Source organism: Clytia hemisphaerica, unplaced genomic scaffold (genome assembly GCF_902728285.1).
Source record: "Clytia hemisphaerica strain Z4C2 unplaced genomic scaffold, Clytia hemisphaerica genome assembly, whole genome shotgun sequence".
Taxonomy (NCBI): domain Eukaryota; kingdom Metazoa; phylum Cnidaria; class Hydrozoa; order Leptothecata; family Clytiidae; genus Clytia; species Clytia hemisphaerica.
The window spans coordinates 1,086,799-1,364,983 of NW_027104297.1; the positions used below are offsets into that span (position 1 = coordinate 1,086,799).

Here is a 278,185-nt window from a genome sequence, read left to right on the forward strand (position 1 = left end):
TTTTTCCAAAGGTACTGAACTTTGTTACTCCTCAAGAGACCTGGCGCCATTTTGTCTTCCTTCTTTGCTTCGTTTGAAATTTACAGACCCGAATAAAAAATATATACAAAAAGTTTTTAATATTTTAGATTTACATTTTATTTATGTTTTTAATGTTATTTCCGTGAAGCTGTAATTCGATGATAATAGCTTTGGAATCGCCTTTGGGCCATATGATCTCTAATCTTGTCATATCTTAACAATCCTTTGTTATTGAATCTATTGTTTAATTTAAATCATGTTTAGATGTTTCAAACAATTAATTCCTTTGAAAATTTTTAAATATGGCAGCTTATAATAGGTACAAAAAAAGTCTTTTGAAATAGCTCTATTATAATTAAGCTCTATTTCTTACTCCTCGTGCATTAACACGTGGTAATTTATATCTTTGTTTATCTTTGTAATCATACATGATCAATCTAAGTATCAATCAGATTCGTGCTCCCTGGTCAGTAAAATGTGGTTCTATGCATTCATTTTCGGTATTTCTATTCTGGTCTGTAAAATATTTAGGTACCCCACAACCTAGCCCAATTGGCTACCCCAATTGGCTACCCTGCTTTTTAGACCAACCCTACTTTATCGAAAGCTTTACTGAAGTCAATGTAAATCACTTCAACATCCTTGCCATCCTCCAGTTCTTTCAAGACACTATCAAAGTGTGTAAGAAGTTGGCTCAAACAAGATCTGCCCTTTTTCTATTTCTATTTCTATTATTTGATTAGCAAAAACTTTATACAAAGTTATTCTCGCCAATGTAACAAAAAATATGATTAATAAAATGATAAATATTAAGAATGTAGCCTAAATTTATAATATATAAAATATAGAAATAATAAAATAATGAGTAATAAATAGTAAAAATCAATTTATTATGTACATATAAAGATCTAGATAAAAATATTAGCCACTAATCTAAAAACATTACCTCCGTGGCTCAGTATATTGGAAAGGGTGTAATCTGGCATTGATAGTTAGTCGAAGGAAAGTAAACTCGAGAAGTTGAGAAAAGCTGAAGTGAGTTGTGAATTTGTTAGAGCTTGACAAAGGTTTATATTCGCAATTGTGGGTAAAAATAAATAAGATAATGTTTAACATTTTGAATATTTTAATAGGATTAAAAATTGCTAATTGATATTTTATCCATTTCTTTCTTAAAAACATCCAGGTCTTTTATAGTTTGTTTCAATTTTGTTGGTAATTTGTTCCAGAGCCCCACCGTATTTGGTGTAAAAGAGTTTGCGTATATCTTTATCCTGCTTTGGATAGGGTTAAACTTTGTATTAGCACATCTTTGCTTTATTGGTATCATTTCTCTATTTACTTGTTTTGTTGAATGATATATTTCGTGTAGCATTTTTACCCGAGCTCTGCATCTACGTTCGTCTAGAGTTTCAAGGTCAGCTTTTCTTCTTAACATTGTTGGGCTTACAGTCTGTTGCCACGAGCTGTAGATCCAGCGCAAACTCTTTCTCTGAACCATTTCAATTTAGCTTTTAAAGTTTCATTTCCAGCTGGGTCCCAAACAGTTGATGCATACTCTAATGTTGGTCTTACGAAGATTTTAAAGCATTTAAGCCACATTTCTGGGTTACTCTTGACAAGATTTCGCTGTAGGAAGAACCTGGTATTGTTTGCTTTTGCACAGATATTTGATACATGTGTATTCCACAACAGATCTTTTTGCAATGTCACACCTAGGTATTTCGCTTTATCAACTTTCTCAATCTCTTGTCCATGGATTTGATAATCAGCGTTGATGATCTTACGTTTGTTTGTTATTCTCAACAGCTTGCACTTTTCTGAAAGAAATTCCATTGACCACTTTTGCTCCCAAACAACGAGTTTATTTAAATCATTTTGCAGTTGTTCTGCGTCTTTGGATGACATTATCTTCCGGTACAGGTAAGAATCGTCAGCGAATAAAGCAAGTTTTGAATTCGTTTCTAATGGCATATCATTGATATAGGCGAGAAACAGGAGGGGGCCGAGAACGGTACCTTGGGGGACACCTGAAATGACTGCTGAATGTTTAGATGAAGTTCCTCGAACAACGACACATTGAGTTCTATCATGGAGAAAGTCTGATATCCAGTTTAGAATGTCACCGTTTATACCGTAATGTTTCAATTTCAGTATGAGTTTCCTGTGCCCAACCTTGTCAAAGGGCCTGCTAAATCAAGCAAGATGGAATCGATTTGTTCTTTGTCATTAATTGCTTTAGCAATGTCATGACCTGTTTGGATCAGTTGGGTTTCACAAGATCTATGTTTTCTGAATCCGTGCTGGCTATTGGAGAGTATCTTTGTTCGGTCAAAATGAGACATTACATGACTATGTATGATGTGTTCCATGATTTTACAAGTTGTAGAAGTCAAACTAACGGGTCGATAGTTCTCAGGCTTTGAACGATTTTTGTTTCCACCTTTGTATAGCGGGGTGATATTAGCTTGTTTCCAATCATTGGGAACTTTTCCTTGGTGTAATGATGCTGTAAACAATAAGACGAGAAAGTCTGAAATCTCGTCAGCACATTCTTTTAAGATCCTTGTTGATATTCCATCTGGTCCGCTCGCTTTATTTGGATCAAGGTCTTTTAAGAGTTTGGTGATGCCATTTTTGGTAAAGGTAATTTTTCCAATTGGAGGGCCTTGTGGATCGTTAATTTCGTATCAAAGAGATTTAAAAAAATTTCATTTGTCTCTTTTGAGTAGTGATTTGTAGCGATTTCTTTTGAATCCCAGTTGATATCTGGCAAATTAAAGTCTCCGCCAATCCATACTGGTATGCCTTTCTTAAACCATGTTGACAAGAATTGAAAAGATTGTTTTCATCTAAGTGTTGGATGATTGATTTCCTAACAATTTTCTCAAATATTTTGGTTAGATGAGATGGGAACAATATTATAAAAAGTTATTGGCAATGAAAGTCGCCTTTAAGGTGTAAATGATTTTTATTGCAGTACTCCCGTCTTATCCAGGGTTGACAACCCGTAGTCCAGTACATCAGAAACATACGGGAATGTTTAAAAATGAACAGGATAAGTTTCCAAGAAGTTCCTTGGCTATATAGTAAGTAAGTATTTATTTACCATTTAACACTACAAAGAAGATACAAGTGATGATATACACAAAATATATGGAAGGAGACTGCCTTATAGTCTAGCTAATCAAAAAGATGCGGCCACCTAAAATGAAAACCTATATGAGAAGCCTATCTATTCCTTGTCGTTTTTATTTGAGATTGATTGCTTTATCCAACAAAAAGATAAGAAAAAATCTTGAAAGGTCATTTTGTTGATTTTGTGTCATTTTGGTCAGCTGAATTGATTGCAAATTTTCGTAATTTTGCCTTTTGGAACACATGTGTTAAATCCCTTGACAAACGATTGAAAATCTATCTGTATATCTATCTATATATTTAAAGTAACATCAGGCCTGAAAGCCCATTCATGCTACATATGAAAACCACAACCCTGCCGGTGCACCCGACAGTCAGGTGCTGTTGTCTGGTGCTCGAAGTTACTAAGGTGCTCTAACTAAGTTAGGAATTTTAAGCACCAGACTGTCGGGTGCACTTTGTCGGGTGTTTTTGCAAATTTAGAAATTTCAGCACCTGACAACACCCGACTGTCGGGTGCACCGGCAGGGTCGTTGAAAACCTTTTTTTTATTACATTATTGAACTATAAAAACACATATAAGAAAACCTGAGAGGGTGCTGAGAATTTAAGGTTTATGTAAAAGTTATGTATTCTGAAAAAAAGAAAGTATGGCAGAGTGGTGAATTGTTTGGTTTACTTAAAATTTCACGACTTTTGGACACTACAAGGAGCTTTTTAATTGCAAGTGAAATTCCCCTTTTTATTCACTATCTTTGACGCCATAAACAGTGACGCCATAAACAGTGACGCCATTCCCCTTGCAACTTGAAGACATTAGAATTGTTGATTGTTGATGACCCGAAACTTTTTTCTCAAAATTTTATCAGACTTCATTCAGACAGTTAGTCACACTAGGAAATCTAGCTTTCAGAAAAAACAACATCAGTCATCTACAGGATACATTTCAACAACAAGGATGAGAGTTACCTGAATCAAGTTCGCAAGACAATATTAATTAAGACTTGAAAGTTGGAAACAAAATAAAACGTGCAGCAGCCAAAATCAACCAACCAAAATTTGTCATTCAATTCCCGAGACAGCGCTTCGATTTTTAAGGCCTTGTTTATACGCTAAAGTAAAAACAATTACGCACATGTAAGTGGGTCATTGTTTGAGGTCCGGCAAAATTTCCGGGAGATAGCCTATCCGGCAGTGTGCGGATCTAGGTGGGTTCCGCCTCCCCCGTAGATCTTTTTCTTGGGAAGTTGATCTTCAAATTAGTTTTCAAGGTTGGCTTGGCTCAAACTTTTTCATCTATGGCTCAAATTTTAGGCAATTTCTCAAAGTTTTTGAAAATGTTAATTTCATGAAAAAGCGCCGGGATATTTTTTCATGAATCCCTTTAGAAGTTTTGCGGTGCATTTTTTTGCTTGAGAGTCAAGTAAATGATATAGCGCTTTCGCAGCATTAATCTTTGATACGCATTTTGGTGCGACGCTAGTCAGTGAAGTCAAGTTTGAAAATATTCTTTATTAGAAAAATGGTTAAAAGCAGTCAAAATGCAATTTACCTTACCTCCTGAGTTTGTCTTTGTTATGCTAAAATATAACAAACCTTTGTCATGCTGTCTAATTACAAAAACCTCCAATCTGTTAAATAAGTATTTACCAACCTAGTGATTGCTGATCCTTGCTTGACCGGATGCAATATAAACCAATATAATAAGTCTTCCCAACAGAAGACTTGATGAACACAATCCAACTTGAACCAACAGAAGAATCAATATGAACGTTTACCATTTACAGATTACACATAAAGCCCCACTGGCTATCATATATTATTGTTTATCACTTTGTATTATTCATCCATCTATAAGGTAGAGATTAACAATCTCCCCTTTCTTTGTCTTTTTGTATTTTTGACAAAGTCATATTCAACCAACAAAATCAATTTCGTTCCCATCCCTGGTGACCCCCTGCAAAGTGCAGGTTCTACCGTGTCTTGGCAGGATAGTTGAACGACAAAGTTTTCAATATATACATTATATACATCTTTGAACATTTACCATTTCGTTTCGTTTCTTCTCTTCATATCTCTTCTTTTTTTTTTTTTTTTTTTTTTTTTTACTCATTTTTGTTGGTTGTTTTTCATAAAAGAAGAGAATAGTATATACATCATTATTAACAGGTAAATTTTTACATTAAAGCTGATTCGTTGTCAACACATTGACAATCGAAGAGGTATTAGCACCCTTCTTCGTTAAGCAATCAGCTAATTGAGATTTTGAGGGAACCCAAACAAGTTTTGAAATCTCATTATTTTGCAACATTTCACGAATGATTGCAACGTCAACTCGTAGTCTTTTATCAGACAACGACGTTGTTGAATTAGCAGCATTATACAGTGATTGACTGTCAATATAACACTCAATTCTACAACCTTCAGTTCCCAAAACCTCATTGAGAATGCTTTGGAGCCAATAGCACGATTCAGCTGCTTCTACAAGTGCCAGCATTTCAGCTGCAAGAGTGCTCTTTACCACTCTTTTGATCCTCTTTGACTGCCAAGCAATTGGTGACAGTTTCTTTGAGATATCGTCTGATAGCAGTATGATATAGCCTCCTTGTGATCCTCCATCATTAAGGTTGGCATAGGATGCATCAGAATGCACAACAAATTTTAGGTGATTGATGTCTTTCAATGGTGGGAGCTTGATCATGACATCATTTTGCAATTTCTTCAACACTTTATTAGCATCTAGGATGTCGGCTACAGTAGCATTCTTCATCTTTGATGCAAGTTCACAGCAATCAAACAAAATATCTGGTCTGGTTTGCGTAGCAGCCCAATTCATCTGACCAACCAGCATACGTAGCTGCTTTGTTTCACCACTTCCTAGTGGTAGATTCCTTTGGGTTTTTCTCTCTTTGCTGACAGGAATAGGCTTTATTGATTGACAGTATCGTGTTTGTTCAATTTGGATTCCATTCTTTGTCTGTGTGATATTGAGTCCAAGATACTTGAACGAACCAGTTTCTTCTGTTCCAATCTCGAACGTTTGTTTGAATGGTTGGATAACTTTCTGCACAAAATCCATGGTGCCACCCCAGAAGAAATCGTCTACATGAATGACAATTATCCCTTGTAGACTTCCATTTTTGTGAGAGTAGAATAATCCTGCATCGTGTTTGCAACATCGAGCCCCAAGTGAGGCCAAAACCTCTTTGACACGAAGGTACCATGCTCTTGGTGCATCTGATAGTCCATACACACAAACATTCAGTTTCCAGATGTTTTTGTTTTCAACTTCTGGTGGGGGCTTAATGAACACATCCCTATCGATTTGTTTGCCTTGGAGAAAGGCTGCACGAACATCGATGCTGTTACATTTCCATCCATTTGTCATCATCAAGGTTGAAGCAAGTCTCAAAGCTTCTTTACTACAGGTTGGTGAATTGACTTGAAACGAGCTGTCTTCTTCAAACCCTCTTGCCACTAATCTAGATTTGATTGATTTCTTTCCATCAATAAACTTTTCAGTGAACACCCATCTTGTTGACACACACTTTTGTCCAGCATCGGGAACTTCTTGGTAAACGTTGTTTCTTCTCCAATTTGCCAGCTCTTTTTCTTTAGATTCGTTCAGCAAAACTGGGTCAACATCCATTCCGTTGACAGAGTAAAAGACGGTTTCAGCTTCTTGGGAATCCTCAATTATTGCACCATTTATGCCATTAGCCTCCTCATCACTTGATTCATTTGGATGCCATTCTTGAACACTGTTCTTCCAATCAATGCACTCGACTGTATTGTCTTCATTTTTAATATTGAGCCAATGTTTGTATTTTCCATTTGCTTTACCAGCCCGAGAAATGACTTCTACAGTTTTCCAATTGGTATCATCCCTTGGAAGATATTTAACTTTTTGTTTTGGTTTCGGTAGTGTGACATTTTTCTGTACCACACTATCTTGCATTTGTCCAGCTACTGATCTAGCGATACCATTCTCTTCAGTTTGTTGCTCAACATTGTTTGTCGGTGTTATTTCTTGTGTGTCATCATCATCGGAATCGCTGTCCACACCTTGAGGGAGCTGTCTAGGAGTTGATGGTGCATCTGGATTTGGTACATCCTCCTGATTTCTTGGTGGGTTGTATTGAACTTCTGACTTCTCGAGCATGAGTCGGCAAGGGTGTACACGCACATACACACTTCCATGTTTAACCAACACCTGTTGACCATCTTGCCCAATTACTGTACCCGGACCTTTCCATTTTGGATCATTTTTCCTTTTGTAATACACAGAGTCCTGAGTGACATATTTCACATCCACAGAACTTCCAACATTGTGTCGCAGAGCTCTTCGAATCTTCTCTGATGCTTCAGAAGCTACAAAGGCCTTTCTTGCTGAGTGCATGGCGTTTAAGTTGTCACGTACGACTTCACTTGTTGTCTTTCCTTCAAGCGCAGGTAGTTTGTCGGTAAGTACTGATGGGAAATTCGGATTTCTACCAAAAACAAGCTGATTAGGACTGAAACCATGGATATTGTGTAATGCATTCTTTGCGCTAACTGCCCACGATAATGCGATTCGTAATTCACAATCTACATCCCTCACAATCTTGGTAACATTCTCTCCAATGATTCCATTATGTCGCTCAACCAATCCATTGCTCCATGGGCTTTCAGCAGCTGTAGTCTTGATTTTGATATTGAGATTTTCACAAAAATCTTGGAACTCTTGATTGTCGAACTCACCCCCATTGTCAACAAGAAACTTATTTGGGTAACCAAAAATCTTTATCCAGATGTCAAATAACTGTCCAACGATAACTTCTTTCTTCTTGCTCTTGATGACCGATGATGCACTGTACCGAGTTGCATGATCAACTAGATGCAAAAACCATGTTTTAGAGGATCCTTCTTTCCACTCCTTCAAGTCCATAGCAACAGTTTCGTTTAAGTGATGTGCCATCGACAAACCAACAACAGGTCTTTGGGGTGTCTTTTTGTACACTTGACATATCTTGCAAGACTCGCACACCTTTTTCAGAACGTCAATATTTTCTTGATCATCAACGCCAGCATCTTTCAAAAGACTTTTGATTCGGTGATAGGGCGCATGACTAAACTGTCTGTGTAGTTTTTGCATCATTCCTTTCTTCTCTTCTACTGAGTTTGTAGAACCAAATAAAGCCAAACTATCGCATTCAGATTTTCTGTTGCTGTTGAGATCATTTGTGCAATATCCGAGTGGGATGCAATAGTGACCAGAGGAAGTGAACATAAGCTTTTGAGTTTGTCCAAAAATTGTGACGTTGTCGTGGATGAAATCAATATTCATTTCAGCCTTTTTCATGGCATCTTTGCTCAAAAGTAAAGGTAAGTCTCCATCGATGACATCAGTTTCGATAAATACATTCTTTCCTCCAATGTATGCTGGTACCTTTACTTTCTTCAAGGATTCCACACTATCTCCATTGCCAAACTTGAAGCTTGTGCTGCTTTTGAATTCCTTCACAGTTGATAGTTGATTTTTGTCCAGTGTCTCTAGATAGCATCCAAGCCACGTTTTTCCACATACATTCTTTGTACATCCAGAGTCCAACACTGCTGTGCCAAGGGTTTCTCCCACAAACTGCTTTAAAGTGTCACTAAATAAGGCTATCTCGTCATCTTCTTTGCTCTTGTTCTTGTGCTTCATTAGATTGTCATATGAATCAGGACAATCCCTGGCCCAATGAAACACTGATCCACAAACCATACAAGTTGAAGGAGCACCGTCTGGTCCAGATGGGTTTCGTCTTGGTTTTCCATCTTGATGTCTTCTTTCCGCACCACCATGCTGTCCACGACCTCCTCTACCTCTAAAATTGAATCGTCCACGATTAGGTCGAGATCTTCCACCACGATTTGATCTATCACGGTAATTTCCATAGTAAACTTCTTCTGCTTCCTCGTCTCTGCTTGTTGTCTCAAATGTCATCTCATCTCGCGACTCAAACTTCACCTGATTGTTTACAGCACCTACATCCTTGCTCTTGTTTGAAGATACCGAGAGGCTCAAATCTCCAAAAACCTTGCGTAGTTGGTCTTTCATTGAATTGTAAGATAGCTCAGTCATTGTTGCTCTAATTAACTTTTCGTGTGAATCTGAGATGTTTGCATTATTGAGGAACTCGTACGCTAAGATACCATCAGGAAGAATCATTTCGTAAGCTTTGGCTTTGTTGTACAGGCGTTCAAACTCGACAACAAAATCTGCAATTGGCATATCATTGGGTCGTTTAAACTTCCGAAAACTGTCATATGCTTGAAACGAGAGTTGCAGCTTATCTTTGAGATACAGTTTATCTAGTTGTGCAAGCACCTTGCTCACACCATCATCTTTATTTAACTCGTCCACCTCTAACTCCAGCGCAGCTTCCCTTGCTTTGCCTTCAAGAGATAATAAAATTGCCAAGCCCTGCTTCTTCTTCTCCAACGAAGTGAAGAGCTGCCAAATGGTTATTTCCTTCTTCCAGTTTTCGTAAGGAACATCCTCCTTCAATGCCGGCGGGGCTTTGATATCATTCTTGTTTGCCATAGTGGATCGTTGTTCCCTCTGCTACCAAATGTTAAATAGGTATTTACCAACCTAGTGATTGCTGATCCTTGCTTGACCGGATGCAATATAAACCAATATAATAAGTCTTCCCAACAGAAGACTTGATGAACACAATCCAACTTGAACCAACACAAGTATCAATATGAACGTTTACCATTTACAGATTACACATAAAGCCCCACTGGCTATCATATATTATTGTTTATCACTTTGTATTATTCATCTATAAGGTAGAGATTAACAGATATATCTTTTGTTATTTTGATAAATATACTAAATATTTTACAAATATTTTTATATAATAATATTTTAACACCATCAAAGAATTCTCCCTCCAAATTTGAAGTCTCTAGCTACACTAGAAAAAGAGATATGCAAAATTTAAGAAGCATGACTGGAAAATTTCTTTTTTTCTTTTTTGACACATTTTTCGAATTTTTCCAAGCTATTTTCCTAACCTTTTTTTTGACATTTTTAGTCAAATTTTTGACACTAAAATTTGAATATCTTTACAACCACTAATCCTCTGGAGGCCTATTACCCCTCATTTTCTTTCTTTTTCAAAGCTCTACAAGATAGGATAGATTTTGAAAAAAAAATTAAAACTTGAAAAATCTTCTGGAGTTGCTACGTGAGTGGTCCTAACTCTGACAGCCCTGCCTAAATCCGATGGTTCTTTCAAAGATACAAACTAAAATAAAAACAATCTTTTCGCTGTGACACAATGAAGATACCAAAGTGTCAACTAAACTGAGCTTCTTAATAAATACAAAACATAATTTTCTATTATAAAATTATTAATGTTTTAAACACGAGCAATCGATTCAGAATAATAATGGAGGTAATTATTTTTACAACTCACACTTTATGATCACATTAATAATTGATATCTTGACATTATAGCCATCTTGTTAGATGTTTTATTTCGAGAGTTATTGCAATAGTTTATTGTTCAACTTGGAGAGGGAATGTTTGTAAACATTGAATTTTTTTTCATGGTAGTTATTTGGGGGGTCGGATTTAGGCAGGGCTGTCGGATTTAGGACCACTCACGGTAGACAGGTTAGACCCGATCAATCGAACTTGTCGAACCAATCGTACAATCGAACTAATCGAACTCCATCGAATGATTAAAGTTTGATTAAAGAAATTAATTGAACTCTTAGATTTTTTTTAAAATTGTGAGTGTTCAATTAAAAGTTCCATCAATGGGTTGGGGTTCGATCAGTTCGATAACCCAATTTTTTGTTCGACAAATGCATGTCCCTCTGTCCACAAGTGTTACACGTAAGCCAAATTGCGTATTACGAACAACCTCTAAATTGCCAAGTACAGGAGAAAAAAAATCGAATTTCAAAATGGCAGCCAAGCCCACGCTGATAACTATCAAAAATCTTCAGTACTACCGCGTTGCCCCCATGAGGCCGAACAGCCTAAAAAAATCTAGAGGAAGCACACTAAAGGAATCCCCGTTGATTTGAGACGCTCGGGGAATTGCTCCAAAAAGCACTTGACAACCGAGAATATTAGAAAAAGGACTTTTATGTTTGCCGCAAGAAGGGAGAAAAATTTAATTTGACCCCGGTTTTTTCTCTCTTTTTCTAGCCTTTCCCGCGTGTTAGTGTAGACACAACTTTAATCCAGGGAAATGAAGCATTTTCATTGGTCTAAAATCACGGATGGTCAAGTGCGTCACCGTAATTAGCTTTATTTCAATGCCAAATTCGGAATGTAAATCAAGAAACTACTTCCGACAACAGATTACACACTTTTCCTGTATCCTTTTAACGCCAGAGGCGGTTTGTTGGGGCGTAATATTCCGCCACTCGGCCACGGGCGAAATCACAATAGAGGGACTACGGACTCTATTCCGTAGATTAATTTCTTTAATCAAAGTTTAATCGTTTGATGGAGTTCGATTAGTTTGATTGTACGATTGGTTCGACAAGTTCGATTGATCAGGTCTGGGTTAAAGATTTAACTATATCAATTAATATTTTTGATGATAAAATGCTACACAACAATTTTTTATAACTTTAGGCTACAATCTTTTGCGAGCAGAAACTTTTGGAATTGTTGTATATAAATTTTAGCCCTTTCCACGGAAGTAAATGTCTTTGAAAACTCTTGAAAGGGCAATTAGTGAAAGTTTATTATGCTCACGCAAAATTCTTGACAATAAAGCATGCATGACGCTGCTGCTGGCATCCTAGCCTGGAGATCCATGCTATGATTTCTTATTCTATATACTGATGGCAAAATATATAGCATGGTATGGGCTGAGAGTTTGAATTTCCCAGATCCTAATAACGGTTGAAAACATAGCCAATCAAATCTTGTTATTCCTTTACTGGTCACACTTTCTTAGAGAAAGCGCAAGCTCCGAAATTTGGATTTTTATTTTAGCGAGTGAGAACAGCGCCAAATTCAAATTTCCCACTGTAATTTTTTTGAGGCAGAAATCTGCCTCACAGGTCATACCAGTCCTGTATACCGTCAACTGCTCTAACTTTAGACTTTCTGACAAAACATGGGACGGAAATTTGGCCACCATTTCACCAAACCTCCAAAGTCATTTGATTTGAGTTAATGAACAGCATATTAAAAAATACATGATTTCTCTTTCGCACCGAGTAGGCTTTTAAATCGAAATATGAAAAAAATCTGTAGTGGAACACACGCGAGTGTCTGTTCATTCCAAGAAGAACGAAAAAGTATGATTGATAAACTTGGTGGAGACTTTAAACTTGAAATAAAATGCCGTCAGAAACAGTATACTGGTGTGAATCCATGGTACATAAGTTATAGCGTTGGGTTTCTGATCATCTGAAATTTCCATTTAGTTATTATAGACCTAACAGGATCCTACTGGCCCTCCGGAAACTTTAAGAGTTTTGCGGAGCAGCTAAAAAAACACTATTTTTCTCTCAAAATATCAAAATATTGAAACTATCATGAGTCGGCTGATTTTTTAAAAATATGCACGTGCACAGTTAGTTTTCACATAATTAGCACAGCGAGCGCAGAGCATCAGAAGTGCACCTGGACATTCCGGAGTTCCGGTGCAGACCGGCTGCCGAAAATCGTGCTCCGGAATCTTCTGGTGTTCCGGAGCACAAAAAAAATGACACTTTTTGCTCCGGAAGTTTCCAGAGCGCCGGGAGGGTCCTGACCTAACTCTTCATACAAAAAAACGCGTATTTGGCCTTTGTACCCTAAGCTGCACGCAAGCACTTTAAAGCAAAAGCAGGACAGAAATCAGTTTTTTTAAGTTTGCAAAAAAAACACCATATAGAAGATCTTTCAAATTCAGTATGTGGAATAGAGCAGTAAAAAACTTTTTTATTTTTCCTTTTTTTCGCAAAAGTTCTAGGAATGAAAATAAAGGTATACCGTGAGTGGTCCTAAATCCGACAGCCCTGCTTAATCTTGATCCCCCAAATAACTGTTATGGAAAAAACTTCAATTTACAAACATTCCCTCTCTAAGTTGAACAATAAACTATTGCCAGAACTCTCGAAACAAAACATCTAAAACGTAGTCGTCCAAGAAAACGGCTATTCTTTTTTAGAATCATCCTTACAAACTAGTTTTTATATTTATAAAAACTAAATTGCTGACGTGTGGAAAGGAATGTCGGCGTGACTGATCCTTTTGTTTCGATAATAACATCAAAGCGGGAACTAATTTTCTTCTTGTTTCTTTCTTTCCTTTTTCTTTCTTATAAGTTCACGCTTTCCCTCCCCCTCTCCAAGCGTGGTTAGCTCATGCGGTTAGAGCGTCTGTTTCATAAGCATGGGATTCCTAGCTCGATCCCGCTGGGTGTCAAATTTTTCAATTCTTCAAATTTCTTTTTTTAATTCTCTTTCTATTATAATGAAGGTCAATCAAACAAGAAACTAGCATATATTACCTCCACTCTCTGTGTAAGGTTTAGATAAGCTATGGTAGCATCACTCAATAAGAACTTTTTTAAGTTTTTTTTTCTTCAATCTTTTTTTTTACCACAAGCGATTATTCAAGGCTGAGATATAGGAGAACGGGTATAGGTGTTTGCGCCTGCGTTTGGTGACTGACAGTTTCAGTTTCAGTTTCACTACTTTCACTACTTTCACTACTTTCACTTTCAGCCAGCGAGTGAGCGAGCGATTCTTTGTAAGAGAATCGTCAAATAACTTCTTTCAGAATCATTCTCGTTTTATACTTTAAAGACAGAATGATAATTGATTTCCGGGTCAAAATGTTTGACACTTGATCCAATCGTTTGCTTATCTTTCTTGTGTGGTCGTCATTTGAATTTCAGTATTCAATGCTTATGAACATGTTCATTAAAAACGTCAAATTTTCAAGGTTTTTGTGACATGTTTAAGTCATGTTACAGAATTATCCATAACTTTTTAATACTATATGATATGGAAAATCAACCTAAATGATGGTTAAGTAGATAGACAGGAAGTGGATAATCTTGTGACAGTTTTTCTATACTCTTTACCTAAGTCAGGTAACGATTGAAAGAAGCTTGCCAAGCTTTGGATAATGATGTAACATCTAAATTTTTCAAATTTTTGGATAATGGTACCCAGAACTTAATATTCCTTTGACATGGGGTACTGGAACCTTTTGCAATCAATTAAGGGGTTTTCGCCCATATAATTTTCAAGCAATATTGTTACAAGAGCTACCGGATAACGCTGTAACATGGGTCAAAGCTTGAAGACAGAGGGTTAAGTTATCCATTTTTTGGCAATAAATGTCATACTTGTTGTTAAAATAAGGATACCAATTTTTCATCATTAAAGTGTATGGTTTCTAATGTTTATTTCAAGTATACTTCATTGTCTTGGATAACATTGTAACATCAAAACAAGGTCATTTTCAAGATCCTACCAAAGGGCCTATTAATTGATGGCGAACATCAAAATCTATTAAAATGTTTATTACTTCATAGTTAAACATGATACCTTGTCTCAGGACAGGTGATGAGTTATAAGTTTTAATACAAACTATAGACAAGACCTTGGAATTGATATAATTGACAATAAATGGATAATTTGTAACAAAATTTTAAAAACACTGATTAAAATTATTTCTCGGTCTTTATGACTCGATGATTATCCAAAATGAGAAAATAACTATAAAATATAGACATTAAGAATGGATAAAATATTATGGAGTTTCTAATATGCCATATATAGTTTCATATAATATACCTTCAATAAGTTCAATAAAGAGTTATTTTCAGCGATTTTAAGGCTGTGTTAGCTCTCTAACACTGCTACAGGTTACAAGTTATCCAAGTACTGTCTATTAACTAAGGATGCCTGCTTGCTGTGGATAAAAAAGTTACATTATTATCCAGATCTTGTTATATAATGAAAACCTCAATATTTTGATCAAACAAGCTTTTAAGAGACATTGTTACGGAATTATCCACAAAATTTCATTACTCAGGTCCCACAAAATCATGACCTATTAACAAAAAAGTGATTTTTACCATTTTTTAAGGTGTCACAAAACTTGACGTTTTTAATGAACATGTCCTTATAAAATACGGTTGTTATAAGGGTATTAAACTCCTCACTAGGAGGGAACAGATCATAGATTCGAATTGAACGCGAAATTACTAATAGCAATTAACATTACATAACGCGTCGATATCTTTTCACTCTCATAAAATGTGATTCAAAATTATAGTGATGAGCACAAAAACAAAATCAAGAATTGGTACTAGTTACTTGTTTCATTGACCTTCATTATAATAGAAAGAGAATTAAAAAAAGAAATTTGAAGAATTGAAAAATTTGACACCCAGCGGGATCGAGCTAGGAATCCCATGCTTATGAGACAGACGCTCTAACCGCATGAGCTAACCACGCTTGGAGAGTGGGAGGGAAAGCGTGAACTTATAAGAAAGAAAAAGGAAAGAAAGAAACGAGAAGAAAATTAGTTCCCGCTTTGATGTTATTATCGAAACAAAAGGATCAGTCACGCCGACATTCCTTTCCACACGTCAGCAATCTAGTTTTTATAAATATAAAAACTAGATTGTAAGGATGATTCTAAAAAAGAATAGCCGTTTTCTTAAGCTAAGGCTACACTGATAGTTTTTTCAGGTGGCTGCAATGCAATTAGCGTTGCGTTGCAAGCGTGCGAGAAATTGCAAAATGTAGCACGTCAATTTTTTCTGCAGTTGCTCTGCAACGCAATAAAAATATTGCAGAATAAATTTTAAGTGTCTGCAACAATATCAGTTTGAACTGATTTTGTTGCAAAAGAATCTGCAATTTTTTGACGATGTATCTGACATTCCAATCTTATTACGTCATTCGAATGTCAAACCTTCGAAAATCGAATGTTTTTGATCAAATCGAATGTTTTGTAATTCGAATGTTTTGTAATTTGAATGTTTTGTAATTCGAATGTTTTTTTGAAGTTTTTCCTGGTTCCTTTTTTTAGATGGCTAGACAGCAACAATTTTCAGGCGGCTGCAATGCAACAATTGCATTGCAGCCGCCTGAAAAAACTATCAGTGTAGCCTTAGCTTTAGACAACTACGTTCTAACAAGATGGCTATAATGTCAAGATGTCAAGTAATGTAATTTTAAAAGTGTTAGTTGTAAAAATAATTACCTTTTATACTGGATCAGTTCATTACTTTTTATGATACTGTTACTGATGTTGTCATTTATGACGTTGTACATATTGCAATAAAAAATTATGTTTTGTATAAGATTTTAAGAAGCAACAGTGTATCAATTCTCCCCAGTTTAGTTGACACTTTGATATCTTTATTGCATCACATCGAAAGGTTTGTTTTTATTCTAGCTTTTATCTTTGAAAGACCCCATCGGAATTAGGAAGGGCTGTCAGATTTAGGACCGCTCACGGTAATGATAATTGAATACTATCCACTGATGATCACAGCGGCACTATTTTAAGGCTATAATAATTGTAAAGCTAGAAGCGCTTCGCGTGCTCCTTACTTGAGGAAATGATTGACAGATTAAAGTTTTCACCCGCGCAGGAGCTCGCAGGCGTTCTGTGACATTCTCTGCTCAATCCTCGGACCGCGCTAAAAATGGTAGACTTAGCTGTGACAGATCATTTCGATGGAAGTTGTTGGAATGTTTACAAGGCTCTTGACAGAAAATCCTTTGTTTTATTGTCAATGATAACAGTGCCGTTATTAATTTTGTTAGATCTGACATATTGATGTTTGTAAGTGCACTTTATAGTTTTGATTGGATAATCATATTCTGGTTTTCATGTTATTAGATGCTGTATAAGAGCTTTAGGGCTAGCCTGTTAGTGTGTTCGACTCCCACTCAGCTTCATAGTGAATACTGTGTGTTTTGTTTTTGATACAAATAAGCTCTCACATTCTTTTTATGCCCCTGACAGCTGACAATTAGGCTAGGCTAGACTTACCTCTTTTCTCTTTTCTATTTCAACAATAAAATACTTGCATTTTGACACATATGATACACATTGACAGTCTATAGCTTAGACTGCTTAAACTCCTATATCAGGATTAGAAACTAGGCTAGTCTTATCTCTTTTATCTTTCCCTTTACGACAATACAATGCTGACCAGTTGACACAACACATTGACAAGTAATCCCTGTGAGAGCAGGTGGGAGAAATTTATATCGAAATCTGCAACAAAAACGAAATGGTCTCTTCTACTAATTGCTTCCAGGCGCTCCTTTGCAGCTGTTTATCAATCGAATTTCCACCAATGAGATTGCCATTTCATACGGCCCTTCTTTTTGGTACCCGTTGCTTCTCAGTGCCTTGCACAACGGGCAGTTGTAAAATCACACCCTTCATATATTTGTTTGTTTCAATCCGTGATCCTAAGGCTTAGGTTGTTTATTCTCATCTTCAATTTTCTGAAGCAAGCGGGAATTTGATGCAAGAGTTAGATTGTCAGTAAAGTGGATAAAATCATTGAATAAAAGAAGAACTTTAAATCTTGAATATTTTCATTTTGAAGAATTGGTGCAAAAAAGTGAAACATGGAAAAGTTTTATTTTTTATCAGTTTAAGGTATATGTTCACCTTTCTTGACACATTCTCTTTAATTGATCATATCTTTAGAACAACAAATTTTTATATATCAAAAGTATATATTTTCTGAAAGCCAATAATATTCTCTTTCTAATGGTAAAAGTTTCAGCTGAATTTAAAAAAACTGGGCAGGATATAATTAAAATCTTAAGAATTTTAACCTTACCTACTTCAAAGAAGTTAAAGTCACCCATAGCTTTTGAGTTTTGAAAAAATAATTTCGATACTATGTTCCCAATAGATTGAACTAAAAAGAGTAAATTTAAATGTGATTTTTTCAGTTATCTGTAAATTGAGGAAAACCAACTCGGTTAAGCTGGGAGCAAACCATCAAACATGGTTCTTCAAACATTTGAACTTTCTTGTTGAATGGTTTGCGCAGCATTTTCCAACATTGTCTCAAACATTTTAGAACAATGTTTGACGGTTTGCTCCCAGCTTTAGAAATAAAATCCTAAGACACTTTTTAAGTTTGATCTTATGGGAATCTCATAAAAAAAGAATGAAGTCGATATCTAAATGCTATGGGTGACTTTAACTTCGTTAAAAGTAGTATGGTGTGGTAAAATTTCGTTTTTTTCTACATCAATTTGAAATTTTTAACGAGATGATTGCTGTTTATTTGAGTAATCAGTGAAATGTGTCAAAAATATTACTATTCAATAGAGGTGAGAATAAACATGCTGAATTCTCTCTTTTGTTTCCGAAAGAGACGATTATTTGAGTAAATAATCCATCATAAGACGAACTTTGTTTTGAAATTTAAATGGTTATATTATAACTCTGGATCAAAAAATTTTAAGATTGTGATTTTACCAAAATGAAATCCAGTAACTTTTCTTCCACTTTGATAGACTGGAGTCGTTTATAATGCGTGTAATACTAATAATACCAATACTAATAATAATAATAATACCGGATTTAGTTTGTATAAACGACTGGAAGAATCCGGTGTTCCAGCCTTATAGATACAGGGGCTAGCTACGCAGAAACTTGCGTAGCGAGAAAACAATTTATCAAGCAACAACAAACTCTCAAAACGAAATCAACTCAAATGAAAAACTTTCAATACACAAATCCACACATATTTTTTTTCTCAAGAATTATTTTGAGCAGGAAAAAATTATAATTGCAATATTGACACTTTTCTTTTGTTTGGAGTTAGTGAACAAAGGTTTCTAGACGACTAAAATTGTTCCATTCATTACTTTTTGCTTTATCCACTATGTATAAATTAGTCGTCTAGCTTGCTAGTCTACCACTTTGACTGAAAAAATTTTTTTTGACAAAAAATCGGAAAAAAAGTGTACACATACCTTAATCGAAATAGGGGATTTGGAAAACTTTCTATGTTTGGATTTTTGCACAAACCCCTGTAACTATAGGCAAGCACCCTGTTGCTAAGATGTTGGCTTGAAATTGAAAGTCAAACCACTGAAAACGAAAGTAAAATCGACCCACACTCCAAATCCCGTAATTCAACTTCAACTTGACATAACTTTGTTTCCATTTAATCCCAAAACATTGTGTAGAATACTTCTTTATGGCGACTCCGATTTTAGCATTGTCCAAAATCACGATATATTGAGTATAACAATAAAATTTATCCGTGATACAAGCCGTTTTGGGGGACCGTTATTTTAGTCTTTTACTCTAACTGCCCTCCAAGCTCTTTTTGTTTTTGTTTTTTATTTTTTGTTAGTATTTATCCTCTGTAGTAAGTTTTTTTTTCCATTTATCAATTTATTTATTAATTTATTGTTAGCTTAGTTTGGGTTCCTTCCTACTGGTGGTATGATCTGGTGGTCCTTTTGCGGGAGGTTAGGAACCCTTAGTTTTGTACTATTTGTTCGTGTTTCATATACTATAGATAAAAAAAAAAAAATAAAAAAAATAAAAATCCCGTAATCTTGATAGAGGAGTTTAAGCATAGACTGATTGAAAGAAATATTACCCATGTAATGTTTATAATCGTAATCTGCAATAAAAACGAATGTGGTCTCTTCTCAGTGGCTTCCGTTATTCGGTACATCGGAAAGTCTTTGATAAGGAGGTCATTCGAAATTTCAAACTCATTTTTGTAAAATGTCAAACCAAGTTTAATAAAAAGCCCTTATCCTCAGAAAAAATGAGGGGTCACTTATCTTTCAACCTCTAGTAGTTTTGAAGTTCAATTTTTTGAAGTTTTTGTACAAAAACCTCCAGCCACGAAAGTGCTTCACAAAAAAATCTGCAGGGGAAGTTTGGCGCGAGAGTGTTTTTCTGTAGCGCGAGAAAAAAAAAATATCTTGTTAAAATATTAATGTTATTTATTCTAGTCAGTCAACGTAGTATGTTTTGAAAGCTAAACTATTACAGGGGAAAATGCAAAAAAATTCAGGCCGATAGCTGTCTCAAGTGGCTAGCGATTTTTGATTGCAGTATTCCTTTTCAAATTTTGAAAGAATGAAAAGAAATTATCTTGATAATTTTTTTTGTAAAAGAAAGCTGAATAAATGCTCTTGAAGTTGGAACACTTATGCTAGAAAACTTCTCCTTCCTGGATATTCCTAGATTTTTTTTTCAAAAACCCTGTTTTTATAACTGCCGCAGACGCCATCCCTGTTTCTGATTGGATGACAGCACTTTATCTTCATTTGATTGGATACTTCTTTTTAAACAATCGTACAACAATTTTTTGATTGGACAAAATAAAATAATCGATATCGCTGTGATTGGATAATAAAATAATTGGCGCTTTCACAAGCATTTGGGATTGATCAAAATAAAACAATCTAAATATTTTCCAGGGGGCGAATTTTTAGTTTTTCTTCTATTTCTTCATGTTCGCCAATCCGGGGCCAACTTAATTTTGAGTTTGGCAAATCCCCAAGATTGGCAAACAATCATTTTTTCCCACTTACAGCTTATTTCTTTGATGTTTTATTGTTTTTTTTTGTTGATTTCTTGCATCATCGATGGATGACTTGCGCATCATTTCTTGAAATGGAAACACACGGTATTTACCAAGCTGCCTCTGGTCGTTCTTTCAAAACGTCATTCATATCAAAGACTCCCCAGAAACTGAAGCTTTAGTAACTTTCAGCTAGAAATTTAAGTCAATGATTTTAGTTTTTCTGAGAGGCAAAAGATTTGGTTTGGTAAAAATATATAAGATCAAGTAAGCAAGACCTTCCAAGAAGATATGGGAAAAATATACATATTTTTATGTGAAAATATGGTTTTTAGATTTACAAAAGTTCTAGCTGTTTTAGATTTAGTATATGTGTATTCCAATTTCATCTGAGTAATGATTTTTATTTAAAAGTGGTTCATATATCTTGATGATAACTAGACGGACTATAAATAACTTATCATAATTTTAAACTATAACAGAATAGAGTAAAAGTCACAGCATTGTTTGCAGTTAATGGTAATGGTTATAGATCTTAAAAATCTGAAATTGCTTCTCTTTGGAAAAAGCTAGGATATATTTAGAAATCTAGAAAATTTATCCATCCATTGTTATTTTTTTGATAGATATTTCTGGACTTACACAAAATAGTAATACCTATGTGTATGAGCCTGATTTAAAAAAATGCTATCTATAAAAGTTGATTCCGCAAGGACTTTGCACAAAATAGATACCTTAAGGGAAGAAATTTTTGCGGAAGAAATTTTCGCGGAATTTAATTTCGCGAATTTGGGCGTAATTCGCGAAATTAAATTCCGCGAAACACATCAAAACGGCTAAATCGCGAAATTAAATTCCGCGAAATTCAATTTTTTAGGGGAAGAAGACGGCGATGATGTTTAATCATGACTTATCATAGAAACATTCATCTTTGATGTTATTATTTTGTTGTTTATGTTTGTTAATGTGACTGAAATCGTCTTGAATGTCGATGAAACTTATGAAAAAACTTTTTCTCTGTAAAAAAAATTCTTTTGAAATTTCTCAATCGCGAAATTAAATTCCGTGAAACTTTTCAAATCGGCTCATTCGCGAAATTAGATTCTGCGAAATTTGCCATTTTGAAACTCTAATTCGCGAAATTAAATTCCGCAAAAATTTCTTCTCGCGAAAATTTCTTCCCTTAAGGTAGGTATTTGAAGAAATTCAGAGAATTTCAGAGAATTTCTGTCCAACTATCTTTTTTCAGGAGATTAGATGGCAGAGTATTATATATTTTATCCTCATTGAGCATAACTTTACCATATTATAGTTTATATTAAAAAATGGCAAAATCTAAAACATTCGGAGTCTCGAAAAATAATATTTGAAACAAACATTCGAGGATGAAAAGAAAAAAAAATTGATAATTCAGTCGAGTTTCCTTGAATTAATATACCTAATTATATTAATTTTTATAGAATCTGGCTTGTCACCTATCGTGTCACTTGAACCAAAGTTTGCCACAGTTGTTGAAGGACATAACTTGACCATTCAATGCAATGTCACAGGGAAACCAGTCCCTATCATTTTATGGAGTAAACCATATGGCTGGTTGTCGCATAATCATATTGTTACAGGCAATGAATTGAAGATTCTGAAAGCTTCTCCAGAAGATGGTGGTACTTACGTTTGTTCTGGTCAAAACAAATTGGGAACTGAAAGCCAAAGATCAGTTATTTCTGTCGAAAGTAAGAATTCAATGTGTGATACACATTTTTGGGCTAAGGTAGATTAAATCTTTCTTGTGAGTGAAGGTAGAGAGGCTATCACCGTATTTCCCTAACACCCTGCCTGGAAAAGCTTGGGATTCGAACGCAGTCCATTGCGGTGAAAGTCTGTGATCGAAACCTTCACACTACCAAATCTTTCTTAGCAAAGTACGTTTTTGAGTCTCAAATCTATGGTTGTGTTATACTGGAGTAAATTACAGCTTATGCATACCTTTTTGTTATTATGTTACTTTTCTCATAAGGCTTACCATAAGCTTAAACAATGCTTAAAATTCTAGCCTGGATATGCTTTTACTAGTATTACTCTTTCAAAAATTGTATAGTTTTAGGCCATAAAATTCGGAAAACCTCTAGAGATAAATTTACAACTCCTTACTTTCTTCTGAACGAAAGGTTGAAACAATGCAACAATGTAATATTTTAAGTTTTTGTAGAACTCTATGTTGAGAGGAAGTTTTTTGCCCGTTGCGCAATAAATTTATCGAAAATTTGCATGCGAAATTTCTTCGATATTTTTTTTTGTGAAGGTTTTTAAAATTTAGACGGATGCTACTTTCATTTTAGCCCACCTTGAAAATGGATGGGCTAAGGAAAATGGATTAAAATATTCTTAACCTTTTCTTAATATTTTGGCCACTGAAGCCTTGTTCTTATAAAAAAACAAGAATGAGAATGACTTTTTACTAGGCTGGAAAGTTTTTTTCTTTTAAATTTCTAGGACGAGTTTTACCAAAACTAGCAACAGACGCACCTGACAAGACCACCTATGTTGGAGATACGACATTTTTCGTGTGTTCAGTACTTGAGGGTATCCCCAGACCTCTTGTCTTTTGGAAGTCAGCACGTGGTTATCGAGTACCTCAGAGCTACGTTAAGGAGACTGATGACGGAAAGGTTAATGTTTTTTTGATTTGTAATATAATGCAAAGTGCTCTTGTAGGTTTTGTGTCCATGTTTTTGTAACTGAGCGAAAAGCCGCAACCTTGGAAATACTCATTCTTACCACAGATATCATATTCTTTTACACACTAGATAGGTACTTGACGTACTTGCCAAGATTTAATGTAGGAGTGTGTCCATTTTTGAAGTCAACTAGTCCATGTTGTTTTCTCTTTCACCTTTCGAACGTTTGAATTTCAAAACATTCGAATTGCACTGTTGACGAACAGAATTGAAAACAAGATGACAGGCTAGTCAGCTCTAGAAACTGAACACGCTTCCTATATACAGGTAGCCTGATCCAGTCAAGTAGGTAAAGATCAGTGATTCTAACGAAGAGGCGATTGCTTATGCAAATCGGATTTTTTCCATACAGTAGATTCTCGGTTATTCGAAGCTCTAAGGGGAATGAGAATTTACTTCGAATAACCGGGAGTTCGATCAACTGAAAAATTCGTTTTCCCGCCAGACTCTCAACTTAACCTTAATTAATTGGAGGTACTTTTCTGAAGTAATGAGGCATCGCGGTTCAGCTGACGGTATTAAACACAAAGAAATTACTTGAATAGCGTGATTTCTATTCCTATTTCTATTTGGTTGAGTTGCAGGAGGCTTTAGAGGCCTATTCTCGCAACTATAGACGCTTACTAATGAGTGTCCCGTCAGCACCTTGAACTGACTACCCAATTCCCCTCACATGACATGGGTTGACCCGGGCGAAGGAACGTTCACTTGCCAAGTGAACTGCCGTGAGTGGGAATCGAACCCTGGCCGCCTGCACAGAAGCCAAGGTCGACTCCCACTATACTACGCCACCCGTGATATATAGCCCTGAATTTCGAAACTTGATTTCTTAAAGAAAAAAGTACTTTAATCGAAGAAAATCGATGTTCTCCACTCAACGATCTCCCAATAAGAAAAATTCGAATAACTGAGGGTGATTTAGCCTATAATGTACCCAAAGGGGAATAGAAATCGCTTCGATTAACTGAAAGTTCGATTAACTGAAGTTCGAATAACCGAGAGTGTTTTTGTATGGGTTGGGTAAGCAGATCCAAGGGGAACGCCATCTCACTTCGAATAACCGAATTATTCGAATAAGTGCAGGTTCGAAAAACCGGGAGTCTACTGTAATTAGTTTCAGCTTTTAGAAAATGTAACATAGCAAAAATCCGCCATTGTGAAAAAGTTTGTGGCATTTGAAGAGGCTTACGCAAATTGAATGTATTTGCACTGATCTCTAACTATTTGACTAGATCGGGCCATATAAAAGGAAACGTGACCTCAGCTCTAAAACTAGCTGCTTTTTTGCCATCTTGTTTTCAATTCGGGCCGTATTATATAGGACAATTCGGATGTTTTGAAATATTAACGCTCAAAAATGTAAGGTGAATTAGAAACAACATTGGACTTTTCCAGAAAAAAAAATTACCCCCACTGTTAAGGATATTGATTTTTCGAAGTCTCGATATCCTATTTTATCAGTAAAGACCCCCTGGATATCTACTCTTAAAAATATGCTCAACCCCCTGGATATCCTCTCTATAAAGATGCTTACCCCTGGATATCGTATTTTTTACTTGAAAAGACACTTTACCCCCTGGATATCCGCTCCCTTGTAGATATTTAACCCCTGGATGTCCACTTTTGAACAAAAATCGTTAACACCCTGGATATCCGATATCCTCAACAGGGGAGGCACGGACTATTTCTGGAAAAGCTCATTGTGGACTGGTCGAATTCGAAATTGGACACACTTTCACATGAAATCTGTGACCAGTAATCTTATCTGTGTGTGAAGGAATATGATTTCAGTGATTTTCTTTCAGCACAGAAGTTAATCGTAAATTTAAATAGTATAATTTAAAAACCTCTATCTCAGGTGATCCTGACTTTCAAGAAAGTATGGACAATCTTGGCAGGCAGTTACACGTGTGTTGCAATGAATACAGCTGGAACAACGGAAATTAGTGCTGAACTCAAAGTTAAAGGTTACTACTGTTATAAATAATTTCTTATGAAAATCATTTTAAAATGTGACGTGAGTAAAGTTTCTCTGAGAAAATTGTAAGATTATAAGAGGTGCTTATTATCCTTATTATACATCGAACAGAAACGATGGTATGTCTAGTCTAGCATGCTAGGCGACTACTTTAGACAATCCAGAAATAAAGCAAAGCTAATGGCGGGGACAAATTATAGTCAAACTTGTACATACTGATATTATCCCGTTACGATTATTGTATTATCATATAACGCTAACTAACTGCGATCTCGAATTTCTTATCGGTCAAGATTTGACCGGCTAGAATCAACAATAAAGTATCATTTTTTTTGAAATTTCTTTACCAATATATCTAATGGCTGCGACTGTATTTTTGCGAACAACAATTTTAAAAGACAGTGTATTTAACCTTAGCTCTAGTCCAAGAGGAATGAACCAATTTCAAAATATTACAAAGAGTCTAAATCTAGGGGGTGGAGGATATAACATTTTTTTTAGATTTACCCCCGGACATTGTGAATTTTGACCCCCCGGACAACAGACCTCAGCCCCCGGACACGCATCAGTTGACCCACTCACATTCAAAATCAGAGCAAGTTTGCCCCAAAAACAAGGCAAATTAAGATTTTTCACTACCCCCCCCCCGGACAAAATATCTAATATATCCTCCACCCCCAAATTTTCTGGAAGTGCCCATTTGAAGAGAGTGTTCTAAATAAAGAATTCTATACTACTATAATTTGTGAGGTTTGAACTCTCCCGTTTTCAAATGACGAATATTTCATTTTGATATTACTTTATCTCCAATTAGGTGACCCACGAATTTTAGTGAGACCGCGTGGTATTTACCGTGTAACCAATGGTGACAAAGTCCAAATAGAATGCATCAGTTACGGCGCCCCAACACCCTCCATCATTCTGAAGTTCCCATCCAATTTCAACCAATCAGCTAGAAATGAGATGGAATTCACCAAGCGTAAAGGATTTATGAAGTTTGAGTTCACAGCTGATGAACGATTTTCAGGCAATTTTACTTGCATTTCAAGGAATCGTTTAGGACAAAAAACCGAATGGGTCCAAATTATTGGTAAATTTCTTTTTGTAGACACCTTTAATAAGTGATACACGTTTTTATAAAAAAAACATCCAAAATTTTCAAGCAATAGGATGTTCTTAGCTTTCAAATTTAGTTTGGCAAAAGTGAGGAAATTTTTTGGTAAATGACGAAGTTTTTCCCGACTAAAAAGTTTTCTGCCTAATTTCAAGATAGTTCTGAAAAAGATTTTCATAAAAGTGACAAAGTTTTCTCTGATGGAAAGTTTTACCCGACTAAATTTTCCTCTTTGTTTTTCCTTTATTTTTCTTGTAGTCAATAAAGAAGACACTTTACCACAAACAACTATCCAACAATCCAAAATGACCGCTAGACTCGGTGAACGCATCTCAATCCCATGTCTTGTAACCGGAATACCAAATCCTACTGTCCATTGGACCAAAGAGGATGACACTGAGAGTATTTCAAACGAACCTGTACTTTGGTTTGACTCGATATCCCATAAAGATGGTGGGGAATATCACTGTAATGCGGAAAATAGGCAAGGCAAAAGTCGTGTATCAGTTATACTAGAGGTCATTGGTAAGTTATTTGGCTTAACTTCTCCAAATGAGAGATTCTCGTTCCGTCAAAACGGACTTACAGTTGACGCTCTCTAATTCGACGTTCTTATATTCGATACATTGCGTTATTCGATAATATTGAAAGTCACCGTCAACAAGAAACTTTCATAAACGACGATCTACCATTCATTCATATCCCGCATCCGATTAAAATTCAATTCCCCTTTAAAATCGAATTCTAGAGCGTCAACTGTGATAATGATTGTTTTGATAAGCAATCAAGGCATCTGGAAAATATCTAGAATAGGTTAATCATAGTTCAGACGACTTTTACATTTTGAGAATCTTTTGGGAAAAAGTATATACAATTGATATATCTGAGCTGGGTGTTTTTTTAGCTTTCAATCTTCGGATCATCCTTTTTTATACTGAACTCTACAAAATATGCTATATTTTATATATTATATTTATATTTCAGTCCCACCAATTGTTCACGTCACACCTTCCAATCTCGTCGTGCGTAAAGGTTATTCATTCAATTTAAAATGCGACGCTATCGGCTCTCCAAAGCCTATCATAGAATGGCGCAAACTGAACCATACGGAGATGCCGTCATCACTGTTGGTTTCAGATACAGAATTAGTATCAATTTCTGCTTCAACGGAATATACTGGTGCTTATGTGTGTTCGGCGAAGAATATCCACGGTGAAGAGAAAGCGTTCGCAAACATCTCAGTAGTTGGTAAGTAAATTTAATTTTAATTCACTTTAAAACTTTATAGAAACCACCCTTCACAATTCTAGTTAGTGCCTTGTACTTGGTATAGCGATGTGATTTTTAGCATTGGTAGTTATTAAAAACTTTACAACAACTTATTGATGGATATAGTTGGGATTGGAATCTTAAATTTTAAGAGCCATAACGCTTATCAAACTTCTGAAAATGATGGTAGCAGCTGATATTTGTTGAAAATCAATATTTTACCTGGATTATCCCCCTTTCAATAGTTTTTCCACTTTTAGTTTAGCCATTAGTATCGCCATCTTTTTCGCGTGAAAGGAACGGGGAACTCTCGAACCTTTGCTTGCTTTTGGTCTTGATGTCTTAAAACACTCGTCTAACCCTTTACCATACGAGTTAGTTAAAAACCAGCAGAGTGAAGAAAATCACGTTTTAGGATAGGCTAATCACTTGTCCAGCACTTCATTGTTTGACCAAAGTTTTTTCGTCTAAGAGAGATTTCTATCTGAGAAAAGCATTACAAGGCTTTTTTAATTCAAGAAAGATTCAGTACTGCTTTGTCGTGTAAAGTTTATTTTCCGTCTGACATGGACATATTTTACTTGGACCCTGTTATAATATTCACTTACAAACCTCTAGAGAATGGTATAGATTTTTTAATTACTTTTTCTAATGAACTTTTCAGAACCACCATGGGTAGAGGCAGTCGGTCCAAACGTCATTCGAACCAATCTTACAACAAACATTACTTTAGAATGTAAAACCACAGGTGATCCTCAACCAGCTTTGAAATGGTTCAAACCCTTACGATCGACTGGATCAATGGACACACTCACTGGGAAATTTATCATCAAAAGTTTAAGTAAATATGATCAAGGACAATATCGGTGTCAAGCTAGTAATTTGGGTGGAGTAGCAGAAGAGAGATTTAATATAATTATTAACGGTAAGGCTTTTCAAACGTAATGGACACTTCTAATTTTGAGAATTTTAGTTAGTTTTACAAAGCAACGGCCATATCATTTCAGTTAGATTTTCTCATCAATCCATCCTCTTCTTTTTCCAGTCTTGAAGTTATACTAACTTATATCGGGGGAAAAGTCGGGGGGGGGGACCCATATTGTAGATGTGACGGAAATTTGAAGAATCTCTTCCCCCGTTTCTTTTAATCCCAGACTAAAAAGAGTTTCTCAATTGATTCACGGGTTCAATATTATATTGATTATGCTTGACATACAGAAACTGAAAGGTGTCAGTTATTGGAACAGTTTTTGGAAACGTTATGTCTCTTTCTCTTTAGTTCTCTCCGTATTAGCGACCGTAGTGCAGTGGTAGAGCTACGGTGCGCAAGGTCGTGGGCTCAACCCAGATAATACTAAAGACTTCGTACTTAGTACAAAAATGATACTTGATACCTCTCTGCTTGGTACTCAGTAATTAAGAGAATGATCAATGGTAAGTGGAGTAATCCAGGGAGAAAGAGTGGCGCCCTCCCCTGCCTTCGGGTAGATAGCTATCGAAAGAGGAGCCTTCGGGTCGCTTCCAACTGCGATCGCAGACTTACCTTCTGTTTCTCTCCGTTTTACAGAGCTACCAAAAGTTTATATTGAGGAAGGGTTAACAGTTTCGGTGATTGCCGAATCTGAATTTACATTCAATTGTCATGGTCAAGGCACACCAATGCCAGAGCTGAGATGGACAAAGATTACTGGTAACCTCTCCAAAGACGTTGTCGCATCGCCTGATGGCACTCTATATTTCCCAAAGGTATCATTTTATTAATGAAATGAAACACTGTCCAGTGTCCATGCTTCGTAATATTTGATTAAAAAGTTTCCACTTAATTTGTCACGTCACATGAACAAGAGAAATGGGTGAAATTATACGATCTTCTATATATCTACAGTCGTTGGGGTTGTGCATGCCCTAGATATTGATTTGTTTTCTCTTAGAAAAGCTAGGGTCCGAAAACGTTGCCTTTAACAGTTTTTCTCGAACCAAATAAACAAAAGCTGGCTTCTATACAAACGACACCCTAGGCTGTCAAAATAAATTAATACCTTTAGCAAAATAGCTGAATACCTTTTGTAACAATAACGAGCTCTAGTTTAGACGGCCCACGTTTCGCCCTGCCTATTCTAATTGCGAATTGAAGTTGGCAGAAAGTTGGCTGTCTAAAGTCAATGCATTGTCCTCTTTTGACATCAATGCAATGTCTTCTTTCAATGTTTTTTTTCAACAAAGATTTTATCTGCCAAATTAGTACCCACTTTTTGCCTACTCTAACAATTAGAATAGGCAGGGCAGAAAGTCGGCCGTCTAAACTTAGAGCTTATAGTCGGTGTATATTCAAATAAACAGCAATAAAAATGCACTTATTGTTCAGCTAGCTACATTCTAGAGGGTCAGTAAACGCGGCGGAAAAGTATATACTCCGCCCCGAACTGAACTCCGTTTTCAAATTTATCCCGCCTCCTGAATTATTCCCTTTTTTAGTGATAATGTGTAGACGATAGGATTGTCTACATTCTAATCTAACTTTTATTTACGTAGGTAACATCGGCTGACGAAGGACGGTACCGATGTATAGGGCGGAACGAATACGGAAGTGTCATTGCTGAAATACAACTAAGCGTCGAAGGTCAGTTGAAAAATTGAATTTACTGTATTTGTCAAGTTCATTGGAACCTCTTACACTGAATGTCTCTTAGTGGGCCAGTTTTGTCCCCTATATTTCCCAACACAATGCTGTATGCGTGTATAGGCTGTCCAGTTTCATCTTGGAAATGTTTTTTGTAAGTACTTTATTTTCATTGTTTTTGGTAGTGGAAAGGGTTAAAAATGATCAAGATGAGATTTGACGGATTATAAATTATACTTTTCAGTATGAGAAACGAAATTTTCGTTCTCAAGGCTATCATTCTGAACTCAAAGAATGTTTTACAACTTCCCCACGAACGGAATTTTATACTACCCAACAGCTCCAGTGGGGAATTGAGTACCACTACTCTGATACAAGAGCGTGGGTGATATGCTAGACATCGCGATGTGTGGTGTCACTCATCCCGTTCTGCGCCTGAGACGAGCTAAATGGTCTCCCGCGTAGTTCGAGTGTCATCACTATGCATCATGGTATCTGTGTCTCGCGTGGACAGAACCAGCAGTGTCTGGACAGCGCTAAGCGTTCCCACTTGAAGAAGGAGGAATTCCTACTTCGTAAGGAGTAGGACCCATTCCCCAATGGGGAGGGCACATGTCATAGCTCCACCCGAACTTTCCTGGTCATGAAATTACAGTAGAGTCTATCTAGCTCAGACCTCTATACCTCGAATGTTTCCTCAACACGGACAAATGTTCTCGTCCCTTCAGTTAAGAATGCCTCATAAACCTAGCTCAATTTCTCGAGTATTTTTCGTGAGTAATCGAGTTATGGAGACTGCACTGTATTTGTTTTTTTTTATTTCCGCAGGCGCACCAAAGATAACTTACTCCACACCATCGTTAACTGTCAACATGAAAGAATCAGCCAAACTGTATTGCAATGTAACCGGATCACCAAAACCAAAAGTCACGTGGTTCAAACTACATTCAACTGAAATGCCGAAATATTTTTACATCAAAGATGGATATTTCATGATTCCCATAGTTGAATATACAGATGGAGGAATTTTCATTTGCCGTGCACAAAATTCTGAAGGCGTTGCTGAAGCAAAGGTTGAGCTCAAAGTTAATGGTAAGGATTGCATTACATTTAACAGGGCTCCCAGGCATATCCTAATTTTACTAGTTCTACTAATTTTGGAGAAATCTGGAAAAAAAAACTAATTCTACTAATTATTGACATTATTCGCGGTAAAATTTCGTTCGCTTGAGCTTGAATTATTCTACTAAACCCTGCCCACCATCCAAAGCAAAGGAATTATGATACGTTCAGCTTATGCCGTTTCGTTGGTTGCGACGCCGGTAGACGGCTAGTTATTGAACATATAATTTCCTATTTTTTCCCCTAATATCCAAGCAAGTTTGATTGAAATTTTCTCCTCAATGATGGTTGGCAAAGTCAAAGTTAAAAATAAGTATTAGTAAAATACTTTTAAAATTCTTTCAAAATTCTTTTCTTTCAGAGTTCATTCCTCAATTCAACAGCACCAAAAAATCAATGATCGTTTACGACCGTATCATTAACACGCTTTATAAAACAAGCATCAAGTTGTCAATCAAACCACAATCCTTACACGGACTTCTTTTGTACAGTGGCCAACTTGAAAAAGACTTTATTTCAATCGGTTTATCAAATGGTTTTGTTATTTTCCAATTCGACCTTGGTTCGGGTCCAGCTTTTATTAAAAGTGAACAAAAAATCAGGGCCGATGAATGGATCACGGTAACGGCCCAACGTGACGGCCCCGTCGGTGTTTTGAAAGTGTCCGGTCAAAGGAAAACGAAAGGTCGCTCCTTAGGTCGTTTCAATGGATTGAATTTGAGGAGTGAACTTTTTATAGGAGGACACGAAGACTTTGAGAAGGTCTTTCAACAGACCAAACATGATGTAGGGTTTAATGGTTGTGCTAGTGAATTATTTATAAATGGCGTCAAAAAGGATTTTGGTAAGTTTAGCCTTATATTATACTAGACATCGTGGCTTTTTATGCCGTAACGTCTATTCAACTTTTCTAGGTTTTTGTGGTCCAGACATTCGAATGATTTTGTTTTTTTAAAACTTACAGTATTGAAAAATCGAATATGGTCAAAGGCTTTTTTTTCGAAAATCATTTTTAAAGGTTTAAAAATGTAGAGTTATCTCCCTCCCAGTTTAAGTCGTCGTCGGATTTTGTGACATTTTAAAAATCGCTTATTCTTTTTCATTAATGAAAGATTTCAAATGCGAAAATTTGAAAATTAAGTTCGAATAGTTAAAAAAAACTTGGGTTATTCACTATTGAAATTACATGTGGTTTTCTGCAACATACGACGTTAGAAAAGTAGCGTCCTCCATGAGAATCTACAGGATTCCTCGACCAAATTTTGTCACGAAAATATCAGACGTTTCTTTCCTGTCCTAATCAAGTGACTTTGAAAACAATGCCAATGAATCAGGAGAATTTTCAGTTGGAAGAATATATTGTAAGAAATTCTAGATATCCAAATAATCTTATTATAATTATCTAAATATGTTCCTTTGACTATAATTATCATTTTGTCATTTTGTTTTTTACACAGCATTTTCATTGAAGAATTTCAATGCCAAACAATGCTCAACATGTGATCACCAGAACTGTTTGAACGGAGGTGTCTGCATTCCCAAATCAACTAAAATCGGACACTTATGCCAATGTCCGAAATCTTACATTGGACAATTTTGTGAAGAAAGAGTTGAACGTTGTTTCCCGGACGCTTGTCATTCTGGAGGGCGGTGCATCAATAAACCTTTAAATGGATATCGGTGTAAATGTGTGCTGGGAAGATTTGGGGAATTTTGTGAGGAAGGTACACTATATTTCATATATTATTTCTCGTTTACTCGTTTCATTATAATTAGAGCGTTCCAATGTTTTCAAAGAAAAGTTCAGAATCTAAATAAAAAAGGCTTGAAAACTCTGGACAAGTTTAAACAACTGAAATTCGTTTACCGTCTTTAATGGTCTGCAAAAATGGTATAGAATGTGGCAAATTTGAAAATGTGCTTAAAAGTAAACCTACACTGATAGAGCATTCTGTACCAACTTTTTTCACATATAGAAAACAACAACGGATAGGCCGATGAACATTTCCTTTCTGTTTAAAATCGTTACTAGACCGACTAACATTTAGTTGATTTAGTAAGTCGGAGGCGACCCGATAGTTATCTACCCTGGATCACTCCACTTACCCTTGATCTTTCTCTTAGCTGCTGAGCATCAAACGAAGAGACATCAAGTACTATTTTTGTACTAAGTACGAAGTCTTTGGTATGACCCCGTCGAGGTTTTTTGTTTTCTTTTTTAGGTGAAGCGATTTCAGTTCCATCCTTCAAACGACATTCATACATCTCCTACCCAGTCCCCAATATCTCACCAGCGTCACTTAAAATATCCATATCCTTCAAAACCGTATCAATAACTGGAAAATCAATATTATTGAGTATCTCACGACCGACAGTTAACACGTATTTGAAGCTATTGCTTTTAGACGGAAAAGTGGTTTTGGATTATGACCTTAGTGACGGGGCGGTCAGATTGCAAAGCTATGAAATTGTTCCACCCAACGAATGGAGTACTGTGAATATTGAACTGAAAGGGCGTTACGCCTCTTTGAGCGTCAATCAAAAACAAGCCATCAAGGGCGCTTCTAAAGGGCGTTCTATCTCATTACAACTTCACACACAAACCCTTGTGTACGTAGGTGGAGAAGAAGGACTAAGTACAGGTCTACATGGGTGCGTCCAGGAATTACGGATCAACGAGCAGAGGATTGACTTGGTGAATAGTTTTGTGGAAGCACACAAATTTTCCAGCTGTTATAAGGTACTGTAATCATCCAATCAATAAACCTTTTACAAATTGCTTATAGCTGAGCGAGTCAATCCATCGAATAAGCTTTTAAACATCATTTCTGCCTGTACGTAATAAACTTAATAAATTTGAGACTGAAAATTTGAATTTACCAACCGTTAAGAGACATAAACTGACTCAGCAATTTTATCTTTTTCTATAATTTTCTGATCGATTCATAGAAGGTTATTCCAACACTGAAACATACTCTTCGAGTTTTGCTCAAAGGCAAGCTTTAAAGGATAATCTGATGGTTTGAGATATTTGGCTTACAGAAACTTTCAATTGTCTAACTACACTCTTTTTTATAAGCTTACGGGAAAATCGAGTCGAGGCTCAGTATGCTTAGCAAAATCTCATGTTCAGTCTTAATTTATGCTTATTTATATACTTTGTCTTCGTTTTGTTGATTTTCTTTGGACTCATGGAAATTTCGAAATTTTAAGTCTGAACAGTGATTCGGCTAAAAAAATTACAGTTTTTTTAATTTGGCGCCGCAGGCGAAAATCTTTGATCTAAGAAAGCTAAAACAGCTTTAAAAGTAAGTAACCATAAAAAGGTCAGTGGTCAACTGCATTTCAGCTTTGAGGTTAGTTTAGGTATAAACTTATTTCTTTTTTATGATTTTTGTCGCCAAAAAGAAAAAAGTTTATACCTAAGCTACTTGGAGGTATGCTTAGCATTATGCTTATTTTGTACCGAGTTTGAGCCTAAGTATACTTGTAAACGTTATGCTTACAAAAAAAGAGTGTATTCTCCAAAGTTGAAATATAACAACTTGAAATTTTTAAAAACTTAAATATCTCAACTTTTGAAAAAAGTTAGGCCAAAAGATTTTGTTTCAGGACTATGAAAAGTTCCAACATGCCGAATACCTCATGCCACCTGATTATACACCCTTTAAACTTTTCTTATCTCTTGAAACTCGTTTCCAGGTTTTATCTCCTTGTCTTTCACAACCATGCGTTAACAATGGAAAATGTGTCACCGTCGCTGCTGGAAAGTTTCAATGCGCATGTGCAAAAGGTTATGAAGGAAACACGTGTCAACGAAAAATCAAAATGTGTGGCAAATATTTCGGTTGTAAAAATGGTGGCCGTTGTTGGACGGATCGGCTGTCCGGGAATAAGATGTGTAGATGTCCGATTGGTTATGGAGGGGAGTCGTGTGCTAAGAGTAAGAATCTTCTCACTAAAAGAATGCTACTTTTCTAAATAATACACCGTTGGAAGTATAGTCGCGAGCACTAAAATTTACTATAAATTAAAATATGATTGATGAGGATGAAGAAAAATAAGAAATTGAACCCTATGAATTTCACTTTTTTCTTTTTCACAGTAATGGATATCAAAGAAACGATACAATTCTCCCATGGAAGTTACTTTGTTTACCCCAAAAATACAATAAGGTAGGGAAGCATGAAAAATGATAAAATTTACTTTCGTTTTAAAGAGGTGACTGTCAAAAAGGGTTTATCTATAATATTAGGAACCATTAAATTTTAGTTCAGGCTGGGCTTTTTTTAATTTTTTGAAATTTCTAGGCTTAATTCATTTTGTGTCTGCATTCTGATTAGATTTGCATGTTTGTAACGGTGTTCATTCCTCTATATTCTTGGTTAAGTCTTGGTCTTATTTAGTTTGTTCTTAGCTTTTAGCCAATTTTTAGCCTCATGTTCTTATAAAATTGTTCCTATAAATAAAAGCGTGTCTTGAGTATAACACTTCATGTGTTCTTCTGACTTCAATCTGCTGGACCTTAGTAGTCATATAATCTTGGTAAAGATCCTGATTACTTTGCATATGACGACCTTACCTTTTCTATACCTATCTATACCTTTTTTTATACCTATCTATACCGGCGTCGCACCCGCCGAGCAGTGTTGTTGAACACATCAAAAGCCCTTTGGATAGTGCATAATTATATCATTATTGTTTCAAAAGCTGATTACCAGAAATATACCTTTCTCTATACCTTTCTCTATACCTATCTATCCCGCCCCAAGTTTTCTTTATACTTTAATGCTTTGTGGGGTTGAAAAGTTATACTGTAAATATGTTGCTAGCAGTATGGATCGTCTTTTATGTTTAACGTATCTCATACTATTTGCTTAACTTTAACAAAAGAAAGAACTATTTACCTTTATCCCCTTTGTTCCGCTTTGTCAGCATATATTATAAAAATAGATAATCTTTGTTTAAGCCTGTTAAAGCCCATCTCACAAGCATAGGTAGGCGTAAAGATAAAATATAAAAGTTGCTTCAGATAATTTTTTTCATCTTTATAGAACTGTGGAAGATAATTTAATTCGGTTATCTTTTCGTACGGAATCTACCAAAAACGGATTGATCCTTTGGTATGGACAATCAGCTCGCATCAGTCCTGATTTCTTTCTGATAGGAATGAGATCCGGTAGTTTAGAGGTTCAATATGAATTAGGGAGTGGTCTTGCTGAAGGGAGGACGAAGAAAATGTTCAATGATGGTCAATGGCATGATATTATCATGAAAAGGTTGGTAAAGGTTGGTTTTGGTAAATAATAAGGTAACTTGATTAATGCTATCGAGTTTTATAGAAACCCCTGACGTACTTTCTCAATCCTGGCCCACCAATTTTTTTTTGAAAATGGTACCACTACTCAATGTGGGTGAGATTGCTCTACTTTTCCTTGAATACTTGTGATGTAGCGCCGTCTGACGTTAGCAAAAGTTTTTAACACTGCCATTTGAGTTTTGCCAGACTGAAACGGCTCTTCTCGACAGCGTTCCTTCTGTTACTTTTTACAAATATTCCATAAGGAGTGGGAGTTTGACGTCACTCCCACGTGAAGTCGTTGAAGTACTGTTTCTATGAACTGGCGCCACTTGAATAGAGAGCAAAACACGTAAAAACGTATTAGACCAACACAGTGAACAGGAATTCGCATTTTTCGCGGTTTTTCGGCAAAAACTGCGAAAATTAGAACCTGCGAATTACAAATTTTGCCATATTCATATAAACTCCCTAGGAAAATAAAAGAAATGTGTCCAAAATAGGAAAAATCAGCGAAATGTTAATTCCCGCCAAAACCTTTTTCGATTGCGAAAATTAAAGGAAAACCTCGACTTCATTCTTCTTTTTTTCAAGGGATGGTTCAATGCTCAACCTTCGAGTGGACGGACGTGCAGAATTGGAATTGAAAGCACCAGGATCCAATAAAAACTTAGATGTATTCTCTATACTACATCTAGGTAAGTAGAATTTATTTTCAAGGATTCTCAACTTCAAATGGCTCTAACATTGAACTGTTCATATGCTATGTAAACGGGTCATAGTTTTGAGCTTCTCTGAAAGTCAAAGTTTTTGCCACCTGATAAAACTTGTTTTTTGAAATACAAATTCATAATGAAATTTGCTTTTTCGAAGGAAAAAGGATAGCTGTGTTGATATAGAAGCTAGAAAAAACCTGATTAAATTTGTTAAGTGACCGGTGGTAATAGAAATCAATATAACAAAAAGGAGTTACGGGACCTTCTCTGGTTATGTCCCCTCCCCTCGTTCCTAGGTGTTTTTTACTATATCTCCTCCCCTCGGTCCTAGGTCTTTTTTACTATATCCCCTTACCTCGGTCCTAGGTCTTTTACTAGTTCTTCTCGCTTTATTTTTCATACGCCCGTAGTTAATAAGATATCTGATACGTCGACCTTTCTCCCCCGTAGGTGGTGCCGATGATGTCTTTCGAGTATCACGCCGTAAATACGCACGTGGATTCGTCGGTTGCGTACGCGATTTCTACGTTGAAAAACGTAAAATGAATTTTCATAAAGACCCACTAAATGGAGCCAACATTGATACATGCTAAGTCATATTTTTTTAGTTTGTCTTAAATTTTGTTATTATTTAAAATTTTAGAATCTTTTTTTATCGACCTAAATCTTTAAGAAAAAGAACGCGTATTTCTTTAAAGTCATTAAATTCAATGATACGAATAGCTACCCTTTTTATGGGAAAAAACTCTTGTCTATTGCTCATTCCGACATCGACATTTTATTTCTGCCTATCTTCTCTGAGGCATTTTTCTGACCCCTCTGGTGACTTTTCTAACTTATTTACTATGTTTTCTGACTATTTTAAAGTTACCTTGAAATGTCGTCACGACCGGGGTTCGAACCCATATCAAATAAAAGAGTTTCTGATTAGAAATCCAGCCCGCTATCCGTTGAGCCACACTCGCACAGCAGAACTCTAAATTTGGAAATACTTATAGAATGACAAAAAAGACGGGGGTAATGTTATTATAATATGGGTAAAATTGCCCTTTTTTTAACCTGACTGAAATTCGAGCCGTTACTAGCAACCCTGACCTAAGCAATTTCAAACAACAAAACCCCCGGAAAATTTAAAATGTTGGAATGAGCAATAGACAAGAGTTTTTTCCCTTTTTATGAGAACAATTGAATTTGTTTGAGTTCCGGGGGTCACTCAAGTTAAGCGACCGACCTTAGGTGCAGCCCTTAACCCTATTAGCCCCAGGAGGGTCGAGAAAGTGCACTCTAGAGTGTAAAATGTGAGAAAAAAAGTTTTTTGGTCAAACTTTGGAAAACCTGACTATTTTTTGGCACAAAAAAGGACAAAAATATTTCAAGGTAATACACCATAAGGGTCAATTCAAAAGCGATTTTACAGATTCCCTCCTATACTATATGCCTAAACAAGCACTTTTACACTTTGTTTATTTTAGAAAGAAGTTTTAAATTACAAAACACAAACAATTTAAAAAAACTCAAAAGTTGGGAAATTGAAATTATGGTTAGTAAGCATTTGTTTATTATAGAGATGAAATAAGACAAGAAAGGCAAAATGATTAACTCAACTGCTAGGTTGGTTTTATTTATTGTGATATTTTCAGGTAGGTTTTGATTTCCCAGTACTTATTTTTGGATATTACACATCTATACCTTTCTCATGTTATAAAATGACGCAATTATTAACTTTTTGCTGAAAATATATTTCTCTTTTTATCTCAGACGTGTTCTTTATCTTTGATATTACTTTCTGGGGGCCTTTCTTGAGATTTCTAAACAATTAAAATACGAGCACATGTAGGAATTGGCGATTTCTGCCCTTGCAACATAAAAATTTGAAAACATTTCAAATTCAGCAAACGGTTTTTCGTTACCAGGTTTCAGGGCTTTATTTCTGAGAGTATTTCCCATGATTTCTGTTATTTCAGACTTTCAAAAAGTTTAGAAATCTTGTAAAAATAACAAAGTGATCTACAGGCATGCTATATTACTTCTGTCTCACTACTTGTCAAGCAAGCTAGACGACTAATTTAGACATGTTAGAAATAAAGCAAAAAGTAATGGAAGGAACAATTTTATACAAACTAAATTCCGTAACAATAATCGTATTATCATATAACGCCTATACTACTGTATTACACGCATTATAAACGACTCCAGTCTATGTACATATTTCTTACATAAAAAAGCCTTCGAATCGTAACTTCTTGAGTTTTAAGCATCAAAATGGTTTTAATTTCACCATTTCGTGATATATCTTGGTAAGATCTTGTCAAGATTTTCTACCAGGGTGTGTACATATTTCTTACATAAAAAAAGCCTTCGAATCGTAACTTTTTGAGTTCTAAAAGCCTCAAAATGGTTTTAATTTGCACCATTTCGTTGGTATTTTTATTCAGTTTTCTAAGAAATTTGGGTGTTTTGAAGTCTGGGTTTGGAGTCTACAAAGCCTAAAAATTTCTCAACTTGTATTTAATATTTAGGCCATCGAAGCCTTATGTTCTTATATAGTTTGTTCTTATAAAAAACGTGAATTTTTGTCATTATTTTTTCAGGCCAAATTTCAGCAAAGAGCGTCATTGTTTCACAAACGAATATAGCAAAAAATGGCCCTAATTGTGGTACAAAGACACAACCATGTCAAACAATCAAATATGCAATTGATAACATTGCACGAGATGGAGATATTGTTTTTATTGATGGAGGCTGTAACAGTTATACATACAACATTGATGAAACAATTATCATAGATCAACATATAACAATCACAGCCCTTGAACATGATCAAAAATGTAATTATCCTTTAATTAAGGGGACAAAGACTATGACGACACTTCCAGGGTTCATTTTATTTGAAGTACGTTCCAATTTAAACATAAGTTTTATAAGACACACGATGGTGCAACCCTCTTATGGTCCATATTCCTACATTTTTTCCCTGAATAAAACAAGCAGCAGTATTGTAATTCAAGTTAGTGATTCTGATTTCAGTAACGTACTTGGAATAGTAACCTTTGTTACACAAAATAACACTGTTGCATTTGAAAGATGCAATTTATCTGAAATACAAAATGATCAAGTTAATTTCCAAAAAGTACCAGGAAATCATGTAATCCTTAATCAAAGTCATCTTCAAGACACTGGTGATTTTGTTTCACAATTGTTTGTAGGATTCGAGGAAGTGACTTTTTTTGATACCATTTTCAACGGAGTAAATATATATACAGAAGATCAATATTCAGGCCACAGTCTAAGTCTGATAAACTGTTATTTGAACAACACCGAGCTCTTTATTGACGATGCAAACTCTACTCTTTTCCATAACATTACAATTGGGCAGGATAGCTTAATATATATTTCCAATGCAGCTTACGTTGATGTATTGGACGTACTGTTCACCGACAACTATAAGGTGGCTTCATCGCAATATTTTATGAGCTTCGATTCTGTTCAAAATGTCAATGTAAATGGGCTCATCTTGATAGATTCTTTGTCTCAAATCGTTTTCCAATTACGAGGCTCACATCTGAATATGAATGCTAAAATCGAACACGCCTTTCATGACTACTATCAAAAACTTCAAATGCAGCATTTTTTCGGTGATAATAACGAATATGGCTATATAACATTTTCTTTGGATAGGACGAACCCTTTTCATATCACAGATCCTAATGGTCTCATAGGGTCTACCACAGATGAGTATTTGGTTTCTTGTTCACCAAACTTCAGAGCAGATTTCATTGTTGACAATGCTGTATCACCTAACCTCTACTCTTCATTATGTGTACCACTTCCAAGCCAATATTACACTCTTGCGGAATCGAAGGCCTATTTGAATGAAACAAACCAAAAATTTTCAACTTCTCCAAATACAAAAATTCAAAAATGTCCTTTTGAAGCACAGTGTGGTGATGGTCAAATATCGAACAAAGAACTTTATTGGGGAATGGTAATTGACAATACCAGTTTCGTTAACACATTTGGAGATTCAGTTCATGGTTCCTCAATCGCATTCTTTCCTTGTCCGGAATTATATTGTTGTCCGATAAATGAAAATTGTAATGGTGGATTTGATTCGTGTTGGAGAGGGCGCAAAGGAACTTTATGTGGTGATTGTAAGGATGGTTTTGTTGTTCCGATTATCGGTCATGGTTGTATGCCGGAACTTGATTGTGACGTCGTCACTTTCGTTGCTGTTTTCTTTTTATTAACACCAGTATGGCTATTGATGGTCAAATACGCTTGTGTATTGATAGAGAAAGTTCTCCAAATCGGGAAACGTCTTCGAGAAGGAGTTGACAGGGGACGGAGAATTCCTGAACCCGATCGGAATCAGGCTCAGGAGCATGATGAGCACATCGGATATATTTTGGATGAACCTTGTGGAGATGGAGGTCGAATGTCACCAATTATCGGTCAACCACCGAATCGTCCAATTAATGAAAAAGATGACGTTGATATTTTCATTGTATCATTAATGGAGATTGTTTTCGTGTTTTATCAGGTTGCATACACAATGAGAGTGAAAACTGCTCAAAGAATCAAACACCAAGAATCATTGATCATTGACATTCTAACCATCCCTTTCACAGGGAGCATTGATGCAACTCCACCATCCAATCAATATTGCGCTGCATTGACCAGAGATGCGTTTGCCATTGAAGCATTCAAAATCAGTCCACTATTTTTCAGTTTCTGCATTCTTCTTGCAGCAATCGCCTTATTTCAAATGAAAGAATGGATCGGAAAATTCCGCCGACGGGTGAACAATGGAGAAAGAGAACCATTGTTAAGATATCAACAACTTGATCAAAATACACCCAATTATGATGGTAGAAGAAAACCTCTCGATCTTCAGTTGAGTGAATGGTATTTGAATTTCATGTTTATTGCATATTTACCATTTGCTTTGTTTTTACTGAAGGTTATCAATTGTTGGAGTGGCTTTACTGATGAAAGTTTGTCCTATCTTCAATCATCTGTCTCCTGCTTTTCTCGACCTTGTCAAGCAATTGCGTTATTCGTTTTCATCTTTATCTGGGTACCCGTACCTTTAGCAATGTACTTCGCAACTGAACTTTTAAGAGCTTGTAAAATTAACACATCACAATTTCTTGTAGCGTTGACATTCCCACCCTCCATTATTTGGTATTTTGTGAAACGTGAAAACGGAGAAGGGTTGACTCGTAAACAAATCTCATTTATGTATCATTTTCTTCAAATCATTGATGGCGGATATCGAAAATGGAAGCCAGAAGAAAACCAACCCATGCAATGGAAACCGGCCCTTATTACACGTGCTTTAATTATCGCTGTACTCATCAATATTAATGATCCTTTTGTACGATTGACAACCTTTTGTTTGGTTTTCTTCGTATTCACAATATTTGAATCCACGATGAAACCGTATAAAGACAAAACCTTAAACACATTGAGTATCAATAGCTGGGTTTTGTTGATGATGTTGGCTATCTTTAACCTCTTTTGGCTTTTCACTGGAATAAATGAAATTGAGAAAAGTGATGTTTTGTCGTTTATTGGTTATCTCCTATTGGTTTGCGAGATTATCTTGCTTTTACTGCCGTTTTTATCGGTGATATTTTATATTCTTGGATGTCTGGTTTACACGACTGTTCAAAAGTATTTAATAAAAAAGCAAAATTGATTAGTACCTTTACTTTGTTATAATAAAGTTTATTTTAACTTTACTGGTTTGGATCTACTTTAAATATAGAATTTAATTATTTATCAATAGTCCCCAATTACCAATTCCTTTGACTTTATCTAAGTTCGTATCAAAAGTGTATCGAAACCTGAACTTAGGATTTGAAAAGAAATTATTTGATGAAAAAATTTTCGTGTAGCTTTAACCAAGGAACTTTAATAAAAGTCTCAAGTTCTTGCTTTAATTTTCAGTTTTACGATTTTTAGAATGTTTTTTCAAACAGGGGAATTTTTTATTGGATAAATAATTTTTGATAAAATTGATTTTGTTTCGATTAAAATAATAACATTTTTGACGCCCTTTTCACAGACCCGCTGGGCCCCTTCCCACTGGAAAAATTGGCCGAAATATCGTCCCCAGTGGAAAATTATACTCATATTTTTGTCCCCGCTGCGAACAATCATATAAGCAAATTCTCACTGCAAAATATTGTGCTGTTTTTCCATCCCCATTGAATTTTCTGGCTCGAAAACAATGGAATTTAAATCCTTAACCATAAGAAACATGGTAATATCGTCAGTTATTTTTACCCCTACTCGCTGCGAAAACCCTACCAGGTCTGTGAGACGGGGGTGTTGTTTAAAACGCTCTTTTCGTGATGCATGACATAATTACCAACCTCGTTTTCAAAATTGTTCGTGCTAAGATACTATTCAACATCATCATTTTGAGCAATTGCGGTTTTATATGTTAAATGTCGTTTGAAGTAATCTATATTGTCCGTATTGTTTGGTGAACAAATCAACAAAAAAGTGTTCATTACCAATACAAGCCTTTAGGATCTAGATCAATAGGGGATCAATAGGTCGACAATAATAAATTATATACGAATCATATATACGAAAAAAAGTTATTTTAATTTTGTATGCAATATTATTTTAAAATATGATTTATAATTTGATTTACTCTTTAGCCTAATTTAGGAGATATGCTATTGATAAGGGGGGTTTGTACTTTTACGGTGTGACGGGATTGGCCCTTTTTAGTACGGTATTACGGGATTTGACGGAAAAAAAGACGGGAAAACGGTATTTTAAAATCAGACGGTGACGGTATTTGGTCTTATTTTTTGTCATTATGCCGGTATTTGAACCTGTACAAACCGGTGTGACGGTGTTATTTTTTTTTTTTAATTTTCGGGATTCCGGGATTCAGCAAAAATTTTGACGGGAAAACGGTATTTTTAACTCCTACAAACCCCCCCCCTAATAAGTAGATATAATTTCAACTTAGGATGGATTATAATAAATACATTTTTTTTTCAATTAAAAGCCTAATCAGGCAATCACTTTGAAATTCTTCTCGTGGTTTTTGTAAGTTTTAGGCTTTATTGATGAATCTAACGGATTTTGACCGAATCGCTAAATTTTCTTTCTCTCAACATTTCTTCCCTTATGGCAAGAAACTAAATTAAAGTTCCTTGACATATCAAAATAGCAAAAGCAATGAGAAAAAGTACGTGTAAAGAAGTATCACTAGATGAAAATGGAAGGAGTACAATCTCTTCAGTACCTTCAAACATCAATTTGGACCATATTTTTTCGACCAAATGGCTACGGACGGCAAGGACATATAAGTATCCGAAAGCTCGCCAAAAATTGTAGCACTATGATTTGAGATAGATCATTTCATAAATTACGTTACGAACATCACTTGCCTCGTTTTGAAATTATTGCCATGGTGATTAACTCCCAGTGGATTTCATTAAAACTACATTACATTCATAAGAAAATCATTTAATGTCTCAAGGGATATAATCACCATGGTAATTGTTTGAATACGAGGCAAGTGATGTTCGTGACGTAATTTATAAAAAAAGTCTATTGTCTCAAGTTTAGGACAATTTTCTTCGAATTAGAGAAAATTCGAATTGTGGAGATTTCATACGGCTGTCCAGGTTAAGGGGATTGAAGTTCTGGTTCAAATTACAGAAAAATTTGAATATATAATATCCAGGCTCAAATAATAAATAGTTGGCTGTATTTCCCGCTGTATTTCTAAGGAATATTTTTTACAATTTTTTAGTGATTTATACAAAGTAATATTTTGATGTTTTTGATGACATTTTAAAACTAAATACAAACAATATTTTTGTAAATTCTTCTTTCCTACTTTATCAAAAGCCAATCGTATTCAGTACCGGCCAGCTATATTTTGTTCATATTGGAACAATCTTCTCGGTTGCCTGAATTCTTTTGATTTAGAAAAAAACCTTAAGAATGGAAAAAAAGATTTAAATCTTTCTAATGGTTTTCTAGCATGCCCACGTATGACATATTTTTCTGCGCCACAATTTTCTCGAATTTCGGGTGTTTTTGTGAAATTCAGCTGTCGCTAGAAATCTTAAACTATGGTTTTTTTTTGCCGAAACCCCTAGGAAAATGAAAGACATTAGGTGAAAAAGAGGCCGATTGGCGAGTGTTGTCCGCACGAAAAATTGGAGTTTTTGGATCAAATGATTTCATCTTTTTTGTCACAAACAACAAATGTATTAATAAAAGTGTCAATATAAGTATCTGTATCCAACTAAAATGCTTGTCGACACACTAAAAGAATAGGGTTTGTTTGGTCCTAGTCCATGCCATGAACAGTTCCAGGCTTTAGCCCCTGAGATCTAAAAAGTGTGGAAAAAGTAGAGCTTCTACCCTTACAATAAGTTTACAGGCTAAATTTCATATCACTAACCACTTTCCACGTAATATATTTTGAAACGGATTATTGTAGGGTCAGTTGGAACTTTTCATGATATTTAGTTAAGAGTCTAATGTTCATTTGATTCTATGAGTTCAATTTCCATTCTTGAATCCGATATTTTTCTGTTAAATTTCAATATTTTATACATTTAATCCCCAATGAATATAACTCTTGAAAGTATCAATCGAAAGAAAAACCATGATGAATTTTTCAAGAATCGGTGGCTACACCTCGAATTATTTGATTCATCAATATATAGTAACATAATATTTATAATTTATCTTCAAAAATTTGAAATAAAATTTTTAGCTATTCATCACTTTGTATCATTGGTAACTCATTCATTCAGTTAAAAAGGTGAATCAAAACGCGGGTAAAACAATGAAAAACGCGTTTAAAACGCGGTTTTAACGGATCTTGGTAACCCGTTGTGTATTGGCAACCTAAATAGACCAAAACAGAGTTGTATTTAAAACGAAATTTTAAGCTAGCTTTTTCATACTTCGTGCATTTTAGCAGTCAGAAGGTCGGGAAAATAACATTGCGCAAATTTAACAAACACAAATTTGAATGTAAGTCTCAAAGAAAGTGTTTTTAATTATTTTAAGGGATTTTAAGGAATTAATTTTAACTCTGTTCTTTTGAACTGGTATATGTATTTGTGACTTTTATAATTTTCTATCGGTGATTTGCTTTTAAAATAAAATATTTTAGCAGTGACTGGATTTCTAATTTTCGTTATACACGATCTGGAGTTAATTTGAATCCTCTTCAAGCCTATTTTTCATGATGTTAAAAAAAATGTTAAGTTTTATAAGGCCATCAATATCATATCCAGGAGATTAAGTATAGTTTTTTTCTGCTGACTTATTCTCAATTTCTCTTTATCTACGTTCAGCGATCAACAGCATTCGATCATTTAAACCATGGCAGATTTCTACAGCAATGTTTCATCAATCGATGATAAAATCAAGAACAGTTTAAGCAGCACTTCCTTGGCATTCCAGCAGACATTCTTATCTAAATCAATGCCAGATCTTCAAGCTATCAAAGCACCATTGAACAAACCTATTGGTGGAGTTGATGATGGTGAAATCAACTTACCAGATATTGCACCGGCGACTGCAGGAGTTATGGATTCTCAACCACCAATAGCATTGAACACAAGACGTAAATCATATGGAGATCTCAATGACATCAAATTCTTTAATTCTGAATCTAGTGCTGGAGATCCTAGCTATGGTCATCAGGCTCAATTTCAACCAGAGCTGCAAGAAGGTGTAGATCGACTTCTGATCAAGAAACGGAGCATTTTAAATGAAATCCAAGTACCACAGTACCATAAAGGATCCAGGAAAGATATCCAGGATTTCTACAATCAAGAAGAAAATGAATTTGAATCAAAACGGAATTCGAATCTCAAAGAGTTAACAAGTCTGATGGTCAAGAAATCACCAAGGAAACTCACCATTGCCGAAGAGTATCAGAAATTACAATTGGAAAGTAAAATGCAAGATGATATCCGAAGAGCACAATCTATCTTTAATTCAACGCATAAGGAACGCATTGATGCTTGCCAAACTAATCGAGATGGTATGGATTCTCTAGATTCTGCTCGTAAAATTCCTGAACCATCCCAACCTGTTGAAGAATCTAAGCCAGAACCAATCGATGTAGATGCGTTAATCAATAACCGAGGTCCAGTCAGCAGGAATATAGAGGAAGAAAACAACAAATTGCTAGAGCTCTTGAAGAATGATCGCCAAGCTGAACCAGAGCCTTCAATAGTTGGATTCACCAAAACGTATGAGCCTGAGGAACAGATTCCACAATACAGTAACCGAGACCTGCAGCAACTGGGAGAATCACCAGTAGCTAGCCCAGTAGCCAGAGAAGAGAAAGAAAATGGAGATGGGAAACCATACTATCCAATCAAAATGTACGTTAAACAACCAAAACAAAAAGATAAAGTTGGCAAGAGAAGCGATAATAAGGGGAACAAGAAAGCTGGTGCTGGTGGTGGTTCATACGCAGATCTGGCAAACAGAAAATCGACCAAGAAACAACCAGTGACCAACAAAACCAAGAAAACAAAACGAAAAGTACAATCAGCTGGAGGCCAAGCAAAACCTAAGGAAGGACATAACAACAAATCAAAAGTTGGTGAGGCACGAGGTGAAGTGAAGTCAGCCCTGGAATCAACTGGTCCTTTCTGCAAATGTTCTGATGAAGAAGATGGAGGAGCTGAAGAGCCAATTGATGCTAAGCATACACTGGATTATCCAATCGTTCGACCTGTATTTAATGGTAATTACATCTTCGGTGGAGCCGCTGAGGAGCCACAGTATTACCAACCACCCGGTGGACCACAAGCCACGTTTATGGCACCGCAAGCTTTACCAAGTGGTGGATTCTATATCCCACAACAAACCCAATATGCACCTCAAGATATGGCACCTTCCAGAGGAAATGTCAATGGTAATCTCTATTTTGCTGGATCTAATGATCCTTATCAACAGCAACCAGCTCCATATAACGCGAATTTCGATACCCCATCAATGTCAGATAAAAACAATAATAGATATGATGACTGTCCGATGGCACAGAATTATTTCAACAAATTTGCAGCCGTCCAAACATTCCAATCTGAATATCTCAATGAAATCAAGAATCAACCTAAACCACCAGTTATGCCAAAGCTACCAGTTGGTCTTCACAACCCATCAATCGATATGATGCATACTCCAATCGAAAGTGGTATCTATACCACAAAAGGACAAGAATTCTTACCACCAGTACCAGGACATCAAATCCCAATCAAACAAGAGAGATTCTCAGCCAGTAATGAATATACAAGGATGTCTTCACCACAAAACACTTCCAGTGGATACAGTACTGACGAAGGTTACGGTGAAAGACAACCTGTCAAACCTAAACAACGGATAACCAAGAGCTTCTCACAAAATAGTGCTGAAGAACTTCAGGACGAAATCATAAGGGTGAGTAGATATTATATAGTATTACTCGGTCATTTTGGGCTAGGTTTGCATCGAAAAAATCAAAAGTTAGTCTGTGTCATGCCAGAAATTTTAAACTTCATTACATTCATAAGGGCCCTTCATTGCATTCATAAGGGCCCTTCATTGCGATGGATCGTTTCATTTTGCATTCGTAATATTTTCCTTTTTTTCTTTGTTTATATGTTTCTTAAAAAGGTCCCAGCGTTGTTCACCCTTTGTTCATGATCTCCATGATCTTGTCAATTAATTCTAACGTCAGATTTGAAATCTATAGTACACCCCCTTCTCACAGACCCGTTAGGATTTTTTCAGCCAGTGGGGATGAAAATAAAGGAATATGAAACTCTATGGGGATTGATATTCCCATACTTTCTATGGCTGGGGATTCAGAAAACTCAATGGGGATGGGGAAAATAGCTTAATACTTTACAATGAGGTTTAGTTTATTTGGTTATTTTCAGTGGGGACAAAAATTGGAGGATATTTTTCACCGGGGTCCTTACTTTGGAGAATTTTTCCAGTGGGAGGGGTCCCAGTGGGTCTATGAGAAGGGGGGTGTTATAGTGACATTAGTTACCGTTACTTTATCTTTCTCTCACTCTCCAGAAAAACAAAGTGATGCGCCAAAAGCAATACTCAGAAACCATTCGACAACACCAGAAGAGTTCATCACCCAAACCACAAGTACCAAGTTGGAATATGCGATCACGTGATGATGAGAAAAATTATAATGAATCCAAACGAGCAGCGGTAAGTGTAGCCAAAGAATCTGGCTCTTACTCTTTCCTGTTATACCAAGAATATAGAAGGTCTTAATTCTTGGCTACACTGTTGGCGAGAAAGCCAACACCTCTCATGACGTTGTGTAGTGACACAAACGAACAGCGGTAAGCGATCTCAGTTTTCTCGAGATGCATAAAATTATCGTGGTCCACATGGTCCATATGGTAAGGTTGTTTCAGTGGTCTCATCACTGTGTCGCCAAGCGAGCGTCCCGGGTTCGATTCCCGGAGGTGCCATATATCATCTATCTCTCTATACTGCGTTTCTCGTGACCAAAGCCAGCTCAACTCTCTATCCAATTTCTTTCGGTAAATGAGTACTAGTAAGCCCTTCTGCAATAAGTGGGTCAATCGCGGGTGTTGCGGGTTGTGCTATGTTGGCTTCACCCAAAGTGAAGTAAGACTTGCTAAAATAATCCTATTTCCAGGCTATATGATCATCCAATCTAGATTCCCAACTGAGGGGAACAGCTAATCGATTGATCGGCATAACTAATATTGCGAGCTTTTGTTATTCTATATTCAAATGTATAGCTTTCTAAAGTCTATGACTCGAGACTCTTGGATGGGAAATGAAGCCACTTATTTCCCATCCAGACTGCCAGAATGCCCGCGCGTGGTTTTTACACAAACGCCGGATTGAAAGTAAATCTATCACTAAAGAATGTATGTAGTCTTCAAAAACAAAGGAACCACTAGATACAATCACTCCTTTTTGCTACTGTGTGAAAACCGAGTCATCGTAATAAGAATAATTCCGTTGAGATTGGTTTCCACATTAAGGGAAAATTAAGTGCACACTTAAAGCTAAAGGACCCTTAGATATGTAAACGATGCTTTAGGCGGTAATTGTTCTATTTCAAAATGAGACTTTCAATGAATTTTTTTTAATTAGTACACTTTTGTCTCAGTAACAATTTTAGTTGAATAAGCTACTTGCTAAGAAAAAATATGGAAAGCGATTTTGTTGTTCATAGATCGATAATATCACAATTTAGGAATACTTAAATCTAACAGTAATCGTGATTGTCATCAGCGTTAAGGGTTTTTTCTATATCTTTTCATTTGTTGTTAAAGGAGGTTGTATGTATAGGTTTATCAAGTTTTCTCCTTTTTCAATAGGCTTTACAATATGCTAAGAGTGTCCAATCAGAGCCAAGAACGGCACCGCTTCCACCACCAGCCACTATCAAACCTTCTACAAACACCACCACTCCATCGGATTATGATCAACTCTTGAAATCGATTGAGGAAATGAAACAACGACATGAGCAAGACAAAGTAGCTGTCGATCAACTTACCGCCGGTAGACCACAACCTAAGAAATAAAATCTCATTTTTAAATTTTGTGTGAATTAAAAGTTTTGAATAAATTTTTATTGATGATGAGACTCAGGTTTTCTGATGTAAGTGTTCTGACAACACTCACTGTAATTCTGAAGCAACTACAAATTGTACACTCGCTCTGAGGACGAATCACTATAGGAAAAATAAATTCACCCAGCAGATTGGTCAGGAAACTCTGCCAGTCAAATAATCATTAACATTGTACTGGACTGTATTGTGAACATTCGATATGGGTCAAATTATGTATTGTCGACATTCAATATGGGTCAAATTATGTATTGTTTATATAGATTGATGTATTTTGAAAACAAACGATGGATTATAACCAAGGATTATAAAGTTGAAAAAGGACATTTAAATCGAATAATATTTCAAATCAGATAATTGCTGGTTAGGAAAGACTATTTATTCGGAAGCACTTTTAGAAAGTTAGTAAATATATATCTGTAAATAATAAAGTTTTCAATTTTATGTGAATTAACGGTATTGGATTAATCTTTAACGATGGCGTTTGATCTAGGTTTTGATGAAGGGCTTAGCTTTCAATTATGTATTAAATGTATTAAGGGGGGGTTTCACTTTTACGGTACGACGGTATTGGGCCTTTTTACCCCCGGTAAATCGGTATTACGAGAAAAAAACGACGGGATTACGGTATTTCATTTTCTACCGGTATCGGTAAATTGCCTGTTTTTTTGTCGGTATTTCGATATTTTTATCAATAAAAAACGGTATTTCGGTATAAAACTATTCATCTTTTAGTTTTTTCATGAGTTTCATGAAAGATTTTCAAAAAAGATAAGTCTATTCCGCTATTGTAACCAGTAAAATTTTCTTGCTCGCTTTGCTTGCACAATCTTGCATGTCCTATTCAATTATTGTCATGGTGAGGTTATTCAAAATAACAAAACTTTACGATATCTAAACAAAGATAACTTTTGTGATGCAAATACTGCATCCAACGAATGAGTCTAGATAAAACTTTCTCTGTCAACACTAAATGATATGGTCGTCTCTCCGTATTCACTTATATTGCTACTACAATACAATACACTGATACTGCAGTAACTTAGAGACAGTAAAGGCGGTATTTACTCCTTCAATAATTAGTAAAAATAGGCAGTTTTAAAAACATCTTGTGCAGCATCGAACGATTAAAAAATAATTCACATCATGATGCATATGATGCATTTTCAGGCAATCTAGGCATTCTAAATTTTAAATTTTTTCTTGGGCGAGACTCTTGGAACGCCACACCGGGTACGGCAGGTACGTCGCTCGCCGTACCATATTTTTACCAACAAATTGTCAGTGTTAAATAAAATCAAAAATTGTGTGAACAAACAAGGCATACTTGGCTAACAATAGCGTATTAAGGCCGTTTTTCAATAACAAAGGAGAGCGAAAATTGTCGAAAAATTTTCGCGATCGCTTCGCTCGCGTTCTTATTTTCCACTTATTTTCTTTCCTCCCATAGGGCAGGTTAAACTTTGCCTCCTCTAGTTGCACCACAGCACAACCTCTATGAAACCTGTGTTGAAGTCTACGGCTTCTCAGACCATGATTGGCCCAAACCTCGATTTTAAATTAATTCTCAATATAAAAGACATCTTACGGGTCTGCGAGGAAGAAATTATTGGTGGAAAGGCTTAATTTTGCACTTGCCCTCCGGAACAAGTAAGTAACTTTGGCACGGCAGACCTAAAATATTGCTTTATGAAAGCTCAAATAGCTGTAAAAGAATCGACGATACCGAGAATAAGGTCACAAAACTAGCAAAAAACTTTATATATTGGCGAAAATGTTTAGTATAAGAATAGGTCAATCTGTTTAAAAGAGACCATAAGATACTGTGAAAAGCACAGGTCGAAATCATATATCGACGCTGTGCCGACGAATCGATATTCTATTCAGCGCGCAATCAACGAAGACAAAAGTAACCATGACGACCATCCAAGATCTTGGATGAAGTTCAAAGTTGATATTTTTAATCCCGTTGTTGAAAACACAACTAAAAAGTACCATCATTGCTTTTTAAAAAGAGTCAGTGATAGAGAATCATAACATAAAGTCTGTCTATTATTTCGATTCAATTAAAGTGACATTTCCATAATTAAAAGTTTAGTAATTACTGTTATACATTTGGGGATCATGTAAAAGATTTCTTTCGAAAGAAACTCACTTTAATTACACTTGGAGGTTTCTGGGGAATTCGTAAATAGTAAACTGCATACTGATACAGTCTGCTAGACATTAATAAGGTAATATTTGCTCTTCATCTTTGATTCTTTCCACAGTGATTAGATTGACACATGCGTGATAAAATTTCTATTATTGGTCTTCAGAGGTTAATATTTTCTTTGAAAACTTAACCTCTGATACTCAGGGTAACCATAAGAAGGTTAAATTTAGCCCAATAAGGTGACAATCGTTTAACCAAAGATGTAAAAGCAAAATTGGTGCGTGAACGTGAAAATGGTTTTTTTCGCGCGTGAATACGTGAATTAGAATTGGCAAAAATTTGTGCGTGAATACCTGAAATGAGGGTTGACTGGGGGGCCTCATAAAGTAAAAGACTTGTTTGTACAGTTTCTATACCCTGAGTATCAGACGTTAAGTTTTCAAAGAATATATTAACCTCTGAAGACCAATAATATGTTATGATTCTCTATCACTGACTCTTTTTAAAAAGCATTGCTGATATTTTTTGTTGTGTTTTCAACAACAGGAATAAAAATATCAACTTTGAACTTCATCCAAGATCTTGGATGGTCGTCATGGTTACTTTTGTCTTCGTTGATTGCGCGCACAGCGTCAATATATGATTTTGACCTGTGCTTTTCACGGTACAGTTTCTAATTTATAACTACACAATAGATTTGATAACTGAAAACCGTACATCCTGTGCCCAAGTTCAGGAGTTGCCATAAAGCCATTATGGTAATAACCGGGAGGGCACATTGCTACACATTGTATAACTGAAAATTCATTATTTTCGAAAAAAACATACATATAATGTCGGTATCAGTATTAGGCTTCCTTTACCGACGGTATTACGGTATTTGACCCAAAATTTTGTCGGTATGACGGTATTTAAGACCCCTGAAACCCCCCCCCCCCCTATTAACGTAGGTAATACTTGAATTCATGGAAATGAATTTTGAGGTAGATATCGAGTTTGTTTATAGCCCCACCCTGCCTTGTAACTGAAAACCAGAGTGGTCCCTCTTGAGCCGCCCGAAATACAACCCACGCCGAGTAATTTACAATACCACAAATATTACGGTATTCCTTTTAAAAGTTCGCTTATAAACATTCAATCGTCGCAAAAAACTCGGATAGCGCTGTAAATCTCACAAATCATCCATTCTGCGCACACCATAATATAATCTAAAGGTCAGTGGCGAATATGATGATTTCACTAATTTGCTCAAAACAAAACATTCAAAAATTGCTTTGCCTTTTAGTTGAAAACGAAAGCGAAATCGACTGAGTTCTAATGTTTACCTGATTGGTTCTTCATAAAAACGTTGTTGTTATAATAACCTATTATCACGCATGCAAAGTGAAACAGTACCATGAGTAAACAATCTATGAATATACAACTATACACTGTGACGATAAAAAGTTGATTCTATTTAACTGTAACTTTAACGCGTGTGGCCCCGCGGGGGTAGGGGGTTACTTAGGCAAATGGAGGGTACGGTATGTGCCGCCCTTATTAAGGGTAACTATTTTGGACTTCCAAAGTCCCGCTTAGCGCAGGGTTGGAAAAATCAGAAGAAAATCAAATTTCAGTCCCACTAAGGCTCGGAAAAATAGGAAAATTTCAACTTTTTAAAAAATGTATTACATACAACAGCTCTCTGACTAAAACAAACGAAGAAATACAGCCGCTTTAAGATCAACTAACTGTCAGCTCTACTGTGATTTGACGTCAAATCTTGTCTTGATCGTACTGACGTCGGAATGTTTTTAAACTTCAAGCGGCTGTATTTATTTGTGTGTTTTAGTCAGAGAGAGTTGTTTTGCTCAGAATTTCATACTCTTTCAGATGGTGCCAATCATTTTCGTTTATTTTGACTTTTAAAAATCAGCTATTTCTCTACCTCTTATTTTCCCTTGCAGTTTTGCCTATGGCGTCACTATTTTGGTCATAAAAAGTTTTCCCGGGCCTAATCCGCGTCCTCCCTCTCAAAATTATCTTGTAATATACTGTTTTTTGGAATAGACTAACTTTAACTAAAAATGGTTAGGTCGTAGAAAAGATGTCACGGAACCCCAGGCTTGGCCACCCAGTGCCGTAGGAAGCATTTTCATATTGGGGGGGCTGAAGTTTAGTGACACCGCGAGGGCCAACCATGGTTTGGCCCGAGGGGGGAAATTTTGAAAATTTGAGCTCTAGATTGCTTGAAAATGCACTCATAACATGCACTTAAAAGACAATTATGACAAATTAAAAAAGAAAAAATTTTGCATTTTGGTTTGCAAAATAACTATTTTTGAAAAAATTATTGGGGGGGCATAGCCCCCCCTTGCACCCCCAGTTGCTACGGCACTACTATTAGTCGAAATCGCAGACCTCTACAAAACCGCCGGTAGTATAATGGTATAAGAAGGAGCACGAATCCGTTAGTGGATGCGAGTAGTCTAGGGTAAGGCACATTGTCATTCCTCCCATAATGATGGATGATGGCCGCATTAAAAAATCAAAGGCGGGATGGGCGATATATGGGCGGCACCTTACGCCTCTGCAAATTTTTTTTCCGTAGACGGGCGGAAATATCTTTAATGGTCGGAAATATCATAGCGCAATGGTCGGAAATATCATTTGATGGTCGGAAATATCTTTAGATGGTCGGAAATATCCCAAACTCTGAAAATTTGAAAGTTTAATGGTCGGAAATATCATAGCGTAATGGTCGGAAATATCATTTGATGGTCGGAAATATCATTTGATGGTCGGAAATATCATTTGATGGTCGGAAATATCCAAAACTCTAAAAATTTGAAAATTTAATGGTCGGAAATATCCCGCGCTTTTAAAAATGCTTCATCAGCAAAAAAATGTAGACAAAAATGGTAGCAAAGGTGGTGTTGTGTGGCCAACTTGTTGTGTGGCCAACATGTTGTGTGTGCCAGAAAAGCTTTTTAGAGAGAGAAAGTGGTATTGACCTTTTTATTCTAACACGACTCTTCGTTTTTTCTTGTCTTTTTTATATCCTTTCCTCCTCTGGCCCCCACTGTAAGGGTCATTTTTTGGCCAAATTTTCTCTGCATGCACTGCCAGCTGGATGCACTGTAAAGGTTCGATTTTGGAAGCCAAATTTTCCACCGAACAGTCGTTTTCAGATCGAGTGCCCCCCCCCCCGGGTAAGGTCTAGAATGGGAGGGTGTCCGGGTAGGGTTAGGACTAGCTTTAGGGTGATTTGAGAGCAGTGGGGGCTAGAGGAGGAAAGGATATAAAAAATACAAGAAATAAAGAAGAGTCGTGTTTGAATAAAAAGGTCAATACCACTTTCTCTCCCTAAAAAGCTGTCTACGTCTTGTGTAAAATACTGTGTAAAGAACTAAGAAACAGAACAGTTCTCAGATAGTGTCCCAAAAACTTAAAATAAAAAACTACTCTTGTCTGGCACACACGACAAGTTGGCCACACCACACCACCTTTGCTACCATTTTTGTTTACATTTTTTTTGCTGATAAAGCATTTTTAAAAGCGCGACCATTAAATTTTCAAATTTTTAGAGTTTTGGATATTTCCGACCATCAAATGATATTTCCGACCATCAAAAGATATTTCCGACCATCAAAAGATATTTCCGACCATCAAATGATATTTCCGACCATTACGCTATGATATTTCCGACCATTAAATTTTCAAATTTTCAGAGTTTGGGATGTTTCCGACCATCAAAAGATATTTCCGACCATCAATTGATATTTCCGACCATATTGCGCTATGATATTTCCGACCATTAAAGATATTTCCGCCCGTCTACGGAAAAAAAATTTGCTACGCCTCTACCTATCAGAGAAATCACATGACAAACTACCCCGGCTATATATTTCAATCCCCAAAACAAGTATCGGAATCAGTTTTACAGTGAAAACCGGGTTACTTCTCGCCCGTTTTTAACATTGTGAGGGATAATATTTTGATCAAATGTAAAGTAGTTTCACTTTCAACTTCGATTTTTTTTGCAGCAAGATGACAGAGGCTATTTTGGGTTAGAATTTTGATTTTGATAGGGATTTACACTTGCTTTTTTCAAGAAATTATTAAATTGAAGCTATGCCACCACCGCCACCTCCTCCCCCTCCCCCACCACCACCACCACCTCCTGGCCCAGGAGGACCAGTGACTGCATCAGCGACAACAACTGTTGTTGCCCCTCCTCCTGCTGCTAGCCAGACACAAGCACCTCCAACCCAAACTGAAGTACCGACGCCGATTATGAATGATGGAAAACTTGGAGAGTATCCATTAAACCCTGTGAATCTTAGGGTTCAAAGCAAGAATTGGTCTTTGGGTGGAGATGCAGGGGTAAACCTTTTTTATTGATCTTAAAAATTAAAGCTTTTGATTTTTTTCTCAAATGTTTTTATATTTTATCTCATTCATACAATTATCTGTGGCAGTTACATCAATATGCCTTCTTACCTGTCTTTAAAAATATAAATAAAAGTAATCACGGAAAAGGACGCGAAAAAAAAAGACATAAGTGTGAGAACAGAGTAATCAAACTCGTTAGAAAAAGTACCATTAGAAGTCATAAAAAATCAACCTGAATAAATGCAATCGAAATTCCAGAAAACTTCATAATTCCCCAAACAACATTACATTACTATCTCAAACTCCCATCACATAAATTTTACAATTACGTCAGAGTAGACTACGCTCGCCACCGAAGAGGTTTATCTGGAAAGGGTAATTATATTTTATTGTTCGCTTCTTTTTTAAAGATTTGCCGGGTTGGAAAAGTATGAATTTCTTTGTACATATTTTACCTACTAGTAGGGGGAAATTTGTAAAATCGCTCGATTTTTTTAGTCAAAGCACTTGTTATACATTTTTGGTAAGCTAAGGGGTAGGGGAATCAAAATAACTTGGGTGCCAATTTTTTTTCGGACACTTTGGTGTGATTTTCGGACAAATACGACGGTCTCAGGCAAAAATCATAGGGTGAAAGATTAATGAAAATTTTAGCTGGAGAAAACGGAGACCTGTTGTATATTTTTGGAAAGCTCTCAAAAAATTAAGATTAGTGATATATTGCGAGTATAAGTGATTTCAGTACCTAACTCGAGATATTGAGCTTCCGAAAGCGCAAAAACTGGACAAAACAAACAGCTGTTTCTGGCTGAAAAACACTGAAAAACACTGTTTTTAAGGATTAATATCTCGAGTTAGGTAAAGAAATCACCTATACTCGCAATATATCACTAATCTTGATTTTTTGAGAGCTTTCCAAAAATATACAACAGGTCTCCGTTTTCTCAAGCTAAAATTTTCATTAATTTTTCACCCTATGATTTTTGCCTGATACCGTCGTATTTGTCCGAAAATCACACCAAAGTGTCCGAAAAAAAATTGGCACCCAAATTATTTTGATTCCCCTACCCCTTAGCTTTCCAAAAATGTATAACAAGTGCTTTGACTAAAAAAGTCGAGCGACCTAAAAATAACGAACAAATTTCCCCCTACTATACCCCAAATATTTAGGAGGCAGAGTTTTAAACGAATCGTCAAGTTGAAACGAACGATAAATGTATCAAGGTCTGTTTTATTTACCCCCTGGTGACTTAACAAAAGAGATTAAACTCGATGTTACAATCAAATTATTGAAAGTTTGTCTCGGCCTTTTTATAATGAGCGAGACATATGTTCTCTGATTACGCAATTTTCATATTGACATTTTGGAGGCATTTTGATGTAACTGTGTGGGTATTTTGGAAATAGTTTGTAAATAAGTAAAAAAAGTATATAAGTATATAAGTAATGTAATAATGATAAGTAATGTGAAGTCGGGTAACTTGAATCAGTACGTGCATCAGTGGAGGGCTTGCATCTAGCCATGCCATCAAATGACTGACCAATCAAAGCAGCAAATTTTCAAACAGCGCGTCACAAACCGCCATGTAAACAAAACTCAACATTCTCACAAAAGTTGTCTTTTTGATTTCCCAAACATTCGTCTAAAGCGTTCACTTCCACAATAATTTATATGTAATTGCAATTTCGGTCAGTCCACAGTCGGCTTCAACATATACACGTGTTTTTATTTACGTGACCGAAATGTCTACTAAAACAATTCGGGGACAAATCAAATATAATATATTATATATATTATATTTCCTTAATTAAAAAATTTGAAATTCATTTTTCATTCACGAAAAAAAAAAAAAAAAAAAAAATAATGAATTAATATTACATACTAAGACGCCCCCGTTTTTTACTCTTGTTTAATTTCCGATCTCGGAACGTGCAAAACGCCCTTCCGCCCAATATCCACCCAGTCAGCTTAAATTCACTTTAATTGTCCTTGACTTTCAAAAAATAGTATTTAAAAATTATGAATTTATAATAATTACAAAAAACAAAAAGTTTGATACTTCATCAGCATATCTTCTGCTAGCATGTGTATTAAGTTAAAGGACAAAAATAAAATAATAGGAGATTTTCCAAATAAAATGGGGGGTTTGAGATTTTAGGGGGGTCAAGTAAAAATAGGGGGATAACAACTTTTGGTTAAAATATCTATCATATTTTATATTGATTTAGATATTTGGTGTGAGACAACTAAAAAACAAGTGTAGATAGCTAAATTTTTGCCTGCGGCGCCATGTTAAAACTCTTTTTTCTTATAATTTTTAATACAAAGTTCAATGTTTTTGGTTTTGAATGACTGGTGGACTGCTGCTGAAAATAGCCCAAATTCGAAAAAATTTTTAAATAGGGGGGATGAAATAAAAATTAGGGGGGGGGGTTCAGACCCTCTCTGCACACTATGTTAACTCCATCGAAATGATCTGCTGCAATCTGTGCTACCATGTTATTATAATATATTTTGAAAAACAACACATGCAGTTTGAGGATTGAGCTGAGTTAAATAAAGCCACCCCTGCAGAACACCCACAAAGTCCCTCACAGGTGAAAAAACTTAAATCTGTCAATCATTTTCTCAAGCAAAGAGTTTGCAAAGTTATTATAGCTTTTACAATAGTGCCATCATCAGTGGATAGTATTCAATTATCATTATCCCTTTATCTGCATCTCTGGAAACAAATGGAAGAATAGAAAAGCTGTATTTATTATACTGCTCTATTCACATACTGAATTTGAAAGATCTCCTATGTGGAGTTTTTTGCAAACCTCATTAACTACTTTTGCAGGACTTTAGCCTAATTTCTTGGGTGTAGCATATTTAAGTACAAATATGTTTTTCCCATAGATTTTGTATGAAGAATCTGAGCTACACTGCCAGAATTTTGTATAGATAACTATTGGTCTAATAAAATTTGACAAAATATAAGATTTAAATTTTGAAGATTCTTGAACCTAAGAAAATTCACCCTTGATTTTTCTCGTACTTAAAGACAAAATATGGCTAATGTGAAACGCTGAGTTTTGTAAAAATTCTAGTATATTTGTATATAAAAATATACTATGAGCTATTAAATCTTCCTAATGAAAATCCCACACTTTCATGATTTTAAAGGTATGCAGGCCATTACAGACAGGATATAACTTATGCCCTAGAATTGAATGTGCAAGTAAAGTTAAAAGAAAGTAAAGCAAAGAAAATGAAATAAAATAATCTAAAAAATAACTCTATTAAAGTTTATTTACTCAGTACAAATGGACTTGCTCTCACAGAATTCATAGAGTTTGAGAAATATTTGTTCAAAGAGAGAAATCTTTTGCAGCACATCCAGTATTGTGAACCCAAATAGGGCTGTTGCTAATTATTTTGTTACTTCTAATTTTTAGACAACGTATAAATCTGACTTGACATTGATCATTCACTGTTTACACCTTTACCTTATGTTATAGCTCCTTCTCTACTTACAAGAATTTTCCCACAAAATTATATCAAGAACAACACAAATTGAACAACTTGTTGATAATCTTTCCAACTCAACCAAGGTAAAACTTCTAAACTTTTAATAATAGATTTTTATCGATTTATGGCTGTACAATTAAATCTCCAATAAAAGACACAATCATTTTGCTGCAAAATTGTCATATCATGATCGAAAAAGTGAATGCTTTTTTCTTATTTTAAGAAAATTCAAAATAAGCATTGGCTTTTTGAACCTTGACTTTGGATAATATTGCAGGAGAAAATTTCAAATTAATATTATTTTCAGGGTTCTGGTGCCAAAGTTCACAACACGTTTAATGATTTTTTGATGCTGTCAAGTAACCAATTCATTGAAAATGTAAGCTCTTTTTAAACCTCTCCAATAGGGTTGTTGTGTCTTTTCTTAGACCTATTTAAGACTAGTGTTCACTCACCTTTTTTGACAATTTTACTTTAAACCAAAAATGAGTATCCTGATGTTTGATAAATATTTTTAGAAATTGGACAACGTTTCTTTTATATATTTAGTTGATATAATTAACATTTTTAATCTGAAAAACTATGCATACTAGGCTTTTAGGGGTGGTTCAAAACTAGGGGGCTGCTCCTGTACCACACCTTTTGATCTAGTCCGTCTTTTTGAATGAAGCAAGATCCTCGTCATATAAATAATGTAACCTTTGATAAAACATATTTTTGATGACGTCACTTGTGCCCAACGTGAGCAAAAACCGAAAATTTCCTTTGTTCTTATAAATCGCTATTGTATTCTAACAAAGGCTTTAGAAAAAAGTTCCCTCAGTCTAAAATGCTTGTTTTATCCTAAATATTCAATAAATTATGGTTTGAACGATATTTGACATGAAAAATAATTTGTATTAGAGATGTGTCAATTTCTGTGACACCTTACTGTCAGAAATGTCATTCTCAAGATGTGAGAATTTTAGGTGTCAATTTTTTTTTATTTTGTAGCTAAATAAAAGTTAGAAATTTACAGAAAGTTTCATGCCAAAAGCTCTGTTAAATTTCAGGAGCAGTTAACATTAATTTCGGCCCCTCCCCGAATAGGGTTAAAATGGTACAAAACAACAACGCAGTGCTGCAAATGTCCCATGTTTCTAAACATTGATTCTCTTACTAGTGTGTTTATGATGAAGAAATTACAGATGACAAAGGTGAAAAGGACACTACCGAGAAAAAGGTAAAAATTTCTGTTAATATTTCTTATTTTAAAGTTAGAAGAATTTATCCTTATAAAGGTAATGTTTACTGTGAAAGTTTGTTAACTTTTTGATATAATAAGAAGGATATTTTGTGAATGATTTTAATTTGTCCATTCACAATTTCTCACCAGGATAAAACACGGGAAGAGCTTGAAGCTGAAATTATTCCTCGTTTCACCAACGCAGTGCATTTTGGATTCAAAGTGCTGGAAGACGCTTTTATAACCGTTGAAGTAAAGGCAAATAGAGGAGGTACATATAATTATAATCTAATCGATAATTTGTTTCTTTTGATAGTTTTTTTTTTGAGAGAATAATAAAATAAGAGATGAAACTATTTAAAAAAACAGGGACATTCAAGCTTTTTAGACAGGCTTTAACACTTTACAACACAATAATTTGAACAATAAATTCTTTTCAAAGATTCTGACGAGGAAGATGAGGATGATGATGAGCTGATCAAAGCAAACATCGCCGACCCAATCATCGAAGCTAAAGTAAGCATAATGAGAATTATAGTTGAAATTTTGTCTCTAAACTTAGTCTGTTGACTAATCTAACAGTTGTCCCTAAAGACTCTCCAAACCAAAATACAACTTGTTTAATCCCATAAGCAGTGTGAAACTTAGAAGATATTTTAGAACATCTTGATTTTGGACGTCATTTAAAACCAGAATACGTATTTTAGCTACAAAAGGAGTTAAAGCCTTGTTAAGATGTGTAAAATATTTCCTGGATTAATATTGAAGAAGGATTAACTAATGAATATGGTAATCGAACATAATTATTTAATTATAGTTAATGAAATTGTAAAAAGGTCATAATTTTTTTGCAAAATTCGGTGTGTTATTTTTTCAGGATGTTTATTCTCACCGCCTTCTACCGCACTTGATCGGGACAGCAGAATTTTTACACGACGACACGTTAGGTTTAACCGAATATCCAAGTGAAGATGAAAAAGAAGAAAACAATGCCAATGGTGATGAGGAGGAGACAGAAGAAGAAGAAGAAAGTGATGATGATGATGAAAGCGATGAAACGGACGATAGCGAAGAGGAATCTGTAAGTTTTAGCTCTAGTTTAGACAACCCACTTTTCGCCCTGCCCATTCTAATTGGGAATTAAGGTGAGCATAAAGTGGGCTGTCTAAAGCCAATGCATTTCCCTCTTTTGACGTCAATGCATTGCCCTCTTTTGACGTCAATGCAATGTCTTCTTTCAACCTTTTTAAAGCAAAGAATTTAACTGCCCACTTTGTGCCCGCTTTGTGCCTACTCTTACAATTAGATTAGGCAGGGCGAAAGGTGAGCCGTCTAAACTAGAGCTTAGTTTCATGAATGTTTCACTCAAACCAGGATTTCTATGCCTTATTACACAAATATTACTAGGCAAGTATTCAACGGCCTTGAAATTTGGACGATCTGAAATTAACACGAATTTTCTGCTTTTTCAAGGAAACAGCAGCTGGTTTTAATTAAGGGGGTTTTTATTAACACGAAATTTTTTAATTCGTGTTGATAAAATGACTAGTAATATTTGTGTAATAAGGTATTTGATTTCTTGGTAAATAACTCTTTGATGATTTCAAGTATTTTAACGTAGACTTTTTTGTAAATGCAAGATTTTCTAAAGTATAAAGTGACATTAAATCAAATGTTTCGATCCCGAAAATCTTGGCTTCACCCTTCTTTAAAAAGCGTGTGAAGTAATAGAAAACGATTTTTAATATCTAGGTGATTTCCAATTTTATAGAGGTACCATTTTGTAATGTTCTCCTAATATCATATCTAAACCAAAAAAACTCTCCCGTCTTTACCATCATGAGTGTTAACTAAAAAAAGCTCTTGTAACTTTAAATATTTTACTGTTGACCAAATATTATAATTTCTTCTTGACGATCGGTTCTCCAAAACTTGTGATTCGACATGTGAAAGCGAAAAGATTTGTCGTTATTTTTTTTAGGATAGCGAAGATGTATCAGACGATGTATCAGTGCGTAAATCGAAAACGAGTCAATCTTCAAAGAAGAAACAACCTCAAACGAAGATGTACAGCAGTAGTGAAGAAGAATCGGACGATGAAGATTTGTTTGGTGATAAGAAGAGTTTGAAACAGGCTGTGGAAGATGAACTTGATGATGAAAGTGAAGATAATGAAGAAGAGCCACAGGTAATGTGAGAGGTTTCTTTTGATTTGTTTGGTGAAAAGAAGAGTTTAAAACAGGCTGTGGAAGATGAACTTGATGATGAAAGTGAAGATAATGAAGAAGAGCCACAGGTAATATGAGAGGTTTCTTTTGATTTGTTTGGTGAAAAGAAGAGTTTGAAACAGGCTGTTGAAGATGAACTTGACGATGAAAGTGAAGTGAAAGAAGAAGGCCACAGGTAATATGAGAGGTTTCTTTTGATTTGTTTGGTGAAAAGAAGAGTTTAAAACGGTTGTCGCAGATGAACTTGATGATGAAAGTGAAGATAATGAAGAAGAGCCACAGGTAATATGAGAGGTTTCTTTTGATTTGTTTGGTGAAAAGAAGAGTTTGAAACAGGCTGTCGAAGATGAACTTGATGATGAAAGTGAAGATAATGAAGAAGAGCCACAGGTAATATGAGAGGTTTCTTTTGATTTGTTTGGTGAAAAGAAGAGTTTGAAACAGGTTGTTGAAGATGAACTTGACGATGAAAGTGAAGATAATGAAGAAGAGCCACAGGTAATATGAGAGGTTTCTTTTGATTTGTTTGGTGAAAAGAAGAGTTTAAAACAGGTTGTCGCATATGAACTTGATGATGAAAGTGAAGATAATGAAGAAGAGCCACAGGTAATATGAGAGGTTTCTTTTGATTTGTTTGGTGATAAGAAGAGTTTGAAACAGGTTGTCGAAGATGAACTTGATGATGAAAGTGAAGATAACGAAGAAGAGTCAGATGAACCACAGGTAATGTGTGAGGTTTCTTTTGATTCTTTTGGTGATAAGAAGAGTTTAAAACAGGTTGTCGAAGATGAACTTGACGATGAAAGTGAAGATAATGAAGAAGAGCCACAGGTAATATGAGAGGTTTTCTTTTGATTTGTTTGGTGAAAAGAAGAGTTTGAAACAGGCTGTGGAAGATGAACTTGACGATGAAAGTGAAGATAATGAAGAAGAGTCAGATGAACCACAGGTAATGTGTGAGGTTTCTTTTGATTCTTTTGGTGATAAGAAGAGTTTAAAACAGGTTGTCGAAGATGAACTTGATGATGAAAGTGAAGATAATGAAGAAGAGTCAGATGAACCACAGGTAATATGAGAGGTTTCTTTTGATTCTTTTGGTGATAAGAAGAGTTTGAAACAGGCTGTGGAAGATGAACTTGATGATGAAAGTGAAGATAATGAAGAAGAGTCAGATGAACCACAGGTAATGTGTGAGGTTTCTTTTGATTCTTTTGGTGAAAAGAAGAGTTTGAAACAGGTTGTGGAAGATGAACTTGACGATGAAAGTGAAGATAATGAAGAAGAGCCACAGGTAATATGAGAGGTTTCTTTTGATTTGTTTGGTGATAAGAAGACTTTGAAACAGGTTGTGGAAGATGAACTTGACGATGAAAGTGAAGATAATGAAGAAGAGCCACAGGTAATATGAGAGGTTTCTTTTGATTTGTTTGGTGATAAGAAGACTTTGAAACAGGCTGTGGAAGATGAACTTGATGATGAAAGTGAAGATAATGAAGAAGAGCCACAGGTAATGTGTGAGGTTTCTTTTGATTTGTTTGGTGAAAAGAAGAGTTTGAAACAGGTTGTGGAAGATGAACTTGACGATGAAAGTGAAGATAATGAAGAAGAGCCACAGGTAATGTGAGAGGTTTTCTTTTGATTTGTTTGGTGAAAAGAAGCGTTTGAAACAGGCTTTCAAAGATGAACTTGACGATGAAAGTGATGATAATGAAGATGAACCACAGGTAATATTATTATTATGATGTATACAAGCTCACAGGCCCGAGGTGGACCTCTACGAACCGATTTCTAATTACAATATTAATATGTCAAGTATCTTAGTTGGTGTTTTTCCCACGCTTTGTTTAGGCTTTCTTTAAACGATTTGATTGAGGTCGACTCGATGACAAATCGCGGTAGTGCATTCCATGTTGGGATCGATCTATAGTAGAAAGATTTCGTCTGAGCCCCACGAAAACCATCATCAGCAAAGTTTGGAACAAATTCATGATCATGGAATCTGGTTGGACGGGATTTTTTAACAAACTTGTTCCGAGTTGTCTGTGGGTCGTAAAAATGAATATGCTTATATATTTGCACCATATCACTGAAAAGCCTTCTGAACTCAAGAGATGGAAGTTTGAGTCTTTTTAAACGTTCTTCGTAGTGGAGATTACGATATTGAGGAATCAGTCTTGTCGCCCGTCTTTGAACACCTTCAATCAAATTTATACTACGACGTAATTTTGGCTGCCATACTGATTGTGCATATTCCAAGTGAGGTCTGACAAAGGTGGTGTACAGAGTACAAAATGCCGAAGGACTCAAGTCGTTAAAACTTCTTTTGATGACTCCAAGGATTGAATTTGCTTTGTTAACCTGTTTGGATATATGCTCCTCGAAAGTTAGTTCGGAATCGATCAAGATGCCGAGGTCTTTTTCTTCAAAAACATGTTCAAGTTCATTACCCCCAAGCTGGTATCTGTGTGCATGCTTGATGTTGGCGAATTTACCTATTGTTAAGACATGACATTTATCAGGATGGAACGTGAGTAACCAATCCTGAGACCACTTTTCTATTTCATCGATATCTCTTTGTACAACGATAGAGTCTTCTACCGAATCTATAGTCTTCACTATTTTCGTGTCATCGGCGAAGAGAAATGCATCCGAAACTACTTTGTCTGGCAAATCATTAATGTAAATGACAAATAGCAGAGGTCCAAGTACACTTCCTTGAGGAATCCCACTTACGACAGGGTTAGTTGTTGATTTGGCTGAGTTGACTTTGACCAGCTGCTTGCGATCTGACAAAAACGATGTTATCCAGTTTAGTAGACTTCCACCTACCCCGTAACATTCCAGTTTTTTCTTTAACCTCCTGTGAGGGACGGTGTCAAACGCTTTTGCAAAATCAAAATAGATGCAATCGACAACTTTGCCTTCTGCCATCGTTTCACAACATTGGTCAATGCTTGGTCAATGTAGTAAAGAAGTTGAGTGACTGTTGATCGCTTACCAATAAAACCGTACTGTTTTTCAGATAAAAGATTTTCTTCCACAAGATGATCCATAATTGCTTTTCGTAGCACTGACTCCATCATTTTGCATACTATAGATGTTAAACTGACTGGACGGTAGTTTATGGCTAGGTTGTGAGCACCCTTGTTCTTGTAGATTGGCGTGACATGCGCCATCTTCCAGTCCTCAGGTAATACGCTCTCTTCTAATGTTTTGTTCATGATTATCTTCAGCGGTTCTGCAACGAAGTCAACTAGTTCCTTCAGCATCAACGGATGAATCTCATCTGGTCCAAATGATTTGCTGGGGTCAAGCTGCTTGATCTGTCTTATTATTGTTTCTAGAGAAATTTCAGGGATATCGATCATCGTATCTGTTCTTTATCAAATGAAGGTAATTGTCCGTTTGGCTCATTCGTAAATACACCACAAAATTGCTTTTGTAGGATATTTGCCTTTTCTATGTCTACATGCTTCAATGATTCTTTGTTGTCCTCCGACTCCAGAAGAGATGCAACTCGGCTTGTCGACTTCAATTGATTTCTTACATGCGACCAAAATCGCTTCGGGTTGTTCTTTGCCGATCTGCTAATTTCTCGTTCATGGTTTCTACGCGTGCGTCTCATTATACTGTTGACTCGGTTTCGCGACGAAACATATTTTGCTCTATTGAACTCCTTGTCAGCATCCGAAGAATTAATCCACTTCCTATGTAGGCGATCTTTTATCCTGATTTCATTTCGAATATCTTCCCCTATCGGTATATTTCCTTTTTTCTTCCAAAAGGAATTTCCAACTTCTTTTAGCGGGACGAATCGGCTCTTTAGATCGTTTAGATCAGTTTTGAACTGTTCCCAGAGCTCACATACTGTCTTTCCGCTTGATGTCGCGATAAAGTCTTGCGTCCAATTAGCCGCTCGAAGAAAGCGTCGCATTTCCTGGAAGTTAGCTGAATTGTAGGAATACTTTTGGCAACTTGGCTTCTGCTCAGCACAACACTTGAAGTCAAAGACAAGTACACTGTGGTCACCTTTTCCAAGTGGACTAAGATATTTGAGATTGTTGACTTGGTTATATTCACTGGTTAGAATGAGGTCTACTAGAGACGGATCGTCTGTTCCTCTACATCTCGTCGGCTCTTTGACGTATTGGTAAAGAAATGAATCTCGTAGTGCATCCAAGAATTTTTCTTCTTTACTGTCCTCAATATGGGGGGTTGTCCAGTTTTCCCAATTTATTGTTGGTAGATTATATGAGAGGTTTCTTTTGATTCGTTTGGTGAAAAGAAGCGTTTGAAACAGGCTGTGGAAGATGAACTTGATGATGAAAGTGAAGATAATGAAGAAGAGCCACAGGTCATGTGTGAGGTTTCCTTTGATTTGTTTGGTGAGAAGAAGCGTTTGAAACAGGCTTTCGAAGATAAACTTGATGATGAAAGTGAAGATAATGAAGATGAACCACAGGTAATGTGAGAGGTTTTCTTTTGATTTGTTTGGTGAAAAGAAGAGTTTGAAGCAGGCTTTCGAAGATGAACTTGACGGTGGTAGTATAGGTAATAGGCTGAGAAGAAGAATTATATTGTTTGTGCTCTTAACAAAGTTAAAAACCTTTAGTAATATTTTTAAGTTTATTACAGGGTAGATACTTGAAGAACACTCCCATGAGTCCATATTTTCTTTCTCATAACCGTCTGTATTCATTCCCTTTACCTACAGGAGAGAAATTTCCAAGCAGAACTGGCATCCAAACTCGGGTTAGGAGGAGGCATTCCAGCTCCTGGTGGAAAGAAGAAATCGAAGAAACAAGAAGTCGAATCTGAAGATGAATGGGATACAGAATCGATCGTATCCAAAGGAACTAAAGCTGATGATACCAGGAGTATTGCATCTCGGAGATCTACTGTCAGTAAGAAGAATAAGAAAAGAGGTACTTCCTCAGCTGCAGAGACAGAGAATATTGCTTCGACGGCTGCTTCCTCAAAGAAAGATAAAAAGAAAAGAAGTGGATCGTCTAAGAAAAAGACACAGAAAGACTCTGATGACGGTATGCGATGGATATACATTTCAAGTTTTTTTGAAGTTTTCCTATAATGCATATTATGACACATTCAGATATCCTCAGTTAAAAGTCGCGTTCTGTTTTTTTCACTTTAAAACAAAATGACTTTAGCGTAAAGGTAGAGCAAGGTCGAGGTTCTCGGCTGGATCATACCGAAGACTTCGTACTTAGTACAAAAAAGTTCTTGATGCCACTCTGCTTAATGCTCAAAAGAGAAATATCAAGGGTCAGGGAAGCAATCAAGAGAGAAAGAGTTTTGTTCATCCTTTCTTCGGATCGCCTCCGACTGCGGTCACAGACTCACTGCTTAAAACTGATAAAGTCATGGTAATACTCTGATACTTATAACTGACATCCTCTCAACTCTTTAGATGACTTGTTTGGTCCAAACAACAAAGATGGTGATGGAAGGGACGATTTATTTGGCGCTGATGATGGTTTATTTGCAAAGAAGAGTGGTGGATTATTCAGTACTGGTAATTCACTCTTCGATGAACCAGATGAGGAAGAGGATAACGATGATGAGGTTTGTTTATTTCGCTTTGTATTTTTGTTGTTTCTTTCGCTCCGGGGGCTGGGAGAATACCGAGTTTATGTATTTGCATTTTTGAGGACGGTAGAGTGACTGAAGCGATTTGGAAAAACCCGCAATTCCGCCCCGCAAAATCGAGGACGGTAAAAATGCTGATTTACCGTCATCCTCAGCTGGTCAGGATCTACTCAAATTAGAACCTTACCGTCTCCGTCGCTGAAAAACACACATACATAAACTCGTTAATGACAAACGGGGGAGGGGTTTTGATTATTATTATTATTAGGCAACTAAGAGTACTTTACAAGTCCTTTCTACACTGGTAAGACTTTCAGTTTTGATTTATCTTCAGTTGCTGTTCAATAGCTTCCAAACACTGACTCTCTATATGTTTCAATGGTAGCCTTAAAAAAAATGAACCTATACAATAATCTTCGTAAAAGAACCATACGAAATACCCAGAACAGTTCAATTGCAAATCCTACACGTTGACCATATAATGCCTTTTTTATTATAATGAAATAAAGATTTCCTAAAACACAAATTATAGGGAAATCAGCTCCTTTATATTTCTCATCAATTTCAAGCTTTTTTTTTGGCTCAGATAAAAATCTTAGTCTGGAAAAATGACTCTTCGACTTGACTTGGGAATCGCATATATTCCTATGCTTTTTTTCCGGAACACTTTGAATGTTCTCATATTCTATATCGTTTGGAAATTGCTAAGGGATGCAAATATAGGGAACCATTTGAAATTAATTTCAATTTTGAATATCTCTGATACTTGTGTGGGGTTAGTTGGTATACCCATCAAAATATTTGACTTTATAATTAATCCTTTGGTGACATCAAATCCAACTTACTTTTTGTTTCTGGATAGTGTAGACATTATGAACTCGTTTTTATTCATCAAGTTTATTGCAATCGAACGATTTTTCAAGGTTGTGGAACCATTAAGATATCAAACAATTTTCACTGAAAAGAAGGTTCGATTTGCCATTGGGATTGTTTTGGTGGTGAGCATTTTGGCATCAGCAACCGCTTTTATTGATGATAGAGTTATGCAAGTTTTAAATGGCCTTGCCTTTATGTCTTCCGTTGTGTTGTTACCATTAGTTCATATCAGCATTGTTAGACATTCCAGATTATCTCACCGCACATTGAATATCCGAAACGATCGAAGTCGTACCGGTTTAAGACAATCACGACTGCAAAACGAACTCGCTAACAATGTTTTAGCGTTACTTACGGCAAGCAACTTATGTAATGCTTTGTCTATTGTAATCACATTAATTACCGTATGGGATCCTAAAGAAACTACTGATTCATTTAAAACGGGGGTTTTTCTAATGACGTTACGGTCAATTGTCATATCTTTGGTATACGTCTTAAGGAATCGGAAAATCTTCTGCAATAAAATCATCATCTCAAGGAACGGAAAGTATGCTGTTGAGACTACTGTCGAGATATCAGACGGTGTGGAAAATTTAGAGGCTTTTTGTATACACAGTGCACGTATTATCGATGCAAGAAAAGCTGATGCGAAAACTGAATTTCATATTCTTTCAACATCGGCTATTTGTATAGAGGTAGGGTTTTCTTTGACCTAAATACCTTATCGACCCTTTTTACGCCGGCCCTTATTGGCGTTATTTTTGGGCTCGTGGCGGAATAAGGGCCGGCGTAAAAAGGGGCCGGCGTAAAAAGGACCGATAAGGTAAAGGTAAATCTTTTTCATTTTTTCATATTTCTGGAAACACTTAGGGTTTTGTTTCGTTATTCAGGGAAAATTCAGCTCTCAGAATTTAAGGTCTGGAACCAGTTGTAACACTTTTCATCAAGTTACACTCCAATTGCTAAACTTTGTTTCAAGTGGCCAACGAGTCCCTCAGAGAAATCTCAACAAAACATTTTTTATCACCGTAACGTAACTACAATGAACAATTTCAAAAGGTTTGTTGCAACTGTTTTTTTATTCCAGACAGAAATTGTTCATTAATCTTTTGAAACAGTTTTGGTTTCAGTAACCGATTTGTATATGTTTTCTTTCCGTCTTTTGAGATAGGGCCATATGCAACTTTTTCATCGAAGTGAAACTTTTGCGTGTTTCAGTTTTCAAATGTTTCTATTTGATGAAAAATGGGCTTTTCTAGAAATAGTCCGTGCCCCCCCCCCCTTGTTGAGGATATCGGATATCCAGGGGTTAACGATTTTTGTTCAAAAGTGGATATCCAGGGGGTTAAATATCTACAAGGGAGCGGATATCTAGGGGGTAAGGTGTCTTTTCAAGTAAAAGATACGATATCCTGGGGTATGCATCTTTACAAGAGAGGATATTCAGGGGGTTGAACATTTCTAAGAGTGGATATCCAGGGGGTTTTTACTAATAAAGTAGGGTTCGATACTTCGAAACATCAATGTCCTCAACAGTGGGGGTAAATTTTTTTCTGGAAAAGCCCAATGTTTCTAGTGGCTCCAGACCTTCTAGTGTCTCTTGGCAGATCATTAATCCAATGTTTCAATTCCATTGCTGACATTAGTCTTGATTCTCACCATGGGCTTGGAAACGATATTTCGGTGTTTTTCTGTTTAGTTCTCCATCCTTTAAGATAAGGAGGAAAAATTCGCGGAAAAGTCTTTTTATGTGATTCCTACTAGTACTACAGATTCTTTGGTATGTTTTATGTTACGCTATTACCTTGGAGGGGGTACCAGCATTGAGGGATGCTGGGTATGTGCGTGCTGGGCCTGCGAAGTCTTACATTTAGAGAGACTGATTTTTGCTGACAAAGTGACCTTTAAAGAGACAAAACCCTTAGAAAAGAAATTGACGACGACGACAGCTTAGACAGCAAACTACCAAAGTAAACCTAATGGGCTTTTCCAGAAAAAAACTTAACCCCACTGTTGAGGATATTGATTTTTCGAAGTATCAAACCCCCTGGATATCCTATTTTATCAGTAAAGACTCTTTATATATCGTATTTTTACTTGAAAAGACACTTTACCCCCTGGATATCCGCTCCCTTGTAGATATTTAACCCCCTGGATATCCACTTTTGAACAAAAATGGTTAACCCCCTGGATATCCGATATCCTCAACAGGACTATGCACGGACTATTTCTGGAAAAGCCCAATTTCGTCCAGCGGAGTAAAATACTGCATCAATGTCAGAGATTGTAAAGATTGGTACAACCTCACAACAAGGGCGTCAGGTGTTTACAAAGTCAATCGGATTGGGTGTTTAATCAAAGATATTAGATACAATATGGAAATTGAAGGCGGTGAATGGATTGTCCTTCAAAGGAGACTTAATCCGTTATTACTCAAATTCTAAGATCGCACTTGGAATGATTTTAAATCAGGCTTCGGCGATGTACATTAGGAATTCTGGTTAGGCAACGATTTCATCCATGAAATGTCTTCATTAAGGAATCATGACATTTCCACTCTATAGGTATTGGTATAAATCCTAACGAGAAACTATGGCACCAAATTACATATGACTAGTAGGTATTATGATGATATCGGATGTTTCACATCAAACGCGCCATTTTGGCTGAACGGCTGCTCCCGATTGGATCCAAACTGGAAAATTTATTTGTGGCTCAGTTGAGTTTTTGAACTTCCTCTGGGATTTTAATGTACAAGGATTCCGGGCACTGGGCCCTTTTACTGGGACTTTTTTTGAGAGATTTATTTTTAAGTTTCAAAAACTTTTCGTTTTTGAATACTTTAGAAAAAGAAACAATAAACTCACCGGTTTCGTGAGCTGAGGAACCAGTTGCTCCGTCTCCGAGATACCACGCTGGCGTCATCGAATTCATCAGGCGGTAACCTCCACAGCGTCTTCTGTTTCGCCCTCTAGCCGCGACAGACTATGGAGGTGGGGGCACCTCCCATGAGGTATCCTACCAACGTGGTGACTGACTCCTTCAGTTTGCAACGTCCCTCTTGGTCTAAATGAACCGACTTTGCGTTCTCAACAGTTTCCTCGATCTGCTCGACCATTTTTTTTCCTTCAGTACGATTAAAACCAAGATGCTTTAGTATACCAATTGTTCTGAGACCAACAAAACCTCTGACTCTAATCTTAAAGGGTAGACAAGTAACAGTCCAACCTTGGTCCTTGCAGCTTCCATACCTGCTTTCCAGCAAACAGTCAGTTCAAAATACTTGAGCATTTTCCGATCTGTTCAATACATCACAAGGTCGGGCCTTTTCGTAGTCTCGACTGGGAGATTGTACTCATAGCCTGCAAGATCAGCCACTATTGTCCATATAACCCATCCCAATCAGAATCGTTGATTGTCTTTTCTCGGGAGGCTTTGAATAGTTCTCCTAAGATAAACGTACATCTCTGACCTTTGGTTTCTTGCCATCGTTTATCTCCCTAATCTTCATTCTAATAGCATCAGCAATAACTTTCAAAACCTGTTTGTGACGTCAAGTGTATCAATTTGATAGGGTGTGAAACAATGATCCTTTATTTCCACATGCACAATTGTCTGATGAAGCAATTTTCCATTTGAAGAAATTCGTTGGGGATGGTACATATCAAATGTAGATTTTATTAAGAACTGATATCGGCTTGCTGGCCATTTCCATAGGTGACTCCACTTGATCTCCCTCTTGACAACTTGATCTTCCCAAGCAGTGCATTGACCTTGTTGCGAGCATTGAACTAGCTGGTGATGTCTCTTCACATGCACAATTGTCTGATGAAGCAATTTTCCATTTGAAAAGAACTTCTTCTTTTTACACGAACATCTAAACTTTTGAAAGCCTTCGGATTTTCATACAGTGATCAAAGTTCTTCCGTCGCACAGAAATTATTGTCAACGTTTCCGTCGCACAGAAATTATTGTCAAAGTTTCCGTCTCACAGAAATTATTGTCAACGTTTCCGTCGCACAGAAATTATTGTCAACGTTTCCGTCGCACAGAAATTATTGTCAACGTTTTCGTCGCACAGAAATTATTGTCAAAGTTTCTGTCTCACAGAAATTATTGTCAACGTTTCCGTCGCACTGAAATTTTCGTCAAAGTTTCCGTCGCACAGAAATCATTGTCAACGTTTTCCGTCTCGGTTAGAAATGGCTATATAGCAATAAAATAGTGATTTATTCTCTAGAATAATTCCATCAGATAGAAATAGGCATTTTAAGAGCATTCTTAGTTGTTTTGATTAACAAATTTTAATGCCTTGCTAGCCAATCTAGGGGATAAAAAATCTGAAAATTTTCTAACCTGTTCTTATCTTATTTATGTTTACCATTTCGTGAGTATTTTTATTCCTAAGGTAGAAATCGGGTGTTTTAAAGTCCGCAAGTGTTAATATTCTGGCCGCCGAAGATCTTATATAATTTGCTCTTATAAGCAAAACGTTTAGTGGGATATATAACAGTTGAAAATGCCCTTTTTAAAATATAGAATTTGATTGGCTCGATTTTAAACAAACTTTTTTGCTTTTTTTCAGGGTGGATTATTTAACGAATCGAAAGAGAAAGAAGATGAAATAATCCAAGGTATAATAAAAAAGAAGTTTAAAGGTTTTATTTTTACATAAGTTTTCCCGTTTCATATCAGACACATATTTCATATCGGGACAGTGTCTTCCTATTGTTATGTTATGCTGATATAAGCAAAAAATGTTTTTCTTTTCCCCTTTTTCTGACCAATCTTGCTCCACGTCCGTGTCAATCCAATGCGAAAAAAGCTTGTGAATTTAAATTGATGAGTAAGCAAACGATATCACTCTTATTTAAAATCGAAACCTTTGAGCTTTTATTTTCAGATACAGTTTTTTTTGTTTCCTTTTTCCTTCTGAAAAGAACACATACACACCCAATGATCAAATCATCGATGGAAGAACCGTTAACCTGGCGTGCTTTTGATCGAATTCGGCTCCGTCGGACGTTTACAGACTAGCTTATACCAAACGAGAAAGAGTCTTAACTCATATTTCTACCGGGTGCACCAAAAAAAAGTATACAGGTTTGTCGAGATATTGTGAGCTTCAGGATTTAAATTTTTTGTTCATTCTTTTTTTATCGCATAGAGGATGCTCTAACTTGAATTTGAGCTATCATACATTAAGTTTAAAAAAGTAATTCGAAAATTATTTAAAAAAAACTGACTTTTTTTAATGTCGAAATTTCAAAAAATCATCAAAAAAAGCGAGCAAACTTTTCTCTTGGCACTTACCTTCTTTACACATAAAAATACCAAAAAATGCCACTGTGTTCATCAAGACTCGTTACGGAATTTAAGAATATAGTAAAACAAGCTATTCCCATGTGAAAAAATATTTTTGGTAAAGCTGAAAAAATCTTTTGGAAATCTCCAAGTGAGGTGTGGTGTGCTACGTGAGAAAATTTTTGAAAGAATAAATCACCATTCCTCAACTAGTTGCTCAAAGAAGGTCTGCATTGAGTTTACTGCTATTGGAAATATTCATGACGTGTAAATAAGATGGACAAACCGTTGGCAAAATATAAGATAGGAGAAAAAAGAATCCAAAAGACAATGAAATTGTGTTTTTGTCATTTTGTCTTATTTATAGCGTGATTGCTATTTTTAATGATTTTTTGAAATTTCGACATGGAAAAAAAGTCAGTTTTTTGGAAATAACTTTCGAACTACTTTTTCAAATTTAATGTATAATAGCTCAAAATTCAAGTTAGAGCATCCCCTATACAATAAAAAAAGAATGAACAAAAAATACAAATCCTGAAGCTCACAATATCTCGGCAAACCTGTATACTTTTTTTTGGTGCACCCGGTAGGTTTAATTATTTTGAATTCGGTCAAAAGCTTTTCAGGTTGACATTCATTTTTTTCAAATTAAAATTCACTTTTTAAAAAGTAAAATAAAAATACACAATATAATTTTTTTTTGCTTCCTCAATAACAATACACGTTTTTCATAAGAACATCCAACACTTTTGAAGCCTTGGAATGTTCTTAACTTTTTGAGTTTTAAGCCTAAAAATGCTCTTAACATGTTCTTATTTTGACCATTTTTTGACCATTTTTACCCATTTTCCAAAGAAATCGGGTGTTTTAGAGTCCACAAAGCCTTAAAATGTTCTCAACTTGTTCTCAACATTTTAGCTATCGAAGCCTTATGTTCTTATAAAGTTTGTTCTTATAAAAAAACGTGTATCTTACCTCTAAATGGAGGCTGGTTATAGGTCTTTAGGCCAATGAAATTGCGAGAATAAGGGATATAATCTAGTACTATATGTCTTTTTTCATCAATAGAGAAAGAGCCTGAAAAGAAACGAACAGCCAGTGGAAAGAAAGTTCCAGCAGGTGCTGTTTCCATATTCGGAGGTAGGTCAAAATTTCCTTACACTGGAAACTATTCATCTAAGCAAAAAAAATTTCTTAAGAAACATTTTCGTTTTACCAAACAAGTTAGGCTGCATGCATCCCCTCTGCTTTGTTTTAGTATATATCAAAATCAATTCTGGGGATGCGCGCAGCCTACAAGCAAGTATGCAGAAAAGCCGTTTTTTTTTTGGGAAAAAATTAAATTACTTTTAAAAAAGTAGTAGACTTAGTGTCTATTTTATACATTTGTCAACAGAGTTGCGTGTCCCTAGGCCTAGAAACTCCTGCGTTTTTTTTATCCCGCAAACCCGTCCTGGAAAATTCCTGGGATATGACTACTATCTACTCTCTCTAATTCGAACTTCTATAATTCGAGCCTTTCTGTAATTTGAATTAAAACTTTGGTCCTCTTAGCTGGAAATTAGTTCAAAATGTCTCCATAATTTGAATCTTTCTCTAATTGGAAGAAAAGTCCCTTGAAGATTAGCCCGGGGCCACTTATAGCTTTTTGATAGACTGGATGGCGCTGATAAGTGGTCCGGTGTAATTTAACAGACTTCATTTTTTGCTTTGCTTGAGGTGGTAGCAAATAAATGCCACTAGATCCAGTCCCTTTTTAGAGAAAAACTAACAGAAAGCAATGACAAATAGACCAATTTTTTTCAAATTTTTGAGGTATTTACATGCTTTTTTATAGTTTGATAAACTTTGATGGAATTTTAGAAAACATTTTATTGTTTTGATGCTTTCATATAAAAAACGAAAGTGAAAAAATTCAAGATGGCATGATTGTTCCTGGATCGATGATTTCTCAGAGCTGTTGAAGTTATTAAGAATGAGGCTTGTAGATTTTGGTACCCAGAGTTTCATGCCGCCCTTATGGACGACAACCATCATTACCATAATAATTTCTTCATAAGTTATTCATAAATTCACACCTCTTTAGATGCCAGTGGCGGTGGTTTGTTTGGTTCACCAGAAAAGAAAGATACCACCAAGAAAAGATCCGATTCATCATCATCATCACCAAGTAAATCTAAAGCAACGCCAGCTCCTGTCAAAGGTCCTGTGAAAAAAACTTCTTATTTAACTTTGTTTTCATCTTCCGTTCGCAAAATCCCAGGCCTTGTTTCTCACTTTTTGGACCTACCCGGAGGTCCTATAAATTAACTGATGTTCGTCCGTTCGTCCGTTAGTTACCAACTTTTTTCGAGATTGGCTCATTAGTTTTTCCTGATTTTTGGCACAAAGATGCAAAATGGTAATGCCCAAAATGTGCCCGATTTGCGAAAAAAATTCATTTCCGGCTGAAAATGCCGGAAATATGCCGGAAAAACCGGTTTTTTGGCATTTTCTCAAGATTTCATCATCAGTTTTTTGCACAAAGATGCGTATTAGCAATGCCCAAAACTTGGCCGAGTCCGATTTTTGAGAAAAAATCTTTTTCGGTCGAAAATGCCGGAAATCGCCGTTTTTGCAGATTTTCATCGGACTTTTTCCTTATATTCGCTGTTTTTTCACACAAAAACATTATTAATAGCAATGCCCACCATGAAGCATGGTTCAATCGTCAATAGAACTGAGTTTTGAAGCTGGAACTTTCTAAAAATCGCCGGAGCAGCCCATTTTCGCCGGAAAAACGGTGTTTCTTGAATTTCTCGAGCTGTACTTTATATGTTTTTATGAAATTTTGCACACTGATGTAAAATGACAATACCTAAAAAGTGACGGAGCCCGATTTTCGAAAAACATTTCTTTCCGGCCGAAATTGCCGGAAATATGCCGGAAAAACGGGTTTTTTTGCATTTTCTCGAGATTTTATCACTAGTTTTTTCTGATTTTTTGCTCAAAGATGCGTATTCGTAATGCTCAAAACATGGCCGAGTTCGATTTTTGAGAAAAATTTTTTTGCCGCTTTTGCAGATTTTCATTGGATTTTTTCCTTATATTTCTATGTTTTTCACACAAAAATATTATTGATAACAATGCTCACCATCAAGCATGATTCAATTGTCAATAAAACTGATTTTTGCGACCAGAACTTTCTATTTATTTTTACCCTACAACCCTTCCCTCTCCCCCCATCAACAATCAATGATGAATTTATTGCGTTATGCATTTTCGCTAAACGCTAATTTTCTGACTGTTTTTTTTCTCCTCGCATTGCTTTCTAAACTTCATAGGTCCAATCAGCATCTAGCTTGTTTCTATCTTAGAAGTTTTTTTGATGTTATGATGTGGAAGTACTTTTAAGGCCGGTCTCTACTTGCACGCGCTTTCATCGCACTTTTTCGAGCAATGCTTCCACGCTATTAATAATTAAGTGGCACACGCCTGACCGCGCGACTACGGTCGAAAAGGTGTATTGAAGAATGGAGAATATTCTATTGGTTTCAAAAATCGAGTGTTAAATTTAGCAATTAAAATATTTTCAATAAATCTCAAAACAATATTGTATTTCGTAATGATTTTAAACCTTTATCCGGTTGGTTTTATTGCAGGACTTTTCAATTACTGCACAATTCCAAAATCTTAAGAATATGCGCTAAGTTGCTGTGTAAAATCCATTAAAAGCCTTGTTTTGACTACTCTCGGATACCTAATAAACGGGGGGGGGCTGGAACAAAAATGTCTTTGGTTGGAAATTTTTGAAAAGCAGGCTAATACAGCAGAATTAGGACAAAAGAGGGAACTTTCAAAAACGTTTTCCCAAAAATTAATAAGCGGGGGGTTGGAATAAGAATGTCAATGGAAAATTTTCCAAAAGTTAATTAGTAGGGGGATGGCTATTAGGTACCCGAAAGTACTCACTATTCGTATTAGGAAAACTTGCTATTAGAAATCTCAATAAAAAAACAAATAACTTTTTACTTATTTCATTATGTAGGTCTTTTCGATGAAGATGAGGAAGATGATGATGATATGTTTGGAGAAAAGAAAAAGAAAGCCAAGTCCACTCATCTAGATGTCGATAGTAAGTATATTCTGCGGAGAAAGTCCAGTAATCTGAAAATTTTAGACAGTCTTTTAATGTCTTTTAAGGCCAGACGGCTCGGCTTTTAATGAACTGAACAGAAACATTTTTCCGTGTGTTTCCAATAGAAAAATGACTTACGCATATCAAGAATAATTGGTTTGAATATTAAAATGTTTAATTCTCATTTTCTTTAAAGAGCCTGCACCAAGAAAACGTACTTTAGAGTTATTTGATGATGGTGAAGAGGATGAGGATGAGAAAGATGATCTTTTTGGTGCTGGAAAAACCCAACAAAAGGCTACTGCTGAAGAACCAAAGAAAAAGGTATGTTGTATTTTTCATTCCATTTATAGATGGAAGACGGTAGAAGTACTAGTTTCCTTAGTTGGTATTCCTTCCCTCAGGGCATGGAAATTGGTGTTTTTCAGATTTTGAAATTGGTTAGGGGTTTTGTTGATTTGAAGTTACAGGTGAAGGTAACTCTATATAGGTGCTGAGATGCTGAGATGAATTTTCCAGCCGGGGGTTGGAGGGGTGTCCTTTTTCGGTCTATGACATCCACAATTTTTGGCGTTTTTTATTGTTAACTCGACTAAAACTTCTACGGAGTCTACGGAGAAGTAAGTGTGTTCTAGTTTCCCGATTAAGGGGCACAGTGCGCCCTTGCGACCACCCTGCAACATTGGAGGAAAGACCAATTCTAAGGACTTCTGATATTGCCACTCGAGACTGGATGCAGGCGATGTAATCGGAGCCTTGAATGAGTAAGTCCCTTTTTTTCATGCGTGCTAGATAAAATGCCAGACTTTGTGGTGCGTGGTGTTACTCATCCTGCTCCTGCTCCTCGCCTGCGATGAGCTATATGCTCTCCAATGTAGTTCGAGTGTCATCCCTATGCATCATGGTATCAGTGTCTCGCGTGCACATTTAGTCCTGTAGAATTTGGAGTCAACCTAGAAGAAATTCGAATAGAAGGTTTCTACACACCGTTGGAAAGATAATATTATCCGCTTTCGAATGTGGGGTAGAGTCAAATTTTACACCTTGGGTTAAAAAAATTATTGACAAAAGAGTGACAAGTGGTAATTCCCCAATGGGGAGGGCTCATATCAGTGTTTTTATAGTTTTTCTATACGTGACCTTAGTATCTTGTTACACGTGCGATTGCTGATTAAGAAAAAAGGGAGTGGTTATATATCTGATTGTATTTTTGTCAAGGAGACACTCAGGTTTTATCGATCATTTGAGTCGCCCTATGAAGTCGATTTTGTTCTTTTGTGTACTATATTTATTATCTTATCTTTTGTTATACCTAGCTATGATTTATTATGAGATATGATATATAGAGGTTCGTTCTAAGAGAGACAAAGACTCGAAAACACTCTATTTTGATAAAAGTTATCACTGAAAGGGAAATTTCTATTAAAAGTTTCTTTTAAGTCCTGGCCTGCATGTTAACTTGAAATCCTATGACATGAAATCGTTCAACAAATTTGCATATCGAAAGTTGTCAGAAATCCTTATTGTACTTACTATTATCTATGAATTATTTAATAATTTTGACGTCGCTAGCAGCGGTTTCACATCGCCCAATTGCCTGATTTCTTTACCATCCTATACCAATAGTACTGGATATAGGAGTCGCGACCCGTGCCGGCTAGTTCTTTTGCTCTGAATCAAACAGAAAGCCGAAATATTAGACGGCCATCTTTCGTGGGACGCCGATAAGAGTATTAAAGAGTAGGTTATACTAAAGTCTGTCTCAAAATAATTTGCAGCTGAGACAAAAATCGCTTTAACTTTTGATAGAATTCGAATCAAGTTACGATTTTTTGCTTATTGAAAAGATATTTTGTGAGTGGAATAATGACCAAAAATATTCATTCAATCAAAAGATATCAAACAAAAATTATTGCTGGTTGACTCTATAAAGTAGTAAAAACGACAAAAAAACGGGTCAACCTGATTTCGATGATTCGGTTGATGGTTGAATCTTGAGAAAAAGGATTTTATTGCTTTTTCTAAAGAACGCGTCATCTCTATTATTTCAAATGACCAATTAGTGAAGTATCTTATAAAAACTCCAGCTCATCCCAAAAAAACAGCCTTTTGTCAATCAACCAATGGCAAACTTTGTTTGATATCTTTTGATTGAATAAATATTTTTGAATTTTTTTTTTTTCATTTTTCTTTATTTTTCAAATTTTTTTTGCTTGATAATATTCCACAAATGTCTTTTCAACGAGCATAAAATTGCAACTTCATTCAAATTCTATCAAAAATTACAGCCATTTTTTGTCTGAGCTGCAAATTATTTTGAGACAGACTTTACTACTCATTTCGGTTCATGATATGCACCATTGCAATGTCTTCTACGGACCCAACAGCTGATTGGTTGAAAGTGACGTTTTGGCTGTTTTTACGTCACTTACAACCAATCAGCTGTTGGGTCCGTGATATAATGTCGGAAGACATTGCAATGGTGCAAATCATGAATTCATAATGGGCTTTTCCAGAAAAAAATCTTACCCCAACTGTTGTGGATACTCATTTTTCGTAGTATCGAACCCCCTGGGTATCCTACTTTATTAGTAAAGACCCCCCTGAATATCCACTCTTAAAAAATGCTCAACCCCTTCTACCCCTATCCTCTCTTATGAAGATGCTTACCCCTGGATATCGTTTTTTTTACTTGAAAAGACACTTTAACCCCTGGATATCCGCTCCCTTGTAGATATTTAACCCCCTGGATATCAACTTTTGAACAAAAATGGTTAACCCCTGGATATCAGATATCCTCAACAGCACGGACTATTTCTGGAAAAGCATAATAAACGATGGAATGAAAAAAATAATGAATATTAAAAAGGAAAAGAGACATACATATAGATTATCTATCGTTTACTAAAATCTCGATATCAAGAAAGTCAAGACTACGAATAAGAAATACGTTAACCCATTAAGTACTATCACTTTGCAATTTTAAATTTTTAAACCTACTTTGCAATTTTAAATTTTTAAACCTACTTTTTTGATCATGCAAGTTTTCATAAAAAAAGCATACATGCTACATTGGAAACGTTAACCGATAGCTCAATCGACAGGATGATAATAAGTAACTTCAATATCGACTCACATACTATCCATTAAGATTGAATAGATAACGGTTTTTGAGTTTTTTTTTAAAGCTCCCATTGTAGATAATCATCAAACTGTCTACGTCCGTTAAAAGGGGGTATTTAAAAGCCCCCAGAAGAGCTCATTTTTATAGATGAATATCTCACCTAAAAAGAATCAACAACAGGCCAAGTATTAAAATTTGTTATTGTGACTTTATTGGAAAACTGTTTGACTGAAACCCTGACTAAAAACATTTTCATTGACAACTTAAGCCATACAATTCCAGACATATCTGCCAAGATTCATAATAGTCAGTTTCAGCCGTTGATATATTCAGGAGCAGAGGGATGAAAAACTACCATACAAACGTATTTTTGATTTGCTATTGCTGTTTTTCTGCCATCTATGGAAGCTCGGAATTATCCACCAGGTATGGTTTGATGGAGAATTACACTTCATTTGGTATATTTTATATATGCCCCGATGACGATAGTATCCTCAGTATAGAAGCTAACAAAACAAAGATTCAAAATCAGCATTTGGAAAAAAGTATAATTTGGCATCATAATTATACTGATTATGTGGTTTGTAATACTGAGCAATTTATGGAGATCTTATTGGATACAGTGTTAAATGAAAAACATTTTTTTGAGCCAAAAATTGTAAATGGGAAACGTGTGTGGAAAGATCAGAAAATGTTGTATTTGTACTGTCATGTCCCTTCTGATATGTCTAAGTTAGCTGAGTCCATTCTCAGCTTCAGCAAAGTGATCAAACTGTGCGCTCCCCAAACTTGCGATGATCGTATGGATTTGAAATCGATCGAGACACAGGCCAATGAACTTAAAGGCCTGCTAGAAACTTTTAATTGGTACGATGTAACCCTGGTATTGTTAAGAACAACAGATTATCTTGAAGAAAATGAGTACTGGAGCAATTATTTCAATCAATCAATTCAGACACTGAAAAACACTCAGAAATTTTGCATTAAAGCCAAAGAATTTAACACGAGTTTAGAGGATTCTTATAGTGAATCCAAATTGAAAAGTCTTTTCTCCACAACCATGAAAAAGACCTTTGAAGCTGATCGTGTCATTACATCCACCGTCATTTTTTATTGTGCTGATTTTATTGGGAGGTATTTATTTGATGCCATATCACACGAATTTTTGTTTAAAAGTTACATCCAGACACCGATTATTGTACATTTTCCTTATAGTATTAAGGATGAAGAGCTTCCGGTGAAACCGAAACAAGTCCCATGGCTGTATATAAGACAGCATGCCTTAACAAACTCATATATTGATGTTCTTGCTAACTTAAAATCATATGTAGCAGATTATCGTTATTGGAGAGATGTTGTTTCCGCTCTCAATAAAGGTGTTGAAGATATCGAGCTCTTGTATGGATATTCTTACGTTCTACCTTTCTATATGGAAGAGCTTTACGAACCCTTTCCACCGCGTAAATTAATCGAGTTTAAACAACAACAATCCAAGGCTTTCTTACGGAATCCTCAAATGGTACCAAATCCATGCCCTGAAACATTTTGTTCCCCTGGATTTCATAAAGTATACACAGAACAAGAGACAAGTGGAATTTTAGACTTAACAATTGAATTCAAATGTGTAATTTGTCCGGTCAACCATTTCAAAACAGATTATGGTGATGGGAGGTGCCTTCCATGCAATATCGAACCGTTCACCATAGATGATGGTAAAAGAACAGCATGCATCGATCGATATACCAACGTGGATTTTTCTTTCAGTGATCTTCAATTCTATCTGATACTGATATCAGGTGTTTTTTGTTTGTTCATCACTTCTATGGCGTTTGTGACTTTCATATTAAAAAGAGACACCCCTACTGTTCGATCTAGTGATGTCACTATGTCCATATTGCATTTGACCAGCATTGCTTTAACCATCATCGCCATCATGTATCTAAATTTAAGTGAGAAAGTATCCATGATCAAATGTATCTCATCCAATCTCACTTTAAGTGTTTTATATGTCATAAATATCGGATTCGTTTATTCAAAATCACACAAGTTGTTGTTAGCTTTCCGAGTCTTTGTCAGAGTTTCAAGGAGTCAGATCCTCCAGACATCAGTGGTGCAAGCATTTACTGTCATCTTGTTCCTGACAATTGCAAATGGAATCTTATTTGTCACTTTCACTCGAGAATCACCAGCAATCGATTCTTGGTTAGATGACCATCAAATGCAACGTATCCATTACTGCAACGTCAATTACCACACCAATGTCATGGTCGCCTTTGTCACCATCCTACAAATGTTTTGCTTTCTCCAAGCTTACCGTGGTAGAAATTTACCAGGTCCAATGAATACAGCAATGTCATTGGTCTACGCCATTCTAATAATCACAGTCAATTTCTTGATCTCCTTCCCCATCAGCTATTTCCTGGATCAAATTGATCGCTTGTTCACACATTTGATCGTCCTTATTATCAATTGCATTGTGATTGTTAGTCTTTTGTATGGCTACAAATGTTACATTATCATCTTCAAGCCCCACAAAAATACGAGATTGTATTTCAATCGTCAGAGAATAAAGGCTATAGCATCTTTTGATTCCCATGACGGTAGAAGCACAGTACATGGTTCCTTAAATAACTAACAGTAAAGTTTGGTTTTCTTTGAACTTTTTTCCTGTGAAGAAAGTGCAGATTTCATATGTGACAATAATTGACATGCTTCATTTTCTTTGATACAATTACTTTCCAACAGTTAGTTAGATATGGAGCTTGTTTATTAATTCTAACATGAATGTATTGTCTATAGTGTGAAAAATAATAGTTTCGAATTGATTGTAATGGTATATCGAGTGTTTCCATAAAAATGAATATCATCTTTTGTAGTTTGTACGGTCACAAATGTAATAATGTTTCCGATTGGTATTACTGAATAAATAAAAATTACAAAATTCAATTTTTGGTTCTTTTAATTGTCACTATACTGACATTCTAGAGGGTATCCCACAATGTGTTACACATTTATACATTGATCTTGCCAAGCTCAATTATCATTCTCCCCTGAATTTCCTGCGTCCATTAAGCCATTTGTTCTACTTTAATCGAATTAAATTTGCGAGGTTAAATTTCGCGAGCGAAAAAAATCTTGACTGGCCAAGAGTTTTGAAAAATTTCGCGTGGATTTAATTTCGTGAATAAACCTGAAAACAGCTGAAAAATAGCCATTTTTTGCCATAAATTAAGGTTTCCATAAAAATAACTTTTTCATATGGTCAATGTTTCAGGTCAGGCCAATAGCAAATTTCATTTTTTCCGTCTTAATACGGCCATTATGAAAAACTTTAGAATTCGACATATTTTGGTTAACAATGCAATATTTTTCTATTTGAGATAGTGAATCACTGTACAAATTATAACTGAAATTAAGTCTTCACATGCACAATAACTCGAAAATAATAACTCGGGAAAAATATAATTCGGGTTTTCCAGGCCCCCGTTTGCGCCTGACAAAAATTTTTCCAAACTGATTCAAAGAGTCACCGGAGCTGACAAAATGTTAACCAAAACAAAACAAAACATCCAAAATCTAACATGAAAGTACCATTCACTTGCCCTGCTTCAGTTCGCGAAATTTGCTTTTCTGAAAAAACCAGCACAGCAGACAGTAAACCTTTAAGTTCAACGTTACATCTTTTTTTAGTTGGGTTCAACTGATTTTTCAATGAAGCTTATATTTACTGGGGTCGACTGTTGTTGCCACATCAAAGTGGGAGTTCTAAATCTCTCCGATGGTAAATTGGCCTGCTCCTTTAAGAGCTTTAGCGAGCGTGAATGACTGCCCATAAGCTATTGGGCTTTTCCAGAAAAAAATCTTAACCCTACTGTTGAGGATACTGATTTTTCGAAGTATCGAACCCCCTGGATATTCCACTTTATTAGTAAAGACCCCCTGAATATCCACTCTTAAAAAATGCTCAACCCCCTGGATATCCTCTCTTATAAAGATGCTTACCCCTGGATATCGTATTTTTTTACTTGAAAAGACACTTTACCCCCTGGATATCCGCTCCCTTGTAGATACTTAACCCCATGGGTATCCACTTTTGAACAAAAATGGTTAACCCTCTGGATATCCGATATCCTCAACAGGGGGGGGCACGGACTATTTCTGGAAAAGCCGATTGGAATATCAGATGAGTTCTTTAAGAATTCCCACATGCCACTATTCAGCCTTCCCTTCCACAGAGTGACCCAAAAGAAATTTTAAACTGCCATCGGAATCCAGTACTAATTCCAGAACTAATTTAGTAGAATACAATATCATTGTTTAATACTATAATATAAATTCCATGCGCTATTCTTTATGAAAAAAAAACACTCATTTTTCACTATTTTAATGACTTTTACGACATAATAAACATATATTCATTTTTGTCTACAGATTCCCGTTGGTGGCGTTTCCATGTTTGGCGGTCAACCTCCACAACTCAAAAAGGTAAAAAATATGATTTTTCACATATATATGTGTGAAGAAATAAGAATTTCTGTCCAACTATATTCACTCAGGAGATTTGGGTGGCAGAGCAGCATATATATAAAATGTTCTTCAATATTTGAAATTTATTTAAAGGGCTATCTTAGAGGAAGAAATTTTAGCGGGAATTAATTTCGGAGAATTAGGTGAACTACCTAAAAAGCTCGAAAAATTCGCGTAAACCAATTTTCGCTAATCACTCGTCAATATTAATTTTCGCCAAGTTTAATTCTCTTTCAATTTGGTTAAGATTCTTCCTAAAAACATACCTTTCTTCCTCTTCTTTTGCTGAAATACTCACAAAATCACAGGCCATACGCCAATTTTGTCGCTAAATTGAACTAAAATATCGTCCATCCGCCAAAATTTCTTCTCTAATTTTTTGTGACGTTTTATGACCAAATTTCAGCCTCGTGTTCTTACAATAAAATAAAAAAGTCATTGCAGGAAATTTACTAAAGTCTGTTCACGATAAGTGTGCACTCTTTTTTCTTTTACCTATATGTGTCATCACAAGCGATTTGAAGTACAAATGAAATGGAACGTTCTCAAGCGTTCTCGAACGTTCAAAAACGTTCCATAGCGTTCCTGGAACGTTCCAGAACGTTCTAGATCGTCCCAGAACGTTCAGGAACGTTTTAGAACGTTCAGGAACATCTCAGAACGTTCAGGAACATCTCAGAACGTTCAGGAACATCTCAGAACGTTCAGGAACATCTCAGAACGACCAGGAACGTTTCAGAAGGCTCAGGAACGTTTCAGAAGGCTCAGGAACGTTTCAGAAGGCTCAGGAACGTTTCAGAACACTCAGGAACATTCTAGAATACTCGAGAACGTTTTAGAATGCTCTCGAACGTTCCAGAGAACGTTCCAGAACGCTCGCGAACGATTCTTCACGTCCAAAAGTTAATCTTTAAGATTACTCAACAAGAACGTTCAGGGACGATTTGGAACGTACAGGAACGTTCTTAAACGGTCTGCAATGTTCCTGAACGTTTTAAGACACTCCTAAACTAGTAAATAACAGGGAACGATTAGGAACGTTCAAGAACGTTCTCTAGCGTTCTAAGAACGTTCCTAAACGTTCAAGAACGTTCCCAATCGTTCGTTTTGCTAGAACGTTCCATTTTATTTGTATTTAAAGTCGCTTGTCATGACACATATCTTTTGAAGGAATTCTTCAATCTTTATAAATTTGGTATCGTTGGAGAGATATTTGTGAGTGGAACAATTTGAAATAAAAAGGTCTTTAAACAAAATCTAAAAACGAAGATGAAAATAAAGAAGAAAAAATATCTTATAGAAAAGTGCTATAACTTTCATTTTCACTGGAGAGATTCTTTGATCTTAGGAGGTCATCACTGTGAAGAAATTTCACTAAAATATTTATTCAATATAAAGTTATGATACAAAGTTAATAATGATATCTCCGACCAATTAGCACACTCTCGGGCTAATAATCAAACTGCGCGGGCAGAAAATAACAACAACGACCTCAAACTGAACGCTATTGTTATATTAATACCATTTTTCCGCTTAAATAGGAAATGAAGCTGACTTTAGGTTAGGCTTTTTCAGAAAATGAAGTATATGGGAGTGTTGAGGATCTAGGATATCGGTGAACGTACACATAAAAAAGGCTGGATATCCAAGGAAGTATTATCGAGATCTTTTGTGAACATTGAAAGGGTCTCGTAAAAAAAACGCGCGAATATCTAAGTGGTCAAATAGTTTAAAAATAACAAAATATCGAACTATAAGAGAGTTAAATTTTCGATTTCTAAGAAGAGGCGATAATATCAATGGTAAAATTCAAATGATCGAATAAAACCACTATCTAAACCTACACTCATCTCCATCTAGCCAATGCCACACACCTAAATAATCATTCCATTGCATTCAGTAGCAGACATTTGTCACTGTGTTTTCTTGGTAATTGTCAAATACTATTGGTTAACAAATTGTGTATAGAAATACTATTCTCATCTTTATAATCAAGCTGAATACTCTAATGTTAATTATCCCTAAACCTTAGTAGAGGATGTAGCTATTTGAAAACGCAAGGTCGCAAGATATTCAAAACTTAAAACTAAATAGTGGCACGATTTTCAACTAGAACGCTAACAATTCATAAAAGAAAGACTTCTTTTCTTGATACTTTTTTATTATGTAATACTTTGAGTCAAACCATTGTCATTCCAACGAAACCCCCATTTAAAAGCAAAATAATGTAATTATTCATAACGATAAAGTTAATGGAAACATAAACCAATCTTATTTCAATTCTAGAATTCTAACATATATACACAAAATTGCCTAAGAAAGTCCGTAAAATGTTCTCAATCTTTGAAGTAATGCCTGGAGTTTTTACAAGCTCTTATTTGATTTGGTTGGTCGTTAAGATGTAATAAAAGAATCTTATTACTTTTTCTAAAGAACGCGTCATCTCTATCACTTTAAATGACCAATCAGTGAAGTATCTTGTAAAAACTCCAGCTCATCCCCCCAAAAGCCTTTCTAAAGATGATCATCAGTATTTACATATGGATGTCCGTGTTCATATAATTTCCGCGTAACATACAGTTCCATTTTAACGAGTTAGAAAACCTCTCGAAAAGTCCTTATGAAAAGGGAGCGAATATCTCAACTTAACTCCAATAATTAATCTCCACGCCTAAATGAGTGTTTGTATTCATTTAATGTCACATTAAAACTGTCTCATCCAATCAAAACCATCATGTCTTTTTCTTGAAAAACTTTTTCATAATAGTTGCATACCTCTTTACCATTCGCTCAGTTGGTTCAGCTAACAATTGTTGGCCCCATTTCGTGGTACCAAGTGTACGAATTTTACGTGGGTATTTTTGATAGTTTAATTGTTTTTTCAATACGAAATTATGTCTTGGCATTGCAGCAGCCGTTTCAGTGCCTGTAGAGTGCTCTTTAGCGTAATTTCTAAACCGCTCTAAAATTGTCTTTTTATCTGCCACTTTACTTTTCTTCTTCAAATCGATGTGTTCCGTTTTTAACAATGTGCTTGCCTTGTTTAACCAAGTCGTTAACGCACTTATTCTGTCTAAGGTACTCGATTCACCTGATTTCTTTTCCGCTGATTCGTCTGTCACCGGCGTTCCTCCGTTTCCGGCTTCTTTGGGCTCTTCCGGCGTACTTCCGGTCTCATTTTTCTTATCACTGGCTAATTTATCAGCCTGTTGTATCATATCTTTGGCAGCCTCGTTTTCGATCGTCAATTGTGTTTGCTGGTCACGATCGATTGGGTTATCCGTCTTTTTGCGTGTTTCTTCAATCATTTTGTTGGCTTGATCGACGTCTTGCGCATGTGTATCTTTTTCTTCCTCCTCGATATCACTCTTTGAAGATTTTTCACTTTTCTCCTTCTTCAAGTCCTCTTCTTTTTCGTTCTTCTCCTGTTTCAACTTCTCGGTTTTTTCCTCTTCTTCTTTCTTTTCTTTTTCCAATTGTTCGGCCTTTTCTTTCAGTTCCTTTTTTTCTTGTTCTGCTTTCTCTTCAACTTCCTTCTTTTCCTTTTTCGCTTTTTCTTCAGCTTCTTTTTTTGCCTTTTCCACCCTCTCTTGTTGTTCTTTCTCTTGGTTTTTCACCTTCTCTTCCAATTCCTTCTTTTCTATTTCCAGATCCTTCTGCTTTTGTTCCGCTTTCTTTAACTTTTCCTCATTTTTCTCCTTCGTGTCCTGACTCTTTTTCCGTTCTTCTTCCAGCTTATCTTTTATCTCCTTTTTCTCAGCTTCTATTTTCTCCTTTTCTGATTTCTCCTTCTTCAATTTCTGCTCAGCTTCTTTCGTCTCACCCTTCATTTTTGCTTCATTTTTCATCTTTTCCGTTTCCAATTTCTCTTTTGCGGATTTCTGTTCCCTCATTTCAGCATCCATCTTGTTCTGTTCCTTTTCCAAGTTTTCTTCCGATTCTTTTTTTTCCTTTTCCAATTGCTCTTTCTCCTTCTTCGTCCTTTCCACTTGTTCTTCTTGTATCTGTTTCTGCTTCTCAACCTTGTCAGCTTCTTTCCTTTCCTGATCCGCTTTAGTGTCTCCTTTCTTATTTTCCTGTTCCAATTTCTCTTCGGAATCCTTTTTCTGCTGTTCCAGCTTCTTCTGGTTCTCTTTCTCAGCTTTCTCTCGTCGTTCCTCCTGCTTCTTTTGGAATTCCTCTTTGTCTTTCTGTTGTGCTTCTTTTTCATCTTTCCTTTGCTTCTCAAACTCCTCCTCCTGCTCCTTCATTTGATCTTTCAATTTAGCCTTCTCAGTTTGTTCTGCCTTCAATTTCTTTTCCGCTTCCTCTTTCTGTTTCTTCAGCTGTTCGTTTTCCTGTTCCTTCTTCTTCAATGCTGCTTCCTTATCATTATCATCAAGCTGTTTCTCCAACGCCTTCTTATCCTCATTTTCCCTCGTGTTTCCAGTTTCTGATTTCTCTGCTTTCAAGATTGCTTCTTCTTCTTCTTCCTCTTCTTTCTCTTTCGCCAAAGGACTCTCTTCTCCTCCAATCTTACCATACTCTACAGCTTCCTTTGTCATGGCCTTTTGATCTGCCTTCTCAGCATTCAATTTCGCTTCCTCGTCTTTTTCTTCTTTCTCCAGATCCTGTTGAACCTGCTTCACCAAATCCTCACTATTCTTCGATGGTTCCTTCTTCTCATCCTCAACCACATCGATCATAGTCTCACTTGTAGTACTGCCAGTATTTGACCCCATACTGGTTAGCTCCCTACCTGCTGCAGTATCCTGAATCCGTTCCTCGTCAGCTTCATCCTGATGCACCTTATCCTCCTCTCGCTGCATCTCAGCATAAGGTTCCTCAGTAACAGCTGGTTTATATCCACGATTATTAACTGGTACTGTATAATGATAGATCTGTCCTTTAGAAGCAGCTGTCTCTTCATTTTGTTTATTACTATCAACCTCTTGTTCAGGCTTATTCCACGCTTCTCGTTCGTCCATTGGCTCCCCGTCACTAACGATCTCCTCACGTGTTTCTGAGTTCGGTTCTTCTTCAAAGGGTGTTGGTTGTGACTCCACCAAATGTTTGCTCTGAGCCTCAGCAAACCCGGTAGGTTTCTTCACAGCTTCAGTAGTAAATCCTTTATATTCGCTGTCAGATTGGCTTTCCCTTTGAGGTTTTTCTTGCTTAAGGAAAGTCTTTGTTTCGCTATCAGTTGCTGGGAATCCTTTTGTTGATTCTTTTGCCATGTTTTGACGTGATTTTGCCTCCTCGTTTCGCGTGGAAGTCAATTTGAATCCTTTTGGACTTGGCTTTCGTTGGGTCGCGAATCCTTTATCTGAAGTTTCATCGTCAATCTCAAAATCCTTATTCTGCTCTTCGTTGTTCGCATCAACATCCCCTCCAGGACCTTCAGCAGAGTCATCGATGGGCTTGTGTGACTCTTTCACAGTTTGGTTTTCCTCTACTTTGTCCGCTTCCACGTTTTTCGCTTGTGAATTATCTTGCTCTTTGACTGGTGATTTAAATCCTTTCGCTGGCATCACAAACTCTTTACCTTCGGCGTCCTCTTGTTCGTTTTTCGCTTCACTTGCTTCTTCTTGTTTTTCCGAACTCCTCAACGATGCGGCCTCTTTTTGTTGTATTTTCAAGTCAGTCATCTTAGATTTTTCATCTTTGACGATTGCCTCACTTTCTGACCCATGAATCTGCTCATTTTCATTATTACCAGCCTCTTTGTCGTCTTTACCCTTGTTACTGGGAATTACGTATCCTCGTTGATTGCCTTGTTTCTCTGTAGATTTCTCATCTTCAATTGGTACATTGGTCTCAGAATCTGAAGAAGTTTCTTCAGGAGCACTCACTTCAGATACATTTGATGTTGCTTCAATGGAAGAGACTTCTTTACCGGCGTTGCTACCACTTTCAATCATCGAGAATCCCTTCTTCGGTGCAGTATTTGAAGCAGCGGATTTATCTTCAGTTTTTGTTTCACTTTTAGAAGTAACATCTTTGACAGAGCTATTTTCATCGCCGTCCATTGAAAATCCTTTCTTTGATCCTTTATCGGGTGATGTTGATGTAGTTAAATCTGCTTTCTCGGAATTCTTCTTGTCAGCACCGCTCATGGAGAATCCTTTCTTTGAACCAATGTCAGCATTCGCATTATCCGAACTTTCAGGTCCGTTTGAACCCTTTTCTTGTTGATTTTTACTTTCACCATCATCTTTGTTTATTTCTGAGCCATTGGAATTGGCGTCACACTCTTGACATTTATATGAATCTTTAACGCCGAATTCTGGGACCCCAAATCCTTTGGACTTTCCTTTATCCTGATTGGTTGCTGATGATGAAGATGAGCTCCCATTGGACGATTCTGAAGTTCCTTCATTTTGATTGGTTGACGATGTCTCGTCCCCATTCTCTTCATCGGTGATTTTTGCAGCTGATCGTTGCTGGCCTGGGAACGAGTCATCAGATGTTTCAGTCTTGTTAGCTGACATCCTAAAGCCTTTAGTCGCTGACGACCCCGAGATCTCTTTGTCAGAACTCACCGATGTTTGGTCATGCTTCTTTGACATCTCTGTAATCTTCTCAGTATTCGATTTCTCTTTCTGTTTATTTGGAACAATAAACCACTTACTGTCTGCAGTCACAGTCCTATTCCCAGATTTCGTCACATTCTTTTTCTGCTCACTCAACGTGAATTCTTTCTCAACACCTACATCTTCACTTGTTTCTTTAACATTGGAAGTTGTTGATCCTTTGTCACTCAAAATCCCTTTGTACACACTTTCCTCCTCCTGGTGACGATCGTTCACAGCATCTGTGAAACTTTCCAATTCCCCTTGTTCCGCAGTTAAATGGCTAACTTCTACTTTGGGTGTAACGGGTTTGGATGTTTCTACTTTTTGTTCAACTCCTTTGTTTTGGGCGGAAGATTTCTGTTCCGTTTGTTCCTCATCTGAAGGACTCATTTGTTCCGCTTCCATGCTTTCCTCTTCCTTTGATTGTTCCGCGGAAACAGTTTCGTTATTGAATTCTTTGATACCGTCTGACTTTGTATCATTCAGTGTGTATTCTTTGATCTGATTGGCTGGATGATTGAAAGAGAAAATGTTATCTTTGGTGTTAGCAGCTTCTTCCATTGGTTCGTCTGGATGCATGTTGTTTTCTTCTTCAGTGATGTGTTGTTCCTCTACCTGCTCACGTTGCTCGCTCTCTTGTATCAAATCTTGCTGTTGTGGTTGTTGTTGCTGTGATGAGGCTTCCGTAGGCTCCACTGATTCACTTTTAGATCCTAACTCTTGTGAAGGAGACGGTACGAACTGTGGCATCGATGATTCTGTAGGTGTTGTTAAACCTTGTTGAGTTGTCAAGTCTTTTTGTTGGAGGCTGCTTTCGGTTGATGCTTCTGTGGGTGTTTCATTTTGTTGAATTCCTTCATCTTTTTGCTGAATGCTTGATTCGGTTGGGTTTGTACCAACAATACTTTGCTGTTCAACAATTTTATCTTGTTGAGAGAGAGGTGATTCCGTTGCAGCAAATGTGGCACTGGCATCAACTTGTTGTCTCTCTTCATCTTCAGTCGGTGCAACATCGTTCACAACATTACCAACATTTTGAGATGTTGACGCAGCAATGTCATTCTGTTGAGAAGCTGCTGATGCAGCAATTTCGTTTTGTTGAGATTTCAACTTATCACTAATAGCTTGTAATTCTTTAGTTTCTTGTGCGTGGATCTTCGCCAGAGCTGATTGTCCATACGCAACGTCTTGTACTGAAGACTGAGATACCAGATTCGAAAGTTGATTTGATAGTGGTTGATCTATACCAACTTTAATAGGGGATTGTATAGGTGAATTGCTATCTACAACCACTTGTCCTGGTGCACCTTTACCAGGAACACCAGTAGAGATGGCCATCGATTGCTCATCGATTACTTGGCGTTCATCGTCTGGCAACTGAGCATGACTTGGTCTCCCTTGATTCTCACTAATCTCGATTGGTTTCATAGCTGGTTTTGGCTTCTCTGGTTTATCGAGATTCGCTGTCACCAGAGCTCCATTTCCAAGCTTCAACGCAACTTTCTTTGCATCTTCTGTAGCTGGTAATGGAGCTCTTAATTGCTCATCTCCAGACATTGAGACTTTTGGTGGTTCTGGATTTGTTTCGACCTTCAGTTTCACATCTAAAGGCTTCTTTTGCTCGCTACTGTCCTTTGTTTTTGTGACTTCATCAACTAACTCTTGAAGTTTTGACCCTTCTTCAGGCTCTTCCTTTGGTTTATCTTGGCCATTCAAGCCATCTTTACCGCCATCGCTGGCTTTCAATGGTTGATCTGTTTTTTGTTCATCAGAATCTGTATCATTCCTGAACCCTTTCATTTTCAGCTTCGCTGTTGTTTTCTCTTCTTTGTTCGTCAGTGTTGGTAATAATCCAGATGCTGCCAACTTCTTATCTAAAATCTCCTTAGCTCTTTTAGCTTCGGCTGCTAGCTGTGCCTCCGTCACTGAACCCTCTGATTCTTTATTCAACATTTCTTTTGCTCTCTTAGCTTCGGCTGCTAATTGAGATTCCGCTTTTGCAGATTCAGATACTTTTTCGGCGAAAAGATGGATCTCTTTCGGCTGTTCAGAGGATAGCGGTGTCACAGTCTTGTAATCCCCATTTTCGTCAAGATCGTCTAAATTATACTCTTCCTCGTCTACCGGCTTGGTGTCTTTTTTCTGTCCAGTTGTCTTATGGATCTTCTCTTCTCGGTCGTTAGGCATTCTTGTTTTGTGAGATTGCCCCTTTCGATTTGTTGGTTTATCTCTTGAGGAATCCTTATTTGATTTGGTCTTATCGTGCTTCATTTCATCGACATTTGGAGCCTGTTCGCTGATAGTTAATTCTTCTTTTCTCTGCTCGCTTTTCTCAGATTTTCCTGAGCTTGAAGATTTTCTTGTTGGGTTAAATGCTCTCATACTCTCATATCCTGGTCTTGGGTTTCCTAGCACCACTGCGGCGGTTGGTTTTAATATGAAATCACCTTCATTTGCGTCAATCTTGGAGCTGTGATCGAGAGCCAGAGCTTCCTCACCTGTTGTGGTCACTGTAAACCGGGGACTTGGATAAACAAGTTTCTTCTTTTTTGATTTCTTCGGTCGAAGCCCACTAAACGTTTTTATTGTTTTTGCCGGCTTTTGATTTTGTTGACTTTGTAGATTCATGGTTCTTAGTAATGGATCCACCAAGGCTGTTAGACGAGGCAAATGTGGTGCTGCTAGGACTTGATTTTCTTGTTGCGGCTGTGGTTGAGCCGATGCTATTGGTTCAGCGTACGTCTGAAATTGTGAGTTTTGCTGTATTTCCTGTGGCGCATGGTTATCCATTGGTGCCGCTTGGTAAAGGTCTTCTTTTTGACCCTCTAGTTGATGTTTCCTCAATTGTTCTTTGTACTTGTGGTATTGTACGTATAAAGGACTTTCCATGAGTTTCTCAAGTTTACCCTCTTCTTTTAACTCGGAGCTCGTATCTCGGAGAAACGAGTCTTGTTTCTCGTCCAACGAGAATTGGTTCGTCGGTCGCCCAAAAGTATGTATTGCTCCTGTTTCGTACATTGATGAAATTGGGCCTTGTTCTCGGCCCGAATACCGAGAATCTTCGTTCATGCCGCCATGGAAACGAGATTCGTCGTTTATCCCTCGTTCAAACGTGTTACCGAAATTTACCGAAGACGGTCGGTCAACGAAAAGACTTCGGTAATGTGGATTTTCTTCATTCGGTTCGTTCGGGTTGTCGAACAAGTAGACATGGTTCTCGAGGTCAGCTCTGGTGAATCTCAGCAGTATAGATGTGAGCACCAGCAGTGTGGTGGTAGTGACGTGGGGTAAAACCATTCTAAAGGATAATAAAAAGCAAAAATTTTACATGTTGAAACATTACGAGGGACCAGTCTTTTATTGGCCATTTCACAGTCGCAAAGCGTAATGGGTAATCAGGACCATTACGCACTAATAACGACTCACTATTGGTCCAATGTTTTTAAACATTTTGAAGATTTTTTTTAGTGTAAGCCATATACTAGTTTTAACTAACCACAAAATAAGATATATATAATTAAACTTTCCTGGGTCGTTACCCGTACTGTTTTTTTTTTCTATATATACTTGTTATATATATTGCACTATATCAAAAATGAAAATGGAACCCAAAAAGATGCACTAAAGAGGCACTGAAATCCCCATCGGGATTTCGATAGAAATTTTTATCCCCTGTGGGTAAAAGCTCCACCGGGGCTGTCAGACAGGGGTGTCCAATTGAAATCACCTGCCAAAACAGGTTTATATTTAGGCCCGGGGGGGGGGGTCACTCGTATGATCTGGCCAACGTCATGTGCCGCGCTTAAGGGTGGGGTTATTCAGCATCCCAAAATGCACTGTAAGGGTGTGTTTCTGTGAGATTGCACTACAAGGGTCAAGTTTTAAAACAAATTCAAAATAATTCATAAAAAGAAAGGTTTTTACTTCTCGTTTGTTTGAAGAAGTTTCTATTGTCTATTAATTACAGCTGACAAGAATATTTTTGTCAGTTTCTCTTTGAAACAGAAAATTTCCCAAGCTTCTTTTTTCACACAGATTTACAGCTGAAAAATATAGTGCACTATAAGGGTTGGGTTAATCAAGAGAAAATGCACTGAAAGGGTACCTTTTCAGCCATATTGAACTGCACTGTAAGGGTACGATTTTGAAAAGCAGAATTTGCGCGGCACATACCGTCGTTTTGAAATCGAGTGCCCCCCCCCCCCCGGGTATTTAGGGAGAGTCCATTTTTCACTGTTTTCGGACGAAGTTGACGCCTATAGTACTTATGCTGATAAGATTTTGAGCTTTAAATGACTAAGTATTTCCATTTGTTAGAGTAAGGGGCTAAGATTTTAAAAAACGCGATACATCTTTTTTATAAGAACAACGAGGCTCAAAATTGCCAAAAATTAAGAGGGATCAAAGTGGTAAAAATTAGGTATAAGGATAAGAACAATTTGAGGCTCAAAGGGGTAAAAAAATAAGGAACAGCCGAGCCTTATCAAAAATTTTCTGGTTCCTATAAAAGTCTCTAAAGAAATTAGATCCGGTTATTGTTTTAACGGGTCCTAAAGAATGAACTCTTGCTAGGATGCATTTGATCTTCATTTCTCCGGTGTGGAAGTGATATATCTGTGTTAACCACACAATTGGTTTACTCGTAGATTTCAAATTAAACGCCCCCCCCCCCCCCGCTTAATAATTTTTAAGAATATTTTCAGCTGTCAAAGAGAAGGCTCCTTATTTTGCTCTAAATAGCTTGATTTTAGACTATATTTATACCTTATTTTCGGGTTTTCAGAAGTACAATTTCACCCCCCCCCCCCGGCAATTAGCCCCCCGCGTTTATAAAAATCTTGAAAACTTTCCAACCCCCTTCCGTTTAATTGGAATCTAAGAGTACGCGACTATTCGTTAAATTACGTCGTAAGAACGTCCATCTAACGTTCCCAACATTCAAATAACGTCGTATGGATGTTAGAAATATTTACTTTTTAAACAAACCCACCTTTACTGGTTTATTTTCTTGGAATCTTTTCAAATTCTGAAACACTCAACAAAATAAATTGATGGCCATCAAAACATTGATACCCAAAGCAATTTAAACCAAATCGACTCCTTTGTAAGAAACAGAATTCAATCATGCAATTCTTAAATTTTAATATTAATATAATTTTGATATCGAATTCTTTAAACTTTGCTTTTTTTCTGCTTTCGATACCTCAACTAGGGGTTTTAAGCTCATCTTCTGCACCGTTGTAAAAACACCTGCTCGCAAATGAACAAGTTTACCGTTTTAACCATTTTGAAAACAGAATAAAATTGAATATTTGTTATTAAAAAACAGCTACAATCTACGATCTATGTTTTATCCGTCTACTACCAATTACACGCTTTTTTATAAGAACAAACTATATAAGAACATAAGGATTTGCTGGGCCAAATTGTTAAGAACAAGTTAAGAACATTTTAAGGCTTTGTAGATCCTAGAACACCCAATTTCTTAGAGAAATGGATAAAAATACTCAAAAATTGGTGAAAATAAGAACATGTTAAGAACATTTTTAGGATTAAACCTCAGAAATTTAAGAACATCCAAAGTCTTCAAAAATTTTGGATGTTCTTATAAAAAACGTGTATGCTGATATCTATATATTCTATATATTAATACGCTTAAACGTGTGTGTTTAAGTGAGGTTTTAAGCCGGAGATATAAGCTTTTAAAGTTTGAGCTAGCGATTTTCTTTAAAAAAATGACCGTGGTACTTAAAAGGGTTAATGAAGAAATATCAATAGGTAGTATTTAGTAATAGAGTATTTAGTCTATAATAATACTCCAATCTTTCTTAAAACACCTGATTTCACCGGAAAATGAACTAAAAAATAGTCTAAGAATGATGAAAATAAGAACAGGTTAAGAACATTTTTAGGCTTAAAACTGAAAAAATTAAGAACATCCCGAAGACTTAAAGAATGTTCTTATAAAAAAGCGTGCTCTAACAATTTTTGTGCTTTATACAGAACCTAATTCCATTCTCAGCTCAGAGCCACGTTGTGATCAGGAAAGTGGTGGGGCCAAAATATATGTGGTTTGCGCCGACGAAAAAGAATTTCGATTTTAACCCCTAATATGCCTTAAAATGGCTCTATTTTCGACTGGTTTACCCAGAAATGAGGCTTTTGAAAGTATGAATTGTGATACTATGAATTTTGTTTGAAAATGTGAGCCATGGCCAACCTAGAACACTCCACGCGTGCACATTTGAGAGAAACCATTACATGAGTAGAGGAACCAAAGAGTAGGGACTGCGCATCATTGCACACTTTATCTTTTAAACTGGAGGGATAGCCAAACCTTTTTTATTTGGATTTTGGATTCTAACGATCACGTCTACCCTCACGTCTAGATTGCCTGCATACAAATGCAGGAGGTCAATGTGATGCGAACATTAAGCATTATTAAATCTCCTACTTTTTGCTTACACAACATTTTCAAATCACACCACCCGCGCGGTGGGAATACAAATTTTGAAAAAATCTTATGTTAATTCTGTTTTGTCAGCGCAAGAGACGAATATCTTTAACAGCTCAATTATTCAGTTAACCTTAATGATACAGTAAATTAACCAGACGGATGGATGGACTTTATAAAACCTTGACAATTACATAGATTCAGAAGAAATTCTTCAATACGCATTTTTTTAAAAGAACATCCAAAATTTTTGAAGCCTTTGGATGTTCTTAACTTTTTGATTTTTAAGCCTAAAAATGTTCTTGACATGTTCTTATTTCTCCATTTCTAGAGTATTATTGTCCATTTTCCTATAAAATTTGGTGTTTTAGAGTCTGCAAAGCTTCAAAATGTTCTTCACTTATTCTTTACAATTTGGCTCTCGAAGTCTTACGTTCTTATATAGTTTGTTCTTATAAAAAAACGTGTACAAAACTGTAATATACGATAAATCAATAACCTGGATAACCAAGTAAAGGCTTTTCAAATCATCGATCTTTTCCATTCCTTTAGAAATCGGACACTTCATCAAATAACAAAAACAATGGTTTGTTTGGAAAGGAGGCTCATGTTGACGAAGAAGATGATGATGGTCTTTTCGGTGAGTTAATTGTTCATGTCAACCCTACATTTACCAGAGGAGATGAGTTTTTGGACCTACCCCGGTGGGGTGGAGGTCCTATAAATTAACCCGTGTTCGTTAGTTAGTTAGTTAGTTAGTTCGTTCGTTCGTTCGTTAGTTACCAACTTTTCTCGAGATTGGCTCATTCAATTTTTCTGATTTTTTGCACAAAGGTGCATTACTATAAACCCTCGAATGTGACGGAGCCCGATTTTCGAAAAAAAAATTTTTCCGGCCGGTAGAACCGGAAATATCCCGAAAAAAGCGGTTTTTTGAGATTTTCTCGAGATTTTATCATTAGTTTTTTGCGATTTTTTGCACATAGATGCACATTAGTACTGCCGAAAAGGTGTCGAAAACCGTTTGCCGAAAAAAATTTTTTTTCCGGTCTGTAGAACCGGAAATGTGCCGGAAATCGTCGTTTTTTTTCACATTTCCGTCACATTTTTTTCAACTTATTTAATTGTTTCTTTACAGAAAAGTGTTCTTTATGATGATGCCCAAAACTTAGCATCGTTTGATTTCCAAAAAAATCATCCTTTGAATCCGGAACTCCTTCAAAATCGCCGGAACAGCCGAAAACCGGCGTAAAACGGTTTTTAAAACGGTTTCCTTCATTTTTTCAACTTATACTCGACAGATTTTCATGATTTTTTGCACAATGATGTAAATGGCAATGCCCAAAATGTGACAGAGCCCAATTTTCGAAAAAAAAATTTTTCCGGCCGGTAGAACCGGAAATGTCCCGAAAAAAGCGGTTTTTTTGAGATTTTCTCGAGATTTTATCATTAGTTTTTTGCGATTTTTTTGCACATAGATGGACATTAGTACTGCCGAAAAGGTGTCGAAAACCGTTTGCCGAAAAAAAAAAATTTTTTCCGGTCTGTAGAACCGGAAATGTGCCGGAAATCGTCGTTTTTTCACATTTCCGTCACATTTTTTCAACTTATTATTTAATTGTTTTCTTTACAGAAAAATGTTCTTTATGATGATGCCCAAAACTTAGCATTGTTTGATTTCCAAAAAAATCATCCTTTGAATCCGGAACTCCTTAAAAATCGCCGGAACAGGCCGGAAAACAGGCGAAAACCGGCGTAAAACGGTTTTCCTTCATTTTTTCAACTTATACTCGACAGATTTTCATGATTTTTCGCACAATGATGTAAAATGGCAATGCCCAAATTTATACATTACCTCCATTAAATTCTAATTATTCGTTTTATAAATAGGTAGGTCCATTAAAGTATTACTTGTTATAAGATAGTTGGTCATTTGAAGTAATAAAAATGACGCGATTTTTAGAAAACGTTAACAAAATTATTTTATTACTGGTTAGCGACCAACCAAATCAAATAAGAGCTTGTAAAAACTCCATCTCGTCTCAAATTTACAAGGGAATTGTGTACCTTTTTTTGACTTTAAAGACGAATCAAGTCCAAGAATCTCAATTAAGATGATCTATTCGGTGAGCATTAAGTCAAGTCGTAAACTCCCTAAATTTACATCTCCTATAGATTTATTGACACTTTGGAATCCCCAAAAAATCTCATTAACCCACTTTCCTCGCTACTCTTCGTAATATTTTCAGGACACAATATTTCATACGGAAGAACCCAAAATAGCCAGGGCGTTTGTTACTACAATCTTGGCCATAATATTTGGCATTTAAATAAATTTCCCTGCAAATTTTCAAAAACCGCAAGTAGTTTTTATTAACTAGGGTTTGAAATTTGAGTTTTAACTCCGAGTTTTAGAATGAGATTCAATTCTTAAGAGCATAGGATCTGAATGTCCAAAGGCTTATGAATGGTCCGACTAGGCTGAGAGAATGTAGCTTGGAAGCCATTATACCCCTCCCAAATTGAAATATCCGATTAGATAAAGTAGAAAGCCTGAGGGCATTCTCGCCCGAAATTTAATTTCTGCAAGACGCTAAAATACCCAGAAATGCCAACATATTATGGCCAAGATTGTAGTTTTATTGTTTTGAATTCAAAATCAGTAATAAAGTCTTTTTAGGTGCTTATGTAATGAAAATCGTAAATCTCCAAAAAAAATTTCGTTCCATTTTCTTTATTCAGATTCAGGTAGTAAGAAGACAGAGACGCAACCTGCTGTTGCTAAGCAACCACAGAAGAAGAAAACGAACGTCATCAGTTTGTTTGACGATGAAGAAGAGGAAGAAAACGCTGCACAAAATGATGATGAAGACATTTTTGCTGACCTAGCAAAAATTAAACCTTCAAGGTATTCATCTTTTTTTTGTTATACTTACTCTCTAGACTGGAGTCGTTTATAATCCGTATAATAGTGTTGTTATATAGGCCATTTCACAGTCGCAAAGCGTAATGGGTAATCAGGATCACTGCGCGCTAATGACGACTTACTATTGGTCCAAATCTTTGAGAAATTTTGAAGATTTTTGCATCTAACCAACGGGAAACCGTTATCGGGGCGCAATCAGTCCTAGCTACCCATAATCCATTTCGACTGTGAAATGGCCTATAATGATACAATTAATAATCATAACGGGATAATATCAGTTTGTACAATTTGTCCCTGCCATTATTTTTGCTTAATTTCTGTTATGTCTGAATTAGCCGTCTAGCATACTAGACTAGTTATACTCAAATATAATTCTAACCTGGAAACGAATCGTCATTGGGCTTTTCCAGAAAAAAATCGTACACCCCCTGTTGAGGAGGTCCATTTCCGTTCCAAGGGGGTACGAAAATCCGTCAAAAATAAGCGGAATTCCAAGGGGGTAATGATTGAAAATTTGTAAAAATTCGGAATTCCAGAGGGGTATGATCCTAAAATTGCCTGGAATTCCAAGGGGGTTGGTCCCAAAAGGTTGGACCTCCTCAACAGGGGGTGCACGGTTTTTTTCTGGAAAAGCCCATTGTTTTATGTGCGCTGCGTTGGGACTCTGAAGAGAAACAAACGAAACCTCGCATCGTACCTTTAGAGCAAAGGTAGTCAATTGCTAAAACCCTCACCCGGTGTGATCCCTCACTGGAAAGATCTGAAAATCAATCCTTACCGGCTCTTTTGATTCTTAGTCCCATTTCCGACTCTCGACATTATTTTCATTAATTTCCTTTTTTCTTTTTATAGTGAAAAGTCCAACGAGTCAACGAGTAAAAAGGTTTGTTGATTTTCTCCTAACCCATTATTTTTCCATCGAAATGTTCTATCCAAACTTGTTGGTGCATTGAAAGAAACACCTTGGTCATTGACGTTTTAACTGACAATTGTTTTTAGTAGTAGTACTAGCCGTCACCCGGCGTCGCACCCGCCGAGTAGAGTGTTGTTGAACACATCAAAAGCCCTTTGGATGGTGGGAAAGGGTAATAAGCTTGAATTCTAAGCCGAAAAAACGAAAAATTACCACTTATCAATAATCGAAGCTTGAAAAATCGCATATTTTATGTTTGGTGACGTCATTTGGGACCTAATTGACGTCATCGAAAGGATAATAAACTTTTCACTTCACTGAAAGTATTTCTTCATTGACTGAAAAGATTGTCTCGATGATTTCCGATCCAATTAGGGGTCAATCATTACTGAAATCCTTTTCAAACTCGAGATATTGTATTTTTAAGGTTTTGATGACGTCATCGGACCAAAAAAGCCTCAATTTAAATATATTTATTTTTGAAAGTTTCTATATACCAACTATTACCCCTCCCAACTTATTATCCATTAAATTTCCGATCAAATGAGGGGTCAAAGACTTCCCAGCTCCTATCCAATCTCGAGATATCGCATTTTTCCTGTTTTGATGACGTCATCAACTGAAAACGCCTAAAAATTCAGCCAAATTTTAAAGTCACACTCAAGCCATATAAACCCTCCCATCTTATTCTCCATAAAATTTTCGATCCAATGAGGGGTCACCGACCTTCTAACTCCTTTTCAAACTCGAGATATCGTATTTTGAAGTTTTTCCCAAATCTGTGATGTCATTGGGTCCCTTTACCACTAATGTTGTCAACGGTCAATTCGCGAATTTCGGAATTTTTGCGGTCAACGGATAGCTTATGCCCCAAGGGTCCCAAAAAACCAAAAAACGTCAATTATTTCCACGGGAAAGTGGGTTTTTAAATTTACGAAAGATTTGCACTGCAACGACTTCTTTAAAAAACGCTAATTTTCACACTCTTCCCCTGACCACTTTCGCTTTCGTTTTCAACCACCCACCCAACCATCCAACCAAAATCGGTCACGTAACTCTCGAACCCCCATCTCAAAAATCCATAATGGCCCCCCACAGCTCAATACGAATTCTACGTTTAGTAATATAGACTAGCCGTCACCCGGCGTCGCACCCGCCGAGGAGTAGATAAGCTGAACTCATCATAAGCCCTTTGGATGGTGAGGGAGGGTAAAAAGATCTGATTTGTAAGCCCAAACAACGAAAAATTACCACTCTAAATGGATGAACTTGAAAACTAAAAATATTGCAAATTTAATGTTTTGTGACGTCATTTGGGTCCTAAATGACGTCATTGAAAGGGTAATAAATGTTTTGCTTGACTGAAATCAATTTGTCATTTTCCGAAAAGATTCTCTCGATGATTTCCAATACAATATGAGGGGTCAACCATTGCTTAAATCCTTCTCAAACTTTAGATATTCTATTTTTTAGGTTCCGATGACGTCATCGGGCCAAAGAAAGATGCCCGAATATATTTATTTTCGAAAGTCTCTTTATACCCACTCTTACCTTTCTCAACTTATTCTCTATTAAATTCCCGATCCAATGAGGGGTCAACCATCTCTTAACTCCTTTCCAATCTCGAGATATCGCCTTGTTGAGTTTCTAAGCTATCTTCCGTAAAAGCCCGGGCTATAAAATATACGGTCTATCACGTTGCTATGTGAACGGATTTAAAGAAAAATGGCGGATTCCCGATATAAACAAAACACAAGGAACAAAAATGTGTCACAATAATTAGAAAAAGTTTATTTTTCCACTTTTTCCCTCCCAGTTAACCATTTTACTTTTTATAAAGACATATAATGATTAATAACTGAATACTTTATCAAAATAATTTAGACAGAAAATATGAATTTAGCGAGGACAAAAAACTTGTACGGTATAAAATGAAAATATCAGCCGCTCAATATTAAAGGAACGCAAAGAAATGGAAGATAGGATAATATCAATATTTTTATAATGAGGTTGAGTGTTAATTGAAGAGGTGCTAGTGATAAATTTAATGTATATAGATCTGAATGAAATTAGAATGATTCATTTTATCATATATGATGGTGTCAATAAACTATAACCTTTTCCTATTTACAACATAATAAAAATGATGGAAAATAAAGTGTTCTTATAAAATAAAGAGTCGGTCGGTCTAAAAAGTGAGTCGGTCGGTCTAAAATGTGAGTCGGTCGGTCGGTCTAAAACGTGAGTCAGTCGGTCGGTCTAAAAAGTGAGTCGGTCGGTCGGTCTAAAAAGTGAGTCGGTCGGTCGGTCTAAAAAGTGAGTCGGTCGGTCGGTGTAAAACGTGAGTCGGTCGGTCGGTCTAAAAAAGTGAGTCGGTTGGTCGGTCTAAAACGTGAGTCGGTTGGTCGGCCTAAAACGTGAGTCGGTCGGTCGGCCTAAAAAGTGAGTCGGTCCATCGGTCTAAAAAGTGAGTCGGTCCATCGGTCTAAAAAGTGAGTCGGGCGATCGGTCTAAAAAAGTGAGTCGGTTGGTCGGCCTAAAAAGTGAGTCGATCGGTCGGTCTAAAAAGTGAGTCGGTCGGTCTAAAACGTGAGTCGGTCGTTCGGTCTAAAAAAGTGAGTCGGTTGGTCGGTCTAAAACGCGAGTCGGTCGATCTGTCTAAAAAGTGAGTCGGTCGATCGGTTTAAAAAGTGAGTCGGTCGAACGGTCTAAAAAGTGAGTCAGTCGGTCGTTCTAAAAAGTGAGGCGGTCGGTCGGTCTACAAAGTGAGGCGGTTGGTCAATCTAAAAAGTGAGGCGGTCGGTCGGTCTACAAAAAGTGAGGCGGTCGGTCGGTCTACAAAGTGAAGCGGTCGGTCTACAAAAAGTGAGGCTGTCGGTTGGTCTACAAAGTGAGGCGGTCGGTCGGTCTACAAAGTGAGGCTGTCGGTCGGTCTACAAAGTGAGGCGGTCGATCGATCTAAAAAGTGAGTCGGTCTGTGTCGGTCGGTCGGTCGGTCAGTCGGTCGGACATATTTGTGATTGCCGCCTACAAAGACTACCAAATTACTTGGATGTATTACCATGCAGCAAAAATATGCCATTCTCAATTTTCAAGAGGGCTAAAGTAAATGTTTCCATTGGTCGGTCTTTGGTCAATTTGTTTATTTTGTTAAGATGGTTGGTTGCGATAAGCCCCATAACAATTTCTGAAGAACAACTGTACAAATCCATAACAAAATGTTCTCTATTTAAGAAACAGGAATACCATGACCATTACACCATTCCCTATCCATGTACAAACGATGGCACCAGTGACCAGAGCAGAGAGACCAGATCAATCAATCAATATTAAAAAACCAAAGAGCTTCTTGCATCTATCTGGTTCTATTTACTTTTACGAAAATTACCAGTAAAGTAGAATTTCGAAAACGGAGATACGCTTCCGAACCGGGCGACGTTTCCCGATCGGCAAGGAACCTTAGGCATGTTTTCCGGTGACGTGTCTCAAAAGAAACGTACCCGCCTCGAAAAAAGAACACTCTACTGTTTTCCCGCTCGGAGCTCGATTTAAAAAGAAACTTGGAAAAAAATCCATAATGGCCCCCCCACAGCTCAATACGAATTAGACTTTTAGTATATAGACTAGCCGTCACCCGGCGTCGCACCCGCCGAGGAGCAGATAAGCTGAACGCATCATAAGCCCTTTGGATGGTGGGGGAGAGTAAAAAGATCTGATTTGTAAGCCCAAAGAACGAAATATTAACACTTATCCCTGATTGAAGCTTGAAAAATCGCATATTTCATGTTTGGTGACGTCATTTGCGCCCAAAATGACGTCATCGAAAGGGTGATAAATTGTTTACTTCACTGAAATCAATTAGTCATTTACCCAAAATATTCTCTCGATGATTTCCGATCCAATGAGGGGTCAATCATTGCTTAAATCGTTCTCAAACTCCAAATATTGGATTTTCAGGCTTTGGTGACGTCATCGGACCCAAAATGCCTCAATTTTATATATATTCATATTCGAAAGTCTCTATATACCCACTCTTACCCTTCCCAAATTATTATCCATTAAATTTCCGATCCAATGAGGGGTCAACGACCTCCCAACCCCTTTCCAATCTCGAGATATCGCATTTTTCATGTTTTGATGACGTCATCAACTGAAAACGCCTTAAAATTCAGCCAAATTTCAAAGTCACTTTCAAGTCTCATAACCTCTCCCATCTTTATCTCCATAAAATTCTTGATCGAATGAGGGGTCGCCGACCTCCTAACTCCTTTTCAATCTCGATATATCGCATTTTGAAGTTTTTCCCAAATTTGTGACGTCATTAGGTCCCTTTACCCCTAATGTTGTCAACGGTCAATTCGCGAATTTTGAAATTTTTGCGGTCAATGGGTACCTTTTGCCCCAAGGGTCCCAAAAAAACAAAAAACGTCAATTATTTCCACGGGAAAGTTGGTTTTTAAATTTGCGAAAGATTTACACTGCAACGACTTCTTCACAAAAACGCTAATTTTCACACTCTTCCCCTGAACACTTTCACTTTCGTTTTCAACCACCCATCCATCCAAACACACAATCGGTCACGTAACTCTCGAACCCCCATCTCAAAAATCCATAATGGCCCCCTCACGGCTCACTCACATTCTACGTTTAGTAATATAGACTAGCCGTCACCCGGCGTCGCACCCGCCGAGTAGAGTGTTGTTGAACACATCAAAAGCCCTTTGGATGGCAAGGGATGTGTCCAAATTCACAGCAAAAATTTCCACATTTTAAATGCACGTGGAAGAAAATGTCCAAATTCAAAGCAAAAATTTCCCCGTTTTAAACGCAAGTGGAAGAAAGTGTCCAAATTCACAGCAAAAATTTCCATGTTTTAAACGCAAGTGGAAGAAAATGTCAAGTTTACGACAAAATTGAAAGTTTTCCACATTTTAAACGCACAGGGAAGAAAACGTCCAAATTCACAACCAAGAGTTTTCCACGTTTTAAACGCATGTGGAAGAAAATGTGAAGTTTATGACAAAAGTGAAAGTTTTCCACATTTTACACGCACAGGGGGAAGAAAATGTCCAAATTCACAGCCAAAAGTTTTCCACGTTTTAAACGCATGTGGAAGAAAATGTCGACCTATAATGATATATTGTATCATGTCGGTCGATTATCTTTGAATATTAAATCTTAACAAACGTGCATTTTAAACGTGAAAAACCTTTTGGTTGTGAATTTGGACGTTTAGATTCTAATAAAAAGTGAGTCGGTCGGTCATTCTAAAAAGTGAGTCGGTCGGTCTATAAAGCGAGTCGGTTGGTTTAAAAAGTGAGTCGGACAGTTCAAAAAGTGAGTCAGTCGGTTTAAAAAGTGAGTCGGTCGGTCTAATAAGTGAGTCGGCCGGTCTAATAATAAGTGAGTCGGTCGGTCTAAAAAGTGAGTCGGTCGGTTCGGTCTAATAAGTGAGTCGGGCCGGTCTAATAAGTGAGTCGGTTCGGTCTAAAAAGTAGTCGACAGTTTCAAAAGTGAGTCAGTCGGTTTAAAAAGTGAGTCGGTCGGTCTAATAAGTGAGTCGGCCGGTCTAATAATAAGTGAGTCGGTCGGTCTAAAAAGTGAGTCGGTCGGTTGGTCTAATAAGTGAGTCGGCCGCTCTAATAAGTGAGTCGGTCGGTCTAAAAAGTGAGTCAGTCGGTCTAAAAAGTGAGTCGGTCGGTCTATAAAGTGTGTCAGTCGGTCTACAGAGTGAGGCGGTCAGTCGGTCTACAGAGTGAGGCGGTCGGTCGGTCTACAAAGTGAGGCGGTCGGTCGGTCTACAAAGTGAGGCGGTCGGTCGGTCTACAAAGTGAGGCGGTCGGTCGGTCTACCAAGTGAGGCGGTCGGTCGGTCTACAAAGTGAGGCAGTTTAATTTTTCAAATATACCTAGCATGATCAAAGTTGATAAAATGTCCTGTTTTTCAAGAATAGAAGAGAAGAGATTGCATCTCTCATGCCAAACCAAACGAAGCATCAAATCCAGGAAAGACTAACAATAAACTTTCATCATCAACCATTTCTTGTAACAATCACACAAAAATCATGATCCAATTCAACTCATTAAAGCATAAAACCCAAAGAAAAATAGCAAAAGAGCAGTAGCAACCAGTTGTTTTTTTGCCACCATCTTTATTTTGACTGTTAGAAAGCAGTATGGTCCGATCAAAAATACGCTTGCGAACCGAGCGACGTTTCCCGATCGGCAAGGAACAGTAGGCATGTTTTCCGTTTACATGTTTTTGTCTCGAAAGAAACGTACTCCGCTTTAAAAAAAAACTCTACTGTTTTTCCCGCTCGGAGCTCGATTCAAAAAGAGACTTGGAAAAAAAATCCATAATGGCCCCCCCACGGCTCACTCACATTAGACTTTTAGTATATAGACTAGTGTTTACCAGAAAAAAATCTGCAAGCCGTTTAGGTAACCCCGTAAAAGTCAAAAATTAATTTTTCTATCATATATAGGAATCTTTTTAACTCCTTTTTCGCTAGTGATTTCCGAATTCAAATCTGTACTGTCTAGGACCTTAGACAAAGAGAATAATATTTCAAAAGCTAACCATACATCCAGCCAAATTATTGCCTAAGCTGAGAAAGTCGTGAAAATTGCACGCTTCAATTTGAAAAAAATGTTCAATTCCAAGTCATCTGAATAGTGAAAATTTGAAACTTTTCTTTATTTGTTTCTCTGACAGATGATCTCGGCATCTTCCAGTGGTTTATTTGACGATGAAGAAGATGAACTCTTCGCTACACCCAAATCCAATGTCTCACCAAGCGTTTCCAATGATCAAATCAAGAAGAACAATAGTTCATCCTCATCCACGCAACAACAAAAAAGTGTCAGCGCAGCTAAGCCACCATCTTTGTTCGGGGCATCTGACGATTTGTTCGGTGGAGATGATCAAGATGATTTCTTTACGCCGAAACCTGCCGCTAAAAAGGTATACCAAGATATGTACTTGATTAAACTCAGTTTTTTTGACGAATCATTTTGTTTTACCTCTCCCTTTTACTTGGGTTAAGACTCTAGTCATTCTAGAGAACATTCATTCAGTAAAATCCGGCGAACATAGACAACTGACTCACTCATTACAATATAGTAATTTACCTCCTGGAAAATCCGACCCATGTCTGTATTACATTAATTTGTCCTTCTATTATAAAAGGAAAGACCGGCAATCACCTCGGATATTGTATTCACTTCAATCTACATATATCAGCGCCGGCAAATAATTTTCATTGTAAACTTCAATTTAGCCAAACAAAAACTTTTTTTAGGAGTCTGAAAAGCCAAAGAACCTCAAACAACAGACAAAAGCAAGTAAACAACCAGATCTGTTCGGAGACGGGGGTGAAGATGATGATTTATTTGCTGAACCTTCCTCTACAAAACCTAAAGCATCCAAACCTAAAGATTCACTATTCGGTAGTCACGACTCTGAAGATTCGACGCCCTCTTCTGTACCCGAGCCTAAGAAACCAACGTCACAACGCCCGGTTGCATCAAAAAGTAAACAAAATGTGCCATCTTTATTCGGAAGCCCAGAAGAGGAGCCTGATGACTTGTTTGGTGGTCCGCCCGCCGCCCCGAAAGATACACCTAAGCCAGCTCAACCTTCAAAATCGGCCGCCCCGAAACCGCCCTCCGTTTTCAGTGACGAAGATGAAGATATATTTGGTTCAAAATCTTCTTCGGCTGCCGTGGAAAAAGAACCTCTGAAAGTAACGCCTGGTGGTGGTCTGTCAAGTGATGAAGAGGATGATCTTTTCGGTTCCGGCCAAAAAGCATCACGTGCCGAATCGACCAAAAGTATTGTATCGGAAGACAAAGATATCGAAGATGCGCCGAAGCCTAAAAAACCTGTTGGAGGTGTTTCCATGTTTGGTGGTATCGATCCACTAGCAGCTCGAAAGAATTTGAAATCAGGGAAATCTCCCGGTGGGAGTGGTTCAACTACAGCTCCTGCCCCTAAACCAAAAGTCAGCCCTGGTAAGTTCTATCGAATGTTTTATTCTTTAATTTCTTTTGTCTTTTGCGTCTAAAAGACATGTTTGGGAATCAGGTAAAAGTCTCAGAAAGGTCTAGAATTGACTCGCGCATATATCCGAGAAGTTTCCTTTTTGAAGATAATTGTCCTAAGACATGTTTGGGAATCAGACAAAATTTTTGAAATGTTTGAATTGTTTTTGCATTCAAACCCGGCAATACGCCGACACGATCAAGACCTCCCTCTGAAAAATGTGTGGGTGAGGTCAGGTGTTATAACAAAATATATCAGAAGGATACTGGCAGGGAACAATAGCAGACAGGAAGAATGAATAGCAATAAACATTTTGAGAGTTTTTAAGAATTTTTGTTAAAATTACAATAAGAAAAATGTCAAAGAAATAATGATAACATATTTGATTTATTAAATATCGGTGTTTTGGTGTGACCTGGCTGTCTCGCAAAATGAAGTAAGGGCTGTAAATCAAGAAGTAAATATTCAACCTTTCCAGGCGTGCCATATTTTTGACAACAAATAGAATCTAGTGATTTTAGTACTTTCAAATGGGACATTTTCGAAATCTGCCCCAGGCCGAGTAACTTCGGTATGAAGTAACTGATTCGATTCTAGGCTATCAGGTCACAACCAAATCCTGGCGAATATAATAGCCTTTTAAATTACATTTACAATGCTCTCTTATAGTTCCTAATAAAATTCTAAACTTTTAACATTTCCACGTGCAAAATAATTCAATTCAAGAAATATGCAAAATCATCAAAGTTTATTTTGAGCAGACAAGTTCTGAAACAAATTTTTGATGGCATGCTCCACAGAACCTCCTCGACTGTTCTTCGTTGCTGTTCCGGTGACACCAGTGCTTACGTCAGTTGCTATACCGATGTATTTCCATTTCGGAACCATAAATATACCTTGGAAACTCCACGTGACTTGCTTGCCATTCCCACGATCGAACTAAAAGAAAAAAAAATTACTTGAACATTCCATGGTAACACTTTAATTGCAAAAATTGATTTTCCATTTAGCAAATTTGTTCCAGCTAAGAAAATTTCGAGTTATGGAGTAAGGTTTATGAGGCAACTCGTTATAGTTCGAGTTATTGAAGTTCGAATTATGGGGACTCCACTGTATACAGTAAAACCTCTAATTAACGGACACTCTAAAAGGCGGACACCTCTGATTAGCGGACAATTTCATTTTCCCCGGCCGTTTCCTAGTCAAATCCTCATAAAAAAGTTTCTAAAAGGCGGACACTCAATTAGCGGACCCTCTGATTAGCGGACAAATTTTTTCGCACGAAATGGCCAAAACCCCTATTTTAGCTCTCCAATTAGCGGACATTGAATATCAAACGGGTCACAGACGTCCAAAATCGAAAAAACTTTTTTTAGATATTTTTATTTCAAGCACTTATTAATCTTATTATTCAAATTATTTCTACAAATTTCCAGTTTTCCCTTGACCCATTCAACGAATTTAGGTGGGCTAAAGAAATCATAAATCACGGATTTTCTTTTATTTGTTAAAAACTAAATTGTTGCGTTTTAATAACATTTCTTTTGTTCTTCTATGGCCTAGTGTCTGCAGATAAGTACTTTAGACCCCAATTTTGTATTTTTGACACCCTGGGATGGCATAATTTCAAAATTGGAGCTCCGAGATCAAAAGTTTCTAAAAGGCGGACACTTCTAATTAGCGGACACTAACCCCTTTCCCCGATGGTGTCCGCTAATCAGAGGTTCCACTGTATTTACAAAGGTCTTCTTCTTACCTGCCCGTTGCCTGAAGTTCCAAGCTTATTTGCAATGGAAGATGCTGTTCCGATAGTTGAACTGAGTTTATCCACAATGTCCATATTCAATTAATATATTTTCCCACCTTAAGATTTTCTTTTAATCTAAACCTTTTTATAAGTTTTCCGTTTGATAACTGATCTTATTCTATTCCATTTTGACTGCTTTTTATATGTGTTCTTTCAAGCCTTAAAATTGCTTACGTTTCATTATATTCTATGCCATTTGGGGGTTTTCTTATGCTGTTTGGGGAAGTTTTATGACACAATCACATGAACGGAACGGTAAATTACCTTTCATCAAACCTAATGTGAAAGTAAACATTGCTAACTTGATCAGAAATTCTGAGAAAAAAAACTGAACTGTTCGAGTACGTTTCATTATATTTTTATGGTGTTTAGGAATTTTTTTTTAATTTGAGAGGTTTTATGACACCATCACATGAACGGTAAATTACGGACCTTTCATCAAATCTATCTACAATATGATATATGTCTATACTATAAAAATAATGTGAAAGTAAACATTGCTAACTTAATTAGAAATTCCTTAAAAAAACTCTGCTGGTTGTAAAGTACTAAAAAGTTCATTATTTATAAACGATGACTCGATAATCACCTAAAGAATTATAAGTCAGTTAAAAGTCATTATGTTTTTAAATAATGACTTAAGTTTTTAATGACTGTAGGCTCACAATCATTGACTTCCAATCCCAAAGGGCTAGACTCGAGACTCCTGGATGGGAAATGAAACCACTTTTTCCCATCCAGAACGCCCGCGCGTGGTTTTTACACAAACGCCGGATTGAAAGTAAAATCTATCCAGGTCTATCGCTAGATTTAAAAAATACAGTCCTTAAAAACAAAGGAACCACTAGATACAATCCGTCGTCATTATTACGGCGCGCTCTGGATCGGAAATAATTGGATTCACTTTTTCTTGCCTGGGAAAGTTAGAGATTATACTCTAGCCCTTTGGGCTTTAAACTCATTGCTTACAACACACTCACAAGTGTGACGACTAATACCAGCAAGAAAGTAGTTGTCCCCGATAGATCTTTACTATAGTCATTTCCATTTCGGGTAATAAAGCTTATCTTATAGGCGCTTATTGAAGCTTCGTTTAAAAATGCTACAGATTATCAAAGCAGCTAAAGGAATCTATGCAAAATGACTTGTTTTTCGATTAAACGATCCCGTTCTTTTGATAGTAGAAACTGACTGAGCTGTGAATTTAATCGAAAAACCATCTAAATATCTAAATATCCTTCAGACAAAAAAACCTACTCATCGTTGGTAGAGGATACCTAGATACAGTTGACTGTTTCTCATTCGACACTAATGTAGACAAGATTCTACAAACAAAAGCATGAAATTCATCCGATTAAAACTAACAAACTTCAAAAAAAATAAAAATCTCTTTACCACTTTGAAATAAATTCGTCGTCTTGGTCATGAACCACGAAAAGGGAGTTTTCTGTGACTTAAAACAACACTCACTGGCTCTTTTCCTCTTTAGATTTCTCTACTCTATCACTGTTGAATGCTTTACCTTTCTTTTTCATTTTCAGGGTTATTTGGTAACGACAAAACAGCAAGCGACAGTAGTGATGATAATGACATCTTCTCCACTAAGAAAAGTAAACCTGCTGGTGCTAAACCTAAGACTTCACCAATGCCCGAGAAAAAAGTTGATGTGAGTTTTTTTATACTTATTGGCCGGTTTCCGCTTTTTTGCTTGAAATGGGTGAAGCATTTATTTTTCATTTTGTGACTGATCGGTTGAGAATATTCTTCTCAATGCATGTTAATTTTTTCTTCAAAATTGAGTTCAAACCATGTTCACTGTTCTTCCGTCTCAGACGAATTTCCGTCTTTAAAAAATTTTTTTATTAGAAGTTAGCAAAATTGATCAACATATTGAAAGTTTGGTCTTGTATAGTCCATTTTCCAATTTTGCTGTGTCCACTGAGTTAAAAGGATTCTCAAACGTAATCCAATCTTATTTTCAGATTCCTAAAACAAAACCAGCATTCGACCCACTCTCAGCATTGGGTGGTGGAAGTCCTTCGCCCACAAAACCACCCATCACCACCCAACCTTCGCCAAAACCAACCCCACCGAAGGCTGACGAACCACCAGCACCTTCAACGTCTTCGAAGAAAGGAAACATCGGAAAATTACAGGTATCTATTTGGCTTGAATACTGTTACCACAAGCCAAACATAAAAAGAATAAACATCGTAAAGATTAGTGCCGTAAAAGGAAATATTCGTCGAAAGACAAGGATACTGAATCGCGATCCGACGAAAGCTTTGAATCACGAAAAGGATACGGAAGCCTGTTTCACAATTTTTCCGATTTTTAAATTTTGAGAAGGGCAAAATACCCCTATTATATCTACAGTGCGTTTCTGCTCGTAGGTATATTTATTGTTGTTATGTAGTAAAATACAGATAATTCAAAGTTTGCAAGAAACTCCTCATTGAGTCGGAGAATAGGCTCATTGACCCAAAAACAAAAATGTATGCGAGAATGCTCTTTGACCTAAATTTTTATTAGAAAATTACGAATTCACTCGTGATCTTTTCATCATCAGGCGACATTGAATTTCAATCCAGCAGCAATGTTACCAGGAGCTGCACCACCAAAGAAAGAAACCACCAACATTGCCGCCTCCTTTGATGAACCTGTTCAAACCAACACTCTTGAAACCGTCACCAAGGTATAATCATAAGTATATGTATGTGTGTTTTTTCAACAGAGACGGTTAGCTCCTGTTGTATACCTACAGTATACAGTTGACGCTCTCTAATTCGACGCTCTACTATTCGATAGGCTCCCTTATTTGATTAAATTTAAAGTCCCCGTCAACAAGAAACTCTCATAAACGACGCTCCCTTATTCAATGAGCTCTCTTATTCGATGAAAATCCAATTCCCCTTGAAGATCGAATTAGAGAGCGTCATCTGTATTTTTTTTTTTGCTCCAGAAGAATTCTTTATTCTACAATAACTACAAACCATATTTTAATCATTTAATTTCTTCAGTCTCGAGCACGTGGTCAAGCCAAACGTCGTCCGCCCTCACGCGCCCGCGGAAGAGCACCACCGTCAGCTGGAAACACTTCGCCAGACAAGGTTGACGCCCCTCCGCCCATCATTCAAAAATCAGAACCCGAACAAACTATACCTGAGAAAGAACCGGAACAACAGAAAACAAAAGAGGCTAGTGTGATTAAGAGAGTACAGGCTAAAGACATATTTGCAGACGACGATGATGATGATGATTTTTTCACTAGTAAACCGAAGGTCGACAAAAAAGAAATTAAAGACGATATATTTAGTACTGAGCAGCCCTCTACCAAATCTGATTCTAAAAATGATTTATTCGGATCTACTGTTGCATCTAAAACAGTCGCAGCCGATGATCTATTTGATACTAAACCCCAACCACCTGTGGATGACATTTTTACTGACAAACCAAAAGCAGATAAATCCCAACCACCTCAGGATGATATTTTTGCAGATAGATTAAGTACACCCGAGGATGAGTTGTTTTCAAATAATTCCAAGCCACCTAGCAACGATAAGTCTCAATCGCCGGAAGACGATATTTTTGCAACTAAACCAAAGACTTCTCAGGATAATATTATCGAAACTAAATCTCAACCACCCGAGGACGATATATTTGCGTCTAAAACCCAACCGCCTAAGGATGATATTTCCTCTACTAAAACCAAACCACCTGAGGACGATATCTTTGCGTCTAAAACCCAACCACCTGAGGACGATATCTTTACGTCTAAATCAAAACCAGGTATAGACGATATATTTGCAGATAAATCGCAACCTCCTGAAGATGACATCTTTGCAACTAAATCCAAATCTACTGTTGACGACATATTTGGAGATACGGAAGATAGCTCGAAGACCTCTAAAAGTAAAACTTCTACTAAGAAAAAGGTAAACCTTTTAAAGAATTTGGTTCTAATTTCTTTGTCCTTTTTACCCTAAAATTTTCACCAAAAAAAAGAAGCGTTTTTACCTTTTACCTTGCAAAAATGTGACAAAATACTAAGAAATTTGAAACAACATGAATGAGAACGCGGCTGGAAATCTGTATGTCATAGAAGAAGTTAGATTTCCTAAAGATTGGTACGATGTTATTGTATAAAAGAATTGGGCAAACCAAAGTTTTTTACCTCCTTTCTTGAGGATGCTATTTTTTTAGTTTAAATTACAAAATTCTCCCTCTTTGGTTTCTTCTAGATTATTTAACAACGTTTTCAGGATACTCTTGACCTACCCTGGATTTTTGACTAATTTTAAGAAGACCCTTCCTGGATTTTAACAAGGTTTTGATGATTATCTTTTAAGGAAAGTAAGGCGGGTGCAGTACCGAACGAAGAAGAAGATGATCTGTTCTCAGGTAGTAAGGCGTCATCAAAAAAGAAAACCACCTCAAAATCGAAACAAAAAGTTCATAAGAAGAAAACGGATGATGATCTATTCGGGGATTCAGGCTCGATATTTGATGACGTCCCGGCTAGTGGTGGAAGTCAAACAAAAACAAAGAAAACGAAGAAGAAGAAAGAAAAGGGAGATGATATTTTTGCGACCAGTTCACAAGCTGATGGTATGTGATTATTTCATTGTTATTTCCGTCCTTTCGTTTTTCTAAAATCTTTAAATATTGCTTGTCTCCGAGTTGTGTAAGATGATGGTACAATGGGGTTTTTTAAACTGGTTGAGTAGCTTACTGGATGTGAACCTTAAAGGTTTTATTTTAAAGTTCTGATAAGAAGTAGGCTGGAAACAGGTCTACTTCTGGACAAGCATCAAATTGACCCCCTTTACACTAAAATTATATAATTAAATTATTATATTAATTATATATTAAATTCAAAAACATATTTATTTTCTGACCAGTATAATTTCTTTAAATTGCACCTCTAATTAAACCGTCCCTTTAAAAATTCAATTGATGCAGAATTAATCTGATCTTGGAAATTTCCTGCCGCCTTTTAATGGTGTAATTGTTTCCTGGTCGTTTTACTATTATCATCAGCGGTAATTTTTCCATTCATAAAACCTTCCATTGATGTGTACTATATCCTCCGGACATCAGTAAACCGACCCTTAGAGAGACTAAGTTTTTGCGAAAAAGATCCCCTTAGAGAGACCATTTTTTGAAAGATTTCCTAAAATTAAGGAAATTCTTTTTGACTTTGCATGGTTTTTGTACCCTTAAAGTTACACATTACAATTGTATAGAAAATATCAAGCGTTGTCAAGAAATTGTCCAAGTTGTCAAAAATTTGCCTAATCTAAAGTTGCCAAAAATGAAATGTTAGGTGGTTTTATGGCATTAATTTTGCTCGAAATTTGTTGTTTGTAAGGTGCTTCAAAGTAAACTAAACGGCTCTTCATACATTTCCTTTTTACGTCAAGTACAAGATGGGTTTAAGCATTATTTTTAAATTAGCCCTCCACTTATATTGTCCCTTTAAACCTTTAATTGGTTTTCCTGCAATTGATTATATTGTGCTAATCGTTTCCTGGTTGTATCTACATTGGTTGTAAACATTATGCAAATTCTAGAGTATTTCATTCATTCATTCATCCATTCATTCGTTCATTCGTTCATTCATTCTTCCATTCATTCATTCATTCATTCATTCATTCGTTTGTTCATTCGTTTGTTCATTCATTCGTTCATTCATTCATTCGTTCATTCGTTCATTCATTCGTTCACTTCTTCAGATTATTCTTCTTTTGCTTCTTCTCTCTCGATCGTCATCATGGATGACTTTTGATTTTAATCAAAAATAAAAACCTCTTATTGAGGGATCTACTTTTTTTTATAAGAACAAATTATATAAGAACATAAGATAGCCAAAATGTTAAGAACATGTTAAGAACATTTTAGGGCTTTGTAGACTCTAAAACACCGAATTTCTTAAAGGAAAATTGACAAAAATACTCAAAAATGGCGAAAATAAGAACATATTAAGAACATTTTTAGGCTAAGAACTCAAAAAGCTAAGAACGTTCCAAAGCTTCAAAAAAAGTGTAACTCGAATTTACCCGAATAACTTGGCACGAGTAAATACCACGTGTATTTTCCTATCGAGTTTAATCCAACTGGTATCCTACACTAATTGCGCAATCGATCTGTTTTTAATCAAATAGGGCTTATTAAAGTCAATATTAGAACGGAGTAGAGTGAAGGATTGTGTTTTTCTTTACATCGAATTTAATGTGAATTTTAACTCCCTAGTGATAATTCATATCACTATGGCAAGCTCGTTATTAAATAGCAATCGTCGTACGAAATTATTTAGTATAGTCTCTCTCCTTCGTTGTGTCACTTTATATGTGTGTAAAGAGAAAATGGCGGGAAAATTAGGGGAAAATTAGTGAAAATGTAGAAAATAGGGCGCAGGATTCACTTTGTACAGTAGATCAGATTGTCAACATGAATTTTATGTGTTACTAGCTCACTATTTAAGAATTTGAATGAAGTCTGTCTCCAAAGTATATGATTGTTTATAATATATATTGAAAAAGATTTTCACCGTTGGAAAGATATTTCTAAAGGATAATAATTTAATACAATAGATTCAAAAATTAAGTGAAAAAATTAAAGACTGTTGACGTCGTTTGATCCTTTACTTGGGCCCTATCCCTTATATGGAGCTTTTAGTGTTGTTGATGGGAAAGGTATGCTTAGTGGAAGGAATTAAAACCCTTAGAAACAGGTTGATGACATTTCACACACCTTACTACAAATCAATCTATCAATGAGTTATATCGAATTAGCCACGTGGACGAATTGCACAAAGTAATAGGTAGTCACTCTATGAGAAGCAATAATTAAACGTCTGCTGATAGAATTAGACATAGGAAAGTTCATTATCTGTTTGCCAAACTCATTATGATCATTTACTTCGACATTTAATTGTTTTGATTAGGATATTGTTGTGTGTATGAGAAAATACTCCGGTTTCGAATAGTGATATATCTAATCTCTGTTCTAGACAAACCAGCGTGTGATCGATTCATTACCCTCTTTTTTATAAGAATCAGTAAATTTTTGATGAGGCTCGACTGCTCCTATTTGTTTGACGCTTCGAGCCTCAAATTGTTCTTATTCTGCTCTTATTCGTAGGTTTTTTAGGATATATACCCAATTTTTACTTCTTATGAAATTGTAGGCACGACGGACCCTTTTTTTATATCTGGTACGGCGAATGAGGAAATATAAGCGATTTTACCGACGAAGAGGAAAATTTCGGGATTTTCTGTGAAAATTTGGTACGACTGCCGCCCTACCTACCGTACCCATTGCGTTGTGCCTGAATTGTTCTTATAAAAAAGAAAAGGAGTGTAGTTAAAGCAAGGAACTTAGTTAAAGTGGTCACTTTTCTACATACTGAGACCTTCGAATACCTGAAAAGCCATTTTTGGCAAACGTGCAATTTTCTTACCAGGGATTCAATCACGTAACGTTTGAAATCATGCGGTTTTATTGTAGCTACGAACACTTTGTATGTTAATTGCCGGTCATTATAAATATTTGCCAACGCTTGCTGGTGAACTATTTGTATTGTAAAATACTTTTTCAAGTATGTACGAAAATATTTCACTTCCAAAAAACAACCCATATAAGATTCAGTTCACCCCCTTATTTTCCGCGATACTCGATTTGATTTTGAAGCGAAAATTCCCGTCATTCTAACTAATTCGAAGAAGATACGTCAAAAAAGGAAGATTTGCGAATTTATTCGGTATTGTTTATAAATAGTGTTCTGTTGATCAGGGTCACCGGGATCTTCACCGTTAAGTAAAAACAAAGTATCCTCTGTTACCACATTTCCCCGTCAAAAAGGACGTAGTAAACGTAATTAACGTTAACGCGGATTTTTAAGTTTTATCACAGGATATTAATCCTTCTTATTAGACAGGATATGAAAAACAAACTAAATGTAGCGGTGGGTTTATTTTCAACCGACAAACTCATGACCCAATTAGCAAATAAGGAAATTAGGGGTTATCATTAACAAAAATCTTTTGTAATCATTTTAAAAAGTTTTTTTTCCTTTGAATATTTCCTTTCTCGTTCTATCAAGGCTAATTAAGGACGCATATTCTGCTTGACGTCATCACGCGTGCTTAGTCGATCCTGAGCATATTTTACGCCTTTTTTGGCGTTACCTTAGAATTTGCTGTATCTAGTTTCTTTTGAACTTCATATCTCGAAATTTCCACAACTTGATCAAAATTATTGTGTTCTCGGTGCGATTTCGAGTTATGGAGACTCCACTTTACCGATCATTTTCCAGTGGTTAACTGTACACCATCCTCAAAGAATTACATCAACACGAGTCGTCGTTTTAAGTTCGAATCTCATTTCAGGCCTAGGTTTTGTAGTTTGCTATCAAACTGAGGTCAGTGTGCAGATAAACTTGTCGGTATTAATTATTTTACCTTTTGAAAAGTTTTACTGTGTTGTCCAATTTTACGCTGGTATCTTTGCATCGGAGAAGAGTTGGGGATGTTCGGGAATTTCGGGCTTTTAGGGAATGTCCATGTTATTAAGGGATGTCCGGGCTATTAGGAGATGTCAGGACTATTAAGGGATGGCTGGGTTATGTCCGGATGCCTGGCTTTCGATTAGAGCCTACAAGGAAAGGCCAAAATTGTTAGTGGTAATCCTCCTTTTGTTTTGCAGTGTCTCCGGGACATTAACAAAAATTATGGAAATTTTTTTTGAATCCAAATGTCCCTCTTTATTTGCCGGAATACCCACAGATATCTTTAAAGCCCGAAGGGCTAGATTTGCGGCTTTTATCGAAAAGTGATATACTTTTTCCCAGGCCCTTACTCTGTCCAGTCTCCTTATTAGCAGGTGCATTTACACTCTTTGCTATCTGCTGAAATTTTATCGCAATTAGTCCACCTCCCAATTAATTAATTAGCCAGTAAACATGGTCAGGACACTATTTTGACTGAAAACAAGGGGTGATTTAAATCGTTTAAAACCTTAATTTTTTAGAGATTAATCCGAAGATTAAGAAGAAAATTAATCAAAAGGTTGTCATGACCAAAAGTCGAAAAATTCATTGTTCTAATTTTATCCCGCAACAATTATTAAGTTCAGACAAGTCCGAAAATTAGGTCGGTTAACAATTTTTTGGAAATTAGAATTATTTCCTCTTTTTGCATAATGCTTTACTGGCCTATGAGTAGATCTAGAGTGTTCAAATTCCTGTACTCGGGCATGACTTGATCAGAACTGCGTTGTTTCAGAGGAAAGAATCTAGTAAAGGACCTAAATTGTAGACTGATGGCTTATGCGGGTAGTGACGCCTTGTCGAAAATAGTAATATTCAAAAAGTATATACCATTAAAGATTGCAATGTTGACCTGTTGGCACAAAATATGATACTTTCAAGGCTCATTTTTTTTTATGCACTTCTTTTTAAGTCTTTAGATAAACTTGATGCTATATGTTTCCTTCGCCCGATTGCATTATCTCATGGGTAGTACAGTACCTTTAACGATGCTCTCAATTCTTGGAAAACCTATTTTCCCGCTTTTTATAGGTCCCCCTTTTCGTTGAATATTCGCTAATTAGAGTAAAAGTAAACTGATATTTGATAACCCCTTCAATGGTTTATTTTACTGCTTAGCGTACTTAGTAAGCCCACACAAGGCTTGAGCAATAGTCAATAGACGCATTTGAAGGGCCTTGAGAGGCTTGGTAAGGACCATCGTTGTCTACGGTTGTACAATAACACCTTATTTCTTCGGCTGACGTCAAAGTAATAATGTTTTGTAGCCGAGTCTGTCTTTGAGTTTTTTTTCTATGGCTTCCTCTTTTTTCCCACACTTTCTTAGCCTGTATATATTGTTTTTCCCTAAAGGTTTCGTTCTTCATTTGTGTTGATTTTCACCAGCGAGGTTAAGTATTAGCGAGTGTGTATATTTTTTCTGCGATGGAGACGGTTTGCTTCTCTTCTGATTTGTCTAGATCCTGGTTGACTGAGGACTATGGATGGTAAATAAACACTTTTACTGTCCTCGATTTTGGGGGTCATAAGTCGCCCAACCACAAAAATATTTTTTCACTTTTTACACCCTCAAAACACCTTAAAATGTTATCTAATTGGGGAGAATAATAGTTTTTATGGCTTAAAATAGTAACTTTTAAAAAAGTATTGCATGGTCTGCAAAACAGTGGGGGGGATTGCCGCCCATGGACAATGAAACTTGAATAACTGGCTCTTTACCGTGGCTGAATCTCCAATGGCACCGCATTCTGAGATTGTAATTAGTGTTAGTGGTGTTAGTTTTTTCTAGTCACTTGCATATCAAAATCACAACCGGAAATTTCATCTTTACAAACTCACGTGTAACATAATGCTACCAAAGAAAATACTTCAATCGACGGTTGATAAAAAAAATAGCACAAAATAAGTGCTGCGGTTATTTTCAAATTTATCGAACCAATTTCGTTCCACTTGTCAAATCAAAATGGCGGCTCATTAAAGAATAACAAACCGCAATTTAGTAGACTGACGTCACTACCTCGTTGCACTAATAACCTCGAGAGACTTCTTTCTTCGCCAGTTAGCAATAAAATCTCTTGCAATAAAAATATTGGAGTGCCATAGCTCGAATTAGCGAAGGGTGATATCACCTGGAATTCCAGGCAATTTCAAGCTTAAACCCCTCTGGAATTCAGAATTTTAGTAGCATTTAAAAGGAATGCAATTCCAGTTATTTTTGACAGATTTTTTCCCAATGGAATTCAATCACATATCAAACCTTACCCCCTTGGAACGGAAATAGACCTCCTAAACAGGAGGTATACGGGTTTTTTTTTGGAAAAGCCAATTGGGAAGAAACTTACCGAACGTTTCACATAGTGCGGAAAGGGGTCTGATCCCCTCCCCCTTCTTGGCATCCCCCCAACCTTTAAAAAGGCCTATCCCCCAAGGGTTTCGGGCTAAACTTTTTATGGTAAAAGGGAAGGGAAACAGTAAAGAAAAATTAAGTCTGGCAAATATAATACCACTTTTTAATGAAAATAAAGAACTTCCTTTCATGCAGACCAAATTTCATAACAGTGCTGGAAAATAATTTACAATATATGTAAGCCCCCTCCCCCTTCTTAAACGATCCCCCCTCCTTGCTACCCCCCCCTTTTTAGTGAAAATTTCTGACCCCCCCTTCTTGACTTTTTTGGAAGGTGTCATCCCCCCCCCCCCCCTTAAGAAAGGGGGGGGTCCGAACTATGATTTCAATTCTTGTCTTTCGCCTATCATTGAGTAACATTGAGTTTAAATCTCGAAGGGCAAGAGTAGAATTTATAACCTTTCCCAGGCAAGAAAAAGTGAAGCCACTTATTTCCCATCCAGAACGCGCCTAGAACGCGCCGCAATCGTGACGATGAATCATATCTAGTGGTTCCTTTATTTTTGAGGATTGTTTTACTTTCAATCCGGCGTTTGTGTAAAACCACGCGCGGGCGTTCTGGATGTGGCTTCATTTCCCATCCAGGCGTCTCGAGTCCAGCCCTTCGGGCTTGGAAGTCAAAAATCTGTAAGTTAGCCCTGTAAGCAAAAATGAATGGATTTCCAGCTTCTTGAATTTGTCACTTACAGATAATTCGGGGAAAACGGGATAACCGGATATTTTCCCAGGTGCTTGTTCTATTTATTTTGTTCAGAATTGAAGCACTTTTAAATGAATGACCAATAATGACAACAGTTTAAGTGCAATTATTTTGATAGCTTTTGGATTGTTTTGTTTGGATCGTTTATTTTAAAAAACTAATTCTTGAAAGGTTGAATTGGACCAATCAACCCGTCAGTTAGTTTTGATTTACCATTTCACAAATAGACCTTGTAGTACCTTTTGAAGATCTGCAATATATACTTAAAAAGACCGGGTGGATAGGCGTTAATAATGTTTGAGACTCCCGTTATATAGTATATCCTCTAATTAACGGGCGCTCCTGAAGACGGAAAGTCTCAAAAAAGATGATAGAGTTCTAACAAGGCTCTCTTTCCGGACACTTTTGTCACCGGACATCTTGTTACACACCTTCCTCAAATAGTATCCGAACTTTAGATATCTCAAGACTATGGCCAAAATCACGCACCATGCCACATTTTTGCTCGACTACGCGTAGTGCTAAAAGAATATGGAATCGCGCCATCGTGCAAGAAAAAAAAGGTCTGGATCACTTCATCACCCAAACCCCTGGTGAAGGTCTTCAGATTTGACCTATTTAACTTTTAATAGTGTCCGTTCTATTCTCGTACATTACCTTAAAGAAAGCTATTCCCTTACTATTTGCAACTAAAGTGAGTTGTTATTATTTCAGCCCACAATCGGAAACATTGTGGTTACAATACCTTGGTGATAGCTCTCTTTGACCGGAAGTCCTGGGAAACACGGCATCTATTGATATTTCACCAAAAGACTGACCACATCCATTCATATCTGAAATTTTTCGGATTTGTTTATTTGTTGACAGACCTATCCAATATTTTTTCTCCTCGTTTGTCAAAAATGTCAACATTTTTTGTCGTTATTTGTCAATTGGGTCGTTGTAAACAATTTCACCTAAAATAGCATTGAGTAATATGACAACCGTTGCGTGGAATGGACAGATTCAAATTAGTTTATTTGAATTGTTCATTACCATTTAAAACTATCGAATCCTATCAATTTTTAAGGGTCTTTAAAAGAACTAAAACTAATAATGCGTCACCTGTGCTTAGGATTCTCTGACCTGATCACCTTTAGATAAATGGAAAACAATCTTGCTACTGATTTACAGTATTGACCTCCTTCTGCGTATGGCTAAAGTTTGTTTTCAATATTAATGCTCTCTGAAATAATGAAACAATAAACCTAAAACCAAATCACCAAAAAGCGTTTTCTTTAATCGATCACTATTCGAGGCTGAAATACCTATAACTGGAGAATTTTTTCTATGATGAAAACATTCCAAGGGATGATAACGGTCGGTGGTTAAGCATAAAAACTTTCCCTTTTTTTGGCGGACTAAAACTAATTCTTTTGGCAAAATTTATTCTCATTCTTCTAACTCGAAACAATGGGTTTATTCCTTTCTGTTGTGGAGCATTCGAATAAATCTCATTCTGTTGCGGAGCAATACGTTTTTACAACCCTGTTGTGGAAAATTTTTACAACCCTGTTGTGGAGAAATACATTTTTACAACCCTGCTGTGGAGCAATACATTTTTTGCAATCCTGTTGTGGAGCAATACATTTTTGCGACCCTGTTGTGGAGCAATACATTTACAACCCTGTTGTGGAGCAATACAGTAGTTCTTTTTCTTACTTCATCATTGTAAAACCATAAAAATTGTTTTGTTTTGTTTTCTGTTCTTCTTTTTTTCGTGTTCGATTGTCTTTGGTATAAAATACACACAGAAATACAAATTTATGGTTGGTACTTTGATATTTGATTCGTTTCAGCATTCTGACTTTAATCTCAAGTTGTATCCCTATAATTCACCTTGTCTTTTCAAACATCGAAGTACCATTCAAGATATTCACCTTAATTTATTTGCTCACGCAACACCTATTTGCATTTGGTAGAAATCCTATACTAAAACGTCACGAATCTGGTCCCCATGTGATATTAACATCTCTTGTCAAACATTTTTATACAATTTTCGAAAACTAGATCTTTTTAGAGTCTGAGAAGCCTAAAAATGTTCTTAGCTTGCTCTTAGAATTTTATTGAGAAATTTTTTAATATTGTAAAGCACGCATAGGCTGGATTTCGGGAACAGTAACGAATTTGTAAAAAACTTTGATATGGTAAAGAATGAGAGGCGAATTATTTTTGCATGACCTTGCTTGAAAAATTTCACAATTTCGTTGATCCACCGCTCACTGTTTGTGTCATGCTGCCTTAACAGAAAATTGAAAAATTCCAATACTGTATAATTACAAATATGTTTTATCAATTTCGTGTTTCCAATCTTTTTATCTACGCAGCGAAAGGAGTTGGTCTTGCATTCAAATATGCAATCTTTATCCAAATATGGGATTGATTGCACTCCGCCTGACAATTTATATTGTGACGCTCTCCCATGGAGAGTGCTAATTTTTTTCTGGGATCAAATCAATCATGCTATGGGCACATCAAGAGTTCAAGAATGTTTTTTCCGTTATTTCAGTGCGCAAAAACGTGATTAAAAAAAGGTTTCAAAGTTGGAGGAGAGGAGTTTATTATTAAAAAATTGGAAAAGAATTACAGAGTGAGGTGCAGAGCGAAGTGGTTTTGACGTCTGCGTATCAGCGTGTGTATTCGCAGCGGAACAGTGAAAAAACACCGGGAGTTTTCAAAATTCATTTTGTACTCAATAAGTCAAGGAATTCTTTATTAGAAAATATGATTTTTCTTAAAAACGTTCACACGCTACAGATAAGCACAGTTGGATTTGTTATACTATCAATGAAAAAAAAATCTTTATCTAGAAATCTTACTTTTTACTATAATGTTTTGAAGACCCAGATTGAAACGTTTTGTACCAGTATTGGAAATAGTTTTGAGACAACCGGCTCGGAAATTAGAAGAGTCGTCTAGAGAGGAAAGCTGTACACTTTTTGCTATGTTAACCCTGTTGTTTCCTGACCGACTCTGAGGCGTTTGAATTTTTTATGTTGGCTAAAAATTGAAAAAGGGAAATTATAGATTAGACAAAGATAGTTTTTTTTCTCAATGAAACAAAAAACTGAATGAAAAACGTTTTTAGCGTCCTACTACGATTTTAAATCGTGTTACTTTTGTTTTCAAAAAAATTATGAAAAAACCGCCATATTTATGCAAATAAGTAGTACTATCTTTCTTATTTAGACTGGGTGCAAATAATCTTGTTAACGCCTTACCCTTTCGGTGGTATATAAAAATTAAAATTTGAAGAGCTTAGCTTTTTTAACTGTTGAAAAAAATTTAGATGTAAGTTTTACATCATCACTAGAAAAGCTTTTTTATTTAGTTTTATTCGAATGCAGCTTCGGACACTGCATCCTTACTAAAAATTTTCTTTAGCTTTCATTTAAGTTGCAATATACAAGCGTATATCCCTATTTCTACACGAAACACAGTAACGCAATTCCATCTAAACCATTTACTTATAGACTATCAGCCAATTATGGTGCAGCAGTAAATATTTTCACCCCAGATTCCTTGAATTTGATTTCTTATATCCATTACTTTGACTGGCGTCTAGCATCATCGAGCTGACTGTGCGGGCGGTCGCATTACGCACCAAGCAATGAGCAATTGAGCAATACCCTAGACATTCATTCACTGCCCTCAGTCATTATGATGCGATATAACATTTTATAATGAGACGATTATTAATTAAAAAGGGTTTAATATGCGTGTCATAATACATTCAGATTAAATAGCTAGTCAACCCAGGCATACTGCGATAGCCTTGCCTTTGAAATAGACACATCTTTAGACAAAGGATGCCATAGGGGAATCTTCCGACCGTACGACCTATCTTTCTGTCCGCGCGGCTCATCTTTTAAGATGCACGACATTACTATATTTGTTAAATTTTCATATTTCATCTACTACCCACCAAGAAAGAATTTTAATTTGAAACATCATAGCTTTCAGAAAAATTAACAATATTAGTACCCTACCGAGGGTATAAAATTATGCTTGACAAAAGTTATGTTATAATGAAACTGTGCCAATACATGCTGATTGTTTTCACTTGATATATCCAGGGAGCTTTCCGGTGGTTGCAGAGATTTTGAGCTCGTGAAGTTTAAGGTATTTTTCCTGAGCTTTGAATTAATCAGTAATATTGTGTTTTACGACGACCTTCAAGTGTTTCCGTTTTTTGGTTTTCCCTCTTGATTATACTCGACACTTGCGAGATAAAGATATCTAGTCGTGCTTGAGACTGCCCTAACATGATCACGCACGATCAGCACTAAAAGCTGCTACTGTGCGGCCCCGTTATTTACACTCTCACTAGACTGAAGTCGGCTATACTGCGTGTAATACAGTAATGTAAATGTTATGCGGTAATACATTGATACGATAATTGTTACGGGATTTTATCAGTTAGCATCGACGTGCTAGACTACACATTCTTTTATAAGAACATAAGGCTTCGATTGCCAAAATGTTAAGGACAAGTTGAGAACATTTTAAGAAAATGGACAAAAAATACTTACAAAATCTTAAAAATAAGAACATGCTAAGAACATTGTTAGACTTAAAACTCAAAAAGTTAAGAACATATCTGAAGGCTTCAGAAATTTTGGATGTTCTTATAAAAATACGTGTACACTCTTATCTGTCGTAAAGGTTCGAGACGAATTTCAACGGAATAGATTATTTTACTTATTACTTATCACGGTAACTGGGCATTACTGGCACAGATATCTTATATAAAACACTATAGAGCTACTCCGTCCCTATTTGAATAAAGAAATCCGCCATCTTTAATAAGTAGAACATAGTTCGGTGGCGGCAATCTGATTTTGATCGATCAAGCCTATCTTTCGCCTCGTCGCTTCGTACCATTCAGGATTTTTAGCTTGGTTGAACAAATTGTCGGTACAGAACTATGAACTACTTTGACCTACTTTCAGCAAAGATGGCGGATTATTTTGCTTTATCTGCCGTTACTTGGGAAATACAGAGTAGCTCTATCTAGTGTTTTATGTAATATATCTATGATTACGGGACATTAATTGAGAAGATTTGATAATCGTAATTGTTGTTTAAAGCTAGAGTAAGGCTTTAAAATTCTATTAGCGAATACGTGACTATCACCCTTACTCACAGCAGATCAGATACTCGATAAGAACAAAATAATATTACTCTATTAAATCGCATCACTTTTGTGTTAAGTGTTCTGGTGAATCATGCATGTTGTTTTCGAATCGGAGCAGGATGGTAGAGACAGGTGTCCTTCTACAGCTTGTTGCTGACATCATACAGCCCTGTCACTCAGCACCATCTTTCATCACCTCATCAAAACCCGTATAGTCATCTCATTGTTTTCTATTGTGTATTCTTTATCGCAAAGTTCCAAGAACATGATATACAACCAGATCCAATATCCACCTACACAAACATGTTTCACGTTTTTTACATATAAGAACAAAGATTATGAGACTTGACATATTTCAAGTTCATTTCAAGGTTTGGGTTCTCTTAAATGTGCAATTTCTCAAGAAATTAGACCAACATACTCACAAAATGCTGAAAATTAAGAACATTTTAAGGCTTTGTGGACTCTAAAATACCCAATTTCTTAGTAAAATGGACAAAAATGCTTAAAAAATGGTGAAAATAAGAACACGCTAAGACCATTTTTAAGCTTACACCTAAAAAAGTCAAAAACATGCCCAGGTTTCAATGACTTTCGGCGTTCTTATAAATAACGTGAAAAATGGGTCCTCAGTAGGTGAATCAAGATTTTTGTTATCGTTTCTTGGCTGTTATTGATTACAAAGAACCTCTCAACCTTACTGACTATTGAGGTTTCAAGTGATGACTTTCTGACGTCAGCACTTTCAAGTTGTTTTGGTGTTCGACAGTATGACCTATACTTATTGTTTTCGTTGTCATTTTTTTCTGTTGATTTACAAGGTTTTTTTTATGAGAACAAATTATATGAGAACAAGGCTTCAATAATCAAATTATTAAGAACAAGTTAAGAACATTAGGACTTTGCGGGCTGATTTCTTACGAAAATGGACAAAAATACTCGAAAAACAGTAGGTAAAAATAAAAAAAATTCAAAAAGTTAAGAACATCCAAAGAAAGGCTTCAAAAATGATGGATGTTCTTAAGAAAAACGTGTAATACGTCTGCTCCCCCAACAGTGCTGCGGGGTATTGAATGTTATTCTCACATTGTGATAAGCTGCTTGGACCGTCGGCCGTTTCCCTCACCCTTATTTGAAAACGAAATCGGCATTTGATTAATGCAAGGTTATCGTTTTCTCATATCAAATTATATGATTAGATTGAATCATAAATTCGAGATCGAAAGTACAAAAATGACGTTATGTTTTGTCATATCTGTTTTCCAATGTTATCCCAATATGTTTGTACACCGTATTAATCTTTAGACATCAAATATTGTTTCACAATTGGAAGTATGAGACAAATGGTAAAGCAAAAGCGAGCCTATGCATGCATGAATACCTGTATATCTTAAATTGTGTTAAACGGTGAAAAGGATGCGGCTATTATATTTTGGTTTTTCATATCTCATATTAAAAGTCAACAATATCGATAACATTCAATATCGTCATTGCATAAGTTTCCACGTGGGGCATGTGGCGGAAAGGCGGGAATGCGGAGACGGTTACTGGGTTTGAGAGGCTCACCCTATGTTTCTATCTCGACCATTCAGCCTTTCTTAAATCAACCCTTTCAATCATTATTGAGAATGTCAAAGCCATAATAAACGAGCCATGTTTACGTTTTACGATCTCCAAAACAGCTCCACCCTCATTTTTCGCATCTGTCAGCAAATTTAAAATTGCTTTTTACTGGAAGTTTTGTTATGTTAATAATCAAGAATCTCTCCCCGAAAAATACATCCTTTTAAAGTTTCAAAACTCCTCCTCTGAAAGTTGGAATCAAAACAGATGTAATTTTTATACCATCAAAAGAATCAGCTAACGACATCAAGAGAGAGTATTTAAGTGTCTCAGTATTACCCTCGATATATTTTAGGCGTTTCCTGTACCTCACTATCCCCGGTCAATATTTCATCAAAACCCGCTTAACAAGGATAAAATTATTGCGGTTCTTTTCACAAATATGGCAAGCCAAAACAACTCCATTGTCTCATGAAAGAATTTCCTTCGGCTATACACGTTTTTTATATTAGAAAAACTATACAAGAACATAAGGATTCGATGGACAAAATATTAAGAACAGGTTAAGAGCATCTTAAGTACTTTGCAGACTTCAAAACGCCCAATTTTTAGAAAAATGTGACAGAAATCTGCAGAAATACTCACAAAAATGGTGAAAATATGAACATGTTAAGGAACATTTTTGGGCTAAAAAGTTAAAAAGCTATGAATATCTAAAAGCTTAAAAAAATTTGGATGTTCTTATAAAAAACCGTGTAGATGACATTACGGAGATTTGAGGTGAAAAGAAAAAAACTTTCAACGATATCTTGTTGTACGGGTAAATCCTCAGATAACCATGTCAAAATTTTCAAAATTATATGCTTGAGCCATTCTTAAAGTGGTTTTGAGATGACATCGATATAAACACGCAAATTTTTGAAGAAGGTCAAATGACTTTTATGGCTCGATACCCTGTCCATGCGTTTATATGATGCCTATCGGAGAAGCTGGTCTCTGCGTTTTTTCCGTGTATGAGCAATGGTTTTATTTAGACCCGGCGAAGGAGAATTTCGTTCGTCCAAGGCACGAAAAATATTACAATTCGTCGGTTTAAAAATTCGGTTCGCCGCCTCAAGTACATTCACGCTAATCCATACACTGGGCTTGCTAAGAATTCGCTGGCCTAGAATCTATAATTCGCCGGAGTTAATTTTTCATCTGCAAGCCTATCAAAAACAAAGCAAAACATCTGCACGAGACTCTCTGGAGAAGCAAGAAAACAGGAATTTTGTTTATAGGTCTTGATAAATGAGATTTTAACCGCAAGTAGAGATATCATAATTAGAGTGGTCACATCTATTAAGTTCATCATAACATAATATTTTCTCATCGCGTATTTCGGACGACTGTTTCTCAATTCCCTCGGTAAATGATTGGGGCGTACGCATGACACGGTACCCACTGGGATACCGACATTTTTCCTTAAAACACCGAAAACTAGTAGAAAAAAGGACACACCGTCAAAGTGAGTAGTCACTAAACGAGTCGATTTAATCCCTTTCGGTGCATAAAATATTTGGCATTTTCAGCGGCTTTTCTGAAGTTATGGGGCTAGGGTCATTAGACTTATATTTTTGTATTTGTATATGTATATACTTATAGTTATTGTCAGAAGTTTTATTGTATGGCAGACAGTTTCTTACTCGCTGTTTCCGTCAAGGAAGGGAGTGGAAGAAAAATATGATCTTGATGCTCGTGTTGGTGAGCAGGGCCCACGCCATGGCAATGAATATAGAGTCTAAGGAGGCGCAACGTAAAATTTTTACTTTGCAAAAAAGTAGAGGGCCTGGAGGCTAGTGTGGCCAACAAATTTTGCTTATCATATCCAGCGTTGTTTGACTTGAAATTATCAAACTCGTACCCAGTTCCTTTATCATTTTTTCATGATTCTGAAAGCGCTTACGAAAGGTACCTTATCTAAATGTTAAAAGCATGGATATGATTTGCATGTTTAAAGTGGCTGAGCTTAACAGCTTCTTTTCCACTAAGGCTTGGTTTATATCACTAGTGACTCTAATGAATTTTCTTTGGTATTTTTAATGGTGTCATAGCTGGTTAAAATGTTAAAAATCATTAAGTGGTGGACCTTCTTATCTACATTTAGTTGCTAATGGTAACCCTGATTTGTTTTACATAATGGTACATAATGGTGGTCAAAATTTGTATGAGACGCCGATTCCTTTAAAAAGTATCCCTCGCTGCACACGGCGCTAGGATTATCTGAAAATTCAATAGAAAGATTATTCTTGTTGAATATTCATGAAAATTAATTTGAGACTTATCTACAAGACACTTGTTTAAAACAAATTTCCCGCTCAATTCTATTCGCCAACTTTAAAATAAGCTTTCAAAATTTAATTTAATTTTTCTAGACGGTTTATAACTTTATATAAAACCAATAAATTTTATATATTCTTTAAACACCAAAAATTAAGGGGGATAGTAGCTTTGTTAAAGGGGAGTAAATGAAAAAATAATCGTAAAATTTCATTCATAGTATTTTTGAAAGAATTATCATGATTTATTTTCAATAACTTTTAAAGATTTAGAAAAAAATTAATACTATGCTGTGAAATATTTTTTGAATGGAAAGTTTTTAAATCTATTTTTTGACCAAAAGGGGGCACGTGGTATTAAAAAAAGGGTAAAAAAAGGAGGGGACCCCTTTAAAAAATTCTACCCAAAAGAGCCTTATTATAACTTTTCATTGTAAAGTATTTTAAGGGAAAACTTTCTATACTGTATTTGGTATCGTCATAGTGTGTGAATTCTTATTTGAACGTCTTACGGACGTTAAGATGGCGTCAACTTGAGAGAAAGTACGTCAAGATTTTTTTGAGAGAAGCACGTGGCCATCGTTTGAGAAAAAAGGGGGTTTCAAATTCACAAGGTGTGAACTAGACAGTATTTTTGAGTGAATTTCTTTTTTGTGATATAAAATCTTCGAGATCATCAGAATTCTTCAAATCTCACATGAAAGAGAGGCCGCCAAAATAATTTTGATGACGTGAATCTCGTATTTCTTTCGTTTCTAAACGCGAACGCCGCTAAATTCGTTTTTTAAATGACGTCATCATCATCAAACTCTACGGGACTTTCTCATCAAAACATCAAAGATGGCGTACTTAGCTGTGTGTACTTTTTTGCTTGATACAAACACAATATTTGTCTTTCCCTTTCTATTTTTGCTGATTTATCAAATAATGTAATTATTTATAATCAGTACATTCTTTTTTTGTAAGAAAAAGTATATTTTTAATGAGGCTCGACTGTATTTTTTGGGCTTTTCAGCCTTTAAATTGGTCTCCTTTTTTTTGCATTCTTAAACCTAATTGTTCTCATAAAATGTTTCTTATAAAAAAGAGTGTAACTAACATCTCCACCTTTTTTTATTAAAACATCCAAAATTTTAAGCTTTCGGATGTTCTTAGAATTTTGAGTTTAAAGTGTTCTTTATTCTTAATTTTTCCACCTTTGAGGCCTTATGATCTTATAAAAAAACGTTTATTGTGTCATCACGCTTTACACATGTTCATTTGGTACCAGTACACATAAAATGTCATCACTTAAACCCAGAAATGACAAAAGAAAGGAAAATCACACAAATCAATCACAGGAGAAATTTCTTTTTCTGGTCATTCCCACGTGTTTAAAGGGACATATCATTGTTTCGCAAAGTGCGATTCCCTCTTAATGTCCATTCACGTCACGTAACAATACTTTATTGGATGTAAAATGGTGATTCCTTTTCGAAGTAAATCTCATCGTTTTCGGGTTTCGATTACACATCTAGAGGGTTTTGATCGGTTTAAAATAGTTTTAACGGTCTGATAAGATTAAGTTACGTCATGCTGTTGTAAAATTTAAAATAAAAATGACATAATGATATTTTTTTGATAAATCTGTCACTTTTCTTTCTTTTTGGTTTTGTCCGCTTATATAAGACCTCAATGATCAACAGATTACGTTTACAGTATTTCTTGGTATCATCATAGTTTCATAATCACACCATCTGAAAGTAAGAAAGATACTTCTTTACTTAATCGAACGCGTTTAACAAAGCTCCTATAGATTTAGAATTGTCCGAAATTTAGGAAAACATTAATAAAGAATCCATTACCTTGACTCTAATGTATAAATACAATGACTTTCTGATGCGTGATAGGGCAAAAATTTGAGGCGTGATGCGTGATTTGGGCTATTTTTCGCTATTTTTTGCGTGATGAAAAATTTTAGCGATTTTCGTGATGCGTGATGGAGAAAAATTTTTTGCGTGATGGCGTGATTAGGGGTGCCGCTGGGGGGCCCCCTTATCTGATGTGATGATTGCAAGCTCTACAAAAAATCAGTTAATGGATTTCTAAGTAAGTTACCCAGAAGCGTGGTGGGTCGACCCAAACACTGGGGAGGCAACCAATAACTAGAGTTTTGGCGCCCACTTTTAAAAGTAACATGTCTTTGTGAAAATGACGCGAGCGAATCGAGTACGAAAATCTTTGTTTATTTTCTCTTTTGGCTGAAAACTGCTAATTCTAGGGCGTAAAAGAGCAAAGGGGTGTCGAAATTAGGCGGTTTTTGTATCTCTTGTATTTCCCCTCAAGACGCTGGGGTGCCTCACTGCCACCATGCTACTGACGTCACCCTCTTCCATTTTAAAGTTCACTCACAGAGTTGTAAAGTGTTCTAATCAAAAGAGTTCATTTTCATATCATACTCTCAAGAGAACGCACCATTAAAACGCAACTAAACACCAAACCGCTGCCGGCTTATGTAGCCTAATCCAGTATAGGCATTACTTTATTTAATCAGCTCTTTGTAACTCAAACTTCGCCATGGCTCAACCTTATCTACCTCTTTACGACTCTAAGCCTCAATGGTCCCAATAGTTTAAGCGATTTCTGATGATTATTCCGCCATTGGTGTTTGAGTTACAGAGGCCTGATTGTTCATTGCAAATTGACTGAATTGTTAACAACTTGAATCTACTGGCTGGCCTCTTCTAACCTTGTCTAAATGTTTTGATTACTGGAAGATTTCTCTAAACCTCTCTCCGCAATTTCATGCTCCTCCTTTGAGGCTCTTTTTCCATGTATCTCCAGCACGAAAATACACTCCTTCGTAGAGCTCCTTTTTAAACCACCTCTCTAATTTGTTTGCGGTGTCTTTTAAATAATGGCCAAAATGATTGAAATGGCAAAGCGGTTTTTCGGAAAACGTTGATGTGTGCTTTTGCTGTCTCGATATGGTCTCTCCACCAATTAAACCAAATAGCTCATTTCAGATTTCTTTGTATAATGGTTACTTTCACTTATTCATGACGTACGCTTTCTAAAATTAAAAGACTTTTTCCCGCCATTATTCTTGAATATCTTTAAACCGATATTGAGTCATTTTTTACTTGGCGTTGGCTCGATAGTGGTCATTTCTATTATTTTATTGGCGAACTGATAATCAATCAATGTATGTGCGGCATTCTTTATCTGTCAACAAAATATATTAAATACACAGTGCAAAGGCAATAATTACATTTATCATTTACTTCGCATGAAGCCTGAAATCTAAGGACATAACAAGATTATGATTTATACTGTGTTGAGTACTAAACTATCCTTAACTCTTTAAGCAACAAAACTTTATTGAGACTTGGCTTTTCTTATTTTTTTATCGTTGTTAACCTGTTATTAAATTTTTAGGTATTTTAGGCTCTACAGTATACTTTTTATTACTCTTGAGCCTTTATTTGTATAAATTTCAGTCATTTCAGCCATGTTTAGAGGCTTTGAGCGTTATTGCTCTTATAAAAAAATGAATGTATCACTTTTTAAAAGCAATTTGATACAACTTTCTCTGTCATAATGAAAATAACATACTGCTGGGCCGGCGACGAGTGACAGTTTGACAATCACAATAGCATCAATTTTCATATGAGTCTTTATAATGTCAAAGCATTTTCTGCTGTTATGCATTCATTTTGCTTTCGCATTTACATTGCAAGTCTTGAATTTCCTGAAAACTTTTTAAATGAAACAACTCGATTGTTCGAATATCCGTCCAACTGGATGAGCATTGACAAACGTTTCAATCTTCAACACTGATGTTGCTCTTAACCTAGCTTCAAGGAAAAAAGCAAAAAACCTCAGTAATTTTTTTTCCAAGTGAATTCACGATGAAAAGCTGCAATGTTTTAAAACTCGTTGTAAAAAGGTGAAATTCTCAATCGCGTGCAGCTTTTCACCGCAAATTCAGCCAAAAAGTCACTTTGAAAACTTTTGACTGAACCTTTCTTTTCAGTAATCGTGGATTTTTCTGTTAAATACAGTAATACACAATTGTACTGCACATCATTATCATCCATTTGATTGACTATCCTGCCTGATGTCAAAAGCCTTCCAACTTCCCTTTATGAAGCAAGAAGCAAAGTACTGGTTAGCTTAACTACAAGATTCTCTGTATTGTGCTGTATTCAGTGATAGTCTATCCCTCTATTCTCTAAAAAAAATCAACAATGAGGATCTTGCCATAGTAATGTTACTATACGCTCTTCCTTGCGAAGGTCTTCCATCAGTCTTTTGATTTTCTGAGCCATGCTGTGTTGGAGCCAGACTTGTTCTCTTAGTTCACTGGGGTTAGGGTTAAATACAGCTTATTTAAATCAAAAACATTATTATTTCATAACAGATATAGCCTCGACCAAACTGTGTTTTTCTTTTTACAGTCTAAATTTTCCTACTCTTGCTTCTTACAATAACAAACTTTCCACTTTTGAATTGCTTTTGGTTTCAGAAATGTCTGATTTCATATATAACTACGAGCATTTTCTAATTACTCCGCGCGTAACACGTATATACTCCAAAGGCCATTGCCCAATTTGGCTGACATTTTTAGTTGTTTTTTTCATCCAGATTTACGATGGAAAAATTGAGTGCACTGATTGGCTAAAGCAAAACAACCGACTTAGCCTTCGTGTACATACAGTACGTATCAATCTTAGACTTACGACTGAGTAGTCTGTTCATCATACATGACGCAACCTTTGACATGGGATACGAAAATGGACTTCTATTGAGAATCGGAAGGGTAAAAACTGAAAACTCTTTGATTTTGATATAGTATTGTAAGTGCATCACTTCTGAAAGTGGCATAATTTGAAACTTCCATTTATACCAAAATTTTTCTTAGGTAATTTGAGATAACCGTGTTGTCACTTGTGATATGAGAAATAGTGCGAAGGAAAAGCAATACCTTATACTTAATGAAAACAATGCCGTTTCAAAATTCTAGGTCAATACTATATATTTTTTTTCTACCAGCCACAGTGATTTAGATTAACATGCCTATGCGCAAATTTCATTTCGATTCTAGGATCGGCTAACCCATCTGCCCCATTCACTTTACTCGTACGCAAAATTTAGCTAAGCTGTGCCCGCTTATGTTGTATTATTTTCAGGCTTTTCATAACCGTTTTAAAATCTGATGCTAACCCTGCCCTGAGTTTATTTTGTGGTTTTATATTATTATCGAAATCATTCTTATAAAAACCATGCACTTTATTCTACCTGAAAGGAATTAAAAATAACTGATCGTACAATTTGAACCAGCTCAATTTTTTCCTTTCATATAAAAATATACTGACCGTAAGACCTTTTCTGCCTTCCAGGTACACAAAAACAAAAGGGTGGATCATACTTAGAAAAATGATAGCTTTGAGATTAGTTAGATTTCATTCTTTCACGCCTACTTGGTAATTTTTTTGTGGTATTTTGCATGAAATTGATTTCCCTGCACAGAGCGAGATCTACTCCAAGCCTCTGATTCGGCCCTTAGAGACACTTTAGTGTGAAATGACTGCTACGGAATACCATATGACCCAGACGATGGGAAAAATCATTTTCTCATCTTTTCAACGAAAAGGGAAGTAACAGGACAAACATGACATGCTGGTTCTATATCATCTCATCACAGAAAAAGAATAGCCATAATCTTTCTTAATCAGTTGTTAATAATCAACATTCTTATAATTTACTTCTCCTTCATTCAACTAATCCTGAACCTTTAAACTAACTAAATAATGAGCGACTATTACTAGGCTATTTACTAGGGAGTGTGTAGAACGTGACACAATACACGTTAAGGACAGGGAACCTTTATATCAACCCACAAAGGGCTCACGGCAGGCTAAAGAAATCAATAGTGGTTGCAATTTAAACTAGCTAGTCTAAGATATGCTTAAGCGACTTATCTTGCTGGTATAGAATTTGACGCTAAAGCTTTTATTTTTGATATAAGAAAATACTATATAAGAACATTTTCTAAGGCTTCGCTTGCTCTAAAGCACCAAATTTCTTTCTTAGAAAATTGGAAAAAATAAGAATATTTGGGTCCTTATAAAAAACATTTATATTTACACTCTCTGCTTCATTGACTTTAGCCTGTACCATCCCGCCCATGGACGTGTTTCGTGTGTCAGTCTGTTTCGGTTAGCGAGATTCTGTGTCTCAGTCAGTGAAGAAGAGTTTGGTACAGGCTACGTTGACTTACCATAGAATAAGCGATCGCCCTACAGATCAGTACGCTTCTCCGGTCTCGTCTTACCCCTTAGCTTCTATCACATAAGGTTATTCAATGTTCTACTAGTTCTTATGTAACAGAGAAACTTGGCAATGATTCCCTTTTCGTCTATACAAAGTTTTAATTAAATCCTCTATGTTAAATCTCATTCTACTATGTCTGTTTTTTGAAGAAAATGTCTTTTCCAAACAGAAGCATAAGGTCTAGTTCATTCACTATCGAAAGTCATTTAAATCTTTATAGGTTTGTGAAACCCAACGCCGTTATCACATGTTGTCTCTAGTTTTGATGCTTTGCTTCTCTTCCTGGAGACTTAGCAAGAACATGTTTTCGAATTTGAAAGTCTATCAAATTTCGTAGAGTAAAAAGGTTTTACTAAATCACGTATGCAGTCAGGGAGAGTCTACTCTGCTTAGGCAAAAGTGGACACGGGGTTGTGTCACTGGACCGGTTTCCTTCACAGGGGCCTCTCGGACGGTTTTTGTCTGATCGCGGTGGAACTTTGCCGAAAATCCGGTCTAATATGGAGTGCCTTTTTAGGAAAATATGGAAAAGACTGAACACGTTGGAGAAAATTACCACTCGTCCTCCCCACTGCGAGTAGATCGCCTAATCTGAGGCTCCAGATTTAATTTCAACATCACGTCAATTCTAATCTCATAGCAGATCATAAATTCTGTGCATACCACGCTCTTAAAAGGATATGGCGAATGCAATGATTTGATCTTGTTGTTCAGCCAAAGAATTCAAAACTGCGTTACCTTTTGCTTGAAAAGGAAAGCGAAAGCGACTGGGTTCTAATATTTATGCTTATGATTGATGTTTGTTTTGGTGCGATTGTTTTGCTTTGTAGCCAATTATTGAGCTCAAAAGCTTATTTAATGTTCATTCAAAATATCTAGATGAAAAAATCGAAGCGGTCCACCAAACCTGGGCAGATTTTCTAACGTAGATGCACGTAGATGCTATATAGCCTTTAGAGTGCATAAGTTTCAGCATGGGTAATTGGAATCTGCTCAGAGATTACGCCAATTGAGTCAAGTATTTCAATCTAAACAACTGTGTAATCTAAACGACTGGGGTACTTTTTGAACTGCAAAGTATTTGAAACCATTAGCAATCGGGTGATTTCTAAAAGATAGATCATTAGTCACCCTTACGCCTAAGGCTCGGATACAGAGGGAGGCTATAACCAATGGAGGAGAGTGCACTTTATTATCGTATTACCTTATATGGAAACTAATTACTCTCTATGAATAAGATAGCCTACCCCTTAGTATTAAATCTTTCCTTAGACAAGAGAAATCGCTGCTTTTTTTACTTCCTAAACGCGAAACCCTTCAAACCGCAACACGGGAAGTTAGCTTTTATTTGGTTTTGTATAGAGTCGCTCTGTTTGATCTACATCTGACGGATTGGAATGTTTTTTCTTGTTACTTTATTTTGAGCAAGATTTTCTGTATTCTCGCGTTGTTTGAAGTAGAAATGCTTCAAAGAATTGCGTGAATAATCTCAGTTATATGTTCCGGTTTTAATGTTTTGTTTGCGAACTGTTTATAACCTTGCCATCCATCGATCTTGCGCAATTATGTCTTAGCTTGGCTTTGAGAGCTGCCTCGGAATTTAACCGTGTTTAAAATATCCTTGGAACCATGTTCTTAATTCTGGAGGCACTGCTATTGCCTTCCTGTTTACGATTTGAAGTTGATTGTATGTCAGGAAATACTCACGACTATCGTGGTAGATAAACGTTAATCATGTCCTCTCCTCTATCACGGCGCTTAGTTTTGATGGATGCATAGCCCCTTTTACTGCCGCAATGAATCATGGGAAGCAGGACTGTTCTGAATATGATATCATATCAGATCAGCCTTATTGTTTTAATCGGCTTTACAACATGACTTGATTGCTTGAATAATGATATTCATGACGTAATGTTTTATACGGAAGTACCCTAGATAGCCCGGGCTTTTGCCACTAGTTTTATTGTTCAAATTCAAAATTAGTGGACTTTTGTGTGCTTCTGTATAAAACATTACGTCATGAATATCAGGAATTCCCTTAAAATTTAAAACCCTATTGACAATGACATAAATTCAAACATCTTTCTTTTCTCTTCTCCAGATATCTTTGCGACACCATCGACGACTTCAAAGAAGGCATTATCCAAAAAGAAAGATGAAACGTCTAAAAAGAAGTCAGCCGCTGCATCATCTAGCGCTAACGAAGCTAAAGATCCGTTTGATGATCCGCTGAACGCATTTGGGGGAAACTAAATTGCCGCTAACTCCGATTCAAACAGGTTTAATTTTCCATCACGGAACTTACCACACGCCTGCGAATGACGTGATCGTTACGATGTAACCTATTCCGTGGAAATACCCTAGCTAAAACCCGCAAAAGCTTGTATGTGATTTTTTGTTTGAAATGACTACTACGGGAGTCGACTGATGACTTTTGGTTTGGAATAACCTGGAAATAAAAGCTGGCTTGAATAACAGTGCCTTTGTCGTAGACGCTTGCGTTACGGATTTCTTACTCTTTAGGTGTTTTTTTTACAATTATATACAGTACCATTCGAGAAATTTTTTTATAATAAATTATGTTTTCTATTCCCATATAGTTAGGTTATAGTATAGTAAACGATTTTTTAGATTTTTGATTATTTTGAATTTGAATGATTTTTGCACTCCAGACAGTATATCTCCTATCCCAGGGTCATCACATCTCTAGCTCTATCAATGGCGGGGACTAGCTAATTTTTGAATACTTGCAATATTGACCAATGACTTAATTACAGAAGGTATAATAAATGTAAAGTTTCCAGTTCTATGCTTCTGAGGGCTGGGGTCAAAGCGCATAATTATTTTTCAATGATAGTCATGAAAATGAAAATATAATTTAAAGAATTTGATTGTAAATATTGATTTTTCGGGGAATTTTTTCCTCTAGAGCTTTTCACAGTTACGTTCACAAGAATCTGAATATATTGATGCGCAATTTAATTCGAAAGAGATATTCATGTGCAATTAAAGACTTTGGGCTTTGATTTATTTGATAAGGTGAAAACATGTTACTGATTAGATGATACTGTAGAAGTTTTGGGGTCTCTCTATCATCCATAAATGAGACCATTCATATTTACAAACCAAGCCTCACTGTATTAGACTTATTTCCATGCTCATATGAGCGGCACGGACAAAGTCTAAGGGGTGGTCAGAAAGTATCTAAAATTCCCAAATAAAATTGCAACCAGAACCATAACCCTTAATATCCTCAAAACATTTATTTTTTTGGCATGTCCCTAAAGACATGAAATTTTGTTTGAGACCCCTCCCTAAATGTTGGGACAAATTTTGACCCCCCCTCCCCCAGAATTAACCCCCCCCTAGTAGACACTTTCTGACCACTCCCTAAAAGCATATTATGTCATATAATATTTATAAATATACTAAAAAAAAGAGCTTAATGAAGCCTACACAAAATCCCCTTTGATAAAATATCTTGAACAAAGTTAAGACGAATAATTTTAAAGTGAAAAATGAAAATAAAAAATGATAAGAAAACCAAGCTCTTCATTCACGGCTTCTAAAAATAGATTATGAGACGCTTGTTTTTCATAAGAAACATTGAACTTTACCCATAATGCTACACGTTTTTTTCTAAGTAAACAACGAGTAGGGCGACATGGCATTGGATAAGTATACTTGGGTGTCAGCAATAACCTATGCCAATGTCCGGCAGTCCTGTTTGGCTATCGATATTAGAATTGAATGTCATACACAATTTTCGACGATTCACTTTTTTGTTGACCTGTATTCGGTGATTAGGGTTTTGGTAACGTTTTAAAGGAGTGCAATGGCCTAGTAAACGGGGAGTAAACGCCTTCTATGTACAAGAGTGTATCTCCGTAGATATCGATATATATTTATAAATAACTAGTGTAAGGACAAAGCCCCTTTTTCATGAGAACCCTACAAGAATGCCTTTTATGTGTGCTCTTATAAAAACGTACGGACCATTTACAGCAAACTTGTTAAAAAATTATGAAAAGAAACATTTTTAGAAATTTATTTTTGAGTTTTTTTTTCATTGATATGTGTGGTGTAGTGTAGATTAGAAGTTTGCAATGGGTCACGATGCTTAGCGTGTAGTTTCAGAGTATGATATGATTTTCTCTTTTCTTTCAAAAAAATTCTCGCATGCGATGGAAATAGAGAGACTATATACATAACATAGTTTCAAAAAATAACTCTCATTCAAGGGCTTATAAAACATTACCTCACGATATTTGGCTTGGACAAAAAAGAAAAAAAAAATGAGTAAATGTTGAACTGATAAAGAAAACTTTTTTTGATTTGATGGTTTGTTTGCTTGGCTGAATTTGTATGTGTTACATATTTTGAAAGTATATTTTATTGGGTACATCTCATCCAAAACGAAGTCATTCTAATGTATTTGAAGGGCGTGGGAAAATGTTCTCTGGAAATTTCCCACAAGGGAAAGTACCATTAAACAACCACCCCATTCATTCTTTTGTGACTTTCGAACGCGCAACATTTTTTCATTCTTTCACCTTTCAGTCAAAAGTTGTTGTGTAGAGTGTACAAAGAACTTATTTTGTAACTTTATTTTTGGTGCTATCGTTTCTAGTAGAACTTACAGATAGCTGCGTTGTTTATATTATTGCTGTTACAATGTTTTTAGTGTGGACATTGAAAATTGAAAATGAAAAAAATGAAAAACCCTTTCCTCAATGAATTTAGCCTGGAAGTTCGTAAACTTCGTCAACAAAATCTTTTCTTGTAAAAACACCACGAGTATCAAGAAAGTGCGTCGTAGTTTTTTATTATTACAACTCGTATGCCTGAATTGTGGTTTTACATTGTCAATCAAATATCATTTTCTATATTGTGTTTTGTATTAGGAACTTTAAATTCTCATATTTCGACAATGGAGGATTTTTATCATGGATTTACAAGGATTTAGATTATTTTTTTTTAAATGCTTGTTCAGGCATATTTTCCTGTATTTTTCTTTTTGGGTCCAAATATTAGTTTAAATCAAACATGGTAAACTGAGATACAATGAGATACAATATCCGTAAGCATGTTAAAATTTGATGATGAGAGAGTAAAATTAATTGTGATACAGTACACGTTTTTTTATAAAAACATCCAAAAAATTTGAAACCTTATGTTCTTAACTTTTCAGTTTTAAGCCTAATAACGTATTATTTTAATTTCACCATTTTGTGAATATTTTTGTGCAATTTCCTAAGGAATTGGGTGTTTTTGAGTCCCCACAAAGCCTTAAACTTTCTTAACAAATTAAGCATGCGTGTTACAATGCAGGATTCTTTAGAGGAATAGATTGATGATATGAAAAGCCTTAACGATGGTTCGATGCGATTGTTGTTGGTCAAAAAGCGTCGGTTGTGTGGTTTGTTTTTCTTTGCAATTTTTTATGTTTTCATTTGAGCGAGATATTTGCGTAATACTTGAGGTAGGCCTCGTGGTAATAATAGCAAAGAAAACGTCTGTTATTGTGAAAATTTCTCAGAAAATTTTGTGTGTATCATATCTTCATATTAGATTTTAGAGGTTTAGCAACTCAGGTCACCGGTCCTATGGAAAAAATGTTTTTAAAGAGTTGCTTTGGGGCAAAAACCCGCAAAAATCACTTACAGATCGTTTTGTAGAAAAAATCTTTCTGTAGTTCACAAGTATCTAATCTAGCCTTTATACTGCATGTGTTCAGGTTAAGGGAAGAAAAATTGAGATCCGTGGTTTTATCAAAATTGGGCTTGAGGTCTCATGCATAACGAAAATGCGGTTAAAATTGTGCCCAAAATATCGAATAAACGACTTTTTCTGCAGTCAAATGTAATTAATAATGCATGATGTATTTAATTACTGAAAGTTTGTTGATCTCCAGCGATCAAAGAGCGTGAGAATTTTTTAAAAGAACAATAGAGAAAAATTTATCAAAAATGTTTTCTTTTAAAAAAAGTTAAAAATGAGAGAAACAAAAATTTTTTCTTGAGTTGTCTGAAATTTTTTTTTGTTTACAACTTGTTGAGCTTTTAATGAGATTTTTTTTTTGTTCCAAATGAAAAACTTTTTATTTATTTATCTTATTTCATTCATCAAGGCCAGACTTCCGTTTCGCCAAACTTTGGAAAAGTTTTTAAACAAAAAGAAAGTGTAAAATCTCAAAAGCACAAAGAAAGCGCAAAGCGAATTTATGACGTCATTAAAATTTTGAATACATCTTGAAAGAAAAGTTTGTTATTTTATAAAACAAAGATATAAAGGTGTCTTAACGACAAAATCTAGGGCTGGAAAAAATAGGCCACGTTTCTCAATATTTAAGTTATCTGTGTGGCTGAGAGAGAGAGAAAGATCCTTTTTATTTTAGTATTTGGAGTATAGGTATAATATTGTTCAACAAAAACGGGCGCAAGAAGAGATAGGTCAAGTCCAAGTTTCATAACAAACAAAAATCCAAAAAATAATGGATTTTTTTATGTATATCAATTCCAAATAAGTACATCTGTCTCAATATTGAAATTCTCCTTGAAAAGTCTCGTTAAATAATCTACGAAAGAGCAGATAATAAATCCTTCGAAACTTTTACTCTTTAATTTCAAAGCTTTTTACGTTTTTGCCAGCGCTAAGTTCTCAAGAGAAAACTTTTTACGTTACTTTCAAACAAACGGTACTTTTTCAGAAAGAATTTCAGAAAGATTGTGATCTTTGCTAAGAAAGATATTTTGTTTTTATCAAATTTAATTATTGCGTTGGTATTCCTAATTTTTTCATGACATACCTTGACATACCCTCACCTTGCTTTTCGAGCTTTTTTTACAGCCCCACACACGGTTCTAAAAAAAATCTTAATCAAAAAAAATTCTTTCACAACTTTGTCTGTGAGATGGAGAGCCGTAGTAAAAAGGAAAAAAAATATAAATAGAGCTCGTGATATTCCGCGCCAAATCGCTGCTTTCTCTAATCTGATTGGTTTAAAAATCTATTCATTCATTTGAGACTTCTATTTAACAAAAGTGATTGTTTTCGCTCGACCAATCAAATCAACGGAAATTCTATTACAGCTGTAATGAATAGCCAATCAAAACGCTAGAATCTTACGTTGTTGTTTTATTCGTGTAAAAAATTTTCCCTCGTGTTATTTTCTGTAAAAAAATTTTTTTTTGTTCGTACATGCAGTTCAGAAAAACTTGCTAACGTGAGTGGAAAGTTTGACCATCCTTCAGAGAAAAATATTAATTTGAAGCTTGTTTTTTATCAGAAAACAAAGTAAAAACTTGAATCTGTTGGCATTTATTGTGATTTGTTTTGTACTGAAAAAATGTTGGCATCAGTGGAATCAAGACTTCGAGAGGAAGAGCAGTTTTTAATTCAACCTCCAGTCAAAAAGATACGTTCAGACTCTGGCTCGAGTGATCCTCACAGTTTGGAAGCTCCTGTTACTGTACGAAATTTAGAATTGGAAGGAGTTAAAGAATTGTTTCAAGATTATGATTTATTGGAAGCTGAAGCTGTATCGTGTGTTATCTGTGGTAAGTTTTTTCTTTCGCTCTTTCTTGTTAAAGTTTCAGACCTCGTGGTTCACATGGCTTATGCAATTAAATTTTACTCGTATTAAAACTTTAAGTTAGCTTTTCTTTCCTGTTCTTTTGCATGTCTGAATGTTTGGCAAGAACTTTTCTGCAGTTGTTTTCGTTTTGGAGTTTACAAATGTCAGAATCCGAGTACGGGGAATCTCGTCTAATTTCTTTCTGGTTTTTCTATCGTAATTTTTATTCTATGGGTTGTTAGGAAAGTTTAGATTTCCTTCGTTATTCTCACCGAATTAAATTTTCCAGGCAAGTTTTGCAAACTTTTCCCGCTCTTTTCTTTCGTTCATTTACTATTCAACACAGCGGCATACCAGACGTGATTTTTTAATAATTTCATAACATGGGGCTCCTGTTGTTGCACAGTTTATTTTCTCAAAACACTTCTGAAATTATAACAAATGTTTTTCTTGGCAGATATTGCAAGTCCTGAAACTTTATGAGAGAAAAAAAACTTTTCTTCTAATCTTAAGGCGAGATTAGATTTTGGATATTGTCTTTTCCTCTCTACTTTTTGGCTCGAAAAAAATATAGGAGAAAACGTTTTCCGTAAACATAAAATTGTTCATTTGTTCTTATTTTTCTCTCTATTTTATTATACTTTTGATTTTTTTCACATGAACACATTTCCAAATATTTGAGAGCTATTATTTAGTAAAAAAATACATTTAGAGAGAAATTCTCTCGAAGAACCAACTTCGAAATTTTTCTCAAAGTTTCATTTTGTATTCATGTTTACGAAAAATTCAACAAATTTTTTCTAGCATTTCTCCCAAATAAATGTTGCCATTGTAGCAAATTTTTCACTTTTTAGTCAGTTTTTTCTCACGAAGGAATAACATGTTTCCAAACAATTTTAGTCTCTGGCTCATCAAGCGTGCGACCGATTTTTACAAACAGTTATTTTTTCCTTGAATTTGTATAATACACATCTTTTTTCATCCATTATTTTTCATTGATTGATGGATCGAAAATTTAAATTTTGCTTGTAATATGAGCCTATTTTCGTTGCCCTTTTTAAAACTGCAAAAAAAACTTATAGAATTGGCATATTGTATTTGTTTACAAATTAAACAGAAAAATTCCTGTTTGTAGCCTGTCCTTTCAGCATTTCAAAAGTGTAGCAAAAAATTTTGGCCTCGCCTAGAAAAAAAACTTTCCACCGTTAATTCAAAAACTAATGATCAAGTGGTCATTAATTTATCTAGTTTTTTTGGCATGTAAAATCTTGACAATAGCTCAATCATAATTAAGTCGAGTCAATCACCGGATTTCCCTTCTGTAGCTATTCATATAATTTTAATAGCTTAGATCTTTTTCTCCTTTGACGTGTCTAGCCTGAGGATCGGTCATTGTGATAAAATAAACACTCGTTAAATGACTCTTCCCCTTTTTTTACCTTTTTCAGGCAAAAACTACAAGAGCAAAGTTTGTGTCAAGAAACACCTTTGGGAACACAGTGTTTACTGGGACTTATTCGACGGCCTGAAGAAACAACAACGTGTTTTATCCATCCAAGCTGCAATTATTCTAGCCATCAAGTTCAATCCTTCGCTTTCACTTCTACTTGTCACTAATTCGTCCAGTGGAAACAAGAAGAACAAAGAGAAACGTGAAGAATCGAAACATTTGACTATTCAACCCAGACAGCCTTACCCACCACAACAAACGACCACAGATAGATTACACCCGACATCGCCAGTCGACATATTACCGTCACCCCCGGTCGCCATCACGACGACGCCGATTAATAACATCAATCGTAAACGAAAAGTAGACGAGATTTCAACATCACCAGCCCCACCATCTCACGCCTTTCAATTCTCAAGTGCAGTATCAACTCAAACAAGAGAATTTTCAGTTCAAACTGTATCACAACCTCAACCTACGACCAATAGTCTCAGTACTTCGTCAATAGTCATTAGATAATTCGTCATATGGTATAATATAGATTTATTTTTCATATTTCTTTTCATTATATTTTTTTGACTTATTTTTTTGAGAGGCGCGAGAAATATGCGTAAAAAAGATAAGGACTGACCTGCGTTTTGTTTTAGTAAAAAAGTATGTTCAAAAACGAAAATATCTTTTGAAAGAAGTATCGCATAGAAGACGCACTTTCAAATCTCTTTCTGGTTTTCACTGAAAACAAAAGAACGGGTTGCAAAGCATGCTGAAGGCAATGTTAACAGTCGAACAGAGCGTGTTTGGTAACTACGCTCGTTATTAAAAGCAAATTTGAACGAAATTTAAAGCGCGCGTTTTTTTATCGGTTTAGTTTAAACCCCCCCCCCTGCCCTATATTATAAAGCGTGGTTATCTTCTTAATTCAAAAAGAAAAACTGAAAACTTTTTATTGAAAATGATAGAGAACTTCTTTCTGGAGAAAATAAAGCCTAAAGATAAACAATTGTATTAACAAAGCTTCTCTTTTCTTCTCTTAACTAAGATTTTTCTCAGAATAATAAAGCTCTTTTCAAATTAAACTGCTAGCTATCCACTATGAGACTTCAAAAAACGAACTAAATAATGTCTGTATATTGTAAATATTAGACTTCTGATAAGATTTTTATATCCCCTTAAAATATGTAGTATGTAGGAATGCTATGACCAAAAAAATAATCCAATTTCTCACTCATTTATGAAGACGTGTATTGTAGTAGTTTTTTTCTCGAAAAAAATGTAATAATTTTCACTTTAATGTTATAGATAGAATTATAGGCTTTAATTTTTTGAATTTCTTATTTTTGAGTGAAGGTAAACGGCTAGAAAGGGGCATTTTGGAAGAGCTTTGCATTTTAGTAGAGTTTTTGTAGAAATGGTCCTTCAGCTCGAAGAGTGTGGTGTGAGACATCTATCCTATTACATGCAAAAAAATTAATTAAAGTTGGCTTTCCTGCTGTCCACACCGCTTTCTTCTTTATTAGATAATTATTGTCTTGCTCCTAAAGTAATTTATATTTACACAAATAATCCCAAAGCAATTATTACAAGTTTTTTAATATTCCTTTTTTCCATGATGATTATTTCAAGTAGATCGTAGTAAATTGTAAAACCATTTATTTTAGAATTTCGTAATCTATTGTGAAACCTTTTCTGAACATTTTTTCTCAGAATTCATGATATAGAGTATTTATCCTACAGGATTAAAATTCTCTTGTTACTCAAACTGTCGCTAACTAAACCAGCTAGTAATACTGTCGTGTTATTTTCTAGTGTTTTTTTTCATATTGGGTCCCATTTTTCGTGTTACTTTGATATAAAAAGTATAAAGTGTTATCTTTTCCCTTATTTTTTAAAATTTACTATTATTGATAAATCATTATTAATTGATAGCTCCCGAAAACTACATTATGTATATATGTAAGAACCCTTGTAAATTTTTACATAAAATTTGTTGTTTCTTCCTAAAAGAGAGAATAGAATTACAAAAGTAAAAATATCTAAACATTGGCTCATTTAATTCATTGTTATTCTCCTTCTTTTGCACTTTTCGAACCTGACGTCATTCCCAAACCATATTCGAATGTTATTCGAATTTTCGTCCCTTTAAAAACTAATTTGAATCCTGCTAATGACGTCACACTAGTTTTTTTTTTGCTGCAACGTTTCGAACACTTTCCCTTTAAAAAAGTAAACGATTACTTATTCTCAACTTCAGTTGAGTTAGAATCTGAGAATGTGTGTGTGTATGTCCCAAAACTTTGGGGCAGCCTGGAGACTTCAAAAATTGTTCGATTTGGCACACTTGTTCCTTGGGTGAATATCTGGGGGTGTTTTTTTCATTTTTCAAAATTTTTGATTTTTGGGGCCTGGGGACGAGTTTTCGCCAAAACGAGGCTAAAACTTTGGGGCAGCCCACAGATATCTGTAAAGCCCGAAGGGCTAGATTTGCAGCTTTGTTCAAAAAGTGAAGCTCATCTTCGGAAGGATTTCCTACCAGAGTCACGTGACTAAAATATGCAATTTCACCGGTTTGAGAGATGTGAAATAGCGTTTGCCACCTAATTTTTTTGATATCGCGCTCCGAAAACAATCAAAATGCTAGATCCTATCCATCGGCACGAAATTTAAAAAGTCAAATTTTAGCTTCACTTTTTTTTGCTGGAGAAAGCTTAAAGCTGCAAATCTAGCCCTTCGGGCTTAGATATTTGTGGGGCAGCCTGGAGACTTCAAAAATTGTTCGATTTGGCTGAAATTTTGCACACTTGTTCCTTGGGTGAATATCTGGTGGTGTTTGTTTCATATTTTAAAAATTTTGATTTTTGGGGCCTAAGGACGAGTTTTTCGCCAAAACGAGGCTAAAATTTTGGGGCAGCCTGGAGACTTTAAAAATTGTTCGATCTGGCTGAAATTTTGCACACTTGTTCCTTGGGTGAATATCTGGTGGTGTTTTTTTTCATTTTCTGAAAATTTTGATTTTTGGGGCCTGGGGACGAGTTTTTCGCCAAAACGAGGCTAAAACTTTGGGGCAGCCTGGAGACTTCAAAAATTGTTCGATTTGGTTAAAATTTTGCACACTTGTTCCTTGGGTGAATATCTGGTGGCATTTTTTTCATTTTTTGAAAATTTTGATTTTTGGGGCCTGGGGACAAGTTTTTCGTCAAAACGAGGCTAAAACTTTGGGGCAGCCTACAGGCCTCCAAAATGGTCGGATTTGGTTGAAATTTGGCACACTTATTCATTGGGTAAATATCTGGGGGTCTACAATTGGGCCTATGCATAATTTGAAGCCACTGAAGTTGAGTCCAGTGCGTTGCGCACGTTCGACTATTTTTACTACTTTCACGTCAAAATTGATTGAAATCGAGTAATCCCAGGATCAACATTGTTTTTAAATTGTTCTTTTTTTTATGATTCTGATCTGCATTTTTTTTATAAAATAAAAAAGAGCGTATATCATTTCTTTTATATAATTTGATGGTTGGGTTGAAGCCTTTGGGTGATCTGAGCATTTTGAGTTTTAGGCCTATGAATGTTCTTATTTTCACCATTTTTGTTCACTTCCCAATTGCATAGGTTTTTTAGAGTCCGCAAAACCTTGAATTGTTCTTAATATCTTGGCCATCAAACACTTTTGCTTTTATAGTTATTCAATAGTTATGTTTTTATAAAAAACGCTACGCATTGTGCCGTGTTTTCATAGCTCAACTGGTAGGGAGTCGAGTTTGGAATCCATGGTTGTTTGTATTTAGTGATTCGAGCCGAGGTCAGGCACGACGGAAGCTTTTTGTATCTGGTACGGCGAATGAGGAAATTTAAGCGATTTTATAGCGATTTTACCGACGAAGAGGAAAACTTCGGGTATTTTTGTGAAAATCTGGTACGGCGGCCGCCGTACCTGCCGTACCCGTTGCGTCGTGCCTGGAGGTTTGGGAGCATATTTCAGGAACATATCCTAAATCGTTCTGCGATGAATAAATTATTATATATAAATTATACTTTTTCAAGTTGTTACTTTTTAACAAAGATTTTTAACACCTTCCCACGCCATATTAGAAGAAATTTTACATAAACAACTTATGTCTTTATCAATGAATTCACCAAGTGTGAAAAATCATTGAACAATCCAAATCTATTTTATGAGTAACGTTGCCCTTCTCCTGATACACTTTTTTTATAAGAACCAGTAAATTTTTTCTGAGGCTCGGTTGTTCTTATTTTTTTGGCACTTGAGCCTCAAATTGTTCTTATCCTGTTCTTATATAAAATAAGTATATCCATTTAGAGTTTCATTCTACATGCATGAAATGAAACCTAAGAACGAAAATTGGAATCGTCATCCTGAAAGCCAGCGGGCAAAAAATAACGGACCAAAACTCGATGGGAATTGATAAATTATGGCTGGGGATTTGAATTGTTTTCGAACCGGAATATTTAGTGGAATGGAAAAATAGCCCAATATTCTTGCAGTGAGGATTTGCTTACCTGATTATTTATCAGTGCTATAATTTTCCACTTGGGACAATATTTTGGCCAACTTTTTCCAGTGGGTCTGTGAGAAGGGGGTGTACAAAAGATACACTTGGCTCAACAGGAGCCTCGAAAATAAGGACTAGGAACTAGTTTAGGACTTAGACTAGGAACTAGTGACAATCATCGAGCACTTTTTGCACAAAGAAGAACTAGAATTGTTTTGTGTTCTACAGTATGTTCAGACAAAAAAGTCAAATGAAATCATCTAGAACCAACAACCTATAGAATCAACCTTGCAACCCGAATTCTTGATGCGAAAATTTATCAGATTAGTGTGCAATTGAGCTTACCTTATTATGGAAAAAAATGTCGGGGGAAAGTGACGAAAATTTTAAAGGGATGACGAAATTTTCACCCGACGAATTTTTTGCCCGAAAAACTATCACCCGACAAAACTTTTACCCGATTTTTTTATCCCCGATCAAAACTTTTACCCGATTTTTTAAACCCCAACACACCTTTATTGACCGAAATTACAAGATCTTTTTTTCGAGCTAGTGAAGGAAACCATTTCATTTGGACAAATTAGTTGGGTGAAAGTGAACAAATTGTAAATTTCGTCAGGGAAAAGTGACGAATTTGAAATTTTGGTCGGGGGAAAGTGACGAAAATGCCTCTAGGTGACAGAATTTTTTCCCGACGAAAAAAAACTCCGACATTTTTTCCCCGATAAGGTATATCCCGTCATTGGGTGTATCAAGACTCTAGCAATGGGAAAATGCCTACTTATGGATCGACTGGTGCATGACACCTTATAGACCTGACCGTCTCGGAAACTTTAAAGGCAATAAAATCAGATACAGTAGAATAGAAAAGGAACAAGGCTTGCGCATCCGAATCAGACAATATTCAATTTTCTGAGCACTGATAGGTGTATTTCGCTCAATTATATCAAAATTTCGAGATTTGATCTGTCGGATCATGAACATGTAAACGACTGGACATCTATCTTTTATTGTCTCTTTGAAGCGAGCTTCGTTGCCGCCTGTATTTCAAAATTGGTATGAAAAAATCCGACAATATTCCGTCATAATTTTATTTCTTTGAATTATTTAGGTAAAAGGATTGATAGAGCTTGAACATTACTCCTAATGCTTTGTGCAAATTATTTTTGAATTTTTTCACAAGTTTGCAATATATTTTATCAACATTTTCAACTCTGAAATGCAGAATTTCAACTGCGAATTTTTTTTATGACTTGCAAAAAATAGCTTGCCAAAGTCGAGAGCCTGTGCCATAAGAATATCGAAATTAGAATATGACACTCTTTAAAATTATTTGACACTTTGAAGTCCAAATTTAGAAATATTAGTCGGAGTTTTGACAAGCTGACGATGATTTTGCCTCTGCTATCTTTGTTATGATATAAATAAAAGACTTGAGAAGAGTAGAACAATAGAGACTTTTGTCGAATTTTTGACGTTGTTAGCAAGGTATTCCCAAGTGGTATATCATCAAAATCTATTGTTTCATTTTATGCTTTTAACGAGGCGGCAACGAAGCTAGCAGCCCATTCTACAAAAAGACAAAGGAGATGGATGTCCGGTCGTTTATATGTTCATGGTCGGATTAAGTTGAAGGTTGAGCGTATTTTTGGAAAGGTACGGAATTGAGATTTTCGACGGTAAGAGTAATATCCTCTTATAAACACGAAGAAATTCATTTGTTGGTGATAAATGATAAAATATAATAATCTAAAAATATATTTTTTCAATTTTGAACGAAAACGAAACTAGGATAATTACTTTAGAGGCGTTCAAACCTACTAAGTCATGCGATACACTTAATGGTTATACTTTACAACAACAAAAAATTAGGCGAAAGAGGTTTCGTTGAAAAGGCCATGTTTACCAAAATTCATGTCCGGATCGAAAATAGACGTTGCTAAAAAATATATACGCAGATTTTACAGCCATCACGGCAGTTTACGGGGAAAAATAGTGGCGGTAGAGTTTGGAACAAACAATGTAAACACCTCCGCCTCTGCTTACCCTGCCCCGGGCCAACCACCATTTTCAAATTTATCCCGCCTCTTAAACTATTCCCTTTTCAGTGACTATGTGTAGATGATAGGATAGTCTAGATCGCAAATTAAAAAAAAACTAAAAAACTTAAGTTCATTAGGCTAAAGTTTTGTTTTCATTCAGATTTTAAAATATGCCATTGTGCTTTTCCTTAAATTTATAAGGTAAAGTAAAATTTTTTTCGCTACAATACACCTTTTCGACCGTAGTCGCCAATTGCCGCGCAGGCAATTTTTTGTTCGTTTTACCACCCTAAAACCATCCCAGTCTTTTTTTCGCACCCAAAGACAATAGAGGTGTAAAAAAGGATTGGATCGAGTTTAGAGGGATAATTCAGTCGAAAAAGTGTATTTAGGAGCTTGACTAGAATTGCAAACAGTGCAAAATTAAATATCAATAAAGTTAAGCCAAGAAGAAAGTTACATAACAAAAATTTTCTATCAAATCGTTTCAAAGGAAGAACTGTATGAATCTTAAAGTAAGCAGCAAGAATTGTTCACAAAACCAAAATGTCCATACACCAAGCATAACACTGTTCTTCAAGTTAAACACGCACCAAATGAAAATTGACAGCATCGGTGATCAAAATTCGGGTCATTTAGGATTTAAAACTGCATTTCTACCCTTAGAGAATTTACTTAAAGAGACAAGTTTTGACATAAAAAATGTCATCTCCAAATGATGGGACGTGATTTCTTCTCCCGTATTCGCCTTTGATAGCGAAAAATAAATTCCTCCAATCACTAGATGAGAAATCTGAACATTGTTACATGAAGGTACAACCAATTTCACTGACATGGATTAGCCTTGCGCCCGAAGAGCCGATTATCATGCGCCCATTCAACCATTCTAAACTTTTACATCCAGAATTCAGATAATCACGCACTTGTCGTCCTTTTCTTGTAATCTTTGACTTCCAGAATTCCCCTGAGGAGGTCTTTGATTCGAACTCGGTTGTTGCGACTGCTGAGGAAGAGGATTCCCTTGTGGTTGTTGTGGTGGTGGAGGATTCCCTTGAGCTTGTTGGGGATCTCCCTGCTGCTGTTGTTGTTGTTGTTCTAAGCGCGCTCTACGGTCCTCATCCTCTTGAAGCTGTAAAGCGAGAGCATGGTCTTGGTCAATACGAGATTGTTGTGACTGCTGCTTTGAACTATCGTCACTTGAAAATTTCGGTTGCGTCACAGGGCTGCTTCCGTCCTGCTGTTGCAGCGATAAAGCAATTAAATAGTCCTGGTCTTCTTGTGATAAGTTCGATTGCATTGTGGCAGTTGAAGTCTTAGATTCAGACGGGTGTACCGCGGTGTTGGCACCAGCGGCAGCTTGCGGAGCAGGGGGCACCGTATTACTATCTAACTGTATAGATCGATATTCTGAATTGACGAACTGTCCATCACCTTCAATGTTCACCAACGTTTCCCAGATCACAGCCGGTTCCGTTAAAAAGCCTTGATCGGTGACTAACAAGAAAAGTTCGCCTTTGTGTTTGTACAGAGTTGAGAAATGGTTGTTTCTGAAAAATACGCACAGCTCTTCTTCTTGGACAGTGTTGTTTAGTTCGCACAAACCATGGTACGTTAGCTGACTAGCCGTGCGTGATAAAAAGTCTTCGATTGCCAGTCCTTCACTCAAGACATTGTCGTATGTACCTGTAATGATAGAAGAAGCAGTGAAATAATTCTTTCAATATTGACAGTTTCATGTCAAATAATCTTCAATTGAAATAACATCATCCGAAAATCAATAAAGTCGTAACAATCGTATGATATATAGACCGTTACAATACAAAAAGTAGAGACAATAGAACCATATGGTCTCAGTCAAGCCCAAGTCAAAAAAGACTTTCTCATTCCTGGGGAAACTTTTTATTGCCACTTTTCAAAAAAAACAAAACAACTCTCTGGGTAGGCACAAAATTTGCTTCAACTCGTAAAGCGGGCAGTCTCGTGACCGTTTTGTACGAAGCATTTCTTCCCGCAAGGGATGATTCAAGATTTCGGTAGTAAGAAAGTCTAGCCACCCTACGGCAAGGCAAGATTAACACTGGTTTTAACCCGTTTTCGATCAAATTGAAAGTCACCGTCAAATTTCCTTAAGAAACTCTCATAAACTACGCTCTACTATTCGACATTCTATTATTCGATAAGCTCCCGTTTTCGATGAAAATTTGAAGTCCCTTGAAGGTTTTTCGCTCTCTTATTCGATTTCTAGCGTGTAAAAAGGCCTTTAGGACGGAGTTCGAAATTCAAATTTCCGATTTTTTTGCGTTTGAATTATAATTTCGAAATTTGATTCCTCAAAACTTTTCAAAACAGGCAAATATCGAAAGTTTTCTTCCGAAGAACTTAGGTTTTCAGCAAGAACTTGACATTTGTCCTGATTCGAGTTCAAACCAATCGAGTCTCGCTTATATTTTTTTTCTCAGCTCTATAATTCGATATTTACCTCGTGTTTATCGGATTAGGGAGACTTCCTACTATTCGATACGCTCCCGTATTCGATAGATATCCGATTTCCCTTGAAAATCGAATTAGAGAGCGTCAACTGTATTTGAGTTGTAGAGATTCGAGTTAAAGAGACTCCACTGGATTATAAGGATACTTTAATCTCATGGCCGAAAATAATAAATCAAGCCATACTTTCTTTAGCGGTCAGCATTTTTTCGACAATTTGATTGTAGCTGAGATTGTGGATCGCTTTGACAGCCGGTTCGTCTTGCGGGTCCACCATCCAGCCATGGTAAAGAGCAATTTTCAGCAAGTCGAACACGATACATTCACGTGTAAATTCAAAATCAACCACACCTGTAAAAAGATAAGGTTTAAAGCAAAGAAATTAAAAAAGGCTCTGATCATTGTTACTGTTGAAAGGAACACACCAAGGCTTAATTTCTGTTTTAACGAGAGGAGAATTTCGCCAGCCTGAAATAAAAACTAGGTAGGAAATTGTAGCCTTGTATTGCAATGTCTTAAATTCGATCGCTGGTTTTATTGAGTAGGGAATTAGTTTAAAGATTTTATTTTTACATAAGTGTTTCCGTTTCATATCAGACACATATTTCATATCAGGACAGTGTCTTGTTATGTCTTGTCTATTGTTACATTATGCTGATATAAGCAAAAAAAACGTTTTTCTTTTCCTCTTTCTGACCAATCTTGCTCCACATATGTGTCAATCCAATGTGAAAAAGCTTGTGAATTAAAATTGATGAGTAAGCAAACGATATCACTCTTATTTAAAAACAAAACCTTAAAGTAATATGCACATAAGCGGGTTCGGAACTGAGTCTGGTGCAAACATTGCACCAGATACATAGACTATTCATGATATGCACCATTGCAATGTCTTCTAACATTACACCAGGCATCCAACAGCTGATTGTTTGCAAGTGATTGAGTGGTTTTATGTCACTTACAGCCAATCTTTTTTTCGCTTAACCTCACGGATGTATCCAAGCAAGGGAAAGACAACCAATCAGCTGTTGGGTCTATGGGGTGATGTCGAAGACATTGCAGTGATGCATATCATGAATTAATAGTCGAAACTGCAAATCGCAATTGTCTTAACTTCAGTCTTTTTCTAACAACTGGTAGGCCCAATGGTAGATTCAGTGAACGCATCCCTAGGCCCAATTTTGTAAGCCTGAAAATAACTACACTGAAATCATAAGCATTGTATTAGTGGTAAAAAAAAACAATTATAAAAAGATATACGAAATTCCACAAATCGGACCAACCGTCAGGATGTCACAAACTTCAGGTATGAACTTTTGCCGGGAATGAAGAGTACTTTGTGGAAAGCTTAAGTACTTCAATTGACATATACCTGACCAGATAGTATTAGTCAGGCATCGAATACGCTTTACCTGCAGGGGCTTTTCTTTGTTTTTGGTAGGCTGCGAATGAAAAATTAACTATGGCGATTTCTAGATTCTAGACCGGCGAATTCAAGTGCAGTGTATTCATTAGCGTAAATATGTACTTGAGGCGGCGAGCCGAGCTTTTCGAACGACAAATTCTAATTCTTTTCGTGCCTTGGACCGGCGAAATTCACCTTTCGCCTGGCTTAAATAAGGCCCCTGGTTACCTGTGAATTTGACGTTGACATCTATTCCGGTCTGTAATTTGTACATGATATCGATCGCATCTTGCATGTTTTGTTGATAGTTGAGGATGAGTTCTTCGTTATCGCGATCTTGTTCTGGTGCACTCGATAAAATACAATCGCCTGTAAAGCATCAACAAGAAGAAATTTAGATCAAATAGACCTTTTCATAAATTACGTCAAGAACATCACTTGCCTCGTTTTGAAATTATTGATATGGTGATTAACTCCCAGCGGATTTTATGAAAACTACTTTGTATTCATAAAAAAATCATTTAATGTCTCAAGGGACATAATCATAATTGTTTGAATACGAGGCAAGTGATGTTCGTGACGCAATTTATGAAAAGGTGTATTGAGCGAATACGTATAAGTGGTTGGTTTAGGACTGATTTTTTCTTCAAATTTTCTTTAATCAATTACTTTTAATCAACCGATACGAATACAGACACTGGCGAATATAGATTAAATACAAGCCAGGCGTGTTGTATTGACTACAGAAGCTACCAGGCATAAATACAATATCTAAATAGACATTAACTTGCACGATGACAACGATTGACTTTGGCCATCGGTCGGGGAAGTTATCCTCTAAAAGTTAAAAATCCTATCAAGCTTTAAACCCAGACTTTAAAAGCTTAAGGCTAAAATTTCAACTGTGTTCTAAGTGACAATTACGCAAGCGTACTGTATTACTTCGGGCATTTATTAATTTCCTCTGGTTTTTAGATGGGGCGTTTATTGGGGTGGGAGCGTTTAAAAGAAGGGGATGTTTATTCAAAGTAATACTGTATGGCTGCAATACTGACCTATGTACTCCATCAACTGTTTGCCACTGATAATTTGTTGCATCGGTGGCAGTTCAATCTTCCTTGCTAAAATCAAAACATTAGCAATGCCCAATAGTGGACAAGGTCCATTCTCGTTTTGTGTAATGATGGGTGTCTGTATACCTGGTGAAAAAAAAGGCTCCACATTACGTAGTTGTCTTTTGATTGGCTACGAATGAATTCCATTTTTGAATTTCTCCATGGAGTCTTTGGTTCATGTTCGAGGCAATAAATTAGGTTCTCGTCCAATATTTTCAAGTTCTTCAAAAGATCTAAAAATTGCTTAATGGCCCCCCAGGTTTTCGACTTTTAGCCCTATAACCGTCCAAAATGTCAGAGTTGGCCGTTATTTGTCCGTTATATTAACTTATTCTTCTTATTTAAGCTAGTATGTAAGTTGGCGACCCGAAGACTCCTCTTTCGTTACTGTCTAACAGAAGGTAGGTAGAGGGCTCCACTCTTTCTCCCCGCATTGCTTCACCTTTGACCCTTCTGTTAATTACTGAGCTTCAGGTAGAGAAGCATCATATTCCTTTTTTGTACTAAGTACGAAGTTTTTGGTAGGATCCGAACAGGGATTGAAGCCATGACCTTGCACACCGTAGCCCGATGTTATACCATACTACGACCGTATATATACCGTTAGGCATAAACATAGACAATACTGACTATCAACGTCGCTAAGATAAAATTCAAAAATAAAAATCAAACTTCACCACAAGTAGTTATAGCTTTTCATCTTGAGATTATCTTCAGAAGAGAAAATTTAAATACCTTTCCAATCGAACCACTTTAGGTGATAAATCGAATCTTGCTGTTGGTCACGTGGTGCAGAAATCGATTGTTGTTGGGACGCAGAAGTAGAAGTTTCAATAGACGAATCATCGGTCGGCGGGTCTGGCTTAACTTGAACGATGTCGTCGTCATCTTGTTTGGCAGGTTCTAGTTTAGTGGTGGCATCAGAATCGTCAACCGTGGTTTCGGTTGTATCTTCTGTGTGAGGAACCTGAATTAAGCAAAAGGAAAATCACAAGTGCATTAGGTACCCATAGGATATCAATAAACCCTCTAAAACTTATGGATTTTCATACCTTTGAGTTCTGCCTGGCAATTCGTACGTAAAAAACTGCGGTTTCTCAAGCTTGGTAAAATTCAAATTCCAAATCAGCATCGCCAAATTGACCAAATTCATTTGCAAAAGCTGGACAATTTGACTTTTTAACTTAATCTTGTCAAAACTCTTACAAATTTACAAGGAAAGTTTTGTTGCTATTTCTATGAGACTTGACAACTTTGAGCTTAGCCTTAAAAAGTTATTGAGACTTACATTAGACGACTCTTTAACTGGTTCATCATTCTTCTCCACATTCTCTCCATCAACAACATCTCCTTGTGGTTGAGTTGTATCGCTTGATGGCGAATCTCTCACCTCTTCCATAGAAGTATTCGTTTTCTGACTTTCCATAGATTGGTCCATTGTTCCACCATCAGATGACAAAACTGAACTTTCATCAATAGACATATCATTTCGATCTTCTACACTGTTCTCTGCACTCGCACTCTGTGGCGGAGATTTATCATTTGTTTCTTTAACCTGTGTTGGTTCCACAGTGGAGACCTGCGGGGGAGAGTCCATGTTTTCATTGCCACCCGTGGATACCTCCTCTGCATTGTTTTGATCGCTCTCCATCGTTGTTTTTGTTTATCCTTGTTCTTTTTGGAAGGTCTTTTTTTGTTATGGTTTTATCAATTAAAATGTTATTTGAGCTGAAAAATACAACAAAACAGTATAGCTAATTTTAAGAGGAGAACAAATTGAGTGAAATAAACTTGAAATCTCTATTGGCCAAACAGTAAGAACGATATATTCTCTATGCGACAAAGATCATTTCCATAAGAGACCTCAAATATACATCAAACAAGTGTTAACTTTCTGCATAGTGCTTAATTTTGTTACCCCAAGTTTGTTTTTGTCTAAAATGAAATTTTATCCTAAAAATATATTCTAGAGACGTGACACCTCATTCCTAGATCTAAACAAACTAGGCCTTTCAACAAGCAACCAATTATAGTAAAATACTAATCAAAATTCATCAAAAGGTTGAAAGCTCTTTATTTTTCTTTCTTCATTTCTTGAAACAGATTTAAAACCTATCCTTCTATATTATGAAGACACAAGCTGGTTCCCCATTTTTTGTTGGAAATGTTATTCTAATGCAAGGTGGTTATTAAGTTATTCTTTTATCGAAACATTTCTAAATCTCTCTTCGGAAGAAAACCCACTTTAGACCGAATCCTGTTAAGTGAAAATTTGTTGTAAATCTTGGCCGCTATTGGAAGAAGAGATATACCACAAGGGTGAGATCTTCCTTTTTTTCCGGAACAGAAATGATATGAGATTATAGCCAATGATTTTTCCAAACATTTTCTTCAAATGCGATATACCTGAAGTGCCTCAAGTTTAGTGGGCGAAGAGTACCCAGTTAAATTTCAGGAAATATTAAAATTCATTTATAAGGTGCATAAGATAGACATAAAAAAGACATAAAAAATTGCACTTAACATCCTGATAAAAGTCACTGCTGCAAGCCTCCAAGCCATGAATAGTCGTATATACAGGAATAGAGGACAAAAATAATTTGAAATAATGGACAAAACAGGACAAAATACTCTCTAAATAAGGCAGAAAATTGAAGTAAGTTCAGAATTTTTGAGAAAAAAATGCATAGGAAGCTTTGTATTTATTTGGTATGTTTATAAAGAAGAAATTTCGATTTTATTGAAATGAAATAACAAATGACAATCAAAGAAAGGATTTTCTGTCAACACCCTTGGAAACATTCTTCTTTTTTTTCTTTATCGAAACAAAGACACAAGGACATATATTACGAAACATTACTTAAACTTAAATATATTCTCCCTACCCGTGCTAGGAACTAACATTATATTGACAGAGGTACTAAACTATGTGCAAAGAAAATATTGAAAACATACAAAAACGCCCATAACTTTTGATCTAGAAAAGTTGAGATTTTGATATACAGTAATACATTTTTTTTCTCAATTTGAAGAGCTCTATCACGTGGTATCTTTTTTGATTTTGAAGACCCCCAAAAAATTTTCAGGGCTTACAATTTTGCCTAAAACGCAAAAAATCGCAAATTACACAAAAACTGTGGGTTTTCAAGCTTGGTAACATTTAAATTCCAAATCAGCACCCTCGAATTGACTAAAATCAATGATCAAAGCTTGTTCACCAGCATTTTGAAAAAAAAAAGAAACTTTTTGAGGGGGCTGGTATAACATCAATAATGATATTCATATTAATTTTAATGTATATACTATCACTCGGTCCAAATATATTATGTACTTGCACTGCATTTGCAAGAGATTCTATTCGCTGCGTGAGCATAGTTTTTGTAGACTAGTTGGAATATCTCTTTTTACTTGCAGGATTAATGGCGATTTTTCATCTTCGTTAATTTTTAAAAGGAAGCACAACTGAAAAAAATGAAACTTCAGAAAGTTATGTATTTACATAGACTGCATCATTTAGAAATCCCAGGTCAATCACACCTAAAACCTTAATATTAGTAATTTAGGCGTGTGATAAGGAGTGATAAGGAGTGCTATGCATAACTTTTAGTTGTGAAATTTACTATATGGGGTGTGATTGATCCTCAGACATTGAGGAGTGTGTGGAGGTGTGCGTGTGCGTGACAGAATTGATGATGAAAATTATTTTTGGTCAGCCAAATGTCTTGTATTGGGGGTTCTAGTCTTGAGCCCTAAGTCTACGCAGGATTGCAGTGTTTGGGTAAACGAGATAAAACTTTAAAAAAGCTGGTGTTTCAAAAAACTGATTTTTGCCCTGCTTTTGCAGGACTTCAGCTTAATTGCTTGCATGCAGCATTGGGTATATAAAGTCCATCCAAATATGCATTTCCCGTAAATTTAGTATGAAGAATACTTGTTTCAACTGCAATAAACCTTTTGCTTGGCACAATAATGACATGTTGCATAATTAAAAACTTCATCGAAAACTTCAGCATCACAACAATTACACATGAAAGCATAATTAGTAAAATGTGTGAGTTAAATATTTTCTCATCTTGCATAATAGTTACCAAATGTGATGCAGACTGTATGTGGGACACATACACAAATCTACCTTTTGTACTTTTTGTCAAATTTTATGTATTATACATTATGTAATATGCATACAAGGCTGTAAATGAATATTTTTGATCACTCGGACATTATGTCCGACTGAAATCAAATCCAGTTGGTCCTTTCGGTCATTCAGTCGTCACAATTTTTCAACTAGCAGAATATATTATAACATCAATAAGAAGATAGCGTTTGAAAGTTACACAGAAAGCCAATAGATAAGAGTGAACTTGGAACAACCTGTTTATACAGTAATAGAGAAAGTGGTAAGTTGATAAAAGTGAAATTAGAAACACTCTAAAAAAATACGAAGAAAGCGAACTAAGACACACTAAGTTACGAAGAATAGGTGATTTTATAAACGTGATCTTAGAAACACTCCTAAAAGTAACGGAGAAAGCGATTCGATAAAAGAGAACTTAGAAACACTTTCATAAGTTACGAAGAAAGCGATTCGATAAAAGTGAACTTAGACACACTAAGTTACAAAGAATAAGTGATTTGATAAACGTGATCTTAGAAACACTCCTAAAAGTTATGAAGAAGGCAATTCGATAAAAGAGAACTTACAAACACTCTCATAAGTTACGAAGAAAGCGATTCGATACAGTAAAGTGAGCTTAGAAACACTCCTTTAAAAAACGATGGAAAAACTACCAAAATTTAGAAAATTTGGCAGTCTGTAAAACTATGATATGAAAATGAAAATGTACTACCAAAATCAATTTTATTTTCATGACAGGAATTTTCAGATAAAAAAAACTCCTGTCAATTTTTCGAAAGTGCTTTGAAAATTCCACTCAATTTTTTATTCAAAGGAAATTCCATAGAATTTGTCAAAAAAGTATCAGATATTCAGGATTTTTCCACCAAAAAATTTATTTGTATTGGAAATCCAGGAGTTTCAATACACCTTTCCTGTAATTTGCAAAACAGATGCACCCACATTATTTTGATGCTCTCCACCATTTGGTCTCTGGAGGTAACAAACCTGTTTTTGCTTGCGTTTCCTTAGGGAAAGTAGGTTTTTTGAGCTTTTTTTAAGTTCTATGGATCAAAATTCCCTTAAACTTTAGTATGCTCTTTCTACTGATGATATTATACCACCCTGAAATTTTTTTGCCAAAAAAAGATCCTTATCAAAAGTTAGCAGCTTAAAACCCACTTTCCCTAACCCCAGGCAAAAATGCGTTTATTTACCTCCCAAACAATTTTACACACAACGGTGAAGCACACATTTCCCAGTGTCATTTCTAAGATGTTTGAATTACGGGAAAGGTGTATTGCTTTTCGCTTTTGTATTGGAAATCCAGAAATTAAAAAAACTTTTTCCAGAATTCCGCTGTGGTCCACCCCCACAACCCTGACGATGCAGCAGACTACGATTACCAGACATGCAAAGTCCATTGTCAAATGAGGATGCCAGTGTTTTACGAGGGGTATGTCCTTACAGGACCTCCGAAAACCGACCCTTAGACATAGAGAGACTGATTTTTGCCGAAAAGGTGACCCTTAGAGAGACTTTTTTACAATTTTTTTCTCTCAAAAACTTCTTAAAAATTGTGAATTCTCCAACCATGTTAGCCTCCACTGACAGTTACATCAATATGCCTTCTTACCTGTCTTTAAAAATATAAATAAAAGTAATCACGGAAAAGGACGCAAAAAAAAAGACATAAGTGTGAGAACAGAGTAATCAAACTCGTTAGAAAAAGTACCATTAGAAGTCATAAAAAATCAACCTGAATAAATGCATTCGAAATTCCAGAGAACTTCATAATTCCCCAAACAACATTACATTACAACAAATGTAAATACACAGGAGTACAAGCATATGTCAAACTCCCATCACATAAATTTTACAATTACGTCAGAGTAGACTACGCTCCCCACCGAAGAGGTTTATTTGGAAAGGATAATTATATTTTATTGTTCGCTTCTTTTTTAAAGATTCACCGGGTTGGAAAAGTATGAATTTCTTTGTACATACTTTACCTACCCCAAATATTTAGGCGAATCTTTAAAAATTGTTTGGTTCCCGTCATTTCGACTTTACAAAGTGGGTCGGTCGGTCAGTTGGTCGGTCGAAAATATTTTTTTGTACATACATACCATCTTTGTTCATTGTAGGTACCTGCATTGTGAGCCCCATAATCATCATGCAACATCTTGTTTTTTAGTAAGTGATGCTTCCCGAGCGTGGTCTGCTTCCACGAAGGTCCGAATTATGAAATCGGGTTAAAAAATTGGGAAATCATGGATAAACTGGTTTTTGGTTCACTTTCCGCTGGCGCGCCACGCTCGCTTTTTCGATTTGAAAACTTGTAAACACTGAGCGCGCAGAGGTTGACAGTTAGGAATCCAGAAGTGGCAAAAGGTTATCTGATATTCCGATGGTTTATTGGCGGCCGCCCACGCTAAAGCTCTGAAGGAGCGGGCCAATATCACCATCGGAGACCTATAGTAGTCATCGTTTGATGTACCGCATCACAGTCGTGTCTAGCTATCCTTACACCCAGACAATCTCAATCGAACGGAATCGACGATCGAACCAGTCGAACCAAATCGAACGCAATCGACTGATTGAAATTCGATTGTCGAACGCAATCGAATCTCAATCGAACTTCAAAATTCTGGGTAATATTCGATTGGTTAGATTGTTGTTCGACTGGTTCGATTGTCGATTCCGTTCGATTGAGATTGTCTGGCTTTATTCTTGCAGCTTCCCAACATCCAAGCTCTCAAATATCACAACCCAAATGAAATTACTTTTGATTTCCCGTAGAAATTATGCGATGAACAATCCGGGGGTCAATGAATCGAGAACAAACGCAATCGAACATCAATCGAACGCAATCGAATATCAATCGAATCTGAAAATTGCGTTTGACAATCGAATTTCAATCGGTCGATTGCGTTCGATTTGGTTCGACTGGTTCGACCGTCGATTCTGTTCGATTGAGATCGTCTGGTTACACTTTTTGCTTGACTATCGGTTGCACCCGACTGAATTTAGCATGAAAATCTCTGCTGCCTGAGAAACCTTACAGAAAAATGAAAAATGGTAACCCAAAGGTTCCAGATGTTAAAATTTCCCCGACCTTCAGAGCTTTAGCGTGTCGGAAGAAAATTTCTACATCGAGTACCAGATAAGGCAAAAGGGGTCTCCGACTCTCCGACTCTAACTTCAGAGTAAAAATCAGGGTCGGTCGGATGACGGGAACCAGACAATTTTTAGAGATCCGCCTAATAGGCAGTTAGTCACACTAGGAAATCTAGCTTTCAGAAAAAACAACATCAGTCATCTACAGGATACATTTCAACAACAAGGATGAGAGTTACCTGAATCAAGTTTGCAAGACAATAATAATTAAAACTTGAAAGTTGGAAACAAAATAAAACGTGCAGCAGCCAAAATCAACCAACCAAAATTTGTCATTCAATTCCCGAGACAGCGCTTCAATTTTTAAGGCCTTGTTTATACGCTAAAGTAAAAACAATTACGCACATGTAAATGGGTCATTGTTTGAGGTCCAGCAAAATTTCCGGGAGATAGCCTATCCGGCAGTGCGCGGATCTAGGTGGGTTCTGCCTCCCCCATAGATCTTTTTCTTGGGAAGTTAATCTTCAAATTAGTTTTCAAAGTTGGCTTTAGCCTGGGAATCCATGCTATGATTTCTTCTTTGATAAACTGATGGCGAAATGTATAGCATGGTACGGGCTGAGAGTTTGAATTTCTCAGATCCTAATAACGGCTGAAAACATAGCCAATCAAATTTTGTTATTCTTTTACTGGTCACACTTTCTTAGAGAAAGCGCAACTTTCGAAATTTGGTTTTTATTTTAGTAAGTCAGTTAGGGAAACCATCCAGGATCCTGCCATTCTATCAGCCAGCAAAAACTGAATGACACTTGTAAACTTCAGTTTCTTACCATTTTCCATCGAAAACAATCGAAAACATTACTGCTTCCCGACGCCAGAGATCAAAGCAAATGATCTTTCTTGATGAGGGCGCCCTTTTTGATCTATTGTTAACTCATTTAAAATGGTGGACAGAGTTGCGGAATGACGAAGGCGCCCACTGCTTTGAGGGTGGTAACGCCAAAACGCCCAATATGACCAGCCAACAGAAAGCGAGTTTGTTGCCGCGCGAGTTACGTCATGCACTCCACCGTAGCGAAAGCGCGAATGACATTTCACAATTATAAGAATATCTTATGTGCTTAAATTCTATTTAACTTTGAGAGCTTCATGGAAGATGAAGAAGTAGAAAGATGAAAAATGCGCTGGTTAATTTTTTTTAAATAGGTGTGTTCTATCATTGTTGAAAGTTGAAGAAATTTCTACCGACGCATATTTTTTTTACAGCCAATTAAAGGCACAGTCTGCTTATACTTACTATGTTTGCTATATCATCTAGGCAAAAAACGGTAAAAAAAGACACAAACACAATTTTTTTATGAGCGTGGTTATGATTTTTTTGATTGCGGCCGCGTACAGGAACTCGCCAAATGTTCCTAACTGTAAGTGAGGACAGCGCTAAATTCGAATTTCCCACTGTAAAAGATGTGAGTCCAATATTGGACTCACAGCTCGAACCCGTCTTGTGTACATCAAATTATAAAAAAACACACGACGGGTCTCCTGTCTAAGTTGTCTTGGCTCAAATTTTTCCATCTATGGCTCAAATTTTAGGCAATTTCTCAAAGTTTTTGAAAATGATAATTTCATTAAAAAGCGCCGGGTTATTTTTTCATGAATCCCTTTAGAAGTTAGTTGAGCGAGACATACGTTCTCTAATTACGCAATTTTCATATTGACATTTTCGAGGCATTTTGATGTAACTGACTGATGCAAGTTACCTGATCTCAAGGTACCCCCCCCCAAACATTAGTTCAGGCCTATTGAAGGATATGGTTTCGCAGCCCACGCGTCGCATGTTCGGGCCCAGGTCATCAACAGACTGTCAGCCCTCCAGCAGCAAGCCAAGGTCATCCACCACCCCCTACAACAGACTTTATAACTGGAAGAGCCCATTTCAGGATCAGTCGGGCCTGTAAAACAACTAATCAAATTGGTCTTGCCTTATGAAAATTTAAATTTAAACTATCCTTGAATGTTATAGGGTGACCTGTCTCGTCTGCATGCGTGATCCTTTCATTCTTCTTTTCTTTTTTCTACTTTTCCTTCTTCTTTTGCTGCGCCTCCCACAAATTTTGCACTGCAGTGTCTTCCAGGCTAGACTAGCATCAAACTCAAATTTTCACATTTTATATCGAGAAGATCTTGGAAAATTTGATGAAGCCAATAAATATTTTGAACAATAAATGAAGTTAAAATTTAGGTTATAGCGGCTAGGCTGTATCCGCTTTCTTAAATTTTACTGATTTTAGCAGGCTGGAGCAAAATCATAACATTGATAATTTGGCAAGATGGCGGAAGGAATAGAGATCGACGACCTGACTTGGTAAGGAATTTTATCATTTGATTACAATCTTTTGATAACAATTTGCGAATTTCTATTGATATTAACTCTGAACACCTAGTTTTGAGTTTGAGTGGTTTGTTTTATTCTTAAAGTTATTGGATATTAACTTTGACAGAGCTCCTCCAAATTCATAGAAAAATTTTATTTGGATTTTTTCACGTGCGTTTGCGGTTTGGTTTGGTTTGGTTTGGCAAACTACCCATGTCTAAACTTTTCAATATATCTCCAGAACTAACAGATTTTTTGAAATTCTGTAAAAAGGTCTAAGTTCCTGAATAGTTTTAGTTCTATGAAAAAATCATAAGCATCAGTCAAATACTCGTTCCACGTGCGTTTGCGTAGGGTAAAATGGCGAAATGCGAAAATCGAATTTGGCAAAAAAAATTTGAAAAATGACCCTACAAGATTTGACTATATCTTTTTATTCCACGAAGAGATTACTTTCAAATAAAAAATGTATTAACAATGAATGGGTAAGCTTTCTCACGTGCGTTTGGTTTGGGAACGCGAAACACGAACGAAGTGTAAACTTTTCAATATATCTCCAGAACTAACAGATTTTTTGAAATTCTGTAGAAAGGTCTAAGTTCCTGAATAGTTTTACTATGTTCTATGGAAAAATCATAAGCATCAGTCAAATACTCGTTCATCTATTTAAGATCGAAGACAAAAATTTGCGAAGAAAAATAAACCTTGAGCACAAAAAATGCTTTTTTAAACACTTTTTTCCACCGAAAAACAAATAACTTTTACAGACTTACCTTCCCCAAACATTGAAGAAGCCTCTACTAATTAAAGTAAATGATATAAATAAGATAAAACCTTAAAATCAACCAGAATTTACAACCTTTCGTCCAAAGCAAAAGACGTGGCTTTTCTCGCCGCCATCTTGAATTTAAAATGAGAATTCTAGAGAATTCCATTCGTTTCCAGCTCCCGCGGTCTTTTTTCATCCAATCAGATCGCGCGATTTCACTTTCGCTTTCTCTAGTCCAATAAGACTGCGGGATTTGAGTCATGTGACTTATCTATTAAAAAACCCGCGTGAAATACAGGGGGTCACAAATAGAAATACAGGGGGTCACACTACTGGCTACAGGAACTGAAAGCAAGCAATTAAGGCCAATATTTTTGGTTTTTCTGAAGGACAAAAGGTATAGGAAGCTTTACTGAAAGAGGGATAAGGCTGGGACAATCTATTTAAAAGATATGGACATACAGAAGGCACTTTTTTGGGTGATAATTAGAATTATTAGAAACTTTAATTCTCTTACCCCCGTCTCGGCCCCCCCTGATATGAGCAAGGGAACCATGATGGCCACCCCTACTGAAAATTTCAGATCAAAACAAACAAGGAATTAATTCCTGTAACTCGAAGAAAATTGGAAAAAACTGGTTTTTGACTGTTTCTGATCCTAAAGTGCTATTTTTTGGTAAAAGCTATACAATTTATGTTTGGATTTCAAGAAAGCTTACCCATTCATTGTTAATACATTTTTTATTTGAAAGTAATCTCTTCATGGAATAAAAAGATATAGTCAAATCTTGTGGGGTCATTTTTCAAAATTTTTTTGCCAAATTCGATTTTCGCATTTCGCCATTTTACCCTACGCAAACACACGTGTTCTAGAAATCCAAACATAAATTGCATAGCTTTTACCAAAAAATAGGACTTTAGGATCAGAAACAGTCAAAAACCAACTTTTTCCAATTTTCTTCGATTTACAGGAATTAATTCCTTGTTTGTTTTGATCTGAAATTTTCAGTAGGGGTGGCCATTATGGTTCCCTTGCTCATATCAGGGGGCCCGAGACGGGGGTAAGAGAATTAAAGTTTCTAAGTAAAATCTTAATTATCACCCAAAAAAGTGCCTTTTGTATGTCCATATCTTTTAAATAGATTGTCCCAGCCTCTTTCAGTAAAGCTTCCTATACCTTTTGTCCTTCAGAAAAACCAAAAATATTGGCCTTAATTGCTTGCTTTCAGTTCCTGTAGCCAGTAGTGTGACCCCTGTATTTATTTGTGACCCCCTGATTTCGCGCAGGTTTTTAATGAGATGTCACATGACTCAAATCCCGCAGTCTGGACTAGAGAAAGCAAAATGAAATCGCGCGATCTGATTGGATGAAAAAAGACCGCGGGAGCTGGAAACGAATGGAATTCTCTAGAATTCTCATTTGAAAACAAAATGGCGGCGAGAAAAGCACGTCTTTTGCTTTGGACGGAAGGTTGTAATTCCTGGTTGATTTTAAGGTTTTATCTTATCTTATTTCATTTACTTTAATTTAGAGCTTCTTCAATGTTTGGGGGAAGTCTGTAAAGTATTTTTTTTCGGTGGAAAAAGTGTTAAAAAAGCATTTTTTGTGCTCAAGGTTTATTTTTCTTCGCAAATTTTGTCTTCAATCTTAATAGCATGAACGAGTATTTGACTGATGCTTATGATTTTTTCATAGAACATAGTAAAACTATTCAGGAACTTAGACCTTTTTACAGAATTTCAAAAAATCTGTTAGTTCTGGAGATATATTGAAAAGTTTAGACATGGGTGGTTTGCGTTTGTGTTTCGCGTTCCCAAACCAAACGCACGTGGTTCGTCTATTTAAGATTGAAGAAAAAAATTTGCGAAGAAAAATAAACCTTCAGCACAAAAAATGCTTTTTTAAACACTTTTTTCCACCGAAAAACAAAAATAAAAAGCGCCGGGTTATTTTTTCATGAATCCCTTTAGAAGTTTTGCGGCGCATTTTTTTGCTTGAGAGTCAATTAAACGATATAGCGCTTTGCAGCATTAATCTTTGATACGCATTTTGGCGGGACGCTAGTGTGACTAACTGCCAAACATTGAAGAAGCCTCTACTAATCAAAGTAAATGAGATAAGATAAGATAAAACCTTAAAAAATCAACCAGAATTTACAACCTTTCGTCCAAAGCAAAAGACGTGCTTTTCTCGCCGCCATTTTGTTTTTGAATGAGAATTCTAGAGAATTCCAATCGTTTCCAGCTCCCGCGGTCTTTTTTCATCCAATCAGATCGCGCGATTTCACTTTCGCTTTCTCTAGTCCAATAAGACTGCGGGATTTGAGTCATGTGACATCTCTATTAAAAAACCCGCGCGAAATACAGGGGGTCACAAATAGAAATACAGGGGGTCACACTACTGGCTACAGGAACTGAAAGCAAGCAATTAAGGCCAATATTTTTGGTTTTTCTGAAGGACAAAAGTTATAGGAAGCTTTACTGAAAGAGGGATAAGGCTGGGACAATCTATTTAAAAGATATGGACATAAAAAAAGCACTTTTTTGGGTGATAATTAAGATTTTACTTAGAAACTTTAATTCTCTTACCCCCGTCTCGGGCCCCCCTGATATGAGCAAGGGAACCATGATGGCCATCCCTACTGAAAATTTCAGATCAAAACAAACAAGGAATTAATTCCTGTAAATCGAAGAAAATTGGAAAAAGCTGGTTTTTGACTGTTTCTGATCCTAAAGTGCTATTTTTTGGTAAAAACTATGCAATTTATGTTTGGATTTCTAGAAAGCTTACCCATTCATTGTTAATACATTTTTTATTTGAAAGTAATCTCTTCATGGAATAAAAAGATATAATCAAATCTTGTAGGGTCATTTTTCAAATTTTCAACGAGATAATTGCTGCTTATTTGAGTAATCAGTGAAATGTGTCAAAAATATAACTATTCAATAGAGGTGAGAATAAACATCAGCTGAATTCTCTCTTTTGTCTTTGTTGTTTCCGAAAGAGACAATTATTTGAGTAAATAATCCATCATAAGACGAACTTTGTTTTGAAATTTAAATGGTTATAACTCTGGATCAAAAAAAGATTTTAAGATCGCGATTTTACCAAAATGGAATCCAGTAACTTTTCTTCCACTTTGACTGAAAAAATTTTTTTTGACAAAAAATCGGAAAAAAGTTGTACACATACTTTAAGTAAACAAAAACTCAATTCAAAGAAGTGCTTAGCTATCAAAAACTTTTTCCGACATTTTTCCGACTTGTCTGACTCGGAATTAATGTTCTGAAGGTGAGTCGGTCGGGCGACGCGAACGGAACATATTTTAGCTTGCCGCCTATCGAACGTTCGATTGTGATCGAAAAGTAATCAACAATAATGATCGATAATAATCGAAGGTGGTCAGTGGTATATAAAAAGAGGAAGGAAATATGGAAAGTAACATGTCATGGAATAAACGTCTCAAAAATAATTATTTCTGGCAGTATAGACTAAAACTTGTATATCAAGGGGCGACGTCCATATTCAAAGTTGCCACGTGTAGTTGGGTGTTTAAGATAAAAACTGCAATTATTGCTCTTTTTGGTAATTATTGCCAAAAACGGCAATTTTTTCAACGATGGAATGCTGAATCAGCAGAAAAATAAAAGAAGTAAATAAATGAAAATTGCCGTTTTCGGCAATTATTGCCGTTTTTGGAAAAAAAAGTTGATTTTATTATTGAACACATGATGGTATTTGACACCCTCGTGATAAGTAGGCCCACTGTGCCTCATTTAGTTTTGTTTTCAACTTGTTTTTGTTGGAAATGTAGATAGCAAAATCGAGTCATACAGTATGTAAACGACGGGGTTTTGTTATCTCTTTTTGGCTGTGTTTTGGCATCGATGCAGGATATTTTTATCTAATTATTTTATAACTTTTCATGTTATTGAGCAACAAAAAATCGAAAAATCACTTTTAAAAATCCGAAAAATCTTTTTCTCGATGCAATTTTACAATTTTCAAACACCTCTGACATCTTTGCCCTTATAAGGAAAACACATTTCGCTGATTCAGCATTTTGTTGTTGAAAAAATTGCCGTTTTCAGCAATAATTTCCGAAAAGAGCAATAATTGCAGTTTTTATCTTAAACACCCAACTGGTTAGTGAAGTCAAGTTTAAAGATATTCTTTGTTAGAAAAATGGTTAAAAGCAGTCAAAACGCAATTTACCTTACCTCCTGAGTTTGTCTTTGTTATGCTAAAATATAACAAACCTTTGTCATGCTGTCTGATTACAAAAACCTCCAATCACTACTTCTCCGCCATCTTGTTTCACTTTAAATGCCGTGTTTTAAAATTCCTTAGCTACATTATATTATAAGTGTTTCAACCGGTATTCCAACAAAGCCATATTTTGGTTTGTACAGAAATTTTGCCCGCTCAAATCAAAACAACAAAATGGTCAATCTCACTAAAGCAAAACATTGCTGCCACGGCATTTCCCTGGATAAAAATTCTGGTCACGTGACCATCCGTGATTTTAGACCAATGAAAACGCTTCATTTCCTCCGATTAAAGTTGTGTCTACACTAACACGCGGGAAATAGCTAGAAAAAGAGAGAAAAACCGGGGGTCAAATTAAATTTTTCTTCCTTCTTGCAGCAAACATAAAAGACTTTAAGAGGCCATTTATTTAAGAAAGGGGTGTTATATCATAAATAAATTATGTAAGTAAGTGATATTTTAAGTAACAAGTTCATTAACAATTTTATTTTGAAGTTTGTTTTTAAAAACAAAACCCCCCTTGCTAGATGATAATTTCTTTTTCTTAACTTATGGACCCATTTGGAAGTATTTGTAATACAGATCATTTGGCAGTGTAGTTGCAGCCTATACAAGAATTGGAATCTGAAGTCGTAACTCCTTGCCAGTGACCCCGCAGAGAAATTTTTAGTTGGCAGACACTGACTTTAGGTTGGTTTGGAAATCGTTTTATCTTGAAATGTAATCTTCACTTTAGATAAATACTAGTATTTATTTGGATTCATGAAAGGTTCAAGGTTTTTTTACTTTTTATTTCAAATTATTTCACTGATTTATTGAGCTGCAATAGCTGATTGAAAAACGAAGATTTTTGATAGTTATCAGCGTGGGCTTGGCCGCCATTTTGAATTTTGATTTTTTTCTCCTGTAATCGGCAATTTAGAGGTTGTTCGTAATACGCGATTTGACTTACACGTAACACTTGTGCTACGAGGGCGGTTCCACCCGCTTATTTTCCTTTCGGCGTTGAGTCCCGGGGATACTTAACAATAAAAGAGATTTTAAAATTAATGTTGAAATGCGTATTTTTTCGATAAATTTATGCTATACTCAACAAAAAATAAGGTGGTTTTAAACAAATCTTTGACAAATTGGCGTTTCTTTCTGTTCTAATATATGCAAATCACGTTGAAAAAAGAAATACATTTCCGCCTTTACTTTCACTTTCGCTTTCGTGTTACGCGATTCTGATTGGATGAATACCGCTCGTTAACAAATACTGATTGGCTGTAAGTTTTTAACTTCGGGATTCTGATTGGATCATTTCCCGCGCCACGGTTGAAAGTTTCTGACAGCGTGAATTCTGATTGGATGAATACCTGAAAAGTAAACAATAGTATGTAAGTATTTTGCTTATCAAAACCTAAAGATTTCCAGGGGGTTTTATTTACTTTGCATGACGATGATTAAGCCTACAAAACACCGAGAAAAAAACCCAACATAGAACAGGTGTATTTTGTAATGCAGAATATGATAGTGTGAATCTTTTTTAAATTCTATGTTGCTAAGACCTTATCTTAAAAACGAAAGCAATTACGGCAAAAATTCATCAAAAATAGCGATTTTCGAAATACCTCAAATATTGATACTTGACTGTACTGATATCGGAATGTTGAGAGTTAGATGTGGCATTGATGACCCAAATGAAATTCCACTAAAAATTCCAAGGAAAAATCAAAGACCGCTTATCGTAGCGTTCACTTCTTTGCTTTTTCCTTTAGCACGCTATCCAAAATACTTTCCCTGAGCAATTTGAATATGGACTTCACCCCCAAGACTACACGATTTTGAGTATGGGCCGATTTTACTTTCGTTTTCAGTGGTTTCATTTTTGATTTCAAGCTAACATCTTAGCAGCCGGGTGCTTGCCCATAGTTACAGGGAATTGTGCAAAAAACCAAACATAAAAAGTTTCCAAATCCCCTATTTTAATTAAACCAATAAAAAATAAAACTTTTCCATGTTTCACTTTTTTGCACCAATTCTTCAAAATGAAAATATTAAAGATTTAAAGTTCTTCTTTTATTCAATGATTTTTTACGGCACTTTTTTGACAATCTAACTCTCGCATCAAATTCCCGCTTTCTTCAGTAAATTGAAAAAACCAGTAATAAGACCAGTAATAAGAAAAAACCTAAGCCTTAGAATCACAGATTGAAAAAAATATATGAAGGGTGGGATTTTACAGCCGCCCATCGTGCAAGAAGAAGGGCCATATGAAATGCAGCAACCTCATTGGTGGAAATTTTATAAACAGCTGCAAAGGAGCGCCAGGAAGCAATCAGTAGAAGAGACCACTTTCGTTTTTATTGCAGATTTCGATATAAAATTCTCTCAGTCAGGGATTACTTGTCAATGTGTTGTGTCAACTTGTCAGCATTGTATTGTAGTAAAGGGAAAGATAAAAGAGGTAAGACTAGCCTAGTTTCTAATCCTGAAATAGGAGTTTAAGTTTAGACTGTCTGGTGAAATTTCTTTGCGTGACAGACTCTAACCCCCCACCCTTTCTCGTCAATTTGATGTTAGTCGTGGGAAGAATTGATATGTGAGTGACCCCTTACAGTCTTTGAGGATGATGGTTCAGCCATTAATGAAATTGAATTTGTCACACAGGGGGGGGGAGGTCGGTACTAAAATTTCAGACATCATGACTTTTAGTGACGTGGTCACTGTGTCACAAATTAAGCAAAAATTTCGTCCCCGGTGGGAAAATACCCTTGAATTTCAACCATACTGGGAAATTGACTCTGATTTCATCCCCACTCGAAATTCCATCTTAAAAAATTGCACCGCTCCAAAACCACCCCACTGTTTTTTTTTAACTTTGGAACAAAAGAATTTCTTTCCCATTAGCATTTCAATAGGAATTTTTATCCCCACTGAGGAAAAAGGTTCCACCGGGGCTGTGAAACAGGGGTGTATTTTTAATATTCTGCTTTTATATACTATGGAATAAAAAATGTTTTCGAAGTTGAATGCTTTGTTTTTGTAAAGAACCATGGATAACTGGATAGAAAAGAAATAGCAAAATGTAAATTAGAGGTGAAAAATAACCAATCAATCTTTGCAATAACTAAAGTAGAGCAGAGAAAAAGTGTCTTGACTGTTTCTGAGTCTTTATCTAAAATAGAGAGAGATAGATCAGGTTCATTGACAGCTTAAAATAACCATAGTTGGCATTTTGTTGAAAGTCCAGAGACCGCCATTCTCTGAACCAAATTCCGAAATAAGCCTAATTTAGGTGGTCACTATGGTAAAATGTCAAAAATAAATTTAGTACATGTGTACTAAAATTCCTTTTTCAAAAATTAGGTGGGGGTATGTCAAAAATCGTCAAAAAACCTTTTAGTACTCATATATGTGTCTTGGATTTTAGTACTGACCCCCCCCCCTGTGTCACATTATATTTGAAAGGCTTCGAAACGAAAGCATCACTGGTCGACACGTGCGTTTGCGTAGGGTAAAATGGTGAAATGCGAAAATTGATTTTGGCAAAATTTTGACTATATCTTTTTATTCCATGAAGCAATTACTTTCAAATAAAAAATATATTGACAATGAATGGGTAAGTAAATTGCATAGCTTTTACCAAAAAATAGCACTTTAGGATCAGAAACAGTCAAAAACCAGCTTTTTCCAATTTTCATCGAGTTACAGGAATTAATTCCTTGTTTGTTTTGATCTGAAATTTTCAGTTAGGTGTGGCCAACATGGTTCCCTCGCTCATATCAAGGGGGGTGGGACGGTGGTAAGAGAATTAAAGTTTCTAAGTAAAATCTTAATTATCACCCAAAAAAGTGCCTTTTTTTGTCCATATCTTTTAAATAGATAGTCCCAGCCTTATCCCTCCTTCAGTTAAGCTTCCTATACCTTTTGTCCTTCAGAAAAAACAAAAATATTGGCCTTAATTGTTTGCTTTCAGTTCCTGTAGCCAGTAGTGTGACCCCCTGTATTTCTATTTTATTTTGCGCTGGTTTTTCAATAGAGATGTCACATGACTCAAATCCCGCAGTCTTATTGGACTACAGAAAGCGAAAGTGAAATAGCGTGATCTGATTGGATGAAAAAAATTCCATGTGAACTGACACGAAAATAATTCTCATTCTAAAACAAGATGGCGGCAAGCAAAAGAACGTTCTGGTTGATTTTAAGGTTTATCTTATCTTATCTCATTTACTTTAATTAGTAGAGGCTTCTTCAATGTTTGGGGTAGGTAAGTCTATAAAAGTTATTTGTTTTTCGGTGGAAAAAAGTGTTTAAAAAAAAGTATTTTTTGTGCTCAAGGTTTATTTTTCTTCGCAAATTTTTGTCTTCAATCTTAAATAGATGAACGAGTATTTCACTGATGGTTGTGAATGGCACTTCTTGCTCCGGACGTTTCTGGGGCGCCGGGAGAGTCCTTAGCCGTGTCGTGTTATGTTAGGTGAGCAATCCAAACTCAAACTTTCCACGAAAAACATTGATTGGAAGTTCGGGGTTGGTGTATGTAATTATTAATTACAAACCTGCCATCCAACAACTTAAGATGTTCATTTTACAATAGATAAAAAGCTGAATGCAAAATTAACCCTGCTTTTCCAAATTTTCATTTTGAAAAAGATTGACACTGCAACGAGTTCTTCTTAAAAAAGCTAATTTTTCACTTATTTTCCTTTACCACTTTTGCTTTCGATCGAAATTGAAATGTTCTAAATCCAATGTAGAAATTGCGGTAATATTTAATTAAGATTCAATCACGTTCCACAATCGAACTTCAATCAATCGATTGCTTTCTACTTGGTTTGACTGATTCGTTTGTCGATTCCGTTCAACTGAGATTGTCTGGTAGAGAAGTTAATTCTATCCATGCCAAATATTACTTCATCATGTTTCTTTGTGATTGCATTGGCTGTTTTGAAAGCCAAAAGAAACAGCCAGATGTTTATGTCTTGGGTTGTCTTTGTTTGAATGCTGGCACAAGCCTCAAATTAGCAGGCAGCTAGGCAGTATAGACTTAAACTCCTATATCAAGATTACAGAATTTTGAGTACGGACCGATTTTACTTTCATTTGCAGTGGTTTCATTTTCGATTTCAAGCCAATATCTTAGCAACCGGATGCCTGCCCATAGTTACAGGGGTTTGTGCAAAAAACTAAACATAGAAAATTTTCCAAATCCCCAATCCCCTAACTAAAGCAATAAAAATGAAACTTTTTCATGTTTCACTTTTTTGCACCAACTCTTCAAAAGTAAAATATTTGAGATTTTAAGTTCTTCTTTTATTCAATGATTTTTACGGCACTTTGTTGACAATGTAGCTCTTGCATTAAATTTCTTCTTTCTTTGGAGGATTGAGAATGAGAAATAGTCTACACCTTAGGATCACCGATTGAAACAAATAAAAGAGGTGTTATGAAGGTGAGATTTTACAACCGCCTGCTAGGCAAACTGAAAGGCCACGGGTGCCAAAAAGAAGGGCCGTGTGAAATGCAGCAATCTTATTAGTGGAAATCAAATAAATAGTCTGCGAAGGAGCACCACGAAGCAATCAGGAGAAGAAAGCATTTTCGTTTTTGTTGCAGATTTAGATATATAAACTTCTCACAGGGCTTTTTTGTCAATGTGTTGTGTCAACTTGTCAGCATTGTATTGAATCAAAGGGAAAGCTAAAAGAGGTAAGACTAGCCTAGTTTCTAATCCTGATATAGGAGTTTAAAAAAGTCTAAACTGCCAGGTTTTTCTGCAGCTATATATCATGAGATTGGGTAACTTACATCAGTGGAAGGAAACTTGGATAACCATCAAATGCCTGACCAGCCAAAGCAGCAAAATTTCAAAACAAATTTAATAGTGCAGGAGCTACGCACCTCCACTACTCCTCGCAGCTCTATTCGCAGCTTTACTCTACCATGTTTCTCGATGGTCGCTGGATATGTAATGTCAAATCTAATAATGATATTAAATTAACATAATTATGCATGACAATACTTTTATGATTTCCTAATATATACATTTTAGGATCCGCAAATTTTGTAAATCAGGTTTATTTTGATTTAACTTTGTATTTTAATGACCAGCCAGGTCATTCAGTTGAGGGCTATGCATGTTAGCCTTCACTGATAAAAGTTACCCGATCTCACGGTATTACAGAGATAATTTACAGCAATTAAATTAGATTAAATTTGCCACAGCGTTGTTATGGAAGAGGGAGGGGTTCATAAAGGAAAAGACCAATCAATATTTTTTCTGGCAAGTTCTGACAAGCCTCCTTACCTTTTCCTAATCAAAATATCATGTTTAGTAATAAAAAACTTCAACATTAAAACAATGACACATTCAGTTGGGTGTCAATTATCAATATTTGAGGTAATACAAAAAATGTTATTGAATAGTTTTGCCGTAATTGTTTTTCAACATAAGGTCTTAGCAATCAGTTAGTTGCAATGGCATCCCGCCAAAATGTGTATCAAAGATTTAAAAATGCTGTAAGAGCGCTATATTACTTGACTTACAAGCAAAAAAATGCACTGCAAAACTTCTAAAGAGATACATGAAAAAATAAACCAGCGCTTTTTAATGAAATCTTTATATTCCAAAATGAGAAATTACTTAAAACTTGAGCCATAGGAGAAATAATTTGACCCAAGCCAACCTCAAAAACTTATTTAAAAAACAACTTCCCAAGAAAATAATCTACAGGGAAAAAACACCAACCTAGCATCTGCGATTGCCGAATTCAGATAGCTCTTTCCCAGAAATTTTGCCGGACAAGTGCTTACCTTCAAGTGCTCCTTTTGGAATGAATGCAAAACTGAGAATGGCACTGCTATTTATCAACTTGTGTATAAAATACAGACCAAAAATTTATAAATGAAAAATGCAGAATAAAGCAAAGTTGACATATACTATTTGAAATTTATTGAATAATTTGACATAAATTAACATAAATTAACTGAAAATGTCCAAAAACACTGAAAATCCCAAAAATGCAAAAACAGAGAACAAACACAGACCAGACAGAAAAAATGGCCAAAAAGGGCAAAACACAGAAAAAACTGAAAAGGCCAGAAAGACAAAAAACTGAAAACTGCAGCTGATGCTGTGACAATATTGAGTGGAATCATTTTTACCTTAGCATGTAATCAAGGCCTAACAAATCCAAGCGCTATCTCTGGAATTAAATAACAAATAAATTTGGTTGGTTGATTAGCTGGCTGCTGCATGTTGACAATCAGTCACTTTGTTTATTTCAACCAAATTAAGTTTTGAGTCACGTACAAAAGCAATGTTTCTTGTAAAAAAACAACTGTTTCTTCTATTATGTACAATTTTGGAACATGTAAACTCCTATCACTTGTTGAGATTGATAGTAATAAAGGGTAAGGGTGTTATTACATTAAGTTGAGCCCAGTGCGTTGCCCACGTTCGACTATTAAAGATGGGTGGCAGAATTAGAATAAAATTTAAAAACCTTGCAGTAGTATCAAACAATAAAAAAAAAATTTTGTCCTCAAGCTTAGATATATACATACAGGACACTACTGGGTCAGAAACCGTTCGATTCGGACACACGAACGCTTTTCCATGCGTGACGAACGGGTTAACCGTTTGCGACGAATGCTTTTGCATCCTTCGCGAACGCCCTTTAAAAAAAGTTTGATTGCAACCGTTCGCGACGAACGCTTTTGCTTTTTAACCGTTTGTGACGAACGGCTTAAAAAGAAAAGCGTTCGTGAAGAACGCTTACGAAAATTTGAGAAATGAAACCGTACGCGAAGAGTGCTTTTCCGTTTGCCGCGAATGCTTTTAAAGAATTATTCAAAAAACCGTTCGTCACAAACGGTTTAACATACGCAACGAATGGATTTTAATGGGAAAGATTTCTAAGAAAATTTACTTCGCATTTACTCGGATTTATGGAACGGGGAATGAATTTACTTATTGAGTTACTTCTTTCATTAATGTTTTTTTAAAAAGGGTATATAGAAGGGGTCAAAATTGAAATAAAAGTCATTAAAGATTTGCAGCAACATTGCTTTAAAAAACTGTTCGGGGTCGATAAGGTATAAGGAAACTTTAGGTAAAAATCATTTGTAACTTTTCTTTTCAAATCAAACCTTCATTCCGTCTAGAAAGTTAAAACCAGAATATTTAAGTAATTAAAAGAAAAACTTTGAAGATACCCCTGTCTCACCACGAACGATTTTTTAGAGAACAACTGTATTAGAATAACCTTAGATATTAGAAACACTCTTGAAAGTTACGAAGAAAGCGATTTGATAAAAGTGATCTTAGAAACACTCTTAAAAGTTAGGAATGAAGCGATTTGATAAAAGTGATATTTGAAACACTCTTAAATGTTTCGAAAACAGCGATTTGATAAAAGTGATCTTAGAAACACTCTGAAAAGTTACGAAGAAAGCGATTTGATAAAAGTGATCTTAGAAACACTCTTAAAAGTTACGAATGAAGCGATTTGATAAAAGTGATATTTGAAACACTCTGAAAAGTTACGAAGAAAGCGATTTGATAAAAGTGATCTTAGAAACACTCTTAAAAGTTACGAATGAAGCGATTTGATAAAAGTGATATTTGAAACACTCTTAAAAGTTTCGAAAACAGCGATTTGATAAAAATGATCTTAGAAAACACTCTGAAAAGTTACGAAGAAAGCGATTTGATAAAAGTGATCTTAGAAACACTCTGAAAAGTTACGAAGAAAGCAATTTGATAAAAGTGATCTTAGAAACACCCTTGAAAGTTACGAGGAAAGCGATTTCATAAAAGTGATCTTAGAAACACTCTTAAATGTTTCAAAAACAGCGATTTGATAAAAGTGATCTTAGAAACACTCTGAAAAGTTACGAAGAAAGCGATTTGATAAAAGTGATCTTAGAAACACTCTTAAAAGTTACGAATGAAGCGATTTGATAAAAGTGATATTAGAAACACTCTGGAAAGTTACGAAGAAAGCGATTTGATAAAAGTGATCTTAGAAACACCCTTGAAAGTTACGAAGAAAGCGATTTGATAAAAGTGATCTTAGAAACACTCTAAAAGTTGCAAAGAAAGCGATTCGAAAAAAGCGATTCAATAAAATCGATCTTAGAAATGCAATTAATTTTTTATAAGCATACAAAAATTCAAAAGCTGGCTCAGAAATGCTTAGATCGAGAGATTTACAAAGCTGAAAAATGCTTTGAAGGATTCTTATATCCTAAGCAAAAATTTAGAGAAATTCCGAAAATCCAGCCAAAAACAAACAAATTCTGAAAAATTCTTAAATCTTTGCCATATATGAGTCTAGATATGCTTATAAGCCCAATATTTTCCTACTTCCGTCCTTCTTTAATTTTAAGAAAAGGTTATACATTGTAAAAATGAAAATCAGAGCTTTTCACAGGAAAAAATCCATGAATCACATGCGTGTGAAAACCAATTTCCGAGCATGTGATCCTGCAAAAAATCACATGCGTGTGAAATGTAATTCACAATCCATCTTTTCTCACTTGTTAAATAGAATAGAAGTGAGTTACTTTTAGGGTATTAAACCTCTCTCTAAGAAAGACAAACAATCCTATTTGTGATTTTAGATCTAGTCAGACACTCCATTTAAGTCAAGAAAAGATGGCTTGTGAATTGCATTTTCACACGCTTATGATTTTTTTCAGAATCACACGCACAGAAATCAGTTTTACCAAGCATGTGATTTCCATACTTTTCCTGTATTTCTTAGAGCGTGGGAGATTTTTATCACGTAATAAGCATTGGAATGTCTTCTTTTTCTTTTAAATGTTGCAAAAAAGGAGAGAAAATGTTGCCCAAGAATGGCGGCCTTTTTTATCTTGATAAAATGACACTACGTTGTCTTCCTTTTCTTCACAGAGAGCAGAAATGAGATTTTAAGTATCGATGAAATGCTTGATGAAATGAAATTTGCTATAAAGTGAATTTCTATAGAGGATTATCTCTTTTTTCTTACCTTGTACCACGACAAGGGTTGTTCGCCGATACGGCATCTCCTATAACAAATCATATCAGAAGGGATGTGGCCAAAATTATAGCCTAGAAGCCAAGCCCTCCCAAATCGAAGAACCCGATCAAATAATGTAAAAAGTCAAAGAAAAGTCAAATGATTTTCATCAGTATCAAATAAACTTTCTTTACACCCTGCCTCAGTGACCCTGTTTGAAGTCAAAATAAAATGAAATGATTTTCAACCAAGGTAGATTAAACTTTCCTTACACCCCTGTCTCAGTGACTCCGTTTAAAGTCAAAGAAAAATCAAATTATTTTTATCATCATTAAACTTTAATAACAGTCAATGCGAGGAAAACCTCTGTTAAAGGTTTTGTTTTGATTGAAAGGTCTGATGATGCGGATGTAGTAAAAACAAGTGCGACAAGATTAGAAAATACATTGAATAAAAAAACATTCCTCATTCCTCAGACTTTAACTGATACTCTTTCGAATCTTTTTATGTTTATAATAAATAGAACGTTTTCCATCTTATAATCAAAACATTCGATTATAAATTTGCTCGAAGTCTTCTTTTGTTTACAAAAGCCAAAGAATGCGAGGTCACATCTCGAAACAACTTTTGATCTTTCACTTGTTTACAGGATATCGTTACGTAAAAAAGTAGCTTTAATTTATCTGGCTCAGCATAAAGACACTGCCTAAAATAAGCTCCTTTTATTCCCATAGAATACCTTTAAGGACGATAATCTTGACCATTGTTAAAAAGAGCCATTCAGCACACATTTTTAAAAACTTACAACCGTTTGTGACGAACGATTTTAAACGATTGTTCTAAAGCATTCGCGGTAAACGGAAAAGCATTCTTCGCGTATGGTTTTATATCTTGAAGTTTTTAAAGCGTTCTTCACGAACGGTTTTCTTTAAAAACCGTTCGTCACAAACGGTTTCCCGTTCGCGACAAACGCTTTTATTAAAAAAAATCATAAGCATTCGTCACGAACGGGTGACCCGTTTGTCACGCATGGAAAAGCGTTCGTGTGTCCGAATCGAACGGTTTCTGACCCAGTAGTGGGAAGGAAACAGTTTTTAGCATAACGATGCCTTTCAAAGTAAAGAGAATTTATTCGTATTTTCCTTCCTTCCGAAAAATGAGTATTCACGAGTGCGCTGTTTTCAAATTCCTTCACACAGAACTAGAATTTAAAGCACTATGTACCTAAGACAAATGGGCCATAACAACCTGTTTGATGTGAGGGGCTCAAAAATTGTTAGCTAACATGGTTAGGTAACAAAGAAACATTTTCACTTCACTTTTTGCATCTTCCAAACATCATATAACACATCTTATTGGATAAAACATGCTTTCGACTTTGAGGAAGATTTCAGTTTGCTAAAAAGTTAATAGTTTAGCTTCCCATACATACCACATTCATTGACTAGAGTGACTTAAAAAGAAAGATACAAATTGTTTCTATAAAATTTTCAATTTTTAACTGGGGCAGGATTATATATAAGAGCATAGTTTCATGCAGGCGTAAATTTAACTGTGTAATTTCCTGTCATGTTGTTTTGATACTGGGGTTAGAAATAATAACATCATCAAAATATTGCAGAATTTTTTTTGCAAATTAACTAGAATAAAAATGTACCGAAACATATTGGGTATGGCATATATATATTTTTTATATTTTCTACTACATAATGCTTTTTTTTAACCGAGCTTCTAATAATAAAGTTTAATGCTGCAGGCTTTTGAAACCTGCTTTGATGACCTGGAGTTAATTAATATGATTTCTAGAAGTCAACCAGGCCAATATTTGTTACTATTGGAGCTTTGCAGTTGATTGTTGGAGGAAATATCGCTCTAAGATTATCAACTCTAAGGTTGAGGAATGAAGATAGAATTCATTACCTAGAAGCTATCGAACTTTTTCCCTGTGTCCTGCTGAATAGCTACTCTGGACATTATTAGCTCACCATTTTCTACTTTTTCAATTTACAGGAGGACGGAAATAGCATTATGTATGAAACAACCAGATTTACCAAAATTGAGGGATTTATGCAGAGGAAGAAAAATACCAGATGATTGTAGACCTCAAATATGGAAGGTATGTCAATTTAAAGGGTTAGCATTTGGTTAGGTTTCATTTGATTGCTGTAAATTTGATTTTTGTTGAATGAACAGAGAATTGTTATCACTGTTATGATAATGACCTTATCGGAGTTTTTGATTTTTCTAAAAAACGATGCATTGTGGGATTGTTTCGAGTGTATTACAATAGAAATCTCTTAGGAATTCCTCGAGGGAATTCTATTGTAATACACTCGAAACAATCCCACAATGCATCGCTTTTTTAGAAAAATTAAAAACTCCGATAAGGTCTATTTCCGTCCCAGGTGCTAAAAGGTGGTAAAAGATGCTGTGATTTTATCAAATCTTTTGCCCTTTCATAATTCTGTATTTTTTTGAAACGTTATTTATTAATCTACTTCAGAAAAAGTTAACCTGAAAACAACAATTGACTGGAAGTCCCTCCTTTTAAATATGATATACAGTAGAGTCTCCATTTCTCGAACCTCTATTACTCGAATGTCTTCTTAATTCGAACAGATTCGTTGGCACCGAGAAAATTTACTAATAAACTCTTATAAAAAAACCTTTACAATTCGAACCTCCGTTACTCGAATGTTCTCTAAACTCGAACAGTTTTGTTGGTCTCTTGAGATAAGGTTAGGCTAATTTATGTCTCCATAACTGAAACTCTCAATAGATAGAATACTATCTATGCCGAATCGTTTTTGCTTTCACTAACCTAAATACGCCCTATAAACGAAACAGTATTTTATTCAGCTTATTCGCAAAAAAGAGAGAAATTTCAAAAACCTCTACAACTCGAACGATATCCCTGGCGTTCGAATTATGGAGACTCTACTGTATGTTTAGGAAACTTTTAATAGGTTTTAATAACGAGTAAGACTGTTGTTGATATACTGAAATATCAAATATCAAATCAGATCTCTGATGCAGATTTTTGCCATTGAATAGATTTTTGCTTATGTTCTTCTGCAGTCTTACAAAATTAATCTCCAGTTGCAACTTTCTTGTAAGGCAACTTTTACCTTTCTCTTGAAAAAATTTAGATTGCCCTAAACGTTATTGGCAAACCAGATGCACTTGTGACCTGGGATGGTCTACTGGATATGGGTGAACAAGATGTTCTAAAGGAAGATTGTATTCTCCAAGCTGGTAAGTTATCTGTGTCATCAGCGACTTTGAATACAAATGAAATCTTAAAACAGGCGAAAACACATTTCATGAAAATTAGAACAGGCACAGACAGGCACGGCAGAACAACCAACCAAAGTGGTGAGGCTGAAAGCTCAAAATGAGATAAAATTCGCTAAGAATCTGACAAAAAATCTCATTTGCTCAAAAGTGGATAGGCTGAGGTCTCCCTGCTTCCGTCGGGCTTGTAGTAAAGTTCATAATGTCATTTTCTTACACTAATTAGGTACTATATATATTAACATTCTTATCTCTGAATTCCATTTCTTTTGTGAGTAGTTAAGGGCTAGACTTTTCTTTTTGGAATGGGAGGCCCCCTTGAAAAGTCTGCTGGTAGCCTCATGATATGGTTGACGATCTCTAATTCGATTTTCAAGGAGAGTTGGATTTCCAGCTTATCGAACGGTAAGCGAGTTTCTTGTTGATGGTAACTTTCAATATTATCGAATAATTGGTCGTATCGAATAGGAGAACGTCGAATTAGAGAGCGTCAACTGTATACCAGAATCAGTTGGACTATACTTAACATGGTTCTTCATTTGTGTAATACTTTGACCTTTCTCCGCATATATCTTCTTTTACACACTAGATAGGCTAACTGCTCAAAGATTTCCCGTGGGAGTGTGTCCATTTTTGAAGTCGACTAGTCCGCCATATAGTTTCTCTTTTACTTTTCGAACGTTCGAAGTTCAAAACATTCGAATCGCACTCTTGACGAACAGAATTGAAAACAAGATGACAGGCTATAGTCAGCTCTAGAAACTGAACACGCTTCCTGCTACGTGGGAAGCCCGATCCAGTCAAGTAGTTAGAGATCAGTGCCTTTCTCTCTTATTTGCAGCTAATTCATGATATGCACCACTGGAGAGTCTTCTGAGAACTTTAAAAATTTTCCACCCAATACATCACTTAAACAATAGAAAAAGTGACGTGTTGGGTGAAACAAAAACAGGAAAGTTGCATAATTTCGTGAAGTCATTGCAGTGGTGCATATCATGAATAGCGAGTTTATGTATTTACACTCAAATTTTGTTTTTCTCCCTCATTTGTAGCCAAAATGAAGCTTGCAGAGGAGGATGAAGAGGAAGTGTCACGTGACATGGAAGGCTTAATCACATTCTTTTGTAAATCACGTGGTGAGAAATATCGATCATCGAGTGGTCTGGTTGAACTCCTGTCACCCTTCATTACGTTGAATTTACCTTTGTGTGAAGTCTATAATTGCTTTTATGCAATGCAAGCCAGATTTATTCCAAGGTAGGGGTCGTGCTTAAATCAGGCTTTGTGTTTTTTCCAATTGGACTTTTTCAGAAAAAAACCGTACCTGTTGGGGATTATTATTTTTCTAAAGGTTGATACCCCTCTGGATTTCCGAGAAAAATTTGTATACTACTCCGGATTTCCACAGAAGTTTTAGGCTAACCCCCTATGGAAGTTCAACATTTTTACCATTTTTTTGCTACACCCCATGGATTTCCAGATAAATTGCCTAATATTTAGATTACCCCCTCGGATTTCCACCCATATTTTCTGAACCCCCCCCCCCCTGGTCAGAAATTCGACATCCTCAACAGACCAACAGGGGGTGTACGATTTTTATCTGATTGATTTTTATCTGATTGGATTATATTATGTGAAGAAATTCAAAGAATTTCTGTCCAACTATCTTCTTTCAGGAGATTTGGGTGGCAGAGCAGCATATGTATTTCGTCCTTATTAGGACTCGTCAGCACTGCACACTGCCTATCTACACTTTTTTGAATGAATAGATCTGTCTACTAACTAGTCGAGCTAGTCGAGCGACTCTCTTTTACGGAAAAGGTATAAATGTTCATAAGTCCAAGGAAAATTATATTAGTATCGGTCAATCGGATTAGGGTATTTTAGGCATACTAACAACATCAAAATGAGGAAAATGAACTTGAATTATGAAAGTAAAAAAATACAATAGTCTTCTTCAAGGAGAGACAGGCAAAGCTAACTTTATATTTAAAAAATGGCGCTTTAGTTGAATTCAATTGGACTACAGTTGACTTTCTCTAATTCGATCTTCAAGGGACCAAAAAGTTTATTCGAATTAAAAAAAGATTTGAAATACAGGTAGTAATTTAAACCACTTCACAGCTGAGGGGACCAATATGTTTAGTTCGAACTACAGAAAGATTCGAATGAGAAAGATTCGAATAATAGAGATTCGAATGAAAAGGAGTTTACTGTAATTGTAAATTGGAAGAAACTTTCATCAAATCATACTTTTCAACTGAGAAAGAGGAAGTTTTTTACTCACAGAAGATTTCATCTAAAATACGAAATGAAATTGCTACAATGATACAAAGCAAATTTACATACGTTAAAAAATAGGTGTAAATAAAGTTTAAAGATTTAAAGTACTAAAAATATCTTTCCCAAAATGATTTTTGTCACTGTTTTACAATTTCTAACAGATTTCCTGTGTCTTTTGAACATTTTTACTTCGCCTCATTTGAATTGCAAATATATAAATTGCCAAGAAAATGCTCCATAGCAATCCTAGGCCACCGAAAGATGCGTACATGACACGACCACCGTATTGATTGAAAATCATTCCAGCAATGCTCAAAGAAACCATGATGGAGAGTCCTTCGAAGATGGAGCGGAATATAGAAACCATGGTTGTCATCACCAGTAAAGGGATGGTTTCTTTCAAGTATTTCAAACCCGAAGCCATAAAAAGAACGAAACTCAACACGTGCAACGCTTGGAAGATCAATACAAGCCAGGAGTTGGTGATAGCTGCCACACCAAAGGAACGTACAGTGAAAATGACTACACTGAACAAAATAGTTTTCATAGAACCGCCAAGGAATTTGATGATGTTTTGAGAGAAGAAGAAACCAAATAAAGCCCCCGTTGCCGAACAAACGAAGCTGAGGTTAAATACAGTTGACGGTGCATTCATTTCCTTCAAGTGTAGAAAGAGAAACATGATGAGCGGAGAATTGACTAACCCAGCTACGAATGTTGTTAAGAGGAATACTATAGTATCCACTTTGGTAAGGGTTTCTCGTAACACTTTACGATATGATTCTTTCTTCTCGTCTGCGATGTTATTGGCTGTTTCTTGTTGTTGTTTTGGTGATTCGAATGATAGTCCTTTGTATAGAAACAAGACGGAGATCAAGTTCAAGATGGTTAGAATGACGTACATGATAAACAAAGCTGTATAACATGTCACGTTGGCTTTCGGGAAGTTATCCGCGAATACGTTAGATAACGTAACGCAAGTAATAACGCCGAAAGCACCAAAGAAGCGTTGTCTTCCGTAATCGATTTTACGGTGCGGGCTCAGTTCGGCACGACGTAACACGCCACAATCGGTAAACGGTTCACTGCTGGCTTCGAAAAACATGACTGCTATTTGTGTGAAAAACATGACGAAAAATAAAGATCCGTATGGCTTGTATTGGTATCCACCAGTTGGTGATGCTGTAGTGGTCGTATTGAAGATGGTAGAATTAGATGTACAATTTACAGACCCGGGTGGACACCCATTTGGCTTGAAAATACTGGACAACGTATCTACAGTAGGTGCTGGACAGACATTGGTTTCAGGGTTACCAAATTGCATGGATAGAAGTGGTTGGCTTCCCATGGTTACAATACTTCCTATGGCCATGATGACAAGAAGCGTTCGGTGGTTATGGAAACGATCAGCAAGCCAACCCCAGAACGGCCCGGCGATGAGTGATCCGATGTTCCTAAATAAAAAGAGAAAGTTGTTGATATTCTTGACTAAATGAAAAAGTTTAGAGCCTATTTCTTTTCCTCTGATATTAATGTAATACTTAAAAATAGCCAGTCAATCATTTTGTCAGAAAACAAAACGGAAGTAATGTAGCCTAGTAGTTCATCTGCACTTTATTGACACCTAAATGATTCGCGTCTCCTGGGTTTTGTTGAACTACTAACTTTCCTCACTGCTCTACAATGGCTCAAGAATTTACGTCACTTTTTGCCACACAAAGATATCTTTGCCTTATTGCATAGATGCAGGATTTTTTTTATAAGAACGGCGAAAACAATTTGAACCCTTCGAATGTACTTAAATTTTGGGTTTTAAGCCTTAAAATGTTCTTGAAATGCTCTAAATCCTTGGTGCAATGTTCTAAAGCCCGCAAAACCTTAAAATGTTGTTAGAATGCTCTAATTTTTTTTGCCTATAGTTTGTTCTTATAAAAAAGTGGCCCAAATCATGTTGTACACTCACCTTGTGCCCAACACTAAGCCTACTTCAAGTTTAGTAAGGCCGATTTGTGTCAAAAACAATCCTAGCATAGCACCATTACTCACTACACGTCCACCTTCACAAAAATAACTAAATTTTGCTCCTAAAACATCTCCATTGATTTCATACCAATTTCGTCTTGAACGTTGTTCGACTATATTCATTTGACCAATATCATATTCGTGGTCACCTAGTTTCTGACCAATCAACTTCACTTCTGCAGTTATCAAGTCACTTTCGTCAGACATAACTTATCTTTTTTAGATTTAAGACACACTAAACAAAGTGTTTGCAATCAAAAGTGTGTACACCTGTATATTACATATTCAACGTGGTTACTTCTTAATCGTTTTTCTCATATTGAAAAACAGGAAATCATACTGGCTGTCTATGACTGTTTACTAATTCATGCAATTACAGACTTAATCGCACAATGAGTTATTTTTGGACCTACCGGGAGGTCCTTTAATTTGACCGTTGTCCGTTCGTCTGTTACAAAATAGCAATGCCTAAAAAGTGAATTTTTGGGAGCAAGTTTGGCCCAAAAACTACCTAAAAATAAGTTTTTTGTGGACTGTGCAAAATTGCTTCATTAGTTTTTCATGATTTTTGGCAGAAAGATGAAGGGCAAGGTTCTCTAAAACGTGACTGAAGCAGTTTTTTTCGGAAATTTTTTTTTGGCCGTAAAAATCGGTTTTTGTTATTTGGGGAAATTCCCTTATGTCATTTTTAGGGAAAAAGAGCGTTTCTGGCGATTGGATCGATATTTTTTTCTGATTTTTTTGTACTTTTGTGTAATATGGTAATATTTAAAATCTGATGAAGTCCGATTTTCAAAAGGTAATTTTTTGGGGCAAATTTGGGCCAAAATGTGCCTAAAAATGGGGTTTTCTAGACTTTGTGTGAAATTGCTTCATTAGTTTTTTTAAATTTTTTGGACAAAGATAAAAGGCAATTATCTCTTAAATGTAACTCAAGCTGTTTTTTCTGGAAAAAATTTTTTGGCCGTAAAAATCGGATTTTTTTATTTGGGGAAACTCCCTTTTGTCATATTTAGGGGAAATGAGCATTTCTCGAGATTGGCTTGGTGTTTTTTCCTATTTTTTGCATAGTGCTATAAAATGGTAATATTTAATTTCTGAAGGAGCCTGATTTTCGAAAAAATAATTTTTTGTGCAAATTTGGGCAGAAAAGTGCCTATATTCAAGCTGCTCATTACACTTTCTTACTCTCTTGCTATTTGTCCTATTTTTATCTGATTTTGATCACCAGGTAGGTCCGTTCAGCATGTTGCTTGTTTCTTCTTTGGCGCCCCTTCAAAGAGAGCAATTAATCGTTAATTGTATCCTGTAGAGAGCAATTAATCGTTAATCACACTCTTCAATGAGGTGCCAATGTTTACAAAATTGATTTTAAAGTTTTTTCTTACATTTTTTTATCGAACGTTTTAATTGCATTCGAAATTCATTTTTTGAGAAAGAAAATCTTTAAGCAAACAACAAAAGAAAAACATAAAGAGAAGAGAAAAATGTAAAACTTTCAGTGTAATTTATTTTCCTGACGGGGAAAAAGTAGTTAAAAAATTGTGCGATTAGATCGTAATCACCTAATAACTCGTATAATCGCACGATGGGTTATTTTTTCTTATTTGGCACGCCCTCAAAGAGAGCAATTAATCGTTAATTGCATCCTGTAGAGAGCAATTAATCGTTAATCACACTCTCCAATGCCGCGCCAATGTTTACAAAATTGATTTAAATGTTTTTTCTTACATTTTTTTTGCATCGAACGTTTTAATTGCATTCGAAATTTATTTTGTGAGAACGAAAATCAAAAACAACACTAAAAGAAAGACATAAAGAGAAGAGAAAAAGATAAAACTCTCAGTGTAATTTCTGTAATTTACTTTCCTAACTGGGAAAAAGTAGTGACAGTCATTGTGCGATTAGCTCGTAATCACATAATAACTCGTACAATTCGAAAATTGCACTCGTGATTTTTTTGTTTCAAATTTTCCTCGTCCTTTCGGACTCGGAAAATTAATAACAAAAAAATCACTCGTGCAATTATATTCGAATTGCACTCGTTATCATGTGATTACATATACCAATTCGAAAATTGCACTCGTGATTTTTTTTGTTTCAAATTTTATTAATTTCAAATTAATAACAAAAAAATCATTCGTGCAATTATTCTCGAATTGCACTCGTTATCATGTGATTACATATACTTATTTTAAATAATGACCATTAATTAATATATTTTACCTTGTTCAATTGGTTTATATGACCGATATTTATAATCTCCATAACTCTAACTTGGTATAACTCGAATATCTTTTTAACTTAAACAAGTTATTTCTGGTGCCAATATATAAGGAACCTTTATAACCCAAACCAAGTCGAATTTTCTATAACTTGAAAAAATTTCATTCACGAGTTGCGGAGACCTCAATGTATTATCAAACAAGTCAGGAAAGGAGGGAACTAAAATGGTCTTAGATTCCCATAAAATATTTTAAAGATAGATTTTCAAGGTTAAATTTGAAAACATTTGACAGTTGTAAGTATGGGAAATTAATCGCTTTTTAATCAATCAAAATTCTTTATGTGTTCAAAGGTTGCTTCTACTCAGTGCACAATAAACTTTTTTATAAGAATATCCTTAACTTTTTGATAGTAATCATGCTTGAATAATCCCTGAACAGTATTATTAGGTTAAGATCCAAAACAAACCTAAATTCAAAGCAAAAGCAAAAATGATGCTGTTTTTGTGAAAGTCTTGACAGTGATGAAGAATATTGGCAATTCCAGGTAAAAATTCGCTTAAAAGGGCAAAACCTCCTCAGTTAGCGAATTTCATTGTAGTGATATTCTTAAATATTTTTGGCATAATTATTCGTAAAGTGTGCAAATATTCTTATGAAAAGTGTGCAAATTAATTGATACATAACATTTTTCTTTTACACACCTGAAGCCAATTAACAGACCAGCCTCATCTTTCTGAAGTCCAGTTTGGACCACAAATAAGATGAGCATAGCTTGGGTCATCATTTTTCGCCCCACGTCAAACAAATAACATAATTTTGCGGACAATAGTTGTTTGTTGATCTCGTAAAAACGATGTTTTATTCGAATAATTTCAACTGTTTCCTGCGCTTCTTGCTTTTCAGAGTTCGAATTCAGTAAAACGTTTTCCTCGTCCATCTTCCTCTAGAATATGCAACCAACCGATGATTTTAAAAACCACAAAACAAAAGAAAGTCCGAAAATATTCACTCTGAAACCATCAAAAGTCTTGAAGTAAAAAGAGATGAAGTGATCTCATAATTTCGTATTCTAACTAATATAATGTATTAAAGTTTAAGCAATGCTTCAAGAGTGCTCTGCAAGGCGAGGGAGCATGATACAATTTTCAGAAAAAAATTACATAATTTGCTTTACAGTACTTCAAGTTTCATGTTAATACAATCATCAGCTGTACAAGACTAGATGAACAAAATTCCTTTTTATATAAATTACGAAAAGTTAGATATAATTGACCTGGGAATATATATAAATTTCGTAAAAAATCCATGTAGCAAAATACAGTTAGGAAATTGATTAGTCTTTGTCCTTACAATTGGAAAATATAAATTTATCTATGTGCCTGCATTTCGCTTTTATTTTCAACCTTTCATTCAATAGTTCTTTTTAGTTTTTATAGGTTAGGATTTCAAGTTTTTCATTGAGGTATAATTGAGACATAATTGACAAGTTTTTGAAATGCACGTTTTTTTTTATGAGAACAAACTATATAAGAACATAAGGCTTCGAGTCCCAAAAATTTAAGAACATTCTAAGAACATAATAAGGCTTTAAAGACTTAAAAATATGCATTTTCTTAAGAAATTACATCAAAATGCTCAAAAAATGCTGAAAATAAGAACATTTTAAGAACATTTTTAGGCTTCAAATCCAAAAAACTAATAACATTCGAAGGCTTTGAAAATTTTTGACGTTCTTATAAAAAAAAAACGTGTAGTTGTCACCATCGTCATCGAAATCATTTTCCAATTTTTTACTCATTTAAAATGGGAATTTACACGATTTCGTTTCAAAATTTAATGGATCTTCTCCTCGTTACGTCCTTTGTGTTAAGTGGTATCCAAACCTACCTCTTGTAACAATGGCAATAACGAGGGGTTGATCGATTATTTTTATAAAAGAATTCGTAAAAGTGATTTTGAGCTTTTGTTTCGTTTATGCCCTGAATTGTTATCGACAAAGGGAGTGTTAATCGATTCTCCTCTACAGATGTAAACCCACCCGAGTGTTAAACCATTTAGTGAATTTCGGGTATGCATTTTACATTTTAATTGCTTTTTATTAATAATATCTTTATGATTTTTTTACCATGACTTGTATAAGTAGTAACTTTTATTCTGGACAGGGGCAATTTTACACACCTGAAGCCAATTAATAAACCAGCCTCATCTTTCTGAAGTCCAGTTTGGATCAAAAATAAGATGAGCATAAAATAGATCATATGTTTTCGCGCCGTGTCAAAAAAATAACTTAATTTTGCGGGCAATATTTGTTTGTTGACCTCGTAAAAACGATGTTTTATTCGAATAAAATAGAAATCTAAAAAATTTAAAAGAACCATTCCTATTTCATTGGAAAGAAGAAAAATAAACTTAAATTTTGATGGGTCATTTATTATATTCTATTCATTAGATCGAAAGTTATGCTCAATTGAATGAAAAAAATTACTTTCGGAAATTGTTCAAATACGTTAAAAATTGACCTATCAAATTAAGCAGAAGTATAATTACTTGATACATCAGTATTTTCGTTTCAGTCATTAAAATGATAATTAGCTGTCTAAATTACCTTTTTTATATAAAGGAAGGTTGAATTTTAATGAAAGGAAGAAAATTCGTCGAAAAAAGCCAAAAATTCTGGTAAAATTCACAAAAATACATCAAATATGGTTTCGAGGTAGACCCAGCCTTACATAGACTTTATCCAGTCTAGAACCCAGAATCTGAGGAAAATTTCGATAAAAGTAAGTTAAATTGATTTTGATGAAGATTTTAAACCCTTTCGGTCCTTCAATTTTAAAATTTATGTGTTTAGTTTTACTGAAAAATGCTCTTAATCATGTAAAGGCTATTGTGATTGCCAAATTTAAAATAAAAATTTGATAGGTCGATTTTTAACTTTTGATCTAATGAATCGAATTTAATAAATAAACCATCAAAATTTAAGTTTATTTTTCTTTTTGGACCTACCTCCGGGTACCCCGGTGGAGGTTCTATAAATTAACCCATGTCCGTTCGTCCGTTCGTCCGTCCGTCTGTTACCAGCTTTTCTGAGGATTGGCTCATTATTTTTTTCTGATTTTTTGTACAATGATGCAAAATGGCAATGCCCAGAACGTGACGGAGCCCGATTCGTGACGGAGCCCGATTTTTGAGAAAAAATTTATTTGGGCAAATTTGGGCCAAAAACTACCTAAAAATAGGGTTTTTTGGACTTTGTCCAAAATCCTGTCATTACTTTTTTTTGTTTTTTTTGTACAAAGATGGAGGGCAAGATTCTCTAAAGAATGGCTGAAGTGGTTTTTCCCGGAAAATTCTCATTCGCCTTAAAAAACAGATTTTCGTATTTCGGGGAAATTCCCTTTAACCAAATAAGAAAATATAGCTTTTCTCAATGTTGACTCATTATTTTTTTCTGATTTTTTGCACAATGATGCAAAATGGCAATGCCTAAAATGTGTCGGAGCCCGATTTTCGAAAATATATATATTTGGGCAAATTTGGGCAAAAAACTGCCTAAAAATAGGGTTTTTTGGACTTTGTGCAAAATCCTGTCATTACTTTTTTCTGATTTTTTGTACAAATATGGAGGGCAAGATTCTCTAAAGAATGGCTGAATTGGTTTTTCCCGGAAAATTTTTATTCGCCTTAAAAAACGGACTTTTGTATTTTGGGGAAATTCCCTTTAACCAAATAAGAAAATAAAGCTTTTCTCAATGTTGACTCATAATTTTTTTCTGATTTTTTGCACAATGATGCAAAATGGCAATACCCAAAATGTGGCGGAGCCAGATTTTTTAGGAATTTTTTTTTTGGGTAAATTTGGGCCAAGAACAGCTTAAAAGGTTTTTTGGGCCTGAATGGTTTAAGTGATTTTCGTATTTGGCGAAATTCCTTTTTACCATTTTACATTATTCAACACACAAGCTTTATTTTTCCATTCTGAATTTTTGTACAATTATTGTCACTTTTTTCTTATTTTCATCTGATGTTAATCACTAGGTAGGTCCATTCAGCATGTTGCTTGTTTCCAATGAAATAGGAATGGTCCTTTTGAAATTTTAAGATTTCAAGAATATTAGTTTTAAAGAGAGAAACTTTTTCGTGGCGCACCCGGTGATAAAGATCATTCGCTTTAAGTATGTACTTTTCCTTCCTACAACGTGGAAACCATGACAACGAAATTAAACTAATTCGCTTGAGTTGGGTTTTCACATTGTAGCAAATCTGGGTGCACACACAAAGTGAATGGACTTTTAGCACTAGTTTAGTGAAATCTGTACATCAGGTCCGGCAGAATAACCATAAAAGTGGGGAGACTGAAGGCTAAAAATTCGCTAGGAATTGGAGAAAAAAATATCTCATTTGCCTACTCCGGGCATGTACATTTGGAATTTTTTTAAGCTTTAAGGTTTGCCAAGATTTTTTTGGCTGCTTTTATGGTCACTTTAGTTAACAATACCTTATAAACTTTAATTCATAACTCGAAATTTCCTTAACTTGAACACGCACGGGGAACGCAGATTTGTTCGAGTTAAGAAAATTTCGAGTTTCCGCTGTTTTCACTTTAATAAAGCCAGATTGTCAGATATCAATATCGAAGGGAAATTAAAGTTGATAAAAATCAAAGTTCAAATTCTCTTACCCAAAACCCATCACCAGTCCTATTTCGCTTTTGCTCAAACCAATGGCCGAATAGAACAGTGACAACATAACAGCTGAAGGTGCTCGTCTACCGTTCTCTAAAAGATACGCCATCTTGGCAGGTAAAATATCTCTATTGATATGATACCATTTGTATTTGAGGCTTGGTAACGAGTTATCCAAGTCATCATCCAACATTTTGGTGACATCGGTTAGTTCTGCATTGTGCTTTTCTTCAAGCTCGTGTGTTTCAGCCATGTCGTAAGGCTTGGTTTCCTTTCTGTTTTAAGGTTTGATATGGTGTAGTTCTTATAAGTACACGTTGCTGTGTTAAATTGCTAAGAAAGATCTGTACCAGGTAAAGCTTTCTCAAACAAAAAACAATTTTCCTCCTGCCGAAATCTTTTTATTTTAAGGTTTGATATGCTATAGTACTTTAATTTCCAAGTTGACTTTGTCGTGTTAAACCGATAAAAAGTTAATCTCTCTCTTTTAAAAAAAGGTACCCTTTTTCGTCCGAATCTGTCTGCTAGATGTAAGAATTGTCTTACACAATACTTATGTATCCAAGGTCACCTAAATCAGTAAAGAGTTTATTTATTCTTTCCCAAAATCTGTACGTGCGGAGCCTTCTTCAGCAAAAAACTTTTCCTCCGTCCAAAACACTTTGTTGCCGCTTTCTCTCTGCTCCTACTTAAAAGTCGAACAATGTATTTTGCCTATGTAATTTTATATGTAATAAGATTTATAATCGCATTGAAAACTGTGCACTTCAGTATATCCAATTATCTTTAATTTGATGTCATTTTGTGGTCGGTGAAACTTATATTTATAGTAGACGCCAAAACATTACGCAATCTCGGGAACTAATGAGCTAGGTGTACAGATCTGAGTGTGTCAAAAGCTGACTTCCTTACAAGCTTTGGCAAGAATGTCGATTTAAGTTTTGCAATACCTTTTTTCAAATGTCAATTAGACTGCAGGCTTAGCTTAAATTAACACTTTAGATTGATAACACGGTTTTTTATAAGAAAGTGTAAAATTTTTCAAGCCTTACGATGTTCTTAGCTTTTGGAATTTTAAGCCGAAAAGTGTCCTTATGATGTTCTTATTTTTACCAGTTTTTACAATTTCTTCAAAAAATGGGTGTTTTAGAGCCTTAAAATGTTTTTAATATGTTCTTTATATATTTTGGTAATCAAAGCCTTATTTTCTTATCTAGTTTGTTCTTATAAAGAAATGTGTGGTGACATTTCTAGTATGCACAATGTGACCGAGAAGGAGCGGGTTGCTTAACCAACTCAATGCTGATTGTGATATTGATATCCAAACTGGCACACCATAACCATATTTTATCGAATTACGCTCTAAAGTCGCTTATACACCATGTTGATTTTTCTACGAATTTTCTGTCGGGTGTACGGAGATACTGTTTAGTAAATAGAGCCAAGAAGAGTTTTTCAACTTTTTTCTGCAACGTACATCCGACAGGTCAATCGATAAAGTTCTAGTCACTGTGACATACAAAAAGGTTGTCAAATATTGTCCTCATAAGTGTTTTTCAAAAACAAGATATCTCTGAAATGTTTTAAACGTCAAATACATAAGATAGAAGGTTAAGTTTTAACGGATTTAATATTACTAGGCCAAACTTAGTTATGTCAGTTTTTATCGCTGTACGTCCGACAGGAACGTACTTGAGCTTGTTATTATGTTGAAAATTCTTTTCATCGTTTAAAGACACCATTTATGTAATTCTGAAAAACGTAAATCCACACTGTACTGTCTTATTGATCTTCTCAGCAGACCCTTCAAATATCGATCGTACATCCAACAAAAAAATAGATTAAAAAACAGGCCCACACACCAAGTTATTTTAATATGCTTATCAACCTTTAAAGCGTAAGAAAACATAGGCTGCCTGAATCCTCGAAAATGATTTTCATAAAGGGGATGTTTATCGCATTTAAAATTCCCGTCTGATAGTTGATCCCCCATTTGTGTTTTCGAGGGGCATATTTTAACCGAACATGCTGAGTGAACATTGCGTTTTCTGTGTGTCTTTACTCGAAAAGTGGCAACAATCGGACGGGAATTTTACACGATACGAAATATCCCTATTCATGATATGCACCATTGCAATGTCTTCCATTCCACCCAATAGCTGACTGGTTGAACGTGACTGATTATATTATTGACTGATTTTACGTCACTTACAACCGATGAGCGATTGGTTCCGTAATGTAATGTCAGAAGACATTGCAGTGGTGCATATCATGAATATTGACGCACGCCCAAACAATGAATTTTGACGTCATTTTTTTGTAAATTCATTACCAGTCCACTCAAAAGCCGACCGCGCTTTTAAGGGCTGATGGGTATATTCTCATAATGACGTTAAATGGACGCTAGCTGAACATTGTTTTTGTGTCGAAGGGAATCTTCTAGCCAGTTATTTTAAAAAGGGTCGGCCGGGCTTGTAAAACTTTGTTTGTTTCACTTTACTTAAAATTTTCCAGTGGGTTTTGTAGTTCATGTTATATCAAAAGAGTTCGAGTAATGTCGATTACGATTACTCGAAATTATTCGAATTTCAAAAAGGTTTTACCAAAATTGTGAGGTATTCAAGTAAATAAATTATTCATTTGATCAGTTTTTGGAAATACTAAATAAAACTGGTATGTGACTTCTCACAGAAAATAAATTCACATAATGATGATACGGGTAAGATTTGCTGAATAGAGCTTTGTTCCGGGTGTGGTTTCTCTCTTTAAAACTAATTTTCTCGAAACCTAAAAAATTTAAAAGAACCATTCCTATTTCATTGGAAAGAAGAAAAATAAACTTAAATTTTGATGGGTCATCTATTATATTCTATTCATTAGATCAAAAGTTATGCTCAATTGAATAAAAAAGTTACTTTCGGAAATTGTTCAAAAAGGTTAAAAATTGACCTATCAAATTAAACAGAAGTATTTTCAGTATTTTCGTTTCAGTCATTCATCAATAATTAGCTGCCTTAATTACCTTTTTATGTAAAGAAAGGTTGAATTTCAATGGAAGGAAGAAAATTCGTCGAAAAAGGCCAAAAATTATGGTAAAATTCATAAAAATACATCAAATATGGTTTCGAGTAGACCCAGCCTTACATAGACTATATCCAGTCTAGAACCAATGATTTGAGGAAAATTTCGATAAAAGTAAGTTAAATTGATTTTGATGAAGATTTTAAACCCTTTCGGTCCTTCAGTTTTAAAATTTATGTGTTTAGTTACTGAAAAATGCAAAGGCTATTGTGATTGCCAAATTTAAAATAAAAATTTGATAGGTCGATTTTTAACTTTTGATCTAATGAATCGAATTTAATAAATGACTCATCAAAATTTAAGTTTATTTTTTCTTTTTTCCAATGAAATACGAATGGTTCTTTTGAAATTTTTAGAATTCGTGGAAATTAGTTTCAAAGAGAGAAACTTTTTTGTGGCGCACCCGGTAATAAAGTCCACTCGCTTTTAATGTGTGCACTTTTGTTTTGAAACCATGACAACGAAATTAAACTAATTTGCTTGAGTTTGGTTTTCACATTGTAGCAACTCTGGGTGCACACATAAAGTGAATGTACTTTTAGCACTATTTCGAGTTTAGTAAAATCTGTACATAAGCCCGGCGGAATAACCATAAAAGTGGGGAGACTGAAGGCTAAAAATGAGATCAAATTCGCTAGGAATTGGAGAAAAAAATATTTCATTTGCTTCCGCCGGGCCTGTACATTTGGAATTAAACTCATTAAATTTTAGGGAATTTTATTAAGCTTTTATTAAGGTTTGCCAAGATTTGGAAAACGTCCCTCGGTCCAGGTCGTTTAAATGAAGTCATGTCTGAAAGTTGTAATTTAATTGTTCTTTACTTCGAACCTCTAAAACTCAAATGTCTCATTAACTTCAAACAAGTTTTCTGGTCACTTTAGTCAACAATGCCTTTAAAACTTTAATCCGTAACTCGAAATTTCCTTAACTCGAACAAATGCGCGTTCCCCGTGCGTGTTCAAATTATGAAGACTCCGCTGTTTTCACTTTAATAAAGTCAGATTGTCAAATTTCAATATTGAAGGGAAATTAAAGTTGATAAAAATCAAAGTTGAAATTGTCTTACCCGAAACCCATCACCAGTCCTATTTCGCTTTTGCTCAAACCAATGGCCGAATAGAACAGTGACAACATAACATCTGAAGGTGCTCGTCTACCGTTCTCTAAAAGATACGCCATCTTGGCAGGTAAAATATCTCTATTGATATGATACCATTTGTATTTGAGGGTTGGTAACGCGTTTTCCAAGTCATCATCTTTATCTAGCATTTTGGTGACATCGGTTGGTTCTGCATTGTGCTTTTCTTCAAGCTTGTGTGTTTCAGCCATGTCGTAAGGCTTGGTTTCCTTTCTGTTTTAAGATTTGATATGGTGTAATTCTTATAAGTAAACGTAGTTGTGTTAATTGCTAAGAAAGATCTGTACCAGGTAAAGCTTTCTCAACCAAAAAACAATTTTCCTCCTGCCGAAATCTTTTTGTTTTAAGGTTTGATATGCTAATAGTAATTTAATGTCCAAATTGATGTTATCGTGTTAAACCGATAAAAAGTTAGTTATCTCTCTCTTTTATAAAAGGTACCTTTTTTCGTCTGAGTCTTTCTGCTGAATGTAAGAATTGTCTTACACAATACTTATGTATCCAAGGTCACCTAAATCAGTAAAGAGTTTATTTATTCTTTCCCAAAATCTGTACGTGCGGAGCCTTCTTCAGCAAAAAACTTTTCCTCCGTCCAAAACACTTTGTTGCCGCTTTCTCTCTTCTTCTTCTTAATATTCGAACAATATATTTTTCCTATATATTTTTATATGTAATATTTAATAAGATTTATAATTGCATCGAAAACTGTGCACTTCAATATATCCAATTATCTTTAATTTGATGTCTTTTTGTGGTCGGTGAAACTTATGTTAATAGTAGACGCACATTACGCAATCTCGGGAACTAATGGGTCTAGTCAATTTGCTTTGTAAACATGTAATGGGATTACAAAATGACGTGGTAGGAACAATAATTGGACTCAAATTGTACAACACCTGCTAATTAAATATAGTCGTTAAAGCAAAGTCCATGGAAAAAGTGACTTCCTGAGCAATTGGTTTTGCAACAAAGGTATTTCATAAATTTACGGTAAGGTGGGTGGCTATTCAAGAATCTACTCCGGCGGTAGGCTGAATGAACATATTTATCACCCAATGATCGTATAGGAAGAATAGTTAATTTGATTAAGTTCCTAGACGACTAGGTCAAAATTGTACAATGCAATATACTAGCTAAGTGTACAGATCTGAGTGTGTCAAAAGCTGACTTCCTTAAAAGCTTTGGCAAGAATGTCGATTTAAGTTTTGCAATACCTTTTTTCAAATGTCAATTAGACTGCAGGCTTAAGTTAACACTTTAGATTGATAACACGGTTTTTTATAAGAAAGTGTAAAATTTTTCAAGCCTTACGATGTTCTTAGCTTTTGGAATTTTAAGCCGAAAAGTGTCCTTATGATGTTCTTATTTTCACCAGTTTTTACAATTTCTTCAAAAAATGGTTGTTTTATAGTTCGCAAAGCCCTAAAATGTTTTTAATATGTTCTTTATATTTTGGTAATCAAATCCTTATTTTCTTATCTAGTTTGTTCTTATAAAGAAACGTGGTGACATTCCTAGTATGCACAATTTGACCGGGAAAGAGGGGTTGCTTAACCAACTCAATGCTAATTGTGATATTAATATCCAAACAGGTCCACACACCAAGTTATTTTAATCCACTTAAGATATAGATTTTGACATAGGAGATGCTTATCACATTTAAAATTCCCGTCCGAAAGTTACCCCCCATCTGTGTTTTCGAGGGGCATATTTTACCGAACATGCTGAGTGAACGTTGCGCTTTCTGTACGTCTTTAATCGAATAGCATTGAGATTTTACCACAGATCTATAAAGCCCGAAGAGGTAGATAGCGTGGTTCGGTAGGAAATTCTACCGAGGTCACGTGAAATTACAATAGAATTTCAGCGCATAAGAATATTTTTTGCAATATTCATTTTTTTGCTTGGAAAAGCTTAGAGCACGACATCTAGCACTTCGGGCGCGGGTTTCACAAAAATTGTGAGGTATTCGGGTAAAGAAATTACTCTTGGTTCTCAGTCCAATTTAACCTAGACTAGAGTCTACTTCTGGCTGAACTTTGCTTTTTGATAATTTTTTATGACGCTGAGTCCAGTGAAGTAGACTAGGAGCGTTTGGCAAGGTCGCCATTTTGAAAGAAAATGTTTAAAATCCAAATAGCAAAAAAACTACTTAGAGTTGAAAGATGTAATCAAAAATGAGAAACAAACATCAATAACAGATTTGCAATGCCCTATTCTCAAATAAAAACATTGCTTCGTACTATTTTTCCCTTTTAAAAACAACAAAAATCTGGCGGACTGTTTTACAGTCCGCCTAAGCAAAAGCATATTACCATATACTACCGGGCCACTTATCAGCGCCAAAAAGACCATAAAAAAGCTCTAAGTGGACCCCGGGCTAAATTTAACCTAACTACTTGCGGTTTCTTCTTTTCTGTTGAATTTAACATTTGTTGTTTGTTTTTCTTATATCTTCGTTTTCTTTCTTCTTTTTACAGAGAATGTTATCGTGACGGGAAACCATTCCACTTATTTCGACAACTACTACAATATCATGATCCACAACTTTGTTCCTTCCTGGATTCGAGAAAGATCTCACCGGATTCTTACGCTCAGAAATGGGTAAGATGGTTTTACTGCCTTCGTTTATAATCACCGAGTTTATGTATGTGTGTTTTTTTGCGATGGAGACGGAAAGTTTCTAATTAGTAGGGGGCCATGCCTGGGGTCCCGTGACATCTTTTTTACGACCTCGCCATTTTTAGTCTATTCCAAAGAACAGTATATTACAAGATATTTTTGAGAGGGAAAACGCGGATTAGGCCCGGGAAAACTCTTTATGACCAAAATAGTGCCGCCATTACAAGATTTAACTTCAAATCACAGTAGAGACTGGCAGTTAGTTGGCCTTAAAGCGGCTGTATTTCTTTGTGTGTTTTAGTCAGAGAGTTGCTGTAATACACTTTTTTGCTTAGAATTTCATGCTCTATCAGATGGTACCAATCATTTTCGTTTATTTTGATTTTTGAAAATCAGCTATTTCTCTGCCCCTTATTTTCCCTTGCAGTTTTGCCTATGGCGTCACTATTTTGATCACATGATATAGGAAAGACTTTATTTTATTTAGGTAAATTCCGTAAATTCCCGTTTCCTCACAAGGGCAAAAATTTTTACTACACCTGACAGTTATGACATGATTTTGTTTTTATTTGACAAGATGTCATTAAAATGAAAGATTCGTTAGTACTCTAGTATTCGTTCTACCGCGAGGAATGATGCCTGGTAGGTCACGCAGTGCCCTTCAGGGCTGGTGGTCTCATGTTTGTTCCATAATGGCCGGATACAAAATTACGGAAATTAAAATTAGAATTTTTATTTGGCCTCAGTTTGCTTGTATTGGACCTGTAAAGCACTCGTTCCTAAACCTCTCGAACTCGGTTGGTATTTTTTCAAATGAGTTCTTCATTTCATTTGCTCTTATAGAAAAAAGATTTTAACTCACAATTTATATCTTTCCTAGCTAAGGAGCTTGTTCGTCTGTATATGCGATTCGGAGGTGATTCACGCTATGTGGGACTACTATTACCTGGAATCAGATCCTTATTTCGTGTTCTTCCTCATGTTGGTCATGGTGCTTAATGCTAAGTAAGTCTGTTTTTTCTTCTGTTTTTTCTTCTGTTTTTTATTAGTGACTTTCAAAGATTTTTGCCTTGATGTTTCCTGTGTGGCTCTGATATAACCCATTCATATATTACACGTTCTAATACAACAAATTCTTGGAGCCTTCCGTTGTTTTCAAGTCTAAATAAAAATGTTCTTAAAATGTTCTTAATGTTTTGTCATTTTTGAATATTCTTCTGCGACTTCCTAAGAAGTTGGGTGTTTTAGAGTCTGCGAGGCATTAAAATGTTCTTAACCTGTTCTTAATATTTTTGGGCCTCATAGCCTTCTGTTCTTAAAAAGTTTGTAGTACAGAAGATTCTCAGTAAATTGATTGATTCTTATAATTATTGAAAGATTTGAATTTTGGTACATGATTCTGAATGTGACTCTTCAAGCGAATAAGGGAACTAAACGCTTTATGTTTCTTTTCTTGATAGAGATCAAATACTGGAGAATTCAACGAAAAGCAAAGCAAGTATTATAGGTATGTATCATATTTGGTCTTACAAGCATTGGTCAGTTTATAGAGGAGGGTATAGTAGTTTTATACTCAGAAACTACCAATGCATAAAGAAAGAATTATGTATCTGTCAGATGAAACGATGCTTCAATTACGGCGCCCCAGCTACCTTGGACGATTTGATAAGACGCTCGCGCCTCAAACCAGAGGTTTCTTGTTCTAATTTCGCACAGCTCAGAAAAAGCTGAGCCGGCTGGTCTCGGATCGGATACCGTGAAACCATGGCGTTCTAAATCTACAGGCCTAGCAAACGTGAATTGACGTCAAAATCCAAGGGGCCTATTTTTGAAGTCGTTGCATTGTGACGTAAAGAGAAGAGAGGAAAAAAGTAGAATTCTGTTTTTTGCCTTTAGGAGGGTGTGCGCCAAATAGGAGCTATCAGAAAGGGTGACTTGTATTAGCATAAATTGGTAATTTTTTAAGGATGTAATAAAAAACGACTCGGTAAATTGAAAACATTACAGCCGTTAAAAGTCTCAACTGTGTACAGAGAATGACAACTTATGTGTAGAATATTCAAAAACTCATAAGGCAATAAATCAAAGTAGAAAAACCTTTTCAAACGCCTTTATTGATTAAGGTAATTAATTTTTCATTTTTCATCAAGGCTTATTGGCGTAAATGTTTCAAACTGTCAATAAACTTCAACCTGCATCAAACCTTTTCAAATGTTAAATATAATAAAAAAGCGTGTTCGTCAATAAAAAGTATTACTAAAGTTACTTCAATTTCAAAACCATTTGACTAGACTCTTTCGAAGAGCGAGGCGTTTCAGATCTACAGTGACACCAAAGTCTTTCACCTTAGGATGTACTTTTAGTGCTGTTAAAGTTTCTTCGCAAAAGACACGGAGGCATGTAGACACTCGTTGTCGCTCCACTGGTTTTGGACGTAGATTTAGAACGCCATGCGTGAAACCAATCAAAAGATTGTCTGAAAGCCCTAGGTTACTGGGATGTCCAGGCAAAATTTCGACTCTATCTACGTATTATCCATTCCGTCTAATTTTTGTCACCTAATTTTATACCTCGGACGGCGGGCCTTATTGTTTAGGAATACGGAAGCCTTGAACTAACCGTTCATGTTTTAAACATGCTTTTTCATATTTTTATGATTGTTTCTCAATTCACTTGTACAGAGATGATCACAAATTTTCCAGCACAACTTGGTGCGGAAGATATTGAGGATTTTTGTGCGCTGGCTCATTACTACGCTGTTCGTACACCAACTTCGTATAGAAAGGTTAGTCAATCGGAACTCTGAAATATTAAATTTTTATTGATTTGAATGACGGAACACGGGCATGAAACTAAATTCAATGAAAATGGCAGCCATATATCCTTTCCTCTTCACACATTTAATGGGCTTTATGATTCCTTGTAACAATCTTCTTTCTCTCTCCATACCTCAAAGCCTCCTTAACTTGAACAAAGGGATTTGGGCGATCAATTTAAAGAGGTTTGACTGTAAAAGTTTTCAAATTAAAAATTTACCCAATCTTTTTGGACCTACCTTCAGGTAGTGTCCTATAAATTAACCCGTGTTCGTTAGTTAGTTCGTTAGTACGTTAGTTACCAACTTTTCTCGAGATTGGCTCATTCAATTTTTCTGATTTTTTGCACAAAGGTGCATTACTATAAACCCTCGAATGTGACGGAGCCCGATTTTCGAAAAAAAAAATTTTCCGGCCGGTAGAACCGGAAATGTCCCGAAAAAAGCGGTTTTTTGAGATTTTCTCGAGATTTTATCATTAGTTTTTTGCGATTTTTTGCACATAGATGCACATACTGCCGAAAAGGTGTCGAAAACCGTTTGCCGAAAAAAAATTTTTTCCGGTCTGTAGAACCGGAAATGTGCCGGAAATCGTCGTTTTTTCACATTTCCGTCACATTTTTTCAACTTATTTAATTGTTTCTTTACAGAAAAATGTTCTTTTTGATGATGCCCAAAACTTAGCATCGTTTGATTTCCAAAAAAATCATCCTTTGAATCCGGAACTCCTTAAAAATCGCCGGAACAGCCGAAAACCGGCGTAAAACGGTTTTCCTTCATTTTTTCAACTTATACTCGACAGATTTTCATGATTTTTTGCACCATGATGTAAAATGGCAATGCCCAAAATGTGACAGAGCCCAATTTTCGAAAAAGAAATTTTTCCGGCCGCTAGAACCGGAAATGTCCCGAAAAAAGCGGTTTTTTGAGATTTTCTCGAGATTTTCTCATTAGTTTTTTGCGATTTTTTGCACATAGATGCACATTAGTACTGCCGAAAAGGTGTCGAAAACCGTTTGTCGAAAAAATTTTTTTCCGGTCTGTAGAACCGGAAATGTGCCGGAAATCGTCGTTTTTTTCACATTTCCGTCACATTTTTTCAACTTATTTAATTGTTTCTTTACAGAAAAATGTTCTTTATGATGATGCCCAAAACTTAGCATTGTTTGATTTCCAAAAAAATCATCCTTTGAATCCAGAACTCCTTAAAAATCGCCGGAACAGGCGAAAACCGGCGTAAAACGGTTTTCCTTCATTTTTTCAACTTATACTCGACAGATTTTTTTACTTCAGTTTTAATTTTCTCTGAATGATTGATTAAAGTGTCGATATTATTTTTCTTTCACCGTTAAACATCGATGCGTTTCTTAATTGCTTTCTCCGTTCCAATAGATATATAAATCGAAATTTAAAATTATACATTACTTCCATTAAATTCTAATTATTCGTTTTATAAATAGGTAGGTCCATTAAAGTATTACTTGTTTCGTACAGGATTTTCAACCATTCTTGTTTGGCACGAAGATCACTGTCAACGATTACATTTCAAACTCGCTTTGTTTACAAATCTCCCTGGTGGAATTGTTAGAAGCTGTCGAAGGGAGATCGGTAAGTAGTTGAGGATGTGTCGGATACTGGATAAGGATAATGTTACCTTTTTAAGATTTTGTTTTTCTGGTTCAGTTGAGTCTCTTTAACTCGAACCTCTATAACTCTCTATAACTCTAAACCATAAACCCTTTAAACCATATTCCGTAGCACCAAATTTCCTGAACTCAAACAAATTTATGTTCCCTGTGCGTGTTTGTGTTACGGAGACTCCACCTTATTTTCATCTTCGGTCCTTTAGTTAGCATGCTTATTGGTCATTTTTATTATTATCTAGAAGTTTGCTTCGGGTACTTATTACCGTACTACATTTTTGGACCTACCCCGGTGGGGTGAAGGTCCTATAAATTAACCCGTGTTCGTTAGTTAGTTAGTTAGTTAGTTCGTTCGTTAGTTACCAACTTTTCTCGAGATTGGCTCATTCAATTTTTCTGATTTTTTGCACAAAGGTGCATTACTATAAACCCTCGAATGTGACGGAGCCCGATTTTCGAAAAAAAATTTTTTCCGGCCGGTAGAACCGGAAATGTCCCGAAAAAAGCGGTTTTTTGAGATTTTCTCGAGATTTTATCATTAGTTTTTTGCGATTTTTTGCACATAGATGCACATTAGTACTGCCGAAAAGGTGTCGAAAACCGTTTGCCGAAAAAAAATTTTTTCCGGTCTGTAGAACCGGAAATGTGCCGGAAATCGTCGTTTTTTTCACATTTCCGTCACATTTTTTCAACTTATTTAATTGTTTCTTTACAGAAAAATGTTCTTTATGATGATGCCCAAAACTTAGCATCGTTTGATTTCCAAAAAAATCATCCTTTGAATCCGGAACTCCTTAAAAATCGCCGGAACAGCCGAAACCGGCGTAAAAACGGTTTTCCTTCATTTTTTCAACTTATACTCGACAGATTTTCATGATTTTTTGCACAATGATGTAAAATGGCAATGCCCAAAATGTGACAGAGCCCAATTTTCGAAAAAGAAATTTTTCCGGCCGGTAGAACCGGAAATGTCCCGAAAAAAGTGGTTTTTTGAGATTTTCTTGAGATTTTATCATTAGTTTTTTGTGATTTTTTGCACATAGATGCACATTAGTACTGCCGAAAAGGTGTCGAAAACCGTTTGCCGAAAAAAAATTTTTTCCGGTCTGTAGAACCGGAAATGTGCCGGAAATCGTCGTTTTTTCACATTTCCGTCACATTTTTTCAACTTATTTAATTGTTCCTTTACAGAAAAATGTTCTTTATGATGATGCCCAAAACTTAGCATCGTTTGATTTCCATAAAAATCATCCTTTGAATCCGGAACTCCTTAAAAATCGCCGGAACAGCCGAAAACCGGCGTAAAACGGTTTTCCTTCATTTTTTCAACTTATACTCGACAGATTTTCATGATTTTTTGCACAATGATGTAAAATGGCAATGCTCGAAATGTGACAGAGCCCAATTTTCGAAAAAGAAATTTTTCCGGCCGCTAGAACCGGAAATGTCCCGAAAAAAGCGGTTTTTTGAGATTTTCTCGAGATTTTCTCATTCGTTTTTTGCGATTTTTTGCACATAGATGCACATTAGTACTGCCGAAAAGGTGTTTCTTAATTGCTTTCTCCGTTCCAATAGATATATAATTCGAAATTTAAAATTATACATTACTTCCATTAAATTCTAATTATTCGTTTTATAAATAGGTAGGTCCATTAAAGTATTGCTTGTTTTTTCTAAATTTATTTACTATAACGGAAAATCCTATAATTGTGTAGGGGTAAGAAATTTCTTGTTACTTTAGGCGTGTACACTTTTCGGACATTTAATTGAAACCATTTTATTGAAAGTTAGAAATTGCAATAAACTCTCTTTGTTACAGAACACAGACGTCAAATTTTGTCTTGTGGATTGTCGACCAGCGGAGCACTACAATAACGGACATCTCCCTACTGCTTTTCACCTTGATGCCAACCTCGTGAGTAAACCCTTAAAGCTGATTTCCAGTGTTAAAAGTTAATCCATCTCCAAGGAACCTTCCGTCTCAGGAAGTATATAAAGAGGCTTCTCTGTATCAAATTTATGTATAATTCACCAAAATTTCAAGAATAGCTCTCCAAAACTAACAGTTTCTATTTCACAGATGTTACAAGAGCCTGAAGAGTTTCAGACAGCAGTCGCCGCCCTTTTCGCCACCCAACAACAATCGATAGAGGCGGGATCGAATGCGGGCGGTGAACATTTATGTTTCGTTGGGTCTGGGCGTGAATCAGAAGATCAATACGTTAACATGGTTGTTGCTAACTTCTTACAGGTAAGCTAGTGATTTAGACCTTGGTATATTCGCAGCACTCCTTTAAAGGCCGGTCTTCACTTTTGCGCAACAATGACGATAGCTTTTTGACATTTTTGTAAGGTCATTGGTTGGTTGAAAAATGAAGCAATTTCATTGGTCGAAATTGACGTAACGGATGAAAAAAGTAGAACTTCCTTCAACTTTTTTTTTGTTCGCGCGAAACTTTTTTATGACGTAATCTTTTCTTCAGGCCAAAAAGGTTAAGAAAGAAACTTTCACCCATTTCGCACGAAAGTGGAGACCGGCCTTAAAGCAAATTTAGACTTACTTTAGACTTATTATCAAATGTTAAAGTTGCTTGCATTACATTCATATAGCCACTAGAAAAGGTTTAAATTTTTACCCGAATTCTTTTCTTGTGAGCTTATTTTCACATAGAAATTGCTTAGTATAGCCACGGTATAATATATTTTTTCAGTTACGAGTGCTATTTAGGGAATATGATCTCTATTAATTTTACGGGAGAAAGTAATATTCAATAATAATTAAAGGAAATAAATTAGTCCCACTTTGCCAAAATAATTAATCCGCATTAATTAGAGGACGCGCTAAATTAGAGAAAATACATTTTATTTTGAAATCATTTGGGATGTTTATTAAGAAGTTATTAAGACTCAATTTTTCTTTCATTTATACAGAGAGGAACACACTTCGTTAGCATTGCAAAAGGTGGATATTCAGGTATGTTCATTACGCATTTAATCCGGCAAAACTATTTCCCCACCGGGGAATTTGTGAATTTCCTTGGAAATCATAACCTACGCAACATTAATAGTTGCATAACTTTATACTTTACTTTCATACTTCCTGGTGCTCTGGTTCGGGATCACTGATTGGGATTTCATCCCTTTACTTAGTGAAAGGAGGAGAAAATAAAAAATATTTTTTCAATCAGCGATTTTACCCTTTCTTTCTTTTTCTTTCTTTCCTATCTTTAAAGTTTGGGGCGGGATTAGAAGGAGCTTGCCGAAATCAGACCATCTTATGATACTTGTCTTAGGCTGAAATTCATCAATTTTTTGAAAACTTCAACTCATCATGGTGAAAATTCATTCATATACACTTTATCCATCTCTCTGTCTCTCTCATACAGCGGTACACGAGTTATTAGCAGACGATTTGACGGGCAATTTAGTAGACCATGATTCCAAGAAATGTATTGTTTGTTCACCAGAAGCTTTCAGCTCTGAAGATGAGGTTTGTCATCATGCTTATAAAAGCTTTCGTCGACAAATGATAAGATTGGTGGGCACAAGTACGATTAACAAGGAGTAATTGCTGAATTTTTAGCCTTAGTTTGGTGCTTAAAATTCGTCCCCAAACCCAGAAATTAAGAAGACGGAAAAACAATTACAGTAAACAAATTTCAGCCCACTTTTGCAGTCTCTGTGACAAAGTTTTCAGAGGACAAACTCAAAGAAGAACATAAAGACAGGCCTTTTCATATTCTACCTTAAATGAAGTTGAGAATCAAACAGCGTGTAACAGTTGCAAATTACCTTATCTTCATTTTCGTCTATCGCTGTATTTTTTATTCTTTCCTTTTAGAGTCATGAAATGTCACAAGGTGAAAGTTCATCAGATACGCCAATGTCACCCAAGGTATCGTGCTGTGTTCTTTTGTAAAGGATTTCTTTTGCTTGACAAATTAACCCCTTTTTTTCTTCAAAATCTTTCAAATAGCGGTAATAACATAAGTTTAGACTCTCCGCAGATGATGACCGGTTATAGGTATTCCAGATTTTCATGGGAATACTTAAAGGGTTAAAGGAGGATATTTCCTCTGACCTTTTTACATCATCTTATGTCGTGGAGACCAAAACTTACAGTCTGATTTGTTGGAGGATGAGCAGAAGCCTTCATGGCTTGGACAATTTTGTTGACGATTTATTTTGACTACCTATCTTTCTTTAGATGTCAGCCACGCGAAGTGGTTTGGTGGACAAAATATCAAGTAGTATATTAAATCGAGGTGTGGATGTTCGTGAAAGACTGGGGCGACTGATCACTGAATCCAATAAAACACAAGTTGAAAGGTATACTTGATTTTATCTGGTTATCTTTTAGAAGCTTGTAAACCATGACATGACATTGAATTAAAATCTAAAGCATAACTCAAACTAAAGTCGTGCCAAAATGTGAAGTTCAGAAATTTTGGTACGACTTGCACTGTTTAGACTTTTTGCCTTTCGACAAATTGACATGTGTAAAGCACCCTTTAGCGACACGGTTAACAATTTCCTCAAGTCTTTTTACCAAAAAATCAAGAAAAGTTATGCCTAGAAAATTACGTCATTCTGGTCTTACACACTTTTCTATATCGTCAACATTTTTATTTTACTTCTTCCGTAGACACGTCAGCGAAAACGATAAAACGGGGAAACGTTATCGTGGAGTGAATCTCGACATCTTCAGCATTGAAGACCCTGATGGTAATTGATGTGGATCCTTCAAATTTTATTGCCACCTAAATTTATCATGCACTTAGATAATAGTTATATGATATAGGTGTTTTATAAGAGTTTCTCTGGCTAAATTATTCTGAGGAGGTCAAAGTCAATGTTTTGCTATAAATTCAGCCAGTTTATAGCTGTATCTTATAATGAATTTTCTTATCAATTCTATGAAATTGTTTATAATTTTTTATTTCCATATCTTTTCAGACGCAGTAGCCTCAAGTAGCGACGAACACCAGGAAGCAGTGAACATCGATACATGGGTCAAACGATCAGATGTCATCCGACATTTCCCTTGTAGTGAAATCACCGGCTCTGGTCAAATGTATTCCAGGTATGCCTATTATTCTCCCCGAGTAACAGACACTATAAGGGCGTATTAGAATCTCGTAGATGAGAGGGTCCATATTTAGGTAGACTAGAGCGTTTCTATCTTTAACGTAGACTCCTCAAAACATGGAGGTATAAAGAAAAACAGGAGTTGAATGTGTCGGTAATTGGTTGTTAATGTCTTTTGATTTCTTTTGTAAACTGTATCAAAAGAAATTCTAAGCTCGCCCAAGATTGCTCTGAACATTCTTACTATCAGTATTGAAGATATTAGCTTTCTAATATACAAAAAGTCAAATAAAACTTCGTCCGCGAAACAAGTTTATGTTCAATTTCGTTATCCGTTAAATTTTGTTTTGAAAAGATATTTTCTCAGGCCAAAAATGAAAAGTTCTTTATCTATCCATTCCACTCTATCTAATTTTTAAAGCTTCAATGAGCCAATAAGATTTCACCTATGGATAAATGAGCTCATTTAAAATGCACGATATATGAGTTTATGAGCATGCATACATCGTAACTTTTTTAATTGTAGGGCGAGCTTGGTTACAATAGCATACATCTCCTGTTTCTTTATATCTCCATGGTCAAAACAATTCTTTGCAAATGTTTTTGTTTTATAAACTTAATGATTTCTCATTGATAACTTTTTATGGTACTACCTATTATTTTTCAATGCCCTAATAGTTTCCACATATGTCGGTGTTTTTTTTACAGTGTAACAAATTGTCTTTTTTAGGTATCTCCTATTTAAGACAACCTTTCTTAATGAAAACCTTTTCAATTTATTTTGAGAAAAAGAGATATGATGAAATATTTCGATTTTTTTAATCCGGCTTTAATTGGTTGAGTTGAACAGATACAATTTAAGGACAAAATTAGGAGTAATCTAGGATGAGAGCTTTCTTATTTGCGGATGGATGAGAAATTCTACAGTTAATTACTCCTTATCTATAAAAGATTCCCTTTTGAAATTATATTCTCAAAAATGGTGTACCATATAAATTATTAGAAAATGTAAGCAAAATGATGAAATGAGTAGAAAAGGATGAGATATTCCAAAAATATTGATAAAAAACGGGATGTCCAAAAAAATGTTTTAAAACTATTGGATATTATTTTGAGTATGAAAAATACACGAGTGTAATAGTAAAGAGTGCATATTTCAGAAAATAGCTATATATTCGCCGAGAGAGTGGCATAGGATGAAATATTCCACTTTTTATGTTACCCGAATTCGAAAATTTTGGAATTCTTCATCTTTTTCTACTCCTTAAATTTAAATTTGCAATTTTATGGTATCAACAATAGATTTCCGAAGGGTTTAGGTAATAAAACTGTTTTAAAAAATTGCTATAGTGAAAATCAGAAAATCTTAATTTTCTGGAATATTTCATCCCAAATTACTTCGAAACCTATATCATTGGAATCCTCGTGGAAAAATACATCATCTCTGAAAATAAGGTCAAAAAATTCCTAAGATTAAAGAAGATACCGCGAAAAAGATGATTTTAAAGATCTCTGAAAAGTCACTCAGGTACATTCTAAAGAAACACTGACATATACTAATTTACCTGCCTAGTAATTTTTCTGACTTTTTGGTATCCCCTTTTAACGTTAAACTGTTTTAGCCTATTAAGTACCTTGATAATCTTTTTAAATTCTACTAATTTTCAGTTATATTCTGCTCACGCCATCGCAACTTTTCATACTACGAGAAATCGTCGATAAAGAGCGACCTGGTTGGGCCAACATCCAGTCCAGACCGCATCTGACATCAATCGTTAAAATCACCTCTAAGAGGAAACACCCGGACTTAATCACGTTTAAATACGGAACTTCCGAAGGGGAAGATTTTAATATAACCGGTTCACAACGGTTTTTAATACCCAATTCAAAACAAGTAATGAAGAAAATCAAGGAAAGGATAATGAAAGTCATTGAATAGGTGACGTATTCTTTTCATGACGTCATTTGTCGAATATGGCGTGTTGATTGGTGAAGGAATCGATTGACCGTGGTTCACGATATGGTGCAAATTCGATTCAAATCGATTGACCGCATGATGATGAAGAAATCTTTTAGAAACCGTGCCAATTAATTGGAAATCAATTTCTAAGTTAAAAGCGAAAATTGTTTTTGCTTGGCTTTGATGTTTTGTCTCGAACGAACACCGCCTCATAAAGTTGTCGGATAAATTCGCAGATTTTGATACGTCGAATATGGCTTATAATCCATAAGAAAAAGTTTTGACTATCTTGTTTGCAAACCCGGATGGGTTATTGCTTAAAATCCATCAGACCCGGCTGGGTTGTTGTTTTAAAGCTGTGCAGGGTATGACTTTTTGGTAGACATTATAATCTTGGGAAGCCTTTTCTTTGAAGGTGACTTTTATGATATGCCTCAAGTCCCAACAAACTGCATCATCATCACGGGCTTCAAAATTACCAAATACTGCAGACATATTGGTAGTTTTTACTCAATTTCTTCATTGGGAAATTCTTTATTTGGGAAATTTTCTTTATTTTTATTTTTTATGAAATGTTTAGGTTATTGAAGATTTTTTTGGCTAAATGTTTAGTCTCATGGTTTCGAAGTGGAGGCTCTTTGAAATCTTCAAAAGCTAACGAGTTTCAAAAATCTTTCCTCTCGGCTAGGCTCATGAAATAGAAATTCCGTCTTAAAATTCGGAATTGTCGATTTTGTTGCATAAAATCGGTTATCTAACAGAAATAAACATCACATGTGAAATCTGAAATACATCAATTCCCTAGTACAACCTTCTTAAAAATTTCTATACAAACATGATATTCGTTAGGCGCTGTACACTTGACTTTTACCGATTAGTATCAGTCTCTTGTCCCTCCTCTTCTGTTTATAAAGATCCTCCTTTAATTTCCAAAGGATACAGCTTCCTATCTTTCTATCTTGTTATCTTATTTAACATTGAAAATCATTATGGTTAGGCTTCTGGTGACTTTTCTTTTGGGACAAACACTTTGAAAGGACTTTCATGGATTGTTTTGTCGTTAAAAGATCACCATTTAAAAGAATTTTGCCCGATTAGCTGTATGGAAATTTCAAGAAGCTTTTCGAAAGCTAGTTTTTGTTATATTTCACTACTTAGTATCATGAGTCATGAAACCTTTCCCTTTGGTTTTCATGTGACAAGCATGTCTTACGATTTATTTGCTTACGTGTAACAAGAAACCTCGACCTCGAAAGGCATTCCTTTAGAACAGATCTTTTCAACGTACATGACACATACAATAACAAACCCTTGTCAAACGATCATACCATATTGGTATGTAATATTTGATCTAAAACTGTTTTGCTTCTTATGAAATAACATTTTTGATAGCATGTTTTTTGTTATACCAGAAGCACGGCTTACTTCCTAGGGAGGTGTCAAGTTCAGTTTTTGTGTTGTTTTTTACTTCATATTTTTCAAATTACTAGTAACTAACTAGTAACTGTAGTAGCACAAAGTAACATAAGATTAAAAGCCAGTCCAAATTGCAGATATATAGTCTTTCCCTCAGGAAAGTTGATACAAACTTTTATTTCTTGAATCTTTCTTTGAATTTTAACGTCAAAGCAGTAATCTTTGAGGAATATTTTCTATAATTTGAATATTTTTACCGTTCGAATTCATAGAATTACAATTTCAAATTGTCCTAAGTATTTCGTTTCTTTGCAGAAAACACTATAGTAGCGTAGACATCTCTGTAAATATCTAAAGATCTGTAGCAAAATTACTTCATTCTCTCTCTAGCAAAATGTTCTTAAATTTGTTCTTAAGATCCCACTTGAATACTTAGAGATAAGTCCAAGGACTAAGCCTTTGTACTTATAAGGACTAAACCTCCAGCTATTATTGCGTGGGATTACGAATTCCTGTGACTGGGTTTCTCCGCCTATTTCTTTAGAAACCAGACAGCGAAATAATCAATGATACTCAGCTTGCTACAGTTAGATTTCTAATTACTTTTGATTACGACTTCTCTGATTACTTTCTAGACCTTAATTGCTTGCTGGGCTATAATTCTAAACACTTGGAGAGTTTTTAAGATGAGAAGACTTTTATGTGAAAATTATCCCAAGGTTGAAACTTGCACCCTTTGAAATACAGCAGCTCTCTGAGTCAATGTTGTTTAATTTTGGATTTGAATCTTTTGGAACGTTTTGCTCTAATTCACAGTCCGCTTTAAAGGGGAAACCCTTTACAGACTTTGGATAGCAGGGAAATCTCGATTATCTTTAGAGTTTCAGATACGAAATTTGTCTGAACAGTAATTTTGATAGAATTGTTTTTCTTTGTTTATTATCATTTAATTTTGAAATATTATCTCCATTCACCTTGTGTTTATTTGTAATAATTTTTTTATTAAAAATTAAGAAATTTCAAAATTGATAAATTATACATATTTTAGTTGTTACTAGTAGAAGAGGAAAAAAGATACAAAATATCAAGGACATTTCCTGGTGTAGTTTAACTGATGGTAAATAACCTGTAGTTTCAGAATTTATGGTATTCAGAATTTATGGGGGGGGGTTACTTTTAGGCAAATATGGATGATGGGTAGTTAGTTGCAAACGACTGGGCTATTGTAGGGTGCTTCTGTATAAAACATAACGTCATGAATTTTGGTTTCGAGAGCCAGTGACAGTGGTACAAGTCCTATTTCCTCAATAATCTCTGCTGTTTAAATTTCCTGCATTGACGTTATAATCTTTGATTAATTCGAAATTTATTCGGAAAAAAATGTTCAATTCCGTACCCGAGGTATAGTCTGCACAACTTTCTATTCCATAAATTAGCCTTGACCTTTCTTTGTATCAGAGTCATAAAAAAATGGACTAAGACTCGGTCCCGACTCGGTACGTCGAGTTATGACAGTGACATTCTGACGTCATCATAAAAAAAGAAGTTTTTCGCCCATTTGCGGCGAGGGCGTGTAGAAGGCGTCATGGCGTTTTAGTTTCGATAAAGGAAAGATGGTACCCCGAGCAGCGGATTAAAATTTTATTCTTGATTTTTGCTGAAAAGGGTGGTGGTTGTTTTTAAAAGTGATGAATTTTTCTAAGAAATACATCTAAATTTCAGGTATTCTTCGTTTTATCATAATTGGCGATTGTAATTTTAAATCCATTATTGGTCAATTAAGTTAAGTTTTGGCTTTATCATCAAAAAGGTCGTGGCACGACCCTCGACATGGCCCGAGAATTCTCGGGCCTCTTCGGGCCGAGAGACCCTATCAATTCTTTTGGCCCGAACTTGACCCGAATCATTCGGGCCACGTTCGGGCTACGACTTAAGACGTAAACTGTTCAACCTATACCTTTGTGCCTGTGTCAGAAGATTCCATTGATTAATCCAGCTTGTCCAGTCATAATGAAATTAAAACGTGAAAATGACGTTGAAAATGTGTGAAAATGTTAATTTTAATTTATTTCGTCGCGTTTCATCCAGTTCATCTTGCTAAATAAACTTAACAAACTCCTCGTGGACCACGCTTCAAAGTTTAAAACCAGGACCAGTTTAATAGCAAATATTTAAGTGAAATCAAGTTTTTCTAGAGATAATATTGAAAAAATGCAGTCCTGAAATTGAGGATTGTGCAAGGGCCCGAAGGGCCCGCAGTGCAATCCCGATTTTATGAATAAAATTGAAGTCAACGATCTAATATTGGTTACCGCCCTCACTCGCATCGTAAATCTAGGACAAGTCCGGGATAAAACATAAAGAAAGAAAGAAACAATATCAATATTTAGTTTAAGAATCGTATCTTTCATTGAAATAATATTTCAATCATCCACCAAATCTTCCTCGGCCACGTCCGCGTCCTCTGAAAGCAGAATTACCTGACAAGTAGAGAAAAAATAAAACATATTTTATGAAATGAAACACCAATAAGGGAGATGGTGGGCGGGCAATATTAGATCGTTGGCTTCGATTTTATTCATAAAATCGGGATTGCACTGCGGGCCCTTTGGGCCCTTGCACAATCCTCAATTTCATTTCATAAAATCTCCGCCCAATCTAATATTGGTTACCGCCCTCACTCGGATAGTAAATCTAGGACATCGTCCTAAACTACCCCTGTTCAAAGCTACTCAATAAGGCCTTTTGGAATTTCTCCCCTTTACCAGGATCAATTTTTCTGTTGTAAAATTTTTGGAAAGTGGACTCATTTGTCCAATTAGCTCTTTCTAAGATCTCCCTCACAGAGATCCCCAGACTGGAAGCTTTAGAAGTGGTCGCTGATCTTGTAGAATGTCCTTTAAAAATCTTAGTATCAATGCCAGCTAATCCAATTATCGTTTTTAACCACCTTGAAACTGTGTCTGTAGAAACTCTTCTATATGGTTTGATATGTGATATTAGGAGTCTAGTTTCCGTTCCCCTTCGTTCCTTAGTTCTAGACAAGAGCTCGTCTATTGTATGGCACACACAAAGAGATAAGTTCTCCTGAAATCTGAACAATTTTATTTTAGTCGGCGAATCCCCAGGCTTTTGTGTTTTAGTTACACCATCTAGTTCAAAGATGTAAACTGAAGAATACTTAGATAGAAACTTTGTATCAAGAATGTTAAGTTCCGAAGCCCTGGATGCCCCGGTTAAGGCCAACAGTACTGTTAGTTTTAATGACAGTAACTTAATGTCTATTGTAGAAGAATCTAGACCATTTATGTACCTAAGGACCGTTTCAACGTCCCAAGTGAATCCATAACGAGGTTGAGGTGGTCTCTTGTTGAAAATACCAACCATCAGCCTTTTGACAAGAGGATGTTCCCCTATCGAAGACCCATCACAATTTTCATGGAAAGCTGAAATTGCTGATCTGTACCCACCTATAGTACTATATTGGAGTCCCTTTGTACACAGATCAGTAAGAAAATCTAGAATATGCTTTACAGGACATCGAACGGGATCAATCTTTTGTTCCATACACCAGCTAGCCCACTTTCCCCAGGCCGATTTGTAATGAGATTGAGTTCCTGATCTTCTGGAGTTGACGATAAGGTCCGAAGATTTCTCTGATACGCCTTTTGAAGCAAGCTGTTCCCTGACAACATCCATGCAATCAGCCTGAGGGATCTGTTCGAGACTAGAGGATGAACCTTTCCTTGATGTTTCAGAAGGTCTTCTTCCATAGGTAAAAGAATTGGATTCATTACTGACAATTGAAGTGCTATTGGATACCAAGGCTGCCCCTGCCAGGCTGGTGTTATCAGAAGAACCATGGTTTGGTCTGATACTATTTTCCTTAGCACCCTTCCTATTAGGGAGAAGGGGGGAAAGGCATGACATTTCTCCAATCCTGTTGGAAGGCATCCTGCCCCTGGCTGAAAGGATCCATTTTCCAAGAAAAATAAGCTGGAACCTGGTTCGACACTCTGGATGCAAACAGATCTATGTCCGGGGTGCCCCTCACCTGACTCAGTCTTCTGAATAGGGATGGTTTTAATTTCCATTCGCTGGAGTCCCTCCTTCTGGATTCCGTGTCCGCCTCTATGTTCTTTTTCCCCGGGAGTTATTCCGCAGTAAGGGTGATCTTGCCTGCCATCAAAAAATCCCAGATTTCCTTGCTTATCTGATTCATAGCGGCACTCTTGGTCCCCCCCATTTTTAGGAGATACTTCAAGGCTACTGTATTGTCCATCTGAATATGAACCGACGTTACCCTGAACCTTGGTATGAATGTCAATAGACCTATCCTGGCTGCTTTTAATTCCAAAACATTTATATGTTCCTGCTGTTCCTCCAGAGACCATGGACCCCCTGTTCTTAAACTCCGACAAGCAGCTCCCCATCCTGTTTTGGAGGCATCCGTTTGGATTACTATCTGTGGAGGTGGGGTTATTAGACTCCTCCCATTGTAAAGTTCAAGAGCCACCAATTTATTTCCTTTTTCACCTCCTCTGTCAATTCCACTACGTGATTGTATGAACCCTGTTCCTTCAACTCTGAAATCTGTTGTCGTTGAAGGCTCCTGTATTGAAGGGGTGCTGGTAATATTGCTAGCATTGAGGCAGACAACCTGCCCACTAGTTTCGATAACTCCCTCAGGGGAACCTTTTCCTTTTCTAACATTTCTGAGCATTGCTTCTTTATGGCAACCACCTTCTCTTCTGGAAGGCTTAGAGTCATTTTGATTGAGTCTATTATCATCCCCAAGAATTCTATCTTTTGGGTTGGTTCGAAAACTGACTTCTTGACATTTATTAGAAACCCAAGACTTTGCAAAAGGAAAATAGTTGTGTCCCTCATCTGTCTCAACTCCTCTTGAGTCGAGGCTATTAGCAGGATATCGTCCAGAAATATGATTAAACGAATCCCTAATCTCCTCAGAAGTGAAATTGGAACCTTCAGAATTTTTGAAAACACTCTTGGAGCTGGAGATAAACCGAAACAGAGACACTGGAATTGGTATAGGGTCTTGTCCCATTCGAATCTCACAAACCTCTGAGAATGCTGATCTAAAGGTATGGCGAAATATGCATCCTTGAGATCGATTTTTAACATCCAGTCCCCCTGCTTCAGAATTTCCTTCACTAAAAATAATCCCTCCATCTTGAAGTGTTCGTATGGAATAAATTTGTTCAAGTTTTTCAGATTTATCACTGGCCTTTGCCCCTGGTCTTTCTTTGGCACCAAAAATAGAGGGCTGACAAACTGTTCTGGTGATGGTGTCACTGTCACGATTGCCCCTTTGAGCAACATACTTTTCACCTCTTCCTGGATTAATTCCCTCATGTCCTGACTTACTTGAGAAACGTAAGGGTTTTGTCTCAAAACTGGGGGAGGGTTTTCTAGAAAAGGGATTCTGTACCCGCTCACCATCTCTAATAAAATCTGATCGCTTGTTAGTTTCTTCCAGTTTTCCAGGAAGAACTTTGTCCTTCCTGCTAATGGTGTTTGAGGGATCTCCTTTGGAAAAAGCCCCTTTATTGCTGGGAGAACATTTGGAAATTTCCCCATTGGTAGAATTTCCAGAAGATTTGAAGGAGGATGGCTTACCTCTTTTGTTGAAGGATGACTGACTCCTGGCCAACCAACCACTGAAGGCACCTCGGTTTCCACGCCCCCTATCTCCTCCTTGATCTGCATTTGATAGAGAGCTCCTGTGAAAGGGCTTCTTGGATACCGGCTTGGGTGATGCAAGATTAGACAATGCATCTTTTGATTTCTTTTTGGATTTGGCTAACTTGACAATGAGATCCTCAAACTTTTCACCAAAAAGGTTGCAAGATTTTTCATTGAAAACTTCTTCATTTTCACTTAGAAGTTCCTTGGCTCTCTTAGAGTCGCCTGTCATATTTTCAACCATGTTTAAACGTCTATAATATGCAACTTTGTTCGACGCCTGTCCGACAAGTGCAATAACATTGGTAAAGGAACGGCACATTTCCTCCATCTTTTCCTTCACCTCGTCTGGGACATCCTCCTTAGAAAGCAGGTCTTTCTTGTCCTCCTCAGCCAATTCCCAAAGATTGGCCAGTGGTCCAAAAATCTTATGTATACCAGACTGAATGTTATACAATTGGCTATCTCTCGCCATAGCAAATGCTTTGTAAGAGGTTAAAGTGTCCTTCATAAACATATCCAATTTCTGAGGTTTGTCTATGTTAGATGGAATCGGATAGTCTTCCAAAATCTTCTCTTTTAGAATTTTGTCCGAGACATGTCTGCGAATGTAGTTGTTTATTTGATCCGCTAGATCTGATCTTAAGTTTATTGCATTGTCCTCTTCAAAAAGTTCTAGACAAGACACTTTAGCTCTTGGCCCTTCAAGTTCATCTTCTCCCAGGACGTCAGCACTTCTCTTACTTGAGCCAGCTGCCTGTTTCTCTTTGTTGGCAATCCTGTGACATAAAAGAGAAAACATATTACCACAGGTAATAAGTATTGTGGAACGGTTAGCCCTGGGGGCTTAACCTATTGTTTCTTTCGATTCTGATCTGACAAAACAACGAGCAAAAAAAGAATCTATGGCTATACCAGCTAGTTCCTGTATCTCGAAGTGAAATGAGTAACTTAGTTATGACCCATTATCCTCTCAGTGATGGCTGAGCCTTTTATCACTTTCAATATGTGTCAGATTACTTGGATATTTGGGGAATTCAAAGAATTTTAATTACACTTACTCTTGTTCCGCCATCTTGTTTTGCGAGTTGAAAGCTAAGAGGGGTAGTTTAGGACGATGTCCTAGATTTACTATCCGAGTGAGGGCGGTAACCAATATTAGATTGGGCGGAGATTTTATGAAATGAAATTACACGCGGGTTTAAAATCATGATTTCAAAAGTTAGCCCGCGTGTGGCCCGCGTGAGGCCCGCCCGCGGCCCGAAAACTCGGGCCATGCTCGGGCCATCCTCGGGCTTTATTCGCATTCCAATAAAAGTTTTGGCCCGAGAATTCTCGGGCCATGTCGAGGGTCGTGTCGTGGCTTCTTCGTATGATGGGTGGTGTGGTGTATGTAGACACAATACAATACCGTAAGTTGGTCTAATATCGACATCCCTCGTCTAATTCCGACACCCTTTTTTAGAGACAGGAATAATATGAAAGCTTGAATCACTGGTTGACTAGCCGTATTGTATAAGGGTTGCGAAGCGATCCAGACTCCACCTCAATTCGCAAGTTGCTAGCAAAATAAGAGACACTAAAAATCCCTCTAATAAAGCCACTATAGAGACAGGGTCGTAAGAGCCTTAATGCCCCAAACACACCACATAATCCACGGCGGCACAACACCCGACTCGAGCAAAGACTTTCGAAGGGCTTTCGAACTTTTCCAAATTCGAATGTTGACAAAAACAACAAACAAACATTTATTGTTGTTTTGAAAAGAGAAATTGGTGTTTTGAAAAGAGATGGTGCTTGATGAAAAGAAACGAAGAATTAAGCAGCTGAACTTGCAGAATGAGAAGAAAAAAGATGGAATTTTTATTCTTTCATCGACAGGCAAGGCTCAACAGAGTTATTGCTTCATTGCAAGAAGAGGATCTAAGCTGAAGAAATGAACTGTATACATATGGTGGGAAAGCCATTCCTTTTGGTTTAGATTGAATCTTGGTAGTATGTTGAGCATCACTGGACTTTTTGTATGTTTTGAATTGATGGGAACAAAAATATTTTGCGCTTTTGGATATGGCTAACCTGGAAGAATTTATTCCTCCCCTTATTCAGTGGAAGGAGAAATGTTTGTTTGTCGTTGTTTTTGAAATTTTGTCTTGACCGACCCTCGATGATGTGGGATCTTTGGTGGTTTGTTTTTTATGAATACGCATCGATGGTCAGAGATATAGAACATTGACATGTGACTGTATTATGAAAAAGGATTTTATTGTTGGTAATGGTAATTAATGGTAATGACTTGTAAAATGTCGAAATACAACGACAAAACATGACATTATGTTTATGGATGCATTTTAACTGTTTTAAATTCCTGTGCTACAGCCGAGAAAAAAGTCACACATTTTTTACTTTTTATGTGAAGAGTTTGCTCCTGTTTGTCAACAACTCAAGTAAGAGGGTAAAAGTACTTGCCTCCAGCAAACTTAAGAGAAGAGTTTCCCAACTTTGAAAAAAATTACAGTAAAATTTAGAGGTATTACTTAGTAGAATCGTTGAAGAATACTTTCTATATCTCAGTTTTTATTTATCTGGTTTTTCTTTATTTTTATTTCAGGATTTTACAGCGCTAATAGTTTAGATATAATTTTAGAACTTTGTTAAATTTTTCAGAATTTACGATGCAATGATACAATACTCCTAATTAATATGGTTATTGAATTTTGAAATTACATAAGTCAACTTATTTCAATTAAATTCTAGTCTTGAAATCCTCTGTATTTCACATCCCTGTCTCAATAAACCGAGTGATGTTTAAAGTTTGTTTAACTTTCTTTGATTCTCTGGGCTCTTTGCAAGGAAGACCTTTTGAAGAGGCTAGAGAGGTATTTTCCCTCCCGGGACGAAATTTTTGCCAAGTTTTCCAGCGGGTCTATGACACAGGGGTGTTTATGTTATGTTAGGAAAAAAGTTTTCGAACGTTATTTTTACTCTAACGTTCGAAATTTAAAATTAGAAAGATTCGAAAGTTCGATTTTGAACGCAAGGAGTTCGAAACCGGAAGTAAACGAGTCTAAAACAAGAACTAAGAAATAAAAATACTCAAGGCTCAGATCATATAATATTCCTCAAATCCGTAGAAGTAAACGTCGTAAGTTTGTACACCTGAAGTGTTAGAGTGTATTGATGCTCGGTCTTCCTGAACCTGAACCTGAGCAGTTGTCTGGGTTTCGCGGGGTTTACATTTACGAATTGATTATGAATCTATTTAAACTTGTGTGTGACCCTATAAATATTTTGCTTGCAACTTGCGAATCGAGTGACTTGCCTGGATGGCTTCGCAATTCTTATACATATACACTAGTTTTTTTCCTTCTAGTTATTCTTCTAGTATAAATGGTGCGTGCCTTAATAAAATCGAACGATATTAGTCGAACGATCGAACATTTTTATTCGAATCACGAATCGTCTGTCAAAATCATCAAAACATAAAAATAAAACAAAAACAAAAATGTACAAAGATGGCTTGTTGGTTCTTGGGCAGTTTTGATTTATTTCTTGACAAATTCGACAAATTTGATTACCTCCGTACGTCTTTATCATAGAATATCCACTTGGTTTTGCAAGGTAAGTTTCGCTCACTAAAAGAGCACTCCTCCCGCCCGCGCGACTTGCGAAAACCTCTCATTGATTGACCTTATACTTGATACTTGCTGTTAAAAGTCAAGGGATGATGAAGATCCTTTCTGTCACCGTTCAAACAAACTTTTTTCCATTTTACAGCAAAATAAACATTTAAAACCGAAGAACCACTGCTTAGATTGCTTAGATACGTGCCGCCCGCGCGGCAATTTGATCAACTTAAGATTCTAAGTCAGTGTTTCGGCTTCCGGTAATTTTGTTGCTGTTCACTGCTAGGGTACACCATTTTAAAACGGCATTTTTCGCAGTCCTAGCTACCAAACCGAGAAAGTTTTCCTGGCTTCAAGCCAAACCATTCAAGGTCATTTTGATAAAATCATCGGTTTGAAGATGTGATTTATAAAGGAAATTTTATAGCAAATTTTCGCTTGGGGTAGAAGTTAAAGGTACGTGCACACAATATAGCAAAACTGCTTCGCTCATAAATTCGCTTCGCAAAAAAGAATAATCCCTCTCTGACCATTAAGCAAAGAAAAACTGTTTCAACCTTTATATCAATTTCAGCTGATAAAAAGGGTGTCGAAATTAGCAGTCCATCACAAACTGCCATATAAACAAAACTCAACATTCTCACAAAGGTTGTCTTTTTGATTTCCTAAATTTCGTCGTAAGCGTTCACTTTCACAATAATTTATGTAATTGCAATTTCGGTCAGTCCACAGTCGGGTTCAACATGCACGCGTGTTTTTATTCACATGACTGAAATGCCTACTAAAACAATCCGGGGGTAAGTGGCGAAGCAACACAGCAGATTAATCGTAAAGTAAAGAAATATCTTTTGGCATTTGACAATCGAATATAATATATTACATACTATATTTCCTTTAATTCAAAAATCAAAAATTAATTTTGTATTCATTCGCGAAAAACCATGAGAAATTACAGAATTACCTAAAGGACCCTGCCAACGGACTGTCCGGTGTATTTCTCTGGTGGCAAAAAGTATCCTTTTGCTACACCGGACGCAATAAGTCCGGCCTCAGTCTGGTGTTACATACAGGGAATTTATGAAATTTATGAATTTATGACATTTATGAAACAAAAAATTAAGAAACACCGGACACACCGGACTGGTCATTTCCGGTGTGTTGATTGTCCGGTGGGAAAAATATCCTTCTCCGACACCGGACATCCGACTTCCTTAATGTCCGGTGTAGAAATTGTCCGGTGGTAAAAAAAATTCTCATTTTACACCGGACTTTTGCGTGTCCGGTGTTCGTTAAGTCCGGTGCGTCGGCAGGGTCCTTTACCTAAAATTTGATTCATAGATTAAAAAATTTGTGCCAAGCCAACCGTGAGAACTAATTTGAAGATCAACTTCCCAAGAAAAAGATCTACTGGGGAGACTGAACCCACCTAGATCCGCGCACTGCTGGATAGGCTATTTTTGTCGGACCTCAAACACTGACCCATTTACATGTGTGTAATTGTCTTTATCCCCCACTTAGGGGTCGTAAAATTCCCAAAGTTTTCCTTTGTTTTCTCCTTTTTGGTCCCGGTAAGGGTCCAAAGTTTGAAAGTCAGTCGTCACCCCCGTCAGCTCCCAACTCTGGTACGCCCGGCCGGGAGTAAGTTTAGTTCACTTAAAAGAGCACTTCTCCCGCCCGCGCAACCGGCAAAAACTTCTCATTTATTGACCTTATCTGATACTTGATAGTTACTTTTAAAAGTCAAGTGAAGATCCTTTCTGTCATCTTTCAAACTAATTTTTTTCCATTTAACAGCAAAATAAACATTTGAAACCGATTTGATCAGCTTATCGATTATTTATTCATCTTTCATCAATCTTTTATCGATCTTATCGACCCTATCGACTCGTACTCGATTTACGATCGATAACAAATTGATTAACGATCAATGACGAATCAATTAACGATCAATGACGAATCGATTAATGATCGATGACTAATCGGTATACTCGATTGAAATACTAGCTCGATAATGGATCAACAAAGGATCGATACTCAAGACTTTTTAATGGCTGAATCTTCCATCGATCTCCTATCTGGATCGTTAAATAATCCATTGATCACATATCGATCCAGCATCGAGCCATTCCGATGATCAATCCTATCAAGCGCGGGCGTATGGTTTATTTTTAAGTCCGTGTTTCGGCTTCCGGTAATTTTTTTGCTGTTCACTGCTAGGGCACACCATTTCGCAGTCCTAGCTACCAAACCAAGAAAATTTTTGTGGCTTTAAGCCAAACCCTTCAAGGTCATTTTGACAAAATCATCAGATTGAAGATGTGATTTATATAGCAAATTTTCGCTTGGGATAAAAGTTAAAGGTACGTGCACACAATGTAGCAAAACTGCTTCGCTCATAAATTTCCTTCGCAAAAAGAACCTTCTTCTGTTCAGGCAGTTAGTCACATTAGGAAATCAAGCTTTCAGAAAAAATAACATCAGTCATCTAATCTACAGGATGAATTTACAAGAACAAGGATGAGAGTTACCTGAGAGTTGCTGAATCAAGCAGTATAGACCTAACTCTTCACACAAAAATTACGGGAAAAGCATGTTTGGACTTTGTACCCTATGCTGCACGCAAGCACTTCAGCCAAAGTCCTGCAAAAGCAGGACAAAAATCAGTTTTTGAAGTTTGCAAAAATACGCCACATAGAAGATCTTTCAAATTCAGTGAATAGAGCAGTCGGACTGCGCTAAAAATTGTAGACTGAGCTGTGATAGATCGTTTTGATGGAAGTTGTTGGAATGTTTACAAGGCTCTTGACAGAAAATCGTTTGTTTTATTGTCAATGATGACGTGCGGTTATTAATTTTGTTAGATCTGACAAATTGATGTTTGTAAGTGCACTTTATAGTTTTGATTCCCATTGAAGAATCATATTCTGGTTTTAATGTTATTAGATGCTGTTTTAGAGCTTTAGAGCTCGTCTGTCAAGCTCAAGTTCCCAAGAAAATTATTAAATTAAAACTTGACAAAATGACTGATTGCAAACGTGCAACAGCCAGAATATCAACCAACCAAATTTTGTCATTCAATCCCCAAGACAGCACTTCGATTTTTAAAGCCTTGTTTATTATACCTGATTATACATTTATAGGCTAAAGTAAAGATAATTCCGCACATGTAAATGAGTCAGTGTTTGAGGTCCAGCAAAATTTCCGACAAATTGCGGATCTAGGTGGATTCCGTCTCCCCCGTAGATCTTTTTCTTGGAAAGTTGATCTTTAAATTAGTTTTCAAGCTTGGCCTGGCTCAAAAATTTTCATCTATGCCTCAAATTTTAGGCAATTTCTCATAGTTTTTGAAAATGTTAATTTCATTAAAAAGCGCCTTGGATAACGAGTAGTCATTTAACTTTATTTGTTTCAATCTTTGATTCTAAAGGATGAATTTTTTCTGTCTTTAGTTTTCAAAAACGAAAGAGGGAATTTAATGGGAGCCTTATTTTTTCAAAGAATCCTTTCTGAATGGATGAAATGGCTTTACCTTCATTTGATTGGATATTTCTTTTTAAACAATCGTACAGCAAATTTTTGATTGGACAAGATAAAACAATCGATATCGCTGTGATTGGATAATAAAATAATTGGCGCTTTCACAAGCATTTGCGATTGAACAAAATAAAACAATCTAAATATTTTCCAGGGGATAGATTTTTAGTTTTTCTTCTATTTCTTCATGTTGCCAATCCGGGGAGTCAATTCATATATATATACCACAGGAAAACTCATGAAACCTGCCAACTTAATCTTGAGTTTGAAATCCCCAAGATTGGCAAACAATCTTTTTTTCCCACTTATATACAGCTTTTCTCTTTGATTTTTATTGGTTTCTTTTGTTGATTTCTTGCTTTTCATTGATGACTTGCGCAAAATTTCTTGAAATGGAAACACACAGATTTTACCAACTGCTTAATAGTGTGTATTTTACAGACCTATATATATTAGCATACCAGGATTAGACTCAACCCTAGGGGTGTTCCTACCAGGGCAGGGCCTAGAGCCAGTATAGTTTTACCTACCAATAGCAATGAATGCTACTCCATTCCAGCCAATTTTGGCTCTCAAACTCTAACCCTGACCCTAACTGATCCCTAACCCTGACCGATATAAACAATTTTCACCTGTACGGATTAAATAATAAAAAATCTTCTTTCAACTGTATGAAGAAGTCAGCACCTATCAAAAGCAACTTTTTCAGGCCATTTTAACAGACCCAAACTTGCCCCCCCCCCTCCCCGCAATGTTGGGGTGTGTTCTGGCCAGGTTTTCGAAGACAGAAATCTAAAATTTTGTAGCCCGAAATTGTCAAACTGAATAAATTTAGAGTAATTAGCTAGTTATTTAAGACATTTTTTTTGGTTTTGGTTCTTTATGTCTATGTACCAAATTTTCACCTATTTCATTTCCCATAAGGGGAAATATTCGGCTCCTACATGTAGAGTCAAAAATGACTTATGTTATGAATTGTAATTATTCATTCAATCATCCAAATTCAATCATTCAAATTCAATCATTCAAGTAAAATGTTTGGCCTACAATATAAAAGAATTCAAATCAACCAAGATAACCCTTATTAAAACAATTTCCAAATCACTTCAAGATGTTAAAAACCCTGTATAAGGAGTACTTTAGGCGTACAAACTTTTGCTATTTTTGTGAATCTTGGCCTTTTTCGCAATTAAGTAAATGCATTTGAAAACTCTTAACAAGGTGACTTGCGAAAGTTTATGCATAGAAAAATTCTCTAAAAAGTTGAAAATCTATAAAGCTTCCAAATCAGAATCAAAATTAGTAATTGTTGCATTTTTATGCCTAAAAAGTGCCATTGAACTCATAGAATACCAGTTTTAGTCAAAATCAAGGAGCATTTACGTCACTTTAATTTAAGTCATTTTTTGTTGAAAATTTTCATTTTGATATCATCCAATCTGCGAAAGTTTATGCTCGCAAAAAGTATTTTTTCCTTGAATTCACGAAAGTAGATGTCGTAAATTTTGTGAATTTTCGACCTCAGGAAAGTTTCTACTCGTCAAAGTTTGTACGTCTAAAGTACTTTCTCATATCCGTACCCATCTTCAAATTTTAACAGGGTTTCTGAGGGATGAAGATTTAAGAAATGAATTCTTGTTACGTTTTCTCCTTCTCATCAACACTTTTATTTGCTTTCAGCTTTTAGCATAATAAGATAGAAAAGTAAAAAGAAAAGTGACATTTCAAAATATTAGAAGATGACGTCAATAAATGGGTAATGACATTTTTTTACATTTTGATTAATCTATAGCTCCATTCTATAGCATTTATTTGAAAATGGAAAGCCAGAACTCGACGTCAGATAAATTTATTGCTTTGATTCATTTGATGTTTTCTTTCTTCATTTTTCAGTGAGATTGACCAATATGGTTTTGAACGAGCAGAAGATTTTGATTATGAATCTTATGAGAAATTCATGGCAGAATATTTAAGTGTTTTGGCGCGGAGATTGGCAAAGTGGGAGAAAATGTTGAATGGAACAAATGATGTCAGCAGGTCCACTAAAGGTATATAAGAGAAAACATTTCTTCATAATTTCGGACAATTTGTTCCAAACTTGTTACTCTTATCAGTTATCATTATTCTTCCCTCGGATTCCCAACTCAGTGGGGGAAAAAGGCTTCTCCAATCTCAAAATTTTGCATAATTTACCAAAATTTCAATTTCAGAATATGTGCCAATTGCTGTGTAAAATTCAATTTCTAGTAGGGGGAATTTCTTAAATCTTCATCCCTCAGAAACCCTGTTAAAATTTGAAGATGGGTTTGTTCGTTTTTTTGAGGTTGCTTGATTTTTTTAGTCAAAGCACTTGTTATACATTTTAAACCTAAGGGGTAGGGGCATCAAAATAACTTGGGTGCCAATTTTTTTCAGACACTTTGGTGTGATTTTCGGACAAATATAACAGTCTCAGGCAAAAATCATAGGGTGAAAAATTAATGCAAATTTTAGTTTGAGAAAAAGGAGACCTGTTGTATATTTTTGGAAAGATCTCAAAAAATTAAGATTATTGATATATTGCGAGTATAAGTGATTTCTGTACAAACTCCCCCCTACTATTCCATCTAAGACGAATCTAAATGCTTTTTAACCATTGTCTTATAAAACTCTAATATCTTTCATTTAATATTTCAGTGAAAAGATATATCCGTAAAGGCATACCAAGTGAACATAGATGCGAGGTAAGATTATGTTTCGTTCGACAATTTACGATAATTTTGGATTTGTGATTTTATTGATGTGTTGAATCTAATTAAATTAAAAGTCAAAATCTTGTTGATGATTTTCCATTTGATCTGAAACAAAGTGCATCTTCTTTCGTTTTAATTCAAACTTCTGGTATCCTTCTGACTTGCCCTTTTTTTTAGATCTGGATGGCGACGTCTAAAGCACAAGAAATGAAAGACCAAAGCCCTAATAAATACAACCAGCTAGTTTCTGAACCTACTGCCGAACAAAAAGTCAAAGATTCAATAAAAATCGGTGGGTACTATTTAGTATTGATAGAATATGATAGAAGGCAACCTAAAGTCTGTCTCAATATAATTTACAGCGGAGACAAAAAAGGCTTTTACTTTTGATAGAATTCGAATTGGACAGCGGGTTTTGTGCTCGTTAAAAAGATAATCCGGAGTGGAATATTATCAAAAAAAAGAAAAGTTTTAAAAATGGAAAACCGAAGATGAAAAATGAAGAAGAAGAAAATCAACTTGTTATAGAATAATGCTATGATCTTAATTTTTATATCAGAAATTCTTTAATCTTAGAACATAATAAATGCAAAAAAATTCAAAAAATTTTCATTCAGTCAAAAATTACAGCTTAAAAACTGACTCACTTTAATAAGGGTTCGATGGTTTTTGAAGTCAATAAGTAATAAACTTTGGACTATATCTTTTGATAGAATAAATTTCTTTGAAAACTTTTTTTACATTAATGATGTTTTAAGATCAAAGAATCACTCGTGTCAAAATGATCATTATATCATAATTGTTAAGTTGATTTTCTTCTTCTTCATTTTCAATCTTCATTTTCCTATTTTCTTGAGTTTTTTCTTTATGATAATATTCCACTCCTGCTTGGCTTTTCAACAAGCATAAAACCGCTGTTTAAAATTTGAATTCCATCAAAAGTTATAGCGTTTTTTGTCTCCCGCTGAAAATGATATTGAGACAGAACTTAATAGCCATTTTTAGCTATTTTCATCTTAATGTTTAGGGCCTTGAGTACTGTATAATTGGAGCTCATGAATTGTTATAATAGTCAAGTGTTTTGAAAGATTCCTTTCTTTTGCAGATATACGTAGGACGTACCCTGAAAATGTATTCTTTAAAGAAATACAAGATGGATTACTAGACCCTTTAGCCAATGTATTGACCGCATTTGCAAGCTATAATACAAAAGTTGGATATTGTCAGGTAAGTTATAAATATTGATCATTGATCAATAACCACAATAATATAATCCGAAACAAAGAAATTAAAAACCTAAAAGTAAAAACACAAAATTCTCAATTTTTCAAAAATTTGAATAAATCAGGATTACAAAGATGATCAGAGAGTAGGCTTTTCCTGCTGAATCGGATAACTCCCTTAGTGTCCCTTTAGAATTTCTTGAATGAAGGAAGATATTTTTCAGGGGTTGAATTATATTGCTGGTATGTTACTTCTGATCACGAAAAATGAAGAAAATGCTTTCTGGCTGCTTGTCGAATTGGTCGAAAATATTGTCCCAGGTAACTATATGATTATAGTAGAGGGAAGCGAAACACTATAAACAATGGATAATTTTTTTATGTTTTTGTGACCTCTAAGGCTTTCACTTTTAAAGTTTCTAAATGATCAGATCAATCCAAGATTTTCATTCCACTTTCTCACTAAGATATCTGTATAATCTTCTAAGAAAATTTATGCATAATTATCTCAGTTGTCAACTTTGTTTTTCATTTCCTTCCTAGATTTTTATTCAACTCATATGTTGGGACTTCGAATAGAATGCAAAGTATTACAAAAGATGATAAAGTATGTATAGTGAATGAAAATTTAATTGTAATCTAGTAGTTTTTTCGGACTTTGGCTGCTTATGACTTAAATGAGATTAGAGAAATTTCCAGAGGGGATGAACTCTAAGAGATACAGTCATGACTACACATAATCTGATGGAATTAATTCGAAAAAGGCTCTTACCTTGAAATGTGGCTGCAAGTTGCCCTTGAATAGAAAGGTTTTGAACCCTTTTTGGGGCATTTTATGATGCAGTACCCTGCAAACAAAATTTCTAAATAAATTTCAAAATAAATTTCAACACTTATCTGAAAGATCATGAAATGTATATAACGAAAATGGGGTCGTTTTTGAAATATAAAAACTTCCTTCTAAAAATCTAATTCTATCTTACGTCTCTTTCTAATACCATTTTGTATAGGCTGTCATTTCTTGTCTCTGGGAATACCTTAAGTGAATTAAATTTCACAAATTAATTTTCGCGGTTTTCGCGAATATTGTCCGAAAATAACTCCTTGCGAAATATTTGAAATCCCAAAATGAGGCCAATTCGCGAAATGTCCACGTGAAAATTAATCCACTTAAGGTACCAATTTCAGAAATTTTCACCTTCTTGAAGCAATCTTGAATTTTTTCTCTTCGTTTTCAGTTTATTAGCTCCCGACCTGAGTCAACATTTTGCACAGAACAAAATAGACATGGAACTGTTAGCATCCAAATGGTTTGTTTGTCTTTTCACAGACGTCCTGCCAGTTGAGGTAGATTGATTGCGACTTTTAAGTTTTTTAGTTTCCCCCTCTTTTTTGCTTTCCCCCCAGAAAATTCTGATAATATGAGTCCCCCCCATATACCTATATAAATTTCTCAAATTTCAACCTGACACAAACGAAAAATTTTGCTGCAAAAGGTATACTAGACAAAATAGAACGAAAATGTATTGTTTACATTAAACATGCTTAGAAAAGCAGACTTAAAACAACAATGAAATGAAAAATTAAAATCCTAAATAACATCAAAACAACTTTAAAAAATACTGAATATAGGATCCTAAAATAAACACTCCCCCCCCCCACCAAATTTGCCAGCTATCGATGTTTTCCCCCTCTTCCCCCCCCCTTTACTATTCAAATTTTCATTCCCCCCTCACCCATCCAAAATTGGAAAATTGCCCCCCCCCCCCCTTTATAAGGGGGGGGGAGGACACTATGTAAATTGTACTTCCCTGAAAAAGATCGTTTTCTAGTCTAAGGGTTGAAGCTTTTTATAGTTAAAAAGGCTAGAAAAATCGTCCGAATATTATTTCACGTGACTTTTTCATGAAGCTCTAGATTTGTTCTATTTCCACGTGACTTGGGGGAATTAAGTGCTGTTTATTTTTGTTTATTTCAATCTACTGACTGACGCACACTGTAGACACAAACAGTCTATGTAAACAAGAATCAATTCAAATATTGATGTTTACTTTAGAAGCTTTTTAAAATCAGAATTTAGAAAGACTAACAACACCAGATTTAACAAATTCACGTAACTTTGGTTATCAACTAGTAAACCTCATTAAGATTGGAAGGTCTAAAACCTGTTTTTCTTGAAAATGGATCCCACGCACAACTCATTTCGTAGACCACAAAAATTATGTCATGGGATAAGAATCAAAAACTAATTGTCTACGCAAAAAATAAAATGTTTCGCCCTTATTTTACCCCTAAAACGGTATATTTAGAATTTACATACGATGAAAAAAGTTCCTTTGCAAATTAATGGGGGGCATGCTTGAAACAAGAAATTTAATTGACTTCGCCTTTTCTGTTTTTTAGCAGTAGTGTATGATGAAGGTTTCGTCCTTTAAATTTATACTACGTTGACCTTTTTATCTCTTTATTTTAGACACAACTTCGTGTTTGGGATTGCCTTTTTTATGAAGGCTCGAAAGTCATTCTGAGAGCTGCTTTAACGATCATCTTAATGAACAAAGAAAAATTTCTGGCGCAAACTGATTTCGCATTACTTTGTAATATATTTAAGGTATGAAATTATCATAATGATATTAATTTGTGAAAATTGCATTAGTCTTGAGAGCAAGATCTATATTTTATTGGTTTATTTTTTCACGTACTCATTCGTTGATTCATTCATTTTTTGGTTTTCTTTTCTGTTGTTCAGGAAATTATTCATGACGAAAATGCTCTAAACTGTCACAATTTTATGCAGGTATGATTAAGGAAATAACATCTTTTCTCACCATATACTTATATCTAAATTGTCTGAATGTTTAGAGTAAAAAAGTTAGGGGTAACCTTTTGAAGGCCTCGGATTTAAGTGTCATTCCAGGTCATTCTACTTCCAAACTTCCCAACCAGTGCCCCGGGAAAAATCCTTTTTACTTATTAAATCTGGGTTAAAACATGAATTTATTTCTCTATGTATTTTTTATTATATTTTTATCTTAAGATTCTTAATTTGACATTCGCAATTCTTTTTTTTTCAAAGTTATAACTGCTTATGCTTTCTTCAAATCTTCTTTCATTTTTCTTTTATTCACAGCAATGTTTCATCTTACCAAAATCCTTATCACGTGCAAAAATCCAAAAGCTACGCGAAGAAGCACGGCTAGAAATTGAAGCTGAAAAGAGATGATGAGGCGAGGCAGCTTGTTGATTGGAAATGGTGGTCGGGTTTGAGAGATTATTATAAAAGCCCTTTTTTATGAGCTGGCTCAGATGTATTCGTCAATCTAAAAAGAAACCTTAATTCTCTAAACTTCTTTGATGGAATGTAATGGACCTTGGAAGGTCTTGAAGTACCGAAACTTCAATTTATTATCAAAATTATTATCAACCATGATTACTAATACAGATAACTAATTATGATTATCATACCATGACATTTCTTTGGAATGTTTTTAAGATATTAAATTATTACTAATAACGTTTGAAAAATCTATTCATTCTTAATCACGATTAAGTTATTGCATTTTCTTTTAAAAGACATTCTCATTGATTTTGAATATAAAGTTCTTTTATCAAGATGTAGGTGTCTTTATTAAAATGTTTAAAATGTCAATGGCTGCCATAACGATACAGTCTATTTCTATCACTGTAATTTTTTCGCTTTGCCTGCGAGGAAATTGTCCAAATCTTATACCAGAGAATTTATAAATTCTATAATCATTTTAACGAGATAAATTTTATAATTTTTAACAATATAATTTCCATGTCAGTTTAGATTTCTTTTTATCATAACATTATTTTGTTCCTGTTTTTATACACTATTGCATAGTATTTTTGTTTATATGCGACTTTTTTTTTTGCTAAATTCATTTTTGTAAAATATTTCTTTCTATATTGTGTGTTTTGTCTTATTCACATCCATCTTACGTTCAAAAGACGTTTTGTAAGATTTGGGATGGCTGTAAAGCATCAACTAAAGTTTTTGCATCAATAAGTTATGTAATAAGTAAAAACTGCGTAATTCGAACAAGCTTTACATCAAGTGACTTACATCTCAATTACGCGATGATAGAAAATTAAAACAAAATTTTGTAGTCAAACCCCCTCCTATGAGTAATATTTACAAGTAATTTGCAAATTCAAAATTATTGTTTAGGGGTAAACTAAGAGCTTGCAGGACACTGCCTTCAGATACTGATAATTTTTAATTTAATTATATAATTAATGATAAAAAAGAGGAAACGGCTGCAAAAGATCTATTGGAATGTTGTAATCAAATATTACCTTGTGTCTCTAGTGCAATAACGCTCTATGAAAATAGCATCCAGGCTAATACCTTTTTTTATGAATATGAGCTGATGAACTAAATATTACGTATTTTTGAAGCCATATTTTGAATTTTAATTGTTATCACCCATTATTAGAAAATTATGGAAATTATTATGGCATAATTGTTTATTTTATTGGAGAGAAATTTTATTATTAATTATTGAAAATGTATTATGTATTATTGCTAGATCATGTTTTTTAATTACCCAATTAAAATTATAAACTCTGTTAAAATTCAATGCGAAATTACTCATTTCCCTTACAAATCAAACATTGACCAAGTAAGGATTCGCTGACACATTTACAATTATATGACTTTTATGTAAAACACCCCTTTTAATGTCAATGAGGGTTACTTTTTAGTACCGAGAGCAAAAAGATTGCTGAGTCAAATAAGTGCTGAGCGCATCTAATAAATCAAACTGGGCTTTAATACAATAAACTATTTCTTTACGTCAGCATTTTATCTAACTAATTAATGTTTCCTAAAAAGCTTCTAGAATATTCTAGAATAAATGCCATGATAGTGGGAGTCCGTTTGAGAGTGGTCTCTTTCTGTCAATCAATCGCGTTGATAATTGAAACCGTCCATCATTACGTAAAATGTCAGATAGCATGCTGAGATCAAAGAATTAAAATTTGTAAATTAAACACAGTACGATTGAGTTGAAAGAAATTTCTAGATCATGCTTGAAATATGTTTGAAAAATATATTAGATACCCCTTTCTGTTGAAATGTGGCATTTTTGATCAGCCATATAACATTTTTAAAACGATGCGGCTTTTCGTTTTCTAGGATAATCCCTTGCCTGAACATTTAAGATTTTAGAGGCTTGAATTTTTTAGAAATGTGAATTTTAAATTATAAGTCAATTAGTTTTTATCAAAAAGTTGCAGAAGTTCATTTACTTGCATCATGACTTGCATAATTTGCACAAACGTCAATTTTGAGAAAAATGTCATTCAGCAAAAAGCTAATTTTGAACCATATACAAAATAACAAGAACCATTTACAAAAGGATGTTTGCGGTCGGACTAAAAACTTTTTCTCAACTTGTCATTAAAATATTCGTGTTTGTTGACGTGCTTGTACACAACTACACATGCCAATGTTCAATTTCTTTCTTATGTTATATCCGCCCTCTCTAGCTGTGTGGAACTGCCTTTGTTTTATTTCATCAAAATGACACTCAAAAAGTACAAACAGCTAGCAAATGTATACCTGTACCTATTTATTTGAGGAAATAAATAGCTCCTTAGGCCAGGTAGTAGTAAGTAAAATGTTTTCCAACTAAATTTTTTTAACTTCAGTGGCCAGGCAGTTGATTTGAAAACACGTGTTGACACCTACAGCCATTGATTTTAATCAAAAGCTCCATGTGCTAGAGAGGAATTTTTAACGTTTCTCAAGCTTAGAGAAAGAAGGCTACTGACATCCATCAATCGATTCGTGCTCTTTATAGTGCTACCTGCGGTTCATTTTATCATGGATATTCTAAACTTTATTGGGAAAACCATCCTGATATATTCTCCTCAGTATTCTTAGGTTAGGAAGAAATCCAGCCTAAATTTAGCATGTAATATACGTCATGCTAGAATCCTAGAATTTATGGCATTTTTGTAGAAAACTTGCTAGCATTGCTGGGGAATTTCAGTCCCATTCAGGGTCACTTTTTTCACAAATTTCGAGTCCCACGTAGGGTCCATTTTTCGAAACTCAGCGGAGCACCCCCGTCGGTCGACAAGGGTAGTACCCCCCCCCCCCGCTCACAAAGAGCCCCCCAGACCACATCCCCTCCCATCCATGATCTCATCTTAGCAAATGAGCCGAATTTACTCCCTCTCGCTGGTAAGTTATGTAAAAATCTTTCTAGAATATTCTAGAACATTCCAAATCCATACATGATTTATGGCACAACCATTACACGTTCCCCTTCTCAATATTTACGCTTACGTAATCTTAAAAAGAGAGCTGAGAGCAAAATTGAAGAGCTGGCCCGGGGGCCTGTATGTTAATTAATAAAATTATGTTTGAGCTTTAAAAAGCTGTATTCTCAAACAAGACTAATTTGACGTACATTTTTGACTTTAGATTTTGAAAAGTTATATTTTTAATGACTTTTTAGATTAAAAAAGCTAAGAAAATGACCCCTAAAAGTTATAAGAAACCCCCGGAAAATTTGGTCATGCATAATTGATAATAACATCTCATCACGAGTTTCTCGAACTTTTTGCAAAAAATCCAATCGTTAAGGGAATTCGATATCACGTGATAGTCGCCTATATAAATCAAGTTGTAAACAAGAAAGTTACAAACAAGAAGAAATCTCCTGTGCTGCTTCTACAGTGATAGAACATACAAGAGTTTCTGAACTGACAGATCTTGTACAGTGTTGTAAATATATTTTTTATCAAAAACGAAAATAATACTTTTTTCAAACGTTCATTCAAGTATTTCTTACACACTTTACTTTTGAAACCTAAACCAAGATGTCTGCTATTCGTCAAAACTACGCTGAAGCAAGTGAAGCTGCTATCAACAAGCAAATCAACATGGAACTTTATGCCAGCTACGTTTACATGTCAATGGTAAGTTATTTTTTCTTTAAAGGAAACTTTCATTTAAAGCTGGCTATTAAGGTTTGCATGCCCATTATTGCCGGCAAAAAATATGTGGTAGCCAACAATGTCCTATTTTTGATTATTCACTTGTTTCTGGCTATGAATTTCTTCCATATAAATTTATCTCGAGCATAGCTCCTTCCTGTGTGCGCTGTGCCTAGGCAAATTTGAGTTTTGTGGGTCTTTTCATTTGATCCACATCTTTAATTTTGGATGATAAATTCTCGTGAAAATAGAAAGAACCATTTCTTAAATAAGTTTTTAATGTTTTCAGGCTTACCATTTCGACCGTGATGATGTTGCTTTGGAAGGCTTCCACAAATTCTTCAAGAAGTCCTCTGATGAAGAACGTGAGCACGCTGAGAAGGTATAACTCCAAAAGGTTACTTTCAAAATAGTTGCAGCCCTAAAAGAATTTGCCCCAGTTTTGAGCAAATTTGACATCTTTCAATTGAGTGGAAGGAAAACTTCCATAATTGTAAACAGAAATTTGGATGGTTATGGTGCAGTAGAGTAGCTAAATTTTTGCAAATCGACCCCTTACAGTGTGTTTCTCAAAAGTTTTTGGAAAATTTGAAATAGGGTGTTTGTACACCCTTCGTCTTTTACCCAGCAATATCTGGGAAGATTCTATGTATTTTTTTAAGAAAAGGGCAATAACTAATTTTTATTACCATCTTGCCAGATTCTACTTACAGTGATGAACCATGTGTATAAAGACATTTATTACTGTGCTGGTCTCTACTGAAAGTTGTACTTGTCTTTCAATTCTTTGTTGTTTATTTTATAGTTGATGCAATACCAAAACAAGAGAGGTGGACGAATTGTATTGCAAGACATCAAGGCCCCACAAGTCGAATGGGAAAGCCATGTCAAAGCTCTAGAAGATGCTCTTGCATTGGAAAGAAAAGTCAACGATTCTCTCCTTAAACTTCACGGTATTGCTGGAGAAAACAATGATGCCCACTTGTGCGATTTCTTGGAGGAGAACTACTTGGCCGAGCAAGTTGATGCCATCAATGAAATCGGCAAGCTCATTACCAATGCCAAGAGATGCGGAGATGGCTTGGGTATTTACCAATTTGACAAACTCACAATGCAATCATAATTTCGTTCAAATTCACCACAATGGAGTAAACTTTACAGATATTATACTCACTCAATAATTGTTATGCACACTTTTTAACCACTTGTAGTTTACAGGAATCTTGTAAATTTTAATTCACTATATCATAGTAATTGGGTAAGAAAAGACATGAATGTTGTCTGAAATTCTTTCGTCACTCTTCATACTCCACCGTGGCAAATTGGTCAAAAAATCCTGAAATTTTAATCTACCAAGTCTGATCCAAAAAAAAGTTGATAATAAGGGAATTTCAAGGCTGAAGTTCTATGAAAAATAAGGAATATCCAGGCTTTGAGCTAAGTTAAGCTTTTTATAACAAGAAACGTATATATCATAATAAAAACCCATTTCCCTTTAAAAATACAGGAACTGGATTTTCTATAGATACTTAAGAATATTTTCCTTTGAAAATACGGATTAATAGAAATATTTTGGGAATTTGCCTCTGAACAGGACAAATGTAAATCACTAAGGGTCAGTGACTCTTTTACAATATGTTAGTATTCTTGTAATAGCCGACTTGTGAGCTAACCAGGAAAGGTATGAACTTGAAATTTGACATGGATCTTTCCATCTATAATGCCTGCCAGCACCCAAAAAAATATAGCCTGAAACTTAGTAGAATTCCCAGCGGGGGGGGGGGGGTTAGGGTATAATTATGGCAAATTTAACCAGTTTCCCTTCCTTCTTCATGTCAGTATTGTATTTTTGAAGGAAAATATTTAGTAGTCCGTACTTTTGAAAAGGTGATTGAAGTTAAAACCTCGTTGCAAAGATTACTTTTTGTGCATCGATGCAAGCTTTTTGACGAAAATATTCTCAGAATTTGAAAATGAAGATGAAAGTCTTTTCAAATTCATTTAAATTCTAAATTTTCAAAAACTTATTTTGAGTATCACTGAAGATTATCAAATTTTGTTGCATCCTGTTGGAACAAAACTTACAGACCTTCAGAAAAGGTTTAAGTGAGTAATATTGATATTATTGATAAAAAGGGTTGAAAATAACCTATTTCCGAGGAGGTATTACTATATTTTTTTAACTCGAACAGGTACTGGGAATCTAAATTAGCTCGAGTATAAGTTTCAGGTCAATGACTAAGATTTACAAGGCATAGTTAACTGAAGGGGTCATAAAACGTGTTCAATGAGATCAACAACTTGAGACATTCGAGTTGTAGAGGTTCGACCTTTGTGGCTCGCACATACCCGTCACCTGTTTTGCCTAAAATACCTAATGACAATTAATGAGACTTTTTGGTTTTTCTGTATAAAACATATGTATGTTCAGCTTTTGGTACCTAAACGATGGCGCTATTGTTTAAGGACAATAGAATGCCTGAACTCTTTTCGACTAAAAGAAACTCGCTAATTTTCTTCGGCTTTGAGCTCTTTTTTAAATAGAGAGTATAAAAGAAAGCTTTTTATGATTGGTTTTGAGGCTTTCTTGTCTGGAGAGAGTTTTTGTGTGTAAGAAAGCAGAGAAATGAACGTCAAAGTGTGGCGTAACATTAAGCCCCATTAACAGAAACTTGGAATCATCATAACTTTTGATTGAATTATCGAAACTGGACGGAATTTTCGACGCAGCTTCCTCAATATAAAATGCCCCTACACGTTTTTTAAATATTTCCCTACTATAGGGGAATATTTATTAAAACGGCCTTTTTCCGTTTCTTCCATTTTCGATGTTAATGTTTTCTTTATTCGTGCTGCACATTATGACTAGGCTCTTCAGTCACGTGACTAAAAATCGTTGCGAAGATTTAGCGGGGAAAAAAATAGTATCCTTTGCAGGGGTTTTTACCAGCTTTTCATAAAACAAATGATTGTGTGTAAAGTTCAGGGGACTGCCTCTGTGTGCTGTATTTGTTGTTTTTCCCATAAGGAGAAGAAGAAGGGTGGAGAAAGAAGCTGAAACACATGGAAATCTAGAGAAGAAGGTGAGCATAAATTTCTTTCTGATTTCCATCATCTCAGTGCCCCATTTTTAGCCTTGATGCCAGATGCTAAAAAGAAAACTAGATCATAATATATGCTTTTACTCCCTGTTTACCTTTTTGTATGCTCCCCTCCCTTGTATCTTTTGTGCGCTCTCGGGGATCCTTTGGTACATTTTCCTTTTTGTACACTACCCATGGTCCTTTTTGAATGCTTTCAGGGTACCTTTTGTACGCTCTCCGTTGGTCCTTTTTGTGTGTTCCTGGGTACCTTTTTGTACGCTCCCTGTGTATCTTATTGTACGTTCCAGTGTATCTTATTGTGCAGTTCCCCGTATACATACGTACCCCATGTACCTTATTGTACATTCCCAGTGTACCTTATAGACCTTTTTTCAAAGAGGCCACCCTCTTGAATAATTATGTAGTCCAGCAGTAAAACAATGATAAAACCATGCATAATTATTACAATATGCATGATACAGTAATTATACATGGCTCTATCATTGTTTTTATGGCTGGACTACATAATTATTCAACAGGATGTCCTCTTTGAAAAAAGGTCTATTGTACGTTCCCAGTGTACCTTATTGTACGTTCCCAGTGTACCTTATTGTATGTTCCCCGTGAACCTTATTGTACCTTCCCAGTGTACCTTATTGTACGTTCCTCGTGTACCTTATTGTATGTTCCCCTTGTACCTTATTGTACGTTCCGCTTGTACCTTATAGACCTTTTTTCAAAGAGGACGTCCTGTTGAATAATTATGTACTCCAGCCATAAAAACAATGATAGAGCCATATGCATAATTACTGTATCATGCATATTGTAATAATTATGCATGGTTTTATCATTGTTTTTCTGCTGGACTACATAATTATTCAACAAGGTGGCCTCTTTGAAAAACGGTCTATTGTACGTTCCCCTTGTACCTTATTGTGCGTTCCCTGTGAACCTTATTGTATGTTCCCCGTAAACCTTATTGTATGTTTCCCGTCAACCTTATTGTATGTTCCCAGTGTACCTTATTTTACGTACCCTGTGATCCTTTTTGTACGTTCCCGTAAACTTCTTTAATGGCTCAGTATATATGCATGGCAAACATAGCTCAAACCATCAAGCAGAGTCTCACTTTTTTAAAGTCTTTTTTTTTGGGAGATTTCAGTGAATGACCACACATTTGGCATTGATTACTGTAAAGAGATTGGTACAAAATTTTGAATTTTTCTTTCCTTTCACATTCAGGTGCCAGGATTACAAATTCAACAAAGTTTGACGACCTCTAAAGCTGACAATACAATGTAACTTGCTGGCAATGATGTAATGATAATGTTGCACATAATGAGAATATGAACAAAGATTAACATTCTTGCAATAATTGAACCAAGAAACTCTATTGTTCCAAGATGTGATTTAATGATCAATGATACAAATGTCATGGAGTTTAGTTTATCAAGACACAAATTTCACAAAAAAGTTTGCTGGAAAGTGTTGTAAATATTTAGCAATACTGTAACTAAATGTGACAATTTCAAGGTTGACAATTTGGTATATTATCACATGAATACTAATGTAACAGATGTTGTGCACTGGAAATCTAAATCTGTAAAGAAGGAGATCCATTTTTAAGTAACTTTTTATTTGTGAATGATATAATATGGTGCTTTAAAATATTGATGACAAGGAAGTTTTTCATATGAAACTAATGTGTACAACATATTTCGATATCTCCCAAATTCATATTGCCATATTTCCATATTAGTCCCTTAGTAGACAGTCTCAAGATATTTTGGCACTTTCTTACTCAGATGAGTCTTAGAAGAATATCAACTTGTAAATCTAAGATTTTATTTCCTAAATGAAGGTAAAAACCAATATTAGTTGAATAAAATACATTTATTTTTGTGTTAAAATGCGGTTATCATTTGCATGCAATTTTTTAACAAGTTTTTAGACTTATATCATCTGTGAACATGTCTATGAAATAACGACAATTTTTAGCAGGAATATGGTTGTATTTTGTTTTGCATCGGATATTTTGCTTAATATAAAGGCTTTAATAAATCTAAGTTACTAAGTTGGGGCTTTAGGATAATCTGTGGGGTTCGACTGCGACTACAATCTATGCTCTGAGCTATTGGAGGAAATATTTAACCACATCTTTGTGGCTCTTGTTTTTTTATAAGGAACACGTTTATAAGGAACTCGAGGCTGAAAATGGTTCAAAAAATAAGGAATTGTTAAGGAACTGCTCAGGCTGAGAATAAGTGGATTTGAAAATAATGTACCTTATTGGGACTAATTTGACCAAATTTTGATCTTTCAAGGGGCAAAAAGTTCAAAATTTCCTATGTAGTAAGGAACTCGATAAGGAACTTTGAGACTGAAATTCTCTGTAAAAATAAGGAACTCCAGGCTCAGAGCAAAGTTAAGGTTCCTTATAAAAAAAAAACGTGTACTCATTCACATTATACTAGGGGCCTACTTGGTTCAACAAGTCATTTAAATCAATCTGATAAATGTGACGAAAGCTGCAGTGAACAGTGAACATCTAAAGCGACCGCCTCGGATATACTTTCCCAGAGAATAACGAACAGGTTTAAGGCATTCTAACGAACAGATTTAGGTGAAATTTCCCGGGGGTTTACTTAGGCAAAATGGATGCAAACCATAAGGGTACACGCTTTTATTTATAAGAACAAACTATATAAGAACATAAGGCTTCGAGGCCCAAAAATTTAAGAACATTCTAAGAACATTCTAAGGCTTTGGAGACTTAAAAACATGCATTTTCTTAAGAAATTACATCAAAATGCTCAAAAAATGCTGAAAATAAGAACATTTTAAGAACATTTTTAGGCTTAAAATCTAAAAAACTAAGAACATCCGAAGGCTTCGAAATTTTTTGACGTTCTTATAAAAAAAAACGTGTACCTTTTTTCAGGCCTCGCAAGTCTCTCAGAGGGGTAAAATATCATGAGTTAGTCTCTAAAAGGGTCCCAAAATCACGAAAATCGAAAATTTTTCTCTAAAAAGGACACGATTTCCAGAAATTTTGACCAAAATTTGGTGAAAATCAAACCGAAATTTGGAAAAAATCATCAAAATTTTGTCTCTCAAAGGGTCGATTTTCGGCTCGGACACCCGTCACCTCGTAAACCTAGTACCCCCTGGTGAAATTCCAACATCTATCCCATGTCCACTTTGGACAAATCCAACTTTGTGTTAAATATTTTTTCGTCTGAAGTTTCAGCGAAAATGAGCTTTTCAACCTTTTGACTTTAACAACGAATTAGGTTTCTTGATTGAATTTCCTTCTGATCGTTTTAAGCTTATTGGGCTGACCTTCCAGCGCAGCTGGTTTTTTTATCCTTATTTGGGATTACGTTTAAAAAATTAGTTTTCATTAGATTACTTCAAATCAAATTATTTATTTCCCTTGTTATTTCGTTATTTCCTTCTACCACCTCTACTGCAATGATTCGTGAGGAAATTTCGGCCGAGGAATTCAAAGGTGCCAAAAATTGAAAACAAACCTTGGAAACTGTGACACTCCTTGAACTTACTTGGCCAACTTTATTCACACAAAGTTAGTTTGGGTCAGTCATCGGATTTGGTTCTATCAAAAGCCCGAAAGCCGATTGCTTGGGTTTAAACTATGCAATATAGTCTCTATGACAAATCACCCGATCAATTAATATTATAGAAGTATATTTTTCAGGTCTATTGACCTCTATGAAACAATCTAATTTAAATTTACAGTTTATCAATAAAACGGTCTTTTTACATATTTTCTTAAAGTAGAGCTTAGCCCGAGGGCTACCTCTCACTTTCCATACGCAGCATTCATCCTTCTCATTCTTCGTTTTCTCTTTAGCTTTCTCATGCCATTCTTTAATGGTTTCGCATCCTTTCTTAGAGAAGTCATCTGTTACACTGAAATTTTGTTCGTTTAGCTTACGGACTGAGGCCATAATTCTTTTCTTGTCTTCTTCATTGCCCAACGTTACTTTCAATGGCCGCCATCTTTTCGTCTTGAACATATCATCCTTTCGAGCAACCAATGAATGTAACAAGGGTGTACTTTTGATAGAGCCCCGGGTGGAGGGTACTTAGGCAAATGGAGTGTACGGTATGTACCTTTTTTGGATTTCCAAAGTCCCGCTACTAAGGGTCGGAAAAATCAGAAAATCAAATTTCGGTCCCAGCACTAAGGGTAGGAGAAATAGGAAAATTTCAACCTTTTACCCCCAGAAAGATCGAAATTTGGTCAAAATTGGTCAAATTTGTCCCTGTAAGGAGGGTCGTAAAATTCACAAAATTTTCCTTTTTTTTCTCCTTTTTAGTCCCGGTAAGGGTCCAAGGGTCAAAAGTCGGGAGGCATCCCCCCGTCAGCTCGCAACCCTAAGTACCCCCCCCCCCGCGGGGATAGAGCGCACTGCACAAGGGTCTACTTTTATCTGGATACACTATACACTAAGGGTGGTTGCTTGGCGCGGATGGCGGTGGTATGTCTACCTTTTATCATTTTATTCAATGAAGTCAATTCATCATATTTTACGAGTAAAAGGCGCTTCATCGTCAAAAAGCACATGTTCATCCGAAAACGCGTTTTATTTTCCAAAAGCGCGGTTTCATAGAAACTCTCAGCACTGTCTAGACGCGTTTTGTATCATCCACATAATCATGATGTCATTACCTTGTGTTTTTCGACATCATTGATTGGTAAATTTCTAATTTCTTTTGTTTTTATGCACTCTATTTCGGAGGAGTTTACAAAATTTAAATTTGATCATCTCAGCTGATTCTCAGCGTTCTCAGGCTGTCAGGTTTTGTTCTGTTATGTTTTGGTTGTTTGCTTGATGGATATTTTTTTGCAAATGTTCTTTATGGAACCTTATATTTCACCAGTTTGTCTTCATTTTTACTTATAGCTCTTTGATAAAGGGATCATTTGGGTTTTGAGTTAAACTTATTTTGTATTTGAAATATCTTGTTATTATAGTTTTGGTCATAATATATGAAAAATGCTGGAAATGGCTGTCAAGAGCGATTACAATCTACGAAATAGGCGAGCGAAAAGGAGGTTATGGCCGATCCAGCCCAAAGATCAAGAAGATACGAGGAGAGATATTCAAAAACAATATAAGAAAACTCAGAAAGAGTTTACTGAAAAGTACAATTTTGATTTCGAAACCACAAAGCCCCTTGAGGGGAAATACAAATGGGTCCCAGCTTTGGAGTCACCTATAGCCTCCCCATCGTGTTTAATGATTACAGACAGTGAAGAAACTTGTTGCTCGTTGAGTCTTTCAGAGAACAATGAACTGCAGTTCAGTCATGTTCACAACACGAAATCAACAAAGAACAAACCATTACATAAAAACCAATCTTGTACAAAAGGAAAAGTTTTGAAAGTCAAAAATAAAGTGAATAAAAGAAGTGTTAGCAATAAACCACCAGCATCCACCTTCAATAATAGAAAGCTTCAAAGATCATCTTTCACATATTCTTTACGTAATAAAACATCTACCTCAGCAAGTAAGTAGGGTGTATTTTGATAGATTGAGATAAAACCCCGGGGGGTACTAGGTTTGCGAGGTGACGGGTATGTCCGAGCCGAAAATCGACCCTTTGAGAGACAAAATTTTGGTGATTTTGGGACCCTTTGAGAGACTTTTTCCTAAATTTTGGTCCATTTTTTCCAAATTTTGGTTTGATTGTCACCAAATTTTCGAAAAATCGTTACCCTTTGAGAGAGAAATTTGAGAGATTTTTGAGGAATGAAAAAAGGTACCCTTATGGCTCGCACATACCCAGCACCCATTTTGCCTAAGTCCCCCCCCCCCCCCGGGGATAAAACAAAACTTTTGCTTAATACAGTAAAAGTTTAAATTTAGCCACATTGGATTGTTTCTCTTAAAATTTGATGAATTTGTTGTCAGGCTAGATCAAACGCTATCGGATAATTACGTTTCAATTGTCACACAATCGAATCTCAATCAAACAGCTAATTCTGGGTAAAATTACGCTCAGTCGGGTTTAACCCCAGCATACTGAGACCACAGAGTATACTAAGACCTCTTAATATACTATAAGATATTTCACTTGTAATATAGGGTGTAGTGTACTATATACATATAGTGTACTATACCGCCGTGAGATCAGGTAATTTGCATCAGTGGAGGCTAACATGCATAGCCCTCAAATGAATGACCTGTCTGGTCATTAAAATACAAAGTTAAATCAAAACAAAAATGGTAGAGTAGAGCTGCGAGTGGAGCTGCGAGTGGAGCTGCGTAGTTAATTTGTTTCGAAATTTTGCTGCTTTGATTGGTCATTCATTTGATGGATATGCAAGTTTCCCTCCACTGATGCAAGTTACCCAACTTCACAGTAAGAAGTTGTAGTATGCAAGATTGTAGAGATTGTTGTCTTAGTATGCTAAGAGTGTGACGATTTTCTCTGTAACAAAGACTTTGTGGAAGTTAATCTAGAAGTGTATTTAATTCAGAATTACCTCCAATTTTCAATCATACACAGGTTCTTTCCACAAATGATTTTAATTTTTACTGCAGTATGAGATACATTAAGGGGGAAGAAATTTTGGCAAATTTGGTAAATTGCCTAAAAATTTTGCCAAATTCAGCAAAATTTCTTCAAATTTAATGATGGAATTAGATAAGGTTGGTTTAATGTCGACATCCCTCTTCAAATTTTTCATTGTTGAGGGGCCCTTGAAAGGTTATGTATAATCTTAAGCATTTTTATCTGTTGATTTATCAAGATTTAGGTGCCCCTCAATCAGATAATTGAGCCCAACTGTCAAACTACAAAACTTTTTTAATCAAAACTAACAGGACAAATTCTGTGAAAATACTGGAGGGTCTTGTCCATTGAGTTTAAAGCCCGAAGGGCTAGAGTAGAATCTCTAACCTTTCTCAGGCAAGAAAAAGTGAAGCCTTAAAAAAGGCGCCGTATTTTTGACGACAGATTGAATCTAGCAATTCCTTTGTTTACGGTTGATATTTTTTTCGAAATTTAGCGGTAAATTTTAGTTTCAATCTGCCATTTGTGTAAAAACCAGGTGAGCCGCTCAAGGCCGCACAACTTTGGTAGGATTTGTTGGCTTCAAATCCCACCAAGGAGATTCGATTCTAGCCCTTATACTTATTGGTCTTTTCTAGAAAAATTTTGGAACAATTTCAAAGTAGAATTTTTTAAAAAATCTTCTAGATCAGATCTTACAGTCTATGGTGTAATGTTACATAAAGTATATTATGCTTCATAGGTTTTTGAGCCATAATTTATTGTAACTGCCTGTGGTACCCTTAAAAATTTTCCAAATAGCAATTATTTTGTTCAACATTACGATACATTGTGCGCATGTGCTTCTTTTGTTTGAAATAATAATGATAACAAAGAAGATAACAGCCATGTGCCTAATAAATGGTCTCGATTCTTTTCCAAACCCCTTGTACCTCAATAGTCTTTTTGGAGAACATGACAGCCTTTTGAATAACTAATTACTCCAGCAGAAAATTCTTTTCAATGATAATGTCATGTTATTGATTTGTCTTTCACAACACAACAGTTACCTAAGGACAATATAATTTATCCTGTTTGTACTGGCTGAGGGAAAGTAATATTTTGGATATTCGCATTCTCCCAAACAACAATAGGACCTCACTCTTTATTATTAATTGGAAAATAGATCGTTTTAGCTGCGAAAAGAATAACCCTCTCTTTTACTCTAAAACGCCTGATATCAGACTGTATATTTACATTTTCTCTTATTTCAGAGGTACATTTTCCAACCCTCCTGCAATCAGAACTCTCTTTATTGAATTTCAATAAAAAATTGTGACCCTTCTCTTATTTCAAATCAAGTTTATTAGACACCTGAAATACTTGACTGAGCAATAATTTTATTTTCAATTCCTTTTTTTAAACACATTTAATTTTTGTTTTTATTTCAGTCCTGGTTAGCTGAGCTTTTGAAGATTGTTGTTCGTTCTGCCTGCCAATCTCCTATGTTGTGGTACTACTTTTGCACATACAGATAAAGTATCCTTTTCATTCCTTTTTTTTAATTTTGTAAAAAAGATATCGCTTATGAAAGTAGTTTTTTGGAATATTATGAATTTCAGATGTGTAGTTGTGTATATAAGATGATATTTGCTAGTTAGGGTGAAATTATACAAATTTCTGTTAAAAGCCTGTCAAATCTAAACTATGCAATGCCTCTTTAGTCCGAATTTTCGAACAGAGCTGAAGGCAACAGCGGGATGTCAGGGGAAGGGCAACTGGTCCCCCCCCCCCAATGGCTAAGAATTCAGCTCTGTTCGAAAATTCGATTTGACAGGCTTTTAACAGAAATTTGAATTTTTTCTAAGAAGACAAGAGGTGTCTTTGTTGCTAATTTTGGTGCATCTTACCTATTTATAGCTGCTTTTTAGCCTAAAGGTAAAAATGTTAAAAGTAGATAGATTAAAACATTCAACTCAAACGTTTTGTTGCAAGTGAAGGAAAACTGAAAAACTGAAATTGTTGTTTTATTTTGATATATCTTTTCTGTTTTTGTTTTTGTATAATTATATATTCGTAACTCAAGAAATTGTATAGTACACTCCGAATAATAACTTGACAGTCTTAGTAACTTAGACGCTTTTTTTCTTGGTTCCTTGATAGGGATCTTCTTTTTCTGCATGTCGTGCCTTTTAGATTTTAAATCTAAAACTTGACCCTATTGCGATCATACTGCATCTATGTATTTTTTTCACACTTTTATCACGATTGAGTGGAGCATCAAGCAGTAAGTCCAAGAACTTAAAATAATTTGCCTAAGTAAGTCTTAAGTAAATACTCTCGGGTACCTAATAGCCTTCTCCCCTGCTATTTAATTTTTCGAAAATTTTCCTCCCAGGATATTCTTATTCCAAACCCCGTGCTTATTAAGTTTTGAGATTTTTTCCAAACCCCCTCCCCCTGCTTATTCCAACCCCCACCCGGCTATTACGTACCCGAGAGTATTTTAATGTCGATAGATTTGACATTTTAACTACAGAAATACGCCTTCTCGTGCGCATCGTTTACCCTTAGTTATTTTTTGTTGAAAGTCTTTATATTTTTACTGTAAATATCTATAAAATCTTTATCAAACTACCTTTGTAAATATCCCGCCTTACAGATATATCTTTATTTTTATCTTTATTACCTTTTTGTTTTGTTTTATATCGATTTTTTGCGTAGGGATTTGTATTTCGTTGTATGAAATTTTGATAACGAAATTGAACATAAAAATGATATTTCTGACCTAAAATTATTTCTTTTTTTTTTACTAAGTATTGGCTCAAAAGAGGGTCTATTCTTGAAATAAATCATATGTGGCACTGGGGGGCAGTGGGTTTACCAACTGACGGTATGTGCGACGAAAAAATCGGCTTTTAGAATCGCACCCTTACAGTGCAAAGAAAAAATCGGTGAAATTCATACCCTTGCAGTGCATTTTTTCAAATTTTAAACTCGCAAAAAATCAAGATTTTCGGGCAAAAATCTGCAATTTTTCCTAGATTTGCTGAAATTTCTACCCATACGGTGAATTTATCAAAAGTCTACCCTTACAGTGCATTTCTGCTATTTTGAGGAAAAACAAACCCTTAACCGCCGCACATACCCATCGGTCAATTTGCCTGACTACCCCCCCCCCCCCCCTCGGGACCAGTGTCAGTTTTTAGTACAAACCCCTGTAAACAAGATTTACAATTTTTTTCAAAGATACGTTTCGACTTTTTTTATCTGAAAGATCATGAAAAGTAGATAACGAATATACTTTAATGGTATCAACTTTCGCGGGGACTTTTTGGGTGTTCACGATTTTGTGACTTTCACTGTCAAATAATACATGTTGGGCGTTGAAATACACATTATTTGTGCCTCTTTGATGCAAGTAATCATTCAAAAAGTTTTTATTTGACATATTTTGAGTTTTGTTTAGAAATATTTCGCGAATGAGACCCTTCCAAATTTCCATTGGGAGATGACACCCAAATCCGCGAAATTTAATCCCCGCGAAAGTTTATCTCATTAAAGTAATGATACCAATGGCCGAAAATCTGCTATATCTCCCAAGCTGTTTGGTAGTAAGAGTCCCCATAGCAATTTGCAAATACAGTCAATTAATTTCGCTGAGTCAGTCTGTTTTAAGGCATTTCAGTCAGAAAACTTTGAATATAAAAATTGTTACATTAATAAAAAACTGATTTTTGAATTTTGACATTTCTTCTGTCGTAGCCTCCAAGCAGCTCTTCAAGCTACACGCATGCGCTCTAAAGGGAATGGTTCTGCAAGAATCATGTATTAGCAATGGTTATCGATTATGAGATTAATCCCATCGAGGATTAAAGAATTTGTTGTCGCTCGATTTGTAAGTGCTCTAAAGTAAGTTGAAATGGTAGAGTTTTAACATGAGACTTAAGACTTAAGAGCTCAGGATCTGAGGATCCAAAAGCTCAAAAATGGTTTAATAAGGCTCATAATATAGCCTGGAAGTCTACAAACCCGAGCCAAATTGAAATATCAAATTAAATTTAAGAGATGGCCCAAAATCGACTTTCTCGCCCGATAACTCCAAATTTCGAAAAACCGGGAAATAAGCTTAATTCTCAATAGATTTCGACCATGATTGTAACGTCGAATAAGTTTTAGTAGCTGAATTGTATTTCTAAACTCAATACCCTCTTTTTCAAGGGCTAAGGGTTAAGATAATGATTTTTCAAAGTTATTTGTTGGTAGATTCGCTGGATTGTAGGATTGGGATTCAAGGATTCGGATTCGGATTCAGGATTCGTAAAAAGCTTTGTAAAAAAAAATTGAAGAAAGATATTGACTTCAAACCAAAAGATCTTGAAAGATTACATAACATAGAGCAGTTCTTGACAAAAATTGATATAAAAATGGGCGTGGCCTTGACGCTAATTAGGGGAATTCCCCTTTTTAGGATTCAAATTTCCAGCCCATTGCATACTTTGGCTAGTTCTCAGTCCCTTCGTTGAGGCTAAATCAATTTCTAAACACCTGATCTTGTGACTGGACATGTCAATGATTAATCGTGGACAAAATTTATTGACAAAAAGGGCGTGACCTTGATGCTAATTAGGGAAATTCCCTTTTTTAGGATTCAAAACACAAAAATTGCAAAGTTTGGCAAAGTTTGGCTAGTTCTCAGTCCTCTCGTTGAGTTTGGATCAATTTCTAAACACCTGATCTTATGACCAGACATGTCAATGATTAATCGTGGACAAAATTTATTGACAAAAAGGGCGTGGTCTCGATGCTAATTAGGGAAATTCCCTTATTTAGGACTTAAAACGAGAAAATTGTAAAATTTGGCAAAGTTTGGCTAGTTCTCAGTCCCCTGGTTGAATTTGGATCAATTTCTAAACACCTGATCTTATGACCGGACATGTCAATGATTAATCGTGGACAAAATTTATTGACAAAAAGGGCGTAATCTCGATGCTAATTAGGGAAATTCCCTTATTTAGGACTTAAAACACGAAAATTGTAAAATTTGGCAAAGTTTGGCTAGTTCTCAGTCCCCTCGTTGAATTTGGATCAATTTCTAAACACCTGATCTTATGACCGGACATGTCAATGATTAATCGTGGACAAAATTTATTGACAAAACGGGCGTGGTCTCGATGCTAATTAGGGAAATTCCCTTATTTAGGACTTAAAACACGAAAATTGTAAAATTTGGCAAAGTTTGGCTAGTTCTCAGTCCCCTCGTTGAATTTGGATCAATTTCTAAACACCTGATCTTATGACCAGACATGTCAATGATTAATCGTGGACAAAATTTATTGACAAAACGGGCGTGGTCTCGATGCTAATTAGGGAAATTCCCTTATTTAGGACTTAAAACACGAAAAGTGTAAAATTTGGCTAGTTCTCAGTCCTCTCGTTGAGTTTGGATCAATTTCTAAACACCTGATCTTATGACCAGACATGTCAATGATTAATCGTGGACAAAATTTATTGACAAAAAGGGCGTGGTCTCGATGCTAATTAGGGAAATTCCCTTATTTAGGATTCAAAACACGAAAATTGAAAAATTTGGCTAGTTCTCAGTCCTCTCGTTGAGTTTGGATCAATTTCTAAACACCTGATCTTATGACCGGACATGTCAATGATTAATCGTGGACAAAACTTATTGACAAAACGGGCGTGGTCTCGATGCTAATTAGGGAAATTCCCTTATTTAGGACTTAAAACACGAAAATTGTAAAATTTGGCAAAGTTTGGCTAGTTCTCAGTCCCCTCGTTGAATTTGGATCAATTTCTAAACACCTGATCTTATGACTGGACATGGCAATGATTAATTGTTGACATAAATTATTGACAAAAAGGGCGTGGCCTCGATGCTAATTAGGGAAATTCCCTTTTTTTAGGTTCAAAACACGAAAATTGCAAAGTTTGGCAAAGTTTGGCTAGTTCTCAGTCCCCTTATTGAATTTGGATCAATTTAGAAATCAGTAGAAAACTGCCTAAAGTGGAATTTTTGGACTTTTTGAAAAATTGTGATTTTTTTCGTCATAAAAATCTTTTTTGGAGAAATTCCCTTCTGTCATCTTTAGGGAAAATAATAATTTCTCGCGATTGGCTTGGTATACTTTGTAGTTTTTTTGCAGAATCATGTAGAATGCTAATGTTTAAAATCTGATTGGGCCTAATTTTTGAAAAGACCAAAAATCCTTAAAAAATTTTTGGACTTGCGTGTGAAATTGCTTCATTAGTTTTTACTGATTTTTTTGATAAATGTAAAGGGAAATGTTCTCTGAAAGTGGCTGAAGCCGTTTTTCTGGAAAACTAATTTTGGCCGTAAAAAATGGATTTCTTTTTTTGGGCAAATTCCATATGGTTATTATTAGGGAAAATGAGCATTCTTCGCCATTGTTTTTTTTCTTCTGATTTTTCAGTTTGTCATTTGTTTCTATTTTCTTACTACATTACGTTAGCCTTCAGGTAGGTCCATTCAGTATGTAGTTTGTTTATTCTTGATAAGATTTGATTGTCTTGATATATTCTATTGATTCGACTAATTCGATTAACTTCAATTGGCTTTCGTATGCAAAATACGACTCAACTACTTTAACCGGATTAATTTTCGCGAGATTAAATTTCGCGAGTTCAAAAAATCGCGAAATTTTTTGGATTTATTTTCGCGAATGAGCCCTTTGAAAAATTTCGCGTGGATTTAATTTCGTGAACGAGCTATCCAAAACGATTTCGCGAGTTTTATTTTCGCGAAAATGGCGAAAATTCGCGAAACTGCGAAATTTAATCTCGCGAAAATTAATCCAGTTAAAGTAGCCTGTAAAATATCAAACAGACAGGTTACCGAGCCAGAATTTAGCAAATTATTTTGTATTATCCGCTCCTACCACTGTTTAAAATTTTCGATAAGTATTAACTTGTAAATCTTGAGATCTACTCTAGAAATGCTTTGCCTAGAGAATAAGAGGTAAACTCTCGAAGGGTTTTTTTTAAACAAAAGTGCAAACTTCTTTGTAGGAATGGGCATCATGAACTCAGAGCAAAATGAAGAGAGGACGAGGACGCAAAATATCTGGCCCAAAAACTTACAACCATGAACATCTAGTCTCTCTGCTACCTGAAAACTTTTCGGAACAGTCTTTCAATAAAAATGCAAGAGACTACTTTGGTGTGAAAAAAGTGGATTATAATAAAGCAGTCGTACTCCGGCGTCAATATTTAGAGTTTAAAACTACACAAGTATCGAAACGATCCAGAACTGCGACAATCCAAGAAGAGAGTGAAACCAAGGATGAAGGAAAAGGAGATCTAGAGAATGGAAAAGAACCGGAGCCAATAAAGAAAGCAACATCAAAACGATCCAGAACTGCGACAATCCAAGAAGAAAGTGAAACAGAGGATGAAGGAAAAGTATATCTAGAAAATGGAAGAGAACCGGAGCCATTAAAGAAAGCAACATCAAAACGACCAAGAACTGCGACAATCCAATAAGAAAGTGAAACAGAGGATGAAGGAAAAGTATATCTAGAGAATGGAAGAGAACCGGAGCCAATAAAGAAAACAGAATTAAAACGATCCAGAACTGCAATAACAGAGGACAGGAAGATCATGTGTTTAGAAATTGATCCAAACTCAACGAGAGGAATGAGAACTAGCCAAACTTTGCAATTTTCGTGTTTTGAATCCTAAATAACGGAATTTCCCTAATTAGCATCGAGACCACGCCCGTTTTGTCAATAAATTTTGTCCACGATTAATCATTGACATGTCCGGTCATAAGATCAAGTGTTTAGAAATTGATCCAAACTCAACGAGAGGACTAAGAACTAGCCAAACTTTGTAATTTTCGTGTTTTGAATCCTAAATAAGGGAATTTCCCTAATTAGCATCGAGACCACGCCCTTTTTGTCAGTGAATTTTGTCCACGATTAATCATTGACATGTCTGGTCATAAGATCAGGTGTTTAGAAATTGATCCAAATTCAACGAGGGGACTGAGAACTAGCCAAACTTTGCCAAATTTTACAATTTTCGTGTTTTAAGTCCTAAATAAGGGAATTTCCCTAATTACCATCGAGACCACGCCCGTTTTGTCAATAAATTTTGTCCACGATTAATCATTGACATGTCCGGTCATAAGATCAGGTGTTTAGAAATTGATCCAAACCCAACAAGAGGACTGAGAACTAGCCAAACTTTGCAATTTTCGTGTTTTGAATCCTAAATAAGGGAATTTCCCTAATTAGCATCGAGACCACGCCCGTTTTGTCAATAAATTTTGTCCACGATTAATCATTGTCATGTCCAGTCATAAGATCAAGTGTTTAGAAATTGATCCAAACTCAACGAGAGGACTAAGAACTAGCCAAACTTTGCAATTTTCGTGTTTTGAATCCTAAATAAGGGAATTTCCCTAATTATCATCGAGAACACGCCCTTTTTGTCAGTGAATTTTTTCCACGATTAATCATTGACATGTCTGGTCATAAGATCAGGTGTTTAGAAATTGATCAAAATTCAACGAGGGGACTGAGAACTAGCCAAACTTTGCCAAATTTTACAATTTTCGTGTTTTAAGTCCTAAATAAGGGAATTTCCCTAATTAGCATCGAGACCACGCCCGTTTTGTCAATAAATTTTGTCCATGATTAATCATTGACATGTCCGGTCATAAGATCAGGTGTTTAGAAATTGATCCAAACCGAACAAGTGGACTGAGAACTAGCCAAACTTTGCAATTTTCGTGTTTTGAGTCCTATATAATGGGAATTTCCCTAATTAGCATCGAGACCACGCCCTTTTTGTCAATAAATTTTGTCCACGATTAATCATTGACATGTCCAGTCATAAGATCAGGTGTTTAGAAATTGATCCAAATTCAACGAGGAGACTGAGAACTAGCCAAACTTTGCCAAATTTTACAATTTTCGTGTTTTAGGTCCTAAATAAGGGAATTTCCCTAATTAGCATCGAGACCACGCCCGTTTTGTCAATAAATTTTGTCCACGATTAATCATTGACATGTCCGGTCATAAGATCAGGTGTTTAGAAATTGATCCAAATTCAACGAGGGGACTGAGAACTAGCCAAACTTTGCCAAATTTTACAATTTTCGTGTTTTTAGTCCTAAATAAGGGAATTTCCCTAATTAGCATCGAGACCACGCCCGTTTTGTCAATAAGTTTTGTCCACGATTAATCATTGACATGTCCGGTCATAAGATCAGGTGTTTAGAAATTGATCCAAACTCAATGAGAGGACTGAGAACTAGCCAAACTTTGCAATTTTCGAGTTTTGAATCCTAAATAAGGGAATTTCCCTAATTAGCATCGAGACCGCGCCCTTTTTGTCAATAAATTTTGTCCACGATTAATCATTGACATGTCCGGTCATAAGATCAGGTGTTTAGAAATTGATCCAAATTCAACGAGGAGACTGAGAACTAGCCAAACTTTGCCAAATTTTACAATTTTCGTGTTTTAAGTCCTAAATAAGGGAATTTCCCTAATTAGCATCGAGACCACGCCCGTTTTGTCAATAAGTTTTGTCCACGATTAATCATTGACATGTCTGGTCATAAGATCAGGTGTTTAGAAATTGAGCCAAATTCAACGAGGGGACTGAGAACTAGCCAAACTTTGCCAAATTTTACAATTTTCGTGTTTTAAGTCCTAAATAAGGGAATTTCCCTAATTAGCATCGAGACCACGCCCGTTTTGTCAATAAATTTTGTCCACGATTAATCATTGACATGTCTGGTCATAAGATCAGGTGTTTAGAAATTGATCCAAACTCAACGAGAGGACTGAGAACTAGCCAAACTTTGCCAAACTTTGCAATTTTTGTGTTTTGAATCCTAAAAAAGGGAATTTCCCTAATTAGCATCAAGGTCACGCCCTTATTGTCAATAAATTTTGTCCACGATTAATCATTGACATGTCCAGTCATAAGATCAGGTGTTTAGAAATTGATTTAGCCTCAACGAAGGGACTGAGAACTAGCCAAAGTATGCAATGGGCTGGAAATTTGAATCCTAAAAAGGGGAATTTCCCTAATTAGCGTCAAGGCCACGCCCATTTTTATATCAATTTTTGTCAAGAACTGCTCTATGTTATGTAATCTTTCAAGATCTTTTGGTTTGAAGTCAATATCTTTCTTCAATTTATTTTTACAAAGCTTTTTACGAATCCTGAATCCGAATCCGAATCCTTGAATCCCAATCCTACAATCCAGCGAATCTACCTTATTTGTTTATGCCAAAAACATCATTTTTGAACTCTCTAAATCAACTTTTGACCTCATCATCTTAACGTAATAAAGTATACAAAACAAAAGAGCAACATTTCCCTTTAACCACAAACGATTGTGTTTTCTTACACGATTATTGATTTTTATTGGCAAAAGATTGCTTTTTTTCTTAAGTACCTCATTTCGAGTCAACTTTCGTTTCCGAAACGTGATGTATGTTGACAATATTGTTGTCATTTTTGTGTTGTTTAATACTCTTGTCTTTATGCAGCTTCGAAAAGGTAGTGGTATTGATAACAAGTATTTAAAGAAGACAGATGTTTAGTTAATGCAAAGAGAATATAAAAACAAAATCAAAAGAAATCGCTTCAATGGCGAGGTCGCCCTCTCTCCAACATTTGTTTTTTTATTCTCTTTGGTTAATGTTAATAATATGATGTGTTTTGGGAACAATACACCTTTTCGACCGTAGTCGCGTGGTCAGAGGCGCGTGCCACTTTATTATTCAACTACCCCCTAAACTCAATCCAATCCTTTTTTGCACCTTTTTCTATTTTCTCTATATAGGTGCGAAAAAAGACTGGGATGGTTTCAGGGTGGTAATACGGACAAATAATGCCCGCGCCGAAATTGGCGGCTACGGTTAAAAAAGTGATTTATTCGTAAATTTTTTTTTGGTTATCATGGTTTTATGTAGACGATCAGGTTTTATGGGAATCATATCATTAGATCCGATATATAGAATTAAGCGGCTATAGTATGAGGGTAGAACATCTAGCAATGGGTGTACTTGAGGTTTTGGGTTTCGATATCACGTTATATATTCGGCCCGGTCGTACCAAAGGCTTTGTATTTTCTACAAAATGGTACTTGGTGCGGGAATCTTGTTGATGCTCAGCAACTAAAGAGAATCCAATCCAACCTTTTCGAGTTCGAGTTCGACCGCGCGGTTGCACTTTATTTCTGCTAACCTTTTGAAGTCAGTTTTATTTCTTTGGGCTGATCGACCTTTTATCGTGTGAGCCTAATCCGGTATTGTTTATAAAAAACGAACTAAAGGTCTCGTTCATCATGACGGGGGGAGGGGGATGCAAAGCGCACACCCCGCACCACCCATTACACCCTTTACCGCCATTACCTTATTTCCGAGAACTCATAGATCTAGATGTCATCGCTCATACGAACACTTTCATTTTTGAAATCGAAAGTGATCGCGAAAGTAGAAACACGTGGTGGAAAACACAACCACTTGGCACCACCACAACAGATCACAACCACCCCATGTGGGACTACAAAGCTGGTAAAAGTACAAATGATCAATTTTCAGATAGTTGTTTATAATGATTATAATGACTGGCTTCTTTTTTACAGAGGATACCTGGTTCTATTTAGACAAGAGCCCCAAGAGAGCAGCCACCGGCTAGGAAGTATGAAATATCTGTTCTTGAGGTCCCTTTCTCCTGGAAAAAACTATCTGTTCTGTATCCTGGGCTCTCTTGGATTATATCATCTGTTCTGGGAAAAAAATGGGACTCCTGGAGAATGTATATCTGTTCTCTAGAAATATCATGCTCCTGTGTCCTGGAAAAATATAACATCTATTCTCTAAAAAAGTTAAAATGCTCCTAGAAAATGAGACCTTTTAAGAAAATTATGAAGCTCCCTGGAAAAAAGATCTAGCATCTGGTTGTGTTTTTCACAAAATTTAGCTCCTGGATTTTTTTAACAGATTGTCCGCTGGAAAATTGTATGTGTTTTTCCTTAAATGTGCTCCTGGATTTTAAGAACAGATGTCTTTAAGGCGACCCCTGGATTTTACCTGGGTGTTTTGTGGAAAGTCTCTCCTAGATTTATCCATAAAATTTACTCTCCTGGAAAAAAAGAACAGATTGTTTAGAGGTTCATTAGCAATGACAAAAAAGATTGGTAACCAGTTATAAACGGTGGCCCTAAGACTCCAAATTTGAATTTCTCGATTCTTGTGCTTCTGCAAAATATGCTCTTGAGGTTCTGTAGCAGGGCCTGGCAGATCTGGTGAATGTGCATTAGGAATTGGAGATATAAGCAAATGTTATGGTGGAGCTGATGTTTCTGGTGAATTTGATGGTGGCATTGATGGTTCTGGTTAATGTACTGCAGGAGTTAATGGTTCTGATGAATTTGCAGCAGAAGTTAATATTCTGATAAATTGTTATTGAGATGTTATTCATGGATGTAATGACAATATAGTTATGGTGAATCTAATCTTTTTTGCTAGTTATTGAACGTTTCAACGTTGAAATTTTTTATCAATGATGCTAAAAAGTGCAAGTTCACGCACAACATTAAACAGTAATTATAGTCGTTATGTAATCTCAATTAGAGCTCATATAATCTAGATGGTTTCAAATTAAGCATTCATTAACTAGCAAAAAAGATCAGATTCACCATAACTATATTGTCATTACATCCATGAATAACATCTCAATAACATTTCATCAGAATATTAACTCCTGTTGCAAATTCACCAGAACCATCAACTCCTACAGCACATCCACCAGAACCATCAATGCCACCATTGCATTCACCAGAATCATCATTTCCACCATCACATTCACTAGAACCATCAATATATCACCATCACCAGCATTATATTCACCAGAGCCTTCAACTCCACTATCCCATTCACCAGAACCATCAACTCCTGATGCATATTCACCAGAAGCATCAACTCCTGCTGCACATTCACCAGAACCATCAACTCCACCCTTGCACATACCAGAATTACCAAATCCTGCTGCACATTCACCAGAATCATAAACTACTGCTGCACATTCACCAGAATCACCAACTCCTGCTGCACATTCACAAGAACCATCAACTCCACCATTGCACATACCAGAATTACTAACTCCTGCTGCATATTCACCAGAACCACCAGCTACTGCTGCTCATTCACCAGAATCACCAACTACTGCTGCACATCCACCAGAACCATCAACTCCAGCATTGCATTCACCAGAATTACCAACTCCTGCTGCACATTCACCAGAATTACCAACTCCTGCTGCACATTTACCAGAATTACCAACTCCTGCTGCACATTCACCAGAATCAACAACTCCTGCTGTACTTTCACCAGAATCACCAACTCCGCTATTGCATTCGCCAGATCCATCAACACCAGCATTATATTCACCAGAATCGTCAACTCTACTTTACCATTCACCAGAACCACCAACTCCTGCTGCACATTCACCAAAATCATCAACACCTGCAGAACCATCAATCTTTGATTCACATTTACCAGAACCATCAGTTCCACCATCTCATTCACCAAAACAACCAACTTTACCATCACATTCACCAGAACCATCAACTCCACCATAACATTCGCCTAAATCTCCAATTCCAATTCACACTCACCAGATCTGCCAGGCCTGCTGCAGAACCTCAAGAGCCATCAGCATTTGTTGCAGAAACACCAGAATCAAGAAATTCAAATTTGGAGGCTTAGGGCCACCGTTTTCAACTGGTTACCACTCGTTACCTCGTTACCACCTCGTTACCACCTTGTTACCACCTCGTTACCACTCGTTACCACATCGTTACCACTCGTTACCAATCGTTACCTCTTTTAGTAACAACCGTGTGTCTAGTGTCTAGACCTTTTTTGCAGGACACACAGATTGAAACTAATTTTCTTTGCTTAGCAATCAGTTGAGGAGTCCGTCAGTGATTCCGACCTTCTTATTATTCTTATCTCTTAAGAGGGACGTTGAAAGAGGGATATCGAAATTAAATCAACTTACGGTACCCATATTCCCTACTAGAAAAGGTCAATGGTTTTATACTGCCTGCGCCAAAGCATGTCACCAATTCTGACACAAATATTTTGAATCAAGTGCATTAATCTGGCAAGAACCTCTAGGGAACAAGCTCAGGAAACTTTCACCTCCTAATTTTGACCAGAGATGTACAGGTTTTGATAGACCTTTTTTGCTAGTCAGGATACCATTTTAACAGAAAATAGAATTTTTCCTTTTTTTGTTTATTTCTGCTGGCATCATCAAAATTTCAAAACAATTTTTGTTCTTCGAAATATTGACTTTGGTGAGATACTTCTTGGTTAAAGTTTGAATAGAATTAAACGAACCATTCTTGAGAAATTAAATTTTTAGTTTTTATGACCTCAATTCACAAGATTTTGAACTCAATCAAAATGCAAGCAGGGAAAACTGTCTGTATTGGTAACCTAATCCATTGCTAAAGCCATCATCATACGGTGGTGGGGGGGGGTCAGCAAACAGCATGAGACATATCTCAGGTACTATAGTTAAACCTTATATATTGATGGCTTTTTCGTAAAAGTGAAAGACACCAATTTATTTTCCAGATCTGACATGCGGGAATAGTGTCAGGACCTGCAGGCAACCTAGTAGGGTTGGGTATAGGTGTGGTTTGGGTGTGGTTGTGTATCAGATTAGCTAGGAATTGGGTTATTATCAGTTAGAGTCATGGATGAAGCTCCCATGGAGCTGGAAACCAGCACTCTTTTGTGATTTTTAATTCTCTTAATATAGTCTGTTCTGTAGTTTCTACAATATAAATAGCCGTCAGATACACTCTTCGGCATGAATCTGTGGCACTCTGATTAGAGCGTTGGGTTTCTGAACATCAGAACTTTGCATTTAATGGATTTGAATCCCACCGGTGGCAAACTTTCAGAAGAGAGACTAAAAAGTACAAAATAATTCCCGATGTGTCTTTCGCAACTGTTAAGCAGTGTGAAGAAGCCACAGCCCTTAAACCTTAGTTCATCCTGATTTGTCCAGTCAAAGGCGCTTCATACATGCAGATTTGCCTTAGATGACGCCTCAATGTAAAAATAGAAATCTGTCAACTTTAATTTGATCACTTGACTTTTAGATTATTTGCATCTATTAGATTATGAGAAAGTTACCATAATTGCAGGTAAATAATGGGTGAAGCAGATTTTAGGGAGCGGGGAGAAAGTATCTACTAGGATGGGGTGGGGGATATTTTCAAATAATCCAAAAAAATTACCCCCCCCCTTGATAACCCCAAAAAATCAAGCCCCCCCTCACCAGTCAATATATTTTCAATCCATATCATGTAAGGGAAATTGGGTACCACTACTCTGATACAAGGGTGTGGGTGATAGGCCAGGCATTGTGGTGTGTTCTGCCCCTGTGACAAGCTATATGCTCTCCCTCGTAGTTCAAGTGTCTCATTTTGTAGCATGGTATCTGTGTCTCGTATGCACAGATCCAGTGGTGTCTGGACAGCACTACTAAACGTTTCAACTTGAAAAAAGAGGAATTCCTACTTCTCAAGGAGTAGGACCCATTCCTCAATGTGGAGGGCTCATATCATTATATCATATCATATCACTCTTTGGGAGAACAAAGGAAATTTTCGAATTTTGTTCACTTTTGACATGATGAGTGACGTCATCGAAAATATTTTTTGTCAATAGTTACCTTATATTACAAGAAGCTTGTGTGCCAAATTTTATTCAAAAGGACCAATTCAATCAATATTTAAGCAAGGAATTATAAGAGACACTGGATAAATGACTCATAAAACGGTGGAGAGCGACCATTGTATTTCCTTTGTTTCAGAAAACAATTGATGTTCTAGCTTTGTCCGCAAAGGACAACTGTCATGGCGGCTCGAAGGTATCTGATTTAAAAAAATGCTTATTAATCTAATTTTAAAAAGTTCCCTAGCGTTTTCTTTTTGTACCTTTGCAGGGAAAAAACTTTGAAAGTAAGACTAGAATACCAAGCCGGATACATTTGTGAGATCTAATGTGAGAAAAACATCATTAGACAAGAAAAATAAAAAAAATGCTTTTGGAGGCACGCGGTGGCAAGGTGGTTTTTTTGTGGTTTAAGTTTGAAAATTTCCGGTGTCAACATTCAATTTCTTATACACAACATATCTTTTGCATCTTTCTCACAACTTGAAACGTCATAACGACTTATAATTAGCAATCAACTTGAAGAATCTGACTCTCACAGGAAAATTTTAAGTCTCTTAGGGAAATTGGATGAGTGATTTTCGATAAGAAATGCCATAAAAATGCTTCGAAAAATCATTTAATGAGGGAAGGAGATTTAACAATAATATCATTACTGCGGACATAGCTAGTACACGAGAAATCAGCAAAAATCAGGTACTTGTATACCCAGTGTATAATGAATCCTTGATTTAAGGGTTAATAGAAGCAGGTAAAGAAAAATTTAGTCAAAAGTGGTAGATAGTTGTATTATTTTTATGATAAAACAGATTATTTTTTATACAAAAATCGTAATTTAAATCGGATCGAAAGTTAGTTTAGTAAGTCATTTTATTTTTAGAAATTAAAAATGATTTTCTAGAAAATTAATAATTATCATAAATTATTTTGAATCAAATTAATCAAAGACTCTAAAGAAAGTATCAAGTCAATTTGTAATTTGATTATGTGCACTTCCCTTCAATAGTTTTGTAATAGCTAGTAACTTTCACTGAGGCTCACCTGTTCTTATTTTTCATACTTTGGGTATCAGATTTTGTTTATCATGTTCTTATTGTTAGGCCAAATCAAGGTATCTTGCTTAAGATTTAGCAATTCCAGCCTCAGTTTTCTTCTTTAATAGTTGTTCTCATTTTAAAGCAATCAAAGAGTTCTGCGCTACATTAAAAGATTAGTATAATAAATTAATTTCTGCACTTGGAATCACATATTATCTGTATTATCGCAATTAAAATTCATGTAGAAGATTGTTACTAGGAACAGAGAACCCTGTACTGTGTATGTAGCTGTGTATTTTTATGTTTTCCTGTAACCTGAAACCTGTAACCTGGACATAAAACCTGTAACCTAAACCTGTGTTTCGTACTAGCCAAGGTAAACGTCATACGTTATAAATATCAAGCGGGTTAAGTGGGTTAATTCATAGATCAAAGCAATCTCCCTTTGAATTCAGTGTTTATAGTTTTTCCTGCATTTTTTTCTGTATACTTGCCATAGTAAACGATAAAAGTCTTGAGTAGCATATTATGCAGAAAGAAAGTTGTTGCAGATTTTTGTACAATTTTGAAAAGTTACTGTCTAGTATAATGCGAACTTTTTCTTAAAGCCTTCTAGCAAAATCTGTTGTATACCATATGAATCGGAATCGGAATCTCTTTATGTTTAAAACTCAGTTCACAATAGTTTATAGAAGATTCTTGATTCTTTATTGATTATTTATTATATAGATATATGTTTTATTCGTTGAATGGCTAATAAATATATTAAGAATGTTATGGCCTTCTGAAGAGATGTATGGGAGGAAAAAAGAATGGGCGTTGAAATATATATGACAACATCAGGCTATTTTGTTTGTTTGGAGAATATAAAAAAAAAAAAGTGATTTTAAAGCCTTATAATTGTATTATCACCTAGTGAAAAGTTCAATTTTTTTCCATTCTCTCTTTATTAATATAAATTTTTCACGATTGCAGTTTATGGAAAAAATATTCAAAGTTTAGTTAACTAAAGATGGATGCGAAAAGAACAAAGTGGGATACGTTTTTTTTTAAGAAACTAGTTTTACCAAGCAGCCTCAATGTTTCTAAAGAAATCGGCCTTTTGAGCCTTAAATGTTTCTTACATGTTTCTAAACTTTTTGATATAAGCAGCCATAATCAGTTTTGATTGGAAGGTTCTTCAAAAAAACGAGTTAAAAAATGTTATTTTCTTATTCTCAGCCTCAGCCTCAACATGTTTCTTAGATGTTTCTTAGTTTTTAGGCATTCTGAGCTTCATGTTTCTTAAAAGTGTGTTTCTTAAAAAAAACAACGTGTATATGCTTTTTTATAAGAATGGTATTTTTCCATTTCATCATGGATATATTATAACTTCTTGGCAAAATCATCTTAAAATATTCTCACAGTGTTCTTAGGTCTCAGTCCGTCGAAAGCTGTTATAAATTCCAAAAAATCTCTCTAATTGGATCAAATCAAATTTTTCATTCGAATTATCATAGTGAAAGCGAGATCAATTTCAAAGATTACTTTTGACAGCAAAGTAATGTACGAAGTGGTTTAGTTCGAATCATAAATTAACATGGGTATCCACACTAATTTTGTGAAAGTCTCAAGAAAGAGAATTGCTTTGCAATTAGTAAGGTAGTAAATATCATCCTAGTTAATGTCATGCTATTAAAATAATTTGTGGTCTGAGCAATATGATCGTTAGTAAGTTCATTTTCAAAATTTGAACTGATATTAAACGACCACAAGCTTGTCAGTAATTTTCGAAAATACTTGGAAAAAGTTTTGTGATGGTTGTGTAGATGTTTAGGACGATCAATGCAGATCCGATTTTGCTGATGTGACATTACACAAAGGCAAGGTGTCATAGCCTAGACTAGAATATTACAAGATAAAGCAGGGGGGGGGGTACATGTTCAGTGTTGTGACCCTTGACCGGTGGGGTGGTGGTTTTTCGAAGTTATTTCCATTTAGAAAAAACTAGTACCATGTATTAAAAGAAGGGTGGTGGTCCCAGATTTTTTTTAAATTAACGAAAATCAGGTTATTACCCCATGGGTTACTACACTGAACATGTACCCCCCTGGATAAAGATAAAAAAGTATACCAATACTAACCAGTAACTACTTTTCTAGAATAGTGGCTTTTACCACAATTTTATCTCTACATAAAACAAACGCAGTAAATGATGCTATGGTAGCTGTGTAAACATTCTGCTTTTTTAAAATTTTCTGTCGTTGCATTTGAAAATTTTGTCCTTGTTGATGTTCAAGATGAAGATTTATTTCCAGTACTATACTATAATTTTACTTTGCTCGCTTTTCAGGGAAAATATAAATGATGTAAACAAAGACAAACAGACAAAACGCACGTACACTTTACACATCTAAAGTCTTCTTACTATCACCAGCGTACAGGTGTATCAGTTACTAATAAACATCGTCCATTATCCATCTTCGTTTTGTTTTTGTGGAGAGAGTGGCTTTGTTTATGAGTCTACTAGACAGTTGAATGTTCTTTTAATTTCGAATTAAGACGTCTTCAAAAGGCTACATAATTTTTAAAGTTTGGCCCTTTTCAAGCTTCTCATCTACAAGTTTCCATTTCAAGTCGGGCGGCACTCACCCACCGTCACCCGGCATACCTAGTTAGTACTCTCGGGTTTTAAAGATAAATATATTGAAATATGAAACAAATGAATTCAATTGTTCTCGATCAAATTTACATCCTCGCTGTCTATTATTCGAGTTATTGAGACTACACTGTTTGAAAATCCGAGCATTTAACCATAGTATAAGAAAGCCGCGGCTGGAATGAGTACAGCTGAATTTCTGTTGTTCTATCTATGTCGTAAGAACGAATGTTTTTATGGTTCGGTGACAATTTCCATTGTCAATTTAATTTGACTTTTAACAAACTACCTCATTAGACGTAATTTTGCTCATAAACGCAAATCTCTTGATAATTCAAGCATTCATAACATCAAAATAAAAGAAAAGGCTCTTGGTTTAAAAGTACTAGAACGTCAGAATGTCAGTGCTTTAAGAACTTGAAGAAAATTGAGTACCTTGAAATGCCTTCCTGATTATTCTAAAAAATTATCACTGGTATTAGTAAATAAATATTCAACCTGCATTCTGTGAAAATTTCATTCGAAAAACAACAGTATTGAGGTGACAAGCAAGCATTCAAAGTTTAGCATTTGAAAATTAGTTCTTTTAATAAAATGTGTGTTATTTGGTCCTAAATTTATCAAAATTTATTTGGAATTTATAAAAATATACTTCAAATAAGGTGATAAGAGATGATAGTGAGAAAAATTTGAGACTTGAAAAGTAGTTGTACTTCAATTGAATATTATGAACACTTTTAAGGTTAAGGATTTCGTTACCTTCGACTTAGTTCTTATAAACCACGGAGACACAGATAGAACATCCATTTACGACAAAAACAATAGCGTCATCATTCCAGCCGCGGCTTTCTTATACTATGATTTAACATAGCGATTGTGCCAGATCAAAAGTAAAAAGTTGGTTCGGTGATTCTTTGAATAAATTGTTTTGGGTGGACCAAAATGAGTGTCAAATGAAGTTGGCATTCTTTCGATATTTAGGTATATGCATTTTTGGACCTACCTCCGGGTACCCCGGTGGAGGTCCTTTAAATTAACCCATGTTCGTCCGTCCGTCCGTTCGTCTGTGACCAGCTTTCGTCGGGATTGGCTCATTACTTTTTTCTGTTTTTTTGACACAATGATGCAAAATGATGATTCCTAAAAAGTGACGGAGCCCGATTTTCGAAAAAAAAGAATTTCCGTTTTTTTTGGCCTTTTCTCGAGATTTTATCATTAGTTTTTTCTGATTTTTTGCTCAAAGATGCGTATTAACAATGCCCATAACATGGCCGAGTCCGATTTTTGAGAAAAAAATTTTTCCGGCCGAAAATGCCGGAAACATGCCGGAAATCACCGTTTTTCTGGATTTTCATTGGACTTTTTCATTATAACTGCTTGTTTTTTCGTTCAAAAACATAATTAATAGCAATGTCCACCATCAAGCATGTTTCAATTTTCAATAAAATTGATTTTTGAAGCCGGAACTGTTTAAAAATCACCGGAACAACCTATTTTCGCCGGAAAGACAGTATTTCTTGAATTTCTCGAGCTGTACTTTATATTCTTTTATGAAATTTTGCACACTGATGTAAAATGACAATACCTAAAAAGTGACGGAGCTCGATTTTCGAAAAACATTTTTTTCCGGCCGAAAATACCGGAAATATGCCGGAAGAGCTGGTTTTTTGGCATTTTCTCGAGATTTTTTCATTAGTTTTTTCTGAGTTTTTGCTCAAAGATGCGTATTAACAATGCCCATTACATGGCCGAATCCAATTTTCGAGAAAATTTTTTTTCCGGCCGAAAATGCCGGAAATCGCCATTTTTCTGGATTTTCATTGGACTTTTTCCTTATAATTGGTTGTTTTTTCATTCAAAAATATTATTAATAGCAATGCCCACCATCAAGCATGTTTCAATTTTCAATAAAATTTATTTTTGCAGCCGGAACTATTAAAAATTCCGGAAATCGCCGTTTTTGCAGAATTTCATTAGATCTTTTCCTTGTATTTCTATGTTTTTCACTCAAAAACATTATTCATAACAATGCTCACCATCAAGCATGATTCAATTGTCAATAAAACTGATTTTTGCGACCAGAACTTTCTATTCATTTTTTCCCTACAACCCTTCCCTCTCCCCCCATCAACAATCAATGATGAATTCATTGCGTTATGCATTTTTGCTAAACGCTATATTTTCTGACTGATTTTTTTTCATTTTTCGTCTCGCATTGCTATCTAACTTTCATCATCAGGTAGGTCCATTCAGCATGTTGCTTGTTTATCTGTATTTACAGTATTTTGCGTCTTTTACATATAAAACTTTTTATCAAGACTATACATAGCACATTGGGATTTATCGTATGTCAAAGATATTTTTATCGCAGTATTTTTTATAACTTTCTAATGAATATACATATTTATTTTTAGCAATCAAATTAAAATTTCTGGAAGTGATAAATTTTTAGACATTTTTTGACTATACCCATTCTTAATTTTAGATGTAGTACAATAAATTATTATAAAAGCACACACACAACGCTAACGCACGCATATACACTCCTACTGTACACTCAATCACAACCATGATCTGCAATCCCATGGTAGAAGTGGTCACCCTTACTTGTTTATTTTTACTAATTTTCAAACCTACAGGTAAGTCCTATGAAAATATTCTGTTTATCTGAGATGACACAGCAGTATTTTTCAGAAAAAAATTATTTTAACGACTAAAAGTGATTAACAAAAGTTTTTTTCTTCTCGACATTATCATCTGCCTTGCGTAAGAAGTCTAGTAATATTACGTATTAACATTTTTTTTAAGATGCCGTAAATATTCAGTTTATTGGTGCGAGCAAATTGATCACTGTTAAGGTTCTACACAACATCACACTAAAATGGCACCTTTATTAACTTTTTTTTGAATGACAAGAACACAAGGTTTGGATTTATTGGTCTCTTGAAGGAATTACTCAGAATTATACTGTATTCACAAGAAAGGGTAGTATTCCTTTCTCGTCAAGAGTCCAAGATACCAAGGTAACCCTGAATAACGGTGATGGGCAGGGCTGATGGAGATGACGCTGAATAATTTAAGATATCAAGATAGTGGAAAATTGATTGCTGAAATATACCATGGAGGTGTTGAAGCCAAGGTTAGTTTTCTCTTTGATCTCACATTTTTATACAATTGTTTCCATAGCTCAAATGTATTTGAATCAAACTCTTAACTTGAACAGGAATACTTGCTACTTTCGATATAACTTATCTTGTCATTGATAGCAGGTTTCCATAAACTTGCATCATAGAGACTACACTGTTTGAAAATCCGAGACTTCATTGCAATAAAAAATTAAAATAAAGAGCTTACCGAGTGACATGACAAATCTTTAAATATAATAAATATTTTTAGGTGGAACACATGAGTGCGGAGTAAAGTCATTACTAAAAGGGAACTAAAAGGGAAGAAACATGCGAGGTTGCGGAGGTCCTTAGAAGGACTGACTATATTTGCAAAAATGGTTCCTGTAGAGAGTTTTAAGATTTTTATTCTATTTATATATTTTTTAATGAACTTTTGAATAAACCACAACAAAAGTATTCATTTTTGAAAATATCCCTGAACCCAAAGTGAAATCTTTGTTCCGTAAAACATAGAGCGTCAACTTTGAAGCCACGATATTGATCATGATACCGATATTTTCTCTTTTCAGCTGATCCAGACGAAGGAGGACTTGTTTCATGGGAAATTGCACTGATTGTTCTCGCTATCATCTTGCTTGTGATTGTTATTGGTGTTTTTTAAATATTTCCTATCTATATAGGAAATATTTGTTAAAACGGTAATTTTTCTTCTCCTTCTTCTTCTCCTTCTTCAAGTCTAACGCTCGGTTTTGGT

The 278,185-nt window shown here is 35.7% G+C and overlaps 12 protein-coding genes and 1 long non-coding RNA gene across 16 annotated transcripts; 9 read left to right on the forward strand and 4 right to left on the reverse strand.

Annotated features, from left to right (window-relative positions):
- The first annotated feature begins 22,168 nt into the window (after positions 1-22,168).
- Positions 22,169-38,270, forward strand: LOC136817325 (basement membrane-specific heparan sulfate proteoglycan core protein-like). The gene is made up of 18 exons (XM_067073670.1): positions 22,169-22,441; positions 23,202-23,377; positions 25,305-25,413; positions 26,239-26,514; positions 26,797-27,063; positions 27,523-27,786; positions 28,472-28,732; positions 29,375-29,553; positions 30,340-30,427; positions 31,256-31,519; positions 31,911-32,393; positions 33,007-33,273; positions 33,772-34,289; positions 35,252-35,492; positions 35,655-35,724; positions 36,604-36,828; positions 37,443-37,546; positions 38,015-38,270. Exons 3-18 carry the CDS (start codon positions 25,365-25,367, stop codon positions 38,155-38,157), a joined length of 3,699 nt encoding a protein of 1,232 aa, XP_066929771.1. The 5' UTR covers positions 22,169-22,441; positions 23,202-23,377; positions 25,305-25,364; the 3' UTR covers positions 38,158-38,270.
- An 815-nt stretch (positions 38,271-39,085) lies between these two features.
- LOC136817326 (uncharacterized) lies at positions 39,086-43,354 on the forward strand. The gene is made up of 2 exons (XM_067073671.1): positions 39,086-39,204; positions 40,156-43,354. Exons 1-2 carry the CDS (start codon positions 39,156-39,158, stop codon positions 43,263-43,265), a joined length of 3,159 nt encoding a protein of 1,052 aa, XP_066929772.1. The 5' UTR covers positions 39,086-39,155; the 3' UTR covers positions 43,266-43,354.
- Positions 43,355-46,464: 3,110 nt separating this feature from the next.
- LOC136817342 (uncharacterized) lies at positions 46,465-51,645 on the forward strand. The gene is made up of 4 exons (XM_067073686.1): positions 46,465-46,591; positions 46,918-49,018; positions 49,646-49,789; positions 50,944-51,645. The coding sequence occupies exons 2-4, from the start codon at positions 46,946-46,948 to the stop codon at positions 51,148-51,150; spliced, it is 2,424 nt and encodes an 807-aa protein (XP_066929787.1). The 5' UTR covers positions 46,465-46,591; positions 46,918-46,945; the 3' UTR covers positions 51,151-51,645.
- Positions 51,646-57,338: 5,693 nt separating this feature from the next.
- LOC136817339 (WASH complex subunit 2-like) lies at positions 57,339-144,978 on the forward strand. Its single transcript, XM_067073684.1, has 27 exons — positions 57,339-57,715; positions 61,226-61,318; positions 61,543-61,614; positions 62,398-62,457; positions 62,611-62,731; positions 62,903-62,976; positions 63,338-63,541; positions 64,442-64,648; positions 69,403-69,730; positions 70,117-70,271; positions 75,757-75,805; positions 77,544-77,615; positions 78,562-78,678; positions 80,503-80,589; positions 80,789-80,916; positions 88,148-88,201; positions 101,804-101,891; positions 103,994-104,159; positions 105,030-105,060; positions 111,805-112,053; positions 112,391-113,102; positions 116,482-116,606; positions 116,923-117,096; positions 117,510-117,635; positions 117,961-118,875; positions 119,290-119,548; positions 144,069-144,978. Exons 1-27 carry the CDS (start codon positions 57,464-57,466, stop codon positions 144,218-144,220), a joined length of 5,070 nt encoding a protein of 1,689 aa, XP_066929785.1. The 5' UTR covers positions 57,339-57,463; the 3' UTR covers positions 144,221-144,978.
- Positions 90,493-100,007, reverse strand: LOC136817338 (ribosome-binding protein 1-like). The gene is made up of 2 exons (XM_067073683.1): positions 99,788-100,007; positions 90,493-98,095 (listed from the first exon to the last, which is right to left on the reverse strand). The coding sequence occupies exon 2, from the start codon at positions 98,092-98,094 to the stop codon at positions 90,976-90,978; it is 7,119 nt and encodes a 2,372-aa protein (XP_066929784.1). The 5' UTR covers position 98,095; positions 99,788-100,007; the 3' UTR covers positions 90,493-90,975.
- A 4,170-nt stretch (positions 144,979-149,148) lies between the features above and the next one.
- LOC136817347 (uncharacterized) lies at positions 149,149-153,031 on the forward strand. Its single transcript, XM_067073690.1, has 2 exons — positions 149,149-149,526; positions 150,992-153,031. Exons 1-2 carry the CDS (start codon positions 149,316-149,318, stop codon positions 151,510-151,512), a joined length of 732 nt encoding a protein of 243 aa, XP_066929791.1. The 5' UTR covers positions 149,149-149,315; the 3' UTR covers positions 151,513-153,031.
- A 4,639-nt stretch (positions 153,032-157,670) lies between these two features.
- Positions 157,671-164,281, reverse strand: LOC136817343 (ubiquitin carboxyl-terminal hydrolase MINDY-1-like). The gene is made up of 6 exons (XM_067073687.1): positions 163,842-164,281; positions 163,289-163,520; positions 162,494-162,637; positions 161,667-161,807; positions 160,220-160,384; positions 157,671-159,229 (listed from the first exon to the last, which is right to left on the reverse strand). The coding sequence occupies exons 1-6, from the start codon at positions 164,202-164,204 to the stop codon at positions 158,454-158,456; spliced, it is 1,821 nt and encodes a 606-aa protein (XP_066929788.1). The 5' UTR covers positions 164,205-164,281; the 3' UTR covers positions 157,671-158,453.
- A 7,789-nt stretch (positions 164,282-172,070) lies between these two features.
- On the forward strand, positions 172,071-220,701 carry LOC136817327 (TBC1 domain family member 23-like). The gene is made up of 18 exons (XM_067073672.1): positions 172,071-172,152; positions 189,203-189,308; positions 190,342-190,447; positions 191,539-191,743; positions 208,404-208,527; positions 209,426-209,550; positions 210,006-210,052; positions 211,227-211,330; positions 212,855-212,968; positions 214,823-214,918; positions 215,084-215,254; positions 215,935-215,977; positions 216,390-216,493; positions 216,845-216,898; positions 217,211-217,332; positions 217,649-217,728; positions 217,960-218,086; positions 219,760-220,701. Exons 1-18 carry the CDS (start codon positions 172,118-172,120, stop codon positions 220,028-220,030), a joined length of 2,034 nt encoding a protein of 677 aa, XP_066929773.1. The 5' UTR covers positions 172,071-172,117; the 3' UTR covers positions 220,031-220,701.
- LOC136817329 (major facilitator superfamily domain-containing protein 6-like) lies at positions 192,769-206,190 on the reverse strand. 4 transcript variants are annotated; one of them, XM_067073673.1, is made up of 2 exons: positions 194,733-195,028; positions 192,769-194,223 (listed from the first exon to the last, which is right to left on the reverse strand). In XM_067073673.1, the coding sequence occupies exons 1-2, from the start codon at positions 194,996-194,998 to the stop codon at positions 192,924-192,926; spliced, it is 1,566 nt and encodes a 521-aa protein (XP_066929774.1). In that variant the 5' UTR covers positions 194,999-195,028; the 3' UTR covers positions 192,769-192,923. The 4 variants fall into 4 exon arrangements, with proteins under 4 accessions (XP_066929774.1, XP_066929775.1, XP_066929776.1 ...); XM_067073674.1 differs by lacking the exon at positions 194,733-195,028 and adding an exon at positions 205,852-206,190 and having other exon boundaries at positions 192,834-194,223; XM_067073675.1 differs by lacking the exon at positions 194,733-195,028 and adding an exon at positions 201,701-202,355 and having other exon boundaries at positions 192,834-194,223.
- A 3,151-nt stretch (positions 220,702-223,852) lies between the features above and the next one.
- On the reverse strand, positions 223,853-228,357 carry LOC136817330 (uncharacterized). The gene is made up of 3 exons (XM_067073677.1): positions 228,235-228,357; positions 227,108-227,952; positions 223,853-223,947 (listed from the first exon to the last, which is right to left on the reverse strand). Exons 1-3 carry the CDS (start codon positions 228,246-228,248, stop codon positions 223,895-223,897), a joined length of 912 nt encoding a protein of 303 aa, XP_066929778.1. The 5' UTR covers positions 228,249-228,357; the 3' UTR covers positions 223,853-223,894.
- Positions 228,358-236,008: 7,651 nt separating this feature from the next.
- On the forward strand, positions 236,009-242,884 carry LOC136817331 (growth hormone-regulated TBC protein 1-A-like). The gene is made up of 11 exons (XM_067073678.1): positions 236,009-236,086; positions 236,224-236,378; positions 237,007-237,053; positions 237,240-237,354; positions 238,168-238,289; positions 238,510-238,606; positions 238,829-238,892; positions 239,524-239,632; positions 240,759-240,896; positions 241,035-241,082; positions 241,416-242,884. Exons 1-11 carry the CDS (start codon positions 236,070-236,072, stop codon positions 241,506-241,508), a joined length of 1,005 nt encoding a protein of 334 aa, XP_066929779.1. The 5' UTR covers positions 236,009-236,069; the 3' UTR covers positions 241,509-242,884.
- Positions 242,885-244,897: 2,013 nt separating this feature from the next.
- On the forward strand, positions 244,898-246,544 carry LOC136817332 (soma ferritin-like). Its single transcript, XM_067073679.1, has 3 exons — positions 244,898-245,239; positions 245,547-245,639; positions 246,063-246,544. Exons 1-3 carry the CDS (start codon positions 245,141-245,143, stop codon positions 246,378-246,380), a joined length of 510 nt encoding a protein of 169 aa, XP_066929780.1. The 5' UTR covers positions 244,898-245,140; the 3' UTR covers positions 246,381-246,544.
- Positions 246,545-276,852: 30,308 nt separating this feature from the next.
- On the forward strand, positions 276,853-278,153 carry LOC136817334 (uncharacterized). The gene is made up of 3 exons (XR_010848062.1): positions 276,853-276,942; positions 277,112-277,442; positions 278,001-278,153. It is a non-coding gene; the product is annotated as an uncharacterized lncRNA (long non-coding RNA).
- Positions 278,154-278,185: the final 32 nt, after the last annotated feature.

What these genes read in the sequence shown, in the direction of transcription:
- LOC136817325 (XM_067073670.1), top strand. Translation starts at nt 25,365, where the DNA reads ATGAATACAGCTGGAACAACGGAAATTAGTGCTGAACTCAAAGTTAAA. An exon ending in TGGGGAATTTTGTGAGGAAG is followed by an intron (nt 33,274 to 33,771) that starts GTACACTATATT and finishes TTTCTTTTTTAG; the next exon opens with GTGAAGCGATTTCAGTTCCA. An exon ending in ATTCTCTATACTACATCTAG is followed by an intron (nt 37,547 to 38,014) that starts GTAAGTAGAATT and finishes TCTCCCCCGTAG; the next exon opens with GTGGTGCCGATGATGTCTTT.
- LOC136817326 (XM_067073671.1), top strand. Translation starts at nt 39,156, where the DNA reads ATGATTAACTCAACTGCTAGGTTGGTTTTATTTATTGTGATATTTTCA. An exon ending in ATTTATTGTGATATTTTCAG is followed by an intron (nt 39,205 to 40,155) that starts GTAGGTTTTGAT and finishes TTATTTTTTCAG; the next exon opens with GCCAAATTTCAGCAAAGAGC.
- LOC136817342 (XM_067073686.1), top strand. Translation starts at nt 46,946, where the DNA reads ATGGCAGATTTCTACAGCAATGTTTCATCAATCGATGATAAAATCAAG. An exon ending in TTCAGGACGAAATCATAAGG is followed by an intron (nt 49,019 to 49,645) that starts GTGAGTAGATAT and finishes CTCACTCTCCAG; the next exon opens with AAAAACAAAGTGATGCGCCA. An exon ending in ATGAATCCAAACGAGCAGCG is followed by an intron (nt 49,790 to 50,943) that starts GTAAGTGTAGCC and finishes CTTTTTCAATAG; the next exon opens with GCTTTACAATATGCTAAGAG.
- LOC136817339 (XM_067073684.1), top strand. Translation starts at nt 57,464, where the DNA reads ATGCCACCACCGCCACCTCCTCCCCCTCCCCCACCACCACCACCACCT. An exon ending in ACAGAAAGACTCTGATGACG is followed by an intron (nt 69,731 to 70,116) that starts GTATGCGATGGA and finishes TCAACTCTTTAG; the next exon opens with ATGACTTGTTTGGTCCAAAC. An exon ending in TAAACCAAAAGTCAGCCCTG is followed by an intron (nt 113,103 to 116,481) that starts GTAAGTTCTATC and finishes TTTCATTTTCAG; the next exon opens with GGTTATTTGGTAACGACAAA.
- LOC136817338 (XM_067073683.1), bottom strand. Translation starts at nt 98,094, where the DNA reads ATGGTTTTACCCCACGTCACTACCACCACACTGCTGGTGCTCACATCT.
- LOC136817347 (XM_067073690.1), top strand. Translation starts at nt 149,316, where the DNA reads ATGTTGGCATCAGTGGAATCAAGACTTCGAGAGGAAGAGCAGTTTTTA. An exon ending in TGTATCGTGTGTTATCTGTG is followed by an intron (nt 149,527 to 150,991) that starts GTAAGTTTTTTC and finishes TACCTTTTTCAG; the next exon opens with GCAAAAACTACAAGAGCAAA.
- LOC136817343 (XM_067073687.1), bottom strand. Translation starts at nt 164,204, where the DNA reads ATGGAGAGCGATCAAAACAATGCAGAGGAGGTATCCACGGGTGGCAAT. An exon ending in ACAGTTGATGGAGTACATAG is followed by an intron (nt 161,808 to 162,493) that starts GTCAGTATTGCA and finishes GATGCTTTACAG; the next exon opens with GCGATTGTATTTTATCGAGT. An exon ending in TGTCAACGTCAAATTCACAG is followed by an intron (nt 160,385 to 161,666) that starts GTAACCAGGGGC and finishes ATCTTTTTACAG; the next exon opens with GTGTGGTTGATTTTGAATTT.
- LOC136817327 (XM_067073672.1), top strand. Translation starts at nt 172,118, where the DNA reads ATGGCGGAAGGAATAGAGATCGACGACCTGACTTG. An exon ending in TTCACCTTGATGCCAACCTC is followed by an intron (nt 214,919 to 215,083) that starts GTGAGTAAACCC and finishes TCTATTTCACAG; the next exon opens with ATGTTACAAGAGCCTGAAGA. An exon ending in CTTTCAGCTCTGAAGATGAG is followed by an intron (nt 216,494 to 216,844) that starts GTTTGTCATCAT and finishes CTTTCCTTTTAG; the next exon opens with AGTCATGAAATGTCACAAGG.
- LOC136817329 (XM_067073673.1), bottom strand. Translation starts at nt 194,998, where the DNA reads ATGTCTGACGAAAGTGACTTGATAACTGCAGAAGTGAAGTTGATTGGT. An exon ending in GGCTTAGTGTTGGGCACAAG is followed by an intron (nt 194,224 to 194,732) that starts GTGAGTGTACAA and finishes CTTTTTATTTAG; the next exon opens with GAACATCGGATCACTCATCG.
- LOC136817330 (XM_067073677.1), bottom strand. An exon ending in GTCATCCTTCAACAAAAGAG is followed by an intron (nt 223,948 to 227,107) that starts GTAAGCCATCCT and finishes TCTACTTGTCAG; the next exon opens with GTAATTCTGCTTTCAGAGGA.
- LOC136817331 (XM_067073678.1), top strand. An exon ending in CAAGTGAACATAGATGCGAG is followed by an intron (nt 237,054 to 237,239) that starts GTAAGATTATGT and finishes CCTTTTTTTTAG; the next exon opens with ATCTGGATGGCGACGTCTAA. An exon ending in CAAAGATTCAATAAAAATCG is followed by an intron (nt 237,355 to 238,167) that starts GTGGGTACTATT and finishes TTTCTTTTGCAG; the next exon opens with ATATACGTAGGACGTACCCT.
- LOC136817332 (XM_067073679.1), top strand. Translation starts at nt 245,141, where the DNA reads ATGTCTGCTATTCGTCAAAACTACGCTGAAGCAAGTGAAGCTGCTATC. An exon ending in GCTACGTTTACATGTCAATG is followed by an intron (nt 245,240 to 245,546) that starts GTAAGTTATTTT and finishes TAATGTTTTCAG; the next exon opens with GCTTACCATTTCGACCGTGA. An exon ending in AACGTGAGCACGCTGAGAAG is followed by an intron (nt 245,640 to 246,062) that starts GTATAACTCCAA and finishes TTTATTTTATAG; the next exon opens with TTGATGCAATACCAAAACAA.